This window comes from Podarcis gaigeae (genome assembly GCF_964106915.1).
Source record: "Podarcis gaigeae genome assembly, chromosome: 2".
NCBI classification, from domain to species: domain Eukaryota; kingdom Metazoa; phylum Chordata; class Lepidosauria; order Squamata; family Lacertidae; genus Podarcis; species Podarcis gaigeae.
The window spans coordinates 123,087,799-123,373,253 of NC_139679.1; the positions used below are offsets into that span (position 1 = coordinate 123,087,799).

At 45.5% G+C, this 285,455-nt stretch overlaps 12 protein-coding genes and 2 long non-coding RNA genes across 20 annotated transcripts in view; 4 read left to right on the forward strand and 10 right to left on the reverse strand.

Annotated features, from left to right (window-relative positions):
- Positions 1–22,660: 22,660 nt before the first annotated feature.
- Positions 22,661–37,341, reverse strand: LOC310837451 (uncharacterized protein). Its single transcript, XM_083724067.1, has 6 exons — positions 37,320–37,341; positions 32,980–33,584; positions 30,457–30,583; positions 27,801–27,889; positions 26,720–26,846; positions 22,661–25,683 (listed from the first exon to the last, which is right to left on the reverse strand). The coding sequence occupies exons 2-6, from the start codon at positions 33,391–33,393 to the stop codon at positions 24,500–24,502; spliced, it is 1,941 nt and encodes a 646-aa protein (XP_083580193.1). The 5' UTR covers positions 33,394–33,584; positions 37,320–37,341; the 3' UTR covers positions 22,661–24,499.
- A 19,612-nt stretch (positions 37,342–56,953) lies between these two features.
- Positions 56,954–113,153, reverse strand: LOC310837393 (uncharacterized protein). Its single transcript, XM_083723936.1, has 6 exons — positions 113,100–113,153; positions 106,801–106,964; positions 78,375–78,545; positions 62,592–62,765; positions 60,210–62,149; positions 56,954–58,000 (listed from the first exon to the last, which is right to left on the reverse strand). The coding sequence occupies exons 2-5, from the start codon at positions 106,898–106,900 to the stop codon at positions 60,540–60,542; spliced, it is 2,055 nt and encodes a 684-aa protein (XP_083580062.1). The 5' UTR covers positions 106,901–106,964; positions 113,100–113,153; the 3' UTR covers positions 56,954–58,000; positions 60,210–60,539.
- On the reverse strand, positions 103,809–105,531 carry LOC310839546 (uncharacterized protein; the record flags this gene model as incomplete). Its single annotated transcript, XM_083728183.1, has 2 exons — positions 105,438–105,531; positions 103,809–105,004 (listed from the first exon to the last, which is right to left on the reverse strand). The coding sequence occupies exons 1-2, from the start codon at positions 105,517–105,519 to the stop codon at positions 103,809–103,811; spliced, it is 1,278 nt and encodes a 425-aa protein (XP_083584309.1). The 5' UTR covers positions 105,520–105,531.
- Positions 113,154–113,929: 776 nt separating the features above from the next.
- On the forward strand, positions 113,930–162,861 carry LOC310837374 (uncharacterized protein). The gene is made up of 4 exons (XM_083723895.1): positions 113,930–113,983; positions 116,280–116,443; positions 155,285–155,389; positions 158,124–162,861. The coding sequence occupies exons 2-4, from the start codon at positions 116,344–116,346 to the stop codon at positions 159,998–160,000; spliced, it is 2,082 nt and encodes a 693-aa protein (XP_083580021.1). The 5' UTR covers positions 113,930–113,983; positions 116,280–116,343; the 3' UTR covers positions 160,001–162,861.
- Positions 124,036–127,724, forward strand: LOC310837927 (uncharacterized protein). Its single transcript, XM_083725172.1, has 4 exons — positions 124,036–124,123; positions 125,132–125,305; positions 126,063–126,236; positions 127,114–127,724. Exons 2-4 carry the CDS (start codon positions 125,206–125,208, stop codon positions 127,719–127,721), a joined length of 882 nt encoding a protein of 293 aa, XP_083581298.1. The 5' UTR covers positions 124,036–124,123; positions 125,132–125,205; the 3' UTR covers positions 127,722–127,724.
- On the reverse strand, positions 135,689–144,392 carry LOC310838005 (uncharacterized protein; the record flags this gene model as incomplete). The annotated part of the gene is made up of 2 exons (XM_083725326.1): positions 142,692–144,392; positions 135,689–136,453 (listed from the first exon to the last, which is right to left on the reverse strand). Exon 2 carries the CDS (start codon positions 136,328–136,330, stop codon positions 135,689–135,691), a length of 642 nt encoding a protein of 213 aa, XP_083581452.1. The 5' UTR covers positions 136,331–136,453; positions 142,692–144,392.
- Positions 162,862–167,714: 4,853 nt separating the features above from the next.
- LOC310835965 (zinc finger protein 24-like) lies at positions 167,715–170,280 on the reverse strand (the record flags this gene model as incomplete). Its single annotated transcript, XM_083720933.1, has 2 exons — positions 169,794–170,280; positions 167,715–167,882 (listed from the first exon to the last, which is right to left on the reverse strand). Exons 1-2 carry the CDS (start codon positions 170,193–170,195, stop codon positions 167,715–167,717), a joined length of 570 nt encoding a protein of 189 aa, XP_083577059.1. The 5' UTR covers positions 170,196–170,280.
- Positions 170,281–174,190: 3,910 nt separating this feature from the next.
- LOC310837804 (uncharacterized protein) lies at positions 174,191–183,240 on the reverse strand. Of its 2 annotated transcripts, XM_083724951.1 has the most exons (4): positions 183,022–183,156; positions 180,619–180,691; positions 179,182–179,415; positions 174,191–177,109 (listed from the first exon to the last, which is right to left on the reverse strand). In XM_083724951.1, exon 4 carries the CDS (start codon positions 176,822–176,824, stop codon positions 175,646–175,648), a length of 1,179 nt encoding a protein of 392 aa, XP_083581077.1. In that variant the 5' UTR covers positions 176,825–177,109; positions 179,182–179,415; positions 180,619–180,691; positions 183,022–183,156; the 3' UTR covers positions 174,191–175,645. The 2 variants fall into 2 exon arrangements, with proteins under 2 accessions (XP_083581077.1, XP_083581076.1); XM_083724950.1 differs by lacking the exon at positions 180,619–180,691 and having other exon boundaries at positions 183,022–183,240.
- Positions 183,241–186,760: 3,520 nt separating this feature from the next.
- On the reverse strand, positions 186,761–199,096 carry LOC310837232 (uncharacterized protein). Of its 2 annotated transcripts, none has more exons than XM_083723426.1 (5): positions 198,798–199,096; positions 195,071–195,265; positions 194,812–194,938; positions 191,024–191,101; positions 186,761–190,654 (listed from the first exon to the last, which is right to left on the reverse strand). In XM_083723426.1, exons 2-5 carry the CDS (start codon positions 195,143–195,145, stop codon positions 187,995–187,997), a joined length of 2,940 nt encoding a protein of 979 aa, XP_083579552.1. In that variant the 5' UTR covers positions 195,146–195,265; positions 198,798–199,096; the 3' UTR covers positions 186,761–187,994. The 2 variants fall into 2 exon arrangements, with proteins under 2 accessions (XP_083579552.1, XP_083579553.1); XM_083723427.1 differs by having other exon boundaries at positions 198,781–199,096.
- Positions 199,097–199,159: 63 nt separating this feature from the next.
- Positions 199,160–204,738, forward strand: LOC310838185. The gene is made up of 3 exons (XR_014560775.1): positions 199,160–199,275; positions 202,009–202,205; positions 204,044–204,738. It is a non-coding gene; the product is annotated as an uncharacterized lncRNA (long non-coding RNA).
- A 1,469-nt stretch (positions 204,739–206,207) lies between these two features.
- LOC310837644 (uncharacterized protein) lies at positions 206,208–219,226 on the reverse strand. 4 transcript variants are annotated; one of them, XM_083724560.1, is made up of 6 exons: positions 216,827–216,899; positions 213,417–213,498; positions 212,824–212,982; positions 212,592–212,718; positions 211,039–211,116; positions 206,208–210,054 (listed from the first exon to the last, which is right to left on the reverse strand). In XM_083724560.1, exons 3-6 carry the CDS (start codon positions 212,896–212,898, stop codon positions 208,823–208,825), a joined length of 1,512 nt encoding a protein of 503 aa, XP_083580686.1. In that variant the 5' UTR covers positions 212,899–212,982; positions 213,417–213,498; positions 216,827–216,899; the 3' UTR covers positions 206,208–208,822. The 4 variants fall into 4 exon arrangements, with proteins under 4 accessions (XP_083580686.1, XP_083580688.1, XP_083580687.1 ...); XM_083724562.1 differs by lacking the exons at positions 213,417–213,498; positions 216,827–216,899 and adding an exon at positions 219,023–219,226; XM_083724561.1 differs by lacking the exon at positions 213,417–213,498 and having other exon boundaries at positions 216,868–216,933.
- Positions 219,227–229,120: 9,894 nt separating this feature from the next.
- On the forward strand, positions 229,121–243,702 carry LOC310837621 (uncharacterized protein). Its single transcript, XM_083724512.1, has 5 exons — positions 229,121–229,221; positions 233,682–233,805; positions 235,120–235,681; positions 238,666–238,801; positions 242,431–243,702. The coding sequence occupies exons 3-5, from the start codon at positions 235,187–235,189 to the stop codon at positions 243,351–243,353; spliced, it is 1,554 nt and encodes a 517-aa protein (XP_083580638.1). The 5' UTR covers positions 229,121–229,221; positions 233,682–233,805; positions 235,120–235,186; the 3' UTR covers positions 243,354–243,702.
- LOC310838315 overlaps positions 233,991–285,455 on the reverse strand; it is a 110,729-nt gene continuing 59,264 nt past the window's right edge. The window contains exon 2 of the long non-coding RNA XR_014560920.1: positions 233,991–235,044. This is a non-coding gene — a long non-coding RNA (uncharacterized lncRNA). The remainder of the gene's footprint in view (positions 235,045–285,455) is intronic.
- LOC310837420 (vomeronasal type-2 receptor 26-like) lies at positions 260,639–272,919 on the reverse strand. Of its 2 annotated transcripts, XM_083723999.1 has the most exons (5): positions 272,633–272,846; positions 272,119–272,334; positions 264,372–264,599; positions 263,801–263,927; positions 261,130–262,860 (listed from the first exon to the last, which is right to left on the reverse strand). In XM_083723999.1, the coding sequence occupies exons 1-5, from the start codon at positions 272,801–272,803 to the stop codon at positions 261,950–261,952; spliced, it is 1,653 nt and encodes a 550-aa protein (XP_083580125.1). In that variant the 5' UTR covers positions 272,804–272,846; the 3' UTR covers positions 261,130–261,949. The 2 variants fall into 2 exon arrangements, with proteins under 2 accessions (XP_083580124.1, XP_083580125.1); XM_083723998.1 differs by having other exon boundaries at positions 260,639–262,860; positions 272,119–272,919.

The window sequence follows — 285,455 nt, forward strand, 5'->3', positions numbered from 1 at the left end:
ATTTGGGGTCATTCGGTAGAGCAAAGGAGATTGTGTTTTGTCAAGGGCATGATGAACAGAAGCATAACTGACCTAGGAAGAAAAGGAAAATATAGAGGGTTTATTTGGTCAACTGGAAATTGTGGTCCTATTATGCTGTGCTTCTCTGTAAGGGAGATGTAGGACACTTTTGGGAACAATACACTCTGGTCAGTGACTGAAATAAATCAATTCATTCATTATAGACAACAATTTAATATGTCTTCAACATCGTTCTCTTCCTGAATGTTGTCACCATGCCCAATGTTACAGACTATGGAGAGTAAAGATATGTTGTATTTTCTACTGTTATTATTTTGTTTGGGGGAGGGTTCAATTTTTAATAACCTGCGTGTTAGTTTCACATGAGTTTCATTCCTTAGGTTTGTTTTTCTGCCAGATATTTATTTATTCTCCATCACAGCAGGTTACCAAAATAGGCTTGTGTGAAGCCATCCCTGAGGTGTCTTCTGGAGGCTGCATTTCTCTCCCACCAAAGTATGATTCATGCCCCGTGTAAACTGCTATTTTCCTAGAAAAAGAGGTGCCGGAACTCACCATAAACAGCTCCCTTGTCTACTTATAAAGTCCCAGATGGAGAGAGAGAGAGAAAAGCCCCTTCTCCCTTTGGAAGTCTAAAGCAGCTCACAGTACTGAACTTCTTACTGCAGCTTCTGAGAGGCATCTGTCAAAAGGCTTAATCCCACCTTAGACTGCTCTGATGGTGACTTTCTTTGTGAAACCCTTCTTCACCCAGCAGGACAAATCCTTCAACGTAAGGAGAACCTCCTGGATCAGGCCAGTGGCCCATCTATCCCAGCATCCTGTTCAGACAGTGCCCAACCAGCTGCTTGTAGGAAACCAGTTAGCACAGCATGAGCACAAATGCACTCTGCCCTCATCTGATTCCCAGCAACTCAGCACCCAGAAGCATTGGTGCCTCCAACTAGGGATGTAGATCACAGTCATCATGCCTAGCAGCCATTAATAGCCTTTGCCTTCATGAATTAGTTTAATCCTCTCTTAGAAGCTTCACTGCCTCCTCTGGGAGTGAGTTTCATCATTTGCTTCCTATTCAAAGAAGTGGCTGTTCTCTCCATGTTGCCAATGCTAGTGTATACATACCTGGGGGATTTTGTAGCTTTCCAGCATATTTGAAATCTGGAGTGAGGTGTCAGAGTTGACCCCTTCAATGAAAACCAAGGGCTTCTTCTCTCTTCCGCAGTGGTAGTTTGGGACATTGGCCCTCCCAGGAGAGAGAAGATCTAGCGTGGCGTCATAGGTCGTCCTTGTATCGAAATAATTCTCATAGATGTCATAGCCCAGGGTGATGTTGGGTAAGATCCTGGGATCCTGATTAATCTCATAGATGGCAATCATGAAGGACAGGAGATTCCAGTATGCTACCATACCTGCTACCCTGCAACAAATTATAAAGCCTCCAGTCAGTCTCCATTCAGTGAAAAGTGCCACGTCCCTGCTTTCTTAATCCTGTAAGAAATTTCAGGTACTAGAATGAAGCAAAGTAGAGCGTCCTCATCACATAATCTGTCATCTGTGAGTTTGTTGGAAGGTGAACGGCTGCTTGCCAGTCAAAGGGAGATAAAAGCAGGGCAGGTGAACTATACTGGCTGCCAGCTGATTTCTAGACCCAATTCTACGTGATTACATGTTAACTTAATAAATAGATTGCTAATCTCTGACTTTTCATGATTCACCATCAAGTTGTTTTTTTCATGTGGAAAAAGAAAGGAGGGAAGCAATGCACATGCATTTTGTGTCTTCAGTGGGCAAGATCTAGAAAGCACAACTAGTCCCTGGCATATAAGCATTAGAGGCCTGGGCAGTCACAGTTGAGCATCATAGTATTAAACAAGGTGCTACACGTATGCCTACTCATTAATCACAATTTTTGTCTGCTATGCAGAAATTGCACAGGGAAAGTACAGCTTACACATTAAAGAAAATGTAGGGGCTGTGAAATTGTGTCCAAGATGAACTATTTGTAATGTAGATATGACCCCGCTTATCAGGTGGTCTCCTGGCTCGTAATAATTCGTTGCCCCTGGACTTTCCCTTTCCAAGTTCAATGGGCATTTTCCTTTCCGTATTCCAGAGGTTGCACAGGGAAGCAGCAGCAGCAGCAACATCAATAAGAGCATCCCTCTGGGTCTGCCTCCTGTCATTTCGTCTGTCGTCACTGCTCTCAACGTAGCAAGAAGCGAATTATATGAAGTCCAAAGTCTCCAGCAAAACTGAGAACCCAGTGACATTGTGAGGAAAGGGATGATATGACAGTTTCACACTGGCAGAATCCCTGCCTGCCTGGAAGATAAGTCAAAGCCCTCCATGGCACATGAGGTCTTTAAATATGCAGCAGGCATTTCAAGCTCTCATTTCTGAAATATCTGTTTTTTTTGTGTCAAAAGTGGGTACATTTCTTAAGTTTTGCGAAGAAGAAAAGGAATCAATCACTATGATTATGATAATTATCCAGGGAATATACATCTCTGGAATCACTGTGGAGCTTGAGCAGCAGCTGCAGAGCTGAAAGAAAACATCACAATCTGTTTTCTCCTGCTCTGGAGGGTAGGACTCGAACCAGTGGCTTCAAGTTAAGGGAAAGGAGACTCCAACTAAAAATCAGGAAAAACTTTCTGACAGTAAGACTGTTTGAGAGTGGAATGGTCCCCCTTGGGAGGTTGTGGACTTGCCTTCCTTGGAGGTTTTTAAGCAGAGTTTGGATGGCCATCCATCTTGGGTGCGTTAGTTGAGATTCCTGCATTGCCGGGGGTTAGACTAGATGACCCTTGGAGTCCCTTCCAACTCGATGATTCTATGTTCACAAGATCTCACTGATGTGGCGACATGTTGTGGAAAAGGTCAGAGGGGAAAGTGATCCTTGAATGACTTTTATTTAAGATACACCACCAGATAAGCCAGGATCAAGCTATTTTTTCAGGACATTTTGGGGCCTATGTGCACATCTGAAAGCTCAAGAAACAGTCCCATCACTCACACCCCACAACCTATTCTACTAGCTACAACATAATGCTTCTTTCACCAATAATGGGATAAGGGATCCCTGTTGGCATCAGGGATGTGGTTTGGGGGCACATGGGCCTATGAACTGCTTTGAAGGGGTGATAATGGACTCATATTGTTTTCTGGTAGCTAACATGTGAGTGTTTAACCTTCGATAAGTGACAAAGGTAGGTAAAGGTAAAGGGACCGGACCATTAGGTCCTGTCGTGACTGACTCTGGGGTTGCAGCACTCATCTTGCTTTATTGGCCGAGGGACAGCTTCCGGGTCATGTGGCTGTTGGTTTCTGCTTCCTTCACTGAGCAGCGAAGTGCTTGTCACAAGACAATGTTTACATTCCACAGTCAGTGCTGTTGGGTTTTCTCACGGGAAAGGAGACTGGATGTGACGTACACTGGTTTCCTGTTTTTCACTGTTCTTTGCAGTTCAGTGTGATTCTCTCCGTGCTTTAGAGGAGAGAGGATGCCTTTCTCTGCTCCGGCAGAGGGAAAATGTTTTTCTGTAAATTACCAGCTTTGAAGTGTAAATAAAGTAATATAGAGCATGTTGGCACGTACTTTTCATCATTCCGCTGTGCACTGAACACTGCTTATCTCCAACATTTGGTTATGGGCCCAGAAAAACGCAGTGTTTTGAGAATGGACTCCAGAAGTCGGGCTCCTGGCAAAGGAACAAAGGAGCAAAGAATTGGAGTGCCGGCAAAGGATCGGAATGCAGAGGGCCGGATCGGACGATATCTCTGCGCGTCAAGATGATTTGATGAGGTATGTGCTACTGCTCCGGGCAGCCTGCCAGCTTCTAATTAATGGCTTTATGGCTGGACTTTGAACTTTTATAGCCGGTTTTGCCGTGGCACAGGCAAAAGGCTAGAAGGATAAATTTTTCCTATGCTGGGGGAAATCGAAAGTAAAGCAGCTGCAGCAGTGTCGCAGCATGAATTTAAGACAGCAGAGAGAACTTTCACTTTTGAACTTGCCTTTGGAATGCGGTTAGAAGCAGCTGCAGATAAGCAAAGCAGTTAAGCAGAGTGGCACAGGCTCACAGGCAGAGGCTGGAAATCGAAAGTACTGTTTTGAATTTGCTTTTGGATTGAAGCAGCTGTACACAGACGCAGCATGTATAAAGCAGCCTGATTTAAAGCAGCAAAGATGACGCAGAAGGCTAATGCCAGAGTCATGATGGCTAGCTGCAGAAGGCTGGCTGAGGCAAGTGGGGAATTTGATGCCAATCAGCCAAATGCTCAACTCAGAGTAGCCTGTGATACTGCCATGATTCAGAATGAAGCAGACCGCCAGGGTGATAGCTGCATGGGCAAGGGGGAGACTTCACAGACGTCATCCCATAGTGCAGTGGAACCACCAGATGGCGCCAAAGCTTTGAAGGCAGTGAAATGCTACACGTGTGGACGTCTAGGCCATATGAAGAGGGAATGCAGATATCCCAGGGCCAAGACAGAGCAGCGCAGCGAAAGCTCATCGCGTGGAAAAGGCCGAGGCAAAGGCAAAGGTCCGGTGTCCAGGACAACGCAGCACAAGGCAATGGTCTCACGCTTCACTCCAAAGGTTGCAGAGGTCCAGAAGACGTCTAGATCTTTCTTCGTTGTTGATTCAGCGGCGACCCACCACATGTGCAACGATAAGCGGCTGTTCGTGTCTTTTACACCGCAGGAAGGTGCGATTCACCAGGCGGATGACCACACAATTCCCAGTAAAGGCTACGGAACTGTTGTTCTTCACAGTTTGGACTTATCGATACAGGATGTGCTTTATGTGCCAGATGCCAAGCATAATCTGCTCAGCGTTGGACAGCTGAATGAGCGGAAAATTGACGTTTCCTTTAAGAACAAAAGGTGCATCATCACAAAGAAAAATGATTATGTATTGCATGCTGAATATGTTGATCGTTTGTATGTTTTGTATTTTGATGATGTTGTGCAGGATGACACTTGTTGCATTGCAGGTTCTAACAAAAGTTTGCATGCAGAATGTATTCACGATTTTCATCGAAAATTTGGTCATTTGCATTTTGAGGCAGTATCTAAAATGCCTGCCTTGGTTGAAGGTATGACTATTAAACCCTGCAGGTACCACATGAAGTGCAAGGCATGCGCAGCAAACAAAGTGAAAATGGCTGCGAAAGGTAAGGTGTCTAGTAGGCAAGCTACAGAACCATACCAGGTTGTTCATGCTGATTTGGTTGGACCACTAGCGCCCTCTTTGGGTGGAAACAGGTACTTCATGGTTCTCATTGATGCATTTTCCAGGTATATTTATGTGTACAATCTCAAGCAGAAATCAGAGGCTTTTCCAAGGTTCAAGGAATTCTGTGCTTGGTTGGGAAATGTGCATGGTAAGAAGGTAAAGACTCTTTTCAGTGATCGCGGGGGAGAATTCACTTCTCAGCAGTTTGAAGCTTTTCTGACTGAGAAAGGAATTCAACACGATTTGTCTAGTCCTCGCTCGCCATGGCAGAATGGACTTGCGGAACGAGCAAATCAGACATTGCTTCAAGGGTTAAAAACCTTGCTGCATGATGCCAATCTTCCAGAGAGTTATTGGGCCGAAGCTCTCTCATGTTTCACTTACAGTTATAATCGCAGGTTATCTTCAGCGATTGGTTGTACCCCCTATGAGAAGATGTTTGGCAAGAAGCCATACATCAAACACATGAAAATTTTTGGTTCTGACATGTGGGTTCACTCACCACAAAACTCCAAGTTAGACAAGCGTGGATTGCATGGTATCTTTCTAGGTTATCAGAAAGGGTCTTACAGAATAATGATGACTGACTCTAAGGAAATTAAGCTCACAAGAAGTGTTGAGTACAATGCCAAGTGGGGGGAGAATGTGGGAATTTTCCAATGTTATCCTGATGACAGTGATGAAACTGAGGATAGTCAAAAGCAACCGCAACAACCCACACCCACTGATGAAGGTTCTGATTCTGAGTCTGAAACTGAATCGGGTGATTCAGAGGATTTCAAGAGTGCGAAAGCCTCTATGCGACCCTCTGAAAGCTCTGATCAAGAATTGGAGGAACCATTGTTCACAATAGGTCATTTTTCTCCTAAGAAGGAAGAGGAGAGTGTTGAAGACTTAAGGCTAATTCGCAGGTCACAGAGAGCAACAAAAGGCAGACCTCCAAAAAGATTTGCTGATGAGTTTGCTAAGATAGCAGTAACAGCTGTTAAAAGCACCAAGAAGGTGTTTGAACCTTCAAGTTTCCAAGAAATCCAGGATTTGGATTCAAAGGAAGCTGAGCCATGGTTAAATGCCATGAAGGCTGAGCTTGATTCCTTGGAAAGGAACAAAACATGGGACCTTGTTCCAGTAGTTCCAGGAATGAAACTGCTTGGAAGCAAATGGGTCTTCAAAGCGAAGACAGATCAAAATGGCAAGATAGTCAGACACAAAGCCAGATTGATAGCCAGAGGTTTTGCACAGGTACCAGGTGAAGACTATCACGAGACCTACTCACCCACCGTGAGGTATGAGAGCATTAGGCTTATGCTCAAGCTAGCTGCAGAAGAGAATCTACACATTAGTCACCATGATGTGAATACAGCTTTTCTGTACGGATCTCTAGATGAATCACTTTATATGCTTCCACCTGATGGCGTACAGGTAAAACAGGGATTTGTTTGTGCTCTGAAGAAGTCCCTTTATGGTCTCAAACAAAGTGCACGGTGTTGGCACACAAAACTCACTGAAGTATTGTTTTCTCTAGGTTTTAAGCAAGGGAAAGCTGATCCATGTGTATTTGTCAAAGAGGAGGGGCAAAAGAAACTGTATTGTTTGTTTTATGTTGATGATCTTTTATTCTTTTGGAAGGATGTCACAATGTACAATAATGCCCTAGCTCAACTGAAAGAGCACTTTGACATGAAAGATCTTGGTGAGGTAAACAACTACCTATCTCTGGAAATAGAGAGAGATCAAGATGGTAACATTCTAGTACACCAGTCACGTAAAATTGCTGATGTGTTAAGCAAACTAAACCTGATGGATGCTAACCCTGTAGACACACCGATGACAACAGGTTATCAGGTAGATGACACTGGAGAAGCATTTTCTGATACTACACTGTACAGAAGTGTGCTAGGCAAGCTAAACTTCATTGCCAGATGTTCAAGACCTGACATTGCTGTTAGCTGTAATTTGCTAAGCAGACAAGTCAACAATCCTACTGTTAAGGATTGGAAAGCTCTGAAACGCATAGCGCGGTATTTGAAAGGCACTATGCATTACAGACTGAGATTTAACAATCAAAAGTCTGGTGGTCTTGAGATATTTGCAGATGCAAGTTTTGGAAGTGACACTACAGACAGGAAAAGTACGTCTGGAGTTTGCTATAAGTACAATCAGGGTCTATTTGATTGGTCATGCAAGAAGCAAACAACAGTTAGCTTAAGTACTTGTGAAGCTGAACTGAATGCACTGTCTTATTCACTTAAGGATTGTGAATGGTTGTTACAATTGTGCAAAGACATAAAAATTCCTGTCAAATGTCCAATCCAGGTTTACCAGGACAACAAAGCATGTTTGGCTTTGCTGAATTCTGAAGGTTGTAAGCAAAGCACGAAGCACTTGCAATTGAAGTTGCAACATGCTAGGGAACGTATTCAGAAGGGACTCGTAACGGTGTCCTATATGCCAGGTAATGAAATTCCTGCTGATGTATTGTCCAAGATTGTATCAAGGGATCAACACTGTACCTATGTGCAGAAGTTGGGTTTGTACTGATATTGTACGAACACGCTGCCCAGTGATGTTCACAGAAAGGGGGAGGATGTTGGTTTCTGCTTCCTTCACTGAGCAGCGAAGTGCTTGTCACAAGACAATGTTTACATTCCACAGTCAGTGCTGTTGGGTTTTCTCACGGGAAAGGAGACTGGATGTGACGTACACTGGTTTCCTGTTTTTCACTGTTCTTTGCAGTTCAGTGTGATTCTCTCCGTGCTTTAGAGGAGAGAGGATGCCTTTCTCTGCTCCGGCAGAGGGAAAATGTTTTTCTGTAAATTACCAGCTTTGAAGTGTAAATAAAGTAATATAGAGCATGTTGGCACGTACTTTTCATCATTCCGCTGTGCACTGAACACTGCTTATCTCCAACAGTGGCCAGCATAACTAAGCCGCTTCTGACGAACGAGAGCAGCACATGGAAACACCGTCTACCTTCCCACCAGGTTGGTACCTATTTATCTACTTGCACTTTGACGTGCTTTCGAATTGCTAGGTTGGCAGGAGCAGGGACCGAGCAACGGGAGCTCACCCCGTCACGGGGATTCGAACCGCCGACCTTCTGATCAGCAAGTTCTAGGCTCTGTGGTTTAACCCACAGCGTCACCCGCATCCCTTACAAGGGACAAAGGTATCGAATTGCAAATCGGCATTTTGAAAGAGTCTTTTTTCTCCAGGTTCTGTGAGAGTATGGATGTAAATGAAGTTCTCCAGGTGAACGGCCTCAGGCTAATTGGAGGCTGTAAGGAAAGGAGATATTTTCTTATAGGTCTGTTTGGAATTTTCTTTTCTTTCTAAGAAATGGACTTGCACAATATACCATATTGCATGGAATTATTTGGATGTATCTTTGATGTTTTTGTTCTGTTTTGAAGAAAGTTCTGCAAGTAAAGTTTTAAACAATGGGTCCAGGCAATGCCTTATTTCAAAAGGAGTTGGCTTTTTATGCAACCAGAGTTTATGCAGCTAGCCCCCACCCACCTGGCTATGCCCATGATAGGGGGATTAGTTCAGCGGAGTGGTAGCTTTGCTGTCTAGCAGAATATCAGAGTTTTCCTGCTTTCTATTGGTCAGCTTTTTCCAGAGTTTTTTTGCTTAAGAAAACTCATTTGCCCCTCCATTCAGTTCAAAGTATAGAATGTTTATTGTCTCGTGGAAATCATAAACAGACTAGATGCAAATACTTGAAGAGAAGCTGGTACATCATGAACTCATCTTCTACAATACAGTTCTTCTGGTCGTAGAAGTAAACTTTGTAAAGATAAAAGTATACAGAGAGTGGCAGGGGCAACCCAGCCAGATGGGTGGGATATAAATAATAAAATTATTAGTAGTAGTAGTAGTAGTAGTAGTAGTAGTAGTAGTAGTATCCACTAGCACTTTCCCATGCTAGCTCACTGGGTCTTAAGCACTAATGGAGGCAGTTAATTCTGAGCTTCCAGTGACAATGTTGCTGGACCCCAAAGCTGTGGACCTCATCCACCCAGAGGAGTGCAGCCCCTTTTAGCTCAGGCCATCTTCCCACTCAAGAACATGGAAGATAGAACATCTCTAAGTTTTCAGAATTCGTCTTCAATTTTCTAATACCTTTAGAAGCAGATTATTTTGCGGATCTACAAAAACAAAAACAAAAGGGGTTAGAGGCAAAACAAAAACAAAAGGGGTTAGAGGCAATACATTGGGAGTTTAAGGTTTAAAATGCTGAATTGCAAAACCTCCTGTGGAACTTCCCTATATATCAGGGAAGGGAATTGCTATGTTTTGCACAGAGGCAGAAACAGGGAGAGGAATATTTACAAGAAGTGGTCACAAAAACAAAGTGAAATAATTTGAAATATATCCAGCTTTCCGCTGGATATTCCAGTTGTGCAGCCTTGTGCCAAATCCACTTCCTTCTGCACAAAAGGAAGAAAATGTCAGACTCTGCGTGCAGCACATAAGTTACATATACAAATTTATTTGTGGAAAATAAGATCATGCAACACCGGTCAGGGAGACACAGATATAAAGATTACCCGGGCATATTAAGAGGATTTATTTGAAGCATGTTCTGAAAAGGGTTCCTATTTAGTGAGACATTAAATCAAAAGGGCCTCTGATCGTCCTGGGATGACTGTGCATTCACTTTGGAAATGACATGTTAGGTTTTGGATAGATTAAAAAATAGTTACAAGAGCAGCTCATAATAAACACCTGAAAGGGAAATAGCTTCTTCTCATAAGTATTGTGCTGCACAGATTCCCTTGGTGGGAAAAGCGCGTTAAGAATCAAATTTCATCTTTTGTTTTTGTTGTCAGGTGCTCCTTTGTGTTCAAATCAGGCCTCAGTACAATAATGTAGCACTTGGGAAGGAAGATGCAGCCCAGAAGCCCAGCACTGGAGGCCAACATAGAGAAGACCTGCACGGCTACCATGTATTTCCCCTTGGTGCTCAGGTAGGTGGGCACAAAGGACACCCAAACACTGCAGAAGACCAGCATGCTGAAGGTGATCAGCTTGGCCTCATTGAAGGCCCCAGGCAGCTTCCTGGCTAGGAAAGCCACAGTGAAGCAGATGGCAGCCAGGAAGCCCATGTAGCTGAGGGCACCATAAAACATAGCAGCAGACCCTTCATTGCATTTCAGGATGATCTCCCCGAGCTGGGAGTGCATGTCAGAGTCTGGGAAAGGAGGAGATATTCCCAGCCAGGTGGTGCAGATGACAACTTGGACACTGGAACAGGAAATTACAATAGAGTTGGCCAGACTTTTCCCCAGCCATTTCCTCACCCTGTTCCCTGGCTTTGTGGCCAGGAAAGCCAGCACAACAGTAATGGTTTTTGCCAAGACAGAAGACACAGCAACTGAGAAGATGATGCTGAAGGCCATTTGTTGGAGGAGGCAGGTTGTGTTCCTTGGCTTTCCAATGAAGAAGAAGGAGGACAAAAAGGAGAGCAGGAGGGAGAAGAGGAGTGTGTAGGACAGGTCCCTGTTGTTGGCTTTGATGATGGGAGTTTCGTTGTATTTAATGAAGATTCCTAACACGAGGCAAGTCATAAAGGACAATAATAGTGTGAAAGAAGCCAAGATGATCCCTAAAGGTTCTCCATGGGACAGAAAAGTTATTATCTTGGGGACACATCGAACTCGCTCATTGTTTGGATGCTGATCTTCTGGACATTTGGTACAGTGGTCTGCATCTGGAAAGAAGAAGAGTAACTTTAGCATCATTCGTATATCCACAAGAGTTCTATTACATTCCACAAAATACATGTTTTGTAGTGGACATTTTCATGCCACCTACAAATGGAAAATGGAAGGGAAGTATGGAAGGCCGGGCCATCAGTGGGAGAGGTCATGCATGGCACAAGCTGAGCCTGGGGTCTCCCACAAGCCAGAAATAGAATTTCCAGCAGAAGAGCTGGGTTGTCGCCTTCCTGAATTGTGGGAGAGCCATTTTACCATAGAATACAAATGTTAGGACTAGTCAGATGAATATTCTTACCCAGTAAGTGGACGACCAATTTATATCTTGCTTAAATGACAAAGATCAGCATTGGTGATGATGATGATGATGATGATGATACAAATAAATAACTTTGGGGTGGGGTGGGTTGCTGAATCATCCATCACCCTAATCAGTTCCCACCACTGTCATTTCTTCCAAGTTCCAACAATGCCTATAGAACCATTGTCCCATTCTTGAATGCCTCCCTTTCCCCTGCAATCACTTGCCTTCCTTGGTAGAGATTGTTCCTTCCATGCAGGGAAGGCAATCATAGCAGCAAAGCGCCTCTCCTTCCCGGATCACCTTGAAGTCCCCAGGGTGGCAGATCTCTGTACATCTGGAATGAGGCACGGTCTACCCATAAGGACAGAGCAGCAAGAGTTAGGGGGATTTCTAGCTATGGAAAATCACTGGAGTTAACAATGGATTCCCTCACAAGCCAAGTAGCAACTCTAGTGGAGTGGTGATTGGAAATAATGTTCATGAGCGGTGTGACATGTAATGAAAAGGTTAAACTCCTTCCCCACAAACCACAGTCCCAATCATGATCAAGCCCTCCAGGAGCTGCTATTTAAATGAAAGAAACAAGACTGCAGTAATGCTGAAGGTCAGAAGTAGTTTGGATCTTGATTTTGGATGAACATGCATAAAAGTGCACTTCACGATAACCTCTGCAAAGAGTTAGGTCAGCTCTTCGGTGTTTCTGCATGCTGGTTTCAGTCTCCTGACCTCCTGTACTCAACATGAGAAGAGACTACTTCTGCTTTTCCAATATCCCTTCCCTTGCCTACTCCACCCTCTTTCATTGCTCATTGTTCGATCATTTTATGAGGGTCACTTTGTAACTCCAAGTAAACCTTTTCTATTTTTCAATAAGCTTCAGAGACACTGTCTTATGGATAATACAAAAAGAATCGTTAGAACCTGAGATAAGTTACAGAATGAAGTGAACGGCTTAACCCACCTCGTTAAACGAAAGAGGCCACACAATGGCATTCCGATCAATTGTGACTTTTATGTCTCGGGATCCGCACCTCTCCATGTGCCCAACTTTCCTTTCATGAAGAGAATTATTGGGAAGCATCACAAAGTTCACAATGTCAAAGTCAGCTGCCAGCTCCCCGTTCTCATCCAAATAAACTCCGCCCATAGAAGTATTCCCAAGCCTGACATTTCTCAGGAAAGGGTGAAGCTAGAATGATAAAGAAAATCCAGAAATTGGCTATTTCTTAAAAAAAAAATAAAAAAAATATATTAAGTTTTCCATTTTAACAATCCAATCAAATCACATTAAATATTCCAAATTGTACAAATACATATCATAAAGTCCAAATATTTTGCCAAATTATAATTTTTTTGTTGGGGGTTCCCATGCTTCGAGTTCAGTGGGGTCCAATCATCTCATATTTCTACTGCCTTGTGTCAATAGTCCCTTCTTTAAATCTTCTTGTTATTATCCTTCTTTTTTTATAGCCTCTGAGTTGTTTCCACAGGCGAGCTGAAGTGAGCAATAATATACTACTGTGTGAACTTTGTATGACTCTCCCTTTTTTCCCCTTTTGCAGCTGGTAAGTCTTTTATTTGCAGTGTGTCCTCACACGCTGGTGTTTATGCTGAAACCATCCAAAAGTCCTTCTTGGGTGGCAGACGCCATCTTTTCTCAGTTCCGATGAAATAAAATCTAGGCATTTGCTCATTAATTTTCTCAGACAGGTTGCACCAAACATTAGTCTTTCCAGGGGAGGCTTGCCAAATCGAACTTGAAATGCAAATATAATAACAAAGTCAGAGCTTGCCTCCCCCTATGACTATTAATCTCTGCAACACAGTCTGTCTCATAATGATGGATCCCGATTAAATAGTGCGTCACAAGAAAGTCTCTTATCTTCTTCCAAATATTTCATAGAACAAAAGCTTTAGTTAATATTGTTTCCACACAGTTTATATTTTCCAATCTCACTTGCTATAAGTAGTATAGACGGTTCTTCTGGGGGGGGGGGTTGTTAGGTAATATTGTAATAAGAAAAGAAAAAGTTTTATCCCCCCTCCTTTCCGTTCCATTTCAACATACCACCTTAGATGTTATTCTTTGATGTTATCTTTCTTCCACTCCGTCATTCTTAGCATCTCAGTGGCTGACTTAGCAGATTAAATACCCATTCTTCGCTCGAAGCATATCCATAAATCTTAAATCCAATCTTTTATCTTAAGAAATGGAACTTGGAGCGCTCACAGAGACGGCGTCCAGGAGATCCGAGCTCCCTCGAGGGCTTTCCATCCAGTGCCCCCAACCCCTCCTTCTTTACGAACTCGAGGGTGGTTTGTGGGCAGCCGGGGTTGAGACTGCATCTTCCCTTCCACCGGGAAGAAAAAGGGAGGCTGATTATTCCCATCTCAGCCTCAAAATTACCTCGTGTGAGCTGGAGAGATGGTATTGTTGGCCATCTTCCGTGGCGCCCGTAGCGGAGCCCCACCAGAAATTGGCTATTTCTAACCTGCTCTGTTATACACGTCTTCTAGACACATAGTGGCCACACTTTTTTTAAAAAAAAATGGTCGCAATGTGATTGAAGATCAATATCGTTGACACTGATTAACTGTATAAAATTGCAAAAATGTATAAGAGTAAAGCAAGTATCTGTTAGTGGTGGACCTGCAGAAAGGTGAGAGGTTATTGGGAAATGGTTTATGAGTTTTAAAAAACATTTAAAGTGATGATTCCCATGAAACCTGAGGCCTTTCTGTTAGGTATCATTGGACCAGAGCTTCCGAAGGAACTGTCTGATTTGTTTATGTATACTACGACAGCGACAATAACAGCCTCTGCGCAAAAACTGGAAAAAGAAGTCCCAACAAAAGAAGGTTGGTTTATGAAGATGATGGAATATGCTGAGGTGGCTAGACTAACTGAGAGAATTAAAGAAGAGAAAGAGGGGCGAAATTCTTGAAGTTTTGAAATATTATGTGGAATATTTGTAAAAATATTGTGGCTATGTATGCAGGATTTGTAGTATACCAGCAGACGAGAATGGGTAGTTTATCAATGTATATAATGGGTAGAATATAAGTAATATAGCAGCTTTCTAAGGTAAGAAAATAACACCATGGAAGGCTGGGTGGGAAGTAGTAATAATAATAATAATAATAATAATAATAATAATAATAATAATAATAATTTATTATTTATGCCTCGCCCATCTGGCTGGGTTTCCCCAGCCACTCGGGGCAGCTTTCCAACAAAGATTAAGAATACATTAAAATGTCACACAATAAAAACTTTCCTGTACAGAGCTGCCTTCAGGTGTCTTCTAAATGTCAGGTAGTTGTTTATCTCTTTGACATCTGATGGGAGGGCATTCCACAGGGTGGGCGCCACTACCGAGAAGGCCCTCTGCCTGGTTCCCTGTAGCTTTGCTTCTTGCAATGAGGGAACCGCCAGAAAGCCCTCGGCGCTGGACCTCAGTGTCCAGGCAGAATGATGGGGGGGGGAGACGCTCCTTCAGGTATACTGGACCGAGGCCGTTTAGGGCTTTCAAGGTCAACCCCAACACTTTGAATTGTGCTCGGAAATGTACTGGGAGCCAATGTAGGTCTTTCAAGACCGGAGTTATGTGATCTTGGCGGCCGCCCCCGGTCACCAGTCTAGCTGCCGCATTCTGAATTAGTTGTAAACAGAGATTCTTCCAATGGTTGTTTAGAATAATTTGTAAAATTTGAAAAAGTAATAAAAAAATGTTTTGAAAAACTTTAAAGCATTTCAGATAGGGTCTCTCACGGGTGATCACCAGGTGATCCCAGAGACTGAAATTGTGACCTCTACCTCTGAGTAACAGCCCCTTTCCCTGTTGGCATATTTGATTCAAGTAGCAAATGCAGTGTGGAACTTTCCAAAGGAGTCATAGCCATGCATATCAGCAGAGGAAGAAAAGAATACCTGTGATGGCTGGAGTCTCCCACCTTCCCACCTGTTTCCACCCACCATCACCATCTGCGTGGATCTCGATGAGTAGGCCGCATTTAAGGCCTGTGCCAGAGCTCGGACAGTGTTGTAAATGCTGTTGGTGTCTTGAAACAGGCTTCTCTCGAGGACACCTTGAGGGAAGCCCTCCAGGTTCTCTCTCACTTTGCATTGGTTCTGGCCTTTCAGGGATAACACATGCTTTGAATACAAGCAATGATATCCTTTTCGCCAAACTGGATTGCCTTCTCTATGAGGTGCAACTGGTAGATTATCATCATGTTTCATTCTTTTTTCCGTCTGGATAAATAAAGATAAATAGCCATGATTGTGTTGGTTCTGAAGTTTCTTGGGCGATGTTCTGGAGCTGATATATGACAAAGCTATCGTGACCCAAACTTTTCCAGTAATGGGCTTCAGGGTTTCACCCACTATTTTTTGCGTAGTTGCGGCTTCTGAGGGGGACTGAGAGTCCCCATAGTAAAGAAACACATTGATTCGCCTGTCCATGGAAAGTGAAATCTTCTGCCGGAGCTTTATGTATGCGTCGGCTATAAAAGAGAAGCCTCGTGAAATGGTTTGTGAGAAGGCAAGGCAGACACCGCCCTTAGCAAGCAGAGGCGCCAAGGTGCTCAGAAACCTTTTTCCATTGTCAGAGTCAGGAGCTATGAGCCCGATCCAAGTCCACTTGAAATGCAGGAGTAGTCTGACAATCCCTGAGCTTGGGGGTTCTTCATTTGGGGTCACACGGTAGACGAAAGAAGATTGTGTTTTGTCAAGAGCATGATGAACAGAAGCATAACTGACCTGGTAGGACAGGGAAGAGATGGAAAATTTCATTGATTTTCAGGACTAAGCTCCGATATTCTTTATTAACTGAAAACTGTGGGCACAGAGAGCCATATTCTGCAGAGTTTCAAAGCATTCAGCAGGTGATTTCATTGGTTCTCTCCATCCCCATTCATTGGAATAAGGGGCTCAGGTTACTGACTATTCTACTTGGAAGAACAGCCCTTCCTTTTTTGAACAACCTCTGGAAAAGATGTACTATTCTATCGCGTACTTGTGGTTGTGCCTTCATACCTGGGGGATTTTGTAGATTCCCGTAACGCTTGAAATCTGGATGGAAGTGTCTGAGTCAACCCCTTCAATTAAAACCAGCTGCTTGCTCTGTCTTCCACAATGGTAGTTTGGAACATTTGCCTGCCCAGGAGAGAGCAAATCTACAATGGTGTCATAGGTCACCCTTGCATCGAAATAGTTCTCATAGATGCTGTAGCCCAGGGTGATGTTGGGTAAGATCCTGGAATCCTGGTTGATCTCATGGATGGCAATCTGGAAGGACAAGAGGTACCAGTAGGCTAGGAGCCTTGCTTGCCTGCAACAAAGTGTGTATCATAAAGTCATTCTCTGGCCAATGAAAACATATCAAATCCCTGCCTTCTTAATCCTTAGTCTCTGGACACCACAGTGTCGGTACAGATTTTAGCATGAAGCATCACAGCAGATTCTCGTCACATTTTGGTTTGTGTGTGTTTGTTATAAGATAAATAGCTGCTTGCCAGTTAAGCAACAACTCCACACCCCCAGGGTTGCCATATTTCAAAAAGTGAAAATCCAGACACTTCCCACATGGGTTTTCCCAGGCATTCCCAATTTTGGGAAATTCCGCCCGGATGCTATTATTGACAGACAACTCCCGGATGCATGGCAGCTCTAAACACCCTCAAAAGGAGAAGCATTTGAATACTTGAACACTGAAAAGTTCACAATCATGAATGAAGGACGTCTTTTTCAGATCCAACCTGGCAATTAGCAACAGCAGCCAAGAAGAGGGCTGGCTTATAGGACAACCACAATTTCCCAGTTAGAGGAAGGGCTGGCACGTGGCATGGTAATAACTGCTGGTGTCATATGCCCTTTTCCCAGCCTGCCCCACCTCCCACACCTTACCCCCCCCTTCCCTAATCCGCTGTGATTTACCCCCCTACTTCTCCGAACTCCTCTCCTCCCAGAAACATCTCCCCTCTCTGAAACAAACAGCATGTGCTGGGTGCGGGGTAACCCGTGAAACGTGGTCCAGGACCAGACCAGAATCTGGAGGTTCCACTAGGAGTCAGTCTGACAGGGCCAAGGCAGGAAACCAGGCAAGGACAGGTATAGGATCTCAGGCAGAATCTAACATACAGCAATGTTGCTCCCGCAACCTGGGGCAGGGTCCAACAGCCTTTTATCTTTGTCGGGGTAGCGGCCAGTCCTGATCCCCCGGCGTCTCACCTCCCGGTTTCACCCAAAGGCGAGCACTCCTCCTGCGAGTACTCAGGTCTCTCCTTCTCTCAGACCTGAGTCTCTGCAGCTCGGGAGACGTCGGTGGGTTACTAGACCCAGGGGCCGCCTCAGCCTCCCCTGACCCAACCAGTAGTGGAGCAGCTGTAAGTGATGGCCCAGCTGAAGGCAACGAGGTCATCCCCGCATCTGGAGCCAGGGCAGGCTCAGGCCCCTGACTCGGCCCGGCTGGTGTTTGTTGCAGGGGAACCTGTGTAGACTGGGACTCTTCAGGATCAGGCCCCAGACTTGGTTCAAATGATGCCTGAGGCAAAGGATCCGGTGCAGACTGAAACGCCTCTGGTTCCGAGCCTGAGTCCCAGGCCATCACACAGCAGCAACAACAAAATGCACACAAATTAAAAAGCTAAAACAATTCTAGCAGCACTGGCCTGTCTCTGCTTTGTAGCTGGTGCTGCAGCGGCTTCCAACACTAACGTGAATATTTTCATGGCCATAGCTAATGGGGGGCGTCCTAGCCAGGGTTTCGGACCTGGGTGAAGCCTCTAGAGGGGCGCCACTGAGGCTCCCAGCCTGCCTGGGTTTCCTGCCATGCCAGCTCTGATCATAGTCACGGAGTGGAGAACTGCTGCGCACCGGAGGGATGGTTATTTGCAAGGGGAAGCAGGAAAACCTGGAGAGGCAAAAGTGAACGAACCTCCTTCCCCTTTCCCCGTTTTTTGGAACTGTGTGTGAGAGAGAAATTGTGGAAAAGGCACAAGCAAAGTTGAAAAGGGGAAGTTTGGCTGCTTCCTTCTGCTTTTGCTTCCCTCAGCACCTCAGAGGTCAATTAAAAGTGGTGAAGAGGTAGAACACCACCAACTTCTGTCCCTTTTGGGAACAGGAGCTTTTATCAGGGTTAAACAATTTAAAAGTCAAGTTCACAAAATAAGTACTTTGGAGTATAGCTTGCTTTTGTGTTCTCTCTCTGTGGGTGGGTGGGTGGGTGGGTGTGTAGAGGACAACATATATGTTTACACAATGGGCACTGCTGCATACAATGAGCTACAAAAACTGAGTCCTCTTTATATTGAAAATAAAATACTTGCAATGAAAGAAATGTGATGCTGACATACAAAGCGGTTTGTATTTATCCCTTCCTGTAATTTGGGAGGAAAATGTAGCCAATCCACTTTAAATTCTTTAATTGCAATGGTTCGGCAGCCAGCAATCTTGTGGCGTATACTTTGTTTATTCTTTCATTCTTTAGAGCCTTAATGGCAAGCTTTTACTACTCACTGAACAGCAAGCCTTTACTACCCACTGAATTTGATGGAGCTTACTGCCAGGTAACTGTGTAAAGATTCTGCAGTCGTATACTGCAGTCTTATGCATTTTTACTCTCTGCTATGTGGCAGACTTACTCTGGACTTACTCTGGTATGTGCCTGATCATTACAGTTTCCATTATTATTGTTGTTGTTGTTGTTGCATGTGTGTGTGCCAAACTGAGTCTTTGACCCGGGTGAAAGAAAGCCTAGTTTCATCCCTGACACCTTGAGTTGTGTCTGCAAACAAACTGGCATATGTTTGAACACGGGGATTATATGAATTCTAAACGGAACCCCATCCATCAAAAAGCGAAACAGCCCACCTGCGATTCCCAGCAACTGGTATTCAGGGAAATGCTGCCTTGACAGTGGAGGTAAAATATGAACTGAAAAAGGTATTTAAATATACCTTCCTTAAGAAACCAGAGGCCTTCCTCTTGGGCATTGTCGGCCAATTGGTGCCAAAGAAAGACAGAACGTTCTTTATGTACGCAACAACCGCAGCAAGAATACTCATCGCAAAATATTGGAAGACACAAGATTTGCCCACCCTGGAAGAATGGCAGATGCAAGTGATAGACTATATGGAGATGGCAGAAATGACTGGCAGAATCCGAGACCTGGGAGAAGAGTTGGTGGAAGAGGACTGGAAGAAGTTTAAAGACTATTCGCAGAAACATTGTAAAATGTTCGAATGTTAAAATGATGTTGGATTTAAAGAGAATATGGCATCAGTGATATAGTTAAAAGGAATATGCAAAAAAGTTTAAAAAGAAAAGACGGAAAAGACCAGAGTAATATTATGTCAAACTTAAATGCAATGACACAAGGGATTAAGTTATAAAGAATAGGTAAAAATTGATTTGGAAAGAGAAGAAAAATTGGAGACATAATAGGTTGAAATATATAATTTTAAATGAGATCTGAAAGAGGGTAAGGATTTGCTGAACTTGATTGTGTAAAGGGGAACACAAAAAAGGGAGATGTGAGGAAGTCAAGAAAGAGGGTTATACAGATCTTAAGGTAAAATTTGGATTTTCTTTGGATTTTCTCTTCTTCTTTGTGATGTATTTTTTCTTTTGTTGTTTCTTTTGTTGTATGTTGTATGTTTGTTATATTATATAAAATTTTAATAAATATCTTTAAAAATAAAAAAAGACAGTGGAGGTAAGATATTGCCATCCTGGTCAGTAACGATGTTGGATCCAGGAGAACCAACACGTTATGGACCTGCTCCTTGCAAAGCCCAATCCCACCCACATCAGACCACCTGCCCACCTCCGAAATCCAGAACTGGGAACACGTAGCCTACATATTTTCAGGATTCAGGGTCAATATGTTAGCAACTTAATGGGTAGCTGTTTTGCTTCTTGCAGGTGGAAAGAGAGGATGGAAGTGACATCCCATTGGTTTTTTGCATCTCCACGGACGGACACTTTCAGAAAACAGGACTTGTCCCTGGCAAATAAGGATTCCTGGAGTGGGGGAAATCATAGTTGAGAATAATAGCACAAAACCAATTGCCACAGAAGTGCTTACCCAAAGAGCATCATTTGGGGTGCTTCGCGGAAACTGTCGGCTGCATGGAAAACATGTGTTGTAGAAATGACCCCACTTACGAGGTGGTCTCCTGGCATGTAATAATTCAACGCATCTGGGACATCCCTCTCCATCTTCAAGGGGCATTTTGCCTTTGGCATCCGAGAGCCTACAAATCGCAGCAGCAACAGCAGCAACAGCAACATCATCACTCTGGGTCTGCTGGCTCTCATTGCCTCTGTTGTGGCTGCTCTCAGCATAGTAAGCAGCAAATTAGAAGCAGGACCAAGCCCCCGGTGACATTAAGAGCAGAGGGATGATACAGTCTCTTCACACTGGCAGAGTCCGTGCCTGCCTCAAAGCGTTTCTCAGGAGGTATTTAAGTAGGCATTTCTTGTTGCATTAAGTTGCCCCGTGCGTCTCTCCATTCTGAGATTTCGGTTATTTGCAGAATAACAAAAATAAGGTGATGCTTGGGGGGTCGGACCCTTGAGTTTTGGGGCAAGAAAAAAAGAGAACTAAATCACTATGATTCCTATAATTAGGGGGTGAAGCATCACCTGCACCCTGTAGGAGCAGGTGCAGAGCTGGAGGAAAACAGATCCGCAAGAGGAAAGGCCATAGCTCAGGGGTAGAGCATTTGTGAGGGGACCTCAGCAAGGGGAATTAGAGATAAGGAGATACTGCAGCGCAACATCGTCTTGTCAGATGCCTGATTATCATCTTCCAAAGCAATTACTCTATTCCAAACTTTAAAATGGAAAGCGTAATGCTGGTGGTCAACAAGAGAGCTTTAAAGACTCTCTCAAGGCAAATCTTTAAAAAATGTAGTACAGTGGTGCCTCGCAAGACGAAAATAATCCGCTCCGCGAGTCTCTTCGTCTAGCGGTTTTTTCGTCTTGTGAAGCAACCCTATTAGCGGATTAGCGGCTATTAGCGGCTTAGCGACTTAGAAAAAGGGGGGAAAGGGAAAAAAAGACGGAAAAACTCGCAAGACGTTTTCGTCTTGCAAAGCAAGCCCATAGGGAAATTCGTCTTGCGAAGCACCTCCAAAACGGAAAACCCTTTCGTCTAGCGGGTTTTTCGTCTTGCGAGGCACTCGTCTTGCGGGGCACCACTGTATAAACACCAGCAATTGGGAAACACTGGCTTATGAGCACTCCAGTTGGAGAACAGCCTTTACCAAAGGTGTCATGGACTTTGAAGACACTTGAACTCAGGACGCAAGGGAGAAATGTGCTAAGAGGAAGGCACGCTTGGCAAATCCGCACCATGATCAACTCCCGCCCGGAAACCTATGTCCCCACTGTGGAAGGACGTGTGGATCCAGAATTGGCCTCCACAGTCACTTACGGACTCACTATTAAAACTGTGTTTATGTAGACAATCTTACTTGCTACGAGTGATTGCCAAAGAGAGAAGAGAGAAGAGAGAGATTTGCACTGCAAGCAGAAGATCTCAGGTTCGATCCCTGTCTTCTGCCGGGATCCCCACGTTAGATGCGATAGTACTAGACCGCCTATAGCCATTTGGTGATGAATGCATTTCGACAGAGCAGCTGTGCTCCAGCAGCCAATAGGAGTTGCAATCGCTACCTTGCAGAGCCTACATCCCTCAGGAGCGGGCCATCCTCTGAACCGTTCCAGGTGTCCCAAGAAAGCCCAAAGAGCCTTGAGGGCATCAGATACTCCCTTCTCACACAGTAAAGAACTCGTGTGTCCATAAGTTATCCTTTATTGATTTGCTTTCAATGCTTATACCTTTCCTTTCCGTATATAGTTCAATGCTGCTAAGGAAAATGATGATGATGATGATGCTAATAATAATAATAATAATAATAATAATATGCAATTAAAAACAACAACATATGCAAGCACAAACGAGAAGTATTTCAAAAGGAAGAGAACAAAATCTACAAGCCAGAAATAGCGCGATTTGCGGGTGGGGGGAAGCAACAGTGAAAATATCCCACAAAGGTTACGTATCAATTATAGAGGGAGTCTGGATAGCTCAGTTGGTTAGAGCGTGATGCTGATAATACCAAGGTTGCAGGTTCGATCCCCGTCTGGGACAGCTGCGTACTCCTGCATTCCAGGGGGTTGGACTAGATTATCCTCAGTGTCCCTTCCAACTTTTATGATTCTTTGTGAGAGCTGGGAGGGTTCAGAACTCTTCTTTGTGTGGAATAAGGATGAAGAAATCATTTTAATAGAGGGCTTTATATTTCTTTTTTCTCCTTTTCCATCTTTATTGTCTTGCTTTTGTTATTCTTGCTCTTTCCCCCCTTTTTTTATTAGTTTCAGCCTGGACACTGAGGTCCATCTCCGAGGGCCTTCTGGCAGTTCACTCACTGAGAGAAGTGAGATTACAAGGAACCAGGCAGAGGGCCTTCTTGGTGGTGGTGCCCGCCCTGTGGAACACCCTCCCATCAGATATCAAGAAAAGAAACAACTACAGTGGAACCTCAGGTTTTCAAACTTAAATCCATTCCGGAAGATCGTTCAACTTCCATAAAGTTCAAAAACTGGGAGTCAATGGATTGGCTGCAAAGTCAATGGGGAAAAATGAAAAATGCGTCTTGGAAGCTGTATGGCTTCCGAAAATCGTTCGAAAACAAAAGCATTCACTTCTGGATTGTCGGCGTTCAGGTTCCAGATTGTTCAGCTTCGAAGCGTTTGACAACCAAGGTTCCGCTGTATCTGACTTTTAGAAGACATCTGAAGGCAGCCGTGATTAGGAAAGCTTTTACTGATGTTTTATCATGTTTTTAAGATTCTGTTGGGAGCCGCCCAGAGTGGCTGCGGAAACCCAGCCAGATGGGCGGCGTATAAATAATAAATTATTATTATTATTATTATTATTATTATTATTATTATTATTATTATGCTCTTATTGCATTTGATGTTGAAAACTTTCAATATAAATTGATTACACACAAAAAGGAGAAGACAGCACCAAACAGAAAGCAGAAAGGTACAAAAACAAACTTCACAAACAGCTTTCCATTTTGCCTCCTCTCCCACCCCATCCTAATCAGAAAGATTAAAAAAATGCTGCATTGAAGATGCTTTGTGAAAATACAAGGCAGGTAAACCAAATATGTATGTTACTTACACAATCATGGCCATGCAATATCTAAATGAAAAAGAAGGAAGTAACATTGAAAATATCCCACAAAGATTATATATCAATTATGGCAAATCAATCAATCAAATCCAACCTCCAAATGCTGAAGACCTCCCTAAAATAAACCGGCCTTATAAATAAGTTCACAAAAATTACTGGCCTGCCACTATTGTTTTCTTACCCTCATGCTGGGCTGGAAATAGTGCCGGAAAACCCCATCCCTCCTCTGACAACCCACTTGCATTTTGTGCTGAACTCAGAGAAGGTACAGAATACTGCCCCCTTCACTTGCCTGCCCACAATTCCTTGTCTCCTAAGGCTATCAGGCTAATGCTTAAACATAAGGCTGGTCTTAACACTGCAATGAAAGGCCATGAATCAGAGAGGAGGGACAAATCACCTCGGATAGCTCAGTTGGTACAGCATGAGACTCTTAATCTAAGGGTCAAGGGTTCAAGTCCCAGGTTGGGCAAAAACATTCCTGCATTGCAGGGGGTTGGACTAGGTGGTCCCCGCGGTCCCTTCAAACTCTACAGTTCTGTGAAATCTCCAGGGTAGGGTTTGGCGACAGAGGAAGGCCCCTTCCCAGGCGTCGCTTTGGAATTGAGGGCCTACATAGATGACCTTGATCTCCAAGCAAAGCTCATATGGTCCAACAGAAACCATGGTCCAAAACCAGTTTCACGATCTGTATCACGGTTAACTCTTGCATCTGCAAGACTTGAAGCTTTCATTCGTTTGTTCAGAATAGTATGGAAACTTTTTTTTTTTTTTTTACAGAAATCTTAAGTGCAAAAAATGGAAGGTACAAAATAAGAAGTCCACAGTAAGGCAAAACCTTTCTTTGGGCCAACTGAAATGTCACAAAATAAGTCAGCAAGCTTTTCAATTCTCCGAAAGCTTCTTTTACGCTCCCCAACCCTCCCAAGTATTCATTTGGGGCAGAGGAGTTGGATTCCCTGTGTGGGTTCTCTGATGGCTAATAAGGGCTGTGCTAGCAACAGGGTTCTTGCTTAATCTCAGAAGCCATACACTGGCTTTCCTCTGCGAATTCCCCTAGAGGGCATAAGATGGATACGCCATCTGAAGCCATTTCAACGCTCCAAGCGATGATGGGTCTCCCAACCCCAGCGTGAACTTTTTGGTGTCTGTTTAGATCCGCTTTTCTGTAAAACCTCTTCCCACATTCCAGACACTGGAAAGGTCTCACCCCAGTGTGGATTCTCTGGTGTGAAGTAAGGTCCGTTTGCTGCCTGAAATACTTCCCGCACTCTGGGCACTGATACGGCTTCTCTCCTGTGTGTATGCTTTGATGAGAGGTGAGGCTCTTTTTCTGACTGAAGGTCTTCCCACATTCCTGACACTCATATCGTCTCTCTCCTGTGTGGATTCTTTGGTGTGTGAGAAGGTTGGACTTGTCGTAAAAGCTCTTCCCGCAGTGCGAGCACATGAAGGGTCTCTCCCCGGTGTGGATTCTCTGATGGGAAGTGAAGCTCGTGATTTGGCTGAAGCTCTTTCCACATTCCGTGCAAGTATATGGTTTCTCCCCCGTGTGGATTCTTTGGTGTCTAGTAAGGTGTGGCTTATCGTAGAAGCTCTTCCCGCATTCCGAGCAAACGTACGGTTTCTCCCCAGTGTGGATTCTTTGGTGGGAAGTCAGGCCGAAGCTTTGATGGAAGCCTTTTCCACATACCAAGCACTGATATGGTTTCTCCCCTGTGTGGATTCTTTGGTGGATGACCAGGCTCGATTTGTCGTAAAACCCCTTTCCACACTCGGAACACTTATACGGTCTTTCTCCCGTATGAATTCTTTGATGTGACGAGAAGCTTGCTAGCTGCCGGAAACTCTTTCCACACTCCAGACATTTGTATGGCTTCTCTCCTGTGTGGATTCTCCAATGAACGTTAAGGTCTGACTTGCGATTGAAGCTTTTCCCACATACTGGGCAGACATTTTTTCTTTGCCCTTTCTGTTTCCCCTGCTGAACTAAGATTTCGGGGAAATTGTCACCCTGCCACGTAACAGATTCGTTCATCCACATCTCTGTTTGATTTCCTTCCTGCTTTTCTGGCTCAACTTGATCTCCAATCTCCTCTTCCATTTCTAGATTCTTGTTCCTTTCCGACGACTCTCCATATGTCCCTTCATCAGTCTTACGCTCCCACTCATCACCTTCTGGAATACAGAGAGAGAAACTTGGTTAGAGGACATAGCAGGGGAACAAGGAGGAAGTAATTTTTCATCACCCATCATGCCAAATTTACTGCTGCAGAGAAGACGGCGTACAGGTGTGGTTCTGCTTCCACATTCCTTCCAAAGACTTAGAACTGCTCTACACATCCAACAGAAGTTCCTAGACTGCTGCCCAGATTTGATTGGGGCTGCACTTGAAGATGACTTAGAAACTTCAACTGGTCCAAATTGCAGCGGCCAAATTACTGTCTGGGATTCCGTTTAAATCTCATATAACACGTTTTCAAAGAGTTGCATTTCTTTATCCCATCTCAGCTGCATGTAAGTTGATCTACCCCTTTTGCAATGAACAGACCACACACTGCTAAGTAAGTTTAAAATGCTTTACTTACAGTTCCAAGCTGCACTGGGTACCATGCAATGGGTTAATTCCCGGGCCCAATTCAAGGTACTCATGCTTGTGTTTAAAGCCATATATTTCAGGCCCCAAATATATGATAAACTGCCTCCTTTCCTACAGACCTCCAAGAAGCCCACCCCCACCCCCCGAAGCTCAGGATAGTGATGGTGGCAGACAATAAGCTGTAGAACTCCCTCCTTATAGAAGTGTGTCTGGCAACTTCATTACAGTGGTACCTTGGTACTCAAATGGCTTGGCTCCTGAACAAATTGGCTCCAAAACACCGCAAACCCAAAGTAAGTGTTCCAGTTTGCGAACGTTTTTCGGAATTTGAAAGTCTGATGTGGCTTCCTCTTGAGTGCAGGAAACTCCTGCAGCCAATCGGAAGCCACGTCTTGGTTTCCGAAAGGTTTCGGGGGTTGGAACAGACTCCCAGAATGTATTAAGTTCGAGAACCAAGTTACCACTGTATATATGCTTTAGACAAACCTCTTTAACCTGGCCTTTGACACCTGAGAGGCATATTTTCAAGATTCACTGTATATTTTGTGACAGCATTTTTAAAAGTTGTATTGTATTGTAACAAATAAATGGGACTTAACAAAGTGTGGCCCTTACCCAGAGAGGCCACGTTCCAGTAATTCTCCAGTTGCACTTCCCCGTGCAGAGCCCTTTGGCCCGGATCCAGCAGAGCCCACTCCTCCTCCGTGAAACACACGGCCACTTCCTCAAAGGCCATGGGACCCTGAATGAGGAAGAAAATGCCACGTCCTTCAAGTTACATATATCTTACATATATATCTTGGGCTAGGGTATTTTTAGAGGGAACAGTTGTTGTGGGAATGGTTGTTGCTGTTGTCACTGTTCATTTCTTGCACCTTTATTTTGGATATTATTATTTATGTGGAAATTGTTCAATTGGGTCGTGCACTTTTTGATGCTTCGCTAATTGTTTGTGACCACTTTTGTTGTGCTTGTAGTTATCTAATTTTTTTATATGTTGTAAGCCACCTTGAGCACGGTTGTAACTTTGGAAAGGCGGCATACAAACAAAAATTTGACTAACAGATTCTGCAAGATTTCCGATTTGCAAGAAATGAGCGTCCCCTTCCCCACCACCACCTCCACCACCCCTTTGGAGCCAAACCTTTGCCTAAGCAGAGCTCGCAGCCTCTGTTGTGTGTCGTTTGATGGGTTTAACATCTCTATCAACATAGACAGGCACCCGTTATATAGTCGTACCTTGGAAGTAGAACAGAATGTGTTCCGAAAGTCCTTGGACTTTCAAAACGTTCAGAAACCAAAACACGGCTTCTGATTGGCTGCAGGAAGCCCTGTCGGACGTTCGGCTTCCAAAAATAGTTGGCAAACCGAAACAGTCATTTCTGTTTAGGGGCCAAAACTAAGGTGCTCGAAAACCCAGCTACGACTGTATGCACTTAGACTAAGCATTGGGAAGAATTTTCTGACGATAAGAGCTGCTTCACAAGTGGAACAGACCCTCTCAGAAGGTGATGGACTGCTTCATTGGAAGTCAGGTGGCCCTCTGTCAGGGATTCTTCGGGTGTGATTCCTGCATTGCAGGGGGCTGGACTAGCTAACCCTCATGTGGTCCCTTCCATCTCTACACTTCTGTGAATCTATGGAATGTGGAGGCTCCCCAACCATCCTGTGTACATGTTTTTCTGACGGTCCTTACCCGAGTTGACTGTGCAGAAGCTGCTGCTGTTGCTCTGTCACAAGTGAGGGATGATTCAGAGAGGGTCAAGGACAACACCCCATTGCCTGCTACAGAAGATGGTGAAAACAGATGTTGTTTTTGCTTTTAGAAAACCAGTGCTGCTAATAATAATAATAATAATAATAATAATAATAATAATAATAATATATTATTTATACCCCGCCCATCTGGCTGGGTTTCCCCAGCCACTCTGGGCGGCTTCCAATCGAGCGTTAAAAACAATACAGCATTAAATATTAAAAACTTCCCTAAACAGGGCTGCCTTCAGATGTCTTTTAAAGATAAGATAGCTGCTTATTTCCTTCACATCTGATGGGAGGGCGTTCCACAGGGCAGGCGCCACTACCAAGAAGGCCCTCTGTTTGGTTCCCTGTAACCTCATTTCTCACAATGAGGGAACCGCCAGAAGGCCCTCAGCGCTGGATCTCAGTGTCCGGGCTGGACGATGGGGGTGGAGACGCTCCTTCAATGAAGGTCTTCCAGGACTGGTGTTATATGGTCTTGGCCACTCCCAGTCACCAGTCTAGCTGTCGCATTCTGGATTAGTTGCAGTTTCTGGGTCACCTTCAAGGGTAGCCCCACGTAGAGCGCACTGCAGTAGTCCAAGCAGGAGATAACTGCCCATGCTGCCAACTTTTTTTATTGCTTGGTTAATCTGAAGGGGCAACCACGCACTAAAAGGTATCAGCACACAATATTTCTCTAAAACGCTACAAGTATAATGCAATGATTTCATAATCGCAATGCCAACCTGAACTCCTTTGGGAGGGAATGGTGGGATATGAATCAGATAACAAACAAAAGGAATAATACTCCTAAGTATAAGAGGAAACAACATCCACAACAAATGAATGGGTTAATAAAATTAATGGGCTGTGTTGAAACGGCAGCGCTAACTGCCAGACTAGAAGAGTGGAATTTCTTCTTGTTAGGTTTATATTGAATGTATTGTTATGAACAAGAAGGCAGTAAAGAGATCTGAATTATAATGTCTTTATCGAACAATATGGAAAGTCAAAGAAATAACAAAAATGGTTATTTGTAATGTAGCTAAGATGGATTATGTGAAAATTTAATAAAATATAAATCTTTCAAAAATACTTCTCTCTCTCTCTATATATATATATGCCACCTTATAATATAATGTTGTTGTGCATATTAAGGCATTTGAAAGCCTTTCTCTTTACCCAGGCATTTGAAGGCTAAAATCTTGGCAACCCTGAGGATAATTGTGACTGCTTTAAACTGTTTTCAGGATGTTTTAAATTATACTTTTTACTAGCGTGCTGCAATTCTGGGATATAGAGGGACATAAATGATCATCATCAACAACAAAACATTATGATCACCAAGTCATTTAATTTGCCACTTTCAGATTTCCCATAGATCAGTTTTAAAAAGAGAGAGGAGGGAGAAGAGGAGAGGAGAGAAGGAGGAGGAAAATGTTAAAATTAAAATATAAACATAACTGAAATGCGTGGTAAAACAATTACATTGAACCAATACAGTGGATGCTCGGGTTGCAAACGTGATCCATGCAGGAGGCATGTTCGCAACCCACAGCACCGCATGATTTGGCACTTCTGCGCATGCACAAAGCGCAATTTAGTGCTTCTGCCGAAACCCGGAAGTAACCTGTTCTGGTACTTTCAGGTTCGGCGTGGTGCGCAACCCAAAAACACACAACCTGAAGCGTTTGTAATCCGAGGTATGACTGTACATTACCGTATTTTTCGCTCCATAGGACGCACTTTTTTCCTCCTATAAAGTAAGGGGAAATGTGAGTGCATCTTATGGAGTGAATGGCGCTGCGCAGAGAGGTAGAGCTGCGCAGCGCCCCTTCAACCATGCGCCTGCCTGGAAGCCGGAGGAGGAACGGAAGGGTCTCCTTCTGTTCCTTCTCCAGCTTCGCTTGAAGGGGCGCTGCGCAGAGAGGGAGAACTGTGCAGCACCCCTTCAGCGACGCACCTGCCCTGGCTTCTGCCTTAGCTGTCTGCAGCCTCTTCAGGCAGGGGGAGCCTTCATCCTGCTGCCCTGAAGAGGCTTGGCGCGGTTATCCCAGAAGCCAGAACAGCCACATGGTACTCCAGAAGCCAGATCCCTCTTGCTGTTCTGGCTTCTGGGGTTCAAAATATTTTTTTCCTTGTTTTCCTCCCCCCCAAACTAGGTGCGTCTTATCATCTGGTGCATCCTATAGAGCGAAAAATACGGTAATTAAAACAGGAGACAAGATGGGATTCGACTCAGTTGTGTGTACGGAACAAGATCTACTATTGCAGTGGGATTTTTCCCTCTCCCCAAAGCCTGCTAAATCTGTTCTGGAGAGTTAAGAGAAAACTCCATACAGATTTAATCTTGTCGTGCAAACGGAACTTGTTCCGTGCAGTCATACCTAGCTTAGAGTTATGCTGAATTCAACCCTCAGGCTGAGAGAGGAATAAGCTCTGGGAGTTGTGGTGGGACCCACGCTCAGAGATGGACAGGCACCCCCCACAGGCAAGATCAGCAGCTCATTAATTACAGGCATCCACAAAAAGGAAGAGGGAGATCTAGACTTTATCCTGGAGAACGTCATAGCACCCAGAAATTCAAGGAACGGGAAATCCTCCCTTACCCAGCGACGCATCTTGAGTCCGAATCTCTGGCGCGATTCCCACGCAGAGAGACTTCTTGCAGGCATTAGGAACATCCTTTTCTGACTCGAGGGAATCAGCGACCGCTTGCGGGAGGGACTGCGGCACCTGAAACAGCAACCAAGATTTGATTCAGGGAGCATAGAATCATAGAGTTGGAAGAGACCACAAGGGCCATCGAGTCCAACCCCCTGCCAAGCAGGAAACACCATCAGAGCACTCCTGACATATGGTTGCCAAGCCTCTGCTTAAAGACCTCCAAAGAAGGAGACTCCACCACACTCCTGGGCAGCAAATTCCACTGTCGAACAGCTCTTACTGTCAGGAAGTTCTTCCTAATGTTTAAGTGGAATCTTCTTTCTTGTAGTTTGGAACCATTGCTCCGTGTCCGCTTCTCTGGAGCAGCAGAAAACAACCTTTCTCCCTCCTCTATGTGGCATCCTTTTATATATTTGAACATGGCTATCATATCACCCCTTAACCTCCTCTTCTCCAGGCTAAACATGCCCAGCTCCCTTCGCCGTTCCTCATAAGGCATCATTTCCAGGCCTTTGACCATTTGGGTTGCCCTCCTCTGGACACATTCCAGTTTGTCAGTGTCCTTCTTGAACTTCTTCTTCTTGAGCAGGGAAGAGAACTACAGGAATGGGATAGATTTTCACCATCTTCTTCTTCCAGCTCTGCAAAACCCTGCAGCACTCAGTGGGGCTGGAACAGGAACACAGGAAGCAGAGAATGGCCCACCTGCCACCACGATTTAAATCATCGGTTCTGAATTAATGGGCGATTCAATTAGAAAGTAATGTGTTTAGCGTTAACTCTTGAAGCGTGCACTCGGTTCTGACCCAACTAAGCCTCCTGGAGCAAAATATACTGGTACATCAGGACACTTAGTTTGGTCAGAATCGAGTACACTATTCCAGAGTTCACATTACTTCTGGTCAATGATCCACTGCAGCTGCTTGGAAGGGTGTGACAATTTGTGTCCTGGGTTTTTTAGACTCGTCTACCTATGGACTATCTGAAACCAAAGGGGCACATGGGTTGCTAGATGGGAACTTGTTCTCACAGTGACCAACCAGATGCCTGGGGGAAACCTTAAGCAGGACCTGAGAACATTATAACTCTCGCCTCCTGAGGCTTCCAGCAAGGGGTGTATTCAGAAGCATGGCTGCTTCCCACTGCAGAGGAAGAGAACCACCATGGCCAGTAGCCATTGATATAGCTTTCTCCTCCTTGGAACCACCAAGATGAAAATATTCTCTGTAATGAAAATGCAATACAGATGGTACTTGACCCCGGCCAGATCGGCAAAAATGTACAAAAATGTAGTAATGTATAAACAAAAAATTCCTTCCAGTAGCACCAACTGTTGGTCTTTAAGGTGCTACTGGAAGGAGTTTTTTGTTTTGACTATGGCAGACCAACACGGCTACCTATCTGTAACTGTAGTAATGTATGTTGGAGATGCAACAACGGGGCAGAACCTTTCTACATATATGGTGGGAGTGCAAAGAGATAGTGGGATTCTGGGAAAATATCTATAATGAACTGAAAAAAGATGTTCAGATTTTCATTTGAAAAAACCCCAGAATCCTTTCTCCTGGGTATCATGTCAGAGGAAATAAAAAGAACGGCCAGACCAATATTTATGTATGCAACTACGGCGGCAAGGTTATTGATTGCCAAAAATTGGAAAAGCAGCAGCGTCCCAACTAAAACAGACTGGTTATCTAAAATGATGGAATGCTTTCATACTGCCGAACTAACAGGGAGGATAAGAGGAGATATGGTACAAAAATTGAATAAGGAGTGGCCTATCTTTAAGGAATACATCAAAATTTTATGTGGAAAAAGTAGAATTTCTGACAGATACTGAGTGAATCCAGAAAATGATTAGAGTGAAAGGAGAGTATAGTTAAGATAAGAGATTAAAGAAATAATGAAATGTGTTTAAGCCAGTTGAAAAAATAAAGTAGCGTAACAAGAATGACTGGAAGTCAAGTCACTTGGTGGGTGTCCATATGGGATAGGTGTGTTGATATGTATAGTATAAAAGGTAAAGGGACCCCTGAACATTAGGTCCAGTCATGGCGACTCTGGGGTTGCGGTGCTCTTCTCGCTTTACTGGCTAAGGGAGCCAGCGTATAGCTTCTGGGTCATGTGGCCAGCATGACTTAAGTCGCTTCTGGCAAATCAGAGCAGCGCACGGAAACGCCGTTTACCTTCCCGCCAGAGCCGTACCTATTTATCTACTTGCACTTTGACGTGCTTTCGAACTGCTAGGTTGGGAGGAGCAGGGACTGAGCAACGGGAGCTCACCCCGTCGTGGGGATTTGAACCGCGTCCCTCTATGTATAGTATGGGTAGGTATTATATAGAGTAATGTAGGTATGTTTTATGTTAGGAAAATTAGGTAGTGTGCTATGTGTGTGTATTGTGTAAATGTATATGTATGTGTTTCATATGTTAATTTAAAAAAAGAGATGAGAATATTCTCTCACCTGCTCCTTTTCTTCCTGCTTCTCCTCTCCCTGCTTCTTCCCCTCCACCTGGCTCAGGAGGAAGCCTTCTGCCAGGGCCACCGCCTGGGAGCTGGTCTCGGCTCCGCACTCCCTGACCCAGTTCTCCATCTCCGTGGGGAGGACAGCCAGGAACTGCTCCAGAATCACCAGGTCCAGCATCTGGGCCTTGGTGAGCCTTTCCGGCTTCAGCCACTGGCGGCACAGGCTGTGGAGTCGGCTGCAAACCTCTCGGGGTCCCTTGGCCTCCTGGTAGAGTAACCCTCTGAAGCGCTGGCGTTGGTCATCAGAGCTGGCATCGTCCACCCCCAGGATCTCTGGGGCAGACTTTTCCCTGTATGTCCCACGGCTCCCAATCTCAACAGTGTCAGGGCCAGCTGCGGTTCGCTCCTCCATCTTCGCTCTGTACTCCAAGGTGGCTTCCGAGATCACCGTAAAGATATTCTCCCGCCAATTTCTCTCTTGTTAAAGCCAAGAGCTGTCCGGATCCGAGGCTTGCCAAGGGATGGAGTTCTTCTGCGTGGAGCAAAGGTATTTTCACAAGCCGGTGCGGACGATTCCAGCTAGCAACCAACTGGGGCTTCTGCCTGCAGGAAAAACAAGCAAATCTTAAGGCTCAGTGAGAAACCAGAGATTGAAGAGTTGTTTGGAAAAAATTTAAAAAATACTGTTTGCAATGCCCTGGCACCTTTGCGTGAATTGGCAGGGTAATAACTAAGTAAATAAGTTATGCACCCACACGCAGTGGTTTTGCCTCTAGGTCTCTACAGTGTTGGCGACGCAATCTTTGATCGCATTTCTAAAATCAAGAACTGGCCCACCCACAAAGTAGCCTCTTCTCTTGTTTTCCTTGGCCTCAAACTCCTCCATAAATATCTTATTCATTTCCTCTTGGCTGCAGCCAGATCAATAGCTGGAGGCTGGAAAACGTCCTTTGATTTTTTTATTATTACAGTGGTATCCCTGGTTGCGAATGGGATCCGTTCAGGAGTCCCATTCGCAACCTGAAAAGAACGCGACCCACGTCTGCGCAGGTCGCAATTTGCCACTTCTGTGCATGCGCGTGACGTCATTTTGCACATCTGCACATGCGTGAGTGGCGGAACCCGGAAGTAACCCGTTCCGTTACTTCTGGGTCACCACGGGACACAACCTGAAAACACGCAACCTGAAGCAAACGTAACATGACGTATAACTGTATTATTATTACTATTATTATTATTATTAATACCTCAGTTGTCGAACAGAATCCTTTCTGGAAGACAATTAGACCTCTGCAGCGTTTGACAACCAAGGCACAATGGGCAGGCGGCAAATTCCATTGAGAAAATTATGAAACATTGTTCATGTATGCAACAACGGCAGCCAGAATATTAGTGGCAAGAAATTGGAAAAATGAAGTGATAGCAGAGTGGCAAGCCCTAATGACAGAATATCTCCAGCTAGCAAAGATGACAGGGAGGGTAAGAGATCAGTCAAAACAGAGTGTATATATAAAGAATGGAGAATATTTAAAGAATACCTAAAAAACTATTGTAAGAATAAGAATCTCCTGGTAGAACTAGAGTGATTCTTGTAAATAAAAGGTGGAAATGATATTATGTTTGCACGTATGAAAATGATTAAGTGAATTTGAGACTGTGCATTATAAAGGAAAGAATAGATATAGTAAATGAAAATACTGGGAAGTCTTTTTTAGCTAATTCACAGTAATGTTTTTGTTCATTTTTGTGAGCTTGTATTGATATGAATTTATGTGTAAATATGATATGGCATTTACATATATGAAATGTATAATATTATGTATTTTTTCTATTTTTTTTTTTTTGCTTTATGTTTGTATTAAAAGTTTTGCGTTTTGATATTTTTTAATTCAAATCAATAAAGATTTATTTTTTAAGAGAGAGAGAGAGAGAGAGAGAATTGGGAAACACGCCCCATTCGACTTCCGAAGCGCGTTTGAAATATTCAAAGTGTTGGTGCTGACCTTTAAAGCCCTAAATGGCCTTGCCCAGTACAGTGGTACCTCGGGTTACACACGCTTCAGGTTACATACACTTCAGGTTACAGACTCCGCTAACCCAGAAATAGTACCTCAGGTTAAGAACTTTGCTTCAGGATGAGAACAGAAATCGAGCTCCGGCGGCAGCAGGAGGCCCCGTTAGCTAAAGTGGTGCTTCAGGTTAAGAACAGTTTCAGGTTAAGAACGGACCTCCGGAACGAATTAAGTACTTAACCCGAGGTACCACTGCCTACCAGAAGGAGCATCTGCACCCCCATTGTCCAGCCCGGACACTGAGATCCAGCTCCGAGGGCCTTCTGGCAGTTCCCTCCCTGCGAGAAGTAAGGTTGCAGGGAACCAGGCAGAGGGCCTTCTCGGTAGTGGCACCCGCCCTGTGGAACGCCCTCTCATCAGAAATCAAGGAGATAAACTATATGACTTTCAGAAGACATCTGAAGGCAGACCTGTTTAGGGAAGTTAATGTATGATGTTCTATGTATTTTTAATATTTTGCTGGGAGCCGCCTGGAATGGCTGGGGAAATCCAGCCAGATGGGCAGGGTATAAGTAATAAATTGTAGTTGTTGTTGTTGTAGTAGTATAAGTAATAAATTGTTGTTATTATTATTAAACAATATTGATGAATATTATTATTATTATTATTATTATTAAACAATATTGATGAAGATGGACCAGTGGTACTGATAGAGGCCTATTCACACCATACATTTAAAGAATTATGATATTCCTGCATTGCAGGGGTTGGTCTAGATCAGTGTTTCCCAACCTTGGGCTTCCAGCTGTTTTTGGACTACAATTCCTATCATCCCTGACCACTGGTCTTGCTAGCTAAGGATGATGGGAGTTGTAGTCCAAAAACAGCTGGAGGCCCAATGTTGGGAAACGCTGATCTAGATGACCCTTAGGGATCCCTCAGAAGTCTACAATTCTATGATACCATGTTAAACAATCATGGCTTCCACAAAAAAAAACATCCTAGGAGCTGCAGATTGTTAAAGGGATGTTGGGATTTATTAAGAGACACCCCCCTACATTTCACAGTTTCCTGGGAAGGGGGGTTGATTACTAAGCCACTCTGGGAATTGTACCTCTGTGAGGGGAAGGGATGGGTGGGTGCCTCCTAATAACTCTCAGCATCCTTAACAAACTACACTTAGAATCATAGAATCATAGAATCCTAGAGTTGGAAGAGACCCCAAGGGCCATCGAGTCCAACCCCCTGCCAAGCAGGAAACACCATCAGAGCACTCCTGACATATGGTTGTCAAGCCTCTGCTTAAAGACCTCCAAAGAAGGAGACTCCACCACACTCCTTGGCAGCAAATTCCACTGTCGAACAGCTCTTACTGTCAGGAAGTTCTTCCTAATGTTTAAGTGGAATCTTCTTTCTTGTAGTTTGGAACCATTGCTCCGTGTCCGCTTCTCTGGAGCAGCAGAAAACAACCTTTCTCCCTCCTCTATGTGACATCCTTTTATATATTTGAGCATGGCTATCATATCATCCCTTAACCTCCTCTTCTCCAGGCTAAACATGCCCAGTTCCCTTAGCCGTTCCTCATAAGGCATCGTTTCCAGGCCTTTGACCATTTTGGTTGCCCTCCTCTGGACACATTCCAGTTTGTCAGCGTCCTTCTTGAACTGTGGTGCCCAGAACTGGACACAGTACTCCAGGTGAGGTCTGACGGTCCGGGAACCAGCGTGTTTTGACATGAGTAGAATGTGTGCTTTTATTTAAATGCATCTCTGGGTTATTTGAGGTGCATAGAAATTTGTTCATATCCCCCCCCAAAAAAATATATATAGTCCGGCCCCACAAGGTCTGAGGGACAGTGGACTGGCCCCCTGCTGAAAGAGTTTGCTGACCCCTGATTTATATTAATAGTGGGCCTTTGGCGACAGTTGTGCAAACCTATAGATCCCGTGTGCGTTTGAATCCCCGCCCCCAATAGTGACAGCCTGGAGGTGCCCCCCCCCCACACCCGCGTCTCCCTTTGTAGGGACTGAAAAAAGAGGGGTGGAGCAGGAGATTCCTGTCTGTCTGCCTCCTTCTGCCTGCCTTGGGCTTCTCTCCCCACGGGACCCGACCAAAGCCCCCTCCTCTGCAATGCATTGCAGCGCAGTGCAACAATGCAACGTATTGCAACGCTGCAATGCAATGCATTGCAACAATGCCATTCGCTGCATTGCAACAATGCAATGCAACTGCGACAGTGCAATGCCATTGCAACAATGCAATGCCGTCCCCGGGTCTTTCCTCCCTGGGCAATCGCCCCTTCCCGGAGAGGCCCTTTTGCACTCACCAGATGCTCTTTCGCCAGGGGAATGGTGGCAGGAGGGGTGGGGGTGGCGCAGGCAGGAAGTGGGCCTTCCTCTTTCTTCTGAGGCGCCTCTCTAGGAAGGACGACTCTCTCGCGTTAACCTTTAGACTGCTGAATTCCCCCCCCCCATTCTACCCCCCTGCTTTCTCTCCAGCAAGTTTGCTCGTAAAGGAGCGCGTTGCATTGCGTTGCCTGTTCTGCTATTATTATTTTTAAAAGGCTTCTGGTTAATTTTACTTTTTACTTGCTCGTGTTTTATTTTGATGTGAAGTGGCTTCGAGACTTTGGTGTGTCTTTGTAAAGAAACATCCCAATGCAATATGATAAAATAATAATAAGCAGGACGTTTAAAGCACCAAAAAAGAATTCCATGAACAGTTAAGAGTTAGAAAACTACGCTTCCCACGATTATTTCTGGGAGGGCATGTTTTAAATCTGTGTTTCCCAAACGTAGGTCTCCAGCTGCTTTTTGGACTACAATACCCACCATCCCTGACCACAGGTCCTGCTAGCTAGGGATGATGGGAGTTGTAGTCTTAAAAAAACAGCTGGCGACCCAAGTTTGGGGAACACGGATTTAAATGTATCGCGCGCAAGAACGAGAGAGAAAAGTCGCTCAGACAAAACTTTGGAGCTTTTCTAGCCTTTCTAGATTTTATCTCTTGTCTCCTAAACTCCTCTCTGAAACTCTGGCGAGCTGCCTGAACTGCCTCGTTGGCTCAGATCACATTCATACAGTACAAATTTTTGTTAAAGGCAGTGGCGTAGCGTGGGTTGTCAGCACCCGGGGCAAGGCAAGTAATTTGCACCCCCTAACCCGTGGATTTGCGCCCCCTAACCCTAACCCCCAGATGTTGCGCCAGGTGCGGCCGGCCCCCCCTGCACCCCCCACGCTACGCCACTGGTTAAAGGTCCAAAGAGTTGTTAGGAGATCCTTCCCTCGCAGAGCTATGATTGTCAGAGTTCCCAGCCAGATGGTCGGGGTATAAATAATAAATTGTTGTTGTTGTTGTTGTTGTTGTTGTTGTTGTTGTTAGGAATGGGATGTTCGGCTTGTCAATGGCGTAGCGTGGGAGGTGCAGGGGGGGCCGGCCGCACCTGGCGCAACATCTGGGGGTTAGGGTTAGGGGGCGCAAATCCATGGGTTAGGGGGCACAAATTGCTTGCCTTGCCCCGGGTGCTGACAACCCACGCTACGCCACTGCGGCTTGTGCCGAACGAGGGGCGGGAAAGGTTAAAGAAAGGGAGTGAAGAGGTCCCACAGAGGCAGGGGGAAAAAACAAGAGGAGGACCCCACTTCTTGTCTTCACCCTCCCCCCCCCCACACACACAATTCAAAACCATTCAGCTGGCCAAGCCTCTTCTGGTGAGTGCAAAGTGGCGGGTGCAAGGAGTGACCCCCCCCCTTACCCAGGATGAAAAGTGCAAAGCAAGGAGAGAGGGGTCGCTGGGATGCTAGGGAAAGCGGGGGACCGGGACGGGGGACAATGCCAAAGCATCTCTAGTAAAGTGTGAGGCTGGAGCCTCCTGCAGGGAAAAAAATAATGCACGCCAGGAAAGCGGCGTGGGAGTTTTGGGTGGAAGGCAAGTCCATAAAAGTCTGGAAGCTGCAGATGGGGGGAGGGGGAGGGCAGGAGACCACCCTAGACGCAGCGGGGGGGGTGTGTGCAGAGGGGCGGGTGAGTAGGTAGGTTTAGGTAGAAGCCGCAAAAGGGAGGGTATGTGAGCCTCCCTTTCTTTCTTAAAAAAAAGTTTTTATTGAAATACTTTGAAATGCTTTATTGTCACTTGTTGCGAGGGACCCCTAAGGGTCATCTAGCCCAACCCCTGCAATGCAGGAATATCACAGCTCTTTAAATGTGTGGTGTGAATAGGCCTCTTATCAGGACCACTGGTTCATCTTCATCAATATTATTTAACAACAACAACAACAATTTATTACTTATAAAAGGTAAAGGTACCCCTGCCCGTATGGGCCAGTCTTGACAGACTCTGGGGTTGTGCGCCCATCTCACTTAAGAGGCCAGGGGCCAGCGCTGTCCGGAGACACTTCCGGGTCACGTGGCCAGTGTGACAAAGCTGCATCTGGCGAGCCAGAGCCGCACACGGAAACGCCGTTTACCTTCCCGCTGGTAAGCGGTCCCTATTTATCTACTTGCACCCGGAGGTGCTTTCGAACTGCTAGGTTGGCAGGCGCTGGGACCGAGCAGCGGGAGCGCACCCCGCCGCAGGGATTCGAACTGCCGACCTTTCGATCGGCAAGTCCTAGGCGCTGAGGCTTTAACCCACAGCGCCACCTGCGTCCCTTATTACTTATACTTTATACTTTATTGTCACTTCTACAACTTGTATACAGTGAGATTACACGAGCACCCCCCACTCAGCTCTCTTAGTCTTAATTCCCCTCGTTTACTGACGCACACCCACCAATTCCCGAAAGTCAGTTGCCCTGTTGTTATCTTTTCATTCAGCAACCTAACAGCCCACGGATAGAATAATAATAATAATAATAATTTATTATTTGTACCCCGCCCATCTGGCTGGGTTTCCCCAGCCACTCTGGGCGGCTTCCAACAGAGATAAAAAATACACTAAAATGTCACATATTAAAAACTTCCCTGAACAGGGCTGCCTTCAGATGTCTTCTGAATGTCAGGTAGTTGTCCATCGCCTTGACATCCGATGGGAGGGCATTCCACAGGGCGGGCGCCGCCACCACCAAGAAGGCCCTCTGCCTGGTTCCCTGCAACTTGGCCTCTCGCAGTGAGGGAACCGCCAGAAGGCCCTTGGAGCTGGACTTCAGTGTCCGGGCAGAACGATGGGGGAGGAGACGCTCCTTCAGATATACTGGACCGAGGCCATTTAGGGCTTTAAAGGTCAGCACCAACACTTTGAATTGTGCTCGGAAACGTACTGGGAGCCAATGTAGGTCTTTCAAGACCGGTGTTATATGGTCTCGGCGGCCGCTCCCAGTCACCAGTCTAGCTGCCGCATTCTGGATTAGTTGTAGTTTCCGGGTCACCTTCAAAGGTAGCCCCACGTAGAGCGTATTGCAGTAGTCCAAGTGGGAGATAACCAGAGCATGTACCACTCTGGCGAGACAGTCCGCAGGCAGATAGGGTCTCAGCCTATGTACCAAATGGAGCTGGTAAACAGCTGCCCTGGACACAGATTTGACCTGTGCCTCCATGGACAGCTGTGAGTCCAAAATGACTCCCAGGCTGCACACCTGGTCCTTCAGGGGCACAGTTACCCCATTCAGGACCAGGGAATCCTCTACACCTGCCCGCCTCCTGTCCCCCAAAAACAGTACTTCTGTCTTGTCAGGATTCAACCTCAATCTGTTAGCCGCCATCCATCCCCCAACCGCTTCCAGACACTCACACAGGACCTTTACCGCCTTCACTGGTTCTGATTTAAAAGAGAGGTAGAGCTGGGTATCATCTGCATACTGATGAACACCCAGCCCAAACCTCCTGATGATCCCTGCCAGCGGCTGCATGTAGATGTTGAAAAGCATGGGGGAGAGGACAGAACCCTGAGGCACCCCACAAGTGAGCGGCCAGGGGTCTGAACACTCATCCCCCACCACCACTTTCTGAACACGGCCCAGGAGGAAGGAGCGGAACCACTGTATGACAGTGCCCCCAGCTCCCAGCCCCTCAAGACGGTCCAGAAGGATGTCATGGTCGATGGTATCAAATGCCGCTGAGAGATCCAGCAGAACTAGGAAACAGCTCTCACCTTTGTCCCTAGCCCGCCGGAGATCATCAACCAGTGCGACCAAGGCAGTTTCAGTCCCATGATGAGGCCTGAATCCCGACTAGAAGGGATCCAAATGGTCCGCTTCTTCCAGGCGTTGTTCGGCAACCACTCGCTCAATCACCTTGCCCAAGAATGGAAGGTTTGAGACTGGACGATAGTTGGCCATCGTGGCCGCATCTAAAGATGGTTTTTAAGAAGCGGTTTAATAACCGCCTCTTTCAGCGGGTCTGGGAAGGCTCCCTCACGGAGGGAAGCATTCACCACCCCACGAAGCCCATTGCCCAGTCCTTCCCGGCTAGCTTTTATAAGCCAGGATGGGCAAGGATCCAGGAGACAGGTAGTTGGTTTCACTCGTCCAAGCAGCCTGTCCACATCCTCGGAGGTAACAGATTGAAATTGATCCCACTCAACTTGACCAGACAGGACTCTAGCACTCTCCCGCCCCGGCCCTGCTCCCACGGTGGAGTCTACTTCTTCCCGAATCTGAGCGATTTTATCTGCAAAATAATTTGCAAAATCATTGCAGGAGAACATGTGGCCTGTACTGGGCCCCGATGTTGCAGGTGGTTCCGCTAAATTGCGAACCACCTGAAAAAGTCTCCTGCTGCTGTTTTCTGCAGATGCAATAGAGGCGGTGAAGAAAGTCTTCTTCGCCGTCGCTATCGCCACTTGGTAGGCTCGACGTTGAGCTCTAACCCGTGTCCGGTCAGATTCAGAATGAGTTATCCGCCACCGGCGCTCTAGCCGTCTCAACGATTGTTTCATTGCCCTCAGATCCGTGGAAAACCACGGAGCTCTCCGGGCTTCATGCAATCGGAGAGGGCGCTTCGGAGCCAAACAGTCAATAGCCCTGGTTAACTCCACATTCCAGCGGGCCACCAGGGAATCGGCTGAAAGGCCATCAACATGGGATAAAGCATCCCCAACCACTCTCTGGAAACCATTTGGATCCATTAAGTGGCGGGGGCGGACCATCCGAATCGGTCCCACCTCCCTGCAGAGGGGATGGGTCGCAGAGAAGTCCAGTTGCACCAGGAAGTGGTCTGACCATGGCACTTCTTTCGTTTCACTTTTACTTAGTGTCAGATCACCAACATCCGTAGAGGTAAACACCAGGTCCAAGGCATGTCCGCGGCTATGGGTTGGGCCAGACTTATTCAGGGACAGCCCCATGGAGGCCATGCTTTCCACGAAGTCCCGAGCGGCCCCTTGTAAGGTCGTGTCGGCATGGATGTTAAAATCCCCTAGGACGACCAAGCTAGGTGTCTCCAGGAGAACATCCGCCACGACCTGAAGCAGCTCGGGCAGGGAATCCTTGGTGCAGCGGGGAGGTCGGTACACCAAAAGGAATCCTGTACTGCCCCTATTGCCCAACTTCCAGAACATGCACTCAGAAAACTGGGTCTTCCCAATAGGACGCCTGGTGCAAACTAATGACTTCCTAAAAATCACTGCAACCCCCCCTCCCTGCCCACATGACCTGGGTTGCTGTGCGTAAGAGAAACCTGGTGGACAAGCAGCGGCAAGGACAGGCCCATCTGCTTCATCCAACCAAGTCTCTGTTACACATGCCAGGTCAAGTCCTCCATCCATGATCAAGTCATGGATGGCAGTGGTCTTATGAATCATTGACCTGGCATTGCACAGCAACACTTTCAGGTCATGTGGGTATCCCTTGCTGATTCTAGTATTCATCCGGTCAGGACCAGACCCAGAGGCAGGGATAGTCCTCAGACAACGACTAAACCTGCCTCCTCTGTAATGACATGGTCTGGTCTTAGCGTAACTCCTCCTCCTACCCGTGATCACTGAGATCGGTTGTCCCAGTGCATTCCCCCCTGTGAAGCATATCCCAGCCATTTTGTGGGCTGGGGCCCATTCCCCGGCAGCCCTGACCCCTCCCCTTAAGAACAAAATAACCCCTTTAAAAACAAAAACAAAAAAAAACAACACAAATAAAACAATATAAACAAAAAACAATAAAAATTACAAAAATTACAAAAACATAAAATCAAACAAATTCCCAGGCCCAATAAACATCCACCGTACCCCCCCCCCACGTACAAAAAATTCAAAATAAAAAATTTAAAACATTTTAAAAGCACTCTGCACCCCTCCAGCAGTAACAGCAGCTGTTCTAGTGAGGCCCATCAGGCCCTGCCCCAGGCCAGATGGTGAGTGGCAGGAAGGAGCAGGACCCCATACACTCACACAGGAGAGTCCTCCCGGGCAGCAGAGTCCAGCAGTCCTTTATGAGGCTTCAGGCCCCGCCCCAGGCCAGATGGTGAGTGGCAGGAAGGAGCAGGGCCCTCAGACACTCACACAGGAGAGCTTTTCTTTACCCTGTTGGTGCGACTAATCATGCTTCTATATCTTCTGCCACAGTTTATCTTGTGGGGTTTTTGCGGGTGGGGGGAAAGAAAGAGGGGGGGTATTGTTTCATTCTATTGCATAGTGTCATCATGGGGATTTGTATAATGTGGGCAGGTCCTTTACTTATATATTTGTCTTCATATCTGAGCACTCCTTCAAGATAGAGGCTTCTTGTTCCCTCTGAAGTTTGGGCGAAGAACACAAGACGACGGAAGAAGAGACCTCTGGATCAGGCCCATGGCCCGTGTAGTCCAGCATCCTGTTCCCCCGGTTGGTCCAATGGAAATCAAGCAAGCAGGATTTGAGCACAGGAGCAACTCTCCCTTCCTTCTGTGGTTTCCAGCACAGCCATCACGGCTGGTACCCATCAATAGTCCTCTCTCTCTGCTTCGTGACCAAAGCTGAAGGACTCCCCCTCCACACACACTCCAATCTCTAATCGTTTTCTTAGTCTTGATATCCGCCTGTGTTTCCTGCATGGAGACATATAAAATGCATGCCAGCAGTGTTTCTAGCCAGCTTTGAAACAGTACAGTGATGGTACCCTGCCTGATATCAAGTGGCAAGGAGTTCCAAAGTGTCAGCTGGTGTCCTTTCCATGGAGGTGCAGATGCAGCCACAGCAAAGGTGGCATTTTCCCATCTCCGCCGTATCAAGCAGTTGGTCCCTTACCTTTCTCGCCCTGATCTGGCCACAGTGATCCATGCAACGGTCACCTCCGGGCTTGACTACTGTAATTCGCTGTTCGCGGGGCTGCCCTTGAAGCTGTCCCAGAAACTCCAGCGGGTACAGAATGCTGCAGCGAGGCTCCTCACGGGGTCTCTGCCATGGGGGCATATTCACCCAGTGCTTTTCCAGCTGCACTGGCTCCCGGTGAAGTACAGGGTCAGATTTAAGGTGCTGCTTTTGACCTTTAAAGCCCTTCACGGCCTAGGACCCTCGTACCTACGGGACCGCCTCTCCTGGTATGCCCCGCGGAGGACCTTAAGGTCCACAAATGACAACACCTTGGAGGTCCCAAGTCGCAAGGTGGTTAGATTGGTCTCAACTGAGGGCCAGGGCCTTTTCAGTACTGGCCCCGACTTGGTGGAACGTGCTGTCACAAGAGACTAGGGCCCTGCGGGACTTGACATCTTTCCACAGGGCCTGCAAGACAGAGCTGTTCTGCTTGACCTTTGGTTTGGACTCAGTCTGACCCTTATGTTTTCCCTCCCCTTATGGTTTTGATCTATGGGCTACTATTAAAATGAGGCTGCATTTTAAATTATATTTTAACCTGTATTTTAAATTGGTTCATTTCTTTTATTTTTTATTGTAATTTTACTGGTATTAGCCACCCTGAGCCCAGCTCTGGCCGGGGAGGGTGGGGTATAAATAAAATTTTGTTGTTGTTGTTGTTGTTGTTGTTGTTGTTGTTGTTAGCCATTCGCTACCACCAGTGCTCCTGTGCTCGAATCCTGCTTGCTGGTTTCCCACGGGCCACTGTGAGAACAGGATGTTGGATTAGGTGGGCCACTGGCCTGATTCAGTCAACTCTGCTTCTCCTCTGATGTTGCTGCTTGTGAAAAACTCATTCATGCCTTGAGAGCTTTCGATGCACAAAGCAACTTTTTGCACTTGCGCCTCTCTGATCTGGGGGAAGCCTTCAGCTCAGAAAGAGAGAAATTGACAGAAGAACAAGGAATAAAGTCTTTCTGTTGTCTTGGAAGCCACCTCGGGAGTACAGAGGCTGATACACAGGCTGAGACCCTACCTGCTAGCAGACTGTCTCGCTTGAACTACTGCAATGCGCTCTATGTGGGGCTACCTTTGAAGGTGACCCGGAAACTACAACTAATCCAGAATGCCGCAGCTAGACTGGTGATTGGGAGCGGCTGCCGAGACCATACAACACTGGTCGTGAAAGACCTTCACTGGCTCCCAGTTTCCGAGCACAATTCAAACTGTTGGTGCTGACCTTTAAAGCCCTAAACGGCCTTGGCCTAGTATAACTGAAGGAGCGTCTCCACCCCCATTGTTCTGCCCAGACACTGAGGTCCAGCGCCGAGGGCCTTCTGGTGGTTCCCTCCCTGCGAGAAGCCAAGTTACAGGGAACCAGGCAGAGGGCCTTCTCAGTAGTGGCACCCGCCTTGTGGAACGCCCTCCCACCAGATGTCAAAGAGAAAAACAACTACCAGGCTTTGAGAAGACATCTGAAGGGAAGCTTTTAATGTTTAATAGCTTATTGTATTTTAGTGTTCTGTTGGAAGCGGCCCAGAGTGGCTGGGGTATAAATAAATTATTATTATTATTTTAGCAAAAGATGGAGGAGAGAGACTCCTCTTTTCCTGATCCGATTGAAGCAGGGAGCTGTGGAGCTTACAGGGACAGGACAGCGCAGAAGACGCTGCGAGAGGAAAAGGCCACGTCAGACGCTCCGCAAAGGCGCTTCAGGCATTTCTGCTACCAGGAGGCCGGGGGACCCCGAAAGGCTTGTAGTCAGCTCCATCACTTTTGTTGTCAGTGGCTGAAGCCGGGAAGGCTCACCAAGGCCCAGATGCTGGACTTGGTAATCCTGGAGCAGTTCCTGGCTGTCCTCCCCCCGGAGATGGAGAACTGGGTCAGGGAGTGCAGAGCAGAGACCAGCTCCCAGGCGGTGGCCCTGGCAGAAAGCTTCCTCCTGAGCCAGGTGGAGGGGAAGAAGCAGGGAGAGGAGAAACAGGTGAGAATGTTTTATTGTCATCTGAAGGGGTAGACGACATGATCAGTAATACAGTTGTACCTTGGTTTACGAACACCTTGTGACTCAAACGTTTTGGCTCCCAAACGCCGCGAACCCAGAAGTGAGTGTTCAGGTTTGCGAATGCTCTTTGGAACCCGGACGTCCAACACGGCTTCCGATTGGGTGCAGGAAGCTCCTGCAGCCAATTGGAGGCCGCGCCTTGGTTTTTGATCGCTTTCGGAAGTTGAAAAGACTTCCGGAACGGATTTCGTGCGCCAACCAAGGTACAACTGTATTTTGAACACCTTATTTTTTTTAATCTAATGGGATTTATGTTCTGCTTAATCATTGAGATTTATATACAATGTACGTTCAAATTACTGATAAAACCAGATGTCACAAACAAGTTCACCAGGTGTGTTTTTTTACCCCCAAAATACAGTGGTGCCTTGCAAGACGAAAAGAATCCGTTCCTCGAGTCTCTTCGTCTAGCGGTTTTTTCGTCTTGCGAAGCAGCCCTATTAGCGGCTTAGCAGATTAGCGCTATTAGTGGCTTAGCGGCTATTAGCGGCTTAGCAGCAAAGCGGCAAAGCGGCAAAGCGGCTAAGCGGCTATTAGTGGCTTAGCGGCTTAGAAAAAGGGGGGGGAGTGAAAAAGTCTTGCGAAGCAAGCCCATAGAGAAATTTGTCTTGTGAAGCGCCTCGAAAAATGGAAAACCCTTTCGTCTAGCGGGTTTTTCGTCTTGCGAGGCATTTGTCTTGCGGGGCACCACTGTATCTCTTTTTAAAATATTGTAAAATTTGTTTTGTAAAATTTTTATATGGGATTTTTAGTAAAACTACAACAACAATTAAAACATTCAGAAAATGACAATAAACTAAAACCTGTCGGCATTCTAAATATCTTTTAACAGGTAAGTCAAAAAAAGTTTTTAGCAGGTACTTGCACCTGACGGATATCAATGTGTGGGGAGTTCCAAAGTGTCGGTGCCGCCATGTGGAAGTTTGTTCAAGCCCTTTTCCTTTCCTGACGGCTCTTCCTTACCTGCCGGCGACCATCATTGCTGCTGTTTCAGGTGGAGAAGCAGACAGACGTGGCCCCTGATTTCTCTCAGACAGAGAAGTTTCCAACAGATCCTACGTTCAGATGGGTCGTGATAGAGCACGACGGAAGAGCTACCTCACCAGGTAATGATCAGTAGCCGTGCATTTATTTAGTATTTCTTTCCCAGTCAAACACAGATGTCACGTTGTTGATTAGAATATTAACAATGCCATCAACTACAACATACCTTACCAAAGAACCACTGCATACGATTAACGTATAAAACATTAACCTATTGAAATTAATGAGCAAGACTAAGTTTGGCCCATTAATTTCACTGGATATACACTATGCAGGTGATGGAGAAGACAGTCAGAACTCTAGAGGGCCACCTGTAGTTTCATTGGGAGTAAAGAAGAAACCTTTTAAATGTGTGGAATGTGGATTTTGCTTCCGTCATCATTCAAACCTGAGGGTACATCAACGGATTCACAGAGGAGAGAAGCCTTTTGAATGTATGGAATGTGGGAAATGTTTTAGCCGGAAGGAACACCTTGCTTCACACCAACGAACTCACACTGGGGAGAAGCCATTTAAATGTATGGAGTGTGGAAAGAGCTTCAGTAGGAACAGCGCACTTACTTTACATCAGTGAACTCACACAGGTGAAAAACCATTTAAATGTATGGAGTGTGGAAAGGGCTTTAATAGGAGTGAACACCTTACTCGACATCATCAAACTCACACAGGGGAGCAACCATTTAAATGTAAGGAGTGTGGAAAGAACTTTAATCAGAGTGCACACCTTACTTCACATCATCGAATTCATGCAAGGGAGAAACTATTTAAATGTATGGAGTATGGAAAGACTTTTAGCACCGGTTCAAAACTTAATATTCACCATCGAATCCACACAGAAGGAAAACCATATAAATGTATAGAATGTGGAAAGAGCTTCACTTATAGGGCAAATTGCAGAAGACATCAACAAACTCACACAGGGGAGAAACCATTTAAATGTATGGAGTGTGGAAAGAGCTTTAATAGGAGTGAACACCTTACTCAACATCATCAAACTCACACAGGGGAGAAACCATTTAAATGTATGGAGTGCGGAAAGGGCTTCATTCAAAATTCACATCTTAATTCACATCAGCGAACCCACACAGGAGGAAAACCATATAAATGTATAGAATGTGGAAAGAGCTTCACTTACAGGGCAAATTGCAGAAGACATCAACAAACTCACACAGGGGAGAAACCATTTAAATGTATGGAGTGTGGAAAGAGCTTTAATAGGAGTGAACACCTTACTCAACATCATCAAACTCACACAGGGGAGAAACCATTTAAATGTATGGAGTGCGGAAAGGGCTTCATTCAAAATTCACATCTTAATTCACATCAGCGAACTCACACAGGAGGAAAACCATATAAATGTATAGAATGTGGAAAGAGCTTCACTTACAGGGCAAATTGCAGAAGACATCAACAAACTCACACGGGAGAAACCATTTAAATGTATGGAGTGTGGAAAGGGCTTCAGGGATGGGCCAGGACTTACTAAACATCATCAAACTCATAAAGGGGAAAATAAAGTTTAAATGTGTGGTGTTTGTGTGGTGTCCTGGTGTTTGTATGTAAATTTGTAGGCACATGTATTAAACTAGTGCACAAGAGGTAATGCTAGGTAATACGGGTGAGAGTGTGAATCTGGAGTCTTGGTGGTGAGTGAGCTGAGTTTTGATGCCCCTTTTTCACTGCCCAAATGATGGACCTACCTTGTCCTTTCGACCAGCATCACTGTTGAGATCCAACAGGTGCTCACTACCTGAACTTTACATAATCCTTTGAATACCATTTTTATAATACGATTTTCCAGCTGAATGAAAAGGTTTCTGTACTAAAAAATAATTTGGCATTTTAAAACTCACTGGCTGCATTTTCCATACCACGGGAACACTGACCATCCCCTGTGCTACTCATCAATGAGCTTTGAATGCTATATTAAGTCAATAGACCATGAGTAGACCATTTTTAAGAGCTACAGTACTTCACTTTATCTCGTAATCTGTTTGACCTCTTTTCTTCCTGGCTTCTGTTTATTCAAATGAAGTTTCACAGTTTGATGATTGGAGAGTGTGTGACTTTCAGCCTCATTCATTTGGTATCCCCCTGGGCTTAGGTTGCCTTGGGTTTCACAGTCTTGGGAGTTCCAAGTCCACAAGAGGTCAGGGATTTCCTCTTTTGGGGGGAGAAGGTGCGAGCGGGAGAGATTGGCTGGGGGCATAAGGGGTGCTGCTTCTGGACCCTCGATCTGACCATGTTTTGTTCACCCCATTTCCCCCCATTTTTTCTGGGGCTGTCGGTGACCCTCAAGTGCTTGGTGACAGAACCTACTCGGCAGGAAAGCACTGCAGGGCTGTTGTTCAGTGTTGGGGCCAGGAAGGGCGGAGGAGGGACTTCACTGAGAGTAAAGTGTGGTGTAGTGGTTAAGAGCGGTAGTCTCGTAATCTGGTGAACCGCGTTTGCGTCTCCGCTCCTCCACATGCAGCTGCTGGGAGACCTTGGGCTAGTCGCACTTCTCTGAAGTCTCTCAGCCTCACAGAGTGTTTGTTGTGGGGGAGGAAGGGAAAGGAGAATGTTAGCCGCTTTGAGACTCCTTTGGGTAGTGATAAGGTGGGATATCAAATCCAAACTCCTCCTCCTCTTCTTCTTTTCTTCTTCTTCTTCTTCACTGAGCATCCCCTCTTCTCTACAAGGTGTATCCAGAGTGATGCCCCCAGAACCGGCCCAACCAAGAGGCAAGGTGAAACGACCACTTTGGGTGGCAGGATCTACAGGAGAAGCAGATCCCAATATGGATTATCTTTATTCCCCTCCCCCTTTGTTCCTGATGTAGATCTTCACCCTTCTTCCTTGGTGGGTGCCATTCTGTGCATTGTCTCAGGTGCCCAAGTGTTTTGGGAACAGCCCTGGGCTTTTCCCCCATGTTGATGTTGGGCAGAACACTTTGAGTTTTGTCAAGTTCAGGTTTTAATTGTGAGTTGAGGCTCCGTGGGGAGACTTGAGGAATGTTTGGGGGCCAAGGTGGGCATCTTCCCACCCTTTCCCTTTATTTACTTGCTTGCCCATGTCTTCCTGCATCCTGTCTCCTTGGAGTCCTCCTCCTCACTGCCTTTACCCTTGGGAGTCTTTCCCTCGCCCCTTCCTTCTGAATTTGCATCAGCCACTAGCCAAAGCTATAGACTAAAACACAAAGCACTGAGGAGAGAGCCAAATGCTTACTGTAGCTATGCAGAGTAGGGAAGTTGTAAAAGGTAAAGGGACCCCTGACCATTAGGTCCAGTCGTGACCAACTCTGGGGTTGCGGCGCTCATCTCGCTTCACTGGCCGAGGGAGCCGGCATACAGCTTCCGGGTCATGTGGCCAGCATGACTAAGCCGCTTCTGGCAAACCAGAGCAGCACACGGAAACGCTGTTTACCTTTCCGCCAGGGCAGTACCTATTTATCTACTTGCACTTTGACGTGCTTTCAAACTGCTAGGTTGGCAGGAGCAGGGACCGAGCAACAGGAGCTCACCCTGTCACGGGGATTCGAACCTTCTGATCGGCAAGTCCTAGGCTCTGTGGTTTAACCCACAGCGCTACCTGTGTTGACATCAATACAAATTGACATCAATACAAATGCCAGAATTAATACACGGTCCTCTGGCCGCAGATAAAACATGGGAAGCAAACAATAGGATTTCTTTCGATTAAAAATAAATAAATTGTGCAATGTTAGAAAGAGAATCAGATAACAGATCTTATTCTAGTTGCCCCTGCTTAAATATTCTGCAGTTTTTGCTGTCTGCTGGTTATCTTGATCTTCATCTAGAAGAAGAAAGGACACGGTTGAGCTGGGATGGATAGTAGCAGAGGGGTAATAACTGTTACCATAAAGAAGCAATGCAGAAGCAAGAAGAAGCAGCTAAGCCAGCTGCTGCTGGCTGGAAAGCCAGACAGGATGTTTGTGACTGTTGCCATGGCAAGAAAGGGGCAGTCCATTCTCCTTATTGAGCACAGGACGTGAGCTCAGTGTGTGTCTTATGACCTGTACAGGATGTACATGGGTGGAGTCAGTTTGAGTTTCTCTCTGTTGTTCAAAGAGTGCAGACATCTTTAACTGTATGGCTGCTAAAGACAGGAATAAAAGCATGTAGATACATTTCTGTCTGAGTCTGTTTCCCCTCCCTGGGGATATGCAGGGAGGAGGAGAAGCAGTGGTGTGTTTTTCTCACAGTCTGGGAAAAATCGCCGATACGGACCTCATCTGTTTTTCCTGCCGGGAGTCGCGGGAGGGAGGTCAAAAGGAATTCAGCCGGTGCCTGGACAGATAGGCACATACCTCTGACCGAGGCAGAATTCCAACAATAACGTCGCTCCTCAAATCCTTATGAAGCCAAACAGCAGTTGAGCTACAGATTCAATACTGACATCTCCACATGGACAAATACATGTGTGTACAGTCATACCTCGGGTTACGGACACTTCAGGTTGTGTTTTTTCAGGTTACGGACCTGCCAAAACCCAGAAGTACCAGAATGAGTTACTTCCGGTTTTCGGCGGTCACATATGAAAAGGCCCTGGCTCTGGTTGAGGCTAATTTGACTTCCTTAGTGCCCGGTACCTCTAGGGTGTTACTATTTATGGACCTTCAGGTTCTCTATGGGGCATACTATACCGTGGGGCATAGTCTTCTCCCTGGTCCTCTGATAGGCCATCAGCTCGAATGAAGAGCAGGCTTACTTCCATTTGAGGAACGACAGGGTTCTATTCAAGCTGGATAGAACCCGAACCGATGGCTTCAACTTCCAGTAAAGGAGATGCCTACTACACATCAGGAAGAACTTTCTGATAGTAAGAGCTGTTTGAAAGTGGAACAGACTCCCTCAGGAGGTGGTGGACTCCCCTTCCATGGAGTTTTTAAAGCAAAGCTTAGATGGTCATGTAAGGAGAATCAGAACTTACAGGGTTAAACAGTTCTGAGTGACGTCTCACATTCTGAGGCGTGGCTATATTCACATACGGGAATGTTTCTCTGTGTGTGTGTTCTCTTTCGCTTTTGACGGAGAAGCGGAAGGATGCCAGCCAATTCGCCGGGCTGATTTATGTTGTTGTGCTACTCATTAAAGACTGTTGGAGATTAGAAAGGAAGCCTGCTTTCAGTCTGAATTTATTACCCACACAAGGCAACAGTTTTTTCCCCGCTGCGTGAACTCTGCTAAGTAAGAGAGCCAAGGGAGCTGAACGATCGGCACGGACGTCCAGTGGCGCAGTGGAAACGTGCCGGACGCCATCTTATCTTCACAGGTCATCTGCCATGTAAGCTTTAGTTGAGAATCCTGCATTGCAGGGGGTTGGAGTAGGTGTCCCTTGGGTCTCTTCCAACTCTATGATTCTATAGCCTTGAACAAGTTGCTAGGCAACAGAAAATTCCCTCAGCAAGAGGTGTCCTTATCAGGGCATGCGATCAACTCAGTCTGGGTCAGTGTAAATGAGTATGTGAATGGGTCAGCATTAGGTCTCTGGCTGGATGGCTAAAAAGAGACAATTATTATGTTTCTTTCTTTGTTTGTTTCTATATTAATGACCAGCATAAAGTTTTGTAAATAATAAAGACTCTGAGAAACAACAAAAAGAGAGAGAGAGAAACAGAAACAAATGGTGTTTATTCCAGAGATAGCTGGAATGCTGCTGCTGCTGTAAACAATTTAATTTTTAAAATCTCTGCTAAATATCCTGAAACCATCTCGATGGTTTCAAGTACGTATACCATTCCTCAACAGATATTGGATTACAAATTCTTTTTTTAAAAAAATATTTATTATTAATGTTGCAATACGTATATGAAATCTTTACATAATGATGAATTACAAATTCATTGCAAGTAGATCAGGTATCCCCAAACTTGGCCCTCCAGATGTTTTTGGGACTACAACTCCCATCATCCCTAGCTAACAGGACCAGTGGTCAGGGATTATGGGAACTGTAGTACCAAAACATCTGGAGGGCCAAGTTTGGGGATGTCTGAAGTAGATACCTTAAGCTTCTAATGGGTCTCCAGTAGGTCTCTCTCCGAAGAATGTCAGACAGAGGGCAGTCCAAAATTATATGGTATATTGTCTCTAGTGTTTTCACTCCACAATAGCAAATCTATATAGTAGCAAATTTATGATGGTATAAGTGTTTCTGGACTCCCATTCATTTCAGCATCATGGCATGCATCTGATGAGTTAGACCGGGATAGTCCAACCTGCAGCTCACTAGGCCTTTGCCGCAGCCCTTGCCCTCAGCTCTGCTCCTGCCCTTCAGCGGCTCTTCCGACTTCCCTGTCCCACAGAGGAGGAGGAGGAGCTTGTTGACACGCAGAGGGCTGGGAGGCCAGCTTGCAAGCCAGGGCACACTATCAGCAGATAGAACTGCGCACACAGAGAGATTTAGTAATCATAAATCAGGACAAAGAAACATGTCTCTCTCTCTCATGTCGTCTCAGAGAGAACAGGAAAAGCAAAAGCTATACACACAACAGAAGTTCCCAGCATACTGTGCTGGAATGTAAACAGACATGTGACACGTAACAATCCCACCTCTGTTATCGGTGGAAATGTCAACAGAGTTTCCTCCTCTCACTGGTTAGGTGCTTGGGCTCTCTCAACTGCAAACAAGTGCTGTTAACAAGGGAGTACAAGCATGGAAGGGGGATAACCACTATGGGGAGAGCTGGACACAAAATTTCTGGACATTTTGAGGCCCCACCTTTTGATTGGTGGTGTGATGGCCTGGGGATCTGATTCAGAGGCTGAACCTGAGGAATCCCAGCCTGCACAGGAGTCCCCGCCTCCAGGGCTGGCTGAGCCGGGGCAGGGGCTTGAACCTGAAGGGCCCTCACCTGTGCCGGATCCTCAGGAGAAGACACCAGCTGAATCCGCTCTGGCTCCAGAGGTGATCGAGCCTGCAGGTGCTCTTCTCCCAGCCCTGTCAGGGGAAGGTGAGGTTGCCTCTGGGTTCGTCTCTCCGGAGCTGCAGAGGCTCAGGGCAGAGAGGCGGAGGGAACCAAGTTCTCACAGGAGTGCTCGCCTCCAGGCCAGGAGAGGTGAGTCACCTGTGGGCTGGGACCGCCCTATGCCTCAGAAGAGATAAAGGCCAGTCAGCCCAGGCCCAGGTTGCGGAAGCAACATCGTTGGTAACCTGTTCCTGCCGGCACCCTGACCATGCCCGACTCCTCACTTCGCCCCTGACGGACAGCCTCCTTACCCTCGACCTAGGACCGGACTTCAACCACGCTGCACGGTAACCCCCCGAGACCAGCACAAGCTTGGTGATGCAGAGTGAGAAGTGTGGCTTGGCGGTGGTGCCCCTTTGAGGGAAGAAGCAATGGCAACAGGAGGTCAGAGCAGAGCTTCCTGGCCAGAAGGAGACTGCAGAGCCAGGTGTCCCCCATCTCAGATGTGTGCACATCTGGTTCCCTCTTGAATGTGAATGCAGAAGCCGTGTATCAGCAAATTCTAAATGGGCATATGCTACAGGCACTGGCTGGCTGCCAACACCTTTCCCTGGGATATGCAGTGCTTGTTGCCTGAAGCAGACTTCAGACTGATGCAGCAGCGCTCTGCATATGTTCTTGTGAACGGGTGGCTGGTTCTCATGGAGGGACGCACACTTTCCTGGAGGTCCTTCCACCCCCATTACATTTCCTGCAAATGTCCCAAACAGGATGCAGCTTTCTTTGGTGAGAGGGGCAGGGGAACGTCCACTTGTCGGATGCCTGTAAACTCTTCTGCTCTGCTCTGGTCAGACCTCACCTGGAGTACTGTGTCCAGTTCTGGGCACCACAGTTCAAGAAGGACACTGACAAACTGGAACGGGTCCAGAGGAGGGCAACCAAAATGGTCAAAGGCCTGGAAACGATGCCTTATGAGGAACGGCTAAGGGAGCTGGGCATGTTTAGCCTGGAGAGGAGGTTAAGGGGTGATATGATAGCCATGTTCAAATATATAAAAGGATGTCACATAGAGGAGGGAGAAAGGTTGTTTTCTGCTGCTCCAGAGAAGCGGACACGGAGCAATGGTTCCAAACTACAAGAAAGAAGATTCCACCTAAACATTAGAAAGAACTTCCTCACAGTAAGAGCTGTTCGACAGTGGAATTTGCTGCCAAGGAGTGTGGTGGAGTCTCCTTCTTTGGAGGTCTTTAAGCAGAGGCTTGACAACCATATGTCAGGAGTGCTCTGATGGTGTTTCCTGCTTGGCAGGGGGTTGGACTCAATGGCCCTTGTGGTCTCTTCCAACTCTATGATTCTATGATTCAGCACACGCCCAAAAGATATGGGCACACATAGCAGAGTCAGCGAAAGCAAGATTGCGCAGGAAATGTGGCGTCAAGCATTTATTATTTACAGCAAAGAAAACGAAAGAAACATGACGTGTCTTCTCACACATCTCTCTGTCTGGAGAGATAGAAGCAAAGAGAAGTATGTCAACCTGACTTCTGCTTATACACAAACAATGATAAGAAATGGAAACATCCAATCAGGTGACCCTCTGCAATAGTAGCATTGAAAATACTGATGGGATCATCAAAAACTTTTATTGCTACAGCATTTGAGGTGGCTTTTTCTTTCCTCAAATGCTCATATGAAAAGATTTAACAGTGGACTTCCCATTGTCTCCATACTTTATTTAACCATTACTGACTTATTGCAGAAACACATCCACTTGTTGTATAATAAAATATTATTTCTCCTGTGTCCTTTTTCTTACTTAAAACAGCTACAGATGTTATTCAAAGGCTGTGACCGAGTTCAAGCTGCAACAACTGTTCTTAAGATATCTTTTAAAAAACTTCCCATTTTGAAATAAATACTTGTTTTGAATTATGTTTTATTTTTTGGGCTAGATTGGCTAGCATATTAGACCATATTAGATTAGATTAGCATATTAGACCATATTAGCATATTAGCATATTAGATTGGCTAGCATATTAGACCAATTTTTGTAACCAATCTAACCTGGAAGGAACTTTATCACTTTTCCAATTTGTCACTATTAGGACTCTAGCGGCAACAGTGGCATATAAAAAGACCTCTCTTACATTTCTAGGAATATCGGGGCCTGTGATAAAAAGGCTTCTGGATTTTTTGTGTGAAATAAACATTTAACATTTTTTAAAGTTCTATATAGATGTCATCCCAGAAAACCTTGATTTTTTTTAAACAGCCACCACATATGGAACATTGTGCCTGTTCCTTCTCCAAATCTCCAAAAATTACTAGAAACGTTTTTATACATTTTTGAAACTTTCCATGGGGTCAAATACCAACAGTATTGCATTTTTTTGGAAATTTCCCCTCAAGGTATAGCCCGCTGTTAATTTCAAATTTACTTTCCATAAATATTCCCACTCTTTCATATCTGTAATAGCCCAAATCCTGGGCACATTTAATCATGACAGGTTTAACCTCCTCCTCCTTGACTTCCCAGTCAAGAAAAAGAAGAAGAGTTTGGACTTGATATCCCGCCTTTCACTCCCCTTAAGGAGTCTCAAAGTAGCTAACAATCTCCTTTCCCTTCCTCCCCTACAACAAACACTCTGTGAGGTGAGTGGGGCTGAGAGACCTCCGAGGAGTGTGACTAGTCCAATGTCACCCAGCAGCTGCATGTGGAGGAGCGGGGAAGCCAACCCGGTTCACCAGATTACAAGTCCACCGCTTTTATTAATAGCTGTTTTCAGACACAAAATCAGTGTGATACCTTCGTTTACGAACTTAATCTGTTCAGGAAGTTCATTCTAAGCCATAGCGTTCTTAAACCAAGGCATGCTTTTTCATAGAAAGTAATGGAAAATGAATTAATCCGTTGCAAACAATGAAAAAACCCCCACTAAAACAGCAATTTAACATGAATCTTACTATCTAACAAGACCACTGATCCATAAAAGGATGGCAATAATCAATGTTCTGTACAAAAAAATAAATAAGACAGTATTGTAGATGATAAAAATTAAAAAAAAAAATTTTCTTACATGCACTGATGATAGTAATTGTTTGGATGAGGGACTTTTATAATAATAATTTATTATTTATACCCCGCCCATCTGGCTGGGTTTCCCCAGCCACTCTGGGTGGCTTCCAACTGAATATTAAAAACAATACAGCATTAGACATTAAAAACTTCCCTAAAGAGGGCTGCCTTCAGTTGTCTCCTAAAAGTAAAATAGTTGTTTATTGCCTTGACATCTGCTGGGAGGGCATTCCACAGGGCAGGCGCCACTACCGAGAAGGCCCGCTGCCTGGTTCCCTGTATCCATTTCTGCAGTCACACAATCAACCAGTAGCTGACCTGGGTTTCACACAGTCAGAAAAACAAGTCACAAAAACGAAGTCACAAGTCACAGTCACAAAAACAAAGTCACAAGCCACAGTCAAAAGTCAGTACCATAAAACAAAGAACAAGTCACAGTAAAAAAAAGACGAAAAAGCCACACAAACAAAAAGACAAAAGATAGCAAAAACAAGAGCTCCAAATATCACCTCTGTGTTATGTGGGTGCTCCGGACTCAACGGCCAACAGACTCAACAGGAAGCCTCTGATTAGCAGTGGGGGACTCAATTTACAAATGGAACACACTCAACAGGAAGCGGAACATGTTCTGTTTCCAAGGCAAAGTTCACCAACCCAAACACCTACTTACAGGTTTCCAGTGTTTTTATTCCAAGTTGTTCATAAACTAAGTTGTTCTGCCTCGGTCAGAGGTATGTGCCTATCTGTCCAGGCACCGGCTGAATTCCTTAGACCTCCCTCCGGCGACTCCCGGCAGGAAAAACACACGAGGTCCGTTCCGGCGATTTTCCTCAGGCTGTGAGAAAAACACACCAACTGCTTCTCCTCCTCCCTGCTCCCCAGGGAGGGGAATCAGACACAGACAGAAACGTATCTACATGTCTTTATTTCTGTCTTTAGCAGTCATACAGTAAAAGATGTCTGCTCTCTTCAACAAACAGAGACTCTAAACTCCACCCATGTACATCCTGTACAGATCATATGATACACACTGAGCTCACATCCTGTGCTCAATAAGGAGAATGGACTGCCCCTTTGTTTCCATGGCAACAGTCACAAACATCCTGTCTGGCTTTGCAGCCACAAGCAGCTGACTGAGCTGCTAGAGCCTTTGCTTGCTGCAGCATTGCTGCTTTAGAATAACATACTCCCCCTGAAGTATCAATGCGTGCTGCGAGCAAAGCGTCATCCAGAGAAGAAAACAAACAGTTGTTATATGTATAACATTCCCCTGTTGTTTCAGTTCCACCCTTGGAACTACCCGCCACTGGTTTTACCAATGTACCTCTCTGGTTGTGTGACTTCCAAGGAATGAGTGCATCTGCATTACCTTGGTTAGCAACTCTCTGCTGTGCCTTTGTCTCTGACTCAGACACAGCTTCAATCTGACCTTGGTTGTTTACAACAGCAACACATGCAATAGCTAGGTTGGCAAACTCCTTTGAATACCTCTTGGGTGGTACACCCTTCGTTGCTCTCTCAGACCTACGTAAGAGGTGCTGCTCTTCTTTGCTTTCTGGTTCAACCTTTGGACTCTTTGGTGAACCAGTACCAATTGTAAACAGTGGTTCATCCTCCTCTTCTGAGGGTCTAGTCATTATGTGAGATTTCCTCTCAATGACTGTGACAACTGAGCTGTCTGAGCTATCGCTGTCATCATCAGTACTACTGAACTCAATAAGATCAAACTCATCATCATCATCATCATCAGAATCCTCATCATCTCCTGTGGGAAATGTGTGAACAACCACTCTCTCCTGTTCAGGAGCACTCTCTAGAAATTTTGTGAGAATCAACTGACCAGATTCAGACAAAATTACTCTGTAGAGACCCTTTTCATAACCCACAAAAATGCCTCTGGCATTCTTTACTCCACCTGGAGCTTCTGTTCTCACATGAGACCCAAAAACCTTGAAATGGGCAACAGAAGGTTTTCTGTGGAACAGTTTCTCAAAAGGAGAACTTCCCAACTCTTTTGAAAACTTTCTCAACCACGTATAACAAAATGACGTTAGCGACTCAGCCCAGTACTCATGTGGCAGATGTGAACTAAGCAATTGCGCATGCATTCCCTTTTGCAATTCTTTGTTCACCCTAACACAGACACATTTATTCCAAGCTTCTTCGGAACTAGCAATTTTGTGTCTAATACCTTTCTTCTTCAGGAACCTCTGGAAATCCTGTAAAAGAAAAATTGGCTTCTCATCTGTGCAAAGACAATTTATGTCAGCATCATGCATATTTTTAACTTTGTCACAAAACTCTTTAAACCTTTCTAAGGCTTCTTTTGGACAGCTTCTGGCTGCAGAGAAACAGCCTCCATTTCAGGCTTCCATGGAGAGGGATGAAAACAGCAGCTCTGCTACTATTTCTGCAGACTTCCATGGATCGTAGAAACCATCAACTCTGGTACCACTGTTGGAATTCTGCCTCGGTCAGAGGTATGTGCCTATCTGTCCAGGCACCGGCTGAATTCCTTAGACCTCCCTCCGGCGACTCCCGGCAGGAAAAACACACGAGGTCCGTTCCGGCGATTTTCCTCAGGCTGTGAGAAAAACACACCAACTGCTTCTCCTCCTCCCTGCTCCCCAGGGAGGGGAATCAGACAGAGACAGAAACGTATCTACATGTCTTTATTTCTGTCTTTAGCAGTCATACAGTAAAAGATGTCTGCTCTCTTCAACAAACAGAGAGAGACTCTAAACTCCACCCATGTACATCCTGTACAGATCATATGATACACACTGAGCTCACATCCTGTGCTCAATAAGGAGAATGGACTGCCCCTTTGTTTCCATGGCAACAGTCACAAACATCCTGTCTGGCTTTGCAGCCACAAGCAGCTGACTGAGCTGCTAGAGCCTTTGCTTGCTGCAGCATTGCTGCTTTAGAATAACAGGTACCACTGGAGTTGGCACTGGGAATCTGATTAACCCACATATTGTGAAAAATATCCATTGTACTGATTCAGTCCACATGTGACAGCATTGAACTTCTTGGTGCATTGTCATGCTAGTCTGCCTTTGAGGTTCATTTGTTCCAGAAAAGGGAACAAAATACAGTGAATGTGTTTCCACTCTGCCCCATCGAAAAATCCCTCAAATTATGTCCACGGTCAACTCTAGCATTCTAGAACTCTATGTAAAATAATGAACATTGAGTGAATGTTCACTACGTTTCTCACGTTGACTGAAGCTCTTTCCACACTCCAAGTATTTAGTGTTTCAGCCCTGTATGAGTACGTTTATGTAAAGTAAAGTGTGTCCTCTGACGGAAACTCTTTCCACACTCCGTACATTTAAATGGTTTCTCCCCTGTGTGGGTTCGATGATGAATATTAAGGGAGCAACTTTTGCTGAACCTCTTTCCACACTCCATACATTTAAAGGGTTTCTCCCCTGTGTGAGTTCGTTGATGCAAATTAAGCTGATTCTTCCAACCGAAGCTCTTTCCACACTCCATACATTTAAAGGGTTTCTCCCCTGTGTGAGTATGTTTCTGTAAAGTAAGGTGTGCACTCTGATGGAAACTTTTTCCACACTCCATACGTTTCCCCCCTGTGTGAGTTCTCTGATGTTTACGAAGTTTATCACGTCGACTGTAGCTCTTTCCACACTCCAAGCATTTAAAGTGTTTCACCCCTGTGTGAGTTTGCTGGTGTGTTCTAAGGGCTCCACTTTGACTGAAGCTCTTTCCACACTGCATACATTTAAATGGTTTCTCCCCTGTGTGAGTTCTCTGGTGTTCACTAAGTCTATGTCGTCGACTGAAGCTCTTTCCACACTCCAAGCATTTAAAGTCTTTCACCCCTGTGTGAGTATGTTTATGTGTGTTAAGGTGTGCACTCTGACCAAAGCTTTTTCCACACTCCATACATTTAAATGGTTTAACTCCTGTGTGAGTTCGCTGATGTGTACGAAGGTTGGAACTCTGACCAAAGCTCTTTCCACACTCCATACATTTAAATGGTTTAACCCCTGTGTGAGTTTGCTGATGTGTACGAAGGTTGGCACTCTGACCAAAGCTCTTTCCACACTCCATACATTTAAATGGTTTAACCCCTGTGTGAGTTCGTTGATGTACTGCATGTGTTTGACTATCAGTGGAAGTCTTTCCACATTCCAGACATTTAAATGGTTTCTCCCCCGTGTGAGTTCGCCGATGTGAAGTGAGGTGTGTCCTTCGGCTGAACCACTTTCCACACTCTAGACATTCAAATGGTTTCTCCCCTGTGTGAGTCAGTTGATGTACTCGAAGTTTACCAATATGACGGAAGCTCTTTCCACACTCCATACATGTGAATGGCTTTTCCCCTGTGTGAATTAGTTGATGTTTTCTAAGTGTTCCCCTGTCATTGAAGCTCTTTTTACACTCCGTACATTCAAATGGTTTCTCCCCTGTGTGGGTGTAATGATGTAAAGCAAGGCTTGAACTATAACTGAAACTCTTTCCACACTCCATACATTTAAATGGTTTCTCCCCTGTGTGACTTCGATGATGCATATGAAGGGACCAACTTTCACTGAAGCTCTTTCCACACTCCATACATTTAAATGGTTTCTCTCCTGTGTGAGTCCGTTGATGTCTTGTAAGTTTTCCACTCGCATTGAAGCACTTCCCACACTCCACACATTCATATTGTTTTTCCCCTGTATGAATTCGCTGATGTTGTTTAAGAGTGGCATTACTACTATAACTCTTTCTACACTCATTACATTGAAATGGTTTTTCCCCCGTGTGAGTTCGTTGATGGTTTGTAAGGTTTCCACCATCAATAAAGCTCATTCCACATTCTGCAGAGTTCTGTCGATTCTCTGCACCACCTGCTTTGGAGGAAAAGGGAGAAATGATATTAGGGTTTCAAGGAACATCTTTGTATGAAGGGCGATATATAAATTACGTACATAATTTTAACTGTCTAGAAAAAAATAAAAGTGGTAGAAGTGTTTCAAAAAAAATAAATAATCTATAATTACTAAAAGCATTTCCCCAACACCCTTTACCCATATTTCTGTATTAGTTCAGGTAATCATCATCATTTAATCATGTGGGGGGGGGGGACATGTAAAATCAAACACTGTGAGAGGAAAAAGGTTTCTGGCTCCTCTATGAAAGCAGAATCCAGAACAAAGAGGAGCATGGGAAAAGGCCTCTCTGCCTCCTTCTTCCTGCCTTTTCTCTCCTCTCCATCTTTTCCCCTTGCCAATGTGTTTCCCTCCTCCTGTCTCTATCAACCCCTGCGCCCATATCTTATCCCCTGCAACTCACCAGATCTCTCTGAGGGCCCTGGGAGGGAATGCTCAACAGTTTTGGAGAGGGATGCAGGAGGCAGCCTGACCAAGTCAACCGTCCATGTTCCTCCTTTCATCCTCGCTAGGTTTGCAGAATCAGACACTTTCATCCTTCCTGAGGAGCTCACAAGCGAAAATGAGCTGCAGGTTCCTGAGGGAAGAAGAAACAAAGGGAGCCTCACATTTAGCTGTTGAAGGGTAAGTCTTTCACTGTTTCCATGGTGAAAGAGGGTGCCTTCCTCCTGAAACCCACCACGCAAGAAAAATAGGTCCTGCTCCAATGTGGAATAAATGAATAAAAATGAATCCTTAGCTGAATCAAAGGATTCTCCCTAAACTCCTTTCCTTGTTGAGGGTGCAATTAAGACTAAGAAAGACTAAGAATGTGTTCAAGGCCCATGCTGACCCTGAGAGTGATAGCTTTATAGTTTAGAGGTGACTCGAGATAACAAGGAGAAATAGCATGTGATAGTTTAAGAACTAGTACACATGCTCAAACGCTTCATGGATACGCACCCCTAAAGGAGAAACGGCTAATTTGAATGGACATTGGATGCATGTTATTGGTGGGGGTACATATTAGAGGGACATATGTGTAGGTAGATTGGGTATCCTGTAAACTGCAATTTCTTAACCAATAGGAATTGTAGGAGGGATATTCGAATAGTTTTAGGTTATAAAATATGTTTGTTGTAAGCTTGGAATGAGCACTCCTTTACAGCGTGAGCTAAGGAGTCGCCCGTGCAGTCCTATTACGACAATAAATCTAGTGATGCCTGATCGTGGTGTAGACTCCTTTTTTACACAGAGTTAATTGACACCCTCTGGGTAAAGATTCCTTGGGACATAATTTGTCCAACAATTTTGGTGGAGCATGCAGGCAGGTGAACCCAGATTGCCAACCTCACCTAGCGAAGCCCGGACGACACCTTTGGCGCATGACCGGTCCGATGGAGTTCCGTTGCCGCTGGGACCTCGGAAGCCCACCGACTTAAGGGGACACCTGGGAGACTCTATACCAGGGGTCAGCAAACTTTTTCAGCAGGGGACCAGTCCATTGTCCCTCAGAACTTGGAGGGGCAGATTATATTTTGGAAAAAAAATATGAACAAATTCCTATGTCCCACAAATAAATTGATCTGGGTAAAGATCCCTGGGACATACAGTGGTGCCTCTCAAGATGAAATTAATCCGTTCCGCGAGTCTCTTCGTCTTGCGGTTTCTTCGTCTTGCGAAGCACGGCTATTAGCGGCTTAGCGGCTATTAACGGTTTAGCGGCTATTAACAGCTTAGCGGCTTTAAGAAAAAGGAAACAAACTCGCAAGAACTCGCAAGACATTTCATTTTGCGAAGCAAGCCCATAGGGCTTAGCGGCTTTAAGAAAAAGGAAACAAACTCACAAGAACTCGCAAGACATTTCGTTTTGCGAAGCAAGCCCATAGGGAAATTCATCTTGCAGAACAACTCAAAAAACTTCTTGCCAGGCATTCGTCTTGCGGGGCACCACTGTATTTGTCCAACACTTTGCCAATGTGTTTCCCTCCTCCTGTCTCTTTCCACCCCTGCGCCCATATCTTATCCCCTGCAACTCACCAGAACTCTCTGAGGGCTCTGGGAGGGAATGCTCAACGGTTTTGGAGTGGGATGCAGGAGGCAGCCTGACCAAGTCAACCGTCCATCTTCCTTCTTTCATCCTCGCTAGGTTTGCAGAATCAGACACTTTCATCCTTCCTGAGGAGCTCCCAAGTGAAAACGAGCCACAGGTTCCTGGGGGAAGAAGAAACAAAGGGAGCTTCACATTTAGCTGTTGAAGGGTAAGTCTTTCACTGGTTTCCACTTGAAACCCACCAAGCAAGAAAAATAGATCCTGCCCCAATGTGGAATAAATGAATAAAAATGAATCCTTAGCTGAATCAAAGGATTCTCCCTAAACTCCTTTCCTTGTTGAGGGTGCAATTAAGACTAAGAAGCAGGGTGTTATCTGTGAAAGAATGTGTTCAAGGCCCATGCTGAACCTGAGAATGATAGATTTATAGTTTAGAGGTGACTCGAGATTACAAGGAGAAATAGCAGGTGATAGTTTAAGAACTAGTACGCATGCTCAAACGCTTCATGGATACGCACCCCTAAAGGAGAAATGGCTAATTTGAATGGACATTGGATGCATGTTATTGGTGGGGGTACATATTAGAGGGACATATGTGTAGGTAGATTGGGTATCCTGTAAACTGCAATTTCTTAACCAATAGGAATTGTAGGAGGGATATTCGAACGCTTTTAGGTTATAAATTATGTGTGATGTAAGCTGGAATGAGCACTCCTTTACAGCATGAGCTGAAGGGTCGCGCATGCAGTCCTGATCGTGGTGTAGACTCCTTTTTCATACAGAGTAAACTGACGCCCTCTGAGTAAAGATTCCTTAGGACAGGATCAATGCTTTCTGGGAAAATGATATATAACGAAATGAAAAAGGTATTTAAATATACCTTCTTGAAGAAACCAGAGGCCTTTCTCCTGGGTATGGTTAGCCATGTGGTGTTAAAGAAGGACAGAACTTTATTTATGTATGCTACAACAGCAGCAAGGATACTTATCGCAAAGTATTGGAAGACACCAGATCTACCCACCCTGGAAGAATGGCAGATGAAGATGACAGACTACATGGGACTGGAAGAGATGACTGGCATAATCCGGGACCAGGAGAAAGAGACAGCGGAAGTAGATTGGAAGAAATTTAAAGACTATCTTAATAAACACTATAAAATTAATGAAGGCTAGAATGACATGGGTTTAAAAATTATGTGGTTTTCAGCGGTGTTGATTAAGGAAAAGGAACAGAATTATCAAAAACTATGGGAAATAAGGGAGAGGATTTGCTGATTTGATAATGAAATCAGAATACAGAAGGGGGAGGTATGAGGAGGTCGGGAAATTAGGTTTAAGAAAATAAGGATTGAAATTATACTTGTTTTTTTCTTTTGTTTGTGTATGTTTCTATTGTTGTTTGTGTTTATATGTTTTATTGGAAACTTTAATAAATATCATTTTTTTAAAAAAAAGATTCCTTGGGACATAATTTGTCCAACACCTTGCCAATGTATTTCCCCCCTCCTGTCTCCATCCATCCCTGCCCTTTTCCCCTGCAACTCACCAGATCTCTCTGAGGGTCCTGGGAGAGACCGGTCAGAGGTTGTGGGGAGGGATGCAGGAGGCAGCCTGACCAAGTCAACCGTCCATCTTCCCCCTTCCATCCTCGCTAGATTTGCAGGATCAGGCTCTTTCAAACTTCCTAGGGAGCTGAGAAGCCAAAACAAGCTGCAGGTTCCTGAGAGGGAAGAAGAAACAAAAGGAGCTTCACAGACCATGGAAGCCTTTTCCTGCCCCAGATATTTAGCTGTTAAAGTGTAAGTCTTTCACAGTTTCTGTGGTGAAAGGAAAACCCAGATGCCTAGAATGGCTGGGGAAACCCAGCCAGATGGGTGGTATATATGTATATAATAACATCATCATCATCACCATCATCATGACTAGAGTCATGCCTTTTGCGTCTCCTTTTATCTCTGTTGGATGGGAGCTTTGACATTGCAGCCTCCCTGGCCACAAGCTCCCAGTTATTTCAATACCCCCCTCCCCACAATAATAGCAATTATTATTATTATTATTTTCCCACCCATCTGGCAGGGCTTCCCCAGCCACTCTGCTGGCTGCCAGTTCCTCCCCCAACTCATCTCCTCCAGCCTGGCTTCCCTTCCACTGTAGCCCCCCCCCCCCCGACCATGTGCCCTAGAAGAGACTATGGCCAGGACACAAAGAAAGACGAAAAATAATGCAGGCATTTTTATAAAATTCCACAGAGGGGCATTAGGCTGCAATAGATTGTAATGGGTTGCTTTGAAGTCAATTCAGCACCAAATAATGATGAAGAAGAAGAAGAAGAAGAAGAAGAAGAAGAAGAAGAAGAAGAAGAAGAAGAAGAAGAAGAAGAAGAAGAATCCCGCGAGCATCTCACCGTCCTGCGCATCTTTTGCCAGAACAAAGGCAGCAACCCTCAGCAATTCTGACCCACATCAACCGAAGGGCGGACTCGGTGTAAGGCAGCGCCCCACGTTTGGATCCCCCAGAAGATCCGGCTTCCCCATTGGGAGGGGGGGCAGGAATCCAGCTTCCAGGGAAGAAAGGCTGTGGGGGGGATAGGACGCCCCTCGCCTCGTGCCGGGATGTGACTTCAAGGAGATTCCTGAGCAGGAGCAAGAAGGCTGGGCGTCCCTCCCAGAGATCCTTCCCTTCCCCCCTCAGCCCCCCAACACCCTCGTCTTCGGGTCCCCCACCCACGAAATCTCCCCCCTGGCACCACTCACCCCTCGCCCTGCGCGCCGCATCACTTCCTCTGCATCAGGAGGGACCACCCAAGACGAAAGGGGAGGGGAGGGGAGGTGGGGGGAAGGGGGAGGGTCTGTTCCCAGGCCTCTCTAGGCAGCCGGGCTCTCTCTATTCCCTTCCCCCTCCCTCTCCTCCCCAAATAGCCCCGCCAGTTGCGTTTTTCGGGTCAAGGCAGGGGGAGGGATCCGGATCCCGCAGAGAAGGGCGCTGGATTTGAGTTTTTGGTGCAAAACCAGCCTGGCTGGAGGATAGGGGCCCTCGCGGGCATCACTTTCATATATATACACACACACATATGTACACACACACATATATATACACACGCACAGTATATATATCTCTATATATACACATATACACACATTATGTTGGGGTGTGTGCATGGCATCAAATGCTCTTGCGGAAAGATGGATCACCCTCAGGATGCCAGCGCTTTGCAAAGGCATCTCTGGAAGAACTTGGCCAGATCTGTAACCTAAGAGCGCCCCCCCCCTCCCCTTCCGCCCTAGCATCTTTCCTTTTCCCCCTCGTTTACCTGCCTGGCTTGGCGTGTCCTTCCTTAGAAAGGCTTAAGTTCATTCTTCCTCTCCCTGACGGGTGTAAATGACTACAGCCTTCTCTCTGCTTTAGTGGGTTTAATATGTTGCACAGGAGCCACCTCCTAGGAGCCCTAGGGGCTTCACACACCCCCAAGAAAATATTTGTGGGGGCCGGGTCCGTCCCCTCAAGTTAATGGGCACTGCCATTCAAATGGGTTGGGGTGCACTGCGTCATGTGATCAATTATGCAGGATGCAGATTACCTGGACCCCACAAAATATTTTATTCATTGGCACCCCCAATATGTTCTATTATTTTTACAATGGCAATCTGCCCTTCCTACAACAATCTGCAGGTGACATACACACTTCTTCTGCCTGCTCTCCCTCTTCTCCCCACAACCACCCTGTGACAGGGGCGTTGCATGGGGGTGATGCCAGCAGGGCAGTGCCCCCCGGGGCGGATTTTTGAGGGGGCACAAGGCAGTCACTGCCTGCAGGCGCCCCCAGTGGAGCCCAGCACTCCTCTCCTATGGTTGGAGGAACCAACCATAGAGGCTGTTTTTAAGAATAAATAAATTATTTATGCTTTTCAGATTTATACATTTCATCAAATTTACAATCATCTTAACATTTCAAAACTTGACTTTCTTCCCTCTCTTTCCACAGTTCCTTAAATTTATTTTTCATATCTTCTGTGTTACAGGAAAAATCCGAGTTCTCCCTTGGACAAAACAAAGACACCAACCAGGATAACTTGGAGCAAAACAGCAGCCTGTAGGCTTGGCCTTTATTGAACTGTTGCAACAGGGTATTCCCCTCACGTGCAGGAGAGAGGAAAGACCCAGAAGAATAGTGTGCAAGGTCTTATAAAAACTTTTGAAATTCCCCTCCTCTAGATCAAGCCCACCCCCAGAAACATCATGCATACATTACAGAAAGGAGGGGCTGAGGGAGGCATACATTACAGAAAGGAGGGGCTGAGGGAGGCATACATTACAGAAAGGAGGGGCTGAGGGAGGAGTTGTGGTGGTAACATGAGTGTCTTGTCACCTGGCTGGTTCCTCCTTTCCCCCTCCCCATGAGTACTTTCCAGAGGACAAAGGGCAGTTTGCAGTTTCCTGCCCCCTGAGGGAAGATCTGATCAGTGTCCTTTGTTTCAGTCCATGTTGAATCCACTCCCATATTCAAGTTCTTTGTGATCTTGATTGTCTTCTGTCTGGGATCATCAGGGTTGGCATGGGCAGGGCTCCTGTTTATATGCTGAGACAGTGAAGGGATTATGGCTGACCAGGACTAAGTCACCCCCCTTTGTTAGTTCTTGTCATATGGAGTAAAATAAAAATGGAACAGTGCAAATCCAATGTATGGTTGATTTTCTATGAATTTATAACAGAAATGTGTGTGTGTGTGTGTGTGTGTGTGTGTGTGTGTGAAGTTTATACAAACAGAATGATTGGGGTGGGGGGTTCCTGCTACACTGCATATCCTAATCTACTTAAATTGCTCGTTCATTCATCCACTTTACAAATATACACCTATAATACTGCAGGTTATTACAATAATCCTACGAATGTTCTTATCTGTTTACAGTGTGAGGAGAACCTGAGCTTACAGGGTTAAACAGCTCAGTGTATGCGTCCTGCCTTCTGTGGGGCGGAGGGATGGGATCCTGCGTCACATCCGTGATCTGTTTTTCTTTGTTCTACTCTGGTTTCGCTTTTGTAGGGAACAGACATGTCTCGCATTCTGTTCGATACTGGGTAATTTACTGCAGCTGTAATAATAAACGCTTTTAGCTTCGGAGAAGCTGTGTGGGCTCTTGATTTATGCACACTAACGGCACGCACAGAAGACAGAAGGCTAAGGGCTTTGATCACTGTGTTTTTACTCTGCTACAGTCAGAAGTCCGGAAAAGCAGACTGCGCAACAAAAGCTTGCAGGACCTTTCCCCCCTGAGGTTATGGACACAGAGTGATGCTGTAAAGGCAAGCAGAGCTTTCATTTCTGTGCTGTGCTGTGTGCTGAAGAGCTACAGAGAAGTCCAGCTCTGGGATCCTGCCTGGTGCTGAGAGTAGAGGCAGTAGAGCTTGCAGGCTGAAGCTGTTGGAAAGCTGTGTGCTGCAAGCTGGAGGCCTCTCCTCGGAGGACAGCTGACACGCGTGAGTACTGAGCCCCGGGGGAGGAGATGGCAGAACTTCAAGGGACTTTCAACGTCCTGTTTGAAAGGCTCAACAGCCAGAATTGGGAGGTCTGGTCAAGAAGAGCAAGGGGATAGTGTTTGGCCACAGGGCTCTGGAGCTGCACTCAGAGGCAACCAACTCCACCCTTCCAGGCTGCTGCTGGAGCTGCTGCAGCAGACGTGAAGGGTGCTCTGAAGAGAGAGCAGCAGGTGCTGTGTATGCTGAGAGCTAGAGTAGACGCTTTGAGGGTCTCAAGATGGCTCAGGCTGCTTGGCAGGCGCTGGAGAGTGTTTGTGTAACCACAGTGGGAGCCAAGGACCAAGCAGGAGCCAAGGGCCATGAGGGAGTTGAGGGCCAAGTGGGAGCTGAAGGCCACGTTCCTGAAACCACAGCTGGGAGCTGCTGCTTTGTCTCTGGGAAACCACGTGATGAAGAGGCCCGGAGACAGAGAGCTGGGGTTTGAGCTTTAGGCCCAGGCTGTGCACCCAAAGGTGGGGGTGCAGGGAACGCAGGAAGGAGTGGAGGGGATACTGTGCGGGCATTTGCTTCGAGATGCTGCTACAGATGTGGGTCCCCCTCCCATCTCGTGAGAGACGGCCCTGTAGAGGCTCTGGAAGGACCCAACGTCATCTCCTGTAGCAACCAACAGATAAGACCCAGCACATCAGCAAAACATGGGAAGCAGAAAACAAAGGGAACTGGCAGGGATGGCTCTGAACAAAGGCACCTAGCAGCTTCCATGGCAACAGTAAAGGGGTGTGAACAGGATGCTGTGCTGACCTTTGTAATCGATTCTGGTGCCTCCCACCACCTCGTGCCATCTAGTGGTCTTTTGCGGAACTGCACATCTGGGAAAACTTTGTCTTGCAGATGGAACCAAACGTCCTCTGACACAATCTGGATCACTGCTCTGCTCTTTCTTACAGGAGTCGATAGAGGCGTTTGTCGTCCCCGGATTGTCCTGCTGTCTGCAATCTGTTGCCGCTCTTCTTGCTGATGGTTACAGCAAGAGAATAACGTGTTTTGAGAATAACATGTTTTATTTCCAGGGATGGGCAACAACTGCTCAGTGTGGAATGTAAAGATAGGCTGTTTGTGCTAGAAGCTTCTCTTGCAGGTCCAGGTACCACTGAGGCAGCTCAAGCGCAACGTGCCAACGTTCCAGTCCATGATGCATGCCATCATCTTTGGCACCAGAGAATGGGTCACGTGTCCTGGGATTACGTGAAGAAGATCCCAGAGTGCACTGAGGGGTGCAAAATGAAGTCATGTGCTAAATTTCTTGATTACAGGGCTTGTAAGCAGGCAAAGCTGAAAACGTGCTCCTACCCAAGGTCTGAAAGAGTGACCACCAGACCTTTTGAGCTGGTGCATGTAGATTTGTGTGGTCCCATGCTAGTAGCCAGTCTGGGTGGGGCCAAATATGCTCTCACTCTGATAGATGATTTTTCTATAAATGAGTGGCTTTTCACATTGAAACACAAGAGTGAGGCTGTGCCGCTAATCAGAGGAACTGCAATATTCCACACACGTGTGTAACTTTCAGACTGACCGTGGTGGGGAATTCACCATGTCTGCACTGCAAAGTTTCTTCTGCCAGAAGGGAATACATCACAGGTTAACAGTCACCAACAGAATGGCATTGCAGAACGCAGGAACAGAACGCTGCAGGTCTGCAGCGTTGCTGTTTGATACCGGGCTCCCCCAGTGCTTTGGGGGGGGGGCCTGGAAAAATTCTAATTTCATGTTGAACTGGTCATTCAAGTTCTGTTGTAGGGGACACGTCCTATTTCCTGCTGCACAGCAAGAAGCCCAAGGTGTATTTGGCTGCGAGGCTTAGGTCCTTGTGCCAAAGGCCAAGTGCAGAAAGGGTGGCCCTAGGTCCCAAAAGATGGTTTTCTGTGGGTATGAGCCAGGGACCAAGGGGTGGAGATTTGCCTATCCAACAGGCAATCAGTCCAGGATTCTGCTGAGCAACAGGGTTGAATTATGTGAGCAGAATGGGTGGACACGCATACATGGGAATCCTTATGTTCTTTCAGAGTCTGCTTGACTCTGCTGATGAGGAAGAGGTAGAGGTTGAACCTGCTGCTGAGGCACAGAGTCCTGACCCAGAGCAGGTAGAGGGAAGAACTTCTCTGAAAACTGTGAAGCTTGAACAGAGAAGTGCTCCTTACTCACCCACAGATTCAGCTGAGAAGTCTAGACGGTGCAGTAAGTCAGAGGGGGGAGCTCTCTGACGCCAAAGACGTTTTAACTGGCCCTAGTGGGTCAGAGGGGGTACCTGAAACCGGGTTGAGATGTACAGCTTGCAGAAGCTGTGAGTGCCTGGAGGCGGTTGGAGGATGGATGGCGGCTGATGGATTGAAGTTGAATCCTGACAAGACAGAAGTACTGTTTTTGGGGGGCAGGGGGCGGGCTGGTGTGGAGGACTCCCTGGTCCTGAATGGTTCCCTCATTGCGAAAAGCAAAGCTACAGGGAACCAGAAAGAGGGCCTTCTCGGTAGTGGCACCCGCCCTGTGGAACGCCCTTCCATCAGAGGTCAAAGCAATAAACAACTACCTGACATTCAGAAGACATCTTAAGGCAGCCCTGTTCAGGGAAGTTTTTAATGTGTGATATTTTAGTGTATTTTTGGTTTCTGTGGAAGCCGCCCAGAGTGGCTGGGGAAACCCAGCCAGATGGGCGGGGTACAAATAATAAATTATTATTATTATTATTATTATTATTATTATTATTATTAGCCTCCCGACAGGTTTGCAGTCACAACTGTGTGGGTTGGTATGGCACAGTGTGAACCTGAGAGTTTTGAGGATGTTCAGAAACTGCCTCAGGAAGAAGCCAGGAAATGGCATGAGGCAATGCAGAAGGAGATGAGCTCAATGGAGTCTATTTGTGTATTCTCTCTCACGACGTTGCCAGTGGGCAAACAGGCCGTGAGCAGCCACTGGGTTTACCATCTTAAACCCACAGCAACTGGAGAACCACAGTACAAGGCTAGGCTAGTAGCCAGAGGGTTCACACAGCAGAAGGGACTGCATTTTACTGAGGTATATGCTCCTACTTCCAGAAGTAAAACTCTGTGCATGCTCTTAGCCATTGCTGCACAAAGAGGTTTGCAGGTGCATCACTTTGATGTGGATGTGGCCTATTTGAACTCAGACCTCCAGGAGGATCTGTACATGTTTCCTCCTCCAGGGATTAAGGGCAATGGGCCAAATACTGTATGGAAGCCTCACAAGTCCATTTATGGCTTAAAGCAATTGGCCAGAAATTGGAACTTGTGCCTGAATGAAGCCTTAGAGAAGCTAGGTTTCAGGAAGAGTCTTGCTGACAGCTGCCTGTACCTTAAAGGGACAGGAGAGTCACAGGAAATGGTGTTGATCTTTGTCGATGACATCATACACATCTCAGGGGCAAACAAACATATGCCGAAGTTTGCCAAAGAGCTTGGAAAGCGGTTTCAGCTCAAGAACCTAGGTGCAGTAAAGATCTACCTAGGTGCACAGATAGACAGGACTGAAGATGGAAGCTTCTTGCTCAGTCAGAAAGGCAAGACTAGTGGTTGCTTGAGAAGTTCAGAAAGTCTGATTGTGAGGGTTGACACCCATGGAGACAAGCTATGTGAAAGAAAGTCAGCTAGCAGCACGTGTGGAGTTCGAGAATGCTGAGCTCTTTCAGTCAGCTCTGGGCAGCCTGTTGTATCTGTTCCAATGGAGCAGGCTGGACACTGCTTTTGCTACCAATCTCAGTAGGGAAGCTACAAAGCCCAGTGTAAACACCTGGCATGGTATCAAGCGGGTGCTGCATTACCTGCAGGATACCAAGGACTTCAATCTCAAGCTGTCAGCTGCAGGTGAGACTAGGCTCACTTGCTGAGCAGATAACAACTGGGCGAATCTGGATAACAGGAATTCCGTATCTGGGATGGTAATAAAGTTTGGGGAATCTCTCGTTGTGTGGAAGTCCCTGAAGCAAAATCTCATTGCACTGTCCTCTACTGAGGCTGAGTTAAGCACACTGTCGGAGTTGTGCAGGGAACTGGTGTTCCATAGATGCCTGGTGCAAGAGATCTATGGGAATTGTTGCCTGCCCATCAGTGTTTAGGAGGACAATCCACCCTGTCTGAGGTTGGCAGAATCTGGGCAGTTTAAGGCCAGAACCAAGCATATAGACATACGTTTCCAGAATGTGTGTCAAAGTGTCCTGTCAGGTTTGGTGCGGATGAAGTACTGTACAAGCCATGACAACCTGGCAGATGGGTTAACAAAACCTTTGAGCTTCCAGAGTCATGGTGAGTTCTATGGAGGTTTGAAGTTGGGGTAAGTGGTGATACTTACTGGCCCCCAGTAGCGCAGGACGAGAGGGGGTGTGAGGAGAACCTGAGCTTTCAGGGTTAAACAGCTCAGTGTATGCATCCTGCCTTCTGTGGGGTAGAGGGATCCTGCGTCACATCCGGGATCTGTTTTTCTTTGTTCTATTCTGGTTTCGCTTTTGTAGGGAACGGACATGTCTCACATTCTGTTCGATACTGGATAAGTTACTGCTGCTGTAATAATAAATGCTTTTAGCTTAGGAGAAGCTGCATGGGCTCTTGATTTATGCACACTAACGGCACATACAGAAGACAGAAGGCTAAGGGCTTTAACTGCTGTGTTTTTACTCTGCTACGCTCAGAAGTCTGGAAAAGCAGACTGCACAACGGAAGCTTGCGGGACCTTTCCCCCCTGAGCAATAAATCTCAGATACAGTTTATCTGTAAATATTCAATAAACCATTTCCATTCTTTTATTAAAAAAAATTGTTATATTGATTTCTTATTTTTCTGGTAAGTTTCACCATTTCTGCATGTTCCAATAGTTTTTGTATCCATTCTTCTTTGCATTTTGGGGCAAGTAAAATTCTATACAGTTTCTATACGGAAAGAGAGGTGGAATAAGGGCTTGGGAATGCTGACACAAAGTCAGCTGCAATTTAAAGCAACAGTAGGAAATGTAAGAGAATGGGCTGCTGGGGAGAGAGAGAGAGAAAGAGAGAGAGAGAGAGAGAGAGAGACCCTGCGGCAGCAATCCAGCTGCTGACAGCGGGCTGGAGATCACAGGAAGTCACAGCAGCAGCGTGCAGGTCTTGGGATCAGTGCCACTGGAGCTGGGAGCGATCCAGGAGCGCTGCTTCTCCATCATGGACTAGCATGGTGAAGCAGGCAGGAGCGGGAGCTGGAGAAGCCGCCCCTTCACCCCCAAATAACACCTTTGGCGAAATAATCCGAGCACAGGTGGCATGCCCCAAAGAGGAAAGGGGCATAAAAGGGAGGAATGAACATGAGCATCGGGGTGCCAAGCGCAGCATGCTCCTGCCATGTTTTCCAGGGCACATTGAATGAAAACTGGAGACATTTTGGGGACACAAGTTTGGACTTGAAATCCCGCCTTTCACTCCCCTTAAGGAGGCTCAAAGCAGCTAATAATCTCCTTTCCCTTCCTCCCCCACAACAAACACTCTTGAGGTGAGTGAGGCTGAGAGACTCCAGAGAAGTGTGACTGGCCCAAGGTCACCCAGCAGCTGCATGTGGAGGAGCGGGGAAGTCAACCCGGTTCACCAGACTACAAATCCATTGCTTTTATTAATGGCTGTTTTCACACACAAAATCAGTGTGATACCTTGGTTTACGAACTTAATCTGTTCAGGAAGTCCATTCTTAAACCAAGGCGTTCTTAAACCAAGGCATGCTTTCCCATAGAAAGTAATGGAAAATGAATTAATCCATTGCAGACAATGAAAAACAACCACTAAAACAGCAATTTAAAATGATTTTTACTATATAACAAGACCACTGATGCATAAAAGGAAGGCAATAATCAATGTACTGTACAATAAAATAAATAAGACAGTATTGTAGATGATAAAACCCAAAATTAATATTTTTTTCTTACATGCACTGATGATAGTAATTGTTTGTATGGGGGGCTTTTATGCATTTCTGCAGTCACACAATCAACCAGCAGCTGAACTGTGTTCCACACAGTCACAAAAATGAAGTAACAAGCCACAGTCAAAAGTCAGTATCATAAAACAAAGTACAATTCACAGTAAAAAATAATAAAGAAAAAGCCACACAAACAAAAAAATAGCAAAGACAAAAGCTCCAAATATCACCTCTGTGTTGTGTGGCTGCTCCGAACTCAACGGCCGACAGACTCAACAGGAAGCCTCTGATTAGCAGCGGGGGACTCAATTTACAAACGGAACACACTCAACAGGAAGCAGAACATGTTGTGTTTCCAAGGCCAAGTTCACCAACCCAAACACCTACTTATGGGTTTGCAGCATTCTTATTCCAAGTTGTTCATAAACTAAGCTGTTCTTAAACCAAGGTACCATTGGAGTTGGCACTGTGAATATGATTAACCCACATATTGTAAAAAATATCCATTGTCCTGATTCAGTCCACAAGTGACAGCACTGAATCTCTTGGTTCATTGTCACGCTAGTCTGCCTTTGAGGTTCATTTGTTCCAGAGAAGTAAACAAAATAAAGTGAATGTGTTTCCACTCTGCCCCATCCAAAAACCCCTCAAATTATGTCGAGGGTCAACTCCAGCATTCTAGAATTCTGTGTAAAAGAATGAACATCGAGTGAATGTTCACTAAGTTTCTCACGTTGATTGAAGCTCTTTCCACACTCCAAGCATTTAGTGTTTCACCCCTGTGTATGTTTATGTAAAGTAAGGTGTATCCTCTGACGGAAACTCTTTCCACACTCCATGCATTTAAATGGTTTCTCCCCTGTGTGGGTTCGATGATGAATATTAAGGGAGGAACATTCGCTGAAGCTCTTTCCACACTCCATACATTTAAAGGGTTTCTCCCCTGTATGAGTTCGTTGATGTGAATTAAGCTGATTCTTCCAACTGAAGCTCTTTCCACACTCCATACATTTAAAGGGTTTCTCCCCTGTGTGAGTACGTTCATGTAAAGTAAGCTGTGCACTCTGATGGAAACTCTTTCCACACACCATACATTTAAATGGTTTAACCCCTGTGTGAGTTTGCTGATGTTTACAAAGTTTATCACGTCGACTGTAGCTCTTTCCACACTCCAAGCATTTAAACTCTTTCACCCCTGTGTGAATACGTTTATGTGTGTTAAGGTGTGCACTCTGACCAAAGCTCTTTCCACACTCCATACATTTAAATGGTTTAACCCCTGTGTGAGTTCTCTGATGTTCACTAAGTTTATCACGTCGACTGAAGCTCTTTCCACATTCCAAGCATTTAAACTCTTTCACCCCTGTGTGAGTATGTTTATGTATGTTAAGGTGTGCACTCTGACGGAAACTCTTTCCACACTCCATACATTTAAATGGTTTAACCCCTGTGTGGGTTTGCTGATGTGTACGAAGGTTGGCACTCTGACCAAAGCTCTTTCCACACTCCATACATTTAAATGGTTTAACCCCTGTGTGAGTTCGTTGATGTACTGCATGTGTTTGACTATCAGTGGAAGTCTTTCCACATTCCAGACATTTAAATGGTTTCTCCCCCGTGTGAGTTCGCCGATGTGAAGTGAGGTGTGTCCTTCGGCTGAACCACTTTCCACACTCTAGACATTCAAATGGTTTCTCCCCTGTGTGAGTCAGTTGATGTACTCGAAGTTTACCAATATGACGGAAGCTCTTTCCACACTCCATACATGTGAATGGCTTTTCCCCTGTGTGAATTAGTTGATGTTTTCTAAGTGTTCCCCTGTCATTGAAGCTCTTTTTACACTCCATACATTCAAATGGTTTCTCCCCTGTGTGGGTGTAATGATGTAAAGCAAGGCTTGAACTATAACTGAAACTCTTTCCACACTCCATACATTTAAATGGTTTCTCCCCTGTGTGACTTCGATGATGCATATGAAGGGACCAACTTTCACTGAAGCTCTTTCCACACTCCATACATTTAAATGGTTTCTCTCCTGTGTGAGTCCGTTGATGTCTTGTAAGTTTTCCACTCGCATTGAAGCACTTCCCACACTCCACACATTCATATTGTTTTTCCCCTGTATGAATTCGCTGATGTTGTTTAAGAGTGGCATTACTACTATAACTCTTTCTACACTCATTACATTGAAATGGTTTTTCCCCTGTGTGAGTTCGTTGATGGTTTGTAAGGTTTCCACCATCAATAAAGCTCATTCCACATTCTGCAGAGTTCTGTCGATTCTCTGCACCACCTGCTTTGGAGGAAAAGGGAGAAATGATATTAGGGTTTCAAGGAACATCTTTGTATGAAGGGTGATATATAAATTACATACATAATTATAATTGTCTAGAAAAAAATAAAAGTGGTAGAAGTGTTTCAAAAAAATAAACAATCTGTAATTACTAAAAGCATTTCCCCAACACCCTTTACCCATATTTCTGTATTAGTTTAGGTAATCATCATCATTTAATCATGTAGTGGGGGGGGACATGTAAAATCAAAACGCTGTGAGAGGAAAAAGGTTTCTGGCTCCTCTATGAAAGCAGATTCCAGAAACAAAGAGGAGCATGGGAAAAGGCCTCTCTGCCTCCTTCTTCCTGCCTTTTCTCTCCTCTCCATCTTTTCCCCTTGCCAATGTATTTCCCCCCTCCTGTCTCCATCCATCCCTGCCCTTTCCCCCTGCAACTCACCAGATCTCTCTGAGGGCCCTGGGAGGGAATGCTCAACAGTTTTGGAGTGGGATGCAGGAGGCAGCCTGACCAAGTCAACCGTCCATCTTCCTTTCATCCTCGCTAGGTTTGCAGAATCAGACTCTTTCATCCTTCCTGAGGAGCTCCCAAGCGAAAACGAGCTGCAGGTTCCTGAGGGAAGAAGAAACAAAGGGAGCCTCACATTTAGCTGTTGAAGGGTAAGTCTTTCACTGTTTCCATGGTGAAAGAGGGTGCCTTCCTCCTGAAACCCACCAAGCAAGAAAAATAGGTCCTGCTCCAGTGTGGAATAAATGAATAAAAATGAATCCTTAGCTGAATCAAAGGATTCTCCCTAAACTCCTTTCCTTGTTGAGGGTGCAATTAAGACTAAGAAAGACTAAGAATGTGTTCAAGGCCCATGCTGAACCTGAGAGTGATAGCTTTATACTTTAGAGGTGACTCGAGATAACAAGGACAAATAGCATGTGATAGTTTAAGAACTAGTACGCATGCTCAAACGCTTCATGGATACGCACCCCTAAAGGAGAAATTGCTAATTTGAATGGACATTGGATGCATGTTATTGGTGGGGGTACATATGTGTAGGTAGATTGGGTAGCCTGTAAACTGCAATTTCTTAACCAATAGGAATTGTAGGAGGGATATTCGAATAGTTTTAGGTTATAAAATATGTGTTTTAAGCTTGGAATGAGCACTCCTTTACAGCGTGAGCTAAGGAGTCGCCCGTGGAGTCCTATTACGACAATAAATCTAGTGATGCCTGATCGTGGTGTAGACTCCTTTTTTACACAGAGTTAATTGACACCCTCTGGGTAAAGATTCCTTGGGACATAATTTGTCCAACAATTTTGGTGGATCATGCAGGCAGGTGAACCCAGATTGCCAACCTCACCTAGTGAAGCCCGGACAACACCTTTTAGCACATGACCGGTCCGATGGAGTTCCGTTGCCACTGGGACCTCGGAAGCCCACCGACTTAAGGGGACACCTGTGAGACTCTACACCAGGGGTCAGCAAACATTTCCAGCAGGGGGCCAGTCCATTGTCCCACAGAACTTGGGGGGGGCAGATTATATTTTGAAAAAAATATATGAACAAATTCCTAACTCCCACAAATAAATTGACGCCCTCTGGGCAAAGATCCCTGGGACATATTTGTCCAACACCTTGCCAATGTGTTTCCCCCCCTCCTGTCTCCATCCATCCCTGCCCTTTCCCCCTGCAACTCACCAGATCTCTCTGAGGGTCCTGGGAGGGAATGCTCAACAGGTTTGGGGAGGGATGCAGGAGGCAGCCTGACCAAGTCAACCGTCCATCTTCCCCCTTCCATCCTCGCTAGCTTTGCAGGATTAGACTCTTTCAAACTTCCTAGGGAGCTCAGAAGTGAAAACAAGCTGCAGGTTCCTGAGAGGGAAGAAGAAACAAAAGGAGCTTCACAGACCCTGTAAGCATTTTCCTGCCCCAGACATTTAGCTGTTGAAGGGTGAGTCTTTCACTATTTCTGTGGTGAAAGAGGGGTGCTTTCCTCCTGAAACCCACCATGCAAGAAAACCCAGCTGCCTAGATGGCTGGGATAGAAGTAATACTACAGTGGTACCTCGGGTTACATACGCTTCAGGTTACAGACTCCACTAACCCAGAAATATTACCTCTGGGAATAACAGATTTGGATATTCCACCAAAGAGGAAGGGTATCTTTTTATATGCGACGGCGGCAGCAAGAGTTTTGATCGCAGCAAAATGGAAGAGTAATGAAATCCCCTCTATACAAGATTGGATCCAAAAGCTGACAGAATAAGCCAAATTAGATGGTTTATCAGAAAAAATAAATAATAAATCAAAACAGGAATTTGTTTCTAAATGGGAGGTTTTCAAAGAATATCTGAAAAATAAATATACTAGTTTAAATTCAGTTGCAGCATTTGAGGAACTTCAGTAATAGTTGCTAGGTAGATATAAGAACCCCTTCATGGATCACTGCCTTGCCGTGGCGAAGGGGCTTGAAGAACTCAGAGAAGCTATGAACTAAGCCGAGCAGGGCACCCAAGATGAACAGGTCATAGTGGAGAGTTTTGACCAAACGTGATCCACCTGGAGGAGGAACCGGCAAGCCACTCCAGTATCCCTGCCAAGAAAACTCCATGGACAAAGACAACAGGCATATAAAAGATATGACGCTGGAAGATGAGCCCCTCAGGTCGGAAGGCGTCCAACATGCTACTGGGGAAGAGCGGAGCGCAAGTACAAGCAGATCCAGAGCTGATGAAGCGGCTGGGCTAAAGCCGAAAGGACGCTCAGTTGCGGATATGCCTGGAAGCGAAAGGAAAGTCCAATGCTGTAAAGAAAAATATTGCATAGGAACCTGGAATGTAAGAACCATGAACATGGGTAAGTTGGAGGTGGTCAAAAATGAGATGGCAAGAATAAATATTGACATCCTGGGCATCAGTGAACTAAAATGGACGGGAATGGGTGAATTCAGTTCGAATGACCATCATATCTACTACTGTGGGCAAGAAACCCGTAAAAGAAATGGAGTGGCCCTCATAGTCAACAAAAGAGTGGCAAAAGCTGTACTGGGATGCAATCTCAAAAATGATAGAATGATCTCGATACGAATCCAAGGCAGACCTTTTAACATCACAGTAATCCAAGTTTATGCACCAACTACTGGTGCTGAAGAAACTGAAATTGACCAATTCTATGAAGACTTACAACACCTTATAGAAGTGACACCAAAGAAGGATGTTCTTCTCATTATAGGGGATTGGAATGCTAAAGTAGGGAGTCAAGAGATAAAAGGAACAACTGGCAAGTTTGGCCTTGGAGTTCAAAACGAAGCAGGGCAAAGGCTAATAGAGTTCTGCCAAGAGAACAAGCTGGTCATCACAAACACTCTTTTCCAACAACACAAGAGACGACTCTACACATGGACATCACCAGATGGGCAGCATCGAAATCAGATTGATTATATTCTCTGCAGCCAAAGATGGAGAAGCTCTATACAGTCAGCAAAAACAAGACCTGGAGCTGACTGTGGCTCAGATCATCAGCTTCTTATAGCAAAATTCAAGCTTAAACTGAAGAAAGTAGGAAAAACCACTGGGCCGGTAAGATACAATCTAAGTCAAATCCCTTATGAATACACAGTGGAAGTGAGGAACAGGTTTAAGGATTTAGATTTGGTGGACAGAGTGCCTGAAGAACTATGGACGGAGGCTCGTAACATTATACAGGAGGCAGCAACGAAAACCATCCCAATGAAAAGGAAATGCAAGAAAGCAAAGTGGCTGTCCAATGAGGCCTTACAAATAGCGGGGGAGAGAAGGCAAGCAAAATGCAAGGGAGATTGTGAAACATACAGGAAATTGAATGCAGATTTCCAAAGAATAGCAAGGAGAGACAAGAAGACCTTCTTAAACAAGCAATGCAAAGAAATAGAGGAAAGCAATAGAATGGGAAGAACCAGAGATCTGTTCAAGAAAATTGGAGATATGAAAGGAACATTTCGTACAAAGATTTCCATAATAAAGGACAAAAGTGGAAAGGACCTAACAGAAGCAGAAGACATCAAGAAGAGGTGGCAAGAATACACAGAGGAATTATACCAGAAAGAAATGGATGTCTCATATACCCCAGGTAGTGTGGTTGCTGACCTTGAGCCAGACATCCTGGAGAGTGAAGTCAAATGGGCCTTAGAAAGCACTGCAAATAACAAGGCCAGTGGAAGTGATGGTATTCCAGCTGAACTATTTAAAATTTTAAAAGATGATGCTGTTATGGTGCTACACTCAATATGCCAGCAAGTTTGGAAAACTCAGCAGTGGCCAGAAGATTGGAGAAGAATCGAGGAAGAAAAGGACTTTAAAATTGTGACAGCCTTTAGACTGGGAAAATCTGTAAAGAAAGACAAGTCCAGAGACTGCTTAGTTATTCTGAGATCAAGAGAAGAGAGGGATAAGATATTAGGCCTACATTTCAAGAAATCTTTGGAGATAGAAGGCAAAAAGGCTGAAATTTACAGAGATATACCCAAATATCTCTTGGAACTTAGGACTACCTATATAGACTTGACCAAATTGTTGAGACACAACGGAATTCCTTATAGGTGGGAGTTTCCACAAGGACTTTCATTTACTTACAAAGGAAGGAAAATAAAAATTAAATCACCTGAAGACCAGCAGAAGTTCCTATACGACCACGAGGAGGACCTGCAAAAAGGAGCTGCAGCTTCTTGGCCTCCACCAGGGACCACCGGGACCACCTTCAAGAGTCATACCACCTGGATCTGGACCAGCACTACCTCCTCCGGGATCGGAGGGAAACTTAGACACCCCATTGTAGGACCCGTCAATTGAATCAGGATGTCTCTGCAGCTTCTCAGTTGGAACATAAATGGCGGAAATTCCCCGGAAAAAAGAAGAAAAGTTTTTCACATTTTGAAAAAGGAACAATTGGACGTTATCTGCCTACAAGAAACACATGTGACAAGGCTCCACAGAAAAGTGCTAATTAATAAAAGACTAGGCCAAGAATTTATTTCTTCGGATAAAGTTAAGAAAAGAGGAGTGGTGATATATGCAAAGGAGAGCCTGTCACCGAAATTCTTATTTAAAGATGAACATGGCCGAATTTTGGCGATTGAAATACAGACACAAGGAGAAAAATTTTTGATATTAGGAATATATGCTCCAAATGAGGGAAAATCGGAATTTTTCAGGAAGCTGCATGAGACTATGCTGGATTACTTGGACTATAATAACATCATTATGTTGGGTGATATGAATGGGGTTGTGTCTGTAAACATGGATAAGTCACAAAGTGCCAACATATCGAAAGATGGCAGACTACCTAAAACCTTTTTTGAAATGACTGACAATATGGACTTAATCGACATATGGAGGGTTAAGAACCCTCTAGGGAAAGAAGGAACTTTCTTTTCTGAAGCTCATCTGACATGGACACGAATCGACCAAATATGGACAACTAGAGGACTGGCACCTAAGACTAGAAAAGTGGAAATCTGCCCAAAAACCTGCTCCGACCATAATGCTTTGAAAGTGGAATTGAGACTAAATACAACCGGATCCTTTAGATGGAAAATGAATGACACTATATTAAGAGATCAGGAGATTGTTAAGAAGGCCCAAAAAACTTTAAAGGACTATTTTGAGATAAATTTGAATACCACCGTGGAAAAAAGAATAATCTGGGACGCAAGTAAGGCAGTCATGAGAGGGTTTCTAATACAACAAAACACGATTAAGAAAAGGCTCTGGAATGAAAAGAAGGAGAAGATATTGGAGAAAATAAGAGGAGAGAAAAAATTAAGATCTAGGCCTAAGTCGAAGGATGTGCTAAGAGAAGTGAAATTTTTCCAGGCGCAATATTCAAAATTGATAAATCAAGAGGTGGAATGGAAAATTAAACAAATGAAACAAAGATCCTTTGAATCAGCGAATAAGTGTGGGAAACTGCTAGCCTGGCAGTTGAAAAAGAGACAAAAGCTTAATACAGTTACAAATCTAGAGATTGAAGGGAGAATGGTTCAGAAACCTGAGGAAATCAGAAAGTGCTTCCAGAGATATTTCAAAGAACTCTACTCACAAGGGCCGCAAAAAGCTTCCGAGGTGGATCAATTCCTTAAAACTAATGGATTACAAAAAATACCCCAGGAAATGAGAACAAACCTGAATTGCAACATCACACAGCAAGAAATTGAAAGTGCCATTCAGAATCTTCAATTGGGCAAGTCTCCAGGCCCTGATGGTCTAACCTCCAAATATTATAAAGTTTTAAAGGATTATTTGATACAACCCTTGATGGAGGTTTGTAACCAGATTATGGAGGGAAGGAAGGCACCGGAAACGTGGAAAGAAGCTTTCATCACATTGATACCTAAACTAGAAACTGAAAAGACTCAGCTTAAGAATTACCGCCCCATCTCACTCCTAAATGTGGATTACAAAATTTTTGCAGATATTCTGGCAAGTAGATTTAAAAAAGTATTAAATGAAGTGATCCATAAGGACCAGGCTGGCTTTCTCCCTGGTAGGCATTTGTTTGACAACACAAGAAACATTATTGATATTTTGGAACTTCTACAAACAAATCTTAACACTAGAGCGGTCTTAATTTTTATTGATGCAGAGAAGGCCTTTGATAATATTTCTTGGATGTTCATGAAGAAAAATTTGGAAGGGATGGGAGTGGGGCGGGGGTTTGAAAATGGTATAGAAGCAATCTATTCAGAACAAAAAGCTAAATTGATAGTAAACAATGTGGTGACAGAGGAGTTTAAAATTGAAAAAGGGACACGCCAGGGGTGCCCCCTATCCCCCCTATTGTTCATTTCAGTTCTGGAGGTGTTGCTAAACATGATTAGAAAGGACCGGTTGGTCCAAGGAATTGAGGTCGGAGTGAAACAATATAAATTGAAAGCATTCGCAGATGACTTGGTATTAACATTACAGGAACCAGTCTCCAGTACTAGAAGAGTGTTAGAATTAATTTCTGACTTTGGTCGGGTGGCGGGGTTTAAGTTAAATAAGCAAAAAACCAAAGTTTTAGCAAAAAATTTGACAGTCACAGAAACAGATGAGTTCTCTAAAGAAATGGAGCTGAATGTGGTTAAAAAAGTAAAATACCTAGGGGTGTATCTGACCTCTAAAAATTTGAATTTGTTTAAAGATAACTATGAGAAATGCTGGTCAGAAATCAAAAGAGATTTGGAAACATGGTCAAGATTGAAACTTTCCTTGTTAGGCCGAATAGCTGCTGTAAAGATGAATGTATTGCCGAAAATGTTATTTTTGTTTCAGGCCCTACAGATCGTGGACAAGGTGGAATGTTTTGGAAAGTGGCAGAAGGATATTTCTAAGTTTGTTTGGCAGGGCAAAAAGCCCCGAATAAAGTTTAAAATATTAACGGATGCGAAAGAAAGAGGGGGATTTGCCCTGCCAGACTTGAGGTTATATTATGAATCTGCGGCCTTCTGCTGGTTGAAAGATTGGATTTTACTGGAGAACACTGATGTCCTAGATCTGGAAGGGTTTGATAACGCGTTTGGGTGGCATGCATATTTGTGGTATGACAAGGTTAAAGTGCACAAATTGTTTAAAAATCATATTGTCAGAAGAGCAATTTTGATGGTCTGGACAAAATATAGACTTATTGGAGAGTAAGACTCCGAGGTGGCTCTCACCGGTGGAGGCCAAGGCACGTAAGAGACTTAACATGGAGGCCCATTGGCCTAAATATTGGGAAATAATTGAAAAAATTGGAGACAATTGGAGGTTGCTGAGCTTGGAAAAACTGAAAACCAAGGTGCGAGATTGGCTGCACTATGCGCAAATTCAGGAGGTCTTTAAAATAGATAAAAAGGTTGGATTCCAGGTGGAAAAATCGAAACTAGAGACTGAATTGTTAGAGCCAAAAAATAAATTACTTTCGAGAATGTATAACTTGCTGCTTAAGTGGAATACACAGGATGAGACAGTCAAATCCGCCATGATAAAATGGGCGCAGGATGTGGGGCACAACATTATGTTTGTAGACTGGGAAAGGTTATGGAACACCGGTTTGAAATTTACGGCATGCACTGCCTTGAAGGAAAATATTATGAAAATGGTATACCGGTGGTACATGACCCCAGTCAAACTAGCCAAGATATACCATCTGTCTGACAACAAATGTTGGAAATGTAGAGAGGCGGAAGGGACATTCTTTCATCTCTGGTGGACCTGCCCGAAAGTGAAGGCCTTCTGGGAAATGATCCATAATGAACTAAAAAAGGTACTGAGATTTACCTTACCTAAGAAACCAGAGGCCTTCCTTCTGGGCATGGTGGACCAGAGAGTGCTTAAGAAGGACAGAACTTTTTTCATGTATGCTACCACAGCAGCAAGGATCCTGATTGCAAAATATTGGAAGACACAAGATTTACCCACGCTGGAGGAATGGCAATCGCAGTTGATGGACTATATGGAATTGGCTGAAATGACTGGCAGAATCCGAGACTTGGGAGAAGAAACAATTGAGGAGGACTGGAAAAAGTTTAAGGATTATTTGAAAAAACACTATAAGCTGTATGAATGTTAAAAAAAAATGCACCTTTTAGGAAACTCTAGCTTCAGCAAATGTAAGTTAATGAAATGAAAATTAAGACACAAGAATTTAGAGGTAAAATAATGAAACAACTTTATTGTGTTTAATACAAAGCGTACAAGAATTGGGTTACAGTAAAATTGAAATTAGGGAACATGATAAAATGGAAGATACAATAAGTTTTGAAATAAGTTAACAAACTGCTGATGTTTTATATGACAGAGAATGCAGGGTTTGGAGGATGTGGGGAAGTCCTTTAGATTTGATGAAAAAAGAACATGGAAATTTGTCATTCTTCTATTCTATTCTCTTATATCTATCCTTTATTCTTTTTTCTGTATTTCTTAAAATCAATAAAAAATATTTAAAAAATAAATAAATAAAAAGCAAGTTCTATATCAAATGCAAATGCCGCTAAAAAAAAAAAAAAAAGAGAAGAGAAGATCAGTCTACATCCCAATCCCAAAGAAGGGCAGTGCCAAAGAATGCTCCAACTATCGCACAATTGCACTAATTTCTCACGCTAGCAAGGTTATGCTTAAAATTCTACAAGGAAGGCTCAAGCAGTATGTGGACCGAGAACTCCCAGAAGTGCAAGCTGGATTTAGAAGAGGCAGAGGAACCAGAGACCAAATTGCAAACATGCGCTGGATAATGGAGAAAGCTAGAGAGTTCCAGAAAGACATTTACTTCTGCTTCATTGACTATGCAAAAGCCTTTGACTGTGTTGACCATGGCAAACTATGGCAAGTTCTTAAAGAAATGGGAGTGCCTGATCACCTCATCTGTCTCCTGAGAAATCTCTATGTGGGACAAGAAGCTACAGTTAGAACTGGATATGGAACAACTGATTGGTTCAAAATTGGGAAAGGAGTACGACAAGGCTGCATTTTGTCTCCCTGCTTATTTAACTTATATGCAGAATTCATCATGCGAAAGGCTGGGCTGGATGAATCCCTAGCCGGAATTAAGATTGCCGGAAGAAATATCAACAACCTCAGATATGCAGATGACACAACCTTGATGGCAGAAAGTGAGGAGGAATTAAAGAACCTTTTATTTAGGGTGAAAGAGGAGAGTGCAAAATATGGTCTGAAGCTCAACATCAAAAAAACGAAGATCATGGCTACTGGTCCCATCACCTCCTGGCAAATAGAAGGGGAAGAAATGGAGGCAGTGAGAGATTTTACTTTCTTGGGGTCCATGATCACTGCAGATGGTGACAGCAGCCACGAAATTAAAAGATGCCTGCTTCTTGGGAGAAGGGCAATGACAGGTCTAGACAGCATCTTGAGAAGTAGAGACATCACCTTGCCAACAAAGGTTCGTATAGTTAAAGCTATGGTTTTCCCAGTAGTGATGTATGGAAGTGAGAGCTGGACCATAAAGAAGGCTGATCGCCGAAGAATTGATGCTTTTGAATTATGGTGCTGGAGGAGACTCTTGAGAGTCCCATGGACTGCAAGAAGATCAAACCTCTCCATTCTGAAGGAAATCAGCCCTGAGTGCTCACTGGAAGGACAGATTGTGAAGCTGAGGCTCCAGTACTTTGGCCACCTCATGAGAAGAGAAAACTCCCTGGAGAAGACCCTGATGTTGGGAAAGATGGAGGGCACAAGGAGAAGGGGGCGACAGAGGACGAGATGGTTGGATAGTGTTTTCGAGGTTAGCATGCGTGAGTCTGACCTAGCTGCGGGGGGCAGTGGAGGACAGGAGTGCCTGGCGTTCTCTGGTCCATGGGGTCACGAAGAGTCGGACACGACTAAACGACTAAACAACAACAGATATAAGAAATTAGATTTATTGAGAATAAGTTTAATTATGAAAAAAATGAGTATTGGCAATAAGTAATATGAACTTGAAATATGGAATAGACGGGAGGTTGGGTCTTTAGTGTTAAGACCAATAGATGTTTTATTGTTTGCTAAGAAAATTTTGTGTCTATGGTTATTTTTGTAATTTGTGTGTACTTTGGTATTTGTGTTTCTGTTGTTGTTTTTCTTGTTGTATAAATAAAATAAAATGGAACTAAAAAAAAAAAAAGAAATATTACCTCGGGTTAAGAACTTTGCTTCAGGGTGAGAACAGAAATCGTGCTCCGGCGGCCCGGCAGTAGCAGGAGGCCCCATTAGCTAAAGTGGAGCTTCAGGTTAAGAACAGTTTCAGATTAAGAATGGACCTCCAGAACGAATTAAGTTCTTAAGCTGAGGTACCACTGTATTGTTATTGTTGTGATGATGACGGTGACCTGAAAGAGGATCCTCTTGAGAAAACTAAGAGGACAAGAGAATGGGGGGAAATTAAAATTTACGTAGGAGACCATTGTAAATAGATGAAAACATTAGCAGGATTTTAACCACACTGGTGAGGTATTAAAGATCACGGACCATTCAGATGGATGGGAAAATATGGCCAACAGACTGATATGGAGTTGTAGATGGTAATATTAGGACCCACAGAGGGGATGAGGGGGGGAATCACGAGGTGCAGAGTAAAACTCTGTTTATGGATTTGTAATTTATTTTGTTATAAATGTATTAGTTACTTTAAAAAAACAATTTTTAAAAAAGAACCTTTCCCAAGAAGGGGAGATTAGAAACTAGCCAGAAGCAAAGGGGGCCTCAGAGACCCTGCAAGCATTTTCCTGCCCCAGAGGTTTAGCTGTTGAAGGGTAAGTCTCCCTGTGTGTGGAGGTACCACACACAGTCTCCATGGTGAAAGAGGGGTGCCTTCCTCTTGAAACCCACCATGCAAGAAAACCCAGCCGCCTTGAATGGCTGGGGAAACCCAGCCAGATGGGTGGGATTTATATATAATAACATCATCATCATCATCATCATCATCATCATGACTAGTCATGCCTTTTGCAGCTACTTTTATCTGTTAGATGGGAGCTTTGGAATTGCAGCCTCCCTGGCCACAAGCTCCCAGTGACCTCAATAAAAAAACTACCACAATAATAAACAATTATTATTTTTCCCCGCCCATCTGGCAGGGCTTCCCCAGCCACTCTGCTGGGTGCCAGTTCTTCCCCCAACTCTCTTCCTCCAGCCCGGCTTCCCTTCCGCTGTAGCCCCCCCCCCCCCCCCAGACCATGTGCCCTAGAAGAGACTATGGCCAGGACACAAAGAAAGACGAAAAATAATGCAGGCATTTTTATAAAATTCCACAGAGGGGCATTAGGCTGCAATAGATTGTAATGGGTTGCTTTGAACTCAATTCAGCACCTAATAATAATAATAATAATGAATCCCGCAAGCCCCCCCCCACCGCCCTGCGCATCTTTTGCCAGAACAAAGGCAGCAACCCTAAGCAATTCTGACCCACCTTGACCGAAGGGCGGACTCGGTGTAAGGCAGCGCCCCACGTTTGGATCCCCCAGAAGATCCGGCTTCCCCATTGGGAGGGGGGGCAGGAATCCAGCTTCCAGGGAAGAAAGGCTGGGGGGGGGGGGAATAAGACGCCCCTCGCCTGTGCCGGGATGTGACTTCAAGGAGATTCCTGAGCAGGAGCAAGAAGGCTGGGCGTCCCTCCCAGAGATCCTTCCCTTCCCCCCTCAGCCCCCCAACTCCCTCGTCTTCGGGTCCCCCACCCACGAAATCTCCCCCCTGGCACGACTCACCCCTCGCCCTGCGCGCCGCATCTCTTCCTCTGCATCAGGAGGGACCACCCAAGACGAAAGGGGAGGGGAGGGGAGGTGGGGGGAAGGGGGAGGGTCTGTTCCCAGGCCTCTCTAGGCAGCCGGGCTCTCTCTATTCCCTTCCCCCTCCCTCTCCTCCCCAAATAGCCCCGCCAGTTGCGTTTTTCGGGTCAAGGCAGGGGGAGGGATCCGGATCCCGCAGAGAAGGGCGCTGGATTTGAGTCTTTGGTGCAAAACCAGCCTGGCTGGAGGATAGGGCCCCTCGTGGGCATCACATATAGCCGTGAAAGTGATGCCCACATATATATATACACACACAGTATATATTATTGCTGTTGTTTAGTTGTTTAGTTGTGTCCGACTCTTCGCGACCGCCTGGACCAGAGCACACCAGGCACTCCTGTCTTCCACTGCCTCCCGCAGTTTGGTCAAACTCATGCTGGTAACCTCGAAAACACTGTCCAACCATCTCGTCCTCTGTCATCCCCCTCTCCTTGTGCCCTCCATCTTTCCCAACATCAGGGTCTTCTCCAGGGAGTCTTCTTGCAGTCCATGGGACCCTCAAGGTTGGATCTTCTTGCAGTCCATGGGACTCTCAAGAGTCTCCTCCAGCACCATAATTCAAAAACATCAATTCTTCAGCGATCAGCCTTCTTAATGGTCCAGCTCTCACTTCCATACATCACTACTGGGAAAACCATAGCTTTAACTATGCGAACCTTTGTTGGCAAGGTGATGTCTCTACTTCTCAAGATGCTGTCTAGGCCTGTCATTGCCCTTCTCCCAAGAAGCAGGCGTCTTTTAATTTCGTGACTGCTGTCACCATCTGCAGTAATCATGGACCCCAAGAAAGTAAAATCTCTCACTGCCTCCATTTCTTCCGCTTCCATTTGCCAGGAGGTGATGGGACCAGTGGCCATGATCTTCGTTTTTTTGATGTTGAGCTTCAGACCATATTTTGCGCTCTCCTCTTTCAGCCTCATTAAAAGGTTCTTTAATTCCTTCTCACCTTCTGCAATCAAGGTTGTGTCATCTGCAATCTTAATTCCGGCTAGGAATTATGTTGGGCGTGTGCATGGCACCAAATGCTCTTGCGGAAAGATGGAGCACCCACAAGATGCCAGCGCTTTGCAAAGGCGTCTCTGGAAGAACTTGGCTAGATCTGTAACCTAAGAGCGCCCCCCCCTCCCCATCCGCCATAGCATCTTTCCTTTCCCCCTCGTTTACCTGCCTGGCTTGGCCTGTCCTTCCTTAGAAAGGCTTGGGTTCATTCTTCCTCTCCCTGACGGGTGCAAATGACTACAGCCTTCTCTCTGCTTTAGCGGGTTTAATATGTTGCACAGGAGCCACCTCCTAGGAGCCCTAGGGGCTTCACCCCCCAATAAAATATTTGAGGCTGCCGGGTCCTTCCCCTCTAGTTGATGGGCACTGCCAGTCAAATGGGGGGGGGGTGTACTGTGTCATGTGATCAATTATGCAGGACGCAGATTACCTGGACACCCTAAATATTTTATTCATTGGCACCCGCAATACATTGCATTATTTTTACAATGGCAATCTGCCTTTCCTACAACAAGCTGCGGGCGATGTACACACTTATATTCCCTGCTCTCCCTCTTCTCCCCACAACCACAATGTGACAGGGGCGTTGCATGGGGGTGATGCTGAGGCTTGGGGATGCTGACACAAAATCAGCTGCAATTTAAAGCAACAGTAGGGAATGTAAGAGAATGGGCTGCTGGGGGGGGAGGGCAGAGAGAGAGAGAGAGAGAGAGAGAGAGAGAGAGAGAGAGAAGCCCTGTGGTGACAATCTGGGTGCTGATGCCACGACGGAGAGCAAAGCAGCAGCAGCAGCAGCACCCAGGTCCTGGGATCAGAGCCATCGGAGCTGGGATCGATCCAGGAGCGCTGCTTCCCCATCATGGACTGGGCATGGTGAAGAAGGCCAAAGCCGGAGGAGGCCACCCCCTCCCCCCAAAAAATAACACCTTAGGCGAAAGAATCCGAGCATGGCTGGCGTGCCCCAAAGAGGAAAAGGGCATAAAGGGGAGGGATGGGCATGAGCATCGGGATGCCAAGCGCAGCGCACTGCTGGCACATTTCCCCGGGGACATTTAATGAAATCCGGGGACATTTTGGGGACAGATCTGCAAATCCGGGGACCGTCCCCGGAAAACGGGGACGTCTGGTAACCCTGATTTGGGTGCCAATCTCCCATATCCTCGTCTGACACTCTCACCACTACACCATCCTGCCTTCCTGAAGTCCTTCTGCATTGGGGTAGCTATAAAAATTTAAGTAGGTAAATAAATACAGAGAAAGCAAAATGTCACAGAGAGGAATCTGAATTTTCCCCCTCAAAGTATAAATGTGTTTTATTCTGGATTGCTTTATTTCATGTTTTAATGTGTTGCAAGCAGATTTGAGTTTTTTTACTTTAAGATATAAAGTGGTATAGAATTATTTTTTTCTTTTCTAAAAAATGCTTTATTGGACTTAAACAAAGTAAAAAAAACATACATTCATGTCCATTGTTTACAAAGAAAATGAAATTAAGAGTAAACTATATTTTCTGACAAAGAAAATATTCGTAATATACATATGACTTCCCGCCGTCTCCATACTTCATTTAACCAGTGTGGTGTAGTGGTTAAGAGCGGTAGTCTCGTAATCTGGGGAACCGGGTTCGTGTCTCCGCTCCTCCACATGCAGCTGCTGGGTGACCTTGAACTAGTCAAAACTTCCCTGAAGTCTCTCAGCCCCACGCTGAGAGGGAAAGGAGAATGTTAACCACTTTGAGACTCCTTTGGGTAGTGATAAAACGGGATATCAAATCCAAACTCTTCTTCTTCACCATTACTGACTTACAGTATTGCAAAAACATATCCACTTGTATAATAAAATATTATTTCTCCTTTTTCTTACTTAAAACAGCTACAGATGTTATTCAAAAGCTGTAACCGATTTCAAGCTGCAACAACTTTTCTTAAGATATCTTCTTAAAACTTCCCATTTTGAAATACCGTATTTTTCGCTCGATAACACGCACCTGACCATAACACGCACATGTTTTTAGAGAAGGAAAACAAGAAAAAAAATCTGAATGAAACAGTGGACGTATCATTTTTGTGCTTCATGCTGTGGCCACAGACATGTGATTTGACGGTGAGTTTGGGGTAGCCGAATGCAAAAATCCTGAGGTTTCATGTGGATCCATGCTTTGTAACCACGTTTTTGTACCACTGCAGCCCCAGGCAACAGTGGGTGCCTGATTTTCTTGGTGCAGGCTGTAGCCATGGACATGCTATGTGATCTGTTGGTGAATCTGGGGTGACCCAATGCAAAGATCCTGAGGATCCATGTGGATCCGTGCTTTGTAACCACGTTTTAAGTGGGGAGGGAAGGAAAAACATAGAAGGGACAAGGAGCACGAGAGGGGTGTGCGGAGAAGCAGCTGGCTAAGAATGCAAGAGAGAATATTGGCAATTGAAATACAAATCCAAGGAGAAAAGTTTCTGACAGTTGGCATATATGCACCAAATGAAGGGAAGGCAGAATTTTATAAGAAATTGCATGAGACATTGATGGACTACCTGGATTATAAGGTGATCCTTTTAGGAGATATGAACGGCGTTGTTTCTACATATATGGACAAAGCACAAAGACAGGTAATCTCTAAGGATGGGAGAATACCTAAGACTTTCTTCGAAATGGCCAATAACATGGACTTGATAGACATTTGGAGATTAAGAAACCCTCTCGAGAGGGGACATTCTTTTCAGAGTCCCAGATGACATGGACAAGAATAGATCAAATATGGATTACTAGTGGAATGGCTTCAATGATAAAAAAAAGTGGAAATCTGCCCAAAGACACGCTCCGACCATAACGCGGTAAAGATGGAAATGAAGGTAAGAACAGCTTGTTCCTTTAGATGGAGAATGAATGACACCCTTTTTAGAGATCCAGAAGTTTACAAAAAGGCCCAAAAAACCTTGAAGGACTATTTTGAGATAAATCTGAGGACAGAAGTGGAGAAAAGAGTGATCTGGGACGCAAGCAAGGCCGTGATGCGAGGTTTCCTAATACAGCAGAATTCCTTAAAAAAGAGGAAACAAAATGAGAAGAAAGATAAGATTTTGGAAAAAATAAAAGAAGGTGAAAAGAAATTGAGGTCTAAACCAAAGTCTCATGAGATTTTGAGAGAAATTAAGTTTTATCAGATGCAATATATGGAACTGATGAATCAGGAGATAGAATGGAAGATAAAGCAAATGAGACAAAGGACATTTGAATCAGCAGACAAATGTGGGAAACTCCTATCATGGCAATTGAAGAAGAGACAGAAATTGAACACTGTTACAAGCTTGGAGGTGGATGGAAAGAACATTTCTAAGCCAAATGAGATTAGCAACTGCTTCCAGAGTTATTTCAGAAGACTTTATGCACAAGGGCCAGAAAATGAAGGAGAAATAGAAGATTTCCTTAAGAAATATGGATTACAAAAATTTTCGCAACAGAGTGTGCAGACTTTGAATGAGAAAATAACTGAGCAAGAAATAGAGGGTGCCATTCAGAATATGAAACTAGGGAAATCTCCAGGACCAGATGGACTAACCTCCAGATACTACAAAGCGTTAAAGGAATGGTTAATACAGCCGCTTAAGGAGGTTTGTAATGAAATATTAGAGGGGAGGAAGGCACCTGAATCGTGGAAAGAAGCTTTTATTACACTTATACCAAAGACTGAGGTTGATAAAAAACAGATCAAGAACTACCGCCCTATATCTTTATTGAATGTGGATTACAAAATATTTGCAGACATTTTGGCAAAAAGATTGAAGAAAGTGTTGGTGGAGGAGATTCATAAGGACCAGGCAGGCTTTCTCCCGGGTAGACACCTATCGGATAATGTAAGGAACATAATTGACATAATAGAAATGCTGACAGTTAATAGCAATACAAAGGCAGTTTTAATTTTTGTGGACGCGGAGAAAGCCTTTGACAATATTTCTTGGAATTTTATGAAGAAGAATCTCCATGGGATGGGGGTAGGCCAAAGATTTGAAAATGGTATAGGTGCAATATATTCGGAACAAAAGGCAAAATTAATTGTAAATAATGTGGTTACGAATGAACTTCTTATAGAAAAAGGGACACGGCAGGGATGCCCAATCTCCCCGTTACTTTTTATATTAGTCCTGGAGGTCTTATTAAACATGATAAGGGGAGACCAGCTGGTGAAAGGGGTTCAGGTCGGAGCCAGAGAGTACAAACTGAAGGCTTTTGCAGATGATTTAGTTTTGACCCTACAGGAGCCAGATACTAGTACAAAAAGAGTTTTAGAATTAATTCGAGTTTTTGGTCAGGTTGCAGGATTTAAGTTGAACAAACAAAAAAACAAGGTTTTGGAAAAAAAATTAACAAATGTGGAAAGAGAGAGGTTTCAAGAGGAAACTGGACTAATTATGGTAAAAAAAGTGAAATATCTGGGAATTAATATGACATCTAAAAATGTGAATTTATTTAAAGACAATTATGATAAATGCTGGACTGAGATTAAGAAAGATCTAGAAATATGGTCGAACCTGAAGCTTACCTTGCTAGGACGAATTGCAGTGATTAAAATGAATGTATTGCCTAGAATGTTATTTTTGTTTCAGACATTACAAATTGTAGATAAACTGAATTGTTTCAAGAAGTGGCAGAAAGATATATCTAAATTTGTCTGGCAGGGCAAAAAGCCCAGAATAAACTTTAAGATACTTACTGATTCAAAAGAAAGAGGGGGATTTGCCCTGCCAGACTTAAGACTGTACTATGAATCAGCAGCTTTCTGCTGGTTGAAAGACTGGCTACTACTTGAAAATGCAGACATTCTGGATTTGGAAGGTTTTAATAACATGTTTGGTTGGCATGCATATATCTGGTATGGCAAGGCTAAAGTGCATAAGGGTTTCAAAAACCATATTGTTAGGAAAGCACTGTATAATGTTTGGACTCGGTATAAGGATTTGTTGGAAAACAAAACTCCCAGGTGGTTATCACCAATGGAGGCTAAAGAGGTGAAGAAACTTAATACGAGAACTAATTGGCCAAAATATTCTGAGATTTTAGAAATAGAAAGTGGCGAACTTAAATTACAGAGCTTTGAGAAGATAAAGTCCAAGGTACGAGATTGGCTCCATTATTATCAAATAATGGAGGCCTTTAAACAAGACAGGAAAATTGGGTTCCAGGTGGAAAAATCGAAATTAGAGACTGAACTGTTAGAATCCAATACTAAGAACCTATCAAAGATGTATAACTTGCTGTTGAAGTGGAATACAATTGACGAAACTGTTAAATCAGCAATGGTTAGATGGGCACAGGACTTAGGACATGATATTATGTTTGCTGATTGGGAACAGTTGTGGACCACAGGTATAAAATTTACGGCTTGTAATGCCTTAAGAGAAAACATTATGAAAATGATTTATAGGTGGTACATGACCCCAGTCAAGCTTGCTAAGATTTATCATTTGCCCAATAATAAATGCTGGAAATGTAATGAAACTGAAGGAGCCTTCTATCACCTTTGGTGGACCTGCCCGAAGATTAAAGCATTCTGGGAAATGATTTATAATGAAATTAAGAAAGTACTTAAATGTACTTTTCATAAGAAACCAGAGGCATTTCTTTTGGGTATGGTGGGCCAACTGGTGCCAAGGAGGGACAGGATCTTTTTCATGTACGCCACAACGGCAGCAAGGATTGTACTAGCAAAATATTGGAAGACACAAGAGCTACCCACGCTGGAAGAATGGCAGACGAAAGTGATCGATTTTATGGGACTGGCAGAAATGACTGGCAGAATCCGTGACCAGGAGAAAGAAACTGTGGAGGAAGATTGGAAGAAGTTTAAAGTATATCTTAAAAACCGCTATAAAATTGAGGAGTGTTAAAGTGTGAAGGGAAAGGAAGATGTTAATTACAGCTATATTTATTCTTTTTGTTTTAATGCGATTTTGAAAAGGGGAATAAGTTAAATCTTAATTGGCTAAAAAAGTTGCTGAAAAATTGTAAAACTAGGATGCAAAAAGGGGAAGGTATGGGGAAGTCCGTGAAAAGAGGCTTACGAAAACGAGGTTAAGAAAGTAAAATTTATGTTTTTGTTTGTGTCTGTTGTTGTTGTTTGTATTGTTTGGTGTTGTTTTGTTGACAAAATTGGAAAACCAATAAAAAATTATTTTTAAAAAAAAAGAATGCAAGAGAGGGGTTTAAAGGGGGAGGAAAGGAAGGCAAAAGTCCCCCCCCCCAAGCCAGCCCTCTCTCTCTCTCCTGCATGTTTTCCGCTGCCTACGAGTCCCTAGACGCAGCAGCACCAGCACCGGAGCACGGAGACGAATTAGAGGGAAGGATGCTCTGCTTGCCTGGAGGGGAGGGGATTTGCCTGCTCTTTGTTCCATTTGAGCAAATACAGTAAGGAAACAGAAGTGGGTGGACAGTAAGACCCTGAGGCAGAATGCAGGAAAGCAGCAGCCTCCTCTCCTCCATGATGGTGCGATATGATTTTTGCCTGATTTTTGCCCTGTACTTGGGACAGTCAGCTCCAGGGACCACACATTCACTCAATAACACGCACAGACATTTCCCCTTACTTTTTTGGAGAAAAAATCTGTGTGTTATAGAGGGGAAAATACGGTAAATACTTGTTTTGAATTATCTTTTATTTTTTCGGTTGGTTTGGCTACCTCTTCATATGAGACCAATTCTTGTAACCATTCTAACCTGGAAGGAACTTTATCACTCTTCCAATTTGTCGCTATTAGGACTCTAGCGGCAACAGTGGTGTATAAAAAGACCTCTCTTACATTTCTAGGAATATCGGCGCCTGTGATAAAAAGGCTTCTGGTTTTTTTGTGAAACAAACATTTAACATTTTTTAAAGTTCTATATAGATGTCATGTGGGCCAAAATGGCGTCCAGCACTCTTCTTAGCTGCGTCACTGGCTGTCCGTGCCAGTAAAAAACTCTTGCAGCTTCCTTAGCGCTCTTAGCAGAGTTTACACAGCGGGGAAAGCTGTTGCTTTTTGTGGGTAATAATTCAAACTGCAAGCAGGCTTTCCTCTTATCTCCAATAGCCTTTAATGAGTAGAATAACGACATAAATCAGCCTGGCGAATTGGCTGCCATCCCTCCGCTTTCTCTGTCAAAAAGCGAAAGAAGACACACAGAGAAACACTCCCCTATGTGAACATAGCCACGCCTCAGAATGTGAGACGTCACTCAGAACTGTTTAACCCTGTAAGTTCTGATTCTCCTCACACCCCCTCTCGTCTCGCATCCTGAGGGAAACTGTGAGCACACATCTACAGACCTCTTTGAGTTCAACTCCTGTCCCATTGCCTCTTGCCCCTTCCTGGCTTCTATCTCTCTCTTTTTTTATATAATTTTTTATTGAGTTTTCACATTTTATATAGACATAACAAACACACAAAAACACAAACATGTAGAATTTCAAATTCTTACTTTCATAACCACATTCTCTGACTTCCCCGCGTCCCCCCTTCATGCTCCTTAGTTCCAATAGTTAGTTCAGCAAGTTCTTAAAATTATCCAATTTTAACTTATACAGGGCCATTATAATCATTACATCCTTTCCAAAGGTCGACCTAAGTTCCCTTCCAACAATTTCTCAATTATCATATTAATTGGTAAGCATAATAAGACATTAAAAATCATAACCTTATCAAAGAACCCTTACCCCCCCCTTTCCAGGTTTCGATCCCCCCAAAAGATGTCCATAATATCAGTTCTTAGCCTGGATTTCTCACATCCGAGGCCTTCAAGTCTCTATCAGTCCCTCTTCGTCGGTTTTGTTGGTATTCTTTTATGTTGGCCACCAGGTCTCGAAGGAGCTCTATCCCAATAAGGTCAGTGAATCTTCCAACCAGCCCTCCATATTCGCCTCAGAATGTGAGACGTCACTCAGAACTGTTTAACCCTGTAAGTTCTGATTCTCCTCACACCCCCTCTCATCTCGCATCCTGAGGGAAACTGTGAGCACACATCTACAGACCTCTTTGAGTTCAACTCCTGTCCCATTGCCTCTTGCCCCTTCCTGGCTCCTATCTCAGGCAACTGTTGAACTTTCTCGAAACTCTCAGGTTCACACTGTGCGAAACCAACCCACGCGCTGGTGACCTGAAACCTCTCAGGTGGTACCCCCTTCGTGGAGCGTGCGGAACATCTGAGCACTATCTCAGGTGCTCCCTCTGACCCACCGGGGCCAGCAAGTGTTTCACTGGTACCAGAAGACTCCCCCTCTGACTTACTGCATCTTCGGGCCTTCTGAACTTTGCTAACGGGAGATGAAGGCTCACTCTAAGGCTCTCTTTTAACAACCTGTGGAGATGCCCAATCCTGTTCTTGACCCTGGTCAGCGACCTGGTCCTCATCAACAGGTTCAGCTTCTGACTCTCCCTCCTCATCAGAATCAAGCAGACATTCTGAGAGAACGTCAGAATTCGTATGGATCCTTGACCAACCATTCTGTTAACAGAACTCAGGATTTCTGCTGACTAGAATCCTGGACTGATCACCATCTGGATATGCAAACCTCCACCCCTTTGTCCCAGGCTCGTACCCACAAAAGATCATTTTCCTCGGGTCACCTTTCTTCCGTTGAACCTTTGGCACAAGCACCCACACTTCACAACCAAAGACACAGAAGAAATGCACCTGCGGCTTCTTTCCGTGGAGCAAGAAATACGGGGTGTCACCTACCACTGAATTGTAGGACCTGTTCATCGTGAAATTGGCCGTCTTCACCGCCTCCCCCCAAAAACTCTGAGGCAAACCAGAGTCAAACAGTAAAGCGCCAGCTGCTTCAGCTAGTGCCTTGCTCCTGCACTCCGCCACACCAATTTCCTGAGGAGAGGTGGCAACCGTCAACCTATGACGTATTCCCTTCTGGCGGAAGAAACTCTGCAGAGCAGACCCAGTGAACTCTGCGCCTCTGTCACTCTGAAAACTCTGCATCTTGGTGGAAAACTGTAGTTCCACTGCCGCAACCCAATCTTTGATCAGTTGCACTGCCTCGCTTTTGCATTTCAGCGAGAAGACCCACCCGTTCTGGGTAAAATCATCTGTCAGCGTCAGTGCAAATCTGGCCCCGCCCAGACTCTCTGGCATGGGCCCAAAAAGGTCTGTGTGCACAAGCTCAAAAGGCTTTGTGGTTACCCTCTCCAATCTGGGATAACTGCACCCTTTTACCTTTGCTCTTCTGCATGCCCTACAATCTAGGAATCTATCACATGCTTTTATCTTGCAACCTACAGTGCACTGGGACAACTTCTGGATACCTTCCCAACAGCCATGTGACATTCTCCTGTGCCACAAGTGAGCACATGAATCATGAGTGGGAACGTTTGCACACTTCGCCTGTGCTTCCTCAGCATCCTCCTCACCCTCCAGAGGTGTCTCCAGAACAAAGGTTGTTCTGACAAGCAACACTGACGAGTTGTCTCCCACCCCTGGAAATAGAACAGACATTATTTTCAAAGTAAACCTTGTACCCCTCCTGTAAAAGACAAGATACAGATAAAAGTCAATATTTCATTCCAGGCACAATGTAGACCTCCAACTCCGCCTGCAAAAAAGAAACAAACACATTTCCAACAGTGGTTATATGTCTCAGTGACCCATCAGCAAAAATGACTGTCTTCCCAGTTGAAACAGCCCTGCAGTTCCGCATTTCATCACTAGGTGGCGCTGGCATCAGTTGACGACTCGCTCCTGAGTCAATGACCCAACGCAGCACACTCTCCTCACTGGAGTTGTCCTCTAGCGTTGCCATGGAGGCTAGATAAGAACCGTCCTCCACACTTCCTGTGTCACGTACTCCCTGCGCATTCCCACGCTGGCCCCCTCTCCTGGACTGGCGGCCATGGACACCTGGCTGACTGCCATGGGACGCGACCTTGGAGACATCCTGCTCAGCCTCTCTGGCTCTCCATGGACAGGATCAACGCAAATGTTAAAACAGCGCTGAGTGGAAAAAAACTGAACTGGGCCTCCAGCTGGCCTGGCCCCCCCTCTGCAACCGGATGGGCTCTCTGTGCCAGCTCTACCCCCTCTGAAACGGCGTTCCTCCTCGTCACACACAGTGGAAAACTTTACAAACTTGCTTTTGGTTTTCACTGCCCCCCCCCCGACTTTGTCTGTAGCTCTCCTTGAGGCTGTGACTTCAGGGACATGACCAACAGCCCTCTGGGCTCCCGGCTTTCTACCAGCCCTGGTCTCTTGCTGAGCTTTTACACAGACTTCTCAGCACCTCCCAGGCAGCCTGAGCCGACTCAACGCCCTCCAAGTGGGACAACAGCGAAGCGTCCATGCTTTCTTTCAACATGCAGAACTCCCTTTGCATTCTCTGCTTGCTATCCTCCAGCAAAGCAGCCTCAAAAACTGCTGCGTCATTCCCAGCAGCAAGTAGTGGGGGGAGTGCCGGCTCCTTCTGGGCTATACTCCAGAGCCCTGTGGCCAAAAACCAACCCCTCACTCTTCTAACCCAGATATCCCAGGACTGGGTTGTGAGCTTTTCAAACGGGACGGAATATGACTCCTGGCCGTCTGCCATCTTCTCCCCCGGGGCTCAGCCTACTCACGTAACAGCAGCTCCTCCGGGCCCCGGTTCAGCAGATCAGATCCTCCCCAGCGACCTCCTCTGCCTCAAACGCTAGGCACAGCTCCAACTGGCTCCAGCTCAGCTCAGCTGGCTTCCCCCACACGCAGGCACAACCTGGCAACAGCTTCCAAACCTTTGCTGACCCCCCATAACCTGTGGGCCAAAATGGCGTCCAGCACTCTTCTTAGCTGCGTCACTGGCTGTCCGTGCCGGTAAAAACCTCTTCCAGCTTCCTTAACTCTCTTAGCAGAGTTTACACAGCGGGGAAAGCTGTTGCTTTGTGTGGGTAATTCAAACTGCAAGCAGGCTTTCCTCCTCCTCCTTCCCAGTCAAGAAGAAGGGTTTGGACTTGATATCCCACCTTTCACTCCCCTTAAGGAATCTCAAAGCAGCTAACAATCTCCTTTCCCTTCCTCCCCCACAACAAACACTCTGTGAGGTGAGTGGGGCTGAGAGACTTCAGAGAAGGGTGACTAGCCCAAGGTCACCCAGCAGCTGCATATGGAGGAGCAGAGACGCGAAGCCGGTTCACCAGATTACAAGTCCAACGCTTTTATTAATAGTTGTTTTCACACACAAAATCAGTGTGATACCTTGGTTTACAAACTTAATCTGTTCAGGAAGTCCATTCTTAAACCCTGGCGTTCTTAAACCAAGGCGTGCTTTCCCAAAGAAAGGAATGGAAAATGGATTAATCCATTCCAGACAATGAAAAACAACCACTAAAACAGCAATTTAACATGATTTTTACTATCTAACAAGACCACTGATCCATAAAAGGAAGGCAATAATCAATGTACTGTACAATAAAATAAATAAGACAGTATTGTATTGTTTCTGCAGTGACACAATCAGCCAGTAGCCGAACTGGGTTGCCACAGTCAAAAGTCAGTACCATAAAACAAAGAACAAGACACAGTAAAACTAAAAAAAAGCCACACAAACAAAAAAATAGCAAAGACAAAAGCTCCAAATATTACCTCTGTGTTGTGTGGGTGCTCCGGACTCAACGGCCAACAGACTCAACAGGAAGCCTCTGATTAGCAGCGGGGGACGCAATTTACAAACGGAACACACTCAACAGGAAGCAGAACATGTTCTGTTTCCAAGGCAAAGTTCATAAACCCAAACACCTACTTACAGGTTTGTAGCATTCTTATTCCAAGTTGTTCATAAAATAAGTTGTCCATAAACTAAGCTGCTCTTAAACCAAGGTACCACTGTAGCTGGCACTGGGAATCTGATTAACCCACATATTGTGAAAAACATCCATGGTCCTGATTCAGTCCACAAGTGACAGCACCGAACCTCTTAGTGGATTGTCATGCTAGTCTGCCTTTGAGGTTCATTTGTTCTAGAGAAGTAAACAAAATAAAGTGAATGTGTTTCCACACTGCCCCATCCCAAAAGGGTAAACTCTGGCATTCTGGAATTCTATGTAAAAGAATGAACATCGAATGAATGTTCACTAAGTTTCTCACGTTGACGGAAACTCTTTCCACACTCCAATCATTCAAAGTTTCACCCCCGTGTGAGTATGTTTATGTAAAGTAAGGTGTGTCCTCCGACGGAAACTCTTTCCACACTCCATACATTTAAATGGTTTCTCCCCTGTGTGGGTTCGATGATGAATATTAAGGGTGCAACTTTCGCTGAACCTCTTTCCACACTCCATACATTTAAATGGTTTCTCCCCTGTGTGGGTTCGATGATGAATATTAAGGGTGCAACTTTCGCTGAACCTCTTTCCACACTCCATACATTTAAAGGGTTTCTCCCCTGTGTGAGTATGTTTATGTAAAGTAAGCTGTGCACTCTGATGGAAACTCTTTCCACACTCCATACTTTTCTCCCCTGTGTGAGTTCTCTGATGTTTACGAAGTTTATCGCGTCTACTGTAGCTCTTTCCACACTCCAAGCATTTAAAGTGTTTCACCCCTGTGTGAGTTTGCTGGTGTGTTCTAAGGGCTCCACTGTGACTGAAGCTCTTTCCATAGATTTAAATGGTTTCTCCCATGTGAGTTCTCTGATGTTCACTAAGTCTATGTCGCCGACTGAAGCTCTTTCCACACTCCAAGCATTTAAAGTCTTTCACCCCTGTGTGAGTATGTTTATGTATGTAAAGGTGTGCACTCTGACGGAAACTCTTTCCACATTCCATACATTTAAATGGTTTAACCCCTGTATGAGTTCGTTGATGTATAGTAAACTGGACACTCTGACCAAAGCTCTTTCCACACTCCATACATTTAAATGGTTTAACCCCTGTGTGAGTTTGCTGATGTGAAGTAAGTGAGCTGCTATAACGAAAACTCTTTCCACACTCCATACATTTAAGTGGTTTCTCTCCTGTGTGAGTTCGTTGATGTTCTGCATGTGTTCGACTATCAGTGGAACTCTTTCCACATTCCAAACATTTAAATGGTTTCTCCCCCGTGTGAGTTCGCCGATGTGAAGTGAGGTGTGTCTTTCGTCTGAACCACTTTCCACACTCTAGACATTCAAATGGTTTCTCCCCTGTGTGAGTTCTCTGATGTACACGAAGTGAACTAATTTGATGGAAGCTATTTCCACACTCCATACATGTGAATGGCTTTTCCCCTGTGTGAATTAGTTGATGTTTTCTAAGTGTTCCCCTGTCACGGAAGCTCTTTTTACACTCCATACATTTAAATGGTTTCTCCCCTGTGTGGATGTAATGATGTAAAGAAAGGCCTGCATTTTGTCTGAAGCTCTTTCCACACTCCATACATTTAAATGGTTTCTCCCCTGTGTGACTTCGATGATGCATATGAAGGGTCCAACTTTCGCTGAAGCTCTTTCCACACTCCATACATTTAAATGGTTTCTCTCCTGTGTGAGTCCGTTGATGTCTTTTAAGTTTTCCACTCTCACTGAAGCACTTCCCACACTCCACACATTCATATTGCTTTTCCCCTGTATGAATTCGCTGATGTAGTTTAAGAACGTCACTACGACTATAACTCTTACCGCATTCCATACATTTAAATGGTCTTTCCCCCGTGTGAGTTCGTTGATGATTTGAAAGCGTCACCCTCTGACAGAAGCTCTTTCCACACTCATTACACTGAAATGGTTTTTCCCCCGTGTGAGTTTGTTGATGGTTTGTAAGGTTTCCACCATCAATAAAGCTCATTCCACGTTCTGCAGAGTTCTGTCGATTGTCTGCACCACCTGCTTTGGAGGAAAAGGGAGAAATGATTTTAGGGTTTCAAGGAGCATCTTTGTATGAAGGGTGATATATAAATTACATACATAATTATAACTGTCTAGAAAAAAATAAGTGTTTCAAATAAATAAATAAATAAATACTCTATAATTACTGAAAGCATTTCCACAACACCTTTTACCCATATTTCTGTATTAGTCTAGGTAATCATCATCATGTAAAATCAAAACATGTAAAATCAAAACTCTGTGAGAGGAAAAAGGTTTCTGGCTCCTCTATGAAAGCAGATTCCAGAAACAAAGAGGAGCATGGGAAAAGGCCTCTCTGCTTCCTTCTTCCTGCCTTTTCTCTCCTCTCCATCTTTTCCCCTTGCCAATGTGTTTCCCTCCTCCTGTCTCTTTCCACCCCTGCGCCCATATCTTATCCCCTGCAACTCACCAGATCTCTCTGAGGGCCCTGGGAGGGAATGCTCAACAGTTTTGGAGAGGGATGCAGGAGGCAGCCTGACCAAGTCAACCATCCATCTTCCTCCTTCCATAAATAAAGTAGAGATGAAATAGACTTTTCTGACTATCTTCTTTCTCCTGCTGGTATGCAAGGGGGAAGGGGGTGTGCACCTTTCATGCAGGGAGGTGTCGCCTATCAAGATCTTCCTGGTCTGCCGGGATGCCAACCAGGGTAGGTCACTGGCAAACAGGCCCCTGGAGCCTGGGAGAGGGGCCAACCTCTCCTGAGGGGGCTAGTTTTCCAACAATATCTTACTCCCTGCAACTCACCAGATCTCTCTGAGGGCCCTAGGAGGGAATGCTCAACAGTTTTGGAGAGGGATGCAGGAGGCAGTCTGACCAAGTCAACCGTCCATCTTCCTCCTTCCATCCTCGCTAGCTTTGCAGGATCAGACTCTTTCAACCTTCCTGAGGAGCTCCCAAGCGAAAACAAGCTGCAGGTTCCTGAGGGATGAAGAAACAAAGGGAGCCTCACATTTAGCTGTTGAAGGATAAGTATATCACTGTTTCCATGGTGAAAGAGGGTGCCTTCCTCCTGAAACCCACCATGCAAGAAAAATAGGTCCTGCTCCAATGTGGAATAAATGCATAAAAATGAATCCTTAGCTGAATCAAAGGATTCTCCCTAAACTCCTTTCCGTGTTAGAGGGTGCAATTAAGACTAAGAAACAGGGTGTTGTCTGTGAAAGAATGTGTTCAAGGCCCATGCTGACCCTGAGAGTGATAGATTTATAGTTTAGAGGTGACTCGAGATCACAAGGAGAAATTGCAGGTGATAGTTTAAGAACTAGTACGCATGTTTCATGAACACACACCCCTAATGGAGAAATGAAAAGAAAACCCAGCTGCCTATATGGCTGGGACAAATAATAATAATAGGGATATTACAATTTATCTAGGAGACCGTTGTAAGCAGATGAAAACATTAGAAGGATTTTAACTGCACTTGTAAGGTATTAAAGATTATGGATAACTTGGATGAACAGAAAAATATGGACAATGGACTTATATGCAGTTGTAGATGGTAATATTAGGACCAACGGAGGGGATGGGGGGAAGCCACAAGATTCAGGGTAATCTTCGTTTATGGATTTGTAATTTATTTATTTTTTTTGTAATAAATAAAAAAAATTGTTTAAAAAAATCCAGATTTTTTTTTTTTTTAAGAACCTTGCCCAAGAAGGGGAGATTAGCACCTAAGCCAGCAGTCCTGCAGTGGAAATAGCACCTAAAATTCAAAAGCCTGGGGAAAGGTTTTCCTCTTCACCATCTATTGACCCATCTCTGGAACTCACCAGATGTCTCTGAGTGTCCTGGGAGAAAACGCCCAGAGGTTTTGGGGAGGGATGCAGGAGGCAGTCTGATAAGGTCAACTGTCCATCTTCCTCCTTCCATCCTTGCTAGGTTTGCAGGTTCAGCCGCTTTGGTCCTTCCTGAGGAGCTCAGAAGATGCAGGTTCCTGGGAGGGAGGGAGGGAGGGAGGGAGAAGCAAAGGGAGCCTCAGAGGCCCTGCAGGGATTCTCCTGCCCAGAACATTCTGCTGCCCCTAGAAGAGCCCCAAAGGGGTTCCCCCCTTCCCAACAGGAGCCCCATTTTTAAGGTTTTTTTGAGTGATACTAATTCAATCTGCCCTCTCCCCATGGGGGCTTCCTTATGAGTAAATCTGCACAGGTCTGCTCTGCATATTCCTCCTCTTCTGTGACACCTAGAAACATGTACCAGGTGAATACTTTGGAGAAGACTGCTCCACTCCCTTCCTCCAGCCAGGGCTTTCTTGACTTTTGTGGGGGGGGGGTCATTTCCCCCTCCAGTCCCATCCATTCATTTCTCCTCCACACACAACCCCCTGGAACTCAGCACACCTTTCCTAGCCTCAGATGGCAATGATGATGATCAGATCCAGCCTCTTTCAAAATATTTGGCAGACCTTAAAGTTTAAACAAGTTTTTTTGGGGGGGAGAAGCCAAGGCAGCCCCAGACCCCTGCAGAGATTTCCCTCCCTAAGAGGCACCCCAGCAACTCCACCTACAGGAAAAGAAGGGTGACTTCCTCCTGAACCCCAGCAGAGTTATGCCTGAAAGAGGATCTTCTTCACTCCATTAAAAAACACTCCTTTCCTTCGGACTTCATTTTTTTTCTGCCATCTTGGAAATCTTGCCTCTGGAGATTTCCCTGCCAGTGCTCAAGATGGAGCTCTTTCTCCCAAAGGACACGTCTCTCTCTTGTTGTAGCCTCACAAGAACTGCTTGCTGCTTGCTGCCTGCTGCCCAAGAAGACTCCCCTGAGTGAGTGCTTGAGGGCCCTGCTCTTGCCACTTGCCATCTGGCCTGGGGCGGGGCCTGAAGCCTCATAAGGACTGCGTGGTGCTTGCTGCCTGCTGCCCAGGAGGACTCCCCTGAGTGAGTGCCTGAGGGCCCTGCTCTTGCCACTTACCATCTGGCCTGGGGCGGGGCCTGAAGCCTCATAAGGACTGCGTGGTGCTTGCTGCCTGCTGCCCAGGAGGACTCCCCTGAGTGAGTGCCTGAGGGCCCTGCTCTTGCCACTTACCATCTGGCCTGGGGCGGGGCCTGAAGCCTCACAAGGACTGCTTGCTGCCTGCTGCCCAGGAGGACTCCCCTGAGTGAGTGCTTGAGGGCCCTGCTCTTGCCACTTACCATCTGGCCTGGGGCGGGGCCTGAAGCCTCATAAGGACTGCGTGCTGCTTGCTGCCTGCTGCCTAGGAGGACTCCCCTGAGTGAGTGCTTGAGGGCCCTGCTCTTGCCACTTACCATCTGGCCTGGGGCGGGGCCTGAAGCCTCATAAGGACTGCGTGCTGCTTGCTGCCTGCTGCCCAGGAGGACTCCCCTGAGTGAGTGCCTGAGGGCCCTGCTCTTGCCACTTACCATCTGGCCTGGGGCGGGGCCTGAAGCCTCACAAGGACTGCTTGCTGCCTGCTGCCTGCTGCCCAGGAAGACTCTCCTGTGTGAGTGCCTGGGGGCCCTGCTCCTTCCTGCCACTTACCATCTGGCCCAGGGCGGGACCTGACAGGCCTCACTAGGACAGTTGTTGTTACTGCCGGGGGGGGGGGCACAGAGTGTTTTTAAAATGTTTTTTTTAAAAAATTATTTTGGATTTTTTGTATGTGGGGGGGTGGGGGTGGGATGGATGTTTGGTTGGGTTTGGGGAATTTTTTATTTTATTTTGATGTTTTTGTAATTTTTACATTTTTGTGTGTGTATTGTTTTATTGGTTTTGTTTGTTTGTTTAAGGTGTTATTTTGTTCTTAGGGGGAGGGGTCAGGGCTGCCGGGGAGTGGGCCCCAGCCCACAAAATGGCTGGGGCATGTTCCACAGGGGGGATGCACTGGGACAACCGATCTCAGTGATCACGGGTAGGAGGAGGAGTTACGCTAAGACTAGACCATGTCATTACAGAGGGGGCAGGTTTAGTTGTTATCTGAGGACTATTCCTGCCTCCGGGTCTGGTCCTGACCGGATGGATACTAGAATCAGCAATGGATACCCACATGACCTGAAGGTGCTGCTGTGCAATGCCAGGTCAATGATTCATAAGACCACTGCCATCCATGACTTGATCATGGATGAAGGACTTGACCTGGCATGTGTAACAGAGACTTGGTTGGATGAAGCAGATGGGCCTGTCCTTGCCGCTGCTTGTCCACCAGGTTTCTCTTATGCACAGCAACCCAGGTCATGTGGGCGGGGAGGGGGGGTTGCAGTGATTTTTAGAAAGTCATTAGTTTGCACCAGGCGTCCTATTGGGAAGACCCAGTTTTCCGAGTGCATGTTCTGGAAGTTGGGCAATAGGGGCAGTACAGGATTCCTTTTGGTATACCGACCTCCCCGCTGCACCAAGGATTCCCTGCCCGAGCTGCTTCAGGTCGTGGCGGATGTTCTCCTGGAGACACCTAGCTTGGTCGTCCTAGGGGATTTTAACATCCATGCCGACACGACCTTACAAGGGGCCGCTCGGGACTTCGTGGAAAGCATGGCCTCCATGGGGCTGTCCCTGAATAAGTCTGGCCCAACCCATAGCCGCGGACATGCCTTGGACCTGGTGTTTACCTCTACGGATGTTGGTGATCTGACACTAAGTAAAAGTGAAATGAAAGAAGTGCCATGGTCAGATCACTTCCTGGTGCAACTGGACTTCTCTGCGACCCATCCCCTCTGCAGGGAGGTGGGACCGGTTTGGATGGTCCGCCCCCGCCACTTAATGGATCCAAATGGTTTCCAGAGAGTGGTAGGGGATGCTTTATCCCATGTTGATGGCCTTTCAGCTGATTCCCTGGTGGCCCACTGGAATGTAGAGTTAACCAGGGCTATTGACTGTTTGGCTCCGAAGCGCCCTCTCCGATTGCATGGAGCCCGGACAGCCCCGTGGTTTTCCACGGATCTGAGGGCAATGAAACAATCGTTGAGACGGCTAGAGTGCCGGTGGCGGATAACTCATTCTGAATCTGACTGGACACAGGTTAGAGCTCAACGTCGAGCCTACCAAGTGGCGATAGTGACGGCGAAGAAGAATTTCTTCACTGCCTCTATTGCATCTGCAGAAAACAGCAGCAGGAGACTTTTTCAGGTGGTTCACAATTTAGCGGAACCACCTGCAACATCGGGGCCCAGTACAGGCCACATGTTCTCCTGCAATGATTTTGCAAAGTTTTTTGCAGATAAAATCGCTCAGGTTCGGGAAGAAGTAGACTCCACCATGGGAGCAGGGCCGGGGCGGGAGAGTGCTAGAGTTCTGTCTAGTCAAGTTGAGTGGGATCAATTCCAATCTGTTACCTCCGAGGATGTGGACAGGCTGCTTGGACGAGTGAAACCAACTACCTGTCTCCTGGATCCTTGCCCATCCTGGCTTATAAAAGCTAGCCGGGAAGGACTGGGCAATGGGCTTCGTGGGGTGGTGAATGCTTCCCTCCGTGAGGGAGCCTTCCCAGACCCGCTGAAAGAGGCGGTTATTAAACCGCTTCTTAAAAAACCATCTTTAGATGCGGCCACGATGGCCAACTATCGTCCAGTCTCAAACCTTCCATTCTTGGGCAAGGTGATTGAGCGAGCGGTTGCCGAACAACGCCTGGAAGAAGCGGACCATTTGGATCCCTTCTAGTCGGGATTCAGGCCTCATCATGGGACTGAAACTGCCTTGGTCGCACTGGTTGATGATCTCCGGCGGGCTAGGGACAAAGGTGAGAGCTGTTTCCTAGTTCTGCTGGATCTCTCAGCGGTGTTTGATACCATTGACCATAACATCCTTCTAGACCGTCTTGAGGGGCTGGGAGCTGGGGGCACTGTCATACAGTGGTTCCGCTCCTTTCTCCTGGGCCGTGTTCAGAAAGTGGTGGGGGGGGGATGAGTGTTCAGACCCCTGGGCTCTCACTTGTGGGGTGCCTCAGGGTTCTGTCCTCTCCCCCATGCTTTTCAACATTTACATGCAGCCGCTGGGAGAGTTCATCAGGAGGTTTGGGCTGGGTGTTCATCAGTATGCGGATGATACCCAGCTCTACCTCTCTTTTAAATCAGAACCAGTGAAGGCGGTGAAGGTCATGTGTGAGTGTCTGGAGGCGGTTGGAGGATGGATGGCGGCTAACAGATTGAGGTTGAATCCTGACAAGATAGAAGTACTGTTTTGGGGGGGACAGGAGGCGGGCAGGTGTGGAGGATTCCCTGGTCCTGAATGGGGTAACTGTGCCCCTGAAGGACCAGGTGCACAGCCTGGGAGTCATTTTGGACTCACAGCTGTCCATGGAGGCACAGGTCAAATCTGTGTCCAGGGCAGCTGTTTACCAGCTCCATTTGGTACATAGGCTGAGACCCTATCTGCCTGCGAACTGTCTCACCAGAGTGGTGCATGCTCTGGTTATCTCCCGCTTGGACTACTGCAATGCACTCTACGTGGGGATACCTTTGAAGGTGACTCGGAAATTACAACAAATCAAGAATGCGGCAGCTAGACTGGTGACTGGGGGCAGCCGCCGAGACCATATAACACCGGTCTTGAAAGACCTACATTAGCTCTCAGTACAATTCCGAGCACAATTCAAAGTGTTGGTGCTGACCTTTAAAGCCCTAAACGGCCTCGGTCCAGTATACCTGAAGGAGCGTCTCCACCCCCATCATTCTGCCCGGATGCTGAGGTCCAGCGCCGAGGTCCTTCTGGCAGTTCCCTCATTGCGAGAAGCAAAGCTACAGGGAACCAGGCAGAGGGCCTTCTCGGTAGTGGTGCCCGCCCTGTGGAACGCCCTTCCAGCAGATGTCAAAGCGATAAACAACTACCTGACATTCAGAAGACATCTTAAGGCAGCCCTGTTCAGGGAAGTTTTTAACGTGTGATATTTTACTGTATTTTTGGTTTCTATGGAAGCCGCCCAGAGTGGCTGGGGAGGCCCAGCCAGATGGGCAGGGTATAAATAATAAATTATTATTATTATTGTTATTATTATTATTATTATTATTATAAACAAAATCTGCCCTTTTCCCTATTAGTAGGAGAAAATAACAGAGCCCAACCAGAGAATATTGAGAAGCAAAGCAGCTAGTAAGCCTGATCTTTATTGATCTGTTGCAACAGGGTCCTCATTCATCACGCACAGGACAGGAGAAACCCAGAACAATGGCGTGCAAGGCCTTATATAGACATTTTGAAATTGCCACCCTGTAGCTCAAGACCACCATCCCAGATAAATCAAACCTACATCACAGAAAAGGCGGTCTAAAACAGAAATTTGAATGTTGCTTTTCTCCTGTCCTTTATCTCCTGTCTGGCAGGTTACTTGATTGGATACCCTGGGGAGCCTGGCCAGTCTTTTGTACTGATAAATATTTAGTAATGATAAATACTTAGTTCCTGAGTCAGGTCACAGGCTCACCCTGTTCAAACACAGACATACCCTTAAGATAGGATTTGTGAAGGAAAGGAGAACGGGGAGGCTTTTCTATTTTTCTTTAACCTTGCAGGGAAAACATTTGCTCAATTGGGGACAGTTTGGGAATCAAAAATGGTTCCAGGTTATGAACATTTAACATATATCTAAGACCTCAAAATTTCTATCACACACTCTCTCTACCCTAGGGGTGCAAACTTGAATTAAATATTGGGGGGGTGGCAGCAAGCCTTGCTCCATATAATATCACATGATACAATGCACAGACAACCCCCAGGCCCCTCAAGTGTTTTACTGTGGGGGCCAAACCCCTCCCGGCCCCATGGAGTTGGCTACAATGCTCCACCCTCCAAAACCATAGAACTGTGGAAATGGAAGGGACCCCAAGGGTCATCTAGTCCAACCCCCAGCAATGCAGGGGTCGCAAGGAAAGCATCGCCCAAGATGGAGGCCCACCCTCTTTCCCCACTTGGAGCCCCCTCTTCTCAAGGGGCGCCCACTTCCGAGCCCCCCCAAACAACCCACTCCCCCCCCCGGGGGTCATGGGTGGGTGGGGTGTGCTGGGACCTCAGAGGCCTTGGGAACCATGGCTTCCCTTCCCCCCACCCACCCAGGGGATCCTCCCATTCATCTCTCAGCCCCCCAACAGCCTCCTCTGCACCCCACCCCCCGTCGCCCCACAGCCTCCCCTTCGCCCAAAGGACTCACCGCCACAGAGGCCTCCAAGACAAGCCGAAAGAGGAGGAGAGGCGGAAGGACGGAGAGAGGGGGCCTTTTCCAGGCCGCTCTAGGCAACCGGGCTCTCTCGCTCTCCTTAACCCTTACGTGGCCTCGCCTCTCAGAGATTCCTGCCCAGGGAAAAAGCTGGCGAGGCACCGAGAGGGATCGCGATCGCGCCGTGAAATCCCGACAGATTCAGGACATGACTCGGCAGGGCTCGGCTAGGCTTCCAGGCTGGGAAAGGGACATCCTTAGAGGCGAACTCCTAGGGAGCCACAAGCGGGTTGGGCTGGATGACCCTTGTGGAGCCCCTTGAACCTCTCCTATTCCCCGATTCTCTTATTGTAATCCAACCAGCCCCATATTGGTCTTGCACCCTGGTCCTGACCTCCGCCGCCGCCCCTGAAGATGTTTGAATCCTAGAGTTGGACGGGGACCCGAGGGTCATTTAGTCCAACCCTCTGCAATGCAGCGCTCTTTTGCCCAACATGAGTCTCGAACCCGCAACCCTGGGATGAAGAACCTCAGGCTGTACCCACTGAGCCATCCCACCTATCGCCCCTCCAATATGTCATTCCCCACCCCAGGGGGCTTGTGGCTCCCTAGGAGTTCGCCCCTAAGGATGCCCCTTTCCCAGCCTGGAAGCCTTGCCGAGTCATGTCCTGAATCTGGCAGGATCTCACGACGCGATCGCGATCCCTCTCGGTGCCTCGCCAGCTTTTTCCCTGGGCAGGAATCTCTGAGACGCGAGGCCACGTAAGGGTTAAGGAGAGCGAGAGAGCCCGGTTGCCTAGAGCGGCCTGGAAAAGGCCCCTCTCTCCGTCCTTCCGCCTCTCCTCCTCTTTCGGCTTGTCTTGGAGGCCTCTGTGGCGGTGAGTCCTTTGGGCGAAGGGGAGGCTGTGGGGCGACGGGGGGTGGGGTGCAGAGGAGGCTGTTGGGGGGCTGAGAGATGAATGGGAGGATCCCCTGGGTGGGTGGGGGGAAGGGAAGCCATGGGACCCAAGGCCTCTGAGGTCCCAGCACCCGCCTACCTACGACCCCCGTGGAGGGGAGTGGGTTGTTTGGGGGGGCTCGGAAGTGGGCGCCCCTTGAGAAGAGGGGGCTCCAAGTGGGGAAAGAGGGTGGGCCTCCATCTTGGGCGATGCTTTCCTTGCGACCCCTGCATTGCTGGGGGTTGGACTAGATGACCCTTGGGGTCCCTTCCATTTCCACAGTTCTATGGTTTTGGGGGGTGGAGCATTGTAGCCAACTCCATGGGGCCGGGAGGGGTTTGGCCCCCACAGTAAAACACTTGAGGGGCCTGGGGGTTGTCTGTGCATTGTATCATGTGATATTATATGGAGCAAGGCTTGCTGCCACCCCACCCCCCCAATATTTAATTCAAGTTTGCACCCCTAGGGTAGAGAGAGTGTGTGATAGGAATTTTGAGGTCTTAGATATATGTTAAATGTTCATAACCTGGAACCATTTTTGATTCCCAAACTGTCCCAAACTGACCAAATGTTTTCTCTGCAAGGTCAAAGGAAAATGGAAAAGCCTCCCCGTTCTCCTTTCCTTCACAAATCCTATCTTAACGGTATGTTTGTGTTTGAACAGGGTGAGCCTGTGACCTGACTCAGGAACTAAGTATTTATCATTAAGGTAAAGGTACCCCTGCCCTTACGGGCCAGTCTTGGCAGAATCTAGGGTTGTGCGCTCATCTCACTCTAGAGGCCGGAAGCCAGCACTGTCTGCAACACTTCCGGGTCACGTGGCCAGCGTGACGACGCTGCTCCGGCGAACTGGCACCAGAGCAGCACACGGAAACGCCGTTTACCTTCCCGCTATAAAGCGGTACCTATTTATCTACTTGCACTTAAGGGTGCTTTCGAACTGCTAGGTGGGCAGGAGCTGGGACCGAATGACGGGAGCTCACCCCGCCGCGGGGATTCGAACCGCCGACCATGCGATCGGCAAGTCCTAGGCGCTGAGGTTTACCCACAGCGCCACCTGCGTATTTATCATTCCTAAGTATTTATCATTACAAAAGACTGGCCAGGCTCCCCAGGGTATCCAATCAAGTAAGCAGGGTATCCAATCAAGTAACCTGCCAGACAGGAGATAAACTACAGAAGAAAAGCAATATTCAAATTTCTGTTTTAGACCGCCTTTTATGTGATGTAGGTTTGATTTATCTGGGATGGTGGTCTTGAGCTACAGGGTGGCAATTTCAAAATGTCTATATAAGGCCTTGCACGCCATTGTTCTGGGTTCCTCCTGTCCTGTGCGTGGTGAGTGAGGACCCTGTTGCAACAGATCAATGAAGATCAGGCTTACTAGCTGCTTTGCTTCTCAATATTCTCTGGTTGGCCTCTGTTATTTCTTCCTACTAATAGGAAAAAGGGCAGATTTTGTTTACAAGAGAGAGATGTGTCCTTTGGGAGAAAGGGCTCCATCTTGGGCGCTGGCAGGGAAATCTCCAGAGGCAAGATTTCCAAGATGGCAGAAAGAAAGGAAGTCAGAAGGAAAGGAATGTTTTTTAATGGAGTGAAGGAGAGCCTCTTTCAGGCATGAGCCTGCTGGCGTTCAGGAGCAAGTCACCCTTCTTTTCCTGTAGGAGGGGTTGCTGGGGTGCCTCTTCGGGAGGGAAATCTCTGCAGGGGTCTGGGGCTGCCTTGGCTTCTGCCCCCCCCCCCGCCCCCGCAACTTGTTTAAACTTTCAGCTCTGCAAAATATTTTGAAAGAAGCTGGATCTGACCATCATCATTGCTATCCGAGGCTAGGAGAGGTGTGCTGAGTTCCAGGGGGTTGTGTGTGGAGGAGAAATGAATGGATGGGAGCTGGAGGGGGAAATGACCCCCCCCACACACACACAAAATTCAAGAAAGTCCTGGCTGGAGGAAGGGAGTGGAGCAGTCTTCTCCAAAGTATTCACCTGGTACATGTTTCTAGGTGTTACAGAAGAGGAGGAATATGCAGAGCAGACCTGTGCAGATTTACTCATAAGGAAGCCCCCATGGGGAGAGGACAGATTGAATTGGTATTACAAAAAAAAACCACCCTTAAAAATGGGGCTCCTGTTGGGGAGGGGGAACCCCTTTGGGGCTCTTCTAGGGGCAGCAGAATGTTCTGGGCAGCAGAATCCCTGCAGGGCCTCTGAGGCTCCCTTTGCTTCTTCCTCCCTCCCAGGAACCTGCATCTTCTGAGCTCCTCAGGAAGGACCAAAGCGGCTGAACCTGCAAACCTAGCAAGGATGGAAGGAGGAAGATGGACAGTTGACCTTATCAGACTGCCTCCTGCATCCCTCCCCAAAACCTCTGGGCGTTTTCTCCCAGGACCCTCAGAGACATCTGGTAAGTTCCTACGGAGTGGAGATAGGGACACAGAAGGATCGATAGATGGATGGTGAAGAGGAAAACCTTCTCCCAGGCTTTTGAATGTTAGGTGCTATTTCCACTGCAGGACTGCTGGCTAGTTGCTAATCTCCCCTTCTTGGGCAAGGTTCTTTAAAAAAAATCTGGATTTTTTTAAACAATTTTTTTTATTACAAAAAAAAATCCATAAACGAAGATTACCCTGAATCTTGTAGCTTCCCCCCCCCATCCCCTCAGTTGGTCCTAATATTACCATCTACAACTGCATATAAGTCCATTGTCCATATTTTCCAGTTCATCCAAGTTATCCATAATCTTTAATACCTTACAAGTGCAGTTAAAATCCTTCTAATGTTTTCATCTGCTTACAACGGTCTCCTAGATAAATTGTAATATCCCTATTATTATTATTTATCCCAACCATATAGGCAGCTGGGTTTTCTTTTCTTTTTTTTCATTTCTCCTTTAGGGGTGTGTGTTCATGAAGCATGCGTACTAGTTCTTAAACTATCATCTGCTATTTCTTCTTGTGATCTCGAGTCACCTTGTTATCTCGACAGAACTATAAATCTTTCACTCTCAGGGTCAGCATAGGCCTTGAACACATTCTTTCACAGACAACACCCTGTTTCTTAGTCTTAATTGCACCCTCTAAGGAGAATCCTTTGATTCAGCTAAGGATTCATTTTTATTCATTTATTCCACATTGGGGCAGGACCTATTTTTCTTGCTTGGTGGGTTTCAGGAGGAAGGCACCCTCTTTCACCATGGAAACAGTGAAAGACTTACCCTTCAACAGCTAAATGTGAGGCTCCCTTTGTTTCTTCTTCCCTCAGGAACCTGCGGCTTGTTTTCGCTTGGGAGCTCCTCAGGAAGGTTGAAAGAGTCTGATTCTGCAAACCTAGCTAGAATGGAAGGAGGAAGATGGACGGTTGACTTGGTCAGGCTGCCTCCTGCATCCCTCTCCAAAACTGTTGAGCATTCCCTCCCAGGGCCCTCAGAGAGATCTGGTGAGTTGCAGGGGAAAAGGGCAGGGATGGATGGAGACAGGAGGGGGGAAATACATTGGCAAGGGGAAAAGATGGAGAGGAGAGAAAAGGCAGGAAGAAGGAGGCAGAGAGGCCTTTTCCCATGCTCCTCTTTGTTTCTGGAATCTGCTTTCATAGAGGAGCCAGAAACCTTCACAGCGTTTTGATTTTACATGTCCTCCCACCACTACATGATTAAATGATGATGATTACCTAAACTAATACAGAAATATGGGTAAAGGGTGTTGGGGAAATGCTTTTAGTAATTACAGATTATTATTTTTTTTGAATCACTTCTACCACTTTTATTTTTTTCTAGACAATTATAATTATGTATGTAATTTATATATCGCCCTTCATACAAAGATGTTCTTTGAAACCCTAAAAGCTTTTCTCCCTTTTCCTCTGAAGCAGGTGGTGCAGACAATCGACAGAACTCTGCAGAACGTGGAATGAGCTTTATTGCTGGTGGAAACCTTACAAACTATCAACGAACTCACACAGGGGAAAAACCATTTCAGTGTAATGAGTGTGGAAAGAGCTTCTGTCAGAGGGTGAAGCTTTCAAATCATCAACGAACTCACACGGGGGAAAGACCATTTAAATGTATGGAATGCGGTAAGAGTTATAGTCGTAATGACGTTCTTAAACTACATCAGCGAATTCATACAGGGGAAAAGCAATATGAATGTGTGGAGTGTGGGAAGTGCTTCAGAGAGAGTGGAAAACTTAAAAGACATCAACGGACTCACACAGGAGAGAAACCATTTAAATGTATGGAGTGTGGAAAGAGCTTCAGCGAAAGTTGGACCCTTCATATGCATCATCGAAGTCACACAGGGGAGAAACCATTTAAATGTATGGAGTGTGGAAAGAGCTTCAGACAAAATGCAGGCCTTTCTTTACATCATTACATCCACACAGGGGAGAAACCATTTAAATGTATGGAGTGTAAAAAGAGCTTCCGTGACAGGGGAACACTTAGAAAACATCAACAAATTCACACAGGGGAAAAGCCATTCACATGTATGGAGTGTGGAAATAGCTTCCGTCATATTAGTTCACTTCGTGTACATCAGAGAACTCACACAGGGGAGAAACCATTTGAATGTCTAGAGTGTGGAAAGTGGTTCGGACGAAAGACACACCTCACTTCACATCGGCGAACTCACACGGGGGAGAAACTATTTAAATGTCTGGAATGTGGAAAGAGTTCCACTGATAGTCGAACACATGCAGAACATCAACGAACTCACACAGGAGAGAAACCACTTACATGTATGGAGTGTGGAAAGAGGTTCCGTCATAGCAGCTCACTTACTTCACATCAGCGAACTCACACAGGGGTTAAACCATTTAAATGTATGGAGTGTGGAAAGAGTTTCCGTCAGAGTGCACACCTTTACATACATAGACATACTCACACAGGGGTGAAAGACTTTAAATGCTTGGAGTGTGGAAAGAGCTTCAGTCGACGACATAGACTTAGTGAACATCAGAGAACTCACACAGGGGAGAAACCATTTGAATGTATGCAATGTGGAAAGAGCTTCAGTCAAAGTGGAGCCCTTAGAACACACCAGCAAACTCACACAGGCATGAAACAGTTTAAATGCCTGGAGTGTGGGAAGAGCTACAGTCGACGCGATAAACTTCGTAAACATCAGAGAACTCACACAGGGGAGAAACTATTTAAATGTATGGAGTGTGGAAAGAGTTTCCATCAGAGTGCACAGCTTACTTTACATAAACATACTCACACGGGAGAAACCTTTTAAATGTATGGAGTGTGGAAAGAGCTTTGGTTGGAAGAATCAGCTTAATTCGCATCAACGAACTCACACAGGGGAGAAACCCTTTAAATGTATGGAGTGTGGAAAGAGGTTCAGCGAAAGTTGCTCCCTTAATATTCATCATCGAACCCACACAGGGGAGAAACCATTTAAATGTATGGAGTGTGGAAAGAGTTTCCGTCGGAGGACACACCTTACTTTACATAAACATACTCACACAGGGGTGAAACTTTGAATGCTTGGAGTGTGGAAAGAGCTTTCGTCAACGTGAGAAACATAGTGAACATTCACTCAATGTTCTTTCTTTTACATAGAATGCTAGAGTTCACCCTTTTGGGATGGGGCAGTGTGGAAACACATTCACTTTATTTTGTTTACTTCTTTGGAACAAATGAACCTCAAAGGCGGACTAGCATGACAACCCACCAAGAGGTTCAGTGCTGTCACTTGTGGACTGAATCGGGACCATGGATGTTTTTCACAATATGTGGGTTAATCAGATTCCCAGTGCCAACTACAGTCGTACCTTGGTTTAAGAGCAGCTTCGTTTATGAACAACAAGTTGGAATAAGAATGCTACAAACCTGTAAGTAGGTGTTTGGGTTTATGAACTTTGCCTTGGAAACAGAACATGTTCTGAAAGTCGGGATATGGAGAACTTAGTTTATGAACAACTTGGAATAAGAATGCTACAAACCAGTAAGTAAGAATGCTACAAACATGTTCTGCTTCCTGTTGAGCGTGTTCTGTTTGTAAATTGACTCCCCCGATGCTAATCAGAGGCTTCCTGTTGAGTCTGTCGGCCGTTTAGTCCGGAGCACCCACACAACACAGAAGTGATACTTGGAGCTTTTGTCTTTGCTATTTTTTTGTTTGTGTGGCTTTTCTTTTTAACTGTGACTTGTTCTTTGTTTTATAGTACTGACTTTTGACTGTGGCATGTGACTTCGTTTTTGTGACTGTGTGGAACCCAGTTCAGCTACTGGTTGATTGTGTGACTGCAGAAATGTATAAAAGCCCCCCATACAAACAATTACTATCATCAGTGCACGTAAGAAAAAAATATTAATTTTGGGTTTTATCATCTACAATACTGTCTTGTTTATTTTATTGTACAGTACATTGATTATTGCCTTCCTTTTATGCATCAGTGTTCATGTTAGATAGTAAAAATCATTTTAAATTGCTGTTTTAGTGGTTGTTTTTCATTGTCTGGAATGGATTAATCCATTTTCCATTACTTTTTATTGGAAAGCACGCCTTGGTTTAAGAACGCTATGGCTTAGAATGAACTTCCTGAACAGATTAAGTTCGTAAACCAAGGTATCACACTGATTTTGTGTGTGAAAACAACTATTAATAAATGTGGTGGACTTGTAATCTGGTGAACCGGCTTCGCGTCTCTGCTCATCCATATGCAGCTGCTGGGTGACCTTGGGCTAGTCACACTTCTCTGAAGTCTCTCAGCCCCACTCACTTCACAGAGTGTTTGTTGTGGGGGAGGAAGGGAAAGGAGATTGTTAGCTGCTTTGAGATTCCTTAAGGGGAGTGAAAGGCGGGATATCAAGTCCAAACTCTTCTTCTTCTTGATTGGGAAGGAGGAGGAGATTAAAGCTGTTGTGATTCAATGGGCCCAGGAGTTTGGATATAACACAGATATGAAAGTGGGAAAATTTATGGAAAGTAAATCTGAAATTCACAGAATGCTAAACCTTGAGGTAACATTTCCAAAAAAAATGTAATACCATTGGTATTTGACCCCATGGAAACTTTCAAAAATGTATAAAAATGTTTTTAGTAATTTTTGGAGATGTGGAGAAGGAACAGGCACAATGTTCCATATGTGGTGGCTATGTAAAAAAAAAAAATCAAGGTTTTCTGGGATGACATCTATACAGAACTTTAAAAAATGTAAAATGTTTGTTTCACAAAAAAACCAGAAGTCTTTTTATCACAGGCGCCGATATTCCTAGAAATGTAAGAGAGGTCTTTTTATACACCACTGTTGCCGCTAGAGTCCTAATAGCGACAAATTGGAAGAGTGATAAAGTTCCTTCCAGGTTAGAATGGTTACAAGAATTGGTCTAATATGCAGAGCTAGCCAAACCAACCGAAAAAATAAAAGATAATTCAAAACAAGTATTTACCGTATTTCCCCCTCTATAACATGCAGATTTTTTCTCCACAAAAGTAAGGGGAAATGTCTGTGCGTGTTACTGAGTGAATGTGTGGTCCCTGGAGCTGACTTGTCCCAAATACAGGGCAAAAATCAGGCAAAAATCATATCGCACCATCATGGAGGAGAGGAGGCTGCTCCTTTCCTGCATTCTGCCTCAGGGTCTTACTGCCCACCCACTTCTGTTTCGTTACTGTGTTTGCTAAAACGGAACAAAGAGCAGGCAAATCCCCTCCCCTCCAGGCAAGCAGAGCATCCTTCCCTCTAATTCGTCTCCGTGCTCCGGTGCTGCTGTTGCTGCGTCTAGGGACTCGCAGGCAGCAGAAAACATGCAGGAGAGAGGGGGGGGCTGGCTTGGGGGGGACTTTTGCCTCCCCCCCCTTTAAACCCCTCTCCTGCATTCTTAGCCAGCTGCTTCTCCGCACTCCCCTCTCGTGCTCCTTGTCCCTTCTATGTTTTTCCTTCCCTCCCCACTTAAAACGTGGTTACAAAGCACGGAGCCACATGGATCCTCAGGATCTTTGCATTGGGCCACCCCAGATTCACCAACAGATCACATAGCATGTCCATGGCTACAGCCTGCACCAAGAAAATCAGGCACCCACTGTTGCCTGGGGCTGCAATGGTACAAAAACGTGGTTACAAAGCAGGGATCCACATGAATCCTCAGGATTTTTGCATTGGGCTACCCCAAACTCACCGTCAAATCACATGTCTGTGGCCACAGCATGAAGCACAAAAATGATACATCCACTGTTTCATTCAGAATTTTTTTCTTGTTTCCCTCCTCTAAAAACTATGTGCGTCTATGGTCAGGTGCGTGTTATCGAGCGAAAGATACGGTATTTCAAAATGGGAAGTTTTAAGAAGATATCTTAAGAAAAGTTGTTGCAGCTTGAAATCGGTTACAGCTTTTGAATAACATTTGTAGCTGTTTTAAGTAAGAAAAAGGAGAAATAATATTTTATTATACAACAAGTGGATATGTTTTTGCAATACTGTAAGTCAGTAATGGTGAAGAAGAAGAGTTTGGATTTGATATCCCGCTTTGTCACTACCCGAAGGAGTCTCAAAGCGGCTAACATTCTCCTTTACCTTCCTCCCCCACAACAAACACTCTGTGAGGTGAGTGGGCCTGAGAGACTTCAAAGAAGCATGACTGGCCCAAGGTCGCCCAGCAGCTGCATGTGGAGGAGCGGAGACGCGAACCCGGTTCCCCAGATTACGAGACTACCGCTCTTAACCACTACACCACACTGGTTAAATGAAGTATGGAGACGACGGGAAGTCAGATGTATATTAACAATATTTTCTTTGTCAGAAAATATAGGTTTCTCTTAATTTTATTTTCTTTGTAAACAATGGACATGAATGTATGTTTTTTTCTTTGTTTAAGTCCAATAAAGCATTTTTTTGAAAAAATAATAATTCTACACCACTTTATATCTTAAAGTAAAAAAACTCAAATCTGCTTGCAACACATTAAAACATGAAATAAAGCAATCCAGAATAAAACACATTTATGCTTTGAGGGGGAAGATTCAGATCCATCTCTGTGACATTTTGCTTTCTCCGTAATTATTTACCTACTTAAATTTTTATAGCTACCCCAATGCAGAAGGACTTCAGGAAGGCAGGATGGTGTAGTGGTGAGAGTGTCAGACGAGGATATGGGAGATCAGCACCCAAATCAGGGTTACCAGACGTCCCCATTTTCCGGGGACAGTCCTGGGATTTGCAAATCTGTCCCCAAAATGTCCCCGGATTTCATTAAATGTCCCCGGGGAAACGTGCCAGCAGTGCGCTGCGCTTGGCATCCTGATGCTCATGCTCATCCCTCCCCTTTATGCCCTTTCCCTCTTTGGGGCACGCCAGCCCTGCTCGGATTCTTTCGCCTAAGGTGTTATTTTTTGGGGGGAGGGCGTGGCCTCCTCCGGCTTTGGCCTTCTTCACCATGCCCAGTCCATGATGGGGAAGCAGCGCTCCTGGATCGATCCCAGCTCCGATGGCTCTGATCCCAGGACCTGCTGCTGCTGCTTTGCTCTTTGGCATGGCATCAGCACCCAGATTGTCACCACAGGGCTTCACTCTCTCTCTCTGCCCCCCCCCCCCCCGCAGCCCATTCTCTTACATTCCCTACTGTTGCTTTAAATTGCAGCTGATTTTGTGTCAGCATCCCCAAGCTCTTACTCCACCTTTCTTCTACAGTTTTGAGCCTTTCCTTCACTCAAATTTATGGGGCGCTAAGGGGGCTTCCCCCCGTGTCTTTTGTTCTTTGCCTTCCTCTCTGTCACCTATGGACTCATTGTTAAAACAGTGTCTATGGAAGACAATCTTACTCGGCTACGAGTGATCGCCAAAGAAGAAGAAACTGTATAGAATTTTACTTGCCCCCAAACCAGGCTGGTTTTGCACCGAAGACTCAAATCCAGCGCCCTTCTCTGCGGGATCCGGATCCCTCCCCCTGCCTTGACCCGAAAAACGCAACTGGCGGGGCTATTTGGGGAGGAGAGGGAGGGGGAAGGGAATAGAGAGAGCCCGGCTGCCTAGAGAGGCCTGGGAACAGACCCTCCCCCTTCCCCCCCACCTCCCCTCCCCTCCCCTCTCGTCTTGGGTGGTCCCTCCTGATGCAGAGGAAGAGATGCAGCGCGCAGGGCGAGGGGTGAGTCGTGCCAGGGGGGAGATTTCGTGGGTGGGGGACCCGAAGACGAGGGAGTTGGGGGGCTGAGGGGGGAAGGGAAGGATCTCTGGGAGGGACGCCCAGCCTTCTTGCTCCTGCTCAGGAATCTCCTTGAAGTCACATCCCGGCACAGGCGAGGGGCGTCCTATTCCCCCCCCCCCCCCGCCAGCCTTTCTTCCCTGGAAGCTGGATTCCTGCCCCCTTCCTGCTCCCAATGGGGAAGCCGGATCTTCTGGGGGATCCAAACGTGGGGCGCTGCCTTACACCGAGCCTGCCCTTCGGCCGACGTGGGTCAGAATTACTTAGGGTTGCTGCCTTTGTTCTGGCAAAAGATGCGCAGGACGGTGAGATGCTCTCGGGATTCTTCTTCTTCTTCTTTGGTGCTGAATTGACTTCAAAGCAACCCATTACAATCTATTGCAGCCTAATGCCCCTCTGTGGAATTTTATAAAAATGCCTGCATTATTTTTCGTCTTTCTTTGTGTCCTGGCCATAGTCTCTTCTAGGGCACATGGTCTGGGGGGGGGGGGCTACAGCTGAAGGGAAGCCGGGCTGGAGGAAGAGAGTTGGGGGAAGAACTGGCACCCAGCAGAGTGGCTGGGGAAGCCCTGCCAGATGGGCGGGGAAATAATTATAATTGCTATTATTGGGGGGTTGGGGTTATTGAAATAACTGGGAACATGTGGCCAGGGAGGCTGCAATGCCAAAGCTCCCATCTAACAGAGATAAAAGGAGACGCAAAAGGCATGACTCTAGTCATGATGATAATGATGATGATGATGATGTTATTATATATATCCCACCCATCTGGCCGGGTTCCCCCAGCCATTCTAGGTGGCTGGGTTTTCTTGCATGGTGGGTTTGAAGAGGAAGGCACCCCTCTTTCACCACAGAAATAGTGAAAGACTTACACTTCAACAGCTAAATGTCTGGGGCAGGAAAATGCTTGCAGGGTCTGTGAAGCTCCTTTTGTTTCTTCTTCCCTCTCAGGAACCTGCAGCTTGTTTTGGCTTCTGAGCTCCCTAGGAAGTTTGAAAGAGTCTGATCCTGCAAAGCTAGCGAGGATGGAAGGGGGAAGATGGACGGTTGACTTGGTCAGGCTGCCTCCTGCATCCCTCCCCAAACCTGTTGAGCATTCCCTCCCAGGACCCTCAGAGAGATCTGGTGAGTTGCAGGGGGAAAGGGCAGGGATGGATTCAGACAGTAGGGGGAAAACACATTGGCAAGGTGTTGGACAAATATGTCCCAGGGATCTTTGCCCAGAGGGCGCAAATTTACTCTGTGTAAAAAAGGAGTCTACACCACGATCGGGCATCACTAGATTTATTGTCGTAACAGGACTGCACGGGCGACCCCTCAGCTCATGCTGTAAAGGAGTGCTCATTCCAGCTTACATCACACATAATTTATAACCTAAAAGCGTTCTAATATCCCTCCTACAATTCCTGTTAGTTAAGAATTTGCAGTTTACAGGCTACCCAATCTACCTACACATATGTACCCCCACCAATAACATGCATCCAATGTCCATTCAAATTAGCCGTTTCTCCTTTAGGGGTGCGTATCCATGCGTACTAGTTCTTAAACTATCACATGCTATTTCTCCTTGTTATCTCGAGTCACCTCTAAACTATAAATCTGTCACTCTCACATTCAGCATGGGCCTTGAACACATTCTTTCACAGACAACACCCTGTTTCTGAGTCTTAATTGCACCCTCTAACACGGAAATGAGTTTAAGGAGAATCCTTTGATTCAGCTAAGGATTCATTTTTATGCATTTATTCCACATTGGAGCAGGACCTATTTTTCTTGCATGGTGGGTTTCAAGAGGAAGGCACCCTCTTTCACCATGGAAACAGTGAAAGACTTATCCTTCAACAGCTAAATGTGAGGCTCCCTTTGTTTCTTCATCCCTCAGGAACCTGCAGCTTGTTTTCGCTTGGGAGCTCTTCAGGAAGGATGAAAGAGTCTGATCCTGCAAAGCTAGCGAGGATGGAAGGAGGAAGATGGACGGTTGACTTGGTCAGGCTGCCTCCCGCATCCCTCTCCAAACCTGTTGAGCATTCCCTCCTAGGGCCCACAGAGAGATCTGGTGAGTTGCAGGGAGTAAGATATTGTTGGAAAACTAGCCCCCTCAGGAGAGGCTGGCCCCTCTCCCAGGCTCCAGGGGCCTGTTTGCCGGTGACCTACCCGGGTTGGCATCCCGGCAGACCAGGAAGATCTTGATAGGCGACACCTCCCTGCGTGAAAGGTGCACACCCCCTTCCCCCTTGCATACCACCAGGAGAAAGAAGATAGTCAGAAAAGTCTATTTCGTCTCTACTTTATTTCTGACTGTACAACTGTACAAAAACATGTCTGCTCGCTCAGTCTCCTCCGAGCAACTGCATCAGACTTCCTTCACACAAGCAACAGGAAGGTGTCATGTTACACAAAGAAGAAATTCCTGAGAAGCCCCTGGAACATCCTGTCCCACAGTCAGACCCATCATGTGATGTAAACATCCAGCTGCTTGTTCCCAGCTGCGTAGTACTCATATCCCAACAGATATGGGCGCAGGAGTGGAAAGAGACAGGAGGGGGGAAACACATTGGCAAGGGGAAAAGATGGAGAGGAGAGAAAAGGCAGGAAGAAGGAGGCAGAGAGGTCTTTTCCCATGCTCCTCTTTGTTTCTGGAATCTGCTTTCATAGAGTAGCCAGAAACCTTTTCCCTCTCACAGCGTTTTGATTTTACATGTTTCCCCCCACTACAGGATTAAATGATGATTATTACCTAGACTGATACAGAAATATGGGGAAAGGGTGTTGTAGAAATGCTTTCAGTAATTATAGATTATTTATTTATTTATTTGAAACACTTTTATTTTTTTCTAGACAATTATAATTATGTATGTAATTTATATATCTCCCTTCATACAAAGATGTTCCTTGAAACCCTAAAATCATTTCTCCGTTTTCCTCCAAATCAGGTGGTGCAGACAATCGACAGAACTCTGCAGAACGTGGAATGAGCTTTATTGATGGTGGAAACCTTACAAACCATCAACAAACTCACACAGGGGAAAAACTGTTTCAGTGTAATGAGTGTGGAAAGCGTTATAGTAGTAATGCCACTCTTAAACAACATCAGCGAATTCATACAGGGGAAAAACAATATGAATGTGTGGAGTGTGGGAAGTGCTTCAGTGCGAGTGGAAAACTTACAAGACATCAACGGACTCACACAGGAGAGAAACCATTTAAATGTATGGAGTGTAGAAAGAGCTTCAGCGAAAGTTGGACCCTTCATACGCATCATCGAAGTCACACAGGGGAGAAACCATTTAAATGTATGGAGTGTGGAAAGAGCTTTGGTCAGAGTTCCCACCTTACTTTACATCGTTACACCCACACAGGGGTGAAACCATTTAAATGTATGGAGTGTAAAAAGAGCTTCCGTGACAGGGGAACACTTAGAAAACATCAACTAATTCACACAGGGGAAAAGCCATTCACATGTATGGAGTGTGGAAAGAGCTTCCGTCATATTAGTTCACTTCGTGTACATCAGAGAACACACAGGGGAGAAACCATTTGAATGTCTAGAGTGTGGAAAGTGGTTCGGACGAAAGACACACCTCACTTCACATCGGCGAACTCACACGGGGGAGAAACTATTTAAATGTCTGGAATGTGGAAAGACTTCCACTGATAGTCGAACACATGCAGAACATCAACGAACACACACAGGAGAGAAACCACTTACATGTATGGAGTGTGGAAAGAGGTTCCGTCATAGCAGCTCACTTACTTCACATCAGCTAACTCACACAGGGGTTAAACCATTTAAATGTATGGAGTGTGGAAAGAGTTTCCGTCAGAGTGCACACCTTAACACACATAAACGTATTCACACAGGGGTGAAAGACTTTAAATGCTTGGAGTGTGGAAAGAGCTTCAGTCGATGTGATAAACTTCGTGAACATCAGAGAACTCACACAGGGGAGAAACTATTTAAATGTATGGAGTGTGGAAAGAGCTTCAGTCAAAGTGGAGCCCTTAGAACACACCAGCAAACTCACACAGGCATGAAACAGTTTAAATGCCTGGAGTGTGGGAAGAGCTACAGTCGACGCGATAAACTTCGTAAACATCAGAGAACTCACACAGGAGAGAAACTATTTAAATGTATGGAGTGTGGAAAGAGTTTCCATCAGAGTGCACAGCTTACTTTACATAAACATACTCACACAGGGGAGAAACCTTTTAAATGTATGGAGTGTGGAAAGAGCTTCAGTTGGAAGAATCAGCTTAATTCGCATCAACGAACTCACACAGGAGAGAAACCCTTTAAATGTATGGAGTGTGGAAAGAGGTTCAGCGAAAGTTCCTCCCTTAATATTCATCATCGAACCCACACAGGGGAGAAACCATTTAAATGTATGGAGTGTGGAAAGAGTTTCCGTCGGAGGACACACCTTACTTTACATAAACATACTCACCCAGGGGTGAAACTTTGAATGCTTGGAGTGTGGAAAGAGCTTTCGTCAACGTGAGAAACATAGTGAACATTCACTCAATGTTCTTTCTTTTACATAGAATGCTAGAGTTCACCCTTTTGGGATGGGGCAGTGTGGAAACACATTCACTTTATTTTGTTTACTTCTTTGGAACAAATGAACCTCAAAGGCGGACTAGCATGACAACCCACCAAGAGGTTCAGTGCTGTCACTTGTGGACTAAATCAGGACCATGGACGTTTTTCACAATATGTGGGTTAATCAGATTCCCAGTGCCAACTACAGTCGTACCTTGGTTTAAGAGCAGCTTCGTTTATGGACAAATTAGTTTATGAACAACAAGTTGGAATAAGAATGCTACAAACCTGTAAGTAGGTGTTTGGGTTTATGAACTTTGCCTTGGAAACAGAACATGTTCTGCTTCCTGTTGAATGTGTTCTGTTTGTAAATTGAGTCCCCCGATGCTAATCAGAGGCTTCCTGTTGAGTCTGTCGGCCGTTGAGTCCGGAGCACCCACACAACACAGAAGTGATATTTGGAGCTTTTGACTGTGGTTTTTGTGTGTGGCTTTTTCATTATTATTTTTTACTGTGAATTGTACTTTGTTTTATGGTACTGACTTTTGACTGTGGCTTGTTACTTCGTTTTTGTGACTGTGGAACCTAGTTCAGCTACTGGTTGATTGTGTGACTGCAGAAATGTATAAAAGCCCCCCATACAAACAATTACTATCATCAGTGCACGTAAGAAAAAAATATTAATTTTGGGTTTTATCATCTACAATACTGTCTTGTTTATTTTATTGTACAGTACATTGATTATTGCCTTCCTTTTATGCATCAGTGGTCATGTTAGATAGTAAAAATCATTTTAAATTGCTGTTTTAGTGGTTGTTTTTCATTGTCTGGAATGGATTAATCCATTTTCCATTACTTTTTATTGGAAAGCACGCCTTGGTTTAAGAACGCTATGGCTTAGAATGAACTTCCTGAACAGATTAAGTTCGTAAACCAAGGTATCACACTGATTTTGTGTGTGAAAACAACTATTAATAAAAGCGGTGGACTTGTAATCTGGTGAACCGGCTTCGCGTCTCTGCTCATCCATATGCAGCTGCTGGGTGACCTTGGGCCAGTCACACTTCTCTGAAGTCTCTCAGCCCCACTCACTTCACAGAGTGTTTGTTGTGGGGGAGGAAGGGAAAGGAGATTGTTAGCTGCTTTGAGATTCCTTAAGGGGAGTGAAAGGTGGGATATCAAGTCCAAACTCTTCTTCTTCTTGACTGGGAAGGAGGAGGAGATTAAAGCTGTCGTGATTCAATGGGCCCAGGAGTTTGGATATAACACAGATATGAAAGTGGGAAAATTTATGGAAAGTAAATCTGAAATTCACAGAATGCTAAACCTTGAGGTAACATTTCCAAAAAAATGCAATATTATTAGTATTTGACCCCATGGAAACTTTCAAAAATGTATAAAAATGTTTTTAGTAATTTTTGGAGATGTGGAGAAGGAACAGGCACAATGTTCCATATGTGGTGGCTATGTAAAAAAATAATAATCAAGGTTTTCTGGGATGACATCTATATAGAACTTTTAAAAATGTTAAATGTTTGTTTCACAAAAAAACTAGAAGCCTTTTTATCACAGGCGCCGATATTCCTAGAAATGTAAGAGAGGTCTTTTTATACACCACTGTTGCCGCTAGAGTCCTAATAGCGACAAATTGGAAGAGTGATAAAGTTCCTTCCAGGTTAGAATGGTTACAAGGATTGGTCTAATATGCAGAGCTAGCCAAACCAACCGAAAAAATAAAAGATAATTCAAAACAAGTATTTACCGTATTTCCCCCTCTATAACACGCAGATTTTTTCTCCAAAAAAGTAAGGGGAAATGTCTGTGCGTGTTACTGAGTGAATGTGTGGTCCCTGGAGCTGACTTGTCCCAAATACAGGGCAAAAATCAGGCAAAAATCATATCGCACCATCATGGAGGAGAGGTGGCTGCTCCTTTCCTGCATTCTGCCTCAGGGTCTTACTACCCACCCACTTCTGTTTCGTTACTGTGTTTGCTCAAACGGAACAAAGAGCAGGCAAATCCCCTCCCCTCCAGGCAAGCAGAGCATCCTTCCCTCTAATTCGTCTCTGTGCTCCGGTGCTGCTGTTGCTGCGTCTAGGGACTCGCAGGCAGCAGAAAACATGCAGGAGAGAGGGGGGGCTGGCTTGGGGGGGGGACTTTTGCCTCCCCCCCTTTAAACCCCTCTCCTGCATTCTTAGCCAGCTGCTTCTCCGCATTCCCCTCTCGTGCTCCTTGTCCCTTCTATGTTTTTCCTTCCCTCCCCACTTAAAACGTGGTTACAAAGCACGGATCCACATGGATCCTCAGGATCTTTGCATTGGGTCACCCCAAATTCACCATCAGATCACATAGCAATGATCTGATGCAAAAACAGTGCTGCAATGGTGCAAAAACGTGGTTACAAAGCACGGATCCACATGGATCCTCAGGATCTTTGCATTGGGTCACCCCAGATTCATCATCAGATTACATAGCATGTCCATGGCTACAGCCTCCACAAAAAAAATCACGCACACACTGTTGCCTGGGGCTGCAATGGTGCAAAAACGTGGTTACAAAGCATGGATCCACATGAATCCTCAGGATTTCTTAATGAAATGGGAGTGCCTGATCACCTCATCTGTCTCCTGAGAAATCTCTATGTGGGACAAGAAGCTACAGTTAGAACTGGATATGGAACAACTGATTGGTTCAACATTGTGAAAGGAGTATGGCAAGGCTGTATATTGTCTCCCTGCTTATTTAACTTATATGTAGAATTCATCATGCGAAAGGCTGGGCTCGATGAATCCCAAGCCGGAATTAAGATCGCCGGAAGAAATATCAACAACCTCAGATATGCAGATGACCCAACCTTGATGGCAGAAAGTGAGGAGGAAATAAAGACCTTTTAATGAGGGTGAAAGAGGAGAGCGCAAAATACGGTCTGAAGCTCAACATCAAAAAAATGAAGATCATGGCCACTGGTCCCATCACCTCCTGGCAAATAGAAGGGGAAGAAATGGAGGCAGTGAGAGATTTTACTTTCTTGGGGTCCATGATCACTGCAGATGGTGACAGCAGCCACGAAATTAAGAGACGCCTGCTTCTTGGGAGGAAAGCAATGATAAACCTAGACAGCATCTTGAGAAGTAGAGACATCACCTTGCCAACAAAGGTTCGTATAGTTAAGGCTATGGTTTTCCCAGTAGTGATGTATGGAAGTGAGATCTGGACCATTAAGAATACTGATCGCCGAAGAATTGATGCTTTTGAATTATGGTGCTGGAGGAGACTCTTGAGAGTCCCATGGACTGCAAGAAGATCAAACCTCTCCATACTGAAGGAAATCAACCCTGAGTGCTCACTGGAAGGACAGATTGTGAAGTTGAGGCTCCAGTACCTTGGCCTCCTCCTGAGAAGAGAAGCCTCCCTGGAGAAGACCCTGATGTTGGGAAAGATGGAGGGTACAAGGAGAAGGGGGCGACAGAGGACGAGATGGTTGGATAGTGTTTTCAAGGTTACCAGCATGAGTTTGACCAAACTGCGGAGACAGTGGAAGACAGGAGTGCCTGGTGTGCTCTGGTCCAGGCGGTCATGAAGAGTCGGACACAACTAAACAACAACAACAATATATACTGTGTGTGTATATATATATATGTGGGCATCACTTTCACGGCTATATATATATATAGATTGCTGTGAAAGTGATGCCCGCGAGGGCCCCTATCCTCCAGCCAGGCTGGTTTTGCACCAAAGACTCAAATCCAGTGCCCTTCTCTGCGGGATCCGGATCCCTCCCCCTGCCTTGACACGAAAAACGCAACTGGCGGGGCTATTTGGGGAGGAGAGGGAGGATGAAGGGAATAGAGAGAGCCCGGCTGCCTAGAGAAGCTTGGGAACAATCCCTCCCTCTGTCCCCCCCCCCACCTCCAGCAGAGACATCACGTTGCCAACAAAGGTCCGTATAGTTAAAGCCATGGTTTTCCCACCAGATGTATGGTAATGGGAGCTGGACCATAAAGAAGGCTGATCGTCGAAGAATTGATGCTTTTGAATTATGGTGCTGGAGGAGACTCTTGAGAGTCCCATGGACTGCAAGAAGGAAATCAGCCCTGAGTGCTCACTGGAAGGACAGATCCTGCAGCTGAGACTCCAGTACTTTGGCCACCTCATGAGAAGAGAAGACTCCCTGGAAAAGACCCTGATGGTGGGAAAGATGGAGGGCACAAGGAGAAGGGGACGACAGAGGACGAGATGGTTGGATGGTGTCCTCGAAGCTACAAACATGAGTCTGACTAAACTGCGGGAGGCAGTGGAAGACAGGAGTTCCTGGCATGCTCTGGTCCATGGGGTCACGAAGAGTTGGACACGACTAAACGACTAAACAACAACCACTGTATAAGGTCAGCATTTTCCCTTCAGCTCTTTGCCACAGCAACACGTTCCCTGCCTTGCTGCATTTGGTTCCTTGATCCTTGGACCCCTGCCTTCATGACTCCTTGCTTCTTGACCCTTGGCTTCTTGACTCCCAGCTCTCTGACCCTCGGACTCTTGGCTTCCCGACTCCTGGCTTCTGGACTCCCGTTCCTGTTCCCACCCCACCATCTTGCCCCTGGTCCCAACGTCCCCAGCCGGGACTTCAATCGCCAGTGAACCCGACCGTGACAGGGAGAAAAGACCCCCCCAAGCCAGTCACGCGGGGGGGGGGGATCCCCTGGGTCTGTTACGCCATTTTGGAATTACCTCAGGTAATTGCTTAGAGAGAAGGGGGACGGAGGAAAAGTGCCCCTCGCTCCTGAACCAGGGCACTGACCGGGGCAGGAAGCTATGTTGTATTATTCAACTGAAACACCTCTCTAACAGAAATTGAAGTATAACAACTGTTTTTAGAGTGAAGGGATGTTAAGAGAAGCTGTGACTGTAACACTGAGGGGAAGGGGACAGAGGGAGGAAGGCAGCATAGCACAGGTTTGAGGGAGGTCACAGCTCAGAGGCAGATGAGGGGGAAAGTTGGGAAATCATGGGAGAGCCAGAGCAGCAGCTGGTTGAACAGTTGCCACTAGAAAGCATTTCAGACCCACCATCTCCCAGAACCCGGCGAGCCTTAAAAGTAGAAGAGCAAAGAGCTCAAAGACAGAGGGCACTTAGCGGCACCTGCAGAGGAGATGACGACAACAAGTGAGGAAGTGGGAGAGACAGGCGGTGGCGATTCACTCGGGACAACGCCATTATCCAAGAGGCTGGGTTCTATGGCCTCTCTCTGTAAGCTTGGGGTGGGGGGGGGGGGTTGAAGGACTGTAAGAAACTTTTCCTTGTCTTTATACTTTCCTAGGCAACCAGCCAGGACCCACTGGCAGCACCCTGACACTTACAGCAGCAGGGGAAGGGCCGCAGGAAATCATCCACTGTTCAAGAAGAGGCAAAAAAAGTTGATGGGCATTGCCATTCAAATGGCTTGTTTGTGCCTCGATGTGTAATTTATCTACCACCACCCCCCATATTTAATGACAGATATTGCCAATCATGCGTGTGTGCCAGAAGGATAGGTAGAGAGGAGATAAAAGTTAAGTTCCCCCAAAGCCTTTACCAATCATCTTCACTGACCCATTTTGTAATAATATTTATTCATTTTTCTATTTTAATAACCATTAAAAACCACATTAAAACATTCCAAATCAACACAAATAATTAAAAAACCAAATTTAGATGCCGAATTATATTTTTTTACGGTGACTTCTCATGCTTTGAGGTGCGCAGAGTTCTGATCAACTAAAGTCACGTTGCATTTCATAATTCTTCAATAAACCACTCAGATGTTAATCCACTTCATTGTCCTTTAATTTTTATTCTTATTTTGACAGCCACTGGTCTGTTCAACCTCCACTTCTATAGTTCTGTGTGAAATCCTTGTTGAAATCCAACTAGTCCATTTTCCATTTCTGCTCTCAAGGGTCATAATATTCAAATCCCAAAGGAACATCATCTGCCCTTGGCAGCTATCCAGGATTCCCCTCAATAAATTCACAACATCCCATCACAAACTGGTGTCTTCTGCCAAATCTTAATAACTCAGTCCAAAACTTTCAATCTTCCCACTAAGGATGACTGCCCAAAATCCACACTCAGTCCAGATATGATCAGATCAAAATGGCAGCCCAAATATCTCCAGCTTGCTTCTTTGTTCAGTTGCCTTTCTGGGGGAGGGTTACCAAGTAAAACTGGGAATGCAATATGTCAAAAAAAATAAGGTATTAAAGGTTTACCTCCCCCTGGGGCTAAATAATTAATCCATATATCAGTTCGACAAGCAGGTCTTCCTTCATCGATGTTACTTTCACTTCTGAACGGCGGCTTGCAACTGGGATTAATTTAACTGTGTCATTCCACTCCACTCCTCTTGTTCACAGGCCCATATTGCACTGCTCACACTGAAGGTCTTTCCACACTCCATGCATTTAAATGCTTTATTTTCTGTGTAAGTTCATAGGTGCAAAATAAAGGCAACTGATAGAAACACTCCAAGCATGGTTTTCCTCCTCTGTGCGGGCTGCTAGATGTTTTCTAAGTGTTAACCCCTGACCAAATCTTTTCCCACACTCCATACACTTTTAAAGCCCGCCCACCGACCCCCGTATGACTTCGGTGATGATTTCTAAACATCCCACTATCAGTGAAAGTCTTTCCACACTCCAATACATTTAAATGTTTTCTCTTGTCTGAGTTCACAGATGTGAAGGAAGTTGATTCCACCTGAACCACTTTCTACATTCCATACATTTCAGTGGTTTTTCCCCTATGTGAATTCGCTGATGTTTCCGAAGTGCTCCATTAGTAATGAAGCACTTTCCGCACTCCAAACATTTAAAATATTTTTCCCATGCGTGAGTTTGCTGGTGTGTTGTAAGGTGTTCTTTCTGGCTGAACGACTTAAAATAGGCATTCAAATGGTTTCCCCCGTTGGCTGGTGTTTTGCATGGCTTATAGCATCAGCTAATGTCTTTCCACACTCCATACATTGTAATGGCTTCCACCGTGTGAGTTCGCTGGTGTGAATGAAGGATTTTCGTCTGGCTGAAACACTTTCCGCACTCCATGCATTTAAAGGGTTTCTCCCCTGTGTGAGTTCGTTGATGTCTTCTAAGTTTTCCACCTGTAATGAAGCTCTTTCCACACTCCATACATTTAAAATGTTTTTCTCCTGTGTGAATCAGTTGGTGTTGTGTATGGCTTCCAGTATCAGCAAATCTCTTTCCACAATGGGTACGTTTAAAGGGTTTCTCCCCTGTGTGAGTTCGCTGGTGTGTAGTAAGGTGTCCTTTCTGACTGAACGACTTTCCACACTCCATGCATTCAAATGGTTTCTCCCCTTTGTGAGTTTGTAGATGTCTAGTAAGGCTTGCACTCTGACTGAAGCTCCTTTGGCACTCCATGCATTTAAATGGTTTTTCCCCTGTGTGAATCTGTTGATGTTTAATATGGCTTCCTGAATTAGCAAATGTCTTTCCACATTCGGTACATTTAAAAGGTTTCTCCCCTGTGTGAATTCGTAGATGCTGTGTAAGGGTTCCACCTAGTCTGAAACACTTTCCACACTCCATGCATTTAAATGGTTTTCCCCCTGTGTGCATTCGCTGATGTTTTGCATGGCTTCCAGAATCAGCAAATGTCTTTCCACAATCAGTACATTTAAAGGGTTTCTCCCCTGTGTGAGTTTGCTGGTGTGTAGTAAGGTGTCCTTTCTGACTGAACGACTTTCCACATTTCATACACTGATATGGCTTCTTCCCTGTGTGAATTTGTTGATGTTGTGCATGGCTTCCAGGATTAGCAAATGTCTTTCCACATTCGGTACATTTAAAAGGTTTCTCCCCTGTGTGAATTCATAGATGCTGTGTAAGGGTTCCACCTAGTCTGAAACACTTTCCACACTCCATGCATTTAAATTAGGGGCGCCGACTTATAAAAAATATTGGGGGGGCCCATACCGGGAAGTTTTCTAAATTTTAGATGAAAATTAGTGAGTTTTAAAGTTTTTTAAAAGTATTTTAGAGTCATATGATCAACATTAGAACCCCGAAAACTCGACTCTCTATAACTCCACACTCCGGGAAACTCGACAAGCCTGAAACACTTTTTGGCTTTGAAAAAAGAAACAAAACATAAACACGCATGGTATTTTCGTAAAAAGCTAATTTAATTTACAGTAACAATTATGCTTATAGACTATTACAGAGCAGTGAATATATAGCTCTGAAAAGACTGAAATGATATTTAAATAAATCCTAAGCTATCATTAAAAGAATAAAACATAAAATATTGCTGTCGCACAGTAATAGCACTTTGATTAATAAGTGAAATAGCTAATTTAAGCTTACTTTGAATAAGGCTGAGGGTTCATTAAATAAAAATAATAGCTCAAAGTTAATGCTTTAATACAGTTAATAAAGTTAAAACAGTATGCCTAATACTGTATGTTGTCTTTGTCCATGGAGTTTTCTTGGCAGGGATACTGGAGTGGCTTGCCGGTTCCTCCTCCAGGTGGATCACGTTTGGTCAAAACTCTCCACTATGACCTGTTCATCTTGGGTGCCCTGCTTGACATAGTTCATAGCTTCTCTGAGTTCTTCAAGCCCCTTCGCCACGGCAAGGCAGTGATCCATGAAGGGGCAGTGATCCATGTTTGGGAGAAGGGCAATGACAGGCCTAGACAGCATCTTGAGAAGTAGAGACATCACCTTGCCAACAAAGGTTCGTATAGTTAAAGCTATGGTTTTCCCAGTAGTGATGTATGGAAGTGAGAGCTGGACCATAAAGAAGGCTGATCGCCGAAGAATTGATGCTTTTGAATTATGGTGCTGGAGGAGACTCTTGAAAGTCCCATGGACTGCAAGAAGATCAAACCTCTCCATACTGAAGGAAATCAACCCTGAGTGCTCACTGGAAGGACAGATTGTGAAGCTGAGGCTCCAGTACTTTGGCCACCTCATGAGAAGAGAAGACTCCCTGGAGAAGACCCTGATGTTGGGAAAGATGGAGGGCACAAGGAGAAGGGGACGGCAGAGGGCAAGATGGTTGGATAGTGTTTTCGAGGTTACTAGCATGAGTTTGACCAAACTGCAGGAGGCAGTGGAGGACAGAGGTGCCTGGCGTTCTCTGGTCCATGGGGTCACGAAGAGTCGGACACGACTAAACGACTAAACAACAACAACAACAACAACAAATACTGTATGTAAATACTGTAATACTGTATGTAAATAACGGGCTTTAATTGGGTCTTACACCCTAAAAATATTTAAGTATTTGAAAATAACTAATACAGTACTATAGTAATATAGAAATACAGTACTAAACTAGTACTAATATTTCAAAACTGAAAATTTAACATTCTGTATGTATTTAATTCTCTATTTTATAAAGATTTTTAATATCTGACAGTGAGTTTGGAGTAGCCCAATGCAAAAATCCTGAGGATCCATGTGGATCCATGCTTTGTAACCACGTTTTTGCACCACTGTGACCCTAGGCAACAGTGGGTGCGTGATTTTTTTGGTGCAAGATGTAGCCATGGACATGCTATGTGATCTGATGGTGAATTTGGGGTGACCCAATGCAAAGATCCTGAGGATCCATGTGGATCCGTGCTTTGTAACCACGTTTTTGCACCACTGTGACCCTAGGCAACAGTGGGTGCGTGATTTTTTTGGTGCAAGATGTAGCCATGGACATGCTATGTGATCTGATGGTGAATTTGGGGTGACCCAATGCAAAAATCCTGAGGATCCATGTGGATCCGTGCTTTGTAACCACGTTTTTGCACCACTGTGACCCTAGGCAACAGTGGGTGCGTGATTTTTTTGGTGCAAGATGTAGCCATGAACATGCTATGTGATCTGATGGTGAATTTGGGGTGACCCAATGCAAAAATCCTGAGGATCCATGTGGATCCGTGCTTTGTAACCACGTTTTTGCACCACTGTGACCCTAGGCCACAGTGGGTGCATGATTTTTTTGGTGCAGGCTGTAGCCATGGACATGCTATGTTATCTGATGGTGAATTTGGGGTGACCCATTGCAAAGATCCTGTGGATCCATGCTTTGTAACCACGTTTTTGCACCATTGCAGCCCCAGGCAACAGTGGGTGCGTGATTTTTTTGGTACAGACTGTAGCCATGGACATGTAATGTGATCTGATGGTGAATTTGGGGTGACCCAATGCAAAAATCCTGTGGATCCGTGCTTTGTCACCATGTTTTAAATGGGGAGGGAAGGAAAAACACAGAAGGGACAAGAAGCACAAGAGGGGTGTGCGGAGAAGCAGCTGGCTAAGAATGCAGGGGAGGAGTTTAACGGGGTGGGGGGGAGGAAAGGAAGGCAAAAGTCCCCCCCCCCAAGCCAGCCCTCTCTCTCTCTCTCCCACCTGCGAGTCCCTAGAGCACGGAGAGGAGGAGGTGGTGGGCTGGAGCCTGCACGCAGTGTGACTAGGAAAGAATTAGAAGGAAGGACTCGATCCTTTCCTTAACCCTCTGCTTGCCAGGAGGGCAGGGGATTCCCTGCTCTTTGTTGAGTTTGAGCAAACGCAGCAACAGAAGCGGGAGGGCAGTAAGACCCTGAGGCAGAATGCAGGAAAGCGGCAGCTTCCACCTTCCCTCCGCCCGACCGCCCGATCTTATTTTTGCCTTATTTTTGCCCCTGTGCTCCTGCTCCAGGGACATAGGCGCCGACTCCATGGGGCCTGAGGGGGCCCGAGCCCCCTCAAAAATTCGTTTGGGGGGGCTCAGCCCCCCCAATAATTTAAGAAAATTGCACACTTAGAATTTGTCCGGTGCGCGGACTTTCCCCTCTCTCTTCTTTTGCCCCGCGGATGGATAGGAAGGAAGGGACGAGGCTGCGAGCTCCCCAGCCCAGGCTCCTTGCGACGCTTCAAGCCCCGGCAAGCTGCACCCTCTCGGCGGCGGCGCGCTGCAGGTGCTTCCCCAATCCCGTCCGAGCACTAAGAGCAGGAAGTCGCCCTGCCGGCTCGGAGGAGGCAGCCCAGAAACGGGGCGGGAGAGCAGGACGCCGCCCTGCGCCACCTCGCCTCAGGCGCCGCCTTCTGCGCGCACACTCGCTTGCCGCTAGAAGCCCTGCAGAAAAGGCCGTCGGGTGCAGGAGCGGCGCCTACGTCGCGCTTCCCGGAGGGGGCGAGTCGCCCGGCATTGGCGCGCGTTTGGGCGGGCTGCGGAGGGCGCGAGCGCTGCGTGCGCCCCAGGAGGCCGGTGAGGGCGGGAAAGCGGGCGGCTTGCTCCTCCCGCGCACCCGAAGGGGCTTTTTTGGCGGTTCCCCCGCTGCTACGAAGTCCTAAGCAACGAGAAGGAAAGCGCCTCATGAGCATAGCACTGGAGGGTGAGTCTCAACTTTTCTGGACGAGCACTCAATGTGTTGCAGATATTAAGCATAAGAAACGCTCCTCATTGTCCACACCCATAAAAATATTCATTTTTTTAAAATAAATATTTTATTAAATTTTCAAATACATAATACAAGATCCCTACACCAAAAAGCCAGAACCAAAATACCAAAGAGCCATATAGAAAGAAAGAAATAAAAAAGAAAAAAGAGAAAAATATAACCAACCATTCAGTACAACTTTTCTTATATAACTGATTGGACTTCCTCACATCTCCTTACCCTGCATTATTTATAATAAGAATGTCAGCAAATTATTACCTTGTTTCATACCTTATTTTGTACTTTCCAAATATTATACTTCTAAATTTAAAACAATTTTTATCAATTGCTCATACCTTAAAATTAAATGTAGTGTTGCCTTAAATTTCGACCTTTTCTTACTTATAACTTAATTTTCTATTTTACAAAGTCTATTTGCTGGAACTGATATTTTCTAAATCGTGCAAATACTTAGCATTCATACAACTTATAATGTTTTTGTAGATAGTCCTTAAACTTCTTCCAGTCCTCTTCCATTGTTTCTTCTCCCAAGTCTCAGATTCTGCCAGTCATTTCAGCCAATTCCATATAGTCCATCAATTGCGTCTGCCACTCTTCCAGTGTGGGCAAGTCTTGTGTCTTCCAATACTTTGCAATAAGTATTCTTGCTGCTGTTGTCACATACATAAAGAAACTTCTGTCCTTTTTTAACACTTTCTGGCCGACAATGCCCAAGAGGAAGGCCTCCGGTTTCTTAACAAAGGTATATTTAAATACCTTTTTTAGTTCATTATAGATCATTTCCCAGAAGGCTTTCACTTTAGGGCATGTCCACCAGAGGTGAAAGAATGTCCCCTCAGCCTCTCTACATTTCCAACATTTATTATCAGACAGGTGATATATTTTTGCGAGCTTGACTGGGGTCATGTACCACCTATATATCATTTTCATAATATTCTCCTTCAAGGCATTACATGCCGTGAATTTTATTCCGGTGGTCCATAACCTTTCCCAGTCCTCAAACATAATGTTATACCCTATATCCTGGGCCCATTTTATCATGGCTGATTTAACAGTCTCATCCTGTGTGTTCCATTTAAGCAGCAAGTTATACATTCTCGACAGTACCTTAGTCTTTGGTTCCAACAGTTCTGTCTCTAATTTCGACTTCTCCACCTGGAATCCTATCTTTTTGTCCAATTTAAAAACCTCTTGAATTTGAGCTTAATGTAACCAATCTTGCACCTTATTCTTTAATTTCTCCAAGCTCTGCAACCTCCATTTATCTCCAATTTTTTCTATTATTTCCCAATATTTCGGCCAAAGTGCTATTACTGTGCGACAGCAATATTTTATGTTTTATTCTTTTAATGATAGTTTAGGATTTATTTAAATATCATTTCAGTCTTTTCAGAGCTATATATTCACTGCTCTGTAATAGTCTATAAGCATAATTGTTACTGTAAATTAAATTAGCTTTTTACGAAAATACCGTGCGTGTTTATGTTTTGTTTCTTTTTTCAAAGCCAAAAAGTGTTTCAGGCTTGTCGAGTTTCCCGGAGTGTGGAGTTATAGAGAGTCGAGTTTTCGGGGTTCTAATGTTGATCATATGACTCTAAAATACTTTTAAAAAACTTTAAAACTCACTAATTTTCATCTAAAATTTAGAAAACTTCCCGGGGCAGGACCCCGGTATGGGCCCCCCCAATATTTTTTATAAGTCGGCGCCCCTGTCCAGGGACCAACATTCGCTCAATAACACGCACAGACATTTCCCCTTACTTTTTAGGAGAAAAAATCTGCGTGTTATAGAGCGAAATTTACAGTAATAATTTTCTTAAATTATTGGGGGGGCGGAGCCCCCCCAAACGAATTTTTGAGGGGGCTCGGGCCCCCTCAGGCCCCATGGAGTCGGCGCCTATGATTTAAATGGTTTTTCCCCCTGTGTGAATTCGTTGATATTTTGCATGGCTTCCAGAATCAGCAAATGTCTTTCCACAATCAGTATATTTAAAGGGTTTCTCCCCTGTGTGAGTTCGCTGGTGTGTAGTAAGGTGTCCTTTCTAAGTGAAGCTCTTTTCACACTCCATGCATTTAAATGGTTTCTTCAATGAAATTACAGGTGGATTTTTGGAATTCTATTGTTTCCATTACCTGCTTGGGGAGGAAAGAAAATCCTGTTAGGCTTCCAAGGAAGAGGAATAAGTAACATAACACACATCTAGTGAAAATAGCACCTCTTATTTCATTATCTCTTTTTCTATTATAATTTTTATTAGTTTTTACACATGATTTAGAACATAACAGCCAACTTTCATATAACATAATCAACTATCACAGTCTGAGACTTCCCTCTTCCACCACTAGTGGTTTTCCAACTTACTCACTAGTATTGCATTTGTTATTATAATTATTACTGTTATATCCATATCTTAAATAAACAAATTAAAAATCATTCTTTGCAATAATTTGTATTCTTAACTTGTTATTTTCCTTTATATTTCCAACATTGGTTATTTATTTTATACATTTTTGCTAACTTCACTGGTGTAATGTACCACCTATAAATAATTTTCATTACATTTTCTTTAAGCGAACTGCAGGCTGTAAAGTTTATGCCTTCTTTCCATAATTTTTCCCAATCCTCAAACTGTATATTATGACCGATATCTTTTGCCCAATGTATCATACCTGATTAAACCTCTTCATGCTTGACATGCCATTCCAAAAGTAGCTTATATATTTTTGATAATATCTTATTTCAGTATCTCTTTTCCTTTTCCTTTTCATGTTTCAGTTTTTTAGGAATGCAGCTAAAACAATGTCAAATTATAGTAATGTCAGGTCTTGTAATTTGAATCCATTGGTTGAGGTCCTACCCTCTAGAGATGAAGAAAACAAGCTTGCTCCATCTTTATGTGACAGCACTTTAGATATCTGAACATAGATACCTAAAGATGGCATATCTATTCTCAGTCTCCTTTTATCCAGGCTAAGCATACCCAGCTGTCTCAGCCATTCCTCATAAAGCTTGGTTTCCAGACCCTTGATCATGTTAGGCTTGTGGTCTACTAAGGCCCTGAGAACCTTCCACCCCATTGTAATTTGATAATAATGCTACCTCTGGACTTTCGGTCAGCTTTAACCCAGTGATTTCTGTTATCTCCTTAAACACCCTTTGCCTTTAAAATTGTACATATTTACACCCCACCACATCTGAACACAATTCCCGATTTCCTGGCATCCCTTCCAACATAACACCAAATACTCCTTATTTGATTTAATCTGACTAGTGTTGAATGCCATCTCAAATTAATTTATAATAATTTCATTTTATTCTTAAAGACAACATTTTCAATGTATGTTTCTCCCATCTTTCCCCCCAGCTTTGACTATCTATCTGCCCTATTGTCTTCTTTCCCCACAACTCTTAATTTATCTTCTTGTTTCTTCCATTTCTAATGCCCGCATGTCTTTAATTTCAGCTCATCTGAAAGCTCCTTATGAAGCCACAACTGCTTCTTTACATACCGTATTTTTCGCTCTATAAGACGCACCAGACCACAAGACGCACCTAGTTTTTGGAGGAGGAAAACAAGAAAAAAAATATTCTGAATCTCAGAAGCCAGAACAGCAAGAGGGATCGCTGCGCAGTGAAAGCAGCAATCCCTCTTGCTGTTCTGGCTTCTGTGATAGCTGCGCAGCCTGCATTCGCTCCATAAGACGCACACACATTTCCCCTTACTTTTTAGGAGGGGAAAAGTGAGTCTTATAGAGCAAAAAAATACGATACCTCCCATTTCTCTTCCTTGCAGCTGGGCGACCAATTGAAGCTGATGGAATGCACTCCATGCCACTCAAAGGACAGCAATGGATGCAGAAGTCCCCCCCCCCCAAGCAACATACCCACTCTTTCAGAGGGAGTGTAACTCCATCAAGAGCAGGCAACCTCCTAGCCATCTGGTCTAAGGAACCACCCATAAACTGGGCCTCAGTCCTATCTGAATTGAGCTTGTTTGCTGGCTCTCATCTAGTCCATTACCAAGGCAGGACAAATGGTGTAGCACAGCTACTGCTTCACCTGTAGATATAAAAGGAGAAATAGAGCCGAGTGTCATCAGCATATTGCTTGCAACATACTCCAAACCTCTGGATAACCCCACTTAGTAGGATCATGTAGAAGTTAAACAGCATAGGGGATAGAATTGAACCCTGAAGGATCCACACGTTGAAGGCTCCACAGGGCAGAAGAATGCTCTCCAAGGAACTGTTGGGATTCAAGCCCTTCTCATAAGAAGCTGGCAGCAGTCCAGGCACCCCGGCTTGATTCCCTTTTGACCTCCCTGGCTGCATTCCCCAGCAGACGCAGGCAAGGTCTCGATCGGCGATTCTTCTCTAACGTGAGAAGAACACACCCCTCTTTCCTGCCTCCCCCAGGCAGGGGAAAGAGATAGACAGAAACGTATTTACATGCTTTTATTTCTGTCTTTGCAGCGTTACAGAATACGTGACTGCTCTCTCCATACTCCAGCAGTGTTGTAACAAACACACCCTGCACATCCTGTACAGCTCATATTACACTGTGAGGTAATTCCGGTGCTGCGCACTGAGAAATGACTGCCCCTCTGTTCCCACAGCAGTCCCAACATTCCCATCATGTTTACACTTCAAGCTAGGACTTATGCATATGTGGTGGGAATGTAAGAAAGTAAAGGGGTTCTGGGAAATGATATATAATGAGTTAAAGAAAATGCTGAAATATAGCTTTGTTAAGAAACCAGAAACCTTCCTGCTGGGAATAACTAGAACGGACATAAATAAGAGGGACTGTAAACTTTTTCAGTACGCAACAACAGCAGCGAGAACACTGATGGCTCAAAAATGGAAACAAGAAGTACCGACCGTGGAAGAATGGAGAACAAAATTAACAGACTATGCAGAACTGGATAAACTAACTGGAAAAATCAGATTCCAAAGGGACCATAAGTTTTTAGAGGACTGGGGGAAATTTAGAGAATATTTGAAAACTGTATGTGAGGAACATACAACGCTAGTGTGTTTTAAAGAAGCTTTGTGAAAAATTAAGGAATATTGCAAGAATGTAAATGAGGACAGAAATATTGTATTCAAAGGCAATATCAAAATTAAGGAATGTGAAGATAGAAATTTAACTACGAATGATTGTCAGAGAAGTTGAGGGAGGTCCAATAAGTTAAAATATGTGATGTGGAATTTTGTATGATTGGAGATTTTATGGAAAGGTTTAATAAAAAAATTTATTTTTTAAAAAAAGGACTTTGCAGCTGCATTGCTTCATTATCGTAACATCAACACCCTCTGGAAACATCCAGCCAAGTCAAATGGGAACCACCACAAAACTGTTGGTTTCTGCTCTCTTTCACTGTGCAGCGAAAGTGCTTGTCACGAGACAGGTGTTTACATTCCATAGTCAATTGCTGTTGGAGTTTCTCACGGGAAAGGAGACTGGATGTGACGTACACTGGTTTCCTGTTTTTCACTGTTCTTTGCAGTTGGTGTATTCTCTCCGTGCTTTAGAGGAGAGAGGATGCTTTCTCTGCTCCGGCAGAGGCAAGATTTTTTTCTGTAACCTACCAGCTTTGAAATGTAAATAAAGCAATATAGAGTATGTTGGCACGTACTCCTTATCATTCCGCTGTGCACGGGACTCTGCAATTTCAACATATGGTTATGGGGCCCAGAAAAACGCCCAGAAGTTGAATCGGGCTCCTGGCAAAGGAACAAAGGAGCAAAGAATCGGAGTGCCGGCAAAAGGATCGGAATGCAGAGGGACGGATCGGACGGTATCTGCTCTGTGCGTCAAGATGATTGATGAGGTATGTGCTACTGCTCCGGGCAGCCTGCCAGCTTCTATTTAATGGCTTTATGGCTGGACTTTGAACTTTTAAGGCCGTTTTGCCGTGGCACAGGCAAAGGCTCTAAGACGGAAGCGTAGAAGCGTTGAGGCTGGGGGAAACCGAAAGTACACTTTTAAAAGTGCTTTTGGAATAAAGCAGCTGCAGCAGTGACGCAGCATGATTTAAAGCAGCAGAGATGACGCAGAAGGCTAATGCCAGAGTCATGATGGCCCTTCAGGATGCTTGTGGGATTCCTAAGCTCAATAAGAAAAACTATGCGGACTGAGTTCTCTATGCAGAGGCTATTCTGCGGAAAAAGGGTCTGTTTGAAGTTATTACAGACACCCCCCCAGCTCCAGTTACAGATGCATGGGAAGCTAAAGATTCCAAAGCAAGGGGAACTCTTACATTGATAGTATCCCCAGAAGACCTCTGTCTATTGCGTGATAAGACCTCAGCCAGACAAATTTGGGACGCTTTGAGAGAGGCTCACTTGAGGACAGAAGCTGGATCCACTATGTTTTACTTTACCAAGCTGCATAATATGGCTCTTGCTGAAGGTGGAGATGTGCGTACACATCTGATGGAGATGCAGAATCTGAGACATGAGCTGCAACAGAGAGGACTCAACTTTCCAGAGGCTGTGTATTCCTTCATGATACTACAATCTTTGGGTTCAGGTTGGGAGTCTGTTGCAACTCAGATTGCTGTACAGCCAACTGCTCAGCTGACAGTGGACTATGTTACTGCCGTGATTCAGAATGAAGCAGACCGCCAGGGTGATAGCTGCATGGGTAAGGGGGAGTCTTCACAGACGTCATCCCATAGTGCAGTGGAACCACCAGATGGCGCCAAAGCTTTGAAGGCAGTGAAGTGCTACTCGTGTGGGCATCTAGGCCATATGAAGAGGGAATGCAGATATCCCAGGGCCAAGACAGAGCAGCGCAGCGAAAGCTCATCGCGTGGAAAAGGCCGAGGCAAAGGCAAAGGTCCGGTGTCCAGGACAATACAGCACAAGGCAATGGTCTCACGCTTCACTCCAAAGGTTGCAGAGGTCCAGAAGACGTCTAGATCTTTCTTCGTTGTTGATTCGGCTGCAACGCATCACATGTGCAACGATAAGCGACTGTTCGTGTCTTTTACACCGCAGGAAGGTGCGATTCACCAGGCGGATGACCACACAATCCCCAGTAAAGGCTACGGAACTGTTGTTCTTCACAGTTTGGACTTATCGATACAGGATGTACTTTATGTGCCAGATGCCAAACATAATCTGCTCAGCGTTGGACAGCTGAATGAGCGGAAAATTGACGTTTCCTTTAAGAACAAAAGGTGCATCATCAGAAAGAAAAATGATTATGTATTGCATGCTGAATATGTTGATCGTTTGTATGTTTTGTATTTTGATGATGATGTGCAGGATGACACTTGTTGCATTGCAGGTTCTAACAAAAGTTTGCATGCAGGATGTATTCATGATTTTCATCGAAAATTTGGTCATTTGAATTTTGAGGCAGTATCTAAAATGCCTGCCTTGGTTGAAGGTATGACTATTAAACCCTGCAAGTACCACATGAAGTGCAAGGCATGCGCAGCAAACAAGGTGAAAATGGCTGCGAAAGGTAAGGTGTCTAGTAGGCAAGCTACAGAACCATACCAGGTTGTTCATGCTGATTTGGTTGGACCACTAGCGCCCTCTTTGGGTGGAAACAGGTACTTCATGGTTCTCATTGATGCATTTTCCAGGTATATTTATGTGTACAATCTCAAGCAGAAATCAGAGGCTTTTCCTAGGTTCAAGGAATTCTGTGCTTGGTTGGAAAATGTGCATGGGAAGAAGATAAAAATTCTTTTCACTGATCGCGGGGGGGAATTCACTTCTCAGCAGTTTGAAGCTTTTCTGACTGAGAAAGGAATTCAACACGATTTGTCTAGTCCTTGCTCGCCATGGCAGAATGGACTTTGGGAGAGGGCAAATCAAACATTGCTTCAAGGGTTAAAAACCTTGCTGCATGATGCCAATCTTCCAGAGAGTTATTGGGCCGAATCTCTCTCGTGTTTTGTTTACAGTTATAATCGGAGGTTATCTTCAGCGATTGGTTGTACCCCCTATGAGAAGATGTTTGGCAAGAAGCCATACATCAAACACATGAAAATTTTTGGTTCTGACATGTGGGTTCACTCACCACAAAGCTCCAAGTTAGACAAGCATGGATTGCATGGCATCTTTCTAGCCTATCAGAAAGGGTCTTACAGAATAATGATGACTGACTCTAAGACAATTAAGCTCACAAGAAGTGTTGAGTACAATGCCAAGTGGGGGGAGAATGTGGGAATTTTCCAATGTTATCCTGATGACAGTGATGAGACTGAGGATAGTCAAAAGCAACCGCAACAACCCACACCCACTGATGAAGGTTCTGATTCTGAGTCTGAAACTGAATCGGGTGATTCAGAGGATTTCAAGAGTGCAAAAGCCTCTATGCGACCCTCTGAAAGCTCTGATCAAGAATTGGAAGAACCATTGTTCACAATAGGTCACTTTTCTCCTAAGAAGGAAGAGGAGAGTGTTGAAGACTTAAGGCTAATTCGTAGGTCACAGAGAGCCACAAAAGGCAGACCTCCAAAGAGATTTGCTGATGAGTTTGCTAAGATAGCAGTAACAGCTGTTAAAAGCTCCAAGAAGGTATTTGAACCTTCAAGTTTCCAAGAAATCCAGGATTTGGATTCAAAGGAAGCTGAGCCATGGTTAAATGCCATGAAGGCTGAGCTTGATTCATTGGAAAGGAACAAAACGTGGGACCTTGTTCCAGTAGTTCCAGGAATGAAACTGCTTGGAAGCAAATGGGTCTTCAAAGCGAAGACTGATCAAAATGGCAAGATAGTCAGACACAAAGCCAGATTGGTAGCCAGAGGTTTTGCACAGGTACCAGGTGAAGACTATCACGAGACCTACTCACCCACAGTGAGGTATGAGAGCATTAGGCTTATGCTCAAGCTAGCTGCAGAGGAGAATCTACACATTAGTCACCATGATGTGAATACAGCTTTTCTGTACGGATCTCTAGATGAATCATTTTATATGCTTCCACCTGATGGCGTACAGGTAAAACAGGGATTTGTTTGTGCTCTGAAGAAGTCCCTTTATGGTCTCAAACAAAGTGCACGGTGTTGGCACACAAAACTCTCTGAAGTATTGTTTTCTCTAGGTTTTAAGCAAGGGAAAGCTGATCCATGTGTATTTGTCAAAGAGGAGGGGCAAAAGAAACTGTATTGTTTGTTTTATGTTGATGATCTTTTATTCTTTTGGAAGGATGTCACAATGTACAATAATGCCCTAGCTCAACTGAAAGAGCACTTTGACATGAAAGATCTTGGTGAGATAAACAACTACCTATCTCTGGAAATAGAGAGAGATCAAGATGGTAACATTCTAGTACACCAGTCACGGAAAATTGCTGATGTGTTAAGCAAACTAAACCTGATGGATGCTAACCCTGTAGACACACCGATGACAACAGGTTATCAGGTAGATGAAACTAAAGCAGCATTTTCTGACACTACACTGTACAGAAGTGTGCTAGGCAAGCTAAACTTCATTGCCAGATGTTCAAGACCAGACATTGCTGTTAGCTGTAATTTGCTAAGCAGACAAGTCAACAATCCTACTGTTAAGGATTGGAAAGCTCTGAAACGCATAGCGCGGTATTTGAAAGGCACTATGCATTACAGACTGAGATTTAACAATCAGAAGTCTGGTGGTCTTGAGATATTTGCAGATGCAAGTTTTGGAAGTGACACTACAGACAGGAAAAGTACGTCTGGAGTTTGCTATATGTACAATCAGGGTCTATTTGATTGGTCATGCAAGAAGCAAACAACAGTTAGCTTAAGTACTTGTGAAGCTGAACTGAATGCACTGTCTTATTCACTTAAGGATTGTGAATGGTTGTTACAATTGTGCAAAGACATGAAAATTCCTGTCAAATGTCCAATCCAGGTTTACCAGGACAACAAAGCATGTTTGGCTTTGCTAAATTCTGAAGGTTGTAAGCAAAGCACGAAGCACTTGCAATTGAAATTGCAACATGCTAGGGAACATATTCAGAAGGGACTCGTAACGGTGTCCTATATGCCAGGTAATGAAATTCCTGCTGATGTATTGTCCAAGATTGTATCAAGGGATCAACACTGTACCTATGTGCAGAAGTTGGGTTTGTACTGATATTGTACGAACACGCTGCCCAGTGATGTTCACAGAAAGGGGGAGCATGTTGGTTTCTGCTCTCTTTCACTGTGCAGCGAAAGTGCTTGTCACGAGACAGGTGTTTACATTCCATAGTCAATTGCTGTTGGAGTTTCTCACGGGAAAGGAGACTGGATGTGACGTACACTGGTTTCCTGTTTTTCACTGTTCTTTGCAGTTGGTGTATTCTCTCCGTGCTTTAGAGGAAAGAGGATGCTTTCTCTGCTCCGGCAGAGGCAAGATGTTTTTCTGTAACCTACCAGCTTTGAAATGTAAATAAAGCAATATAGAGTATGTTGGCACGTACTCCTCATCATTCCGCTGTGCACGGGACTCTGCAATTTCAACAAAAACGGGGTCACCCACCCCTAACTCAAACAGCTGCTCCAGAAAGATACCATGGTAGATGGAATCGAAAGCCGCTGAGAGGTCAAAGGAGAATTAGTAGGGACCCATTTCTGCTGTGTCTGTCCCAACAGAGGTCATCCTACAGGGCAACCAAAGCAGTTTCTGTGCCAAATCAAATTAAAATGGATCTGGGAAATCAGCTTCCTCCAAGACCACATGGATTTGGTCTGCTACCACATGGTCAGGAACCTTGCCCAAGAAGGGGAGATTAGCAACTAAGCCAGCAGTCCTGCAGTGGAAATAGCACCTAACATTCAAAAGCCTGGGAGGTTTTCCTCTTCACCATCCATCTATCGATCCTTCTGTGTCCCTATCTCCACTCCATAGGAACTCACCAGATGTCTCTGAGGGTCCTGGGAGAAAACGCCCAGAGGTTTTGGGGAGGGATGCAGGAGGCAGTCTGATAAGGTCAACTGTCCATCTTCTTCCTTCCATCCATACTAGGTTTGCAGGTTCAGCCGCTTTGGTCCTTCCTGAGGAGCTCAGAAGATGCAGGTTCCTGGGAGGGAGGAAGAAGCAAAGGGAGCCTCAGAGGCCCTGCGGGGATTCTCCTGCCCAGAACATTCTGCTGCCCCTAGAAAAGCCCCAAAGGGGTTCCCCCTTCCCAACAGGAGTTCCATTTTTAAGGGTGTTTTTTTTTTTTTTTTTTTGGTGATACCAATTCAATCTTTCTCCCCACCGGGGCTTCCTTTTGAGTAAATCTACACAGGTTTGCTCTGCATAGTCCAACACACACCTCACCCTTGCAATGCAAGGGTCGCAAGGAAAGTATCTGCCAAAGATGGATGCTCACCCTCTTTACCCACTTGGCGTCCCCCCTTCTCAAGGGGTGCCCACTTTTGAGCCCCCCAAAGAGCCCGCTGCCCCACGGGGGGGGTCGTTAATGGGTGGGGGATGCTGGGACCTCAGAGGCCTTGGGTCCCATGTCTTCCCTTCCCTCCAGCCACCCAGGGGATCCTCCCAGTCATCCCTCAGCCCCCCAACAGCCCCCTCTGCGACCCCCCTCCCCCGTCGCACCAGGGCCTCCCCTTCGAATAAAGGACCCACCGCCCCAAAGGGCTCCCAAGATGAAATATACTCGAATCGCAAAGTGATTTCATGCTCTTTATTCAGCTCATGGTGGTGAGGAGGAAAGAATGAAAGTCCCCTCCAAGTATTTGCTTTATATACATTATTTACACAATGGGCTGCACATGATTGGCTAATTCTGGAATTCTACTGTAAGCCAATCAGGTTGTGGATTCACTTCAATCTGGAGCATGATTGGGTGGTTCCTGCCAACCAATCATACTGCTGCATTGTTCTAGGACCAATCAGACTGCTGCATTCTGAATCCTATTGTTCTAGGACCAATCAGACTGCTGCAGTTTGGATCCTGTTCGACTCAGTACATAACACAAGACAAGCAGAAAGAGGAGACTGGCATTTCCCAGGCCGCTCTAGGCAGCTGGGGTCTCCCGCTCCCTTTAACCCTTACCTGGCCTCCCCACTTGGGGATTCCAGCTCAGGGAGAAAGTGGGCAAGGCACCGGGAGATCCGCTAGATTCAGGACATGACTTGGCAACACTCTGCTGGGCTCCCACCCTGGGAAAAGGGCATACATAGGAGCCAATTCCCAGGGGCCCAGGACCCTTTGGGGGTGATGACATATTGAAGGGGCGATAGGTGGGATAGCTCAGTGGGCAAAGCATGAGGCTCTTCACCTCAGGGTTGCGGGTTTGAGACTCACGTTGGGGAAAAAGAGCCCTGAATTGCAAAGTGTTGGAGTAGATGACCATCTGGGAGTCTTGCAACGCATTGCATAGATCCGGGGCCCAGTAAGGGCCCTTTTTGGGGGCCCCTCCCTTCCCCATCACTGCATCTTCATCTTTTTGTCCTCTCTGCCCATCGGCCTCCCTTGCTCGCTCCTCCGGGAGTCTATTTCTGCGAGTCAGGCGGGGGTGCCATGTCCTCTATGATGGGGGGGGGGCAGTTCTTCCCTGTTCAGTTCTTCCTGTGCTGGATCCTCAGGGATCCTGCACCTCAGCCCACAAGGCCCCTTTTCTGCAAGGTGATTCTTTGGTGTGGGGAAGAAAGGGGGGGGGCTGTCTGCGGACAAAGGTCCAGAGGTCCTTCACCTTCGCCTTCCCTTTGGTGGGCATCGCACTTCAGTTTCCGCAAAGGGGCCCCTGGGGGTGCAGGGCAGGGGAGCATCTCTTGGCCCCCCAGAGAGAGGGACACGTGTGTGTGTGTGTGTGTGTGTGTGTGTGTGTGGAGGGGGGGGGAGACTTCCAGGATGTACCCTGCCGGTGGGTCCCAGGGAAGGCGCTTCCAGGAAAGCCGCTTTAACATTCAGGTTTTTAGTCATTTCAAAGTTCGGATCCAGATGCACACTGCATAATGCAGAAACCCCCACCTCCCTTGTCGTCAGTCTGCATAAGATGGGGGAGCCCTTGATGCAGAGTCCTTGGCCCAGATGGAGAAGGGAGGGCAGCCCTAGAGCGCAGAAGCAGGCAGGGAGAGGGAGGGGGGGGGTCTGGGCGCCCTCGGCTTGCCAAGGGTTAAAAGGAGCAGAGCGGGATTCCTAGAGAGGACAGGAAGGGGAGGGCGGGGGAGGGCAAGGTCCTCCCCAGCAGAAGCCCCTCCCTGCCCAGTCCCTTCCTGCCAGCAAAGAGGAGGCTGCTTTGTTCTCTCGGCTTTGCAAAAACTTCCTCGGTGCCCCTTCTGGAATCTGGTGAGTCTCTTCTCTCTTCCCCCTTGGGGTGCAGCGGGGAGAAGGGGGTCCCAGGGCTGCAAGGGAGGAGGCAAGGGCCCCCCCCGTTCGGCTCATGCATGGGGGGGGGAGACCCCCAAGTCAGGGAGCAGAGGGTCCTGCCCCCAATTCCTCTCCTCCGAGGAAGGAGACGCCCTGTGGAGTGGGGAGATACAGCCCCCCCCCAAGTGTGGAGACTGGAGGGGAGACCCTCTCCCACCATCTACCCAAATACAATTCCCAGAGTTCCCTGGCAAGAAGGGGGGATTGGTGACCACCCTGGGAATTGCAGTCTTTGGGCAGCAGGGCTGAAGCTGTCTCCTTGCAACTCTCAGGGTCCTGAACCAATTCTGGCTCCCAGGATTCTTGGGAGGAGTCCCTAGGGCCGGGTGAGATCTGGTTTCCAACCTTGTTAAACAACTGCCCCCTCCCAGCTGAGCCACTGCACAGACTGGCATGTGCCACTCTTGGGAGCAGGAGCTGCATCCAGCCTTGCTCAGCTCAATATTTTTAGGAAGACCAAGCCCCTCCTGCCCTGGCAAGGCACTGGAGTGAAGCTGCCGCCGCCATCAGCACCCTGTGTGAATAATAATAATAACAATAATAATAATAATAATAATAATAAAGACCAAGCCCCTCCTGCCCTGGCAAGGCACTGGGGTGAAGCTGATCAGCATCCTGTGTGAATGATAATAATAATAATAATAACATTTACCTGCCACCCATCTGACTGGGTTTTCCCAGACACTCTGGGCGGCTTCCAGCACATATAATATACAGGGCTGCCTTCAGGTGTCTTCTAAAGGTTACATAGTTACTCATCTCCTTGACATCTAATGGGAGCGTGTTCCACAGGGAGGGGGCCACTACCAAGAAGGCCCTCAGCCTGCTTCCCTGTAACTTCTCTTCTTGCAGTGAGGGAACCACCAGAAGGCCCTTGGTGCTGGACCTCAGGGTCCAGGCTGAACGATGGGGGTGGAGATGCTCCTTCGGGTGTACAAGAACAAGGCCATTTAGGGTTTAAAGGTCAGCACCAACACTTTGAATTGTGCTCGGAAACATACTGGGAGCCAATGTAGATCCTTCAGGAGCGGTCTTACATGGTTCCAGCAGCCACTCCCAGTCACCAGTCTAGCCTCCGCATTCTGCAGAACACAAAGTGAATGACACAGAAGTTGCTGCAGACTAAAGTTAGAAAATCTTTAATTGCTACAAATGGTATAAAGGAAACATGATATGGAATTAAGGGAAAAGATGGTGTTGACCTGGAGTGGTTACAACATTTATGGTCTCTCCCCGAGTGCCACGAGCCCTGCTTCAAAGAGAGCTTCTCTAAAGAAAGCACAACCAAAAAACACTCCATTTTGCGTGAATAAGGAAAATGAGGAGGTGGCTAAGAAACAGCAGGAGCCAGATCCTATTCCCAACCTTCTAGGGTCTCTCAGCAGCTCTAATGATGAGCAGAAAGAGGTTTGGGGCCCAGCCAGCTCAACTGCTAAGTCATCTCTTGCATTGAGACATGGGGGCACCTACATGTAATAGCTACTCGGCTGTATTCTGCCCATGCTCTGGGGTTCCAGTTTTCAGGCTTGGGGACAGGATGGTGCCTGGTTTTTGCACCAAGTTCTATCCATAAGCCCCACTGAGTTCAATGGGGTCCACTCTCAGGTCACTAGTGTGCATACCATGCCAGCCTTAAGAAGTGGGGTGAGGTGCAAACAGATTAAATGGGAACCACTGGAGATGTTGCAAATGGGGTTTCTGTTAGGAAGGGGCTGCCCCATTTTGCTTCTCCAGGAGCAGAGGCTCCCTTTGCTTCTTCCTCTCTCCCAGGACCCTGCAGCTTGTGGTGGCTTCCCGACTCCTCAGGATGAAAGAGACTGAATCTGTAAGCGAGGATGGAAGGGGGAAGATGGACGGTTGACCTGGTCAGGTTGTCTCCTGAATCTCTCCTCACAGCCTCTGAGCGTTCCCTCCCAGGGACCTCCGAGATATCTGGTGAGTCCCAGGGGAGGGGAGATGGGGACATGGATGGATGGGGCTGGAGAGGTACTGGGGCTTGCTCATTTTGGGAGTGGGATGAGGCAGGCAGGCGGATGGAGTTTGAGAAGGGGGGCACCTTTTTGGGCTCCTCCACCTGCCTTCCAGCGCCTTTGACATCTGCAGGCAATTTGAGCCAGGAATACGTCACAGCTCCCCGGCCACCGCGATGTACTGGCGCCAGTACTGTGATTGAATGCCCTACCAATGTCAGAGAACTCAATGATCCGTCACACAGCACTAGAAGCCATGATTCTTTAAATTACCTGATCCTAATTTCAGGACTGACTGCCGATGGGGCCTCTGTGTTTTGCCTTTTTCTTTTCTTTTAGGAATAACTTTTCATTTTCTTTTAAAAACAAGGATCATATAAGACTAATATAGGATACAAATATGTAGACTGAGTCTTCTCAGTCTTCTCATATGATTCTCAAAACTAGTAGAAGTAATTTGCAGGAATTTCTATAACATATGGTTCATCATTAGTGGTCAGTGTATCAGTTCTGAGTTCATGAATTGGTTTAAATTGGAGGAGGAGAGATAGGAGAAAACAGAGCAACAGAACAAGTCACTGATCCATCGCGCAGCACTCGAAGCTGATCCTAAATTCTTAAACTACCTGATCCTAATTTCAGGATTGACTGCAGATGGGGCCTTCGTGAGTTGCCCCATTATCTTTTCTTTTTGGAATAACGTTTTATGCTTTTAAAAACAAGGATACAATAAATGATACAAATATATAGACTCATTGTTCTCATGTCATTTGTATATCTAAAAACTAGCAGAATAAATTTGCAGGAATAACACATCGTTCCTTGTTGGTGATCAGTATATGAGTTCTGGGTTCATGAATTGGTATAAATTGAAACAAAAAAGGGTAAACAGCGGAGAACAGAGAACATTCAACGTCGCATAGTCGAATTCCTAGTCAAAAGCTCTTGTGGCCATTGGGCTTAGATTAAGTGTGAGTAATAGTCATTTTCCATTTTATGTTACCAATTAAACTATCCTTATTTTTTGCTCTATCGGACGCACTTTTTCCTATCCAGAAATGAAGAGGAAATGTTTGTACGTCCTATGGAGCGAATGCAGGCTGTCGCTGAAGCCTGGAGGGCGATAGGGGTCGGTGCGCAGCGGGGGTTGGCGCTGCACACCCGGGCTTTAGGCTGCTGTCCGCGAGCCTTTGGAGCCCGGCGGGAACTCTCGCCACAATCAAAAGGCTTGTGGATAGCTGCCTCTTCTGGGGGATGGGGTCGCTCAGGCTTCCCCCGCCCCAGCACCGCAGCTAAAAACAAAGCCAAGAGAGCAAGCGGGATCCATCCCGCTCACTGTCTTGGCTTCTGCCAAAGCCGCCCGCAGCCTCTCCCCGCTGGTGAGTTTGCGTGCGACTAAAGAGGAAGCCAAGACAGCCAGCGGGATGGATCCCGCTCACTGTCTTGGCTTCTTTGCTCTTTGGGGCTGGGGTGCCCCAAACTAGGTGCGCCCTATGGTCCGGTGCACCCTATGGAGCGAAAAATACGGTATACAGAGTTGGTCTCCTCATGAAAATGAGAGGAGATTCAAAGTGAAGAAAGATATTTAGAAAAAAGTTTAAATTTAGACCAAATTTAGATTGAGGCAACAGCTGATGGGAAGTGTGCAGGTGAAGATGTTCTTGCTTGTTTCAGAGGAGGCAGGGACGTTGCTGGATCCTGACAAGAGAGCTTTGCATAAAGAAGTCAAGGAGGAGAATTATGGGATCGTGGACCCTCTCATTAAAATTCCCTGTTAGATCATAACATCAATTTTGAAATTCCATACATACCTCTATTTCAGGGGTGGCCAACTTCCAAGAGACTGCGATCTGCTTGCAGAATTAAAAACTGGGAGTGATCTACCCCTGTTTTGTAGGGGTTCAGGTCAAAGTTGTTGAGCTTTTATTAGCAACTCACCAAAGGAGTGCTGGGGGGAAAACAGCCTCCAGCCTCGGTTTGTAAGCTCTGTCTTCCATTCTCCAACAATGGAGGGAGGATCCGGGAGAGGGTCAGCAATTGACTGCGATTGACCAAAACCTCGCAGTAGATCGTGATCGACTTGTTGGACACCCCTGCTCTCTTTGATGAACCTCCACTATTTGGATGGAGACCAACAGCATCTGGGATTCTAACATCCACACCGTGAGCCCTGAATGGAGGGATATCAACTGTTTGTGAATATTCTTTGTCTAGTCATGCCTTTTTAAACAATGACCAGGCTTGTCTGAACCACCCAGGCCTTCTTAAATGTGGGCTTGAGAGTTTTTAGGGAAGTTAAAGTAACTTCTGTCAGGTTTGTTGTTTTGGCTTCTGTTTGCATTTGATTGACCAAAGAGATGACTGACCTTGAATATGGGGTGGATTCCAGGATTGACCCAAATCAAATCTATTCCAGATAAAAGCCAAGCAATATGTCAGTTAATACCAGCCAATAAAGGCAGTGAAAACTATTGTAAGGCCTCACATTTAACTTCAGTCCTTCCTTTATCACAAGCATTCATTAACTTTGTTCAATGATGGATGTGAACCACGTCCCCTTTGCTCTGAGTGGGGTTAGGGTCCGGGGCAGCAATGCAGAGTTAGCATGACTTACCCTAACATGGCAGTGCATTGATGGGGGAGGGCTCAGGTGGTGGGTTTCTTCCTGAGGCGATAATTATCTTTTCTCTTCATTGCAGTTGGTGATGAATGGGAAGGGAAGAACAAGGGGGACCACAACAGAATCCACATATCAGAGAAATCAAATAAATATTCAGAGTATGGAGAGAACATTGGCCAGAGCTCCCAGTCCACCTCCCATCAACGAAAGAGCTTCATTCGGAGGGATAGCCTCACTTCACATGAAAGAATTCACAGAGGAGAGAAATTGTATCACTGCACAGAATGTGGAAAGAGCTTCAATCGGAAGTATAATCTCACTTCCCATCAAAGAATTCATACGGGGAAGAAACCCTATCAATGCCTGGAATGTGAAAAGAGCTTCAGTCAAAAGGACAGTCTCGCTTTGCATCAAAGAATACATACAGGGGAGAAATCCTATCAGTGCTTAGAATGTGGGAAGCGCTTCAGTCACAGATCATATCTCACTTCCCATCAAAGAATTCATACAGGGGAGAAACCATATCAGTGCTTGGAATGTGAAAAGAGCTTCAGTCACAGGCAGAATCTCACTTCCCATCAAAGAATTCATTCAGGGGAGAAACCATATCAGTGCTTGGAATGTGGAAAAAGCTTCAGTCAGAGGCAGGATCTCACTTCCCATCAAAGAATTCATACAGGGGAGAAACCATATCAGTGCTTCGAATGTGGGAAGAGTTTCAGTCACAGACATCATCTCACTTCCCATCAAAGAATTCATACAGGGGAGAAACCCTATCATTGCTTAGAATGTGGGAAGAGCTTCAGTCGAAAGGACAGTCTGACTTTGCATCAAAGAATACATACAGGGGAGAAATCCTATCAGTGCTTAGAATGTGGAAAGAGCTTTAGTCACAGATCACATCTCACTTCCCACCAAAGAATTCATACAGGGGAGAAACCCTATCAGTGCTACGAATGTGGAAAGAGCTTCAGTCAGAGCACCCATCTCGCTTCCCATCAAAGAATTCATACAGGGGAGAAACCCTATCAGTGCTTTGAATGTGGAAAGAGCTTCAGTCAAAAGAACACTCTCACTTTGCATCAAAGAATTCATACAGGGAAGAAACCTTTTCAGTGCCTGGAATGTGGGAAGAGCTTCAGTAGGAGCACCCATCTCACTTCCCATGAAAGAATTCATTCAGGGGAGAAATCCTTTCAGTGTTTGGAATGTGGAAAAAGCTTCAGTCACAGCCACAGTCTCACTTCCCATCAAAGAATTCATACAGGGAAGAAACCATATCAGTGCTTCGAATGTGGGAAGAGCTTCAGTCACAGCACCCATCTCACTTCCCATCAAAGAATTCATACAGGGGAGAAACCCTATCAGTGCTTGGAATGTGGGAAGAGCTTTAGTCAGAGCAGCAGTCTCACTTCCCATCAAAGAATACATACAGGGGAGAAACCATATCAGTGCTTGGAATGTGGGAAGCGCTTCAGTCACAGATCATATCTCACTTCCCATCAAAGAATTCATACAGGGGAGAAACCCTATCAGTGCTTGGAAAGTGGGACGAGCTTCAGTCAGAGCAGCAGTCTCACTTCCCATCAAAAACTTCATAAAGGAGAGAAACCACATCAGTGCTTGGAATGTGGGAAAAGTTTCAGTCAAAGCCCCCATCTCATAATCCATAAAAGAATCCACACAGGGGAGAAACCATACCAGTGCTTGGAATGTGGGAAGAGTTTTAGTCACAGACATCCTCTCACTTCCCATCAAAGAATCCATACAGGGGAGAAACCATATCAGTGCTTCGAATGTGGGAAGAGTTTCAGTCAGAGAGCACATCTCGCTTCCCACCAAAGAATCCATACAGGGGAGAAACCCTATCAGTGCTTGGAATGTGGAAAGAGCTTCAGTCACAGCCGCAGTCTCGCTTCCCATCACAGAATTCACACCAGAGAGAAATCTTCTTAGTGTTTGGAATGTGGGAAGAGCTTCAGTCAGAGTGCCACTCTCATGGACCACCAAATAATTCATACAGGGTTGAAAGCATATCAGCGCATGGAATGTAGATAAAATTTCCCTCGTAAAAAAGTCAATTCAAGAACTCACAGCATGGTGAATAATAGAATGGTAGATTCGGAATCTAGTCCAACACCTGCCAACGCAGAAAAAACTAATTTCAAGCATCCATGACAGATGGCCATCCAACGTCTTCTTAAATACCTCCAATGAAGGAGAGTCCACCCCCTTCTGAGGGAGTTCCTTTTCACTGCTGGCTCTTACTATCAGAAAGTTCCTCCTGATCTTTAGGAGACATCTCTTTTTGTGTTTCTTGAATCACCTCTTCAGATTCCTTCATGACCTTGAGAAGGACTTTTGTATGTCTGAGAATGTCCAGGGGATTGGACCATGCTCTATATTCAGGGGGGAACCCATGGAGAGGAGTCCGATATAGGGCTTAAGTCATCTAGGCATTGGTCAGATTGTCATAATTACAGACATACTTACTGGTTTGGACGGAAGTGATTCTTATTCCAGGGGAAGTGGTGACCCTGAGATTACAGGTGCTCTCACCAATATTGTCCAAACGTCCAGTAAAACTTTGACACAGCAGAGCGAATGTTTACCCGCTGAGGTTGATGTATTGGGAGGTTAGGTTTAGGGCCGTGTGGTATTGCTTCATTGTATATGGGATCCCTATAAAGGGAATTTCTTCCTCTAGGTGGGAGGGAGACTGGTCAAGTTACCATCAGTTGAATGCAACATTTAAGTCAGATTTTTTAAAACGGATTTGCAGAACAAAACTCACAGTTTGAAAGGGAGTTATTAGGCTCCTGGGTTAAAATATTATCTAAATGTTACTTGGGTGGGATACAAAGAATGCAATGATGAAATCATGAATGAGAAGCTGGGCCAGAGATGTAGGACACAACATTGACTTTGCTTTTTGGGAACAACTGTGGAAAGTAAATTTAAGATTTACAGCTAGCTACATTCTAAGGGAAAACTTCATGAAGATGATGCAGAGGAGTCAATCAAGATTATCAAGGGTCTGAAACCAAGCCTTCTGAGGAGGGCTTGAACGAACTGGGGGGGTGTATCCATTTCAAGTGAAGTTTGCCGAAATCTACGCTTGCGACATGGGCTGTCATACGTCCAGATTTTCCCGGACATTTCAGCAATTTCTGCCCAGACTCTGCTTACAATTCTGGATGTATGGCAACCATATCTGTATACAGTGGTACCTCGGTTCTCAAACAGCTGAGTTCCTGAACAACTTTGAACTCGAATGCTGCAAACCTGGAAGTCAGTGTTCCAGTTTGCGAACTTTGCTTCGGAAGCCGAATGTGCTCCTGAGCTTCTGTTTTCACTGTTCCGCTGCTAATTTGTGACCCCCCCCCCCATTGTAATCAAAGCCTTCCATTTCCAATTGCAGTGTTCAGAGGTGATATTTGGAGCTTATATCTGGTGCTTTTTTTTTTCTAAAACAAATTGCGTTTTTATTTGGCTTTTTCGTTTTTGTGACTGTGGCTTGTTCTCTGTTTTTGATTGATTGTGTGACTGCGGTAATGCATAAAAGCCCCCCCATCCAAACAATATCTAACATCAGTGCAGGTAAGAAAAAATAATAATTTTAATTTTAATCTAAAGTACTGTCTTCTTTCTTTTATAGTACAGTACATTGATTATTGCTTTCATTTTATGGATCAATGATCTCGTTAGATAGTAAAATTCATGTTAAATTGCTGTTTTAGTTGTTTTTAAAAGTCTGGAATTTATTAATCTGTTTTGCATTACTTTCTTTTTTTTAAAACAAACTATTCAATTTTTTACATACATATATTCCTACAATTTTTAAATTTGCTGTACAATTTTTTCCTTTCCCTCCCCCCCCCCATACCCATTGGAAGGGTTCAAACAATTATCCTCAGCCACGGGCATAGCGTCTTTAGTTTCCACCGAATGTCTTTTGTTCCAGTAGTTTTTATCCATTCAAGATAGGGGTTCCCTCTGTTGCTTATCGTGGTGGACTTGACCTTCCACGTTGTTTCCTGTGACATGACTGCGACAATGTCCGACGAAATAAGTTCAAACAAATAACTATTCCATGCCTCTACTGTCCATTTTCCTCTCTCTTTCCAACCTAAAGCTATCGTTGCCTTTCCCGCTAATATCATAGCTTTGAAGGTAAACTGGTCACCTTTCTCTATTGCCATGTTTCCAAGTCTACCCATTGTCATGAAATCAATATCTATTGAAAGCTTCACTTTAAAAATTTCATTAATAACCTTTAGGATTTCCCCCCAGAATTCCTTTACCTCTGGGAATTCCCAGTACATATGGGAAAACCATCCCTTGACTTGTTTACAGTGCCAACAGCTAGAATTCAATCCTGCTACCATATTAGCAAGCTGGGCTGGAGTTCTGTACCATTTTAGAAAGATTTCAGCTCTCTAAATTTGCTTACTTTAATCTCATCTGTTCCTTTCATTATCCTTTCAACCTTTGCTTCGCTAACTTGTTCTTCCTTACTCCACATCTTTTGAATAAGTTGGGTTGTCTGTTTCTTATTTGTAATCATTCTCTTATAGATTTTACTCATCATTCCTTGTTTCGTTTTTTCCATTTGTTTGTATAGTTCCTCTATTGGCTCTTCTAAACTCCTATTTCCTGTCTCTTGGACTTTGGAAATTTTGTTGTATAGTCCTCCAATTTTTAACCAATATTGGTTACCTATATTCCCTATTACTTCCTGCAATGACTTTAAGGACTCTCCTGTATACATACCTTTAACTATATGATATCCCTTAGCGTTTAGAATTCCCCACTGTCAGGGAACTGCCATCGGAGCCAAGGGTGGTGGTAAGGCTCCCCAATGACGCTGGAGAGGGAACCAGCAAGGAGAGAGGGAGAGCTTCCGCTGGGGAAGGAAATAGACGTGACGCCGGGGAGGAAGGTGAGGCTTCGGGAGCTTCGGAGGGAGGGCTCCGGGACTGTTCCAGCGAGACCAGCGGGGAGAGCACAGAGCCTCCCCTTGGGACGCCCACTCTGCACAGAAAGCTTCCGCGCAGGGAAGCTAGGCAGCGACTTGGTGTCAAAGAACTTTTATGTTGGAGGAAATTCAGGAAACGCCCACTGACGGATTCTGCCAGTGATTGAGACAGTCACAGAGTACTGACTGTCCAGTCAGGGGAAAGTTTTAACCAAACTACTCAGCTTGGAGCAGTTTGCGCCTTACGCGCAAGCAACCCCAAACCCCATTACACCCACCATTTTGGATTATCTGTTACCTCATAAATACTTTCTAAGGGTGCACTTAGAGAAATCCTTTTTAAAAGGTTACATAATCTCAACTCGTTACTAACAGTGAAGATACCAGGTAGCCTGACATCTGGCTGGTTGATAGGGGATCAAATACTTATTTCACTCATTGTAATACACACCAATCTCTGACTTTTGTCTTCTGGGTTTCTGGGGTTTTTCCTGTTGTTATTCCATCTCTCACAGCTACAATAAAACTACCATTAAAATTATGGACCGGTCATTTCTTTGTCAGAGGGCAAAGGGGCAAATTTAGCTGGGGATCTAATACTTTCCCCCCTCACTGTACCTTCATTACTTTAATACATACCGCATTTTTCGCTCCATAAGATGCACCTGACCATAAGGCGAACCTAGTTTTTAGAGGGGGAATGCAAGAAAAAAAAACATAATTTAAACGGAGCGCTGAGCAGAGCCTGTATGCATCCCAGCCTCTGCTCAGTGCTCCCTTTCATGAGCCGCGTGGAGCGTATGTGTGGCGCTTGCAGGCTTTTGCCCGAGGAGGGAGAAGGGCAGCCCGTCAGTTACAGGCTGCCCTTCTCCTTCCTCGGGGAAAAGCCCCCAAGAGCCACACACACACTCCACACACCTCTTTAAAGGGAGCGTGGCTCTGGGGCGCTTTTGCAAGAGGTGGGGGAAGTGAGAAAGCCATGCTCTGTCCCTTCCCCCACCTCCTGCAAAAGCCACGGTGTGATGAAATATGGGGCTACTTGTGTGCGAGCACTTGCACTCTCAGAGTTTTGTAATCAGTTTCAAAACTGTCCCTCTCCGCGCAGCCATCAGTGCATGGCTGCCTTAATCGCTGGCAGAATCCGTCAGTGGGCGTTTCCGGAATTTACTCCAACATAAGAGTTCTTTGACAGAAACTCTACGCCTTGATTCTCTACGTGACAGCTTCCTGCGCAAAGTGGGCATCCCAAGGGGAGGTCCTGAGCTCTCCCCGCTGTTCTCACTGGAAGCGTCTCGGAGCCGTTCCTCCGACTCTGTTTCCGCTGAGACTCTCCCTCTCCCCCTGCTGGTTCCCTCCTCAGCATCCGAGGGTCTCCTAGCATCCTGGAGCCCCTCCACCACTTGGAGCTCCGATGGCAGTTCCCTGACACACGGATAGCCGTGCGAAGCCGCCGCAGGGGTTCCTGCTCCCCTGCGAAGGGTTCGCGTGGCTAAGCCGGAAGCTAGAACAACGAGAGGGAGCGCTGCACAGCGTTCCCTCTCACTCTTCTGGCTTCTGGGGTAGCCTGCAAAGCCTGCATTTGCTCCATAGGACGCACACACACTCCCCCTTTTTAGAGCGAAAAACACGGTAGCTAAACAAATTTACATATGAACACCAGAACATTGTATGCACTCCGTACAATTAAAATTGCTTTTACCCTTTGAGTTTTTTGATGTGAAGGAGTGAACCCTGAGTGAAATACTTTCCACACTCCATACATTTAAATGGGATTCCCCCTGTTTGTTGATGTTTTGCATGGGTTCTACTATCAGTGAAAGTCTTTCCCTGTGTGAGTTTGTTGATGCAAAGTAAGTTGTGCCTTCTCACAAACTCTTTCCACACTCCATACATTTAAATGGTTTATACCTGAGAAGATTTATTGCTCAGAGAAGCTTGGCGTCCGGCCCACTTTCCAAAGTCCACATTCCAATGCTCTGAGCAAAAGCAGAGTCCGGCAGCGGTCAGAGAAAGCTGCTGTCTTCCGTGCTTCTTCAGTGTGCTTAAACAGAGTCCACACAGGATTCTAGTAACTAAAAGCAGCTTTATTTATAGCAGAACTATCCATTGTCTAATACAGCGCACAGCATCGTGAAAACATGTCCGCTCTCTTCAAAAGCGAAAGTAGAGAGAACACAAAGGGTTGAGACTCTTGGAAGTGACGCAGAATCTCCCCCCACCCCACAGTAGGCCGGACGTACACTCTGAGCTGTTTAACCCTGTAAGCTCAGGTTCTCACACCCCCTCTCACCCTGCGCTACTGTGGGGCAAGTAAGTAACAAAACTTACCCCAACTCCAAACCACCACAGAACTCCCCATGACGCTGGAAGCTCAAAGGTTTGGTAAAACCAGCCAAGTTATCGTGACTAGCACAATACTTCAGCCGTATCAAACCTGACTGAACACTCTGACACACATTCTGGAAACGTATGTCTAGATGCTTGGTTCTGGCCTTAAATTGCCCAGATTCAGCTAACTTTAAACAGGGTTGATTGTCTTCCCAAACCGTGATGGGCAAGCTACAATCCCCACAGATCTCTTGCACCAAGCATCTATAGAACTCCAGTTCCCGGCACAAATCTGACAGTGTGCTGAATTCAGCCTCAGTAGAAGACAGAGCAATGAGAATTTGCTTCCGGGACTTCCACCCAACCAGTGACTTCCCAAACTTTATCACCAACCCAGACACAGACTTTCGGTCCTGCAGATTCGCCCAATCGCTGTCCGCAAAGCACATGAGCTTCGTCTCACCCTCAGCTGGCAGCTTGAGACTGAAGTCTTTGGTATGCTGCAGGTAACGCAGTACCCGCTTGATACTTTGCCAAGCACTTACACTGGGTTTTGAGCTTCCCTACTGAGCAGATTAGTAGCAAAGGCAATGTCTGGTCTGCTCCATTGGGACAGATACAACAGACTACCCAGAGCTGACTGAAAGAGCTCAGCATTCTCGAACTCAGCACTTTCTGCTTGCTGGCTGTCTTTCACATAGCTCGCTTCCGAACTCCTGCACAATCAGACATTCTGAACTTCTCAAGCAACTGCTCAATCTTGCCTTTCTGACTGAGCAAGAAGCTACCATCCTCAGTTCTAGCTATCTCCACACGTGGGTAGATTTTTACTGCACCTAGGTTCTTGAGCTGAAACCACTTTCCAAGTTCTTTGGCAAACTTCTGCACCTGTTTGTCTGCCCTCACAACAAAAATGATGTCATCGACGAAGAATAACACCATTTCCTGTGAGTCTCCTGACCCTCTAAGGTACAGGCTGTGGAGTTTGGTATAGACAGGGTTAAAGCTCTGTGGTGTCCTGTATCTGGGAGGAGCTTGTCGCAGAGAACTGCGTCACAGTCTGCAAGCAGAGTTGCTTTCACTTCTGACTGAGAGACACAGCTCAACGGAGAGGCTGTGAATGTGTGCTCTTGGAAGCATGGAGAGATGCCGAAATGGCGGAGGTTTCCGATGGAAAGATTTATGGCTTGTAAATAAACGCTTCTAGAGATAAGAACCAATCTGTCTTTGGACCTGATTTATCCCTTTCTTACATGGACTCAGGACCGCTGTTGCTACTCTGCTATCCTGCTAGGCCAGCTCAGAGCTTCCAGGGATACAGAGCTGCGCTGGGAAGCTTGCTGGACGTAGGATTTATATTCACACGCACACAGGCAACTGTCAGCAAGACTCTTTCTGAAACCTAGCTTCTCCAAAGCTTCATTCAGGCACAAATTCCAATTCCTGGCCGATTGCTTCAGGCCGTAAATTGACTTGTGAAGTTTCCATACAGTACCTTGCTCATTGCCCTCAAACCCTGGAGGAAGAAGCATATACAGATCCTCCTGGAGGTCTGAGTTCAAGTAGGCTACATCCACATCAAAGTGATGAACCAGCAAACCTCTTTGTGCAGCAATGACCAAGTGCACGCGTAGAGATTCACTTCTGGAGGTGGGAGCATAAACTTCCGTATAATGCAACCCCCTTCGCTGCGTGAATCCTCTCGCTACTAACCTGGCCTTGTACTGCGGTTCTCCAGTTGCTGTGGGTTTAAGACGGTAAACCCAACAGCTACTGTTTGCCCACCGGCAAGTTCGTGAGGGAGAACACACCTAGAGACTCCATTGAGCTCATCTCCTTCTGCATCGCCTCATGCCATTTCCTGGCTTCTTCCTGAAGCAGTTTCTGAACATCCTCAAAACTCTCGGGTTCACACTGTGCCATTCCGACCCACACGCTAGTGACAGCAAACCTTTCAGGGGGCTTCCCCTTCGTCGTCCGAGCTGATCGGCGCAACACTACTTCAGGAACCCCCTCTGACCCACTAGGGCCAGCCAGAACGTCCTTGGCATCAGAGAGCTCCCCCTCTGACTTACTACGCCTTCTGGACTTCTCAGCCGAACCTGTGCTGATGGCCTGAGCACATCTAATGAAAAGTTGGTTTTGCTGGACAGGTTGGATGCAACAAGCGTTTCTTTTTTCCCATTCTTTTTTCCCCTGCCAGCAAATAGTTAACAAATGGCAGCCTCTGATTGGCTGTGGTTCCAGAAGGGAGAGTTTAAAAGGAGAGGATTTGAGAAGAGGCAGTTAGCTGAGCTGTTTGCTGTTCAGTTCTGTCCAGCTTGCAAGTAAAGAGCTGCTCTGGAGAAATCGCTGTGTCGTCTGCTATGTTCGCCCACAACTTAACACAAAGGATCCTCCCTTACCCAATGAATCATTCTGACTTTGTACCTCCTGGGAGATGCCCCACGAGAGGGGCTTTGCACAACGGTCAGTTGGGTCCTTCTCTGACTCGCGGGAATCAACGGCCACATCTAAGGACAGGCTTTGCACCTGAAACAGAAGCAAGGCACCCAGACAGGGAACAGGGAGAGGAGGCTAGGAAGGACAAACCAAGCAATGGATTCTCGCCCTCCACCCTCAAGTCTTCTGGAAAAACTCTACTGCAGAAACAAGTGGAGCTGTGAAGCGGAAAGAGGACCTTCTCCGTGGCTCTAGTAAATGTTGTTAAGGCTTAATCCCATTTAAAGATTGTGTGTATTCCCGCGCTGGGACTTCCGGGTGAAGGACGAATAACCAATCTATACCTGTATTAAGAACATAAGGGCCTGCTGGATCAGGCCAACGGCACATCAAACCTTATGAGGTCTGGTTAATAATAATAATAATAATAATAATAATAATAATAATAATAATAAATTTATTATTTATACTTCGCCCATCTGGCTGGGCTTCCCCAGCCACTCTGAGCAGCTTCCAACAAAATATTAAAATACAGTAATGCATCAAACATTAGAAGCTTCCCTAAACAGGGCTGCCTTCAGATGTCTTCTAAAAATCTGGTAGTTGTTCTTCTCTTTGACATCTGGTGGGAGGGTGTTCCACAGGGTGAGCACCACCACTGAGAAGGCCCTCTGCCTGGTTCCCTGTAACTTGACTTCTCTCAGTGAGGGAGCTGCCAGAAGGCCCTTGGCACTGGACCTCAGTGTCCAGGCAGAATGATGGGGGTGGAGATGCTCCTTCAGGTATACTGGGCCGAGGCCGTTTAGGGCTTTAAAGGTCAACACCAACACTTTGAATTGTGCTCGGAAATGTACTGGGAGCCAATCTAGGTCTTTCAAGACCGGTGTTATGTGGTCTTGGCAGCCACCCCCAGTCACCAGACTAGCTGCTGCATTCTGGATTAGTTGTAGTTTCCGGGTCACCTTCAAAGGTAACCCCACATAGAGCGCATTGCAGTACTCTAAGCGGGAGATAACCAGAGCATGCACCACTCTGGCAAGAGAGCCTGCGGGCAGGTAGAGTCTCAACCTGCGTATCAGGTGGAGCTGGTAGACAGCCACCCTGGACACAGAGTTAACCTGCACCTCCTTTGGACAGCTGTGAGTCCAAAATGGCTCCCAGTCTGTGCACCTGGTCCTTCAGGGGCACAGTTACACCATTCAGGACCAGGGAGTCCTCCACACCCGCCCACCTCCTGTCCCCCAAAAACAGTACTTCTGTCTTATAAGGATTCAACCTCAATCTGTTAGCCGCCATCCATCCTCTAACCGCCTCCAGACACTCACACAGGACCTTCACCGACTTCACTGGTTGAAGGAGCTGGGTATGTTTAGCCCAGAAAAGGAGATATGATAGCCATCTTCAAATATCTCAAGGGCTGTCACATGCAGGGAACAAGCTGGTTTTCTCCTGCACTGGAGGGTAGGACTCAAACCCATGGCTTCAAGTTACAAAAAGTGAGATTCCGACTAAATCTACGGGGGGAAATTCTGACAGTTAAGAGCTGTTTGACAGTGGAACGGTTTCCCTCGGGAGGTGGTGGACTCTCCTTCCTTGGAGGTTTTTAAGCAGAGGTTGCGTGGCCAACTATCATGGATGCTTTATCTGAGATTTCTGCATTGCAGGGGGGTTGGACTAGAAATAAGCCTTTCTCAACCTGTGGGTCCCCAGATGTTGTTGAACTACAACTCCCATCACCCCTAGCTAGCAAGACCAGAGCTCAGGGATGATGGGGGCTGTAGTCCAACAACATATGGGGACCCACAGCTTGAGAACTGCTCGACTAGAATAAGTGTGGGAGGTCCCTTCCAATTCTACAGTGGGAAACCAGCAAGCTAGACCGAAGCAGCACAAGAACACTCTCCTCTGCTGCGGTTTCCAGAAACTGGTATTCAGAACCATGGCTGCCTTCTCAGTTCCTTGGAACTGCCTGGATGATTGAGGTGGGGATAAGCCTCTCACCTGTCTCTCTTCCTGCCTCCTCTCTTCTGTCTGGCTCAGGAGGAAGCCTTCTGCCAAGGCCACCGCCTGCGAACTCCACTCCACTCCACACTCCCTGACCCAGTTCTCCATCTCCGGGGGGAGGACAGCCAGGAACTGCTCCAAGACCACCAGGTCCAGGATCTGGGCCTTGATGAGCCTTTCTGGCTTCAGCCACAGATGGCAGAGACTGTGGAGTCGGCTGCAAAAGTCTCGGGGCCCCTCGGCCTCCTGGTAGCCAAACTCCCTGAACCGCTGGCGCCCAACATCTATGCCGGCTTCTCCTGAACTTAGGATCTTCTTCACCATTCCTTCCCAGAATCCTCCACTGCTCCCAGTCTTGGTGGCACCAGGGTCTCCTCCTGCTCTGTCCGAAAGATCCATCTTGGACCTGTGGGGAGAGGCCTCCTGCTTACTCCCAGAAGTTCAATGAGGGACGTTAACAGACAGCTTCCAAGCAAGCTGAATGTTTCCAGCTGTCAATCTGAGAAAATCTCCCCTCCAGAAACAAACAGGAAGAACCAGAGATCGAGAGAACCTTGCACCATGCCCTCGTTCAGAAACATTCTTCCCCCTGTCTCTCTTTCCTGTGGACGTAGCTCCGTTGGTTAGAGCATGGTGCTGATAACGCCAAGGTTGCAGGTTCGATCCCCATATGGGACAGCTGCATATTCCTGCATTGCAGTGGGTTGGAATAGATGACAGACAAGGTTCCTTTCAACACTATGATTCTATGACTGCTCCCTATCTCTTGTCAGTGTGTGTGTGTGTGTGTATTATTACGGAAAATCTAGGTGCGAGGCTGCTCAGTCACCAGCTCATCGGGCAGAGCCCGCGGGTCCCTGCGGAATAAACGGAGGAGTCCAGCCACCAACCGGAGCAAATAGCTGTAGACCAAAGTTTATTGTGCAACAGGTTCAAAGAGGAATTTTGAACCCCGAGGATAGGGTGACAAGGACTTTTAAAACTTTCCCACCATACAGTTCTTACAGCATCATTGCTACATCACTGACAGGTCACAAAAGGGGAGGGGTTAACCTTGGCAAACATGTCCAGGCAAGTCCTTGGTACAAGATTAGAATAAGCAGACATCGCAGGGCAAAACCCAGGTATAAGATGAGCACAGGCAAATACCTCTGAAGTCCCACCACCCAGATTACAATAGAACTTCCTTTGCATGTCTTGACCCCTTGGCAAGTTTTGGTGATGGGATTAGGCTTCCCTTGGCCAACCATCAGCTCAGCAATTGTCACCTCTGGGAACCTCCTGGAGTCCTTTTTCAAGGGGGAAATAGCTTTGGAATGCAGGAAACTGGCAAAGGAGTTGATTTTATATTATTTTTAAAGCTAGGTAACTTTCCTGAGCTGTCAAGTTGAAAGGATAAATTCAGGCAAAATATTTGTAACATTTAACAACTTTAAAGATGTGCCCCCTCCCGTAATTTCCGTAACACACATATATATAGAAGGTAAAGGGACCCCTGACCATTAGGTCCAGTCGTGGCCAACTCTGGGGTTGCGATGCTCATCTCGCTTTATTGGCTGAGGGAGCCGGCATACAGCTTCCGGGTCATGTGGCCAGCATGACTAAGCCGCTTCTAGTGAACCAGAGCAGCGCACGGAAATGCTGTTTACCTTCCTGCCGGAGCAGTACCTATTTATCTACTTGCACTTTGACGTGCTTTTGAACTGCTAGGTTGGCAGGAGCAGGGACCGAGCAACAGGAGCTCACCCTGTTGCGGGGATTCGAACTGCCGACCTTCTGATAGGCAAGCCTTAGGCTCTGTGGTTTAACCCACAGCGCCACCTATGTCCCTTTAACACACACACACAAACACACACACACACACACACACACACACAGAGAGAGAGAGTATATATAATCCAGACAAAGAGTCCTTTGTAACTTAAAAGCTGACACTTTTCTCTTGCTAAACATCAGAAACACATAGCAACATTCAAAAGCAATATGAAGAAATCATTAAAATGACTGGCTAATGGGGACATTCTAGAAACCTTCATAGGCCTGTTTGCATACAAAGGTCTTCAATAGATGCCCCCAAACCGGTAGCTGTGTACAGCTCTCTCTCTCTCTCTCTCTCTAGCTCAGTCAGTAGGAACAAAAACAAACCAATAAACCACCCTCCCAAAACATATTTGCAGAGCACGAGACTCTCAGGGTCGTGGGTTTGAAACCCACGGTGGGCAAAAGATTCCCGCATTGCAGGAGGCTGGGCTAGGATGTCCCTCGTGCTCCTTGCAATTCTGCAATTCTCTGATTCCCTACGTCCAGGCTAAGGAGCATAGCTCAGTGGCAGGGCGTCTGCCTCGCATGCAGACGGTCCCGGGTTCAAACCCTACGTGCGGCGTCTGTAGGTAGGGCTGGGAATGCCCTTCCTCCGGAGCTTTGGAAAGTCGCTGCCAGCCCAACGTGGGCAACTCTTGATTCCGATGCCCGGAGTCCGCAACACACAACACACACACGCACATACACACGCCCACTCCGCATCCTGCCGGTGGGGAGGCATCACCTTCCACCCCCGCCCCCCAAATTCCACTCTCCTGTCCAGATCCAAATGCAGCAGGATGTGACTCTCCCTGAAATGCGGGGGGGGGGGGGGGAGTGTTTGGGTGGGTGGGATTTAACCCTTAGCGAGTCTGCCTTTTTTGGGCGGGGGAGGTCTTTGCACAGGGGGAGATCAGACGGAGGAACGGAATCAACCAGGGAGAGGCGATCACTCAGGCGTTGCTGGATCCGGGGAGAGATCCACTTCTTCTCTTCTTGCTCTTGCAAAGTGGCCTTGGAGAAGGGGGTGGGGACTGTCCCCTCTACCCCTCCCCCCCCACGCTTTTCTTGCTCCGGGAAAGTGCATCTCGGGGTTAAAGAGATCGAGTCCAGGGCGCCTAGAGAGGCTGCAGGGCGAACGGCAACACTTCTTCCTTACCGCTCACGCCCCCGCGCGGCTTCCTGCTTTTTGTGAATGGAGCTTGGAACGTTCGCGTCACCCCACGTGGCTCCAGCAGCAGCGCCTCCCTCTTCCAGGAGGGCGCAAATTGGCGTTTGAGTGGCAAGCAAAATGCAGTATCCCCGAAGAGGAAAAACCAATGCTCTGGGGTTGCGCCAACTCCTGGCTGGATAGAAGGGGAGCCCGTGCCAATCTCTTTTTCTTGCACACACATCATTTCCTTTTCCTTTTTTTTTATTTACAAATTTAAACAGATAAATGCATATTTTGTATTTGGACTTAAAAGTTATCGTCGACTTCCCTCTACCCACCCCCCATCCATGGTTCATTTTATTAACTCTTTTCTATCTACTACATAATCTAGGGGACGTGGGTGGCGCTGTGGGTTAAACCACAGAGCCTAGGACTTGCCGATCAGAACGTCAGCGGGGATCGACGGGGTGAGCTCCCTTTGCTCGGTCCCTGCTCCTGCCAACCTAGCAGTTCGAAAGCACGTCAAAGTGCAAGTAGATAAATAGGTACCGCTCCGGCGGGAAGGTAAACAGCGTTTCCGTGCACTGCTCTGGTTCACCAGAAGCAGCTTAGTCATGCTGGCCACATGACCCGGAAGCTGTATACCGGCTCCCTTGGCCAATAAAGCAAGATGAGCGCCACAACCCCAGAGTCTGCCACGACTGGAGCTAATGATCAGGGGTCCCTTTACCTTTACCACATAACCTGGGATGTGGGTTGCGCTGCAGTCTAGCTCCCGTTGCTTGGTCCCTGCTCCTGCCCACCTAGCAGTTCGAAAGCACGTCAAAGTGCAAGTAGATAAATAGGTACCACTCCAGCGGGAAGGTAAACAGCGTTTCCGTGCACTGCTCTGGTTTGCCAGAAGCAGCTTAGTCATGCTGGCCACATGACCCGGAAGCTGTACGCCGGATCCCTTGGCCAATAAAGCGAGATGAGTGCCGCAGCCCCAGAGTTGTCCACGACTGGACCTAACAGGGATCCCTTTACCCATTATCTTTACAACATGATCTATTCCCCTCCCCCACATTCTCGTTTCCCCAGTTTTATATCAAATTTTTGTTAATTGCTCTTTAATTACTCCACTAGCCTGTCCGTGTTGCATCAAGTTCAGGATCTGTGCGCTTGCCTGTTGATTTTATTGCATTGCATATGAGTGTGCAAGGATAGCTCAGGCGACCCAAAAGAATCAAAGAGACGGAACAATTCCCCTATGAGGAACGTTTGCAGTTTCTGGGGGCTTTTTAATTCAAAGCAGGGCAGTCCAACCCCTCAGACCAAGTGGGCTGCAAGAATTCCTTGACACGGGACCCAGGGGCCACTCACCGAATTAGATTTAGGGATGTGTGTTTATACTCCCCCCCCTCCATATCAGCACAGAGAATATTTAGGGTTCAGGGAAGACTTGCAGTTTCGTCGTTTTATTTAGCATGTTTCTTTACTTAAGCAAACACAATTCAAGATTACAAAGGAGAAAAAATGTAAGTTTATCAAACTGATACAGAAAATGCCACCTAGCAAATTAGCACAAAAGAAACAAATAATTCCCTAGGTGTAGGCCTGATTCTATCAACAAGAAAAAACAGAGTTTGGTGTCCCAAAAGGTGGCAATATCTATACCCCGTCTCCTCTCTGAAGAGGAAATTTTTACAACACACATTCAAAATGATTGGTCATCTTCACAATTGCCAGAGGGAAATATCTCTTTTAGATCAAAGGAAAGCTATCCGATTTGTAGGAGATCTGTACACATAAAAAGAAAGCAATCGTTCTATTATGAAGACTACACATACAGCTGTTTTCATCGAAACGTCCTTTACTTTTATAGTTGATGTGCTTAAGAGTAAAAGTTGGCACTTGGTAGATCTGGATTTCTACCAGGTCACATACTTCCTTTTCAGTCTAGACAGATTTAATTAATTGGCACATTGGTCCTTTGATTTGCTGAGCAGTTTGTTATAAAGATTTTCTTGTTGACAACAGAGAGACGCTTTGAGGCTTGGCTTGTGTTAAGAAAGGCCAGGGGGTTGGAACGCACTGCTTCGCACTTCTGTCAAGGGAGCTCCTGGTTTCTTCACCAGCTCTCTGAACGCTGAACTGAATTACACTGGAGAAAATGGGGTATTCTGGCTCTGTGGTCTAGGCCTGCTCCTTTTTCTTTGTAGAAGTGGAATAACACAGGACATCCACAACAGCACAACAAACCACTGGTGGGTATAGGTGTTTGTGGGCGTTTAAATGGCCCTTTTGTGATTTGGAAAGTTATGAATGATTGACGCCATATCAGCAGATCAGGATAGCGATACGACTGCACCGTAAACAAACCAGAATGAATTACCAATGACACCAGATTTAGACTAACCAGCATGCTTCAACTGCGGATGAATGCGGTATAATCTGAATAAGCGAGACATCTGGAAGAGACTATAGGCTTAATAAGGCCTGGACAGAAGCTTTAACCACAGAGTGATAAATTCTGCTGTCTCTCTCCTTATATGAGAGATAATAAGGGCCTCACTGTGACAGAACTTCCGCAGAAGTGGAAGGATCCATAACGGTCAAACCGATCATGGAAAAAACTGGGCTCCCCCCGCCCGTTTATTGCATTTTTTCAATAATACATATAGCAAAAATGTTAGTATGCATTGCTTATTCCGTAACTTTCTGTAATAAAACAAAATGAGACAAAAACAAAGGAAGAGGAAAGAGCAAGACATGAAAGAAAAGAAGCTAAGAATCTGCAAGTGCATGGAGCTATATAACAGGTGACTGGACTGGATGACCTTTGGGGGAGCCTTCCAACACTACAATTCTCTGATTCTAGGGAGAGAGGAACTTTCAATTCATGGGTCAATACATTTCATTCTAATTCAAGTTGTTGCAAATTCCATGCTATTTCATATGGCTGATCCACTGTATGGGTTCTTTGATGTGAAGTAAGTTTGCAGCTTGTGCTGAAGCTCTTTCCACACTCAGCACATGCACAGGGTTTCTCTCCCATGTTGTTTTTCTGATGTAAAGTAAGACTCCTACGAGAATTAAAACTCTTTCCACACTCCAGACATTTGTATGGTTTCTCCCCTGTGTGGGTTTTTTCATGTGAACTGAAGTTTGCCTTTCGACTGAAGCTCTTTCCACACTCCAAACACGTGTGTGGTTTCTCTTCTGTGTGGATTCTCTGATGTTTAGTGAGTGCTCCATTGTCCACGAAACCCTTTCCACACTCCAGACATTTGTGCGGCTTCTCCCGTTTATGGATTCTCTGATGTGAAGTAAGGTGCCCAGTTTGACTGAAGCGCTTTCCACACTCCATGCATTGATATGGTTTCTCTCCTGTGTGAATTCTTTGATGTGAAGTTAAGCGTCCATTTTGACTGAAGCTCTTTCCACATTCGTGGCATTCGTATGGTTTCTCCCCCGTGTGGGTTCTCTGATGTAAACGAAGGTGTCCACTCTGACTGAATCTCTTTCCACACTCTTTGCATTCATATGGTTTCTCCCCTGTGTGGGTTCTCTGATGTGAGGTTAGGAGGCCACTCTGACTGAACCTCTTTCCACATTCACGGCATTCATATGGTTTCTCCCCCGTGTGGGTTCTCTGATGTAAAGTAAGGTGTCCACTCTGACTGAACCTCTTTCCGCACACTGTGCATATGTAGGGTTTTTCTCCCGTGTGGGTTCTTTCATGTGAAATAAGGTTTCCAATGTAACTGAAGCTCTTTCCACACTGCATGCATTCATACGGCTTCTCTCCCGTGTGGGTTCTTTGATGTAAATTAAGGTGTCCACTCTGACTGAAGCTCTTTCCACACTCCGTGCATGTATACGGTTTGTCTCCCGTGTGGGTTCTTTCATGTGTACTAAGGTTTCCCATGAAACTGAAGCTCTTTCCACACTGCATGCATTCATGCGGCTTCTCTCCTGTGCGGGTTCTGCTATGAGCATAAGTCCACAAGCATCTATATGATTTCATCCCTGTGTCGGCTATTTGATGTTCAGTAAGTGCTCCCTTAGCAAGCTCTTGCTGCACTCCTTGCATCTCCCCTGCTATAGGCTCTGCTATATTTATTTAACTTTGGTTTATTTTAGAATATTCCCCTTCCCCACCCCAGGACCCTTGCTTATTGTCCCTTTGTCATATTCCACTGGGATCAAGATTTCGTGGATATCAACAACATGGAAGGATTTCTCTATCTGTGTCTCTGTCTCTCTGGTTTCCTTTGTGCCTCAAATGTATCCTTGGATTTCTAGATGTCCTTTTTCTTCCTTCTTTCTGCTGACACCACATATGATTTCCTATAATTTTATTTGTCCTGCTTTTGGCCTGTTTGGGGAAATAAGAAATGAACATGAAAACCTGTTAGGTGTTCAAGCCTGCTACTCTTTATTTATCATCTCCAGAGTTCTCTCTTTTCCTCTTTCTATGCCCTGCTGAATAAATTGATTAAGCTACTGTCTGAAGACAATAACATAAATTCTTTTCTGGTCCCTCTTGATAATAATAATAATAATAATAATAATAATAATAATAATAATAATAATAATAATATAGGGCGGCTAACAACAATAAAATATAAACAACATTCTAAAATCATTTCATTATAAAATTAATTCAAATCAAATTGATGGCAACCATTGGGCTAGAGGTCTGTGAAGAGTGCCAAAGGAGGGAGTCAGGCTGTGCCCTGGCCAAAGGCCTGGTGGATACCTCTCTTCATCTCCCAAGCACATCTCTCGCTTTCACATGTGTGGGTTTATGAGGAAATTTTTATCGGGAGGAGGGTAAGGGAATAAAACTCTGAAGGGGTAGAACAGACTCACTTCTTAGGAGAAAAGAGAAAATTGTTATCTAAATTTCAGTGTTTTTAGCTGGGAATGTGGAGACTGTTTCATTCTGGGGGCATTGAATTTGACTTTCACAAGTGCCATCTGTGGGCATCAGATTAGTGAGCCCGAAATTAGGCATACACACAGCCTCTTGAGATCACCTGACGTTTTTAGTTTAGGACTGCTCTTCTATGTTTTTAAGGTACTCCCTGCTTTTGTCTTAGAGCTGTCAACTTAGAAACTGTTATGTTCTCGGTTGCCTTGTGTTGCACACCCAATAATAATAATAATAATAATAATAATAATAATAATAATTTATTATTTATACCCCACCCATCTGGCTGAGTTTCCCCAGTCACTCTGGGCAGCTTCCAATCGAGTGTTAAAATCAATGCCGCAGTAAATATTAAAAGCTTCCCTAAACAGGGCTGCCTTCAGATGTCTTTTAAAGATAAGATAGCTGCTTACTTCCTTCACATCTGAAGTTCCACAAGGCAGACGCGAGAAGGCCTTCCGTCTGGTTCCCTATAACCTCGCAATGAGGGAACCACCAGTAGATAAACTGAAGTTAAAAATGCATACCTACAAATAAACAGTCTAGTAATATATCTTATGGCCTTGTGCGTCCTGCACAAACATCTCTCCCCCGCACAAAAAGCAGGAGATGAGCTCAGATTTCAGCAACAGGGGCCGTTCTTCCTGAGAAAGCAAAAGCATAAATGCTATTCATGACATTCACGAGACCACATAACATAAAAGACCTACATTGGCTCCCAGTACGTTTTTGAGCACAATTCAAAGTGTTGGGGCTAACCTTAAAGCCACAAGTGACCTCGGCCCAGTATACCTGAAGGAGTGTCTCCACCCCCATCACTCAGGCCGGACACTGAGGTCCAGCACCGAGGGCCTTCTGGCGGTTCCCTCCCTGCGAGAAGTGAGGTTGCAGGGAACCAGGCAGAGGGCCTTCTCGGTAGTGGTGCCCGCCCTGTGGAAACGCCCTCCCATCAGATGTCAAGGGAATAAACAACTATCCGACTTTTAGAAGACACCTGAAGGCAGCTCTGTACAGGGAAGTTTTTAATGTTCAATGTTTTATAGTATTATACTTTTATATTTGTTGGAAGCTGCCCAGAGTGGCTGGGGAAGCCCAGTCAGATGGGCGAGGTATATATAATAAATTATTATTACTATTATTACGGCTGCAACAGAAATCTCAACCACACTCACGCCAAGGTTGCAGGTTCAATCCCCGTACGGGACAGCTGCACGTTCCTGCATTGTAGGGGGGTCAGACTACATGATCCGCAGGGTCTCTTCCCACTCTACGTTTCTACTATTCTAATTCATTGGATAACAAGTGTTGGGTTACTGTATGTGGGGTTCTATGTGGAGCTGCCTTGGGAAAGTGCTCAGAAACGTCAGTGGGCTCAAAAGAGCTGCACTCAGATTGTTAACCAGGGCTGGTTATAAGACTCCCTTCTTACAACAACTCCACCGGCTAGCAGTCTGCGTCCAGGCACAATTCAAAGCAAGCTATCTTAATGATTGTATTCCCTCCTAAGAACCTACCTGGGTTTTGAGATCTGCAATGGAGGCCCTTTTTCTCTGTCCTGCTACCCTCCCAGGGAGAGGGCCTTCTCGGTGGCTGCCCCCCCACTTTGGAATTGCCTCCCTAGAGAAGCCAGAGAAGCTTTCTCCTTGCGGTCTTTCCGCTGGCAGGCGAAGACTTTCTTGTCCCAATGGGCTTTTGGAAACTGACTGCTTTTCGCCGTTCTTATTTTATCCGTAAGCCGCCTTGAATCTCTGTCAGGAGGAAGGAGGGGTACAAATAAATATAACAACAACAACAACAACAACAACAACAACAACAACAACAACAGCCGCCTGGTAAGGTGGGCTGGTGTGAGAAAGGTTTAGCTGCCCCAACCACAACCTCAACCTAAAACCGACCCTAGCTGTCATACTGGCCCACCTTACAAAACTCTCGTGAGACTGTACTTTGAACCCTCAGCCAATAGTTTCTACTTTCTACCTTCACTGTATTCTTTTCCGGACCCGTAGTTTTAGGCATGCCTCCTGAGGCACGTAAAAGTCGCCATGTCTTTTTCATCTGCAATTCTGCTGACAATTTAACAGGATGCAAATTTCATTTAAGAAGTAGTGAGCCCTGCTGTGTGTGTGTATTTGTGTCAATGGTGTCTCCGAAATTTTTTTACACATTACTTGGGAAGACAGGCAAACTAATGCCAGTGTCCTAGAAGAAGCAAAGATCACCAGTGTCGAAGCAATGATTCTTCAACATCAACTTCATTGGACTGGTCATGTTGTGCAGATGCCTGATTGTCGTCTTCCAAAGCAACTACAGTGGTACCTCGGGTTAAGAACTTAGTTCGTTCTGGAGGTTCGTTCTTAACCTGAAACTGTTCTTAACCTGGGGTACCACTTTACCTAATGGGGCCTTCCGCTGCCGCCGTGCTGCCGCCATGCGATTTCTGTTCTCAACCTGAAGCAAAGTTCTTAACCCAAGGTACTATTTCTGGGTTAGCGGAGTCTGTAACCTGAAGTGTCTGTAACCTGAGGTACCACTGTACTCTATTCCAAACTTTAAAATGGAAGGTGTAATGCTGGTGGTCAACAAAAGAGGTTTAAAGACTGTCTCAAGGCAAAAAATGTTTTTTTAAAAATGTAGTATAAACACCGGCAATTGGGAAACACTTGCCTGCGAGCGCTCCAGTTGGGGAACAGCCTTTACCAAAGGTGTCATGGGCTTTGAAGATGCTCAAACTCAGGACACAAGGGAGAAACATGCTAAGAGGAAGGCACGCTTGGCAAACCCTCACCGTGATCAACTCCCGCTTGGAAACCTACATCCCTACTGTGGAAAGATGTGTGGATCCAGAACTGGCCTCCACAGTCACTTACGGACTCATTGTTAAAACCGTGTTTGTGGAAAACAATCTTACTCAGTTACGAGTGATCGCCAAAGAAGAAGAATTTGTGTGTTACCGGAGAGGGTGGTAGTGGCAGCCCCAGAAGAAAAGGACTCTTCAACTCAGCACCATTCAGCTTGGAGCCAGTCCTGCAAGAGAAGCCCAGCAGTTCCCTCCATCAAACACCTGGAGAAGCTCCTTTGAAACTCCAGGTGAGAAGGGAAGCAAATATTTTTTCTTTCCTCCAGCCTTTTTAACAAGGCCTGGTTCTCAGGACGCCAGTCAGTTTCAAATGCCACCGCCACCCTTTGCTTAGCACAAGGGTAGGCAAACTAAGGCACGGGGGCCCGATGCTGCCCAAACGCCTTCTCAATCTGGCCCACAGACGGTCCAGGAATCAGCGTGTTTTTACATGAGTAGAATGTGTGCTTTTATTTAAAATGCATCTCTTGGCTATTTGTGGGGTACAGGAATTCATTCATTCCCGCTCCAAAAAAATATAGTCCAGCCCCCCACAAGGTCTGAGGGACAGTGGACTGGCCCCCTGCTGAAAAAGTTTGCTGAGCCCTGGCTTAGCAGGAAGGAAGCCAAACAGGCCCCTTTATTTTATTTATCTATATTATTTCTGTTGGGTCTCTGGACTAAAGGGAAGTTTTCCTTCTGCACATATGTTTTCCCTCTGCACATAACTGTTGCATTATAGGGAAGCATTGCATCGTTCTCTTTCTACACATAACTGTGGCCTTATGGGAAGTCTTGCTATGGGAAGTATTGCTTCTTTTCTCTTGCATTCTGGGAAGTCTCGCTTATGATCTTTTCTCTGTTTCTGCACACACTGTACGAACCTGCTCCAAACACCAAGACATTCCCTCATCGCTCCGTTCACCTTAAGTTCATGGTGACTTGTTCTCCATGCATAGCTGACCACATCTATAGAACTTGATTATTGTATTCTTTCATGTTATGATCAATCATTAGTAATTGTTTTATGCCATATTAATCTTTAGTTACAATTAATTAGGAGGTTTCATGCTTGTCTAGTCCCAACCTCGTTTCCCAGCCTTTAATCTACCGGTGATTAATGTTCACATGTAATTCCCACCCCTCACATGTAATTCCCGCCTTGCATTTGCATTAACCAATAGGCAATGAGTTTCTTTGTGTTTGTATCAACCAATCAGCCACAACCACACCTGTGGCAATGTTTGTAATATTCAATAAAAGAGAGTTCCCGGGGTTTTCCCGGCAGACGCCTCTCGTGACACCCACTACTCGTCTCCCGTGATTTTCATTCCTACACTGGACTGTAATAAAGATTGATTGATTGGTTTTATTTATTTTATTTTTTTCAGGTCAAGGAAAAAAGCAAGGAGCAGTTCACCTAATATGAAAACAACACAGCTGAAAACAAAGCAACCAAATATCCAAAATAAACTAGACCACATGATTAGCTTTTAATGCTTTCCTTAGCTTTTACTCTCCTTCCCCAGAGGTTTTTAAGCAGAGGTTGGATGGCCGTATTTCATGGAGGCTTTAGATGAGTTTCCTGCACTGCAGGGGGGTTGGACTAGATGATTCGTGGGGTCCCTTGCAGTGTTTGTGCTGACCTTTAAAGCCCTAATCGGCCTCAGTCCAGTATACCTAAAGGAGCGTCTCCACCCCCATCATTCTGCCCAGATACTGAGGTCCAGTGCTGAGGGCCTTCTGGTGGTTCCCTCGCTATGAGAAGCCAAGTTACAGGGAACCAGGCAGAGGGCCTTCTCGGTAGTGGCCCCCTCCCTGTGGAACGCCCTCCCACCAGATGTCAAAGAGAACAACAATTACCAGACTTTTAGAAGACATCTGAAAGCAGCCTTTTTTAGGGAAGCTTTTAACATGTAACAGACCACTGTATTTTAATACTCTGTTGGAAGATGCCCAGAGTGGCTGGGGAAACCCAGCCAGATGGGCGGGGTATAAATAACAAATTCTATTGTATTCTAATTCTATTCTAAGATTCTATGATTCCATAACATGAAAGAATCAGAGCCCCCCCCCAACTTTCCCCACCACGCCATATTCTCTGCATTGAGGGCCCCCCCCCATAGGACTGTGGGAAGGGAACCAGCGCTCGCTGCAGCTGGATAAGCCTGGATTGTTTGAGGTGGGGGTCCCTCCGTCCCTCTTTTTTTGTGGGGAAGGGGAGGCAGGAGGAGTCCCGCTCCTGCTCCATCCATCCCACTCGGGCAAGGCTGTTTCCTCTGCATCCAGGCTCTTACTTCCACCCCACCCGGAACACCCCATGTCGTCTGGGATCTGGGGGCCGGGGATGGGGTGGGGGCTTCAAAGGATTTCGTGCAACGGAGAGCCATGCAGCCGCCTGGCCTCCACTTTGCAGCTCCTTTGCATGGATTAGCACAAACCCCCACCCCACCCCGACCCTTCCTTTCCCATTCCAAAAAATAAAAATAGAATTATCTCTCCCCTCTGCCCCTTTTACCTGTTTGACCTCTCCAGGCATCAGCCTCCTCCCCCATCGCCGAGAAGACGATTTCCTTCCCTGCAAAAAAAAGAAAAAGGGAGGGACTGTGACCCCCCCCCACTCCTCCCCTTTGCAAAAAAAACAACAAACCTCCTGCCCCTCTAGGAATCCCAAAATTCCTGGCCGGAAACCGCCTCTCGCCACTCAATCGCCTCTTTCCACGCATTTCAAGTGCGTTGTAGAGCAAACCCCTATGACTCCTGCCTGCGTTCGAGTGGGAACCGGAAGTGATGAGGTGCGCACACACACACACGAGCACGCAAACATACACAGATACAGAGTGCTGGACGAAGGGCCGAAAAGAGCTGAGATTTAAGGGGATTTTTGGGCCACGGTGTCGCCAGGAAGCCGTGGATCCGTGATTTTTGTGGTGCATGCTGTGCTCATGGCTATTATGTTTGATCTGATGGTGACTTCGGGCTGATCTAGTGCAAAAATCATGAGGATCCGTGTTTTTTAACCATGTTTTTTGCGCCATTGTGGCCCCACTAAACAGTGAATGTCTGATTCTTTTGATGCTGCCTACAGACTAAGACATGGTCTGCAGGGACGCAGGTGGCGCTGTGGGTTAAACCACAGAGCCTAGGACTTGCTGATCAGAAGGTCGGCGGTTCGAATCCCTGCAACGGGGTGAGCTCTCGGTCCCTGCTCCTGCCAACCTAGCAGTTCAAAAGCACGTCAAAGTGCAAGTAGATAAATAGGTACCACTCTGGTGGGAAGGTAAACGACGTTCCCGTGCGCTGCTCTGGTTTGCCAGAAGCGGCTTAGTCATGCTGGCCACATGACCCGGAAGCTGTCTGCGGACAAACGCTGCTTCCCTCGGCCACTAAAGCCACGACTGGACCTAATGGGCCCTTTACCTTTACCGTACTGGCTAAGACATGGTCTACAGTATCATGGTGGTTTTATTTAATTTGAATGAAAAAAATCACATGAATTCATGAGGATCCGTTTAAAATCAGCTGGATCTGCCTTTTACCCAGTCCCAGATTGAAGCATTGCAAAAGCTGGGTATAAGTGGAGAGAGAAGTTGTTGTTGTTGTTTTTATTATATCGCCCTATACCTGCAAGTCTAGAAACTAGAACTCATGGACCTTCAAGGAATCTGAATGTTGGAAGATGGAAGACAGACAGAAGAAAGTCCTCCTTCACAAGGCGTATAATCAAACTATGACGCTTGCTCTTGCATGAAGCAGTGATGGCCACCAAGTTGGGTGGCTTTTAAAGATGATTAGACAAATTCGCTGAAGTAGCCTTAAATGTTACCTGGGGACAGTGGGGACAGAAAAGCCTGTCTCTACCTAGTCCAGTGGTTCCCAACTTTTTCTGGCCGTGCCCCACCTCCCCCCACGCGTCCATCCCCATCGTTCTACCCGGACACTGAGGTCCAGTACCGAGGGCCTTCTGGCGGTTCCCTCACTGCGAGAAGCCAAGTTACAGGGAACCAGGCAGAAGGCCTTCTCGGTAGTGGCACCCTCCCTGTGGAACGCCCTCCCACCAGATGTCAAAGAGAACAACAACTACCAGACTTTTAGAAGACATCTGAAGGCAGCCCTGTTTAGGGAAGCTTTTAATGTTTGATGTATTACAGCATTTTAATATTTTTTGGGAAGCCGCCCAGAGTGGCTGGGAAAGCCCAGCCAGATGGGCGGGGTATAAATAAATTATTATTATTATTATTATTATTATTATTATTATTATTATTAAGCATCTCTAAAATCCTAATGCCTCCTCCCCCCGTGACATATAATTCTTATTATTCAAAAAGTGAACTCCTATCACATGGAGGAAGCCAAAAGCCAAAACTCATTCTCGAATTGCCCCCATGTGGGGCGTGTACCCCACGTTGGGAACCACGGGTCTAGACTCTGGAACAAGGGAAGAAAAAAATGCTGACAAGGTCTTTTGCCTTAGAAAACTTAGAAAACAAAGTGGCATTTTCCACCCTGTTCCTACCATCTGGATTTTTCTGGATCTTATCTACTGGATTCCAAATTCATCTCTCAACTATCCCCTAAGCTAAGCCCACAGGAAACTGTCTTTCCACTTTTTCTTGGTGTTTTCATTTTGTTTTCTTTCCTCGTTTCTTAAATGCCTAGGTTCAATATGCGCTAGAGGTATTGTGGTGTCAAAGCTGATGTCCTCAGAGGCGATAGCAAGACTCTTGTGCATAGACCTTGTTAATCCTTAGCTACACCCTGGGTCTCTCTTTATTCTAGGTTGAGATAGCATGAATCCTATTCAAAATTTAATAATCATCTTCTTCTATGGCGATCTCTCGTAGCCAAGTGAGAGCCTTCATCCTCGTCACCAATAAGATGAAGAGGTCTTTGATTCCAGTAGCCTTCATTTCACCTTGGAGGGATTTAGATTTTTAAGTAATCTAGTGATTATAGTCATGACGGAAGCCTGCCTTCCTGTCCGATGAATGCGGGTGGCTGCTACTGCTAGAAGATGACAGGGAAAGTTCAGAGAACACAGTAGACCAGCATGACACACCCGATAAAAACAGCCAGAGTCCTATTTTGTAAAATGCAATGCTGCTTTCTGGCTTAATTTCAACACCCATAGGCCCTCCCCCCACTGCTGCCCGGCAAGTTCAAGATTTCAGAATCCCATCATCACTGGAAGTGTGCCCCGTCCTCACAAATCATCCTTGCCCATCCTGAGGTTTTTGGGGGCTCCAGCTGCTCTCAGGGGTGGGATCAAATATAGGGCACACCTTTCCTCTCCCTATCAATTCCCAATTTCATGGCTGGTGATGTGTTGTGTGACCCATTACAGCTTATGCAGTCAGCTGATATAGACATCTAGGTGTTGGCTGAGGGGGTAAACTGGTCGACTGGAGACCCAGATAACCATCTGAAGCAGAAATCATGTTTGGGGAAATTATTTTTTTAAAAATCACCAGCATAATAAAAGTGAATGCAATTCATTTTATTTAAGATGCAATAATCTACCATTCTTTTAAAAACAACACTATACAACGCACTGATTAAATAAACACTTTGGGAGAAAGAAGTTGTGAAATTCAATCTATGAAAGCATCTGGTAAAGTGGGCATTACCTGCAAGATATAATCTAGCTCAGGGGATTAAAATTACTGTATTTTTCGCTCTATATGACTCACTTTTTCTCTCCTAAAAAGTAAGGGGAAATGTGTGTGTGTCTTATGGAGCGAATGCAGGCTGTGCAGCTATCCCAGAAGCCAGAACAGCAAGAGGGATTGCTGCTTTCACTGTGCAGCGATCCCTCTTGCTGTTCTGGCTTCTTAGATTCAGAATATTTTTTTTCTTGTTTTCCTCCTCCAAAAACTAGGTGTGTCTTGTGGTCTGGTGCGTTTTATAGAGCGAAAAATACGGTAACTATGAATTTAACCATAGCTAAGTACATGCATTCACCCAGCTAAATTCCACCCCTCCTGTAATCTAATGCTTCTATATTCCCAGAGCGACATCTTAACTTAACAGAAGCTGCCAACAGAGGTTAATCCCAGGGAACAATATCCTCTGGTCTTGGAGACAGGTTAGACCCAAGGTCAAACTGGTGTCCAGGATAAACATCACGGAAAACGCAAGATACAAAATTAATAAAATACTGAAGTCTGAACCACACTTCAGAATAAATAAAAGGAAATGATTTATAATGAGCTGGAAAAACTGTCGAAGATAACTTTTGTTAAAAAAAACCCAGAAGCTTTTCTATTAAGAATAACTGGTTTAGTAGTACCCAAAGAACAGGGGGAAAAAGTTTATGTATGCTACTACGGCTGTTCAAATGATATATGCCCAGAGATGGAAAGAAGAAGCAGTTCCCACCACAGAGGATTGGCAACAAAAATTGATGGAGTATGCAGGAACTTACTGAAAGAATAAGAAATCAAGAAGGAAGATGCTTTAGTATAGAATTTATGGAATATTTGAAGGATCATTGTAAACAATGTAAAATCATTGCCAGGACTGGTATAAAAACGTGCAGTGAGAGAAAGTTAAATAGAATATAAAATAAAAAGTTCGTAAAAAGATTTGAATTGGATATGCAGTAGTAAAAGAGATAACATAAGTAACTGCAGAAAGGGAGGGGAGAGGGTTCATATTAAGATATGGTGTTTTAAATTGATTATGTAATTTCTTTGTTAAAATATCTGTAAAAGAATAAAATGAAAAATGAAATGAAAAAATAAAGAATATTAAAAAAATTACTTATAACAACTAATTCATTTCCCAAGAAAAACTTCATTTTTTCTTTGGGCAACTCACGATGATCCGAGAGCTTTTTCAGGGTAGCCTCTGGTGGACCAGAGCTAATGGTCACGTCCATTGTCAGCCTTCCATCCCACTATAGGCCATGGCGGCACGGCTGGGCCAAAGCATACTCTCTACGCAGCATCTGATGATGGAGACCCTAGTCAATACATGTCCAGCTGCCCCAAAGTTCTTGTTTCTACACTGTAGTTTCATGCCTCTCTTGGTTCTTCCATGTACAGTAAGGTTTCCTGCTCCCATTGCAGCTCTTTTCCTCTTCCATTCACTTAGAGGGTTTCTCCATGGTGTGGGTTTTGTGGTGTGATTTGAGACTTCCCATATCATGGTTCCTTCCACACTCATGAATTTCTCCCCAGCATGGGTTTTGGATAGAAGTTAAGGCTTCCACTATGTCTGAAACTCTTTTGATGTGCCATACATTTAAAGAGTTTCTCCCCGGTCGATGGGATTGGTCGATGGGATCTGAGGCTTAGAGAGGTTCTTTCCACATGCCATGCATTTAAATGGCTTCTATCCTGTGTGGGTTCTTTGATGCTTAGTAAGGTCACCTCTCCCAGGTGAAGTTCTTTCCACACTCCATGTATAAATGTGGCTCCCCAGTGTGGATTATTTGATGTAAAATAAGCTGGGGTAAGAACAACTGAACCTCTTTCAATACTCCATACATTAATGCGAATTCTCCACTGTGTGAGTTCTTTGATGTAAAGTAAGATTACTCCTCTGACTGAAGCACTTTCCACATTCCATACATTTAAATGGTTTCTCCCCACTGTGGGTCCTTTGATGTAAAGTAAGATTACTCTTCTGACTGAAGCATTTCCCACACTCCATACATGTAAATGGTTTTTCGCCTGTGTGGATTTTCTGATGTAAAATAAGTTTACTCCTCTGAGTGAAGCATTTTCCACACTCCATGCACTTGAATGGTTTGTCCCCTGTGTGGATTCTTTGATGTAAAGTGAGTTTACTTCTCTGACTGAAGTTCTTTCCACATTCCATGCATTTAAAGGGTTTTTCTCCCGTGTGGATTCTTTGATGTAAAGTAAGTCTATTTCCCTGACTGAAGCTCTTTCCACACTCCATGCATTTAAACGGTTTCTCCCCTGTGTGCATTCTTCGATGCACAGTAAGGTCACAAGTCCTACGAAAGTTCTTCCCACACTCCATGCATTTAAATGGTTTCTCCCCTGTGTGGATTCTTTGATGTGATTTGAGGCTTCCCCTATCACAGAAGCTCTTTCCACACTCCATGCATTTGTAGAGTGTCTCCCCTGTATGGGTTCTTTGATGCACAGTAAGGTCACTAGTCCTACGGAAGCTCTTTCCACACTCTCTGCATTGAAATGGTTTCTCCCCTGTGTGGATTCTTTGATGCACAGTAAGGGCACTACTCCTAGGGAACTTCTTGCCACATGCCATGCATTTAAATGGCTTCTCCCCAGTGTGGATTATTTGATGTGATTTCAGGCTCCCCCTATCACAGAAGCTCTTTCCACACTCCATGCATTTATATGGTGTCTCTCCTCTATGGGTTCTTTGATGCAAAGTAAGATAGTAATTGCGACTGAAGCTCTTTCCACACTCCATACATTTAAATGGTTTCTCCCCTGTGTGGGTTCTTTGATGTGCAATAAGGCTTCTGCTCTGGCTAAAGGTCATTCCACACTCCATACATTTCAGTAGTTTCTCACTGGTATGGATTCTGTCATGCACAGTAAGGTTATGCCTTGAACCGAAACTCTTTCCACACACCATACATTTGTGAGGTTTTGCTCCTGTATGGGTTCTCTGATGTGAAGCAAGGTTTCCACTCTGACTAAAACTCTTTCCACACTCCATACATTTAAATGGTTTCTCCCCTGTATGGGTTATTTGATGTGCGGTAAGTCTTCCCTTCTGGCTAAATCCCTTTCCACACTCCATACATTTAAATGGCTTCTCCCCAGTATGGGTTCTTTGATGTGCGATAAGGCTTCCTTTCTGGCAAAAGCTCTTTCCACACTCCATACATTTAAATGGCTTCTCCTCTATGTGGGTGATTTGATGTGCAATAAGTCTTCCGCTCTGACTGAAACCCTTTCCACACTGCATGCATTTAAATGGTTTCTCCCCTGTGTGGGTTTGTTGATGGAATCTAAGGTTTCCACTTGTGCTGAAACTCTTTCCACACTCTATGCACGCATATGGTTTGTTCCCTGTGTGTGTACTTTGATGTACATTATGATACCCACTGCTACTGAAACACTTTCCACACTCCATACATTTAAATGGTTTCTCCCCGGTGTGCGTTCTTTGATGCTGAGTAAGGTCACCTTTCCCACAAAAGCTCTTTCCACACACCATACATTTAAATGGTTTCTCCCCTGTATGGATTCTTTGATGTGAAGTAAGGTTTCCACTCTGGGTAAAGCTCTTTCCACACTCGATACATGTGTAAGGTTTCTCTCCTGTATGGGTTCTTCGATGTGAATAAAGGTAACCTCTCCAACTAAAGCACTTTCCACATTCCTTGCATTTAAATGGTTTCTCCATTGTGTGAGTTGTGTAATGTAACTTAAGGCTTCCACCATGTCTGAAACTCTTTCCGCACACTATACATTTAAACGGTTTCTCCCCCGTGTGGGTTCTTTGATGTAAAGTAAGGGTATTCTTATGAGTGAAGTTCTTTCCACACTCCACGCAGTTGAACGGTTTCTCCCCTGTGTGGGTTCTTTGATGTAAAGTAAGGGTGTTCCTATGAGTGAAGCTCTTTCCACACTCCTTGCATTTATATGGCTTCTTCCCTGTGTGGGTTTTTAGATGCTTAGTAAGGTTACTAATGCCACTGAAGTTCTTTCCACACTCACTGCATTTAAATGGCTTCTCCCCTGTGTGCGTTGTTTGATGCTGAGTTAGAGTTCCACTGCGACTGAAGCTCTTTCCACACTCTAGGCATTTGAACGGTTTCTCCCCTGTGTGAGTTCTTTGATGTTGAGTAAGAGTTTTACTATGACTGAAGCTCTTTCCACACTTCAAACATTTCAGTGGTTTCTCCCCTGTGTGGATGTTGTAACGTACATTAAATTGAGTTGGGTGACTATATGGTTTGCTGCGTTCTGGACATGCTTTCCCAGTGTTCCCTGTGTAATTTTCCTGTGAACTCAGGGATACATGGACATTGATGTCTTCAGTAGCCGAGGATTTAATTCCCCCACTCTTCAACATGTTTCCTACATGCTTTTGGGGGGCTCCTTGATCTACAAAAGTCTCTTTCCATGCTTCTTGCTCTACATTTTCTGATGACACCATGGATGGCTCCCCGTTATTCTTCCTGTTTTGCCCATTACCTTTTCGGAGGGGAAGGAGAAAAAGAAAAGGTCATTCAAATTGCAAGGTAGAAGCAGACACTATGAATGGGGCCCATTTCTCTGCTACTTTGATTTTACCATTTTCAAGCATCTTCCCCTTCTCCTTTCCATGACCAGCTGAATCTGAGGTTAGCAAGGGATATGTGTCATGTAGTGAGGGGGGCACAGTCCCAAGGACTAGCTGGAGAAGCTCTGGGGTCCACATTTGTCCTTGTGGGTTATTCCAAGAGCCCTACATGGGCCAAGTAGATGCGGACAAGAACCCAGAAGCAAGACATAAAGGCAACAGACCTCTCCTTCCTCTCCTTCCAGAAGAAAAAGAACCCCAGAACATAACTAAGTACCTACCTGCTGAGGTCTCCCCTTCTTTGAGATCCTGGAAAAATGGATCGTGTCCTTCTTCCCAACAGGAACGGAGGTCTGATTCTTTCAAGGAAAGAGACAATGTTAGACACCTGTGGTCACAAAATATCCAGCCATTTTTCTAATCGATCCGTATCCACGAGTTCAAAGCCAAGGAAAGGGATTATGCATTGAGATGCTATAAATATGCACCACATGACTAGGAGGGGCCTGTGTGGTCCCTGCTATTACAAAGTGTGGGTTTATAATGTATTATGTATTTACCCAGTAACCCAGTAAGAAGTTCACACGCACAAAAAGAATAAAGGAAAACTGGTTAATTACTTGAAATGCAAGTGTAAATGGTCGATACCAGGGAAATGCAACATGGTTTGACTTCAGAAGACAAAACTTCCCCCAAATGAGGAGGCTGGTAAAAAGAAAGTTGGTAAATCATTCCACTTGATTTTATACTGTAGATCAGCAGAGGTACCAGGACAGCAAAGAGGACACCGGGACGGTTAATCAGCAGAGACAGAGAAGCAGCGAGAGACTAGAAGGTTTCCTTCAAAAAACTGAAATCTTGTCCAAATGAAGAGAACGAAAAGGAACACAAACTCTGTCAAGAAAAGGTGCCAACAGACAGAAAGGGATGCTAGAAAAGACACCGTGGAACACATTGCTAGAAAGATACCAAGGCCAACGACAAGAAGTGATTTAAATATGATTTAAGTTATTTAAATATCACTAGCAGTAAACTGGAAGGACAGATCCTGAAGGTGAGGCTCCAAGACTTTGGGCACCTCATGAGAAGAGGAGACTCCCTGGAAAAGACCCTGATGTTGGGAAAGACGGAGGGCACAAGGAGAAGGGACGACAGAGGACGAGATGGTTGGACAGTGTTCTCGAAGCTACAAGCATGAGTCTGACCAAATTGCGGGAGGCAGTGGAAGACAGGAGTGCCTGGCGTGCTCTGGTCCAAGGGGTCACGAAGAGCCAGACACGACTAAACGACTCAACAACAACAGCAGGAAACTGTCTAGGGAGGCATCTGGAAACTTGGGTCACAAGAGAGTCAAAGGAAGAAAAGGAGATTGCAGAGAAGCTGAACAAATTATATCACAACAGAGGATATAGGGCAAATTCCAGGACCTGAATTAACCTTTGCAGGAGACAAAAGTCTAGAGAAGTAAAGCGGATAGTGAGATATGAAGTTCTGGGCCTAATAAAATAAAACTCTGGCCAAAATATTGTGAAATCTTAGAACAGGAGGGTAATATGTGGAAATTGCAGAGTTTTGAGAATCTAAAAGATAAAGTGTGAGATTGGCTTCACTATTATCAAATAATGGAGGTTTACAAGCTGGATAGGAAAATTGGTTTCCAGGTGGAAAAGTCGAAATTGGAAACAGAACTGTTAGAATCCAAAACTAAGAATTTGTCAAAAATGTATAACTTGATGCTGAAATGAAATACACAGGATGAAACGGTTAAATCAGCTATGATTAAGTGGGCACAAGATATTGGACATAACATTATGTTTGCTGACTGGGAAAGGTTGTGGACCACCGGCATGAAATTTACGGCGTGTAACGCCTTGAGAGAGAATATTATGAAAATGATCTATAGGTGGTACATGACCCCAGTCAAGCTTGCAAAAATTTACCACTTATCAGATAATAAATGTTGGAAATGTAAAGAAAATGAAGGTACATTCTTTCACCTCTGGTGGACGTGCCCAAGGATTAAGGCTTTCTGGGAAATGATATATAATGAAATGAAAAAGGTATTTAAATATACCTTCTTGAAGAAACCAGAGGCCTTTCTCCTGGGTATGGTTAGCCATGTGGTGTTAAAGAAGGACAGAACTTTTTTTATGTATGCTACAACAGCAGCAAGGATACTTATTGCAAAGTATTGGAAGACACCAGATCTACCCACTTTGGAAGAATGGCAGATGAAGATGACAGACTACATGGGACTGGCAGAGATGACCGGCAGAATCCGAGACCAGGACAAAGAGACAATGGAAGAAGATTGGAAGAAATTTAAAGACTATCTTAATAAATACTATAAAATTAATGAAGCTTAGAATTGACATGGGTTTAAAAATTATGTTTTTCAGGGGTGTTGATTATGGAAAAAGAACAAAATTATTAAAAATTATGGGAAATAAGGGAATGAATTTGCTGATTAGATAATGAAATTAGAATACAGAAGGGGGAGGTATGAGGTGGTCGGGGAAATTAGGTTTAAGAAAATAAGGATTGAAATTATACTTGTTTTTTTGTTTTTTGTTTGTGTATGTTTTTATTGTTAAACTTTAATAAATATCATTAAAAAATAATAATAATAAAATAAAACTCAAGGGGTGGTCAGCTGTCTTTGTCATGGCAATGTCTGTGGCAGTGTTGCACCGCTGGAAGATAAAGGTACTGCCCATTTTAGCTGTCAGTCGAGAGTGTTCTGAGCAGTTAATACCCTGCTCAGTGCTAGATGAGAAGCTTACGCACATGGCCAACATGCAATGGCTTGGAATTTCTGTGGCGGATTCATTTACCATGTATTATTCTCTCCTGGACCTTGCCATCTGATTTTTCATCAGAGCACCTCATCAGCTCAGAGATTAATGGGGCTCCTTATTTTTCTCTGAACAACACTTCAAAATAGATGTCAGCATAGTCAAATGAATGTATCACACTTTTTTTTAAAATAAAACAATAATAAATTTAATAATAATAAATTTTTATTTATACCCCGCCCTCTCCGGCTGGGCTCAGGGTAGCTAACACCGAAGATGAATTGCAATAAAATGTAATAGAAAAAACAAAAACAAACAACAACAACCAAACAATTAAAATACAGCTTAAAATGCAGCCTCATTTTAGTTGTTGTTGTTGTTGTTGTTTAGTCATTTAGTCGTGTCCGACTCTTCGTGACCCCATGGACCAGAGCACGCCAGGCACCTCTGTTCTCCACTGCCTCCCGCAGTTTGGTCAAACTCATTTTAGTAGTAGCCCATAAATCAAGACCATAAAGGGAGGAAACATCTGATATTCACCCGAGCCAGCTATCCATGCTGGTCCTACATGGGCCAGCAAAAAAGCCAAGGGAAAATTTATATACTAAATCCCATACAAGGGGTCAGAGTGAGTCTAAGCCGAAGGCCAGGCGGAACAGCTCTGTCTTGCAGGCCCCGCGGAAAGATGTCAGATCTCTTGTGACAGAGCATTCCACCATGTCGGGGTCAGTGCTGAAAAGGCCCTGGCCCTAGTTGAGACCAATCTACACTCAAATGTAATTAAAAATGATATTTTAAAAGTAAAAACAAATAAATAAAATAGATCACTGGATCCAGTGGGCATCCATTCCAAGAGTTGACGAAGAACTTAAATTGCTGATCTTGCATCAAAAAATGTAACTTGTCCCTTCACCAGCCTCCGTACCCGACGACCAGGATAGCTCAGTTGGTTAGAGCATGGAGCTGAAAATGATAATGGGAAGCTTGCAGGTTTGATCCCTGCACGGAACAGGTGCGTATTCCTGCATTACAATGCTTCTCAATGCCTGTTACTGGAAACCAGGGGAAAGTTTCTCTTGTGCTCCCATCCTGCTTGTAGGTTTCCCACAGGCATCTATTGGCCGCTATGAAAACAGGATGCTGGCCAAATGGACCACTGCACTGGCCTGATCCAACAGGCTGTTCTTATGCTCTTCCTACACTGCATGATTAAATGGCCCAAAGAGCAAATTCACGCCTCCAACAGCCAAGAGGAATAAAAAATGCATCCTTACCTAGAGAGGCCACCATCTCATAATTCTCCTCCATGACTTCCTTGTGCAGAGCTCTTTGGCCAGGATCCAGCAGAGCCCACTCCTCCTCCGTGAAAAACACAGCCACCTCCTCAAAGGTCAAGAGGGCCTGGAAGAAGAAGAAGAGGAGGAAAACAGAGCTGCTCTTAGATCCCCGTCATCCCCACTCAGCACAGAGGGAGGCTGGGTGGTCCCATCTGTGCCTATTCCCTCCTCCCTGCTCCCGTTGCTCTTTCCCTACCTGAGGAAGCTGCCTGGCTCCTCTTTCCTCGCCACTTCTGAGAAGAGACAGTACAAACAGTGCCTCTGAGGCCATTGCACTGGCTGTAGGGGATTTGGAGGAGGCGTAAACTGGGCCACTTCTGGGACTCTCTCAACTGTTGTCACGATGTACTTCACAGCAGGGAGCAGCTCTGAAGTGGTGCCATTGCAGGGTCTGCAGGAGAGAGAAACAGGGAACATGTCGTCCTGTGTACAGGAGGTTTATAGTATTATAAGCTGTCTCAGCCCTTAGGGGACATTCAGCGTATGTTCATCCAGATACACAAGTTAGTAAAGTTTTAGGATCAAATTCAAAAACTAATAAAGAAAGGTTATTCTTTATTATTATTATTATTATTATTATTATTATTAATACTCTGCCCATCTGGCTGGGTTTCCCCAGCCACTCTGGGCAGCTTACAGCACATAAAAACAGTAAAACTTTAGACATTTAAAATTTCCCTAAACAGGGCTGCGTTCAGATGTCTTCTAAAAGTCGGATACAGTCATACTTCATGTTACATTTGCTTTATGTTACGTTATTTCAGGTTACGTCTCGCGGCGACCCGAAAGCACCGTAAAGGGTTACTTCCAGGTTTCACTGCTCGCGCATGTGCATAAATGCTAAATCGCACTTCGTGCATAAGCGCCAAATCATGACCCGCGCGTGCGCAGACACGCCACTGCAGGTTGCGCTCTTTTCATGTTGCGGACGGGCCTCCAGAATGGATCCCGTTCGCAACCAGAGGTACCACTGTAGTTGTTAATTCCCTTGACATATGATGGGAAGGTGTTCCACAGGGCAGGTGCCACTACCAAGAAGGCCCTCTGCCTGGTTCCCTGTAACCTCATTTCTCGCAGGGAACCAGCAGAAGACCCTCAGCGCTGAACGATGGTGGTGGAAACGCTCCTTCAGGTCTACAGGGCTGTTTAGGGCTTTAAAGGTCAGCACCAACACTTTGAATTGTGCTCGGAAACATACTGGGAGCCAATGTAGGTCTTTCACGACCGGTGTTATGTGGTCTCGGTGGCCACTCCCACTCACCAGTCTAGTTGCCACATTCTAGATTAGTTGTAGTTTCCGAGTCACCTTCAAAGGTAGCCCCACGTAGAGCGCATTGCAGTAGTCCAATTGGGAGATAACCAGGGCATGCACCACTCTGTGGACACAGTCTCAGCCTGCATACCACGTGGAGATGGTAGACAGCCACCCTGGACACAGATTTTGACCTGCACCTCCACGGACAGCTGTGAGTCCAAAATAACCCCAAGGCTGCACACCTGGTCCTTCAGGGGCACGGTTACCCCATTCAGGACCAGGGAGTCCCCCACACCTGCCCACCCCCATCCCCCACAAACAGTACACCGGTCTTGTCAGGATTCGACCTCAATCTGTTTGCCGCCATCCATCCTCCAACCTCTTCCAGACACTCATATATCTATAGACCTCACTTTTCGTTTCCTCCAAACAGCCATCTGGCAAACCATTTCCTGACCTTTGCAATCATTTCTAATAAAGAAAAAAAGCAACCTTGTAAATTATTGCCCATATCTGGTTGGAAGAAAACTGATATCCGGAGGGAACCAGGTTGAAGAGGTCCATACAAGCTGGTGTGTGAGGTGGAATGCTTGAGAGCACTCTCAGGTCAAACTAGGACTGGGTGAAGGAGATACGAAGTTTGGTGATGTTGGCACCCTAGGCCAAAATCCAGCCCTCGAGTCCTCTCCATCCAGCACTCAGGAATCTCCCCAAGCCAAACTCCCTCTCCATCGCTGCCCTGAGTCCTTGCTGGCGGCTTTTACGTGGCCGGAAATGATCCTTTGAATGAATATACAGTGGTACCTGTCGGAATTCAAGCCTTTATCAGGAGAAACTGGCAACTCTCCCAGGCACCCGGCTTGATCTCCTTGTTGACCTCCCTGGCTGCATTCCCCAGCAAGATCCAGGCTAGGTCTCGATAGGCGATTCTTCTCAGCGTGAGAAGAACACACCCCCTACTTCCCCTGGTCTCTCGGCAGGGAAAAGGAGATAAACAGAAACGTTTCTACAAGCTTTTATTTCTGTCTTTGCAGCATTACAGAAAACATGACTGCTCTCTTCAAGCTCCAGCAGTCGAGAGAACAAACACTTCCTGTACTTCCTGTACAGGAACAAGAGGAAGAGCTCATATTACACTCTGAGCTAATTCCGGTGCTTCGCACTGTGAACTGACTGTCCCTCTGTTTCCCACCGAACAGTCCCAACATCATGTGATGTTTTCAAGCTAGCAATCTGCAGCTGCATTGCATCCATATCGTAACCCATATGTAACCTTGGTTTACAGACGCTTCAGGTTACAGACTCCGCTAACCCAGGAATAGTACCTCGGGTTAAGAACTTTGCTTCAGGATGAGAACAGAAATTGTGCTCCGGCGGCGCGGCAGCAGTGGGAGACCCCATTAGCTAAAGTGGTGCTTCAGGTTAAGAACATTTTCAGGTTAAGAACGGACCTCCGGAACGAATTAAGTACGTAACCAGAGGTACCACTGTACCTACTGGACAAAGCTCAGTCACATCCCTAGCTCCCCCCACTTTTGTCTCTGGCCCCACCCACAAATGGAAGCGGCCCCTGGAAGGCTGCTAAGGGAGTGAATGTGGCCCTCTGGCTGAAGAACGCCCCCCTCTCCTGTTCCAACCACTACATTTTGCTCTGCTTATCATCCTGGCCCACCTTACAGGGTTGTTGTGTGAGCACTGCCCAAGTGGTGGGCTTTGGATCCCCTTTAACGCTAAGAGGTTTCCCCCTGTCAGTCTGGATGTTTTTAAGGCAGGGGAGGAGGGCCTACGAGAATGAGGCCGGCAGCCCCAGCTGAGAAAACACCCTGAGCATCCCTGAGCTGAGCCAATCCTGCAAGAGAGTCCAGATTCCAAATTCCAGATTCCAGATTCACCCCCCCCACACACAGAGAGGCTTTGATCTCCCCCTCCAGCAAACTCCCAAGAGGGTATCTGGAGAATATCCCCTTTTCGGAAAGAAAAAGCATCAAAACCTGCTGCTGGTGGTGGTGGGGATGCACGTTCTTCCCCTAGTGAGCTGGACAGGGGGCATTTATTTGATTCATCCAGCCTTGAGATTATTCAGAAGGCTTTTAAGTCCCTAAACCATTTCATATCCCTGCACCAAATGCAAGGACCAAATGCAAGTCTCAGAATCCATTCCTCTGTTGGGTTAAGATAGACAGATAGATAGATGATAAATAGGAGGAGCAGGCAAGCCCCACTTTGCACAATCAATCACATGACACGGCTCACACGCACACACCCCCATTTGAATGGCAATGCCCATCCACTTGGGTTAGTGCAGTGTTTCACAACCTTGGGCCTCCAGCTGTTTTTGGACTACAACTCCCATCATCCCTAGCTAGCAAGACCAGTGGTCAGGGATGATGGGAATTGTAGTTCAAAAACAGCTGGAGGCCCAAGGTTGGGAAACACTGGGTTAGTGGTAGAGGTCCCCTCAAATATTTTATGGGGGTAATCGAAGGGACCCCCCCCAGGACCTGGCTCCTCTAGATGGGGTGGAGAGACCATACTTTTCAGGGAGGGTGGCCTGGATCAACGTCCCAGGGGGAGAGGGGCGCTCCTTCCTACTTTTCTCCCATTCACGCCCCCCCAAAAACCCTCCCCACCCCCCAGCAATGCAAAATTACCCCCAAACGTGTTGCACCTCTTTCCCTTCTTCCTGCTCCTCTCCAGGCCCGCTCCTCTTCCGGGGAAAGCGGGTTAAGACCCCTCCCCGCCTCTCGAGTAGCCGGAGGTCATTGAGCCAGAGAGGAGGGTGAAGATCTCCCTCTCCTTGCGAGCAGAAACCGGTGGCGACACCACTGTCTGCTCCCCCCCCCCCCGCAGATCACAAGCTGGGAGGGGCGGCTCTGCCTTCGTAGCTCTATGGGCCGCCGCGTTCGAAAGGGAACCCGAAGTGTGGCTGCCATGGTTCTCAAAGCTGCAGGGAGCGCTGTTCGGAGGCTGTTTCCAAGCGGGGGGGGGGGGGGAGGGAAGAGTAGGGGATGGCAGGAGATTTTAAGAGTGGGGAGGAGAGATTTCAGAGGATGCCCCTCCACTCCTTTTCCTGCCAGGTAGGGGAAACCCGCCAGGTCAGATCCCTTGGACTGAGGGGGAAGCCGGCTCCTGGGGAGGGCAAAGAGGTAAAGGCGCAGATTTTTTTGGGGGGGGTGATAATGGTGGGGAGGCGGGATGGGGGATCTGATCTATGCAATGTAGATGCAACTAAAAAGTTGCCTTTTTTTGCATTGCGCAACATTTTTTTTGCATTGCACAATTCTTATTTTTTTGCATTGCACAAAATTGTTTGACGCCCGCCCCCTCTCCAGTTTCCTGCACGGGATGAGCGCGAGGACGAGCCTTGTTGCGGAGGGAAATGGTCGTAGTTGAACTAGGTGACAGAAGGAAAACAAGCTCCTTCCCACCCCCCGACCAACGACGAGCAAAAACAAAAGGACGGCGAAGAGACCCCCCACTTCCTAGGTATCCACGCTTCATGATAGGCTCTTCTTGACACCCCACCCCTGTGGATCAACCCTCTGCAAAACAGAAATTTGCAGCTGTCCCTTACGGGGATCGAACCTGCAACCTTGGCATTATCGGCCTACCTAGGTGCTTCGGAGAATGGTTTAGTTTTAATCTGTTTCAGCGTTTTGACTTTTGTATATTGTAAAGTACTGTTGTATCCCCCCCACCCCCCATTCTACTTGACTGTCCTGGCATCTGCCAAAAAACCCTGGGAACTGTAGTTTAATAACAACAACAACAACAACAACAATAATTTATTTGTACCTCGCCCATCTGGCTGGGTTTCCACAGCAACTCTGGGCGGCTTCCAACAAAGACTAAAAATACACTAAGATGTCACACATTAAAAACTTCCCTGAACAGGGTTGCCTTCAGATGTCTTCTGAATGTCACATAGTTGTTTATCTCTGTGACATCTGGTGGGAGGGTGTTCAACAGGGCGGGTGCCACTACCAAGAAGGCCCTCTGCCTGGTTCCCTGTAACTTGGCTTCTCGCAATGAGGGAACCGCCAGAAGGCCCTCGCCGCTGGACCTCAGTGTCCGGGCTGAGTGATGGGGGTGGAGATGCTCCTTCAGGTATACTGGGCCGAGGCTGTTTAGGGCTTTGAAGGTCAACACCAACACTTTGAATTGTGCTCAGAAACATACTGGGAACCAATGTAGGTCTTTCAAGATGCGGACTCGGGTTGCGCGCTTATCTCACTTTACAGGCCGAGGGAGCCGACATTTGTCCATAGACAACTTCCAGGTCAGGTGGCCAGCATAATTAAGCCGCTTCTGGCGAATCAGAGCAGCACACGGAAATGCCGTTTACCTTCCCGCCAGAGCAGTACCTATTTATCTGCTTGCACTTCATGTGCTTTTGAACTGCTAGGTGGGCAGGAGCTGGGACCGAACAATGGGAGCTCACCCCGTTGCTGGGATTCGAACTGCCGACCTTCCGATCGGCAACCCCTAGGCTCAGTGGTTTAGACCCGCGTCCCAAGGCTGGGCTTTTCTCTCTGGCCAGCTACTAGGGGGCGGAGAACATTTCCTCAGGATTGGCCTCATGTGAGCAGGGGCATGCAGCTGTCAAAATCTCCACCTTGCCGTAGTCTTGTTGCTGAGCCACAATGTTCAGAGCTCGGTGGAGTGAGACCAGCCAACTCTTAAGAGTCTCTGAGGTGCTAGGATCCAAAGTGAGGTCCAGACCTAGGGTCGGACGAACAGCAATCCACATGGTCAGATGGTCCAGGGGTCAGGGAATCCAGTGATCATAGTGATAAGGGTCAAAGCAAGCAGGAAGCCTATAAGCCTTGTTTCCAGCATCTGACTGCTGCTTGATGTTCTGTGGCAAGGCCTTCTGGAAGAGCTTTACCTTTATGCGTTATGTATAACCATATACCGTAACAATGCTTAATTGTTAATGCTAGAAGTGCTTCAAATCTTAAGAATCAAAGTCTCTCTCTGCCCTGTTCTGTGCTTGCAGAAAGTAAATAAATATTTAGCTACGTCTGCATTCTGTAGGGAACATTCCTCAGGCTGTTTCTTAGGCTCACGAAAATAGCACGAGACGGTCACGCCGACCTGAGAAACAGGAAATTGGATGTTTGCCACATAACATAAGGCATCTGCCTGATAACAGAAGGGGGGATTTTGGCTTCAACTACCAAAGGGTTTTCCCCCTCTTTTTGCTAGTTTGCTGAAAATAGGGTAAAGGCCGTTATTTCTTATGCACATATATGGAAAAGCAGAAGTAATCTTTACATGGACATAGGAAGGGCTGCACCCATGTTCATTGGTTTGATTTTGCTGCAGTATATGAATATGTAATGTTTAATGCTGTTTGGAACAAGGTATATAAACCTAAAGCCCCTAGGGCTCTGGGCCCAGGCTCAGGAAATCATTCCTCTGGGTCTTTATTGCTCAGCAATAAATTTTTACTTTCTTTTTCTCCACTGCAGTGTCTGTCGATTCTTGAGCCTATCTTGAATGGGTAACAGGTATTCCTTATCTCCTTGCAACAGTTCTGCTTAAGAAGGATGAAGCTCCTCATAAGTGCCTTCTCCTCTGAGTCCTCTGGTCAGCTGAAGGTGGAGTCACTCCTCTTCTTTCAGGCTGCTGTTCAGCAGGCAAAGAGGACTCCTGGCCCATGGCACTCTGCAGATTTGCAAACTGCCATTTGAACCAGTTTCCTGCCTCCTGGAAAGCTGTATTTTTGTCTTCAGAGGTTTCCATAGGGCGTGAAAACAGGAAAGAGGATAACTCCAGAGGTGATGAATGAAGAGAAGCAGGTCGTTGGTTTTGACCCCTCATCAGATTATTGAACTCCTAACACATTTCCCTTCTTCCTTCTTTCCCCCAAACAGACAAAGGACAGGAGAAAAAGTTGTCCGTGGTGTCATCAGAAACAGGCAAGCAGAAACCAGGAAAAGAGGCGTCCGGGAATAGAAAGGGACTGATAAGGACAGAGAGAAACAAGTCAGAGAATAAGTCATGTACTCTTCAGGGTCCTGATACTTATGAACGCTCAATCCCACAGAAAAACAACAAAGGGAAAGAAAAGGTGAAGTATCCAGTGGGGAGGGAAATACTGAAAAAGAAGTCGGTTGACTTCACTATAAAATTCCATCAATGCCCCTATAGTTTTCAGTGCTTTAGATTTTACTGTTTCATATGTCATTTCCATGAAAGGGTTTCCACTAATAAGAACATCCAGATATCTAAAAATGCGGGTTTGGTTTGTTCTATGGCTTGCTGGTCTAAGAACCATGTATGCCTACCAAAAACCACAATATTGGTCTTAGTTTATGGATAAACATCCCTGCTTGCAATACACACTAAGCACGTTCAATAGATTTTTGAAGACCCAGCCGCAGGAGGGAGAGAAACACCAGATTATGAATTGCAGTAGGGACAAATGTAAGGTTCTACACTCAAGCAGGAAGAACCAGATGCAAAAATATAGGATGGTGGATACTTGATTTACTAGCAGTACATGTGAAAAGGATCTAGGGCAGGCATGTCCAAAGTCCATTTCAGGGGCCTAATCTGGCCCACTGGTCAGTTTAATCTGGCCCCTGTGGAAGTTTATTTTCTGGGGTAAAATCCTAAAAAAAGCTCTCTCTGGCCCTCTTTGAAAAAGGTTTGGACACCCCTGGGGGTCTTGGTGGACCACAAGCTTAACATGCTATTCTAGGCTGCATCAACAGAAGTCCAGTGTCCAGATTAAAGGAAGTAATAGTAATACTCTATTCTGCCTTCGTCAGACCACACTTGGAATACTTTGTCCAATTCTGGGCACCACAATTTAAGAAGGATGTTGACAAGCTGGAAGATGTGCACAGGAGGGCAACCAAGATGATCAAAGGTCTGGAAACAAAGCCTTATGAAGAACAGTTGAAGGAGCTGGGTATATTTGGCCTGGAAAAGAGGAGACTGAGAGATAATAGCCATTTTCAAATATCTTAAGTGCTGTCACATGGAAGACAAAATGTGCTTGTTTTCCCCTGCTCTAGAGGGTAGGACTTTCTGACATTGAGAGCTGTTCAGCAGCGGAATGGGGTTCCACAAGAGCAGGTGGACTCTCCTTCCTTGGAGTTTTTTTAAGCAAAGGTTGGGTGGCCATCTGTCATGGATGCTTTAGCTTAAATTCTTGCATTGCAGGGGGTTGGACTAGATGACCGCTGGGTCCCTTCCGGTTCTACATACATCAGAATACTGCATATATCAGAATACTGATACTTGGGGTATGTTAAAAAAGGGGTGTATGGGGTGGTACCTCTGGTGGGGGACAAGTCATGCTCCTTCTCAGGTAGTTGGTCCAATTTTGGTCCCCAACCTGCACTCAGCTCTCACCTGTGGCTCCTAGAAGCTGCCAGCAGGCGACAGCAGTCACACTCTGGGAAACGGCTACGACTGGCTGGCTAAACCAGGTGAGGGTAGCTGATGGGTATCAAACCCCTGCCAAGCTGGGGGCTTCCCCTGCATGCGAAAACAGGCTCTGTTAGATTGAGCAGGCAGGCTCATGAGTGGGTCCAACAGTTGAAAAGGTGCTTTCTGTTGCAGAGGGAAGTGAGGGGCAGATGGGTCTCACCCACCTGGAAAAGAGAGCCAGTGTGGTGTAGTGGTTAAGAGCGGTAGACTCGTAATCTGGTGAACCGGCTTCGCGTCTCCGCTCCTCCACATGCAGCTGCTGGGTGACCTTGGGCCAGTCACACTTCTCTGAAGTCTCTCAGCCCCACTCACCTCACAGAGTGTTTGTTGTGGGGGAAGAAGGGAAAAGAGAATGTTAGCCACTTTGAGACTCCTGAAGGGGAGTGAAAGGCGGGATATCAAATCCAAACTCTTCTTCTCTTCATCTAGGAGAAGGAAGTCTGATCCTTAACCTCCATTGCCTTGCAGGGTATCTTCAGGAGAGGAAAAGGCTACACAAATCCAGAGTGGAGTTCGTAAGACGATGCCTCGTATGCTTTCTTCCAGAAACTCCTGCAGCCAAGCTGGTGCCAAACATCTTCTCTGACTGTCTTGCCAGAGTGGTGCATGCTCTGGTTATCTCCAGCTTGGACTACTGCAATGCGCTCTCCATGGGGCTACCTTTGAAGGCGACCTGGAAACTACAACTAATCCAGAATGCGACAACTAGACTGGGGAATGGGAGTGGCTGCCGAGACCATATAACACCAGTCCTAAAGGATCATCCCTGGCTCCCAGTATGTTTCTGAACACAATTCAAAGTGTTGGTGCTGACCTTTAAAGCCCTAAACGGCCTCAGTCCTGTATACCTGAAGGAGCATCTCTACCCCCATCGTTCAGCCCGGACACTGAGGTCCAGCTCAGAGGGCCTTCTGGCGGTTCCCTCCCTGCGATAAGTGAAGCTACAGGAAACTAGGCAGAGAGCCTTCTCGGTAGTGGTGCCCGCCCTGTGAAACGTTCTCCCATCAGATGTCAAGGAAATAAACAACTATCTGACTTTTAGAAGACATCTGAAGGCAGCCCTGTTTGAGAAGTTTTTAATGTTTGATGTTTTAGCGTATTTTTAATATTCTGATGGGAACCTACCAGAGTGGCTGGGGACACCCAGCCAGAAGGGCGGGGTATAAAAATTCCTACTATAAAGGTAAAGGGACCCTTGACAGTTAAGTCCAGTCGCAAACGACTCTGGGGTTGCGGCAATCATCTCGCTTTACAGTCCAAGGGAGCTGGCGTTTGTCCTCAAGACAGTTTTTCTGGATCATGTGGCCAGCATGACTGAGCCGCTTCTGGCACTTTGATGTGCTTTTGATCTGCTAGGTGGTCAGGAGCTGGGACCGAACAACGGGAGCTCACCCCGTCGCGGCACAGTGGTTTAAACCACAGCGCCACCCATCTCCCTACTATATACATTGGAATTTTAAACAGGGACATTTGAGAGGGATCAGTGGAGGAGACTGAAGATAGAGAGCTGCTATCTTTGGCAGGAATGCCCCAAATCCAACTATTCTAGACAACGATCATATAAGAAATATGCAAAATAACTCAGCAAGTATTAGAAGTCACCCTACTAAACATCTTCCAAGACAATAATGCCCACTCACATAATAAGAGCTCATAACCCACTGTCACGGGACTGCCAAGGAACGCCTTTGAGTCGGGGGTATAGAGTCAGAGCGGGAACAGTCAGGAGACAGAAAGGAAGTGACGGAAGGGGAAGAGGGAGAGCCAGCAGGCGGGAAGGCTCCCTGATGCTGAAGCAGAGCCCCAGCACCGCACAGAGAGCTCAGGAACAGACGGAGAGCCTACGCAAAGGAGAAGGTTAAAGCGCAGGGATCAGAGACGTCCCATGAAGCCTTTTCTATTGGAGGAGAAGCAGGAGAAGACCACTCCCCAAATCTGAACCGGACGATTCAGAGGCATGATTGTACTGTGCTGCTTGTACATATGTAAAATAAAGAACTGTAAATATCTCTCTGAGTGAGCAGAGGGTGCTTATTGCGAAGAGCATACATAAACCATCTCACCCACCTACTCTCACCAGTCAGAAACATCATAGCCAGACACTGGAGAGACCTGTCAGGAATAAGGATGGACCAATGGTACTATAACAGCCTAATAACAGCCTTATTAGAAAAACTAACCAATAAACTGAAACTGACACAGGGACAAATGGAAGAAGACGCCGTCACCCCGGTATGGCTCCCCTTTATCGCATACACAGCCCAACAAGACAATGACAAGAATCCGCCAACAGCATACGAATCAATATGGTTAACCTGATTCAAAAACACCCGCCCACCCCACTCACACATGAAAACAAAGTTCATCACAGCCAATCACACACAACCATACGCTAAGCCGACTCCAACCTCTCACCACCAAAGGAACACAAGCGAATGGTAGAGAGATCCCACACAAGTGACGCCGACACAAAACCCCACATATACATTAAGTAGAAGCATTGCCACGCGACCCCCCCCACTCACCATGCCCCCTCCCTTTCCCCCTTTTCTTCCTAATGCATCACTAATGTCTCCACAAATGAAACTGATCTGTAGGAAATGGATCTTGAAAAAAGAAACATTGTACATACTTTTGTAAACCAATAAACCTTTAATAAAATAGGTTAATGAAACAAAACAAAACAGATGGTTGAGCTGTTTGGAGGCTTGATGGTGAGCCGGTTTGTGGCTGTGTGCTCCGCTAGAGCCCACAGTCTGAGGGGTAGAAGCTACTGCTGAGAGGAAGTTGGAAGGAGTTGGAAACCATCAGCAGATATGCTTAGCTGATTGCAGCTTCCAGGACCTTGTGGACAGGGGAATTTGTGAGGGTGTTTGGTGGCAAGGCTTGCAGTGCTGCCTCAGGGGCACAGGAAGGTGAGGGTGCTGCTGCAAGGACTTGCCAGACCTGTGTCACGTTTATCTTCCTGCCGGAGAATGTGCAAAAGCACACCTGTGGCACCTTGCTGGAAGAGAAGGTACAGCAACTTGAGGTCCACCTAGTTGCCAGACTTGGAGCTTTGGGGCAAGCTGTGGAGTCCCTTGACAGAGCTGAGTGGACTGTGCTGGAACACCAACTTGGTTAGGTGCCCCTACAGAGATGGAAGATCACCCATAGCAGGAGACAAGGTGCCTGGAAGTACATGGCACAGGAGGACTGTCAGGAGCCAGGCCGACTCATTGGAGCTGCAAAATCAATTCCACGCCCTCACACCGTTTCTGGGCCAGAGGAGCTAGGACAGCAGTTGCTGACCTCAGAATGCACCAAGGTGGCTTCGAAAGGTACAGTGCCCAGAATGATTTCTGCCACACACACACCAGAGGAGGAGGAGATTGACTTAGAGGAGTCGTTTTTCATTTTGGATCTAAACCCTTCAGATCGAAGGCTACTGATTGTGGATGCTCTGACAACTCATATATTCTAAAACTTTAAACAACAAATCCCAGGAAACCTTACCAAATACTTTCTCAACATCAAACATTAAAGCCGCTTGTTTTTGTTGATGTGCGAGCAGCCACAGTGAATACAAAAATTCTGCCACTCCGCAGAGGTGAAAGAGATGTGGGGCACTGCTGGTGTCTCCCTACTGAGGTGGACAGAGGCAGCAGTTTGCAGAGGAAACAGAATGTCCTGGGAGGTGTGTTCGTCTTCCAGGTGCATAAATTCAAGATTTGGCAGAGAAGCTGCCAAGTCTTATAAAGCCCACTGGTCAACTACCTTTTCATTCACAATACCGCCGCACACAGCCTTCAACGTCTAACAAGGGACTCTGGGCAAGAAGCTGAAAGGTGGTGCGTTCATCATTTCTTCCTATTGAGGGCGGTGGCCCAGGGAGAGGAAATTACTGGAAACAAACCACTGGCCGTGCAAGTGGTGCCATCAGGAAGGGTTTGGCTAAAGCAAAAATCCCACCAAGACTTTGGTTGCAGAAGTCCTGGAAGGTGGTCATCACAGTCACCTGACTTGAACTCCATAGAAAACCTCTGGTGGGATCTGAAAAGGGCGGTTGAGGCATGCAAACCCAAGAATATTACTGAACTGGAGGCCATTGCTCATGAGATTCTTCAGCTGCCAGAAGCTGGTGTCTGGCTACACATCTCATTTGCAGCAGGTCATAGGAGCAAAATGCTGCTCTACTAAGTGCTAAAGATCCTTGACATTAAGTGTTTGAATAATAGTGAGACTGGATAAGCCTGTATAAGTTGCATTGTCAGCGGAATTTGGGGAAACCATTGGAAACATCCGTTGTGTTGTTTTTTCAATTGCCTTTCTTTGATTTGCTCATGGCAAACAGCTGAAAGTCTGTAAATTTTGATAATGAACCTGTTTTGCAATGGAGGTTGAATAATTTCAATTGCAACTGTATTTAGAGAGAAACAAGTGTGTAGAAGAAACTGAAAAATTGCATGATGCCTTCTGAGAACAGATGACCAAACATTTAAAAAGGAGATATCGTAGTTATCAGAGACTTGAGCTACCCCAAACTCTGTTGGAACTCAAATTCTTCCAAGAATGTAAGGTCCAATAAATTCACCCATTGCCTTGCTGATTATTTCATTTCCCAGGAAGATGGAAGGAGCAACAGGGAGATCGTTTATCTTGGACCTGATGCTCACAAACAGAGAGGAACTGCTCGAAGTACTGGGAAACTTGGGAGGAAGAGATCATGTCCTCCTGGGTTTTATGATACACAAACAAGGAAAAGCTGAGTGTAGTCAGACATGCACTCTGGACTTTAAGGCCAATTTCAAAAAGCTTAAGGAGCTCCAAGAGGAAGGGAGTCTAAAGCGGATGGGAGTTTCTTAAAGGTGAAATACTGAATGCCCAAATGCAGACAATCCAAACAAGATCGGAACATGGTATGGCTTAAGAGATCAGCTGAGAATTAACAAGGGCATTTATAAGAAATGGAAGTTGAAGGGTGAATGTCAGGCGGGCTAAAGCTCAGGCTTGCAAAAGAGCTAAACATAATAATAAAGGTTTCTTCAGCTATGTTCAAAGCAAGAGGAAGAACAAACAAGTGGTAGGTCCTCTCTGTGAAGAAGACTGAGAAATACTATTGACTAAGGGAAGGCAGAACTGCTCAACGCCAACTTTGCCTCTGTCTTCACCCCAAAGGAAAGCAGTGCCAAACCTGGCGGCAACAAAATAAATAATGTAAGGAAGGAGCTGCAGCCCAAGATAGAAAAAGAGGTGGTTCTATGTTTTTTATGATTTCTTCTTTGTGTGGATTCTTTGATGCTTAGTAAGGTCACCATTCCCACTGAAGCTCTTTCCACACTCTGTACATTTAAACGGTTTCTCCCCTGTGTGTGTTCTTTGATGTAAAGTAAGGTGAGCACTTTGACTAAAGCTCTTTCCACACTCCTTGCATAGGAACGGTTTTTCCCTTGTGTGGATTCTTTTATGCTTAGTAAGGTCACCAGACCCACAGAAGCTTTTTCCACACTCCGTACATTTAAATGGTTTCTCCCCTGTGTGTGTTCTTTGATGTAAAGTAAGGTGAGCATTCTGACTAAAGCGTTTCCCACACTCCTTGCATAGGAACGGTTTTTCCTTTGTATGGATTTTTTGATGCTTGATAAGGCCATCACCCCCACTGAAACTCTTTCCGCACTCTGGACACTTAAACTGTTTCTCCCCTGTGTGTGTTGTTTGATGCTGAGCAAGGTCACCACTCCCACTGGAGCTCTTTCCACACTCCAAAGATTTGAACTGATTCTCCCCTGTGTATGTTCTTTGATGAAAAGTAAGGTGAGCTCTTTGAGTAAAGCCCTTTCCACACTCCATGCATTTGAAGGGTTTCTCCCTTGTGTGGATTCTGAGATGCTTAGAAAGGTCACCGCTTCCAGTGAAACCTTTCCCACACTCCATACACTGAAACGGTTTCTCCCCTGTATGTGTTCTTTCATGTAAAGTAAGGTGAGCGCTCTGACTAAAGCATTTTCCACACTCCATGCACCTGAACGGTTTCTCCCTTGTGTGGATTCTCTGATGCTTAGAAAGGTCACCACGTCCAGTGAAACTTTTTCCACACTCGGTACATTCGAATGGTTTCTCCCCTGTGTGGATTCTATGATGCATGCTAAGGCTTCCACTATGGCTGAAGCTCTTTCCACACACCGTACATTTAAATGGTTTCACCTCTGTATGAATCCCATGAGTTCGGTAATGCATTTTTAATTGTGATCTATATCTAAATATTTCACCACACTCTGTACATTTGTTTTCTGTGTGATCTTTCTTTGAGATGAGGGGTTCAGGGACATCACTGTCCTGAGAAGCTGTGGATTTCTTTTTTGCTTTCTTTGACTTGTTTCTTTCATGATCTGGGGTTTCTATTTGATTTACAGACATTTCTTTTGATGCTTCGTGTTCTGAGTTTTCTGACGACACCACGGCGGATGTCTCCCCGCAATTCTCATTGTTCTGCCCACTGCCTGTTTCAGGGGAGGGAGAAAAAGGAAATGTCACTCAAACGGCAAGCAGAGATCTCGTTAGGGATTGAGCCCAGTTCTCTGCTTCTCTGATTTTGTCATTTTCAGAGTGGCTGGGGCAACGCAGCCAGATGGGTGGGGTAAAAATAAAATCATCATCATCATCACCATCATCATGATTAAGCATCTTCCATTTCTTCTCTTCATGCCTAGCTCAATCTGAGGTTAGCTTCTGAATATCCTACAGTCTCAAGACGGCAACAACACAAGCCCCTTCCTGCTCTATTTCTCACCTGGTTTCACTAAGCACAGGTGTGTCTCCTTTGATGCAATTGGGGTTGGGGTTGGAGGAGATAAGACATGAACAAGGCTGGGGAAGAGACCAAGCGGGGAACAAAGCGCTCGTCCCTTGGTTATGGTTTTGGCTGCGGTCAAAAGACACTAGTAAATTATAGGAGCACAGAAATCTGCCAGATACTCAGCCAGTACATCTTGTTTTTCTTTGATAATTGATAAAGCTTACAAACAAACAAAAAATCTCATTCCAAGGGAAATCAGAGCACCTCTCTTTCATTTGGGAGGAACATATCACCTATTGCTCGCTGCCCAGTTTGATTCAGGTAACTGGGATTTAATCAGGGTCACTCAGCTCTGCACCAATGATCATTCTTTTTAGAATGGTAATGCTGATATTTTATCAGGTTTTTATGTCATTAACCTCATTGATCTTCTTTTCTGATTAAGTCTGATTAAGTTTGATTAAGTTCTATGGAAGAAATGTCATTTCCATTTGCTGGAATGCTCACCCTTGTACACTAGACTGATACGACTAACTTCCTTAACGTGGCAGAAGTTAAAGAAGGAATCCAGCTGAAAAAGTTAACCGCCAGCTCGGTGTCTGCTGCGCAGAAATCAGGTGAAGATTTGTCCTCCAAACGAGAGCGAAACTGTGACACCTTCAGATCCCTGAGCGAAAACACAACCTACCTGCTGATGTCTCCCCTTCTTTGTCATCTTGGAGAAGCTGCTCTTGCCTTTCTTCCCAATACGAATTGAGGTCTGATTCTTTCAAGGAAAGAGAGAGCAGTTACTTTGGACCACAAAACATCCAGCCATTCCCAGTCAAGCCAAGTCTACGACCTCAAACCCAAGAGGGCCAATTTTGATCCCTTATTGACTAGCAAAAGGGCTCAGCATGAAGAAGAAGAAGAAGAAGAGTTTGGATTTGATATCCCGCTTTATCACTACCCGAAGGAGTCTCAAAGCGGCTAACATTCTCCTTTCCCTTCCTCCCCCACAACAAACACTCTGTGAGGTGAGTGAGGCTGAGAGACTTCAGAGAAGTGTGACTGGCCCAAGGTCACTCAGCAGCTGCATGTGGAGGAGCGGGGAAGCGAACCCAGTTCCCCAGATTACGAGACTACTGCTCTTAACCACTACACCACACTGGCTCTCTCTGGCTCACACATGAAACCTCTGTTGCAGGGATGAAGCTGCAGAACTTAGCAAAGCTAACTGTCTTGGTTTGGACTACAACGGCTCAAAACACAGAAAGCAAAAACCAGCTCCCGGAAGCCAGCCCTTCTTCCTCATCCACAGCAAGCCAAGGCTATGGGGTACTTCAAATTTACAATTTGAGATGAAGCATTTTCCCATGGAGATTCAAGCCACTGCAAGATTTCTGTGCTCACAGAATTGTAGAGTTGGAAGGGACCCTGAGGGTCATTTAGTCCAACCCCCTGCAATGCAGGAATCTTTTGCCTGACGTGGGGCTCAAACCCTTGAGCCCTGAGATTTAAGAGCCCCATGCTCTACCGACTGAGCTAATGGAGGAGAGGGAGAATGCTTTTGGAAGCTGAACGTCTGACAGGACTTCTGAACGTTTTGGAAGTCGAACGGACTTCCAAACGTATTCCATTCGACTTCCGAGGTACCACTGTAATAGTATTCATAATAAATCTTGGGGTTACATGCGAAAGCAGAAGTTTTGCAACCGTTTGCTCTTAAGACTTCACCAAATGTACTGGTTTTCTCTGGGAACACCAGGAACCACAGGTGGGCAAGATGTTCTTTACCATGGGTAGGCAAACTAAGGCCTGGGGGCCGGATCCAGCCCAATCGCCTTCTAAATCTGGCCTGCAGACAGTCTGGGAATCAGCGTGATTTTACATGAGTAGAATGTGCCCTTTTATTTAAAATGCATCTCTGGGTTATCAGTGGGGCCTGCCTGGTGTTTTTACATGAGTAGAATGTGTGCTTTTGTTCAAAATGCATATCTGGGTTATTTGTGGGGCATAGGAATTCATTTTTATTTTCAAAATATAGTCCGGCCCCCCACAAGGTCTGAGGGACAGTAGACCGGACCCTTGCTGAAAAAGTTTGCTGACCCCTGTTCTTAACGCTAAGCTCCTGCTTGTGGGCTTCCCCACAGACATTTTCTTGGGATGAACAGGATACTACCGTGAACAAGACACTGGGCTGGGGGGTCACTGGATTGGACCAGTTATTCCTCCACTGCATGCAGAAATAGGTTTCCTTACCCAGAGAGGTCACTGTCTCGTAATTCTCCTCCATGACTTCCCTGTTCAGAGCTCTTTGGCTTGGATCCAGCAGTGCACATTCCTCCTCTGTGAAACGCACGGCCACCTCCTCAAAGGTGACCAGACCCTGGAAGAAGAAGAAGGAAATATCGCTTCTCTTAGATCCCTTCCCTACTCGACATAAAGGGAGGCAGAGTTGCCTCGTCCCTCGTCCCCATTGCTCTTTCCCTACCTGCGGGCGCTGCTTGGCCCCTCTTTCCACTCCATCCCTAAGAAGAGAGGGTCCAGGTTGTGCCTCTGACGCCATTGTGCTGCCTTCGGAAGGAGATGGAGGATAAGGAGGCAGAAACTGGGCCGCACCTCAACGAAGGGAGCAGCTCTCAAGTGGTCCCTGCAGGGGAAAGAAAGGGGAGGGGAAGTATTAAATCAATTCAATTTATATCACGATTTAAATCACTAGTCAGTAAGACTTGATTTAAATCTTTTTTCTTTTTTTTTTGGTGGTATAATCTTAATATTTACAATTCATTTTTGGAATAATAAATTCTCAGAGTAGGTTTTACAGTTATATCAAAAAATACTGATTTGGTTATACTATTAGAAATACATAGACTGATAATTTCCATAGTAACAATTTATGTAACTAAAACAACAACAACAATAATAGTAATAATAATAATTTATTCTTCCAACCAAATATTAAAATACAGTAATACATCAAACATTAAAAGCTTCCCTAAACAGGGCTGCCTTCAGAATATAACATTATAGCATATGTATCCACGTTTGTTAACTGCTGTGGTTAAACACTTTAAAAAAACACACCTTAGACTGAGTTATAGCACACATGAAAAACTTAAAACAAATCCTTATTTCCTGATGAATAGCCTTTGGACTATAATGGAACCTGAAAAGAAAACGATCTTTAGAAAAAGATTTTCCCTCCAAAACATTTTATTTAAAAAATCCAAATAAAATTAAAAAACCCCAACCTACGACCCTGAGAGTAAGAGGCCTCATGCTCTACCAACTGAGCTATCCCTGTGCACCCCCCCCCCGCAAAGATGCTCTGCATCCCTGTTCTAACCATTTTACAGTGTTGTTGAGAGAGCAACGTGGAGGTGTTGCATCTTATCCTCAAACTAAATCTCAGGAGGAGCTCTGGACCAGTCTCTTCAATGCAAGAAACAGCAGCAAAACTCCCTGGGGCAGGGTGTTATTTATTCCCCCCCCCCCAAGTCCAGCTGGGGCAGGGGCATTTTACTTATCTCCCCGATTAAGAACTCAATACAGTGGTACCTCGGGTTACATACGCTTCAGGTTACAGACTCTGCTAACCCAGAAATATTACCTCGGGTTAAGAACTTTGCTTCAGGATGAGAACAGAAATCGAGCTCCGGCGGCAGCAGGAGGCCCCATTAGCTAAAGTGGTGCTTCGGGTTAAGAACATTTTCAGGTTAAGAACGGACCTCCGGAACGAATTAAGTTCTTAAACCAAGGTACCACCGTAGTTTAGTATGGGAGCACAAACAATTAATTATTGAGGCTGCCGGAACATCACCTGGCTGTGAGTGTGAAGGCCGCTCCCAGCAAGGCCCCTCCACCTGGCCTAGGGGATGAGCCCCACACTCACCAGCCCCACTGAAGACCCTCCTCATGAGGCTGGAGGAACATCGCCCGGCTGTGGGGCGCAAAGGCTGCTCCCCTGGCCTAGGGGGCTGGGCCCACACTCACCAGCCCCACTGAAAAGGCTCCTCATGAGGCCGGACGAACATCGCCCGGCTGTGGGGCGCAAAGCCTGCTCCCTGCAAGGCCCCTTCCACTTGGCCTAGGGGGCTGGGCCCACACTCACCAGCCCCACTGAAGAGGCCCCTGAGGCTGGAGGAACATCGCCTGGCTATTGTTTTATTGATTTAATATGCTGTAAACCGCTTTTGAGATTTTCATTAAAAATATTAAGCGGTATATAAATATTTATTTATTCTTATTTATTGAATTTGCATACTGCCCTAAACCCGCAGGTATCAGGGCAGTTACAGCATAAAATCACAAAAATACATAACCAAAACAAAAGCAATCCAATAAACGCCCCCTTCCCCAACATATTTTAACAGGAACTTTGGAACTCCCTGCCTATGGATATCAGAGGTGCCTTCCCTGCATTTCTTGCTAAAGGCATTCTTATTCAGTCAAGCCTACCAGATGTTCAGAAAGTTTGTATGAGTTTTAATTTGCCGTAGTCTATTCTACTGTGGTTTTAACTGTTTGCATGTTTGAAATGATTGTTGTAATTTTTTCTTAAGTGATAATTTTACGGTGTTTTCTTTTTTTGTAAATTGCCTTGGGGTTTCCCCCCCCCAAAAAAAAAACACACACACCAAGAGGTTTATAAATTCTGTTCAATGAAGAAATCTCCTCCAGCCTTGACTCTTTGTCAAGACAGAGCAAAGGAATCTCACGTGGCCAGTTTGCCATTGTCTTATTACTCACAGGCTATTATCTCCTCCAAAGGCCATTTCTATTCTTTTGAGTTGGGGGCTACAAAAGCAGAGCAGGAAACCCTGTTTCCTTCCTCTATAACAAAGATTTACCTCCCCCACCCCCACCAACAAGACCTGGGTTGATCTCTACAGAGAGGTGAAGGCAGCTCCAGAGAGGATCTGTTCTAGAGTTGGAAGGGGGCACCTCCGAGGGTCATCTAGTCCAACCCCTGCGATGCAGGAATCTCAGCTAAAGCATGCATAGCAGAGGGCAGAATCTATGGATTCCCAGAGGGAAAAGGGGAACGGGGTTCCCTGTTTTCCACTCGTCATAACAACATCTCAACTAGGGCCAGGGCCTTTTCAGTACTGGCCCCGACTTGGTGGAACGCTCTGTCACGAGAGACCAGGGCCCTGCGGGACTTGACATCTTTCCGCAGGGCCTGCAAGACAGAGCTGTTCCGCCTGGCCTTTGGTTTGGACTCAGTCTGACCCTTCTGTTTCCCTCCCCTTATGGTTTTGATCTATGGGCTACTTTTAAAATGAGGCTGCATTTTAAATTACATTTTAACCTGTATTTTAAATTGGTTTTATGTTTATGTTAAATTATGTTTTTACTGTAATTTTGCTGGTGTTAGCCGCCCTGAGCCCGGCTCTGGCCAGGGAGGGTGGGTTATATATATAATTTATTATTATTATTATTATTGAGAGCCAATGGCCTATCCAGCCCAGCACCCAATTCTCACAGAAGCCAACCAGATGCCCGTGGGAGACAAGCCATCAGCATTCGAACACAAGGCCACTCTCCCCTCCTGCTGGCATTCAACGTGGGGCACCAGAGCACAACCTCCCAGGCTGGCAGCCCATTGATAGCCTTACCATCCCATGAGTTTGTCTCAATTCTCTTTCAATGCCACCCGAGGGTGGCCCATCGCTGCCTCCCACCCCGGGGGCGGGGAGCGCAGTGGCGTAGCGTGGGAGGTGCAGGGGGGCCCGGCGGCAACATCTGGGGGTTAGGGTTAGGGGGTGCAAATCCACTTGCCTTGCCCCGGGTGCTGACAACCCACGCTACGCTGCTGGGGGAGCGAGTTCCACAGTTTGACTCTGCACTGCATGTAGATGATCAAAGAACTGTAAAGTTGGGAGGGACAGCCACCCCCCAGGTTCATCTTGTCCAGCCTTTCTCAACCTGTGGGTCCCCAGATGTTGTTGGACTACAACTCCCATCACCCCTAGCTAGCAAGGCCAGAGCTCAGGGATGATGGGAGTTGTAGTCCAACAACATCTGGGGACCCACAGATTGAGAACCACTGAGTCAACCCCCTGCAATGCAATAGGCAGCCTTGCAACCTTGCCCTTATCAGCACCCCCCTCTAACCAACTGGGATGCTTTAGCTGAGATTCGTGCATTGCAGCGGGTCAGACTAGATGGCCCTTGGGGGATCCCTTCCCGTTTCTACGATTCCTGAAACTTCCAACTTGCAGCTTTTTTGCGGGGTGGGGCGCGCAGCGGATCCACAGTTCTAGCACTGCGGAAGAGGGAGAAAAACTTTCCCCCCTCCGTGCCATGCTTGGTTCTACAAACTTCTCTAAACTGCAAAGTCCCAACACGTGTCGACCTTTTTCCACTCTCCCACCTCCCAAACTTCCCCCCTCCCTCCTCCTCTCCCGGATGCCCGGTTTGCATATTTGGCATGGGGAGGGATGCAAATATCCCCCGACCACCCATAATATCTCCCCCCAAATATGTTGCACCTTTCTGAATTCTTCCCTCTGCAGCCACCTCGCCTCCTTACCAAAGCCTCTCCTCCGCGTGTGGCTGCAGAGAAACAACGCGCGCCCCCCCCCCCCGCCCCGTTCCCAGATAATAGCCGCTCCCGCCTCCTCTGAAACTTCCTGTCTCTCTAGGAAGACGAGCTCCTCGTCCCACGTTGGGGAAGGAGTGGCCATGGGTTCCCACACCTGTGCGGGCAACCTGAACGGGATCTGAAGTGTTTGGTAGAATCTAAGAATTGGAAGGGACCCCCAAAGTCATCTAGTCCAACCCCCCTGCAATGCAGGACTCTTCCACCCAACACTGGCCATGAAGAGTCTCTTTTAGGTATACATAATTGATCAGGTTGCCATATTTCAAAAAGTGAAAATCTGAATAATAATAATAATAATAATAATAATAATAATAATAATAATAAATGTACCCTGCCCTACCCGGCTGCAGCCGGGCTCAGGGCAGCTAACATCATAAAACTAACACAGTATAGGTAAAGGTAAAGGGACCCCTGACTCTGGGGTTGCGGCGCTCATCTCGCTTTACTGGCCGAGGGAGCCGGCGTACAGCTTCCGGGTCATGTGGCCAGCAGGACTAAGCCGCTTCTGGAGAACCAGAGCCACGCACGGAAACGCCGTTTACCTTCCCGCCGGAGCAGTACCTATTTATCTACTTGCACTTTGACGTGCTTTTGAACTGCTAGGTTGGCAGGAGCAGGGACTGAGCAACGGGAGCTCACCCCTTCGCAGGGATTCGAACCGCCGACCTTCTGATCGGCAAGTCCTAGGCTCTGTGGTTTAGACCACAGCGCCACCCGCGTCCCTTAACACAGTATACAAAGCACATAAAAACAGGCAATCAATTAATTAAAATACATCTCAAAATTAATTCAGAACAAATTAAAATCTGGACAGATGGCAGTCCACAGGTAAAATTGAGAGTGGGATACATGGGTGTAGCCAGGATTTTTGTGGGGGGGGGGGCAAAGAACCTCAGTTTGCTATGATTTTTTTTATATTTTTAATGATTTATAGGAGAGGCTTGGCTATGCCCATATCTGGACAAAAAAAAATGTTAAGCTTTTCTTAAGCAAAATAATGCACAAACAAAAACAACCCTTTACTTCCAACATGGCTACCATATGCCTGGGTTTTCCCTGACATTTAAAACGGAAATTCTGCCCAGACACCATTTTTGGTTGATGGACCCTGGCTACGTCCGGGAAATTCCAGAAGTATGGCAGCCCTACTAGTGAACAGAATTTTTTTTTTATGTAAGCTAGCCCAGTTGCAATTAAAATTAATGGAATACTGTATGCAGAAATGGCAAAACTCACTGGAAGGATAAGAAATCAAGCAGAGAGACTTTTAAAAAATAGAATGGGGGGAAATTATCGTCTGTTTGGCAGCACATTGTAAACAAATTAAAACATTGGGAGGACTGATATAAACCCGTGCAGTAAGAGACAAGGGAAAGGAAATAAGGGAAAATTTGCACATATATTTGAACTGGATATGCAGTGATAAAAAGATATGAAATAAATATCCTCCACAGAAAGGCGGGGAGGGAAATCGAGAGGGAGGTAAATTAGATTTGTAAAGATTGTTTTTCTGGTTTTGTAAAAGCTGTAAATAGGGGAAAAAATAACAGAATGAAATGAAGAGTCTCATGCTCTACCAACTGATCTAAATAAAAATAAAAATAAAAATAATAAAAAACAAATCATTTGTACCCGGGAAATCTGGCTGGGTTTCCCCAGCCACTCTGGGTGGCTTCCAACAAAATATTAAAAATATGGTAAAACATTGAACATTAAAAACTTCCCTAAATCTCTTTAAGTATCAAAGTAACTGGCAAGGTCTGTTACTGCAATCTGTAGCACTTGTCTTCTAGCAGCTTGAAATAGCCCACCTACCTTAATATACAATTTCAGTAAAATTATAATAATTCCAATACAACAACAATTTTTACATCCCACCCATCTGGCTGGGTTGTCCCAGCCCCTCTGGGCGGCTTCCAACACATGGTTGAAGTTACCAGAGCTGATGACACCCGTCTGTTCTTTGTATTAGTTGGAAGGGCAGAGGAAGGGGTCTGTGACTCCTGAACTGGCAAGAGAGGTTATGGTGAGATCCTGAGGGCCCTGACTTGGAAAGAATATCCCACCCTCTTTTGAGTTTTACCCAGGCTGAAAGGTGTCCCTGAGCTCCGATAGAATGCCTCTCGCTGACCTGGAAGAAGGCTGAAGAGCGTTGGGCAATTGTGCGCAGAAACCCAGTACAAAAGGGGAAATTTACATCTGTTGCATCATGTTGCCGGGAATCAAGCTCTTTGTGAAATCCATACAGCAACCTTGAGAGGAGAATTGCTTTCTGATAACAGAGAAAAGGAAAGGAGCTGAGCAGGCAAAACGTAAGTTTGAACTGGGAGTCGGTGCCTGCTAATAATAATAATAATAATAATAATAATAATAATAATACCACCAATTACACGCCCTCTTAAACAATCCAGTAGTAAAATCAGCAGCAACTAGACCCCTGATAACCTTCGAAAACCTCCTCCTGACAAGAAAGGGACACAGCAAAGGGATGGTATCCACAATATACAAAATACTACTCCAAAACCCCACAAACCCGTAATCACCAGCCCCACTGAAGAGGCTCCTCATGAGACTGGAGGAACATCACCCGGCTAATGTGTTATTGATTTAATATGCTGTAAACCGCTGTGGTCTAAACCACTGAGCCTGGAGCTTGCCAATCAGAAGGTCGACGGTTCTAATCCCTGTGATGGGGTGAGCTCCCATTGCTTGGTCCCTGCTCCTGCCAACCTAGCAGTTCAAAAGCACGTCAAAGTGCAAGTAGATAAATAAGTACCACTCTGGTGGGAAGGTAAATGGCGTTTCCATGCACTGCTCTGGTTTCGCCAGAAGCGGCTTCGTCATGTATTATTTTACTGTTGTTAGCTGCTTTGAGCCCAGCTCCGGCTGGGGAGGGCAGGATATAAATAAAATTTTATTATTTTATTATTATTATTATGCTATCTGCGGACAAACCCTGGCTCCCTCGGCCAATAAAGCGAGATGAGTGCCACAACCCCAGAGTCATCCGCAACTGGACTTAACTGTCAGGGGTCCCTTTACCTTAAACCGCTTTGAGATTTTTATTAAGAATATAAAGTGGTGTATAAATTAATAAATGAAATAATTTTTTAAAAAACAACATGTCATGTGACAAAGACATATGAGAGCAGAAGCAGCAAAGCAGGCTGGGAAGTGCTGGTGTAGCACCCTGCTTGTGGTTGACGCTTAGCTGGAATGAAATATTCAACGCAGCAATAGAGAAATTAAAATAATAATTTATTTGTCAGACAAATAAATGATAGGCACAGTGGTATATGGTTACCAAAGCTCTGCCCACTCCAGCCCTGATGGCCAGCACTTATATTTTCTCAGCCCAGCCCCCTTGCTCCTCCTTTGGCTGCCTCTGTCCAATCAGCCTGGTTGAAATTCCTATTGGCTGTTTGCTAGAACCAATCATAAAAGATACACCCATTTCCTATTACCTTTTATGGGAGACAAAGAGCTATATTTCCTTCTATCCATAAATGGCAGACAAGTAGCCATATATCTTACATTTGCCTCGACAAGGCACCTTAATTACCAGATCACCTTTTGCCCTTGTTGCCCCTCCATTCCAAAATAGATGGCTAAAATAGATGGCTCATTCTGTCTTACATTTTGTCTTAAACAGGGATCTTGGGTTCACATTCTCACACACCATCAATGAAATAAGAATCTAACATAAGAATCTAACATTTCTTACTTTCTAAATCCTTTGCATAATTACATTTGAGCCAACAAATCTCATACATTAACATAGATAGCTTTTTAGAAGAAAAGGCATTTTCAAAGTAAAACTCTTCAATTTACACCCCCCTTTCCCGGCCGGCTGCTTTTCCCATTAGCTCTTGCCCTTTAACCTTAGGAAAATGTGGCTAGTCTCTAACGGGAGGCACATGGTATTATTTTCTGTTAAACAATAAATCCTACTATTTACTAACTCTTAATTAGTGTTTTTGCAGCTTGATTGTATTCTGTTAATATGTAGGGTCAGTGTAACCTTTGCTCCCAGCCTATAATTCCCTTTTACAACTTTGAGAATTTTGGCTCCTGCTATAAATCAGGGGGGCCCTTGTCCAGGAGGATAAACATCTGCCAAAGTCCTTAGCCAGCTGGTTTTCTGCCTGGCATGAAACATCTTTAAGCTCATTTTAAAATACAGGCCTTGATCAGATGCCTCACTGGGACTGCACAATCATTTGGGCCTACTAAAGTTATTCAGGCCTAACTGCTAACTGCTGAGTCACTCCGACATGTGACTCATTCTCCTTATAAGCTACTTATAAGCCATTTTATACTTATAAGCCATTTTCTCTCTGTGTTCCCAGTAAGATTTCAGTCAGAGTCAGTCTGCCTCAGTTGTGAGCAGAGTCAGTATGTAATCTCAGTCAAACTGTTTGGAACCATGTTGTTTATGAAGAAGTTTATTTTAACTCAGTAAAGCTCTTATTGCTGCACTTAAAAACACTGCATTATTCATTTACGCTGCGTGTCACAACAATGTTGTGAGGACGACATAGGCTATGAGATGAACCCTCCTCAGTGGACCAGAATGTGGTCCAATCCCCCCTTTAAATCCATATAAACGAAAGGAAAGAACTCACTCTAAAACTCACAAGAATCCACCAACAGCTTTTGAATCAATATGGTTAACCTGATTCAAAAACACCTGCCCACCCCACTCACACATGAAAACAAAGTTCACCACAGCCAATCGCAATCAAGCAACCACACCCTAGGCCAACCCCCTCTCTCAACAAAAGCGAACCTGCAGGAGGGACACTGACACAAAACCCCACACATAAAGTAAAATAGAAACATCACCACCCAACCCCACTCACCATTTCCCCCTCCACCTCTTCCCCCCTTTTCTTCCTAATGCAACACTAATGTCTCAACAAATGAAACTGATCTGAAAAAAGAGACATTGCACATACAGTCATACCTTGGGTTACAGATGCTTCAAGTTGCATTTTTTGGGGTTAAAGGTAAAGGGACCCCTGACCATTAGGTCCAGTCGTGACCGACTCTGGGGTTGTGGCGCTCATCTCGCTTTACTGGCCGAGGGAGCCGGAGTATGGCTTCCGGGTCACGTGGCCAGCATGACTAAGCCGCTTCTGGTGAACCAGAGCAGCACATGGAAACACCCTTTACCTTCCCGCCAGAGCGGTACCTGTTTATCTACTTGCACTTTGACGTGCTTTCGAACTGCTAGGTTGGCAGGAGCAGGGACCGAGCAATGGGAGCTTAGCCTGTCGCAGGGATTCGAACCGCCGACCTTCTGATCGGCAAGTCCTAGGCTCTGTGATTTAACCCACAGCGCCACTCGAGTCCCTTCTTCTTCTTCTTTTTGGGGGGGGGTTATGGACCGCCAAAACCCGTAAGTACCAGAATGGGTTACTTCCAGGTTTCGGCAGCCGTGCATGCGCAGAAGCACTAAATCACGCTTTGCACATGCACAGAAGCACCGAATTGCAACCTGCGTGTGCGCCAATGCGGGGTGCAAACGCTGTGGATCCCACACGGATCACATTCGCAACCCGAGCGTCCACTGTACTTTTGTAAACCAAGAAAAACTTTTAAAAAAATACAACAACAGTATCCCGCCCATCTGACTGGTTTGCTGCAGCCACTCTGTATGGCTTTCAAGATATATCAACATAATAAAACATCTAGCCATCTAGCCCACCCGCTTCAACGCAGGAATACACATTATACATTAAAACGCTTCCCTATACAGGGCTAACTTCAGGTATCTTCTGGAGGTTATATAGTTACTCATCTCCTTGACATCTGATGGAAGGGTGCCACTACCAAGAAGGCCCTCTGCCTAGTTCCCTGTAACTCCACTTCTTTCAGTGAGGGAACCGCCAGAAGGCCCTCGTTGTTAAGGTCTTAGGTTTCTGCCTAATCCAAATTTTCCCTCTTTCCGCTTCCTCAATTTTCAGGCAATGAGAACTGCAAGGAGTCCCCTGTGGTGCCATCGGAACCAACTGAGCAGGAGTCTGCAAAAGAGCCATTTGGTTTCCTGTGTGCTGCCTTTGTCAAATCGAAGAACAGGATGAAGAAATCTGCTCCTTCTCCAGATCCCGACCCAAAGGCACCCCTGATCCTACAAGATCATCCTAAGTGGAAGGAAAAAGGAAAATGTGTGATGTCCAAGAAAACATTCAGGGACGATTTGAATGGGCATCATCAAACCCACCAAGAGGAGAAACCACATAACGGCACAGAATGCAGAAAAAGTTTCAGTGACAATGGCGATCTTGGCCCACATCAGAGAACCCACACCGGTGAAAGATCCTAGAAGTGCCTGCTGTGTGGGAAAAGATTCAGCCAGAGCTACAACCTCACGTCGTACTGGAGGACCCACACAGGGGAGAAGCCATACGGATGCGTCGAGTGTGGGAAAAGCTTCAGTCGTAGCACGACCCTCATTTCGCACCAAATAACCCATACAGGAGAGAAGCCGTATAAGTGTAAGGAGTGCGGGAAGAGTTTCAGCAGTAGCGAAAGGCTCAGTAGACACCAGAGGACTCACACGTTAAAGAAACATGATCTGTGGAGGGTGGAAAGAGCTTCAGTTGGAGAGTGCATCATATTGGACATCAGAGAATCCTTGCAGCAGAGGAAGCATTTAAATGCTTGGATATCTTACTAAGCAGGGAAGAAGACAGATTCAGCAAATGCTCAACTCTATGGCTAAAACAACAATAAAAAAACAACAACCAGGATGGATATTCTCTACCCCAAAGTCAGAATAAGTATTCTCAACCCATAGAATCATAAAATTGTTGAGTTGGAAGGGACTCCGAGGGTCATCTAGTCTAACTTTTCCAGCTGCACTGGCTCCTGGTGGAGTACAGGGTCAGATTTAAGGTGCTGGTTTTGACCTTTAAAGCCCTTCATGGCCTAGGACCCCCGTACCTACGGGACCGCCTCTCCTGGTATGCCCCACGGAGAGCCTCAAGGTCCATAAATAGCAACACCCTAGAAGTCCCTAGAAGGTCAAAAGCAGCACCTTAAATCTGACCCTGTACTTCACCGGGAGCCAGTGCAGTTTGAAAAGCACTGGGTGAATATGCTCCCATGGCAGAGACCCCGTGAGGAGCCTCACTGCAGCATTCTGCACCTGCTGCAGTTTCTGGGACAGCTTCAAGGGCAGCCCCGCATAGAGCGAATTACAGTAGTCAAGCCTGGATGTGACCATCGCATGGATCACTTAATCTTATTATTAAGTTGTATTTTAATTAATTGCTTTTATAGCTGGTGTTAGCCGCCTTGAGCCCGGTCTTGACTGGGGAGGGCAGGGTATAAATAAAATTTATTATTATTATTAGCTTTTTGTGTTGCATCATTGCATACACCACCCTGGCATTTTGTGATATTGCGGTAAAAGCATGGGTCGAATAAAACAGAACATTGACATGTGTAATTAAATATTTCCCTTTCTGATGTCAAACTCTTTTTTGCCTCCCCCTCCCAAAAAACAAAAACAAAGTGAGCTTGCTGCCATCCCATTTCTCAGATTATTGAAAAGAAAGAACAGTTTAGACCAAACTTTTTTGGCCACCGACTTCTTGCTTCCATACAGTCATCCCCGGTGCCACTGTGCCCTATGAAAAAAGCGTTATTTGGAATAGGTAAACTTTATTTGCATTAGCCAACGGCCATAGCAAGTTATTCGGAATAGTGGTTTGCATGTCCCACAAAGGAAGATAACACAATAAAATTCAGAACAGTAAGGATTAATTGCACATTTATTCAAAATCCAATAATTAATTAATTCAACCAAACTGATGAATTTGATCTGGTGATGCTAGCTTTTCAAAGTCTATGATAGTTATTTACATCTCCAGTAGGTAAAGGTAAAGGACCCCTGGATGGTTAAGTCCAGTCAAAGGCGGCTATGGGGTTGCGGCGCTCATCTCGCTTTCAGGCCGAGGGAGTCGGCATTTGTCTGCAGACAGTTTCCCAGGTGGTGTGGCCAGCATGACTAAACCGCTTCTGGCGCAACAGGACGCCGTGACGGAAACCAGAGCACACAGAAATGGCATTTACCTTCCCGCTGCAGCAGTACCTATTTATCTACTAGCACTGGCGTGCTTTCAAACTGCTAGGTTGACACGGGCTAGGACAGAGCAACGGGAGCTCACCCCGTCGCGGGGATTCGAGCCGCCGACCTTCTGATCAACAAGCCCAAGAGGTTCAGTGGTTTAGACCTCAGCATCACCTGCTGCCTCGTCTCTAGTGTGGCTCCCTAGGTAATCCCATTGCCCGCCCCAGGGGGGCACTACCACCCTATTTAGGATCTGGATGGAGCATTTTTTGATTGGGAGTGAGGAAGCACCTTGAGGCATTTGGGCAAGGAGGCAAGTAGAGGAGTTAAAAATTCTAAAAAGCTTCATTTGCTGGAAATGTTTTGGTTGGCTCAACCCATTAAGAAAAACACAAATCCCAGACTACGGCACATTACGGTGCTGGGTGACCAGCCCTTTTGTTATGGTTTAATGGTATAGAAATGGATGGTTGATGTGTCTTCAGTAGGATCTTCTGGTTAGGAGACACAAGGAATCAGAGATGCTCACCAAAACTTGTGTCTTTCTGCAGGAGCTTTAAAAGACGATTTAAGACAAATTCATGGGGAGAGAGGCAGGGAGACTCCAAGGTCAGCTGGGTGGGTAATATCAGCCTCAGCCCAGTATACCTGAAGGAGCGCCTCCCATCCCCATCATTGAGGTCCAGCTTCGAGGGCCTTCTGGCAGCTCCCTCACTGTGAGATGTGAGGTCACAGGGAACCAGGCAGAGGGCCTTTTCGGTAGTGGCACCTGCCCTGTGGAATGCACTCCCATCAGATGTCAAGGAAATAAATACAGTGGTGCTCCGCAAGACGAACGCCTCGCAAGACGGAAAACCCGCTAGACGAAAGGGTTTTCCATTTTGGAGGTGCTTCGCAAAACGAATTTCCTATGGGCTTGCTTCGCAAGACAAAAATGTATTGCGAGTTCTTGCAGGGTTCCCCCCCCCTTTCTAAGCCGCTAAGCCGCTTATCAGCTGATCCGCTAAGCCGCTAAACAGCTGATCTGCTAAGCCGCTAATAGCGCTAATCCGCTAAACCGCTAATGGGCTTGCTTCGCAAGACGAAAAAACCGCAAGACAAAGAGCCTCGCGGAATGGATTCTTTTTGTCTTGCGAGGCACCACTGTATCTGACTTTCAGAAGACATCTGAAGGCAGCCCTGTTTAGGGAAGTTTTTAATGTTTGATGTTTTATCATGTTTTTAATATTCTGTTGGGAGCTGCCCAGAGTGGCTGAGGAAACCCGGCCAGATGGGCAGGGTATGAATAATTGATGATGATGATGATGGTTCTACATAGGCTGCTCAGACAACCAAAACAACCAGAGTTCACCCCCACCTATCAGCTGATTGAGAGGGCTTTAAATCCTGATCAGTTTGGCTGTGCATGTCTGATCCCTTCCAGAGTTGGGAAAGGCTTAGAAAAGCCTTGTGGGGCCTGCCTGGTGTTTTTACATGAGTAGAATGTGTGCTTTCATTTAAAATGCATCTCTGGGTTATTTGTGGGGCCTGCCTGGTGTTTTTACATGAGCAGAATGTGTGCTTTCATTTAAAATGCATCTCTGGGTTATTTGTGGGGCCTGCCTGGTGTTTTTACATGAGTAGAATGTGTGCTTTCATTTAAAATGCATCTCTGGATTATTTGTGGGGCCTGCCTGGTGTTTTTACATGAGTAGAATGTGTGCTTTCATTTAAAATGCATCTCTGGGTTATTTGTGGGGCCTGCCTGGTGTTTTTACATGAGTAGAATGTGTGCTTTTATTTAAAATGCATCTCTGGATTATTTGTGGGGCCTGCCTGGTGTTTTTACATGAGTAGAATGTGTGCTTTTATTTAAAATGCATCTCTGGGTTATTTGTGGGGCATAGGAATTCGGTCATTCCCCCCCCCCCGCCGCCGCCCCCCGCAAATATACTCCAGCCCACCACATGGTCTGAGGGACGGTGGACTGACCCACGGCTGAAAAATATTGCTGACCCCTGGCCTAATCCATTCCTGAACGGTTTGCCATTGTCCATGGGATAAAGGCCTGTCTGCACCCATTTGCCAGGATGCTAGTGCAAGAGGCTGCTGTCTATGTGATCCCAGGTCTCAGGGATTATGGCTGCCCACACCCCAGACTCCCCCCTTCGTAATGTTACCGGAAAAATCTGAGGGCTCCCTTGGACAAAAAGTAAAGACACCAACCAGAGTAAATTGGAGCAAATCAGCAGCCTGTAGGCTTGGTCTTTATTGAAGAAAGACTGTCGCGACAGGGTGCTCCCCTCACTTGCAGGTGAGAGGAAAGACACAGAAAAATGGTGTGCAAGACCTTATAAAAACTTTTGAAATTCCCCTCCTCTAGGTCTAGCCCACCCCCAGAAACATCATGCATACATTACAGGAAGGAGGGGTTGAAGGAGGAGTTGGTGGTAGCCTGAGTGTCTTGTCACCTGGCTGGTTCCTCCTTTCCCCCCTCCCCAAGAGTCACTTCCAGGAGACAAAGGGGAGTTTGCAGTTTCCTGCCCCCTGAGGGAAGATCTGATCAGAGTCCTTTGTTTCAGTCCATGCTGAATCCACTCCCATATGCAAGTTCTTTGTGATCTTGATTGTCTTCTGTCTAGGAGCAACTGGGCAGGGCTCCTGTAGATGTGCTGGGATGGTGAAGGGATTATGGCTGCCCTGTATCAAACCTTCCCCATTTTGTAGTCCTTCCTTCATGGAGTAAAATAAAATGGAACAGTGCAAATCCGATGTATGGTTGATTTTCTTATGAATTTATAACAGAAGTGTGGCGTATGTAGTGTGTGAGTGTGAGTGTGTGTGGTTTGTACAAACAGAATGATTGGGGTGGGGGTGGGGGTTTCCTGCTACAGTAAGTCATTCCTTTCCTGAACTGAACAATGTTGGAATGGTACAATTCCATACTGGAGCGATTTTATATGACTTTCTAAAGAGTTTTCCCAGTGAGCCAGTAGTAGATACATTTATCAGCGAATTGTTATATTTGGTAATGTGCAGCAGAGGCCCTTTGAATGGAGATAGGAAAAACTGTGATGAAGTGTTTTGTGGGGACATTTGCCAAAGTGATTGCACTGACTTTGGTAGCCGGGGTTTGTGTGTGTGTATGATATGTTTAGGAAAGCTTTTAATGTTTAATAGACTATTGTATTTTAAAATTCTGTTGGAAGCTGCCCAGAGTGGCTGGGGAAATTTATTTATATTTATTTATATAAATTTATTATTATTATTATTATTATTATTATTAATATATCTGCTGGAGGGGCAACCCCCCCCTCAATCTTTACATAAATTCCTGCAACAGGTGGAAATGCAAACTGGGAACCTTCATAGCAGAGGAGGAAGGAAAGGGGCTGCACGGTGTAGGTTTGCTGCCAAAAAGCCCCCCCTCAATTTGGGGAAAAGTGGAAGGGGGTGCAAACGAGACCCGACCCCCCCCCCTTTCCCTCCCAGCATGCGCCTCTCCTCTTCCTTTCAGCGTCTGGTCTTTTCTCCTTGCATACTGGACCCAAAATGCACTCACCAGCTCCCTTGCAGATATTTTTTTATTTTTTTGGTTGTGGTGGGGGAGATAGAAGAAGGGAGGCTCTGGGGGGGGGGCAGGAAGTGGATGCTTCATGGCCTCTCTAGGCACCCGGCTCTCTCTTCCTCCTTAACCCTGTGTTGGGTTACTCTCCACAAGAAACAAAAAGGGAGGAAGCAAAAGTGGTGTAAGCTTTGCACTCTCCCCTTGGGAAAACATAAACAAAAACAGCAACAAAAAAGCAAAGGGATTTTTATTTTATTTCTATTTTTTGCAGGCTTTTTCCTCACGCCTCTGCCGGGCTTCTCTTCATCTAGCAAAGTGGGATTTTCTCAGTTAGGATTGCAAAGGGAATTGCAATGATTGCAAAAATGGGGATATAAATATATATACTGTAGAGAGAGAGAGAGAGATTAGCAATTTTTTTTTTTTTGCAATAATTGCAATTCTGTTTGCAATTCTAACTGCGAGGTTTGCAAAACCTCTTTTGTTTGCTTCCTTCGGGCGAGAGAGCGAAGAAAATGGGTTAATAAGTTGGGGGGGGGAAAGTCGCCTGCGCTTTCCTAGACAGGCACCGAGGAGGAAGAAGAGGAGGAGGAGGAGGAAGCGGAGACAGGAAGGTCACTTCCTCCCCCTTTTTGGGAAAGTTGGGAGGGGTCTGGTGAGTGAAATGGGAGAACTGGGGGGAACTGGGGGACGTGCGGGTGGGGGAGGGGGTGGGCCGGAGGAGGAACGGTGGTCCTTTTGGGGTCGGGGAAGGTCCTGGGGGGGGGAAGTGGGGCGAGGGCAAAGTGGGGGGGGGAGGGGGAGGGGAGGTTGCCGCTGGACCTTTTGTGGCGCAATCGCGCAACACGGTTGCAATTGCGGCGCAGCAGGAGAACCCCTTTGATCTCCCACCCCTCCCCCTCTCCTATAATAATCATGATCATAAACAGTCCAGGCAGGGAAAGAAAAGGTCCACCCTCTTCATTGGATCCCGTTCTTCCCTCTTGTCTGATGCAATCTCTTGACTCCGCGGGGGGTGCGGGCTGGAGGGGGTGTCACAATTTTTGTGGGTTTGGGGAGACCACCCTCCACTCCCGGGTTTCGAACCAGAAATTGTCGGTGCATCTTTGGGGGCGGGGAACCTCAGCTGCTGCCCACAGATGGGGGCGAGGTGGGCCACGTCTTGCCCCCGCCCCCCGGGATCTGGGGAACGCAAAGGAGGCCGTGTGGGGCAGGAAAGAGGTGGAAAGGGGCGCGGGGTGGGGGGGTGTCACTGGCAAAGCGCCTGCGTTGCATTATTATTATTATTATTATTATTATTATTATTATTATTTATTACTACTACAGCGGTCTGCATTATATAAGCCTCTGCTTCGTTAAATTACGCTCTGCATTGTTAATAGTATTGTTGCAATGTGCATTATTGTTAATAGTATTGTTGCAATGTGCATTATTGGAGTTGGAAAAGGACGCCAGCAGTCATCAAGTCCAGCCCCCCACGAGTGCAACCGTGCTGTGCGTCACGATGCAATTTTATTCTTTATCATTCATAATAATAGCAATTAGACCGATGAGTAACGTCCCCTTGCGACTTATCAGGGTGGGGGGAGTTGGGATGCTTTAACTGCCAGCGTCAGACCTACTGGACCATCTAGCTCAGGGGTCAGCAAACTTTTTCAGCAGGGGGCCGGTCCACTGTCCCTCAGACCTTATGGGGGGGTGGACTATATTTAGAAAAACAAAAAAATGAACAAATTCCTATGCCCCACAAATAATCCAGGGATGCATTTTTAATAAAAGCGCACATTCTACTCATGTAAAAACGCACTGATTCCTGGACTGTCTGTGGGCCAGATTTAGAAAGCAGTTGGGCCAGATTCGGCCCCAAGGCCTTAGTTTGCCTACCCATGATCTAGCTCAATAGTGCCTGCACGGACTGGTAGCAGCGGCTTTCCAGAGTTTCAAGTAAAGCCCCCCCCCCCCCCAAAAAACCCTGGAGATGCTGCCCAGGGGTTGAATCCCGGGACTTAATGCATGCAAAGCACATGCTTTGTCGCCAACCTGTGGCCTTTCAAACTGCTATGAGATACGCCTCCCATTTTTCATGGCCATTGGCTGGTGGATCGGGCCAAAGTTGGGGTGATCGTAGTCCAAAATCCTGTTCTCACAGTGAGTACCAGGAATGTAAACCACATTTATTTATTTTTTAATTTATAGTAGTTGGCATTTTTTAAAAATTAAATAAAAATAAACTGGTGTTTATTCAGAGACATATGAGCTCCGACAGTGGAGCAGCCAGTAACACACCGGTTGCAAAGTACTGAATTCATAGAGTGTTTTGTGGCAACTCAGAAAGCCCTGAATGGTTTGTTCTCCCTCTTCTATAACAGGCAGGATAATAATAATAATAATTTTTATTTATACTCCGCCCTCCCCAGCCAAGGCCGGGCTCAGAGCGGCTTACAAGCAATAATAAAAACAAGTTGAATGATTACAACTTAAAAACAAAATTAAAAAATACAACATTAAAATGCTGAAACATTAAAATATTAAAATGTAGCCTCATCGCAGAAGGAGAAGGAAAAGAAAAAAGAGAGGGAGGGAATCAAATTGGCTCCAAGCCAAAGGCCAGGTGGAACAACTCTGTCTTACAGGCCCTGCGGAAAGAAATCAGATCCTGCAGGGCCCTGGTCTCATGAGGCAGAGCGTTCCACCAGGCCGGAGCCAGAGTTGAAAAGGCCCTGGCTCTGATTGAAGCCAATCTAACTTCCTTAGGGCCCGGGACCACTAGGGTGTTGCAATTTATGGACCTTGAGGCTCTCCGTGGGGCATACCAGGAGAGGCGGTCCCGTAGGTACGAGGGTCCTAGGCCGTGAAGGGCTTTAAAGGTCAAAAGCAGCACCTTAAATCTGACCCTGTACTCCACTGGGAACCAGTGCAGTTGGTAAAGCACTGGATGAATATGCTCCCATGGCAGAGACTCCGTGAGGAGCCTCACTGCAGCATTCTGTACCCACTGGAGTTTCTGGGACAGCTTCAAGGGCAGCCCCGCATAGAGCGAATTACAGTAGTCAAGCCAGGAGATGACCGTCACATGGATCACTGTGGCCAGGACAGGGCTGGAAAGGTAAGGGACCAACTGCTTGATGCGGCGAAGGTGGGAAAATGTCGCCTTGGCTGTTGCTGTAACTTGCGCCTCCGGAAAAACCCAGTTCCTGGGACTCTGAATAGGGGAGAGTGCTGATGGTTTGTGGGGCATCCCATAATGGTTACACAGCTTTTGCCACTGTGAGAACAGGGTGCTTGGGCTGGGTGAGCCTCTGTTTGGGCAGAGCCAGCTGCCTCAGGATTCTTCTGATATATTATAAAGACCCTTAGAACCGTAGAGGTGGAAGGGACCCAGGGGTCATCTAGTCCAGCCCCCTGCGATGCAGGAATCTCAGCTGAAGCACCCATGACAGATGGCTGTTCAACCTCTGCTTTAAAACTGCCAGGGTTCTTCACATAAATCGTTGGTACTTCAGGATGAAATATGCATCATGTGTTTTGTTGCGCCTAGGAAACGTCAACCCAGTTTAGTCAGTCATGGGTCTGGCTTAGTTCAGGCAGAACCAGATGCCGCTTCCTGATTGGCTCGCTCTCCTCTCAGTGCTTCATCCCATTGGCTGTCTCTTGTGCCTGTCTCATTAGACCAGCCTTTCCTGCTGTTTCATTTCCCAATACAGAATCAGGGCGCCCCCAAATGCCATTCCCTCAATAAAATAAAACCAACATTTTCACCAGCCGTACACCCAAAACAGCTCCAGAGCACCCATTTTTCTTTTACTGCTTAATAATAATAATAATAATAATATCTGGCTCGGTTTCCCCAGCCACTCTGAGCAACTTCCGACAAATATAAAAGCATAATAAAACACCAAACGTTAAAAACCTTTCTGTACAGGGCTGGTTTCAGATGTCTTCTAAAAATTGTGTCGCTCTTTATCTCCTTGTCATCTGGTGAGAGGGCTTTCCACACGGAGGGCACCACCACCAAGAAGGCCCTGTCCCTGGTTCCCTGTAACTTCGCTTCTCGCAGTGAGAGAACCAGCAAAAAACCTCAGTGTCTGGGGTTGAGTGATGTGGGTGGAGACGCACCTTCAGGTATACTGGACTGAGGCCGTTTAGGGCTTTGAAGGTCAGCACCAACACTTTGATTTGTGCTCGGAAATGTCCTGGGAGCCAAAGTAGGTCTTTCAGGACTGGTGTTATATGCTCTCAGCAGCCAGTCCCAGTCACCAGTCTAGTTGCCACATTCTGGATTAATTGTAGTTTCTGAATCACCTTCAAAGGTTGTTGTTGTTTAGTCGTTTATTCGTGTCCGACTCTTCGTGACCCCATGGACCAGAGCACGCCAGGCACCCCTGTCTTCCACTGCCTCCCGCAGTTTGGTCAAACTCATGTTCGTAGCTTCGAGAACACTGTCCCACCATCTTGTCCTCTTCTCCTTGTGCCCTCCATCTTTCCCAACATCAGGGTCTTTTCCAGGGAGTCTTCTCTTCTCATGAGGTGTCCAAAGTATTGGAGCTGTAGGTTCAGGATCTGTCCTTCCAGTGAGCACTCAGGGCTGATTTCCTTCCGAATGGAGAGGTTTGATCTTCTTTCAGTCCATGGGACTCTCAAAAGTCTCCTCCGGCACCATAATTCATAAGCATCAATTCTTCGGCGATCAGCCTTCTTTATGTTCCAGCTCTCACTTCCATGCATCACGACTGGGAAAACCATAGTTTTAACTATACGGAGCTTTGTCAGCAAGGTGATGTCTTCTTTTTAAGATGCAGTCTAGGTTTGTCATTGCTTTTCTCCCAGAAAGCAGGCGTCTTTTAATTTCGTGACTGCTGTCACCATCTGCGGTGATCCCCACATAGAGCGCATTGCAGTATTCCAAGTGGGGATAACTAGAGCATGCATCACTCTGGCAAGACAGTCCGTGGGCAGGTAGGGTCTCAGTTGGCGTACCAGGTGGAGCCAGAAGACCCTTGCAGCTGGACTGCTTGCATGCTTCTGGTTGCAGGATACAGGCTTAGATCGATATCAGGTGTGATCCAGCACTTGGGGAAGCTGCTCTCATGAACAACATCCTCCTTGTTCTTACAGGCTCACCAGGGAAGCCTCGGCTGCAGAGGGTGCTGGTTGCTGTGACGGAAGCAGAAGCCTTTTGTGGTCTGAGCACCAGTGCGGAGCGATCCGGCAGACTCTCATCTGTGAGACCAGAGCAACAGTTGAGTGGGGAGCCTGTAGGATCTTTTCCCTGCCCCGCTGCCTTCCTCTGTCACAGGGGCAGGGGATGGAGGGAGGTTGATGGTGGGTGGGATGAAAGAGGACCAGGAGATATCTGGAGGTCAATGTCTGGTAAAGGGGTTCTGCTTAGAGATTCCAGCTTTGCATGCGTGAGCCAGTCTTCAGTTTTCTGTGCCGGGAGTGAGGATGGCATCCATAGCTCAGTTGGCAGAGCAAGTGGTTTGAATGCAGAAAAGCCCCTCCTTAGGATCACTCGCCAAAGCGTCCCATTAAATGGGTGCCATTTAGCAGAGCTGGAAGAAGCCAGTTGGAGGAGAGTTTTTTCCTGGGCTGTTGTGGGTTAAACCACAGAGCCTAGGACTTGCCGATCAGAAGGTTGGCGGTTCGAATCCCCGCGACGGGGTGAGCTCCCGTTGCTCGGTCCCTGCTCCTGCCAACCTAGCAGTTCGAAAGCACGTCAAAGTGCAAGTAGATAAATAGGTACCGCTCCGGCGGGAAGGTAAACGGCGTTTCCGTGCGCTGCTCTCGTTTCGCCAGAAGCGGCTTAGTCATGCTGGCCACATGACCCGGAAGCTGTATGCTGGCTCCCTCGGCCAGTAAAGCGAGATGAGCGCCGCAACCCCAGAGTCGGCCACGACTGGACCTAACGGTCAGGGGTCCCTTTACTTTTACCTTTATAGGCGGAGAGGCACTGAACATGGTACACCCCATCAAGTCACTTTGGAAGTGGGTGTAGGATCTAAAGACTCCTGCTTGCAAAGCCTTGGCAGAGAGAACAGCAAGCAGAAAGCTTTATTTGCACCCACCGGTCTCACACATTTGTTTTTATTATTAATACTGATTAAATTTTTATACCTCCCTCCATCCGTAAATCTCAGGGCGGTTCACAACATAAAAATACAATATAAAAAACCAGCGGAAGCAACATTTATATGTTTATTTCCTAATATTTACACTTGATTGAAAGGAAAAAAAGTTTTTAGGGGCTAACCAGGTTGGGATAGCTGGGATAGCAGGCTTGTTGGGTTTTGAATGTCTTGTGTAGATTTTTCAGTTTCGTTCCATATGGGACAATGACAATAAAGATTATCGTATCGTAAAAAAAAGAGAAAAAACCAGTAAAATTATCAATAAGTAATAATAAATACCAATAACAATAAAACTAAAAGCGGTTAAAAACAAACTTTTGCAAAGCTTTCAAAAAGAATTAAACGAGAAACTAAAAACAGATTAAAATACATGTCAGCGTCCTGTGGCTCTTGGGTCTCTCTTTTCTTTTTCCTTTCCTTCAGAGAGAGAGAGAGGCATCAATTGAATTGCCAGGAAACTCGTTGACCTTGTGAGACAGAGAAGGAGCAAGAATGAAAGTGAAGCTGGAGCAAGGAAGTCCTTTGGAGTTGTACGGGGCTCCGCTTGAGCACGAAGAAAAGTTTAGCGTGCAGAGCCAAGCAGGCGACCAATCTGGGAAGGGGGCAGGAAGAGACCCTCACGCCTTGGAGGCCCGGGGCAGCGGGGAATTCTGGGTAGGAAGCGTGCAGGAGATCCTGGCCGGCGACACAATCTGCTCAAAGGGACCATACCAGCGTTTCAAGCATTTCTGCTACCAGGAGGCTGAGGGACCCCGCGAGGTCTGCAGCCAGCTCCACGACCTTTGCCGCCAGTGGTTGAAGCCGGAAAGGCTCACCAAGGCCCAGATGCTGGACCTGGTGGTCTTGGAGCAGTTCCTGACTATCCTCCCCCCGGAGATGGAGAACTGGGTCAGGGAGTGCGGAGCGGAGACCAGCTCCCAGGCGGTGGCCCTGGCAGAAGGCTTCCTCCTGAGCCAGGTGGAAGAGAAGAGGCAGGAGGAGGAACAGGTGAGTATTTCATCCTGATCTCGGAGTTGAAAGTGCTTGCTTCGCTCGCCAGCCCTCCTGATTCCCCCTTTCCAAACCTTTAAATCTTTTAATAATACTAATACTACTACTACTACTACTAATAATAATAATAATAATAATAATAATAAATTTATTATTTATACCCTGCCCATCTGGCTGAGTCTCCCCAGCCACTCTGGGCAGCTTCCAATCAAGTGTTAAAAAAAAAATGCAGCATCAAATATTAAAAACTTCCCTAAACAGGGCTGCCTTCAGATGTCTTTTAAAGATAAGATAGCTGCTTATTTCCTTCACATCTGATGGGAGGGCGTTCTACAGGACAGGTGCCACTACCGAGAAGGCCCTCTGTCTGGTTTCCTTTAACCTCACTTCTCGCAATGAGGGAACCGCCAGAAGGCTCTCGGCCCTGGATCTCAGTGTCTGGGCAGAACGATGGTGGAGACGCTCCTTCAGGTATACTGGACCAAGGCCATTTAGGGCTTTAAAGGTCAGCACCAACACTTTGAATTGTGCTCGGAAACGTACTGGGAACCAATGCAGATGTCTCAGGACCGGTGTTATGCGGTCCCGGCGGCCACTCCCAGTCACCATTCTAGCTGCCGCATTCTGGATTAATTGGAGTTTCTGGGTCACCTTCAAAGGTAGCCCCACGTAGAGTGTATTGCAGTAGTCCAAGCGGGAGATAACTAGAGCATGCACCACTCTGGCGAGACAGTCCGCAGGCAGGTAGGGTCTCAGCCTGCGTAGCAGGTGGAGCTGGTAGACAGCTGCCCTGGACACAGAATTAACCTGTGCCTCCATGGACAGCTGTGAATCCAAAATGACTCCTAGGCTGCACACCTGGTCCTTCAGGGACACAGTTGCCCAATTCAGGACCAGGGAGTCCCCCACATCTTTAACCTTTAAAGCCCTATACAGCCTAGGACCCTCATATCTATGGGACCGCTTCTCCTGGTATGTCCCACAGAGGACCTTAGGGTCTTCAAATAAAAACATCCTGAAGGTCCCAGGTCACAGAGAGGTTAGGCTGGCCTCAACCAGAGCCAGGGCTTTTTCGGCTGTGGCCCCGATCTGGTGGAACGCTCTGTCACAAGAGACTAGGGTCCTGTGGGACTTGACATCTTTCCACAGGGCCTGCAAGACAGAGCTGTTCCACCAGGCCTTTGGTCAGGGCGCAGCCTGACCCCCCCTCCTTCTATAAGCCTCATAGAACTCTAGCCCAATGGTTGCCATTAATTTGATTCTGAATTGATTTTAGAATGAATTGATTTTAGAATGTATTTAAATTAATTGATTGTGATTTTATGTAAACTCTGTTATTTTTACCATTGTTAGCTGCTCTGAGCCCGGCTTCGGCTGGGCAGGGCAGGATATAAATAAATTTATTATTATTGTTGTTGTTGTTGTTGTTGTTATTACTATCATGCACAAACCTCAGTAATGCCCAGGGCCGGATTACCAAATAGGCAGAGTTGGCACCGGCCTATGGGTCCCACGACTCCCTTGACTCAGGAACCTACATCATTGGAGGGGGTGGGAAGCAAGATTTTTACTGCCTAGGGGCCTTCAAAGGGTTTAATCCAGCATTGCCAGACATCGTCATCACCATCATGATTTATTATTTATACCCTGCCCATCTGTCTGGGTTTCCCCAGCCACTCTGAGCAGCTCCCAACGGAATATTCAAAACATGATAAAACAGCAAACGTTAAAAACTAAACATCCCCACTCCCACTAATCTCTTCACACACCAACACCTCCCTCCCTCTCCCTCCCCCCCCCCATTGTTTTATTTTCATTTCTTCATTTCAACAATTTTTATTGGTGGTTCCCAACCTTATCCCACCGCCACCATACACATTTTATTTCTATAATCGCACACCCAGTGCGCCCCCTCCCTATAAAAAGCAGGATTTAGTGTAGTGGTTTGCACAGCCCGCCAGGGAAGATAGTAACACGATAAAATAAACGGGTGATGAAATCCAAAGCAATTCAAACCCTCTGCAATGGCAGGATCACAGCTTAGCAAGACCTCCCCTCCTCCACGCATCTCAAACACTGCAGAGCTACCGTATTTTTCCATGTATTACACACCCCCCCCCCCGTGTAGTTGAGCTTTTTTTACAGGAAATAAATAGGTTGATAAATACACCTATTCCCATGCCAGCAGAAGCAGCCAATCGCCAGCACTACAGCCCATCAACACGAGCCCTTGCTGCAGCCAACAATAACATGCCCTATAGCCGCTGACAATATCCGGCTCGCGGCAGCAGTCAGTCCCACATCCCCACTGTGCACTATCTGTGTATAAGGTGCCCCCCAATTTTTCAGATAGTGTTTTTTTTTTTTTATAAAGACCTAGTCTTATACAGTCATACCTTGGGTTACAGACGCTTCAGCTTGTGCGTTTTCGGGTTACGGACGTGCCGAAACCCGGAAGTACCGGAACAGGTTACTTCCGGGTCTCGGCGCATGTGCAGAAGCACTAAACCGCGCTTTGCGCATGCGCAGATGCACCTAATTGCGTGCCGCGCGTGCTCAGATGCGGCGCTTCAGGTTGCAAATGCTGCGGCTTGTGAATTTGCCTTCCGCACGGATCACATTCACAACCCGAGCGTCCACTGTATATGGAAAAATATGGTACAGTGGACCCTTGGGTTACGTACTGCTCTAGATACGTAATCTTTGAGTTGCGAAAGCGGCAAACCCGGAAGTGTATTATTTCGGGTTGTGCCGCATGTGCAGAAGCGATCTGTTGCTCCGCGCGTGCGCTCAGAAGCGGCGCCTCTGGTTACGGATTTTTCAGGGTGCGCACGGACCCCCGAAACAAATTAAATTTGTAACCAGTGGGTCCACTGTACTTCCAGTCGCTGTGGGCAATACACTGGAGGAGTAGAGGAGTAAAAAATTTCACGCTATTCTTGGGCTCTCATGTTAATAGGGAATTTTTCTTCCTCTACAAGGTTCCTGTGTCCTTTGAAGAGGTCCCTGTGCCTTTCACCAAGGAAGAAGAGGAAGAATGGGCACTGCTGGACCCAGGCCAAAACGCCCTGCCCAGGGAAGTCTTGGTGGAGGACTTTGGGAATCTAGCCTCGCTAGGTAAGTTTTTGCTCTGAGTTGTTAATATGAGTTCCTTCTCTTATATATTTGTTGTTTAGTCGTTTAGTCATGTCCGCCTCTTTGTGACCCCATGGACCAGAGCACGCCAGGCCCTCCTGTCTTCCACTGCCTCCCGCAGTTTGGTCAAATTCATGCTGGTAGCTTCGAGAACACTGTCCTACCATCTCGTCCTCTGCCGTCCCCTTCTCCTTGTGCCCTCCATCTTTCCCAACATCAGGGTCTTTTCCAGGGAGTCTTCTCTTCTCATGAGGTGGCCAAAGTACTGGAGCCTCAGCTTCACGATCTGTCCTTCCAGTGAGCACTCAGGGCTGATTTCCTTAAGAATGGATAGGTTTGTTCTTCTTGCAGTCCATGGGACTCTCAAGAATCTCCTCCAACACCATAATTCAAAAACATCAATTATTCGGCGATCAGCCTTCTTTATGGTCCAGCTCTCACTTCTTATATATATATATATGTATATATAATTTTTATAAAGTTTTTCTATTTTACATTTTAGAATATTCATTTAAACAACCTCAAATCAATGACTTCCCTTCTCTTTCTGTGGTTCAATTTACATACCACAAATCCTTGCGTATTTTACATTCCATTTTAATATTCCATTATTACTTCCATCAAAGCTTGTCTACACTGTTGAATTTATCTTAATGCTGCCAGCATTTTGAAGTGTACACAATTTCCCCCATATATCCAGTAAACATTTTCCAATCTTTTTTAAACGTATGTTCTTCTTGTTCTATTATTCTATATGTTAAATCTGCAAGCTGCACATAGTCCATCAATTTGCCATTCTTCTTTAGTTAGGACTTTGCTCGTTTTCCATTTTTGGGCCAACGAAACATGGGCCACTGTAGTGGCATACATAAATAGTCTTTTTTGACACCTGGAAATTTCTGTGAGTTATCCCCAACAGAAAGGACTCTTGCTCTCTATTGCAAGTGAAGATTTCTTTTTTTAAAAAAAATAATATTTATTGAGGTTTTGGAAGATTACAAAAATAAAGAAAGAAAAAAAGAACAGAAAAACAGAAAAATAAAAACAATTTAAAAAAAAGACAAATCAATCCTTCCATAACTTATCTTTCATTTGCTTGTTTCCTTGACCTCCTCACACCTCCCTTTTTTGTGTTCTAGTTCAATTAGCTATTTCAGCAAATCCTTTCCATCTTTGTTTTTATCCTAATAATTTATCTTAATATAATGTAACTTCACATTCTCACCAATTAACAATCTATTTTTACTTAATCCTTTATAACATTTCTGCAAGTGAAGATTTCACCGGGGAGGTCTGTGGCCTTGCCAGAGGGTGGCAGGGGCTGCTATTGAGCATCTTTGGACCTGCTCCATTATCTTCTGGCCTATCAGGATTTTGGAGTGTCTTCACAAGTAGGAAAAATCTGTACTTGGTGGTCCTCAGTCAGAGCTGAATGTTCTCAATGAGTAGGTGGCTTTTAGGTTGGGGTTTTCATTCCCTGTGCTGAGATGTTTCTGACAGGCCACCCATAGGTTCCAGGACATAAGGAGAGCTATCATGGATCAGGCCAATGGCCCATCTAGTCCAGCATCCTATTCTTGCAGTGGCCAAGCACATGCCTGTAGGAAACTCACAAGCAAGATTTGAGGAGAAGCTTACGCTCCTGTCATTTCCAGCAACTAGTATTCAGAAGCCTAGGGACGTGGGTGGCACTGTGCTCTAAACCACTGAGCCTCTTGGGCTTGCTGATTGGAAGGTCAGCGGTTCGAATCCCCACGACGGGGTGAGCTCCTGTTGCTCTGTCCTAACTTCTGCCATCCTAGCAGTTCAAAAGCATGCCAGTGCAAGTAGATAAATAGGTATCGCTATGGTGGGAAGGTGAACGGCTCTGGCACAGTCCTCCGTGCACCAGTAGCGGTTAAGTCATGCTGACCACATGACCCGGAAAACTGTCTGTGGACAAACGCCGGATCCCTTGGCCTGAAAGTGAGATGAGCGCTGCAACCCATGGTCTCCTTTGACTGGACTTAACCGCCCAGGGGTCTTTTACCTTATTCAGAAGCATTGCTGCCTCCGACTGTGTAGGCAGAGCATATTATTTTATTTTATTTTATTGTATTTTTTAGTTTTTTACCAACAGCCAAAACACAAACAGTGAAAACAAACAGTGAAAACCCCCAGGAGGCTGATACATTGGGTATACATAATCAATGATAACATATTCAAATCAACCATATGTACAATTCTATATATCTTAACACTCCTCCCTCCACAAGGCTTCTTTAATTTTTAAAATTTTAATTGCCCCAAATTGTTCAAACCTACCCAGATAATTCAATAGCTTCTCAAACCAATCCTCCTCCTTCTCATTGACCTTAAACCCTTTCATTGTATGTATCTTCACACTTAGATATTCTAAGATTATAATATTTTTCTATTTTTCTCTCCATTGGTTCAACCCTAGCTCTTCTGCATTTTCCCAGTTACTCACTATAACCTGTCTGGCTGCAATTACCATCAATTTTACCCATTTATATTCCTCTTTTGTTTCTAACTCGTGCTACTCAGGCTATTATTATTATTATTATTATTATTGCCACAGATTATTAAATTATATACAGTCCTTCATCAAGAGACCAATTTGGAGATGGTATTTAACACCAGTTAGATCAAATCAAATAAACAAGGAATATTTGGAGTTATGTTGGAGGGGATGCCAGGAAACAGGCAATTATGTTCACATGTGGTGGGGTGTAAATATGAACAATTCTTTTAGGCAAAGGGTGTTTAAGGAGATAACAGAAATCACTGGGTTAAAGCTGACCGAAAGACCAGAGATAGCATTATTATCAATTTACGATTGGGATGGCAGTTATACAGGCTATCAAGGACTTGCTCACAAGTTTATTGTCAGCTGCACAAATTATGATAGCTAGGAAGTGGAAGGGGCAAGCGGAATATAAAATGGAAGAATGGTATAAAGAGGTGTGGGATATATCTATTAATCATAAATTAATGTGTGCCATTAAGGTAAGACAGAGAATATGCAGGAGAAATAATTTTGAGGAGATATGGAGGGTGTGTGTAGAATTTGTACTGTTAAAACAGAAAGGGGTCAAACCATCGCAAGAGGTGTTGAAATTTTGGGAAGTTGGATAGTTACTATGGAATGGTATCAGTGGTGGGGTGCACATTTTTATTCTTATTTATTTAGGATTATTACTTTGTCAAAAAAAAGGTGGGGGAAAAGAGAGACCACAGGAAGGTTTACAACATAGCCCTTGAGGCTTGTAGTCGTCAGTAGCCCCACCCTCAATAAATTTGTCTAATTCTCCTTTCAAGCCAACCAAGTTGGTGGCCATCACTGTAACAGTTGGATTCCAGCAGGAATCCAGTTGGATCCAAGATTTTGAGTGCCATTTCCCTTATGGAAGCAGAAACCAATTTGAATGGGGATTTTGTCCACATTGCTGCCCAGTCTTCCTCATCTTTTTTCCAACCTAGCGGTTCTTCTGAAGTCTTTGGCAGGGCCAAGGAAGTAGAACCACACATGTATTAATTTGCCACACCACTGGGTTGGCCTCAAACGTTCCTTCTCGCCTCTTTTCTTGACTCTCTTTCTGTTCCAACAGGTGGCGGATGGCCCAGTAAGAACAACAACAACAACAGACCCTGTGAGAGAAGCAAGCTTCAAGAAATGGAAGAGAATTTCAGAAATCCCGAGGGACCGACAGAACAGGAGGAAAACCAGATGGAGAAGTGGCTGGATGAACCAGCCACTTCCCAGGATGAAAACTTTCGTGAAATCGTGGTTCAGCCAGAAAAATCAAGAGGAACAAGAAGGAATGCCTGCCCTGCACTTGTGAAAAACACCAGTCACAAATCAGACGTTAACGGCCACTGGAAAGTTCACACGGAAGAGAAGCCGTACAAATGCATGGAGTGTGGAAAGAACTTCAGCCAGAGCACTCTCCTTAGGTTGCATCAGAGAATCCACACGGGAGACAAGCCCTACAGCTGCTCCGAGTGCGGCAAGAGATTTTACGACAGGTCTCACCTCAACAGCCACAAAAGGACCCACACTGGGGAGAAGCCGTATAAATGCTTGGAGTGCGGGAAGAACTTCAGCCACAAGGTGAACCTTACCTCCCACCAGAGGATCCACACGGGAGAGAAACCTTACAACTGCTCGGACTGTGGGAAGAGCTTTTGCGACAAGCAGAACCTTATCAGACACCAAAGAATCCACACGGGAGAGAAGCCGTACAAATGTATGGAGTGTGGGCAGAACTTCAGGCAGAGGGCGACCCTCACTTCTCACCAGAGAGTTCACACCGGCGAGAGACCCTACCAGTGCTTGGATTGCGGAAAGTGCTTCTTCAGAAAAGCGGAACTGAACCGACACCAGAGGATTCACAGGGGAGAAGAAAGGCCCGTCATCTCTTGGAGCGTCGAAATGGCATCAGACGGGGTGTCGATTTTATGTCCCATCAGAGAACTAGCACAGGAAAACCAGCCGATAACTCCCGTGATTAAACAAGAACAGTATTGCTAAAATAAGAGTCAGAATAATTTGCATGAGAGACACACACACAAACACACTTTCCCCCCTGCCCCAATAAATGTTTGGGAGTGTAGAAAGAGCTTCAGCTAGAGCAGAACGTATAATGTACAGTATGCATACTCTGTGAGGAAACAAACTTTTAACGCAGATCGTACCTGAGGCTCATGGACCAGGCTCCCTTCACGAGCAAAGAGTTGGCGTCTTATTCTTCGGCTTCCGATGTGTAAATCTCTCATGTGCCTTACTGAGTCCTGTCATCACTTGCGAAAGCTGACTAGTCAGTCTGCTTCCTTTGTGCCTATTTTTCCTATTAAAATATACACATTTGACGCAAAAACAACTCCTGTCCATTGAACTGTAGTTCCTTCTTGGAGCGATGCATATTAAGACACATTTCGCTAACTGAGAGTTGTCGTTCTTTTTGTAACTGGAATGGTGGACTTAAATGATCCTAGAATTATCCCAGTGTAGAAACAGTGGTACCTCGGGTTACAGACGCTTCAGTTTACAGACTCTGCTAACCCAGAAATAGTACCTCGGGTTAAGAACTTTGCTTCAGGATGAGAACAGAAATCGCGCGTGAGTGGTATTTCAGGTTAAGAACAGTTTCAGGTTGAGAATGGACCTCCAGAACGACTTAAGTTCTTAACCCAAGGTACCACTGTACTTTGAGGTTCCAGTTCCCAGATCCTGGTGTTGCTGGCTAAGGGTGAGTAGAGACGGAGAAGGGGCTCACGGCAGTGTGAATGCTGTCCTGGAAGCCCTCAATTTAACGCCTGCTTCCTGCTGCCTAGCAGCAAAGCCAGTACTGGAATACGCTACAGACGATCAACTAGCAAAGGGATGGACTTTTCTGCCTGCGACCTACAACAGAGTGAGGCTCACGAAGTACGTCTGTCAGGAGTGGGGAATCATAAGCCTGGAGGGCAAATGCAATCCACTGGGTCAGCGGTTCTCAACCTGTGGGTCCCCAGATGTTGTTGGACTACAACTCCCATCATCCCTGAGCTCTGACCTTGCTAGCTAGGGATGATGGGGTTGTAGTCCAACAACGTCTGGGGACCCACAGGTTGAGAACTGCTGCACTGGGTGTCTCTATCTGGCCCCTAGGGCTCACACCCCTTGCCGGCTCTGCTTTGCACCCCCAAGTCAGTGGAGACCTAATTATGTGTTGTATTTCGCCCCCCAAAAAGGAGAGGTAATAATAATAATAATAATAATAATAATAATAATAATAATAATAATAATTTATTATTTCTACCCTGCCCATCTGACTGGGTTTCCCCAGCCACTCTGGGCGGCTTCCAGCAAAAGATAAATACATTAAAACAACAGTCAATTAAAACTTCCCTAAACAGGGCTGCCTTCAGATGTCTTTTAAATGTCTGGTAATTGTTTTTCTCTTTGACATCTGGTGGGAGGGCGTTCCACAGGGCAGGTGCCACTACCGAGAAGGCCCTCTGTCTGGTTCCCTGTAACTTTGCTTCTTGCAGTGAGGGAACCACTAGAAGGCCCTCGGCGCTGGACCTCAGTGTCCAGGTTGGGCGGTGGGGGTGGGGACGCTCCTTCAGGTATTTATTATTGTTTTATTAAAACCAGCTTTATATACCACTTAATCACCAGAGACTGCTAAGCCATTTACATAAATCAATATAAAATATAGTTTAAAAAATGTTGGTTGTCATCCATCTGTTTTGGGAGACAGTGGAGGAGTTCGCCTTTGGGGTTGAGGTCAGGCTGTTGGAAGGTTGCAGCGCCTGCAGTGGCTATGGAGACCAACATGGGAGAGACATGTTTTGTTGCAGTCGGGGCAGAGGAAGGCATCCGGTTGTGCTGCTGCAGATGCGCCATGACATTTCTTCTTTCTATGCTCCTCCCAGCCATTGTTCCTCTTCTGGTAACTGCTACGGATGCACAACTTGACTGCCTGTCTCCAGGCAGTCCGGTCGTCTGCAAGGGATTCCAACATGGTGGGGCTGGTTTTGCCTGCCTTCATGTCACATTTGCAGACATTTTGGTTAATGCAGAGTTGGTCCGCCAACGGGCCTGGTGCCTGAAGCCAGCTCCCCTGTAGAGCACGATCTGGGGGGTCCTGCTATCTTCCATTCTGTGGACAAGGCCAAGCCAGTTTTAATCAATTTAAAACATTGGTAATTTGACAATACCATTAAAATCAAATGTTAATTACAAGTTGGCCTAAAATTTATCAAGATGCAAATAAAATTGGGAGGTTTTTTATTTAAAAAACTGAAATCATTTTTATTTGATTTTACAATACAAAATTATTTTAAAATTCAAATACATACCTATATGCAGAGATTCCTCTGACTCTCAGGACTCCCCACCCCCTCCATGGAGTCCCATTTTAAGCATTTAAAACTGCATCGTCTTCCAAAACTATTATATCAATCCATATTTTCCACGGTGATTTTTATAGTGCAAATGAAAATCCTGCCAATACAGTGGTACCCGGGTTACATACGCTTCAGGTTATAGACGCTTCAGGTTACAGACTCCACTAACCCAGAAATAGTATCTCGGGTTAAGAACTTTGCTTCAGGATAAGAACAGAAATCGTGCTCCAGCGGCGCAGCAACAGGAGGAGGCCCCATTAGCTAAAGCGGCGCTTCAGGTTAAGGACAGTTTCGGGTTAAGAATGGACCTCCGGAACAATTAAGTACTTAACCCGAGGTACTACTGTATTTCCATCTGCTTAACAGTGGTCTCTTAAATAACTTTTCCCATTATTTTGTAAAGTTTCTGTCTTCTTGGTTCCTCAGTTTTCCAGTCAACTTTGCCATTTTTGCACAGCTTGGTTTGCCATTCTTCTTTAGTAAGAACTTTGTTGTATTTTCATCTCTGGGCTAGTAGCATTCAGGCGGCTGTAGTTGCTTACATAAAAAGTCTTTTTCTGGTCCTTTGGGATGTCGGTACCTGTAATTCCTAATAAAAGGCTTCTGGCTTTTTAACAAAAGTTATTTTAAACATTTTTTTCCATTTCATTCTATATCATCTCCCACAAAACTTTTACCATCTTCCTGCAGTCCCTTAAATTCATTTTTTATATCTTCTGCCTATCCAAATTCATTTAATTTGCTCATTTAATTGTCTGCTTTAAATATATACTCTTATGAAACTGCAGGTTATTACAACAATCCTGCTAATGTTTTTATCTGTTTACAATTTATCTGTAAATATTCAATAATCCATTTCTATTCTTTTATAAAAAGATTGTTATCTTGATTTCTTATTCTTCTGGTAAGTTTCGTCATTTCTGCATATTCCATAAGTTTTTGTATCCATGCTTCCTTTGCTGGGACTTCTTTTTCTTTCCATTTTTGGGCTAGTAACATTCTTGCCGCTGTTGTCACATACGTGAATAAATTACATTTTAGGTAGTTCTATCCCTACAATTTCCAGAAGAAAGGTTTCTGGTTTTTGTGGGGTTTTTTTGTGTGTTTTTTTACCAACGTTATTTTAAACATCCTTTTCATTTCATTATACAGTCATACCTCGGGTTGAATATGCTTCATGTTGAGCGCGTTCGAGTTGCGCTCCGTGGCAACCCGGAAGTAATGGAGTGTGTTACTTCTGGGTTTTGCCGCTTGCGCATGTGCAGATGCTCAAAATGACATCATGCGCATGCGCAGAAGCGGCGAAAAGCTATGTGCGTGTGCGCAAACCTGCCATCGCTAGTTATGTTTGCTTCTGGATGTGAACGGGGCTCCGGAACGGATCCCGTTCGCATCCCAAGGTGCCACTGTATATCATTTCCTTTTCTTTCTTTTTTTGCCAACATCATTGCCATTTTTATTGCAAATGTTTTGGATTTAAAGTTTTCTTTATTTAGGCACCCAGAAGACATGAGACAACATACTCCTCTGGCCATCCTTATGTTGCCCAGTCCTCAGCTGTATCTATGGTTCTGAAGCTCTCGTTTTTCCTCTTATCTGTTCTGCGTGTGCTTGGTTCCTGGCTCTGTTTTCTTGATACTCTTTCTTTAAGCCTTGCCAGCGCCTCATTTCTCTGTCAAAATCATTGCAACGACCCAAATATCTCATGAGAGTGCTCTTTGTGGCAATAAATATCAAGGCAATAAACTATTTTACTTTTAAAAGACAACTGAAGGCAGCCCTGTTTAGGGAAGTTCTTAATGTCTGACACTGTGTTGTTTTTAATATTCGGTTGGAAGCCGCCCAGAGTGGCTGGTGAAACCCAGCCAGACAGGTGGGGTATAAATAATAAATTATTATTATTATTATTATTATTATTATTATTATTATTATTATTACTCATTGAACAGACGGATAATAAGGCTGCATTCTTCCCTGTGCAGATGAAGAGATAGCTCTGGGTGCATCGCAAATTAAGGAGAGCTCATTAGTAAAATCTGAAGTCTTCCACCTGGGAAATCCGACTTGTGCGCCTGCTTCTTCCAGTCAATTCAGAACTAAATTCTGCAAAACTCCCAGCACGCCTGGAACAGACGGGAATTCAAAGAAAGGGCAAAACCCGGATGTAAGCTTCGTTCAGACCCGGAAGTTGTTCTTCTTTGACCGCTTCCGTCACACGGAAACCCCGCCTCTTCTGCAGCTGATAGCGCACTACTTAACGCAGGCGCGATGGGAACAGGAGACGAGGAGCGCCAGGGGGCTTCTGTTGACTGTCGCTGTTCGCGCTCTGCGCAGCCGCCAACGCGGCGCGCGGCACCGCTAGGGCGGTGATTGGCTTTAGCGCACTAGAAGGCGGCAGCTGATTGGCTGGTTTAAAGCTGAGGAGACGGTTTGGCGGGCGGCGGTAGTCGCGAGGGGTTTGTTAAGCCGAGGAAGCAGATGGCAAAGAGGCGGCCGAGGAAGCAGATGGCAAAGAGGCGGCGGCTGAACGCCGGAGGTGGGAAGGACGGGGCTGAGTAAGTTCGTCTTGAGGGTGGGGGAAGCGCAGCTGAGGTAACGGGGCTGCCATTTTCCCTCAGAAGAAAGCGAGCCGGAGAAACGGTACGTTGTAAATCAGTTTATTTTCATCCGGCTCTTCCTCCGAGGAGCTCAGAACGGCCCATAACATAGTGGGATCCCCATCTCGTCCTGGCGACAACCCTGTGAGGTGGGTTAGGGCCGGGAGAGCTACGTGGCCGAGAGCGTTTGAACCCGAGTAACGGCCTTTGGGCCTGGGGTGCCGGATGACGTCATTATATATCATTTCCCAGTAAACCTTAAGCCCACCACATATGATAAAAAAATCTTTCTCTTTACATTTCGATATTTTCTGGCTGATAACAATAATCTTTATTTATCATTGTCCCATACAGAACAACGAAATTGAAAAAAAACCCCAAACATCAGACATTCAGAAACCAACAAGGCTGCTATCCCAGCCTGGTTAGCCCCCTAAAAATTCTGATACCCCATAATTAAATACAATATACTCCCATAGAGACTACAGTAGTACCTCAGGTTACATACGCTTCAGGTTACAGACTCCGCTAACCCAGAAATAGTACCTCGGGTTAAGGACTTTGCTTCAGGATGAGAACAGAAATCGAGCTCCGGCGGCACAGTGGCAGCAGGAGGCCCCATTAGCTAAAGTGGTGCTTCAGGTTAAGGACAGTTTCACGTTAAGAACAGACCTCCAGAACAAATTAAGTACTTAAACCGAGGTACCACTGTACCTTAAAAAGGTAAAGGAACCCCTGACCATTAGGTCCAGTCGTGGCCGACTGGGGTTGCGGCACTCATCTCGCTTTATTGGCCAAGGGAGCCGGCGTACAGCTTCTGGGTCATGGGGCCAGCATGACTAAGCCGCTTCTGGCGAACCAGAGCAGCGCATGGAAACGCCGTTTACCTTCCCGCCGGAGCGGTACCTATTTATCTACTTGCACTTTGATGTGCTTTTGAACTTCTAAGTTGGCAGGAGCAGGGACCGAGCAACAGGAGCTTACCCTGTTGCGGGGATTCGAACCGCCAACCTTCTGATCAGCAAGTCCTATGCTCTGTGGTTTAACCCACAGTGCCACCCGTGTCCCTTCCACTGTGCCTTACACTGCATTTAAAACCAAAATCTAATTTGAATAGAAACTGTTTCTCAGGCGGCTAGTCCTAGTCTTTGTGTGCCAGAGAGCCAGTGTGGTGTAGTGGTTAAGAGCGGTAGTCACGTAATCTGGGGAACCGGGTTCACGTCTCCACTCCTCCACATGCAGCTGCTGGGTGACCTTGGGCTAGTCACACTTCTTTGAAGTCTCTCAGCCCCACTCACCTCACAGAGTGTTTGTTGTGGGGGAGGAAGGGAAAGGAGAATGTTAGCCGCTTTGAGACTCCTGAAGGGGAGTGAAAGGCGGGATATCAAATCCAAACTCTTTCTTTCTCTTTCTTTATAACCCTGTACCTTCTTCCAGAGGGCAGACACTGAAAGAGATCATTTCCGGGTTGCACACTATCCTGCACTATCTCTGCAGCTTTCTTATGGCACCTGGAAGCATAGATTTGATCCAAGGTGGGAAGAGTGCACCCAGTTATTCTCTCCGCAGTCTTTACAACCCTGGACAGCATTGTTTTTCCCCTGACCGTGCAGCTCCCAAACCACACACACAGACCATAAGTTAATAACACTCTCAACAGTACAATGGTAAAATGCCATCAACAGGTCCTTTGAGAGATTATTTTTCCGGAGGATTCTCAGAAAATATAACCTCTGCTGTGCTCTCTTCATCAGGTCTTTGCTGTTTTCTCCCCAGGTTAGGTCATGATATGACCGGTACCAACTCTATGCTGTTTTCAGCCTATTGTAATCATATTTCTTTAGTCTCTTGATCTTTCGTCGTAACTTGCTTTATTAATAATTTTCTTCAGATGAAAAATTTAAAGGAAAGGAAGAAAAACAGCACAGAAAACGGAATAAACGCAATTAATACCAGCACACCCGTCTTTTCCCTCTATGCACATAGAATCGGGACGGTCCCCTGAGGGTCATCCAGTCCAGCCCCTCCCCCCGCAATGCAGGAATCTCAGCTAAAGCATCCCTGACAGATGGCCATCCAACCTCTGTTTAAAATACTCCAAGGAAGGAGAGTCTGCCACCTCTGGAGGGAGACTTTTTGGGGGCATTGGTTTTGGGCATAAGTCCCTCTCAAGGGTTAAAGAAAGGGAGGCCGGATGCCTAGAGAGGCCTGGAAAGAGACGCTTCTCTCCCCCTTTCTGCTCCCCTGCCCCGCCACACACACAGTCTTTCTCAAAAAATTTATATTGCAGTGAGTGCATTGATGCAAAGGAGCGGGGCTGTCTCCATTCACGATCAGGTGGGTGCAATGGGAGGAGGGTCTGGGTAGGGGAAAAAATGAGAGGTGGAATTTTTATTTATAGGGGTGGTTTGCATCACTTCTTGCAGACCTGCCTGTGCGCCATGGCTCGGTGCTAAAGCGATGGTCATGGGGTTCACGCAAAGCATAGAATCCTAGAATCATAAGAGTTGGAAGGGATCCCCACGGGTCCAACTCCCTCAGCTCAAACATTCAGGACAGATAGCAAAAAGTAAAAGTGGGGAGGGAGGTGCAGAGAGAGGGGAAAGCAGTGGGGGCCAGGGGCACGCCAGCCCTGACACACATAACAGACCACATGCATGCACACCATTTGAATGGCAATGCCCAGCAACTTGGGGGTGGTGGTTACACACACCCTCCATATCTTCTCAAAATTATTCCTCCTGCGTATTCCCTGTCTTACCTTAATGGCACACATTAATTTAACATTAATAGATATATCCCACACCTCTTTATAACATTCTTCCATTTTATATTCCGCTCGCCGCTTCCACTTCCTAGCTATCATAATTTGTGCAACTGTCAATAAAGTCCTTCCTAGCCTGCGAACCTTCCACCCCATCGTAAATTGATAATAATGCTACCTCCAGACTGGGCAAGCCTAAAGGAGAGTTACCCTAAGAAGGGTCAGGACGTCCTGTGGAAAGGAGGGAGGGTACTGGTCAATTTTTTGTTTGTGATGTATGGTGTATACTCTACTTTTCTATTGACAAAGGTTTTGTGGAAGAATGGAAACCGTTTTTGGATTATTTAAGGAAATGTTATATGGTGAACACATGAGCAGGATTTGAACCACAAGCAACAGAAGGAATTGAAGATTATAGTAGTTTTGTTAAGGTTTAAGAGACAGAAGAGGGGATGCAGCACAGGGAGAGAAACAAGCACTATGGAAAAGGGGGTGGGAAGTCGGGGGGAATATTTTATTATGTATTGAAATGTGTGTGTGAACTTTTGTTTTTTTTTATAATGTTTTTTATTAGTTTTATGAATACAGAAAAAAGAATAAAGAACATATTATAAAAGTAGAAAAAGAAAGTTACAAATTTTCTTGTTCTTTTTTCCAAATCTACTGGACTTCCCCGCGTCCTCCAAACCCTGCATTCTCTGTGATACATAACATCTGCAGTTTGTTAACTTGTTTCAATACTTATTGTATCTTCCATTTTATCATGTTACCCAATTTCAAATATATTATCCCAAATCATGTACGTTTTCATTTTAACACAATAAAGTTGTTTCATTATTCTATCTCTGACTTCTTGTACCTTAATTTCCATTTCTTTAATTTAACCTTACTGAAGCTAGAATTTCCTAAAAGGTGCGTTTTTTAACATTCATACAACTTATAATATTTTTTCCAAATAGTCTTTAAATTTTTTCCAGCCCTCCTCAATTGTTTCTTCTCCCAAGTCTCGGATTCTGCCAGTCATTTCGGCCAGTTCCATGTAATCCATCAACTGCGTGTGCCATTCCTCCAGTGTGGGTAAATCTTGTGTCTTCCAATGTTTTGCAATCAGGATCCTTGCTGCTGTAGTAGCGTACATAAAAAAAGTTCTGTCCTTCTTAAGCACTCTCTGGTCCACCATGCCCAGGAGGAAGGCCTCTGGTTTCTTGGGTAAGGTAAATCTAAGTACCTTTTTTAGTTCATTATGAATCATTTCCCAAAAGGCCTTCACTTTCGGGCAGGTCCACCAGAGGTGAAAGAATGTCCCTTCCGCCTCTTTACATTTCCAGCATTTATTATCAGACAGGTGATATATCTTAGCAAGCTTGACTGGGGTCATGTTCCACCGGTATATCATTTTCATAATGTTTTCCTTCAAGGCACTACATGCCGTAAATTTCATTCCGGTGTTCCATAACCTTTCCCAGTCTTCAAACATAATGTTATGCCCCAAATCCTGCGCCCACTTTATCATGGCGGATTTGACTGTCTCGTCCTGAGTATTCCATTTAAGCAGCAGGTTATACATTCTCGAAAGTAGTTTACTTTTTGGTTCTAACAGTTCTGTCTCTAGTTTCGATTTTTCCACCTGGAATCCAACCTTCTTGAAATGTGTGTGTGAACTTTTGGAAAACTTACGGTAATTTTTTAAAAATATCACAAAAGTATACTTTATTTTTCTCACCAGCTGAAACTGTTTAAGTCATTTTGGAACAAATATTGAATGGATTTGGATTTGATATCCCGGCTCATCACTACCCGATGGAGTCTCAAAGTGGCTAACATTCTCATTTCCCTTCCTCCCCCACAACAAACACTCTGTGAGGTGAGTAGGGCTGAGAGACTTCAGAGAAGTGTGACTGGCCCAAGGTCACCCAGCAGCTGCATGTGGAGGAGCAGGGAATCAAACCCGGTTCACCAGATTACGAGTCCACCGCTCTTAACCACTACACCACACTGGCTCTCTGAGGAAGCCATGACTACAGTGTCATAATGCCTGGAAGTTGGGCATGTAGGAGGAGCTGGGACAGACATTTAAAACCAGAATGAAGATATTGCTTGTGTAAAAAGATATTTAAGGTTCGGGGGGGGGGTTTCAGAAAGGGGATTGATAAGTGTCCATTAAAGAAAGGCGAGCGAGATTTGGGGATGGAATCACAACAGTTGATGCTGAAAACAGAGAAAATTGCTCATCCAAAGAGAAGCTGAAAAGCTGCATGAAAATGTTACAAGGCTGGAGCCCAGGTGCTAAGTTGATGTTAAGAAAAGCAAAGCTGCTCAGAGTTAACAGCACTTCCGAAAGCAGATGAAAAGGTTTATGTTGTAATAGACCCTTCAGAAGGTGAACCTCAGATGCTCAAACAACATGCTCAATCAGGGCACCAGGGAATAGACAAGACAGGCTCTCCGTAGCCCTGGGGATACTTTATGCACCAAACTTTTCAGATAACAATGCAAGAAAGTAGCTCACCTTGCCATTGTGCCTAATGCTTAGTTGATTGCTTTCACAGGCAATCACTGGCTGAATCCCTGGAGCTTTGCTAAGAATTAAGAATAATTATAAGGGAAAGAAGCATCGCCTTGGCAACATTCCAGTGGTGCAGGTGCAGAGTAGAAGAAAAACATGTTTTGGGGATCTCACAGAAGTGTCTCCCTGGTGTCGACGTGGCCATTAACGGACAAAGCACTTTCATAAAATTGGGGACCAATGTATTATTTTATGTTATATGTGAATGTGTGTGTGAACAAACACCATGGAATCATTATTTTCAGAACATTGTGAGTTCATTAAACTACTTCTAGGGGTGCCATACACCCATGATTTCCTGTTCATGGCAACCCATGTCAGAAGTGCTGATTTTTTTTGGTGAATTTCCTTTAAAAGTTCAAAAGCGTCAACCCCACCCCCCCGCAAAAATAGCTCAACAACTTTGCCAGCTCCCCAGCAACTGTTGTGGGCCGGTGGCAGGATTGGCTAAGGAGGGGTGTGTGGTCTACAGACAGCTCTGGGGGCCAGATGGGGAGGCTTGGAGGCCCTTTGGCCTGAGGCTCCACATCTGTGCTTTACTGAATCAGAACATGGAATAATCAAGATCAGTATGGTCAGTGTTTTTTTTTTTCTTAAAAAATGTTTAGGAGGACTCTAATTTTCCTACTCGTATTGAAATACTGCCCCTCAATGAGGCCAAACTTTGAATTCACAAAACATTTCGGTGTCCCCCCAGAAAAACACTGGATGTGGTATTGTCTGCTTTGACTCACAGGCCTGAAAAGAATTGAGTGTTCGTTCTGTAGATTTAAGAACAACAATTTTATTTTCAGGTAGGTAGCTGTGTTGGTGTGACGCAGTCAAAATAAATAAAAAACTTAAAATAAAAAAATTGTCCAGTAGCACTTTATTGACCAACTAAGTTTGTTCTGGGCTTTAGTGCGCATCCACACTTCTTTAGATACCAACTATTTTATTATTTATATAATTTGTTACATATCTAAATAATAAATAATATTTATATATAATAGCATACACACATATATAATTTAATAATTTCAACTCTACAAATCTATGATTCTATGATGGCTCTTAATTTTCCTTAGTGATAATTTTATCTCCTCCCCCCCCCACCACTTTGAGATTGTTGTCACAATCTGGCGGCTACACATTTCATGAAATTATACCTTAGTAATAAAAACGAATGAAAGGAAAAAAGAAACGATTGGGGGGGGGACAACACAAAGAAATGTGTGTGTGTGGGGGGGGGAGGTTTCAAACTCCCAAATCAAAGTTGCCAGCTTACATTCCCAATAGCGCAATGAACACCTGTGCGCCCACCTTTCCACTCCCACTTTGGCTTCCTTCTCCGTCTCCTGGGTGCTTTGTTGAAAAGCTCCTGGACAATAAGGGTTAAAGAAAGAGAGGCTGATGCCATGCCAACCCACCCTTAACCCCGCCACGCCACCTCCACCCATTCCCCGTCTTTTTCTCCAACGGATCAGATTTGGGGGGCGCAGCAGGCTGCAAACGGCACAGTGTAGGAGGCGAGGTGCATTTTAACACAAAGGGGAGGCTTCCCTCGCACAGTCAGGTGGGTGCCAAGTGGGGGAGGGTCCGGGTATAGGATTTGGAGGACCAGACCATGTCATTACCGAGGAGGCAGGTTTAGTCGTCGTTTGAGTACTATCCCTGCCTCCAGGTCTGGTCCTGACTGGAAGGATACTGGAATCAGCAAGAGAAACCCACATGACCTGAAAGTGTTGCTGTGCAATGCCAGGTCAATGATGAATAAAACCATTGCCATCCACGACCTGATTGTGGATGGAGGATTTGACCTGGCATGTGTGACAGAGACCTGGTTGGATGAAGCAGATGAGCCTGTCCTTGCCGCTGCTTGCCCACCAGGTTTCTCTTACGCACGGCAACCCAGGTCATGTGGGCGGGGAGGGGGGGTTGCAGTGATTTTTAGGAAGTCAGTCTGCACCAGGCATCCTATTGGGAAGACCCAGTTTTCTGAGTGCATGTTCTGGAAGTTGGGCAATAGGGGCAGTACAGGATTCCTTTTGGTGTACCGACCTCCCCGCTGCACCAAGGTTTCCCTGCCCGAGCTGCTTCAGGTTGTGGCGGATATGCTCCTGGAGACACCTAGCTTGGTTGTCCTGGGGGATTTTAACATCCATGCCGACATGACAAGGGGCTGCTCCACCGTGGGAGCAGGGCCAGGGCGGGAGAGTACTAAGAGTTCTGTCTGGTCCTGTTACATGGGATTAATTCCAATCTGCTACCTCCGAGGATGTGGACAGGCTGCTTGGACAAGTGAAACCGACCACCTGTCTCCTTGATCCTTGCCCATCCTGGCTGATAAAAGTGAGCCGGAAAGGCTGGGCAATGGGCTCTGCAGGGTGGTGAATGCTTCCATCTGTGAGGGAACCTTCCCAGACCAGCTGAAAGAGGCGGTCATTAAACCGCTTCTTAAAGAAACATCTTTAGACCCAGCCACTTTGGCTAACTATCGCCCAGTCTCAAATTTACCATTCTTGGGCAAGGTGATTGAGTGGGTGGTTGCCGAACAACTCCAAGCACACCTGGAGGATGCGGACCATTTGGATCCCTTCCAATCGGGATTCAGGCCTCATATTGAGACTGAAACTGCCTTGGTTGCGCTGGTTGATGATCTCCGGCGGGCTAGGGACAAAGCTGAGAGCCATCTCCTTGTTCTGCTGGATCTCTCAGCGGCCTTTGACACCATTGACCGTAACATCCTTCTGGACCGTCTAGAGGGGCTGGGAGCTGGGGGCACTGTCATACAGTGGTTCTGCTCCTTCCTCCTGGGCCGTGTTCAGAAAGTGGTGGTGGGGGATCAGACCCCTGGGCTCTCACCTGTGGGGAGCCTCAGGGTTCCGTCGTCTCCCCATGTGTTTTAATATCTATATGAAGCCACTGGGAGAGATCATCGGTATTTGGACTGGGTGTTCATCAGTATGCAGATGACACCCAGCTCTACCTCTCCTTTAAATCAGAACCAGTGAAGGCGGTGAAGGTCCTGTGTGAGTGTCTGGAGGCAGTTGGAGGATGGATGGCAGATTGAGGTTGAATCCTGACAAGACAGAAGTACTGTTTTGGGGGGACAGGGAGCGGGTGGGTGTGGGGGATTCCCTGGTCCTGAATGGGGTAACTGTGCCCCTGAAGGACCAGGTGCGCAGCCTGGGAGTCATTTTGGACTCACAGCTGTCCATGGAGGTGCAGGTTAACTCTGTGTCCAGGGCAGCTGTCTACCAGCTCCACCTGGTACACAGGCTAAAACCCTACCTGCCCGCGAACTGTCTCGCCAGAGTGGTGCATGCTCTAGTTTTCTCCCGCTTCGACTACTGCAACGCATTCTATGTGGGGCTACCTTTGAAGGTGACCTGGAAACTGCAATTAATCCAGAATGCGGCAGCTAGACTGGTGACTGGGAGTGGCTGCTGGGACCACATAACACCGGTTCTGAGAGATCCGCATTGGCTTCCAGTACGTTTCCGAGCATGATTCAAAGTGTTGGTGCTGACCTTTAAAGCCCTAAACGGCCTCGGTCCTGTATACCTGAAGGAGCGTCTCCACCCCCATCGTTCAGCCCGGACTCTGAGATCCAGCGCCGAGGGCCTTCTGGCGGTTCCCTCATTGCGAGAAGTGAGGCTACAGGGAACCAGACAGAGGGCCTTCTCGGTAGCGGCGCCCGCCCTGCGGAACGCCCTCCCATCAGATGTCAAAGAAGGTGATCTCATCCGGACCCTGAGATCACCTTCTGAGGCCCTTCTTCGTGTGCCTCCTCGAGAGGTCCGTAGAGCAGCAACACGAGAACGGGGCCTTCTCTGCAGTGGCTTCCTGTCTGTGGAATGCTCTTGCCAGGGAAGTTTGCCTGGCGCCTTCATTATACACCTTTAGGCACCGGGCAAAAACCTTCCCCTTTAACCAGGCCTTTGGTTGACCTGACTGACATCCTATACCCTTTTAAAATGTGGCTCCTTTCAGGGGATGGGTGTTATTGGGTTGTTGTTTTTTTCTGGTTATATATGTTGTGATCTTTTCTGTGAACTCCCCTGAAACCTCTATGTATACAACAGTATATACCAGTAAACTCAATAAATAAAAAATAATAAGAATAAGAATATTCTTGTAAAGGGAGTGGGTTTCATGAGTTCACAGTGTCCAGATGTAGGTACCCTATGTAGAGCATGTATATATTTGCATACATCCTAAAAGAATATATTGGTCCTGACCCCAACGACAGTGCATTGCTATCTAAAATCCAAGCTGACCTTTCCGCCCTATGCTGGCTCATGTCAAAACAGGGCATCTGCTTCTCTGTGTTCTTACAAACATGTTTTCTCTAGCTCTGCATCTGCTCCTCAAGCCACAGAGAGACTCCAGAAGGTTGCCAGGGCGATGCTTCCCTGCCTCATAAATATTCTTATTTTTCCCAGGGATTTCTCCAGGGATTTCTCCAGAGATTCATAATTTCTCGCACTGAGTCTGAAAGGTTTGGTGCATAAAATATCCCCTGTCTTGTCAATTCCCTAAACAGCTGCAGACAGTGAGAGGGATAGAGCAAAAAGCCTACATCACAAATGAAAAGTGGCTGTGCTTTTCCTTCTTTCCCTCGCGCTTTTAGGACACCCCAAACGGGCTAGTTTTAAATGTCACCACAAACATATTTCTTAGGGTGGCAGATTGTGCACAACCATCTCATCCCCCCGCAACCCCAAGGGATATGTTAGAGCGCCCCAACCTTCCAGGTGGCCCCTGAAAGCCTATTTTGGTATAAGAAAGGGATGAAGCTAATATTGTTTTCAGGGTGGGTTGCTTGGACCCCTGTGTGAATTTCCTCTTGTTCTTGGTCACAAGGAATGGGTTTCAAGTCCCACTGCCCTATGTGGCCTCTTCAGCCCCCATTCTAATTTAAGGGCCCAATGAACCTGAACGTTTTGCTTGGCTGTGAGCACTCAATACAACCAACTCATCAATTCTTTTCTTTTAATAGTTTTTATTTGATTTTACAAGTATAAGATTATAACAATACAACCATACATAAAGGTAAAGATACCCCTGCTCGTACGGGCCAGTCGTGTCCGACTCTAGGGTTGTGCGCCCATCTCACTTAAGAGGCCGGGGGCCAGCGCTGTCCGGAGACACTTCCAGGTCACGTGGCCAGATTGACAAAGCTGCTCTGGCGAGCCGGCACCAGCGCAGCACACGGAAACGTCATTTACCTTCCCGCTAGAAAGTGGTACCTATTTATCTATTTGCACTTAGGGGTGCTTTCAAACTGCTAGGTGGGCAGGAGCTGGGACCGAAAGACAGGGGCTCACCCCGCCGCGGGGATTTGAACCGCTGACCATGCGATCGGCAAGCCCTAGGCGCTGAGGTTTTACCCACAGCGCCACCCGCGTCCCACAACCATACATATCTATATTTAAAGATCTCTCTAAACCTTTGGACTTCTCACCTTCCCCAACATGGGTCCTAATGTCAACCTTATCAAGTGCATACTATTAAATATTCCATATTTTACATCACTCATTTTCTCCATAGCAATTGCTACATTACAAGTGTTATTGCAATCCTGCTAATGTTTTCATCTGCTTACAGTGGTCATCAACTCAACAATTCTGATCAGGAGGAATGGGTTTTGATTTCCCCCGATGCTCCCTGAAACTCCCCCCTTTTCTAAACTTAAGGGCCCAATGGAGCTAACCATTTTTGTGGGTTTCATGCAAACTCTCTATAAGCGTGGTCTGTTGCATGTCCCCACAGCCATCTATGGGTCCCAGAAACACAAGGGTCTTGAACATAAGGACCATAAAATTCCCGTATCACTTTGATTGTGCGACGCACCCTGATTGCTTCTTCGTGTCTGGAGTACGGATGGCTTCCGCCTCCCGTGATTCTCCAATACAGTTTTCGGAAGTTCCAGGCAGCTGTAAAAGTTCTAAACAGTTCCATAAAGTTTTTTAAAGTGCTAATACTTATGAGTAGTAATGTTACAGATACAGTGATTCCAACTTTCCATTTCGGAGTGACCTTTTTTCACAACTGAGAATAATTAGTCCCCTTTTCAGTATTTCTAAGCAAAAGTTCATCCCATTATAATACAGGGGGTGGGGTTTGTTTGTTTGTTTGTTTGTTTGTTTGTTTTTGAGGTCAAAAAGTTATAACCCTAGTGCATACTCTATTTTTTTTTTTTTATGCAGCATCAAGGGCAGCTCCCACTCTTCTTCCTGGCTAGCCCTCCCTTCCCTATTTTGCTCTCCTTTGGCCTGACTGCAGTAAAGGTCATTTTCTATGCTTTCTGGTCCACCTAAGCAGCAGTTGCCCAGGCTGCTCAGAACTGTCTTGTCCTTCACTGATTTATCTACCCCCCTCCCCAAGCAACAAGCCTTTACCCTTTCCTCCTCTTCCTCCTCCTCCTCCTCTGTTTCATTGTCATTCCCTTTCCCACAACATTCCCACCGCTGGAGAGACCTGTCAGGAATAAGCATGGGCCAATGGTACCAAATAGTATGGGAAACAGCCCTACTGGAAAAATTAACCAATAAACTGAAACTGACATGGGGACAAATAGAAGAAGGCACCTTCACCCCTGTATGGCTCCCCTTTATCACACACACAGCCCAACAAGACAATGGCAAAAACCCACCAACAGCATACAAATCAATATGGCTAACCTGATCCAAAACACCCACCCACCCCCCTCACCCATGAAAACAAAGACCACCACAGCCAACCACAAATGAACAAGCACACCCTAGGCCAACCCCAACCTCTCTCACCACCAAAGGAACACAAGTGAACAGCAAAGAACATGCACAAGCAACGCTGACACCAAACCCTACATATAGTAAGTAAAATAGAAATATTGCCACCCGACCCCAACCCCACCCTCCTTCCCCCCTCCACCTCTTTCCCCCTTTTCTTCCTTATGTCTCAACAAATGAAACTGAATTGTAAGAATGTTACATGGGAAAAAAATACGAGAGAGAGCCATTGCACACTTTTGTAAATCATCAATTTTTTAATAAAAAACCATCAATACATTCCCACCACTGTGGAAATGTCCGCCTGGAGCTCCCCCCTCCATAATACACTCCCTTCTTATTACATTCAGTGAAAACATTCGAGGATTTTTTTGAGGAAGTGAAATGAAACAGGGACCGGGGGGGGGATTGAATTATTGGGGGGGGTTAGAGATGACAGTTGAGCGGGTAAGATTCTGGCCAAATGTGGACCTAGGTCCCTGTGTATATGGTCTGAAGGAGCAAAATGTTAACAGCACCTTTGCTGAGACTGAAGAGAATAAGCAGAGGCCTAAATATAGGACAAGTGGCTTATTATACCAGAAGCTTAACATGAGTCAACATGAGTGTGATGCAGCAACTTTTTAATATATTAAATAATAATATTGATTACCAGCCCTCACTTTAAGGTCCCTGCATGGCTCACAACATTTTAAAATACAGCATTGAAAGGTGTGGTGGTTTTTTTAAATTATACAAATAGGGGGGAAAGATAACAAATCTTAACTCTAATAAAAATAACGTTGAAATCTTAGTCTGCTTCAACAGAAGTATAGCGTCCAGATCAAGGGAAGTAATAGTCCCACTCTATTCTGTGCTGGTCAGACCACACCTGGAATACTGTGTCCAGTTCTGGGCACCATAAGTTACGGAAGATATTGATGAGTTGGCAGGTATGGGGTGGAGAGTGACCAAGATGACCAAGGGCCAGGGCGGAATGGGGGAGACCACCTCTCCATCCTGACCCTCCCAGGGAGGAGGAAGAGGAAGAAGACAGTATAGATTGACAACAGGGGTTTGAGGGAAGTCACAGCTCAGAGGCAGATGAGGGGGAAAGTTGGGAAATCATGGGAAAGCCAGAGCAACATCTGGCTGACATGTCATTAGAAACTATTCTAGACCCACCATCTCCCAGAACCCAGCGAGCCTTAAAAGTAGGAGAGCAAAGAGCTCAAAGACAGAGGGTACTTAGCAGCACCTGCAGAGGAGGTGATGATGAATGAGGAAGTGAGAGAGCCGGGGGATGGAGATTCACTTGGAGAAATAACAGGAGTGACAGTGGACATCCTTGTTCTGCTCTAAGAATTTTGGAACCAAATGTTGGTAATGTGAATTCCCTGTGATTTGTATCTTCCAAAGTATTAACAAATTTTCAGCCAAATTTCATAACTATTTCCATTAAGTTGGTTTGTTCTACATGATCAAATGAGGGTAATGATTTTTTAAATTGAAACATTATTTTTCAAGAACATCACTTCTCTACCTTCCTGAAAAATAATATTTTAAGAATCAGATGCTATCTTTTGTTTTTGTTGTCAGGTGCTCCTTTGTGTTCAGATCAGGTCTCAACAAAATAATGTAGCATTTGGGAATGAAGATGCAGCCCAGGAGCCCAGCACTGGAGGCCAAGATGGAGAAAACCTGAACGGCTACCATGTATTTCCCCTTGGTGCTCAGGTAGGTGGGCACAAAGGACACCCAAACACTGCAGAAGACCAGCATGCTGAAGGTGATCAGCTTGGCTTCATTGAAGGCCCCAGGCAGCTTCCTGGCTAGGAAAGCCACCGTGAAGCAGATGGCCGCTAAGAAGCCCATGTAGCCCAGGGCACCATAGAACATGGCCACAGACCCTTCGTTGCATTGCAGGATGATCTCCCCAGGCTGGGAGTGCATGTCAGATTCTGGGAATGGTGGTGAGATTCCCAGCCAGATCATGCAGATGACAACTTGGACACAGGAACAGGAAATGACAATGGAGTTGGCCAGACTCTTCCCCAGCCATTTCCTCAATGAGTTCCCTGGCTTGGTGGCCAGGAAGGCCAGAACCACAGTGATGGTTTTTGCCAACACAGAAGAAACAGCAATAGAGAAGATGATGCTGAAGGCCGTTTGTCGGAGAAGGCAGGTCCCTTTCCTTGGCCTCCCAATGAACAGGAAGGAGGACAAAAAGGAAAGCAGGAGGGAAACCAGGAGGATGTAGGAGAGGTCCCGGTTGTTGGCTTTGACTATGGGAGTTTCATTGTATTTAATAAAGATTCCTAAATCAAAGCTTGTGGCTAAGGACCCCAGTAGGGCAAGGGAAAGTAGGACAACCCCCAGAGATTCTTCATAGGTTAGGAAGGTGATATGCTTGAACACACATTGATCTCGGTTCTTGTTTGGATGCTGATTTTCTGGGCATTTTTGGCAATGGTCTGCATCTGCGAGAGAGAGAGAGAGAGAGAGAGAGAGAGAGAGAGAGAGAGAGAGAAAGTAATGTCTAATACGCTGGATTTGGCCAAGCCCTGAGCAGTATCTAGCCTCTTGGGAGAGATTCAGTTGTAGAAGAAGTCAGTCTTAGACAGCCACAGATCACTACAGGTATTTAATTAGGTTTTTCTAAACATTAGCTCTACCCCAAAGAAATGTGGGACAGATTCCAGGGCTGGCGATCCCCTGCTTGGCCTCTGGCAGGTTGGGCTGCTTGGAGCCCCTATACCAGGGCCAAAAGGAGGATCAGGGGTCTGTGCAGAAGTCTAATATCTACCCTAGGTCCATAACAATCTCCCTCCTTAAGGACCCCGGGACAGTTAAGTCTAGTCAAAGGCAACTATGGGGTGCAGCATTCATTTTGCTTCAGGCCAACGGAGCTGGTGTTTGTCTACAGACAGCTTTCTGGGTCATGTGGCCAGCATGACTAAACCGCTTCTGGTGCAAAGGGGCACCATGACGAATGCCAGAGCGCACGGAAACACCGTTTACCTTCCCGCTGCAGTGACACCTATCCATCTACTTGCACTGGTGTGCTTTCAAACTGCTAGGATGGAAGAAGCTCAGAGAGAAACGGGACCTCAGCTTGTCGCGTAGTTTCAAACTGCTGCCCTTCCGATCAGCAAGACCAAGAGGCTCCGTGGTTTAGACCTCCCTCCTTCACATTTGATCATATTTATATATATATGATGATGATGATACATTTTAGAACAATATCGTAAACTATAATCATAAAAAGAGATTGATGATGATGATGATGATTTGAACCACCCAGTTCTCTCCCACACATGAAGCATACCAGACTGATCCTGCCCAGAATTGGTTTGGAGAGATTCCTGACTGAACCCTTCTCTCTTCCCCAAGGCTAGCCTTTCCCTTGGAGTCACCCACCTTCCTGAGCGGAGATGGTCCCTTCTGCACAGGGAAGACATTCATAACAGCAAAGAGGCTTCCCTTCCTGAATCACCTTGACGGATCCAGGGCGACAGCTTTCCACACACCTGGAAGTAGGAAGGGTCTAGGCACAAAGACGAAGAGCGTCAATGAGAATTGTTCTTTGAGGGATAGTTTGTTGTCATCTGCTGTAGCATCTAGACTATAGCTTGAAACTCAGCATTTCCCATCACTGTCCATTACATGAATGATTCATGATTTAATTCAGAAAAAACAAAGGACCTCCATTAAATAAAGTTCTGTATATGGGCCATGAGCTATTCACTACTAATAAAATTCATGTAGCAACCGAAAAGCGAGGAACCCCCCTTTCCCCATACACACAGTTTAGCAGGAAGCCTCCTTTGGCAGCCAGCTGAGCAGAGGAGCTGTAGGAACTATCTGGAACAACAGCCCAGTGCTGGAGTTGACAGGCAAGTGAGGGCAGCAGCCCACAGAACAGGGAGCACTTATTAGAGCTCATAGAAAAGACAGCAAAATGACAGGCATCATTCCCACTCCCCGTCACCTGATTGAGCCACTTGGGCCACTCAATGGCCTCCTGGTCGATGGAGCACTTCAGGTCTGGGGATCCCTGTCTGTCGATACTCCCAAACTTCACTCTGAGGACGGATTTATTGGGGAACACCACCCAGTTCACAATGTCCAAGTCAGCTGCCAGCTCCCCGTTCTCATCCAAATACACTCTGTCCATGGAAGAATTGTAGAACTGGGTGCTTCCTAGGAAAGGGTGGAGCTGGAACAGAAGCAAAGATGAGAGCATTTAGAATAAAGGGAAGCAGAGGCCCCTGTTTTGCTAGCCCAGAAATGGAAAGTCAGCGAGGTCCCAGCTAAAGAGGATTGGCAACTTAAGTGGACTCAGGGGACTTCCGGTCGGCGCCAGCGTTTTAATGGCGGTCTTAGCCTCGAGCTCCGAGGCGAGACTGCTCTGCGAGTTCGGGTCTGACCCGCTACGGCGAGCGGGGGACCCTTAAAATCGCAGGCGCTGAAGCCTGCGAACAAGGAGACTCGGTGGGCACCTTTGCGCCCCCCGGTACTGCGAAAGAGCCTTTTTAAAGGCTCCGGAGCGGCATCGGGTGTGAGCGCGGTGCTGAGAGTCGCTACCCAGCCCGCAGAGTGAAGCCGCGTCGCCATTAACGGAGAGCGCCGATTCCTTCCTGAAACTACAATTGGCATCGATACCCGTGAGTAAGAACTTAAAAACAACTATTAACGGGACTTAAAAACTTGGATTTGGCTGAAAACGGGAGGTATTAAATCAAGGAAGTCTGCCCCCCGGAAACTGCATGTTTAATCAAGCAACGAAAAAATCAAGTTGTTTTTATATGACAAGTGCTTTTTAAAACTACAAGCCCGACATCAGAGAGTAACCTCCCCCCCTTTTGGGCAGGAATAGGGGGGGAAGAAGAAAAAAAGAGACATTATTAACCTGCTGAAAACATTAAGAGAAGTCATCCCCCCTCACCGCTAAACCCCCCTGGTAGGGGCTGCCTGATCAGAGTTGTATCGCCGGAAAAGGGGAACTGTCAAAAGGGAGCTGTCAAAATCGGACTGTAGATGTGAATGACTCTATTTGACAAAAAGTAACGGTTTTGGCTTATTTAGAAGATTGTTTTACCTTGATACAAAGTAAAGCTCGTGTTGGACTATTGGATTTGTATCGATATATGCTTAAGGCTTCTTTGTGACTTTCACTTTTGGGATACATTTTACTCCCCCTAGAGGGAAAGAGAGACATTGTTCCATTGGAAAAAATAACAGTGGGATTTTCCACTTAAACCTTTCCTGTGAGAACGACCTTGGCTATGAGCAATCCAGTGGAGGAAATATCAACAAGGGCCAGAACAAAAGCACAAGCACAAAAGAAAAGGGCCTCCACGGCAGGCTTACCAGCTGCACAGGAAAGAGTAACAACAGCATCAATGGATTCTATGACACAGGCACTGCTTAAAATAAACCAGTCTCTAGAGGCATTGACAAAGCAATCCACAGACAACTCCAAGAAGTTGGCAGAAAATTCCAGAAAATTGACAGAACTTACAACAAGATTAGACCTGAACACAACAACGATTTCATCTCATACCGACTCCATAAATAAATTAATACAGGAAAATACAGAAACGAGGAGGATAGCCGAGAGTGCTCAAAGTACGGTTGAGGAATTTAAAGGAAAATTTGTTCCAATTGAGAGGAAAGTGGGTGAACATGATGCAACTTTGGCCTTGATGGAACTTGAGAGAAAAGGGAAGAATCTGAAGCTGAGACTTGTCCCTGAGGAAGAAAAGGACGACCTTAAGGAATTCCTTACAGAGAATATTCATGGATTTTGGTTGGAGGATTGGGAAGGAGAAGAAGATTTTGAGATAACCACAGCCTTCCGGCTGGGCAGGAGACAAGGCAAAAAGCCGAGGGATTGTCTAATCACATTAAGATCCAGAGAAGAGAGAGACAAAATATTAAATCTACATTTTCAGAAGGCATTGGTGATAGGAAACTCTCAGATACAGATTTTTAAAGACATCCCTCGTTACATCTTGCAAGTAAGGACCTACTTTAAAGACCTTGTTGACCTGCTGAAGGGAAATAGCATCCCATTTAGGTGGGAATTCCCACAAGGATTGTCCTTCAACTTTAAAGGGAGGAAGATAAAGATCAAAACAATACAGGACAAGGACCAGTTTTTGGAAAGAAACTTTGAGGACTTACAAAAAGGGACTGTGACCCTAAGAGAACCAACAGACATTTCAAATCTATCATTTGGACTTATTTCACCACCACCAACCGAAGAAGAACAATTATTGGGTGCGGTCGGAGGAACAGATACCCATCAATAAACAAAGATGTCTCTGCAACTATTAACCTGGAATTGTAATGGTTTGAACCTTCCCCGAAAAAGAAAACAAGTTTTTTACATTCTAAAAAAAGAACAATTGGACATAATATGCCTCCAAGAAACACATATAGCCAGGACCCACAGGAAGCTTCTGATAAATAAGAGACTAGGATTGGAATTTATATCATCAGATAAAGTCAAAAAAAGAGGCGTAGTGATGTACATTAAAGAAAAATTGGCCCCAAAAATGATATTTAAGGACGAGCAAGGAAGATATTTGGCAGTTGAAATTCAATCGCAAGGAGAAAAACTTTTAATAGTAGGGGTGTATGCACCTAATGAGGGGAAGGCAGAATTTTTCAAGAAACTGCATGAGACTCTATCAGACTTTATGGACTATAAAATTGTAATGATGGGCGATATGAACGGAGTAGTCTCCACAAACATGGACAAAGCTCAAAGACTTGTGATATCCAAGGACGGGAGACTACCAAAGGCTTTTTTTGAAATGACCGACAACATGGACTTAATAGACATTTGGAGAACAAGGAACCCTCTAGAAAGAGAGGGAACCTTTTTCTCCGAAGCAAAGATGACATGGACTAGAATTGACCAAATTTGGATCTCTAACAATCTGGCATCAAAAGTTAAGAAGATAGAAATCTGCCCAAAAACCTGCTCCGACCATAATGCTGTAAAAATGGAAATGAAACAAACAACGGCGGGAACATTTCGATGGAGAATGAATGACACCCTATTAAAAGATGAAGAAATCTACAAGAAGGCCCAAAAAACTTTAAGAGAATACTTTGAGATAAATTTAAGAACAAATGTGGAGAAAAGAACAATCTGGGATGCAAGTAAAGCCGTGATGCGTGGTTTTCTTATTCAGCAGAATTCCCTAAAGAGAAGAAAGCAAAAGGAGAGGGAAGAGAAAATTCTGGAAAAAATAAAGGAAGGAGAAGAAGTTAAGATCTAAACCAAAGTCACAAGAAATATTAAGAGAAATAAAATTCTATCAGATGCAATATATGGAACTGATGAATCAAGAAATAGAATGGAAGATAAAGCAGATGAGACAAAAGACATTTGAATCGGCAGATAAATGTGGGAAACTGCTATCATGGCAATTGAAAAAAAGACAAAAACTGAATACTGTAACATCTTTGGAAGAAGATGGAAGAATAATCACTAGACCAAATGAGATAAGCAATTGTTTCCAAAGCTTCTTCAAAAAACTGTACGCGCAAGGCCCAACAAACGAGCAAAAAATAGAGGAATTCATCAGAAAATATGGACTTTCAAAAATCTCAGAACAGAATAAGATGACCTTAAATGGGAGAATAACAGAACAAGAAATAGAGGGTGCCATTCAGAATATGAAATTGGGGAAATCTCCAGGACCGGATGGTTTAACTGCAGGATATTACAAAATGTTAAAAGAATGGTTGACTCAACCATTGAAAGAAGTTTGCAATCAAATTTTGGAGGGGAAAAAGGCTCCCGAATCGTGGAAAGAGGCATTCATCTCACTTATACCAAAGACAGAGACTGGCAAAAGCCAAGTAAAAAACTATAGGCCTATATCACTGTTGAATGTGGATTATAAAATTTTTGCAGACATTCTGGCAAAAAGATTTAAAAGAGTGCTAGTAGGGGAGATTCATAAGGACCAAACAGGCTTTCTCCCAGGGAGATATATGTCAAGTAATGTGAGAAATATTTTAGACATTCTGGAACTGTTGGAAATGGACATTAACAAAAAGGCAGTTTTGATCTTTGTGGATGCGGAGAAAGCCTTTGACAATATCAATTGGAATTTTATGATGAAGAATCTCCAGGGAATGGGGGTAGTCCAAAGATTTCAAAATGGTATAGGTGCGATATATGCAGAACAAAAAGCAAAATTAATCGTGAATGGTATGGTGATGGATGATATATCAATAGAAAAGGGTACACGACAGGGATGCCCTATGTCTCCCCTCCTGTTTATATCTGTCCTGGAGGTTTTGTTAAACATGATTAGAATGGACCCGCTGGTTAAAGGTATTCAGGTCGGAGCGAAACATTATAAATTAAGGGCATTTGCAGACGACTTAGTTCTAACATTACAACAGCCAGAGGAGAGTACGAAAAGAGTGTTGGACCTAATTGAGATATTTGGTCAAGTGGCAGGATTCAAATTGAACAGACAAAAAACAAAAGTGTTGGGGAAAAATTTGACACCGGAAGAAAAAGATAGATTTCAAAATGTAACGGGTTTGGAAATTGTTAAAAAAGTTAAATATCTGGGGGTAAACTTAACATCAAAAAATGCTAATTTATTTAAGGACAATTATGAGAAATGTTGGACAGAAGTCAAAAGGGATCTAGATATATGGTCTAGACTGAAACTTTCCTTGTTAGGCCGTATAGCTGTTATCAAAATGAATGTATTGCCGAGAGTGTTATTCTTGTTTCAGACTTTACAAATTCTGGACAAGATGGAGTGTTTCAAGAGGTGGCAAAAAGATATATCTAAATTTGTCTGGCAGGGCAAAAAGCCCAGAATTAAGTTTAAGATCTTAACAGACGCAAAAGATAGAGGGGGGTTTGCCCTGCCGGACTTGAGGCTCTACTATGAGGCAGCAGCTTTCTGCTGGTTAAAACAATGGCTACTTCTTGAGGACACAGACATCTTAGATCTAGAAGGTTATGATAATAACCTCGGCTGGCATGCGTATCTGTGGTATGACAAGGTGAAAGTGCATAAGAGTTTTAAAAACCATATGGTACGGAAGGCATTGTATAATGTCTGGATCAGGTACAAAGATTTAATGGAAAATAAAACCCCCAGATGGTTATCACCAATGGAAGCAAAAGCAGTTAAAAAACTTAACATGGACTCAAATTGGTTAAAATATGATGAAATGTTAGAAAAGGATGGAGAAAAGTTTAAATTAAAGAGCTATGAAAAATTAAAACATAGAGTTAGAGATTGGCTACATTACCACCAAATAAATGAAGTGTTTAAGCTGGACAGGAAAGTAGGATTCCAGAGTGAAAAGTCAAAGCTAGAAACGGAACTGTTAGAACCCAATACAAAAAACTTATCTAGAATGTATAACCTGCTGCTGAAATGGAATGTACAGGATGAAACGGTAAAATCAGCTATGATTAAATGGGCACAAGATGTTGGTCATGACATTATGTTTGCTGACTGGGAACAGTTATGGACCACCGGTTTGAAATTCACAGCATGTACTGCTTTGAAAGAAAATATTATGAAAATGATTTACAGGTGGTACATGACTCCAGTCAAGCTTGCTAAGATCTATCATTTGCCCAATAACAAATGTTGGAAATGTAAGGAAGCTGAAGGAACCTTCTATCACCTTTGGTGGACCTGCCCAAAAATTAAGGCCTACTGGGAAATGATCTATAATGAAATTAAGAAAGTCCTTAAATGGACGTTTTCAAAGAAACCAGAGGCTTTTCTTCTGGGCATGGTGCGCCAATTGGTACCGAAGAAGGATAAGACTTTCTTTATGTATGCAACCACGGCAGCAAGAATTCTTTTAGCAAAGTATTGGAAGATGGAAGAACTACCCACTCTGGAGGAATGGCAGACGAAGGTGATCGAATATATGGGATTGGCAGAGATGACCGGCAGAATCCGTGACCAGAGGAAGGAGGCGGTGGAGGAAGATTGGAGAAAATTTAAAGTATACCTTAAGAACTATTGTAAAATATTGGACGGTTAAGATGTCGAGAGGCTAGAAACAAAGAACTACAGCTGTAAATCGTAAATTAAAGGGGGAAACTTAATGAGAATATATAGAGAAATTGACTGAAGGGTTGCTGACACATTATAAAATAATGATGCAGAGAAGGGGAGGTATGGGGAAGTCATGTTTTATGTATTTGTTTGTGATTTGTTTGTTTTTCCTATACCCTTGTTCCCTGCTTTTTTTGTTTTGTAAAAACAATAAAAAATTATTATAAAAAAAAAAAAACAGAATATGGAGAACGTGCAGATTTAACATACAGAATAAGAGAGCAAGAAGAAGATACACTGAAAGAAGAGTGGAAAGCAGTTATTGAATATATGGAAAATAACTGTATACAGCTGAAAATGGTGGCAGCATTAAGACAAATTCAACCCCGTAAATAATGTTTGCTGGATGTAAAAGTAGAAAACTGATTTGAATGGTTATAGCAAAATATGCAGGGGTGTATAAGATGTAAAATGAAGCATGGAAAGAGAAGAAGGGAAGTCATTGGATATTTGTAAAATGTTTATTTGGAATTGTTCGATTGAAAATTTAATTAAAATTATCTAACAAGAACAACAAAAACAACAACAACAACAACAACAACAACAACAATAATGGAAGCATACTGACAATCCACTTCCCCTTTGCTTAGGGCTGGTTGCAAACTCAAATAGTAATGGAGAGATCTTGTCACTTTTGGTTCATACTCTTTTCTCTCTCACACAAACCCCAATCTTAAATTCAGTTCTCCACATTTCTGAACCATTTTTAAAATAATAATAATAATAGAAACTCATCACAATTCTTCAGCATTTCTGTGTGATTTTCTCCTAGTAAGCATGTTTTTTGAAGGATGCTGCTCCCTTGGATTATTTCAGAAAGAGTGAGTTAGGTTCGTTTTTCCTTTCACGGAAAACAGCCTGGTCAATGTCATCTCCCCTGCCAAAAATAATTCCAACTTGCGGGGAAAGGAGAATTGGGCACATGATGGGAGCAGTTGCTTGGGGGGCTGTGCAATGAGGCAAGAATAAGAATAGCAAACAGAAATGAAAAATGTATATGTATTAAGGAAGGTTTAAAATGGAAAATGGGTAATGTGTTTTGCAAACTTTGAGTTTTTTCCATAGTAGTTTTTTTCTAAAGGGCTCCGGTCTCTTGCTGAGATTAAGATTAACTAACTGGTTTAACATGTGAGTGTTGCAACTTTAGATCATGTGATGAAGGTATTGGATTGCATTATCTCCTTTTTGACGGGAGTTGCCTTTTTGTCTTTGGCTCCAAAACTCAAAAGGGTCAATATGTAAAGGAAGTTCTCCAGAAGGTAAAGCAAACAGCCTGGAGGCTGAAAGGCAGGAGAGAGAGATGGAGAGAGAGAGAGAGGGAGAGAGAGAGAGAGGGAGAGAGAGAGAGAGAGAGAGAGAGAGAGAGAGAGAGAGATCCCGAACCTGTGCTGGACAGAATGATGTTCTCATTCTGTTATAAAGAGTTTGTGAGTAAAGAGTGAATAATATTTCTATGCGCCTGGACAATAATTCATTTCCAAAAGGAAACAAATGCTTCCCATTCTTATGCTTCCAATAGTTTCAAACTGCACAATATTCAATATCTGCAACACTACAATTGATTGTCATGCTCAGTTGAGATGTCTATGAAGGGAAAGAAAATACCTGCCATGGCTGTAGCCTTTGAAGTCTCATTCTCTCAGTTCCCCTCTGCTTAGATCTAGATGAATATGCAGCATTTAAGGCACGAGCCACGGCTTGCAGAGTGTTGTAGATCCTGTAGCTGTCTAGAGAGAGGATTCTTTCCAGATCATCTTGGGGAAGCCTCTCCAGTTTCTCTCTCTCTCTGCATCTTGTCCGGCCTTTCACTGAGAATGCATGCTTTGAATAGGAACAATTAAAAGCATCCTCCCAAAACTTCTTAATACCAAAGAAAAAGGGTAGAAAATCACCGTATTTTGCCCCTTTACTTGTCTCAGTGAAGAAGGAAAATATACCATGGATGTGTTGGAAAGATATCTTATTATACATCAGCTCCAGGGCGACATCCCACAAAACTGTTGTGATGAAGATTTTCCCATCAATGAATTTCATCAATATGTCAAAAAACTGTTGTATATATTGTAGTCCATTTAAGAAAAAAGACATTTCCCCATAGTAAACAAATACATGCACTTGCCTCCACTTGCGGAATGGAAGACGAGGAATGTATACTCCATTTGTATTCGGTCCTGGGATGCTTTGTGAGATGACAACACAGACACCGCTCTTGATGAGCACGGGTGTCAAGCTCTTCAGGAACCTCTCTCCATTGTTGGTGTCTGGTGCAAGGAGGCCAATCAAGGTCCATCGGAAGTGCTGGAGAAGCTTGACAATCCCTGGGTACAGGGCTTCTTCTTTGGGGAGCATCCGGTAGAAAAAAGGGAAATGCCTCTTGTCATTCAGAACATGAGAGACAAAAGCATAAGCGACCTGCGAAGAGAAGGAAGATTTGTATCTTGTTTGATTTCAGATCAAAGCCTAAATATTTCTAAGCCCAACATGAGATTGGGAAGGTCTTAGGAAGGAGGAAGGTCTAGTGCAAGGACCCTTTGGTGGGAACGGTGATTTCCTTGAAGGTTGTGGCAGCCGTAAAGAAGGCAAATTTGATGCTAGGGATAAACAGGAGGGTAGTTGAAAATATGCCTGCCAATATCATAATGCTACTATACCTCTCTCCATTCCTACCTGTGGGATTTTATAGATGGCCAACACGTTTGAAATCTGGATGGAGTTTTGAGAGTCGGACCCTTCGAGAACAGCCAGTAAGTTAGTCTGTTTACCACAGCTGTAGTTTGGAAAGTTCAGCTGCCCAATGGACAGCATGTCTAGCAAAGCATCATAGGTCACCCTTCCATCAAAAAAGTTCTCATGGATGCTGTAGCCCAGGGTGATGTTGGGTAACAGCTTTTGATTCTGGTTGATCTCTTGAATGGCATACAAGAAGGAGAGGAGCTGCCAGTACTTTGTGGGTCCTTTCCTGGGGGGAGAAATTATATACATGCCAGTACCGACCAAGTAATATTTCTGTTCTACCTCTAATATTCAGCTCTACCTCTCTTTCAAAAAAAATCCTGCAGAAACATCCCCAAGGCTCATCTGTTCTAGCATTCTCAAGGCAGCCAACCAGATGCACATGGAAAACTGAGCAGAATAACACTTCCCCTACTTGAGATTCTCAGTTACTGGTACCCAGAGGCATAGTGCCTGTGACAGTGAATGGAGAACATAGCCATTGTGACTGGTAGCCGCTGAGAGCCTAATCACCTCCAAATTTATCTGCCATTGGGATCTCCTTATGTTCTTAAAGGCAGGTACCAGATCATGAGAAAGGCCCCTGAAAGTAACTGGAGATGAGTTGGATCTCATGGAAATGGTAGCAAGTGGAACACCAGGAACTCCATCCCCACAAATGTCTTACCAATAAAAGCTGGTGGAAGGACATTGGCTAAAGATATAACGATGAAACAGAGTGTTTGTGGCAGAGATGACCCCACTGATGAGGTGGTCTCCTGGCCTGAAATAATTAGGTGAATCTATCTCATCCCTTTCCAAAGACAAGAGGCATTTTGTCTTCAGTTTCCCACAGTCCCCATAAGGCAGTAGAAGCAGTAGAATGAGGACCATCTTTTTCCTCCCAGGAACGAGCACCTTCCTTACAAAGAATTAGAAGTCTTTTGTTGTGGTCCTTGCAAGATGCAGTAACTTTCTTCTCACTAACGGAGCCCTACAGAGGGGTTCACATCTGAAGTGGAGAGAAGTCAAGCCAACCTCATTCTGGTGCAGTTATCATTTGCCCTAAATCTCAGCCCCCCCCCCCCAAGTTTTGGGTGGCTCAGGAGGCATATATCTGCCAGACCTTTCTGCCTCAGATCCATAACATCACGTTTAGTGGACTCAAATGTGATCTTTGGAAACAAAAAAACCACACACACTATAATTTGATAATTATATAGAGAAGAAGTACCACCTCTGCAAGTTCCTAGACACTTTATGCAGCTCCACCTGCAACTGCAGGGCTGAAGAAAAACATGTTTGCGAAAACTCCAAGATCTGCCTCCAAACTGTGAGATGCAAATGCCAAAGATTGGTGAAAAGTACCAAGATTAAGAGTTAGAAGTTACCTGAACTATTCTACTTGAACTCTGGCAGAATCCCCCCCCCCCCCGCGAAATGATGCTAACACAGGATAGGGCTATTCTGATGAATTTGAGAGGTGAACAAGGGAACTGAAATGGCACGTAAAGACAGAGACAATTCAGCAGATTTTTTTTGTAGGTTTCTTGTTTTGTTTTTGTTCTTGTTGTTATTATAATATACCTTTTGGTCTTATGCTGTATTTTTATGCTGTGATCCACCCTGAGTTCATCGGATGAAGGGCAGTGTAAACATTTAATAAAGAAACAGACAAACCAATATTTGGAATTCCAAAAAAGCTTTCAACAAGGTGCCTCCTGGGTAAACTTAGTAGTCATGGAATAAGAGAACAGGTCCTCTGGTGGATCAGGAATGGAAGTTGCAGGAAGCAGAAAATAGGTTTAAGTGGATAGTCCTTCAAATGGGGGGGGGGGGTGGTGCCAGATGTTCTTGACCAAAATCTCACAAGGACAATCTGGCCACATCGTTTTGCACCAACTAGAGATTCTGCACCACACCCAAGGGCAGCCCCAGAAAGAGTGCATTGCAGTAGTCCAGCTCCAAGTTTTCCAGTGCTCCAGTGGTCAGGCTATTCCTGTTCACAAACAGCCATAGAGGACATGTGGGTCTCTAGTGACAAAGGTGTATCCAAGAGTACCCCCAAATTATGCACTTGCTCCTTTAGAAGTGGGAATCATCCAAAGAGCCTACAAATTGTGTGCCAAGCTCCTGTGTTCCTGTCACTCCCTAAGTGATGAAAAACCAGACAAGACAACAGCATAACATTGGGTCCAAATGAGCCACAACTCTGTTGATTACAGATGTGAATGGTTTGGCATCGGCATTGCGTATAGCCACTTACTCCACCCCAGTCCATCTACTGGGGGTGCATCTAAGGGTAATCCACACCAGGCCCCCATGACCTACATCAAGTAGGGGTAACCACCGAGGGGTCCCTGTTAGAGGAGTGCTACGGCCCTAGCCCCCACCTGGGCATCCAGACAGAAGCAACTCCTCACAGATCCCTTTGACAGGATACCCTTAACCAAGAAGGGGCGGACATGGCAAACCAAGTTGATGGACTATGCTGAAATGGCAAAAATAACTGGGAAGCTCAGAAAGCAAGAACATTGTAAGCAGGTTAAAACATTAGCAGGATTTTAACTACACTTGTAAATTAATGGAAAGTATGGACAATTTGGAAAGGCAAAATTTGGACAGTTTTGATATGCAGGTGTAAATATTACTACTAGGACCCATTGAAGGGATGTGGGAAAGTCAGGAGATTCAGCGTAATTTCGTCATTTGAATCTTGTATTGTTTTTTGTTGTATGTTTCTTTATGTTTTAAAATAAAATATATATATTTTAGAAAAACAACAACAACATCAAACTGCTAGGTTGGCAGGAGCTGGGACAGAGCAATGGGAGCTTGCCACTGTCGCACGGATTTGAACCGCCAACCTTCCAACCAGCAAGCCCAAGAAGCTCAGTAAGTCACAGTGCCACCCATGTCCCTAGAGCTATGTGTTATCGGCATACTATTATAGTTAATAATAATAATAATAATAATAATAATTTATTATTTGTACCCAGCCCTCAGAGCTGGACCTCAGTGTGGAGGTGGAGACGCTCCTTCAGGTATACTGGGCCGAGCCCATTTAGGGCTTTCAAGGTCAACACCAATTGTGCTCGGAAACGTACTGGAAGACAATGTACGGTAGGTCTTTCAAGACCGGTGCTATGTGGCCTTGGCAGCCGCTCCCAGTCACCAGTCTAGCTGCCGCATTCTGGATTAGTTGTAGTTTCTGGGTCACCTTCAAAGGTAGCCCCACGTACAGCACAGTGCAATAGTCCAAACAAGAGATAACCAGAGCATGCACCACTCTGTGGGCACAGTCCGCGGGCAGGTAGGGTCTCAGCCTGTGTACCAGATGCAGCTGGTAGACACTGCCCTGGACACAGAATAAACCTGCACCTCCATGGACAGCTGTGAGTCCAAAATGACTCCCGGACTGCGCACCTGGTCCTTCAGGGGCACAGTTACCTCATTCAGGACCAGAGAGTCCTCCACACCAGCCCACCCCCTGTCCCGCAAGAACAGTTTGTCTATCTTATCAGCATTCAACCTCAATCCATTAGCCGCCATCCATCCTCCAACTGCCTGGTGGCCCCTTGCTCCAAAACTCCTCAGGACCACACCCCATGACTTCATATAGATTTTAAAGAGCGTATAGATCTTAAATAGTGCTGGGGAGAGAATAATACCTCGCAGCACCCCATAGCACAAATGCTGGGGTGGGGGTGAGGAGCAGTCATCAAGCGCTTCTTTCTGGATGTGACACTGAAGATATGGACAGAACCACTGTAATATGGTGCCTCTGACACCCATCTCACTAAGTCAGTTCAGGAGGATACCATGATTGACGGCATCAAAATTTTAAAAAGGGCATGATCTCAACATGTCAGGGAATAGTCTAAGGACGAGGACCGGGGAATGCATTTTATGGCAGACCAGGTTCCCGCCGATGGAGAGATGGAGGAGAAAAGTCACCCCCCGCCTTGTCCATGTCAGTTTCTGTTTGTTGCCACTGTGCAGTGCTTGGAGTCAAAAGACTCTGTTTTGCATTCCAGAGATTCCATACTGTTGGAAGTCTCACGGAAGATGGGAGACGGATGTGATGTTTACTGGTTTCCTGTTCCTTTGTTGTTCAGTTGCTCTCTGCTTTCACAGAGAGAGCATGTATATTTCTTTTCTGCCTTCGTAGTTAGAAATAAAATGTTCTTTGCAATGTAGCACATACTATCTCGGCTCCTTCCCTGCGTGCTGGATACTCTGCGTAATGGGGTAATGTGCTTGGACCCTCATCAAAGGCTCAGGTCGTTAATCACAGACTCGACCGGAAGAGTTGCTTGGTCGAACGCAAGTCCGACAGTCCTCAGCATGTTCAGAAGCAGAGAGAGAGAGAGACAGGAGCTGAACAGCTGAGGGAGGAGTTGCCCAGGTACGAGATAATGACAAGGGAACCCAAAGGGAGGGGGCAGCTAGTTGAGATGTCACTTGAGTGTGGGGAACCCCCCCTCACCACAGACTCGGAGGTCTGAACATATCAGAGAGCAAAGAAGTCAGAGGGAGGAAGGAACTTCCCATTGGCACCTAAAATGCTACGGAAGTCAGAAGGAGGATTTAGAGCAGCCAACGGCTCCCCTTGCGGAGAGCTGTGTATTTCTGCTTGCAACATGATGCTGTAATAAAAGGACTTCTTATCAGTGATGTTACCAAAGGGAGAGGAGAACTCCACGCCTGACACAACATCACTCTTCCCCCTTCCCCTTCCCTTTACTTCTCATGAAAACTCAAGGGATTTGCCCAAAGTTCTCCTCTGAGTCCACTAAAATTGACCCCATCTTTGAGAGGAATGTGAGGTGAGGTTCCGGAGGCGGCGCGAAACGGTGATGGCGGTCCTCTTTACTCTGTGAAGAGGGGCTCCGCGAAAAAGGGTCGTCCGCTGCGGCAAAGCGGAGACCCAGCAAGGAAAACCGCAGGTAGAGTGAGCTTGCGGCCGTGGGACTCGGCGGGCGCCAAGAACCCCCCCAGAAACGAAGAAGGGACCTCGTAAGAGGCTCCGGAACGTGAAAGGGGGAGCGGCGCTGTGAGTTCATCGCTCTTTTCGTGGATGCAAAGCCGCGTTGCTGCTGCCGATGAGCGCCGACCTTTCTTCCTGAAAACATCGGAAATTTGGCTGAAATATACCCGTGAGTAAGGGGTTTAAAAAAAAAATTTTTTTTGGACTAATTTGGATGAATTTGGCTGAAAACGGGAGGCGAGTAACAGGAAGTCCGTCTCCCGATCTTGCTAACCAGATTAAAGCGATAGCCTGGAGGCGAGCTGAAGCATTTAAAAGAGACTTTAAAAAGTTGAATAGAGGAGCATTGATTGATCTATCATTCTGAAAGTTAAGAGGAAACTTTTCTGTAATAGTTATGGATTTTATTTTTGGAACTTTCTTCCGAGTTTGGAATTGCGTGATTGAATAAGAGCAACCCAGTAGTCGGACTGTCAGATACAAAGAGAACTGTCAAACTGCAGATTTGATACTGTTGCTACATGAACTGAGACACTTGCATTTAAACATTGTTGCTGGGACCCCTCTTGCTACCTTGTGCTTTACTTTTCGGAATAGGGAACTTGAGGAACTTTTCCGTTTTTGCTCATGGGATTTGACTCAGGGGACAGAGGAATTTAATGGCGGAGATGAGACTTTTCCTTCCTTGAAATCTGAGAAGCATTCCCCCTAGAGGATTGAGGAGATATTGAAGCCTGGGAACTGTATTTTATTGTGACTTCCTTGTGGTTTAATTGTTTACACTGTGGACTTGTATTTCTCATGGGACAGAGGGAAATTTGACCTTGAACAGAGGCAGGTGCGGAATGAGTGGCGCAGGGAAAACAAGAGCAGCTAAAGCCAAGGAAAATGAAAAAGAGAAAGATAAAAAACCTGCGCAACTTGTCCAAACAACTTTAACTCATCAACGTAGATCATCAGTCCCAACTGTGCTAATAGCACAGGAGGTGGGAACCCTACAGCCTGCTGCAGAAGAGATGGCAACTGGAGGACCTGATCTAGTTTTAAAACAGATTTTGGAGCAATTATCAGTTTTGAACCAAAAAGTGGACAATCAAACATTAAAAATTGACCAAGCCACATCCTCTATTGGCAAATTATCTGAACAGGTTTTGCAGCATACCCAAGCTATTGAAAAGTTGCAAGGAGCCACGGCAGAAAACCAGAAACTAGCTGCGGAAGCCAACCAGAAAGCTGAGCAGGCGATTGCAAAGGTTGATGAGATTAAAGGGGAAGTAAGGCCTCTGAAAAGACAGGTAGGTGAACAACAAGCCTACCTGGCATTGGCTGAATTGAAAAGTAGGGAAAGTAACCTCAGGATAAGGGCCATACCAGAATTGGAGAAGGACAATCTAGCGGGATTTCTGACAACTTTGTTTTCCAAATTCTGGGGAATCGAAGAAGATAAGGACTTCAAAATAGTGACAGCCTTTAGGCTGGGAAGAGTTGTAAAGAAAGACAAGTCCAGAGACTGTTTAGTTATTTTGAGATCAAAAGAAGAGAGGGACAAAGTACTAGGCCTACATTTTAAGAAACCCCTGGAGACAGAAGGGAAAAAGGCTGAAATTTACAGAGATATACCTAAGTATCTCTTGGATCTTAGGTCTACGTATATGGACTTGGCTAAACTGTTGAGATACAACGAAATTCCTTATAGGTGGGAGTTCCCACAAGGATTGTCATTCACCTACAAAGGAAGGAAAATCAAGATTAAATCACCTGAGGATCTACAGAAGTTCCTATACGACCACGAAGAGGACCTCCAAAAAAGAGCTGCTGCGTCTTGGCCACCACCACCGCCGGGCTCACCTTCAAAAGATATACCTTCGGGTTCTGGACTTGCACTACCACCTCCGGATTCGGGGGGAAACTAAGATACCCCATTGCAAGACTCACCAACTGAACCAAGATGTCTCTGCAGTTCCTTAGCTGGAATATAAATGGTGGAAAATCCCCGGAAAAAAGAAGAAAAGTCTTCCATATTTTGAAAAAAGAACAATTGGACGTTATTTGCCTACAAGAAACACATGTGACAAGGCTCCACAGAAAAGTGCTAATAAATAAAAGATTGGGTCAAGAATTTATTTCTTCAGATAAAGTTAAGAAAAGAGGAGTAGTGATATATGCTAAGGAGAGCCTTTCACCGAAATTTCTATTTAAAGATGAACAAGGCCGAATCTTGGCGATTGAAATTCAGACGCAAGGTGAAAAATTTTTGATTTTAGGCATATATGCTCCAAATGAGGGAAAATCAGAATTCTTTAGGAAGCTGCATGAGACAATGCTGGACTATTTGGACTATAACAATGTCATTATGCTTGGCGATATTAATGGGGTTGTGTCTGTAAATATGGATAAGTCGCAAGGAACCAACATTTCGAAAGACGGTAGACTACCAAAAACTTTCTTTGAAATGACTGACAATATGGACTTAATTGACATATGGAGGGTCAAGAACCCCCTGGAGAAAGAAGGAACTTTCTTTTCTGAAGCTCACCTGACATGGATACGAATCGACCAAATCTGGATAACCAGGGGACTGGCACCAAAGACTAGAAAAGTGGAAATCTGCCCAAAAACCTGCTCCGACCACAATGCTATGAAAGTGGAATTGAGACTAAACACAACCGGATCCTTTAGATGGAAAATGAATGACACTTTATTAAGAGATCAGGAGATTGTTAAGAAGGCCCAAAAAACCTTAAAGGACTACTTTGAGATTAATTTGAATACATCTATGGAAAAAAGAATAGTCTGGGACGCAAGTAAAGCAGTTATGAGAGGGTTTCTAATTCAGCAAAATACGATCAAGAAAAAGCTCTGGAATGAAAAAAAGGAGAAAATTTTGGAGAAAATAAGAGAAGGAGAGAAGAAACTAAGATCTAGGCCTAAGTCAAAGGAGGTGTTGAGAGAAGTGAAATTCTACCAGGCACAATATTCGAAACTGATAAACCAGGAGGTGGAATGGAAAATCAAGCAAATGAAGCAAAGATCCTTTGAATCTGCTAACAAATGTGGGAAACTGCTTGCGTGGCAGTTGAAAAAGAGACAAAAACTTAATACAATTACAAATCTAGAGATTGATGGGAGAATGGTACAGAAACCCGATGAAATTAGAAAGTGCTTCCAGAGATATTTTAAAAATCTTTATTCGCAAGGGCCGCAAAAAGGATCTGAGGTCGATCAATTCCTTAGAACTAATGGATTACAAAAAATACCCCAAGAAATGAAATCAAACCTGAATTGTAACATCACACAGCAAGAAATTGAAAGTGCCATTCAGAATCTTCAATTAGGCAAATCTCCTGGGCCTGATGGACTAACCTCCAAATACTATAAGGTTTTGAAGGACTATTTGATACAACCCTTGATGGAGGTTTGTAACCAGATTATGGAGGGGAGGAAGGCACCAGAAACGTGGAAAGAAGCTTTCATCACATTGATACCTAAACTAGAAACTGAGAAGACCCAACTTAAGAACTACCGCCCCATCTCACTCCTAAATGTGGATTACAAAATTTTTGCTGACATCTTGGCAAGTAGATTAAAAAAAGTTTTGAATGAAGTGATTCACAAAGACCAAGCTGGCTTTCTCCCTGGTAGGCATTTGTTTGACAATACAAGAAACATTATCGACATTTTGGAACTTTTACAAACAAATCTTAGCACAAGAGCAGTTTTAATTTTTATTGACGCAGAGAAAGCCTTTGACAACATTTCTTGGATGTTTATGAAGAAAAATTTGGAAGGGATGGGAGTGGGGCGGGGTTTTGAAAACGGTATAGAAGCAATTTACTCAGAACAGAAAGCTAAACTGATTGTAAATAATGTGGTGACAGAGGAGTTCAAGATTGAAAAAGGGACACGTCAGGGGTGCCCCCTATCCCCCCTATTGTTTATTTCAGTACTGGAGGTGTTGCTAAATATGATTAGAAAGGACCGGTTGGTTCAGGGAATCGAGGTCGGAGTGAAACAGTATAAATTGAAAGCATTTGCAGATGACTTGGTATTGACATTGCAGGAACCAGTCCCCAGTACTAAAAGAGTGTTAGAATTAATTTCTGATTTTGGTCGAGTGGCCGGGTTTAAGTTAAACAAGCAGAAAACTAAAGTGTTGGCAAAGAATCTGACACCTATAGAAACAGATGAGTTCAGCAAGGAAACAGAATTAAATGTGGTTAAAAAAGTTAAATATCTAGGGGTGCATCTGACCTCCAGAAATTTGAATCTGTTTAAAGACAACTATGAGAGATGTTGGTCAGAGATTAAAAGAGATATGGAAATATGGTCAAGATTGAAGCTTTCCTTGTTAGGCCGAATAGCTGCTGTAAAGATGAATGTTTTGCCTAAAATGTTATTTTTATTTCAGGCCCTACAGATCGTGGACAGGGTGGAATGCTTTGGAAAGTGGCAGAAGGACTTATCTAAGTTTGTTTGGCAGGGCAAAAAGCCCCGAATAAAATTTAAAATACTAACTGATGCGAAAGAAAGAGGGGGATTTGCCCTGCCAGACTTGAGGTTATATTATGAATCCGCAGCCTTCTGCTGGTTGAAAGATTGGATTTTACTTGAGAACACTGATGTCCTAGATCTGGAAGGGTTTGACAATGCGTTTGGATGGCATGCATATTTGTGGTATGACAAGGCTAAAGTGCATAAACTGTTCAAAAACCATATTGTCAGAAGAGCAATTTTAATGGTCTGGACAAAATATAAAGACTTATTGGAGAGTAAGACTCCAAGGTGGCTCTCGCCGGTGGAGGCCAAGGCCCGTAAGAGACTCAGTATGGAAGCTTATTGGCCTAAATACTGGGAAATAATTGAAAAAATTGGTGATAATTGGAGGTTGCAGAGTTTGGAAAAGTTAAGGGACAAGGTGCGAGATTGGTTGCATTACGCTCAAATTCAGGAGATTTTTAAAGCGGATAAAAAGGTTGAATTCCAGGTGGAAAAATCGAAACTAGAAACAGAACTGTTAGAGCCGAAAAGTAAATTGCTATCTAGAATGTATAACTTGCTGCTTAAGTGGAATACACAGGATGAGACAGTTAAATCCGCCATGATAAAATGGGCACAGGATGTAGGACACAACATTATGTTTGAAGACTGGGAAAGGTTATGGAACACCGGGTTGAAATTTACGGCATGTGTTGCCTTGAAGGAGAATATTATGAAAATGATCTACCGGTGGTACATGACCCCAGTCAAGCTTGCTAAAATATACCATCTGTCTGATAATAAATGTTGGAAATGCAAAGAGGCGGAAGGGACTTTCTTTCATCTCTGGTGGACTTGTCCGAAAGTGAAGGCTTTCTGGGAAATGATTCATAATGAACTAAAAAAGGTACTTAGATTCACTATACCTAAGAAACCAGAGGCCTTCCTTCTGGGCATGGTGGACCAGAGATTGCTCAAGAAAGACAGAGTTTTCTTTATGTATGCTACCACAGCAGCCAGGATTTTGATTGCAAAGCACTGGAAGACACAAGATTTACCCACGCTGGAGGAATGGCAACTGCAGTTGCTGGACTATATGGATTTAGCTGAAATGACTGGCAGAATCCGAGACTTGGGAGAAGAAACAACGGAGGAAGATTGGGAAAAATTTAAGGACTATTTGAAAAAACATTATAAGTTGTATGAATGTTAAAAAAATGCTTCTTTTGGGAAACCCCTGCTTCAGTAAATGTAAGATAATGAAGTTGAAATTAAGACACAAGAAAGGTAAAGGTATAAGAATGATATAATTTTATTGTGTTTAAGTTAAAATATACAAGAAATGGATTATAATATTTAAAAAAAAAATGAGGCCACATGATAAAAATGAGAATACAACTATGATTATGAATTAATTTTAACAAATTGCTGATGATTAACATTACAGAGAACGCAGGATTTGGATGATGTGGGGAAGTCCTTTAAAAGTGATGGAAAAAAGACTATGGAAATTATTTACTTCATTTTTTCTATCTCTACTCTTTATTCTTTTTTCTGTATTTCTATTTTCTATAAAATTAATAAAAAAAAAATATATATATAAAAAGAGAGGAATGTGAGGTGACATCCTGCTTCTGATTCAGTCAATGAATAATTCAAGCAAACAAACAATAATGCTCTCCACCTGATTCAAGGCTTCTCCAGAAACCCTGCTGATTCAGCATTCATCCTGATTTACTTGATTATGTGGTGGTCTTTAACAACAACAACAACAACAACAACAACAACAATTAATTTTATTTATACCCTGCCCTCCCCAGCCAAGGCCGGGCTCAGGGCAGCTAACAAGCAATAACAAAAACAAGTTGAATGAATACAACTTAAAAACAAGATTAAAATACAACATTGAAACGTTAAAATGCAGCCTCATCACAGGAGAAAAGAAAAAGAGGGGGAGGGAATCAAATTGACTCAAAGCCAAAGGCCAGGCAGAACAACTCTGTCTTACAGGCACTGCGGAAAGAAGTCAGATCTTGCAGGGCCCTGGTCTCATGAGACAGAGCGTTCCACCAGGCCAGAGCCAGTGTTGAAAAAGCCCTGGCTCTGGTTGAGGCTAATCTAACTTCCTTAGGGCCCGGGACCTCTAGGGTGTTGCTATTTATGGACCTTAAGGTCCTCCGTGTGCCATACCGGGAGAGGCGGTCCCATTGGTACGAGGGTCCTAGGCCGTGAAGGGTTCTAAAGGTCAAAACCAGCACCTTAAATCTGACCCTGTACTACACCGGGAGCCAGTGCAGCTGGAAAAGCACTGGGTGAATATGCTCCCATGGCAGAGACCCCGTGAGGAGCCTCACTGCAGCATTCTGCACCCGCTGGAGTTTCTGGGACAGCTTCAAGGGCAGCCCCGCGTAGAGCGAATTACAGTAGTCAAGCCTGGAGGTGGCCATTGCATGGATCACTGTGGCCAGGTTGGGGCGGTAAAGGTAAGGGAATCAACTGCTTGAATCCCTCCTGCAAAATATTGACTGTCTGGAGGCACACTCTGATTTCATAGGTTCCAGTTGCCCCCATATGCCAGGACCATGAACTTAGGTGCTTCTCAGTTGAAGGTGCAGCAGCAGCAGCTGATGCTGAAGTCCTGACTGAACATGAGTATGCTGCGTTTGAGAATGTTATGATTGTGCAAAGTGGAATTTAAAAATCCAAACCTACAAGGGGGTAAATAACGCAGCTGACTGTAAACACAGCTGAAACGCAATCTCAT

Coding starts and splice junctions, on each gene's coding strand:
- LOC310837451 (XM_083724067.1), bottom strand. CDS start 33,393: ATGGAGGAGCGAACCGCAGCTGGCCCTGACACTGTTGAGATTGGGAGC. Junction 30,584..32,979: donor AGCAGGAAGAAAAGGAGCAG/GTGAGAGAATAT, acceptor TTGCTGTTTCAG/GTGCCGCAGTCCCTCCCGCA. Junction 27,890..30,456: donor GACTCAAGATGCGTCGCTGG/GTAAGGGAGGAT, acceptor CATCTTCTGTAG/CAGGCAATGGGGTGTTGTCC.
- LOC310837393 (XM_083723936.1), bottom strand. CDS start 106,900: ATGGAAGGAGGAAGATGGACAGTTGACCTTATCAGACTGCCTCCTGCA. Junction 78,546..106,800: donor AGGACACTCAGAGACATCTG/GTGAGTTCCAGA, acceptor TTCTTCCCTCAG/GAACCTGCAGCTCGTTTTCG. Junction 62,766..78,374: donor AGGGCCCTCAGAGAGATCTG/GTGAGTTGCAGG, acceptor TTCTTCCCTCAG/GAACCTGCAGCTCATTTTCG.
- LOC310837374 (XM_083723895.1), top strand. CDS start 116,344: ATGGAAGGAGGAAGATGGACAGTTGACCTTATCAGACTGCCTCCTGCA. Junction 116,444..155,284: donor AGGACCCTCAGAGACATCTG/GTAAGTTCCTAC, acceptor TGAATCTGTAAG/CGAGGATGGAAGGGGGAAGA. Junction 155,390..158,123: donor AGGGACCTCCGAGATATCTG/GTGAGTCCCAGG, acceptor TCTTCATTGCAG/TTGGTGATGAATGGGAAGGG.
- LOC310837927 (XM_083725172.1), top strand. CDS start 125,206: ATGGAAGGGGGAAGATGGACGGTTGACTTGGTCAGGCTGCCTCCTGCA. Junction 125,306..126,062: donor AGGACCCTCAGAGAGATCTG/GTGAGTTGCAGG, acceptor TTCATCCCTCAG/GAACCTGCAGCTTGTTTTCG. Junction 126,237..127,113: donor AGGGCCCACAGAGAGATCTG/GTGAGTTGCAGG, acceptor CCTCCAAATCAG/GTGGTGCAGACAATCGACAG.
- LOC310837804 (XM_083724950.1), bottom strand. CDS start 176,824: ATGCAAGGAGTGCAGCAAGAGCTTGCTAAGGGAGCACTTACTGAACAT.
- LOC310837232 (XM_083723426.1), bottom strand. CDS start 195,145: ATGGCCTCAGAGGCACTGTTTGTACTGTCTCTTCTCAGAAGTGGCGAG. Junction 191,102..194,811: donor TGAGATGGTGGCCTCTCTAG/GTAAGGATGCAT, acceptor TTTCCTTGAAAG/AATCAGACCTCCGTTCCTGT. Junction 190,655..191,023: donor AGAAGGGGAGACCTCAGCAG/GTAGGTACTTAG, acceptor CCCTCCGAAAAG/GTAATGGGCAAAACAGGAAG.
- LOC310837644 (XM_083724562.1), bottom strand. CDS start 212,898: ATGGCGTCAGAGGCACAACCTGGACCCTCTCTTCTTAGGGATGGAGTG. Junction 212,719..212,823: donor GGGCCAAGCAGCGCCCGCAG/GTAGGGAAAGAG, acceptor TTCTTCTTCCAG/GGTCTGGTCACCTTTGAGGA. Junction 211,117..212,591: donor CGAGACAGTGACCTCTCTGG/GTAAGGAAACCT, acceptor TTTCCTTGAAAG/AATCAGACCTCAATTCGTAT.
- LOC310837621 (XM_083724512.1), top strand. CDS start 235,187: ATGAAAGTGAAGCTGGAGCAAGGAAGTCCTTTGGAGTTGTACGGGGCT. Junction 235,682..238,665: donor AGAGGCAGGAGGAGGAACAG/GTGAGTATTTCA, acceptor TTCCTCTACAAG/GTTCCTGTGTCCTTTGAAGA. Junction 238,802..242,430: donor TGGGAATCTAGCCTCGCTAG/GTAAGTTTTTGC, acceptor CTGTTCCAACAG/GTGGCGGATGGCCCAGTAAG.
- LOC310837420 (XM_083723998.1), bottom strand. CDS start 272,862: ATGCTCCCCAAAGAAGAAGCCCTGTACCCAGGGATTGTCAAGCTTCTC. Junction 263,928..264,371: donor GGCCCAAGTGGCTCAATCAG/GTGACGGGGAGT, acceptor CTTTGTGCCTAG/ACCCTTCCTACTTCCAGGTG. Junction 262,861..263,800: donor GACCATCTCCGCTCAGGAAG/GTGGGTGACTCC, acceptor TCTCTCTCGCAG/ATGCAGACCATTGCCAAAAA.